The sequence below is a fragment of the Schistocerca nitens genome, chromosome 4, assembly GCF_023898315.1.
Source record: "Schistocerca nitens isolate TAMUIC-IGC-003100 chromosome 4, iqSchNite1.1, whole genome shotgun sequence".
NCBI lineage: Eukaryota > Metazoa > Arthropoda > Insecta > Orthoptera > Acrididae > Schistocerca > Schistocerca nitens.
The window spans coordinates 911,793,651-912,021,064 of record NC_064617.1 but is presented as its reverse complement, the minus strand read 5'-3'; the positions used below and the strand labels follow the sequence as shown (position 1 = coordinate 912,021,064).

At 38.9% G+C, this 227,414-nt stretch overlaps 1 protein-coding gene across 1 annotated transcript; it reads right to left on the bottom strand.

Moving 5' to 3' along the window:
- Positions 1–9,118: 9,118 nt before the first annotated feature.
- Positions 9,119–136,123, bottom strand: LOC126253486 (WD repeat-containing protein 3). Its single transcript, XM_049954858.1, has 15 exons — positions 135,933–136,123; positions 134,307–134,489; positions 108,729–108,938; positions 104,263–104,460; positions 101,863–102,051; positions 87,383–87,585; positions 80,710–80,854; positions 80,053–80,243; positions 79,097–79,292; positions 61,581–61,799; positions 48,017–48,286; positions 34,150–34,395; positions 24,796–24,974; positions 10,144–10,369; positions 9,119–9,641 (listed from the first exon to the last, which is right to left on the bottom strand). Exons 2-15 carry the CDS (start codon positions 134,475–134,477, stop codon positions 9,477–9,479), a joined length of 2,808 nt encoding a protein of 935 aa, XP_049810815.1. The 5' UTR covers positions 134,478–134,489; positions 135,933–136,123; the 3' UTR covers positions 9,119–9,476.
- Between the last annotated feature and the right edge of the window lie 91,291 nt (positions 136,124–227,414).

Genomic DNA, 227,414 nt, shown 5'->3' with positions numbered 1-227,414 from the left:
TCAGATGGAGCTTATTGCCATAGCCTTCTGCTATGGCAAAAATCAACTACAACCAGTTAAGGAAATGTCACAAATGGACAGGGAGCTTCTGTGATGTAGGTCAGGGCTAGATTTAACTGAAGATGTTCAAATGTGTTCATGCCATGATGCTATGTTGATTACAAAATTTCACTTCGTAGAAGACTTCTGCAACACATTTGGTAAAGCAAAATACATAACCAAGAAGCCTTTAACTACAGTAACCATTGCAATGTCTGATGGTTGATGTTATTGACCAATGAAGTTTTTAAATGCGCTCAGAAAATTTGTATCAAATGTAGAAATTAAATACCACAAAAAGAATCACCCCATCAGGATACACAAGAATCACCATCCACTGAAGGCATAGATTTTGTTGATGCTTGCTTTATTGCTAATACTTCATGATCGTCACTTGGAGAGTCACCATTAGAGCTTCAACAGTTTAGCAAAAGGGATTCAATGGGAGACATAAAGCACAAAGTTCTGAAAACTAAGGGCAGCATTACTAGGTAATTGCCATGGCTGTTGGTGTGAGCCAGGTAGATGTTGCTCAGATACAAAGTGCCAAAAATGTAAAGATATGGACTAAAATTGAAGAACAACAGACTTCAAGCAATGGCAGTAAAGTTCAAATTTTGACCCTAGCCCCAAATAGCTGCACTATTGAAAAAACAGCTAAAGAATTTGCTGTTCCAACTAAAATGGCTAAGAAAGCAAGAAAACTAAAGATGGTGGGATTTTGGCAACACATGCAAACTGAAAAGAAAAAAAAAAAACCTCAGTGATGAAGTAGAACAAAATGTCCTCACTTTTTTTGAAGATGATGAGTTTTCTCATTTATGTCCAGGCAAAAAAGATTGTGTTACAGTATGAATAAATAAGGAAAAGATTCTTAAGCAGAAGTGCCTGTTCCTTTGTCACCTGAAACAAGTGCCCATTGTTTATTGTACGCAGTATGGAAATCAACTCAGCTTCTCAAAATTTTGTGAGCTCAGGCCAAAATGGTGTACTACTTCTGGATCACATTCAGTATGTATATGTTAAATTCATCAAATGTCAAATTAATGGTGGCTTCAGCAACTGCCATCCAACATGACTACAAGGATTTAAAAAAAAAAAAAAAAAAAAAAAAAAAACTGTTGGCAGTTTGGAATCAAAAGATTGTATGCTGCTGCAATGTGGTGAGGAATGTGCAGGAAAACTACATCTAGAGGCTTTTCTTGATGATGCTTTTAAAGTCATGGAAGCACTGATTTTGAAAATTACTGCCTTGAGAAGTCATCACTTTGTGTGAAAACACCAAAGTTTATACTTTAAGCAGCTAAAAGGAAAACTGCAGAGGATGAATTAGTTATATTGATAGATTTTGGCGAGAATTATTCATTTGTTGTTCAAGATGTTGTGCTAGGATTTCATTGGGAGAACAGTCAGCACTCATTACATCCATTTGTTGTCCATTTTGGTGGCAAAGAATGTCAAAGTATCAGCATTTGTATGATTGGTGACTGCCTCCGTCATGACACCATTACTGTTCATGACTTTCAAATAAAATTAATAGCATATTTAATAACAAAGATTGAAAACATTAAGAACATTTATTACTTTAATGATGGTTCAGCTGCTCAATATAATTTGTGTCTGCCCTAAAAAGATTTTGGTACACTGCTGAATGGAATATTTTTGGAACAATTCATGGTAAATTGCCTTGTGATAGCATTGGGGGAACTGCTGAAAGACTAGCAGACTGTGTTAGTCTGCAGAGGCCCTTAGATAATCAAAATTTGATTCCATATGATTTGTTCAATTTCTGTGATGATAGTATTCCAGGCATAAAATTTTTTTATGTACCAAAAGAAGAAATTGCAAAAATTCAGCCTTATCAAGAAATAAAGTTCTCCAGGGGCCATACAATTGCTGGAACAAGTGAAAATCTTCAGTTTAAGCCAAGTAATTGTAATCAGCTCAGAGTAAGCAGAGTTTCCAATGATGCTATAGCACTCACAGTTAATGCCTTCAAGCAGATGAAGTAATTTCAGCAATCTCAATTGCAAGTTTACTACCAGGACTGTATGTTGCATGTATGTATGACAATTTTTGGTGGGTTGGAAATGTATATGAAGTTTCACGTGAACAACAAGATGTCTTCATCAGCTGTATACAACCACATGGTTCTGCTCATTCCTTCCACTGGATTCCTGACTTTAGAAGCACCGTGATCATCATCATCATCATCATCATTAAGACGACAATACACTCTCTCTCCTTAACAAAACTGAAGAACTGTTTAATCAAAAATGGAACTGACTTTTTAGTACTTTTGTTTTTCAAATTTCCGGTGCTGAGTATTATACTTGTTTTTATGGCATGTGTTAAACAAATTGTTTGAAACTGATTTGTATACTGAAATAAAATAACTACCAGCAGTATTATGAGACTTAATGAGCCAAATATTTCACTTTTCAGTCTTCTCAAAGTGCTAAAGTAATAACTTTTGAAAGGTATTCTTATGCATCCAAACATTAAGCAATAAAGCTCTGAAAGATTAAAGCATGCCCTTTCCAGCTGTGGCAAGAAAAAAGGATTCAACGAGACATAGTTGAGATAACGCCCCCAAAAATGCCTTAAAGTTTCGACATAGAAAATTTTGGCTAACTTCGCAGATGCATATTTTTTCATCTAAGCATCCAATGTTAATTAAATGTGATCCATATATAGACATCAAATGTGAGAATAACCCTCTGAAGTTTTGGTGTGGTTGGTTCGTATGAAAAGTAGCAGTGGTCAGTCTCTCATCAATTTCCTGTGAAAGTAGCTGCATACAGTTATTTGACTCTGCAAAGATCATAGAGCTGTTGAACGAGAGAAGAGTAGAAGCTGAAAATTTCGAAAATAATTATGACTGATGATGTGAAAATTGAAACAACACTTAAGCGCAGTCTCTTCGAGGTTCTAAGAAGAGGAAACTTCAAGCACTGTGCCACAACTTGAAATAATTTTTATCTGTTCTGTTTAATCTGTATTGCTTATACTACCTTCCACGCATTTCCACGTATCCCCACTGCGAAATGTTTTTACTTGTGATGCATTGCATAATTTGGTCAGTGATGAGTGTAAAATCAAATGCAAGTGCTCTACAGTCTGCTGAAAAAGAAACAAAACTGAACTTACTGTCAAGAGGTTTTTTGAACAACTGCCACACTTATGGTGCCAGTTTTAAGTAATTAGTGCATCCCAATTTTCAGAAAAAATAGCTGTATAATAAAACATAAAAACTTTCATTGTTCATCTTTTCTTCCTGAATGACCAAGTAATCTCATTGCCAAAAGTACTCTTGTCCTATTGGGGCAGTGCATGGTTTCTGAAGCATAAATCGAAAGAATGACAGAATACAATCACTTAGAAAAATATTGTATTTCACTCTACTTTGGCACAGAGCATCCTTGCTTCAAATCCATATACAAGTCCTTGACAAAGCTGGGATATGTTAAAACACTTTTACAGTTCACAATACAGAAATCATCTGTTGCTAACTGGAGCTGCTCAATAACTTGGCAGGAACTGGCTAGAGCTGCAGTCCACGTATCAATGGCACCCCAGCCTAGGGGCATGGTATTCATGTGGCCAGAGGTTATGCTGTGCCAGTCACTGCCAGACAACAGCAGAATCTCTAGCACCAACCTCTGTTCAGCAAAACAATTGCCCCCTGTGTGGTGTCAACTGGTTACCCTTCCCTTCTCTGATTGCATTGCTAGTATCTAATCAGTATATTCCATATTAACAAACAAAACTACATCTCTTTGAAGTAATCCACTAGCAATCCGCTTGTTCATAAACAGCCAAGCTCAAATGGAAGGTGGATAATTTTTTCACTGTTAAATGAAGAATAAAAGTGCAGTGACTAGGTGCTTGTCACAATCTCTTTGCAGTAATCAACAAAAGCATGGAAGTGGGAACTCAATAAACACAGGGTGGAAACTTGTCTGGGCAATGTAGAGTTCACATGAAAACTGAGTGGACTGAAAAAAGTCAGGGAAATTCTGAAAGACACTGATGAGAGTTGATCTCTCTTACTGATGACAGAAATGTACTGAACTGTTATGCTACAAATCACTCTTGCGATTCTGCCTTGGAAGCAATTGCTGGTGTAATACAAGAAGTCATGACATAGTATTTTGAATTGTTGTAATATTGGTTGCTTGTCACAGCTACATCCAGCATACTTGCCAACCTTGATAATCTTCATTATCAGCAGAGAGTTCTCAGGGAATCTGGTTCGCTATGGCATGACTGTGAGTGAAACTGTGCATGAGAATTGGTCATCGTTTGTCCAAAGACGAATGTGGGGTTTCACAGAAAAGGGATATAAATCTGGGGCCGTTATTGAACACACATCGTAACTGCTACAGTTTGACATTTAGTTAACATAGGCTTCCCTAGATGGCAATGCCATGGGGCATCAGTGCCTAGTACTGAATGAGGCTCAACATCAGAGTTGAAAATAAAATTCGCAGTGTTTGAGTGCCACTTGCTACTAAGGTGGAAAGGGTTAATCCATGAGCAGTAAGCTGAAGAGCTGTGTGTGTTTCTAGGGACAGTTTATCATTCCCTGACCTTAAAACTCTGCATTTGTCTAACCAAGTAATAAATTTATCAAGAAAATTATAATGCATGTCTCCTGCTTTATTTGTCGGAGGATTCTGCATGCCTTTTTTTATGCTGAATTCCTTTCACAGGTGTTTCAACATTGATTGTGCTCCACCTGGTCCTAATGAAATTTATAAATTTAGCTGTGGCTTCCCAGTTCTCTACATTATGAACTGGCCCCAACTCAACCAAGCAACTTTCAACATGATCACTGAACAGTTGAGTAGCACTTTGCCTTTCTAAAGATGAAGGCCACAGACTCCAGCAAAAGAAGCATATCTAACACTATCATGGTTATCAAGATCTGGATAACAAAACATTTGCTTATGGTTCTTCAGATTTATCTGGTTGTTTCATATGTATTCAAAAATAGGAACAGTGTCATGCAGAAAAACACTGGTCTCTTACTACCTGTACGAAATGGGTACACAAAATTGGCATGTGGCGGATTTGCAAAATGTGTAACAGATTTTCTGTTGATGGCACTATCTACAACAAGTGAAGTAATCGGAAAGCCAACAGTTCCCACACCTACTAATGATGTCATCACTACATTAAATAAGTTTTCTACATTAAGTTTCTTCACAGGCAATACATGGGTTCCAAAAATGAAACTTCATCCTTCATGTGACTTAAGATTAGGGTTACTTATATACATTGCAGCTAAGTTTCCTTAATAAATTTGTATGAGGCAGAACGTCAAAACCTGATAATTGCAAAAACTTGTAAGCATGTGTAGAAATACAGTACACCTCATGCTCGAAATTCAAGTAACAACGAACTAACTAAAAAAGAACAGATTTATTTATTTAATCACATGGCTAGGGCCCCCCGTCAGGCAGGCCGTTCACTGGGTGCCGGTCTCTCAATTTGATGCCACTTCAGCGACCTGCAGTGATGAGGACAGCACAACACCCAGTCCCTGGGTGGGGAAAATTCCCCAACCCAGCCGGGAATCGAACCCGGGCCCAGAGGATTTATGCCATCACGCTGACCATTCAGCTACCAGTGGCGGACAAAGAATAGATAATAGTAACATTAAAAAACATGTAGTTACCTGTTTATAAAAGATGCTGGAAGTGGTGGCCATGGGCACTTAGGCACCGCTGACTTTGTGTGATGATGCTACCAGCATCTCAATAATGTTCCGTTTAAGATCGTCTATTGTGCGAGGATTGTCAGTGTACACTTTGCTTTTTAGTGTGGATCGTAAGTAAAAACCACATGATGTTGTCCATGGGCTTTGGGGCCCAGAGCCCTCTACTGACAAGTATGTCTTCAGGGAACACATTGGTGAAGTGGGCCATACTTTGGATGGACACATGAGCTGTTGCTCAATCTTGTAGGAATACTGCATACAACTTCTCTGCATCTGTTAACTGTGCATATAGAGAGTCAAAGATCTCTAGATATATGTCACTTTTTTTTTGCAACAGAAAAATATGGCGGCAATAATGTGCATTCTGGACAATGCACACCAAACTTCTCTCTTCTGTGGGTGGAAAGGTTCTTCATGCAGAATATGTAGATTGTCCTGTGACCAGTATCAGCAATTCTGGGAGTTTACATAACCTGACAAATGAAACCAGGCTTCATTTGACACAAAGTAAAGCAATGAGTTGAAGTAACCTTTAGTAATTGTTGTAAACAGCTAGTTGCAATAATGAACTCTCTTGTCCTTTTCCTCAAATTTCAAGTCTTGCAGCACACTCACATGATAGGCTTTAAATTCCATACCTTTCTAGTACACGATGACACAATGTACGAGATACACCATCCTGCTGCAATAACCTCCTTACCAATTTGTGGGGACTTTTGTAATGTCCAGGCAAATTCTGTTTATACTTTCAGGGGTCCTCACCATTGGTCGCTCATTCCTCTGCACATTCAGAACGGATGCAACAGCCCTCCATTTCTTGTACCAATCGTGAATTTGACTGGTTGTGGGGAGTTTATTACCAGGATACTTCACTTAAAACCTTTCTTTACATTTCTTGATGGACCCTGTCTTTAGGCAACAGTCCACAATATCAATCCACTGTTCTAATGCAAGCTGCCCCATTCCTGTAACAACTCAATAATACGAGCTTCTCACCATAATTGATGTACAAACACGCAGCTGCACTCAACTTTTCTATAAAATGCAGTGTAGCCAACTTTCATGACAGTGTTGCCACTTTACAAGCAATTCAACTAGAGATGATTAACTGGTACGTAAGGGATACTGGTTTTATGTGGGACACCATATAATAAACAATATAGAACAAAGAATCAAAAGCTCTAGATCAAATTTATGATGAGCCCTGAACTGAAGAGGCAATGCAGTTTGTGACTTCAGGATGAAACAATCTTCTTCTATAACCAGTAATGTTTCAAGATGAGAGTGAATAACTAGCTTGCACAAATCACCCTCTCTGTCAGTAATTAAGTCTGTACATAACTTTCGCAGATTTTAAACTTCAGTTACATTGCTAACTTTGTTGGCAAAAACCTCTCACTCTTCATATACAATTTAACTCTGAGGTTTCTGCAAACTGTTGTACACACAATATCATGTGGCATTTTCTTAAAGTTAAAAACAGGAACATTACATAATATTTTTTCACAACTTTACTCCACAGTTCATTCACTATAAAATTTTCACCTTTTCTCACAAATCCGTTATAATCTTGAAAACTGTTTGTTTCTGTTTGTGCAAAAGCTGTTTCATTGCTTTTGGATACAGCTGTTCTGAAAGCATCTGCTTCCAGCTGAGAGTGGCAAATCTGTGGAATATTTGGTTCTACGGCTGGATCATTTTGTATAAATTCCACAGTATTTCCTCAAACTACTGGACATCATCCAATGGTTTCTGCTGGCAAGTAGAAGACTGCCAGTGATGATGACACTAGCAGTGTTCACACCACTAGCGCTCTTCTTATGAAGGCGACATCTGAAAGTCAAGCATGCACTATGGAGTTGCTTTTGGGAAGATTTTTGTTCTGTTGTTGGAATGTGATTTGTTTCACAGACAGTACAGAGGTCAGCAGGAATGACTTTCATGTCGTCATACTTAAAACTGTACTGTTCTCAGTTGGATGATGAAAGCTCTACACAGAGATATATGTCACTATTTGTTAACTTGCAGTATACAGAGTTCCTGAGCCACCCCTCTGATTTACATTCAAATAAAATGTCTAAAAATGACAATTTAATTCTGTCTCCACCTCAACTGTGTACATGATATTAGGAAGCACACTGCCGATTCAAATGCTGCGGTAGAGGTTCAATGCTTTATGATTAGATCATTAACATGTTGTCAATGAAGGAATGGGGCAGGTGAAATGGAGTCTATTCTGAGGCACATTCCTCTAAATGTCCTTTTGGAGAGAAAGGAAAACCCCTGACAATTATGACAGTCATTTCCTGAACTTCTCTCTCATATAAATATCAGTGTCTCACAGTAGGCAGGTAATTCAGACACAGGCTCGGCTTCCATTTCCACATGTGCTGTAATATTCTCTTTTTGATACCCACAATGAGATTTTCACTCTGTAGCAGAGTGTGCAATGATACGAAACTTCCTGGCAGATTAAAACTGTGTGCCAGACCGAGACTCAGGACCTTTGCCTTTCGCGGGCAAGTGCTTTACCAACTGAGCTACCCAAGTATGACTCACGACCCATCCTCACAGCCCTAATTCCACCAGTACCTCGTCTCCTACCTTCCAAACTTTACAGAAGCTCTCCTGCATACCTTGCAGAACTAGCACTCCTGGAAGAAAGGATCGTGAGTCATGCTTGGGTAGCTCAGTTGGTAGAGCGCTTGCCCGCAAAAGGCAAAGGTCCTGAGTTCGAGTCTCGGTCTGGCACACCATTTTAATCTGCCAGGAAGTTTCAAATCAGCGCACACTCCGCTGCAGAGTGAAAATCTCATTTTGGTAACATCCCCTAGGCTGTGGCTAAGCCATGCAATATCCTTTCTTCCAGGAGTGCTAGTTCTGCAAGGTACACAGGAGAGCTTCTGTGAAGTGTGGAAGGTAGGAGACGAGGTACTGGCGGAATTAGGGCTGTGAGGACGGGTCGTGAGTCATGCTTAGATAGCTCAGTTGGTAGAGCACTTGCCCACGAAAGGCAAAGGCCCTGAGTTCGAGTCTTGGTCTGGCACACAGTTTTAATCTGCCAGGAAGTTGCTTCTCTTTTGATGTCAAGGATTATGACAAAGGTGGAATGTTTTTTGTCTTTAAGTATATTGCACAACTGAGGGTTGACACAGCAGTAGCACTCCTCTTCCATTTATTCTTGAGCTGGATTCCTTTCAGTGAAAGTTGTTTTCTAGCTTGTATATCAAAGACACATTTTTTTGTTTCTAGATGAAGATGACCAACTGTCAAAACTATAACTTACAACCATAAGCGATGTTTATAATTTTCATCAACTAGACATTGACCTTTCTGGGAAAAGTGTATAAAATGTATTGTTTCACTTTTTAATAGATAAATAAAGTTTTGAAGATAACAGACACACTACAACTCCAAATACACTTTATAACAATGAGACAGGATTAGAAAAATTGCTAAGATGATCCAGTTGTTAAAATTAATATACACTTTACAGGCACAATGATTTCAATAATTTTACTTTATTCAGTAAGGCATTACCAGCAGAATAATACACTTCTGGAACAGGCACCAAAGAAATAGTACCAAACCAGCATTTGGTAATACTTGAGTTTAAGATAAGAATACGTTTCTGATGGTGAAAAATCGTTTCTCTGTACAATATGCACAATAGTTCAATCATTACATACACACATTTCATATGAAAAGTAGTCTACATTGTGAGTAGAGCCCTTTTAGCAACTCTCTCTCTTTTCCTTCTCTGCTTGTCTCTATTCCTCTTCTCCACTGTCGCATCAAGAAACAACTGTACACTCTGCTTAGCCTCAAGCTCTCTCTGCAGAAACTGAAGGCCATGTAAGTTGTAACCAACCACATCCTGAAAAAAAATAAATACATAAATATTATAACTATTAGAACTACCAAGAGTAAAAGGATATGACCAAGGAATAGAGGTTTTTCAGAAGAAAGGGGAACAGATGTGTGAGAGGGCAGTTTACAACAAAGCTGATGGCCAAAAACAGGACTTCACAGAAGGAATCATAGATGAACTAAACTGTAAACAGTGTAATGAGTGTGTTATGGCAACATGAACACATTAGATACATTGGAAATTGGCACGCAAAAGGGATAAGATTCCTCCTAATCAATAATAAAACAAGCTTGCTTAAGTTTTCTTCAATCAAATTACAGATGATATATTATGCGCTTAATGATACAACATACAGAAACAGAATAGAGCTGCAAACCTAAATCTGCCACCATATGATGAAAGCCTTCAATCTTTTACGAAGAACAGAAAGTAAAAAAAAAAAAATAAATAAATAAATAAATAAATAAAAAATTTAAAAAAATTAAAAAAGAAAATGCAAATCACTTACCCGAAGTTCATTCAATCTTCGAAATGTTATCTCCTGCAGCTGCTTAAGAACAGGAAGCAGATTCCGATTGCTTACAATAGGTCCATGATGCATCCTCACAAGAAATACTGAAACACGGCTTGCAAGTTCAGTCCCGTAACTGCTGTATTTCAGTAGGCGTGGCAGAAGTGTCAGCAGTTCGCAGACAGAAGGAAATGGAAGCAGTAGCAAGGCCTCCTCTAGTTCACTGAGGACAAACAGGAACAGTATTTAATATTCCTTTAAATATGATCAAGAAAGAGCCATTCCCATTTTTACAATATTCTCATTTAAGAACTACTAATGCACTGTTGAGCCTTTGCATTTCCCTTTTCAGGTTTTCTAGCTTCCCTACTGTGGGTTAGCACACTGGACTCGCATTTGGGAGGACAATGGTTCAACCCCGTGTCCAGCCATCCTGATTTCGGTTTTCTGTGATTTCTGTAAACTGCTTCAGGCAAACGCCAGGATGGTTCCTTTGAAAGGGCACAGCTGATTTTCTTCCCCATTGGTCCCTAATTGAAACTTGTGCCCCATCTCTAATGATCTCATTGTTGATGGGATGTTAAACACTAACCTCCTCCTCCTCCTACAGGGTGAGAGGGTGGGGGTCAGTGAACTGAAATGGAAAGAAGATACAGATTTCTGGTCAGAGGATATAAAGTAATGGTATAACAGAAGTAGGATTTGTTCCATACAGAAAGGTAGACTCAGTTTGTTGTAGTTTTGAATATTGACTGAATTACTCATCTTTCTTTCCTAGTGAAACCAATCTGTAAGTTTTCCATCAGCTGAACGACATATTCATTCTTTCAACTGAAATATTATTTAGTATTTTAATTGACTGAGCTATCCACTATGCTTCTCAGTGAAAAGATTCTTTTCATCATTTAAAAAATGATAAATCATTTGAATCTAGTACTTGAGCACTTATTCAGCCATTTATCAGTGTGGAAGATAAAAATATTGTGCAAGAAATTACATTACTTGCTGTGTATGTACAAATCATACCCATGCACACAAACCAGTTTATATTTTATAGATTTTGAAAATATTCCACAGACATGAAGTAGTACTATTCATATTCACACACTGATACTTCAGTTTCACAGTTACGCCTTCCTCTAGCCATCACTGCAAGCAGTCTGCAACCACGTTTGTGCCCTCCTGGACCACTGGGAGAGACAACAGAGTGTCACCTGATTCTTGATGCATTAAGTTCTGTGCGAAAACATTTGACTGTTTTGGCACTGTTAAATTACTATTGGTGACTGCACCTGTTATCGCCTGTCATCGGTGTTATTCTCATTCTGATATTTACTTTTGACCAAGGACCAATAAGTAGCTTTTAGTTCAGTTGTCCATCCATATTTAAGAATAGATGTTTTACTTAACAATGAACTCTGGATCTACTGTAGATACTGCAATCATTAATACTACAGAAGGCAGTTTAGTGGAAGAAGAATGGATGTCTCTAAAAAGGGCGACCACAGAAGTTGGACAGATAAATTGTAAGTGCAAGGAAGGTAAATGCACTACATAGGTCAGGAATCCTCTACACGCAGGGGCGGTTCCATGGGTAGCAGAAGTTGTCTGGCGTGGATTGGGCAGTTTTTTTTGGTTAGGGGGTCTCGAGTAAACACAAAAAGGGCTTCAGTCTCAAAGTGTGCAGGTCAAACACAGGAAGAACAAAGATCCAAGAACTGTCGGCATAACAGTTACAAAATGTCGTAGCTGAGTTGGAAAAGTACCAGAGCTCCAAGCGTTAAAAAAAGCACTAATGCTCAAATCATTATAGGCACTGAAATTTGGCTAAAGCTGAGGTAAGTTCAATCAAAATTTTTGCGAAGGAGCTAATGGTGTTCAAAAAGGATAGGCTAAACACACAGTTGGCGGTGGTGTGTTTGTTGCTATTAGAAGTAGTTCCTCTTGTAGTGAAATTTGAAGTAGATAGTTCCTGTGAGTTAGTGTGGGTAGAGGTCATCCTTGGCAATTGGAATAAAATAATAATTGGATCCTTTTTACCAACCTCCCAACTCAGATGCCATAACTGCTGAAAGGTTCAAAGAAAACTTGAGTCTAATTTCAAACACATACCCAATTCATAATATTATAATTGGTGGTGACTTCAATTTACCCTCAATATGTTTGCGGAAATACATGTTCAAATCTGGTGGTATGCATAAAATACCGTCTGTAATTGTGCTAACTATATTCTCTGAAAATTATTTTGAGCAATTAGTTCATAAGGCCACTTGAATAGTAAACGACTGTGAAAACACACTTGAACCTCCTAGCAACAAATAATCCTGAGCTAATAAAGAGCATCAAAATGGATACAGGAATTAGCGAAAAAAGGGTTGTCGTAGTGAGACTGAATGTTGTAACTCCCAAATCTTCTACAAATAAATGAAAACTATACCTATTCAAAACAAAGCATATAAAAATTCACTTGACGCCTTCCTGAAAGACAATCTCCACTCCTAAATCAACAATGTAAGAAAAGTGCAGACCAGATGTGACTTGAATTCAAAGAAGTAATATCAACAGCAATTCAGAGATTTATACCAAATAAATTAATAAATGAGAGAGCTGATGCCCTTGGTACACAAAATGGGTCAGAACACTGTTGTAGAAATAACAAAAGAAGCACCTCAAATTTAAACGAACACAAAATCTCCAAGATTGGTGATCTACAGAAGATTGCAATTTAGCGTGGACATCGATGCGAGATGCTTATAACAGTTTCCGTGAAATACTTATAATAGTTACCACAACAAAACTTTGTCTTGAAACCTAGAAGAAAGCCAAAAAGATTCTGGTTGTATGTAACGTATGCTAGCAGCAAGACACAATCAACGCCTTCTCTGTGCAATAGCAATGGAAATACTGTCCATGACAGTGCTGCTAAAGCAGAGTTACTGAACACAGCCTTCTGAAATTTCTTCATCAAAGAAGACGAAGTAAATATTCCAGAATTCAAATCAAGAACAGATGCCAACATGAATAAGTTAGAAGCAGATATCCTTGGAGTAGTGAAGCAACTTAAATCACTTAATAAATGCAAGTCTTCTGGTCCAGACTGCATATTAATTAGTTTCCTTTCAGAATGTGCTGATGAAATAGCTCCACAGCTCTGTGCCCAAAGACTAGAAAGCTGCACAGGTCATGCCAATATTCAAGAAAGGGTGTAGGAGTAATCCACTACATTACAGGCCCCTATCATTAATGTTAATACGCAGCAGGATTCTCGAACATATACTATGTTTAAAAATTATGAATTACCTCAAAGAGAACCGTCTATTGACATACAGTCAACATGGATTTAGAAAACATCATTCTTGTGAAACACAACTAGCTCTTTATTCATACAGTATGTTGAGCGCTTCTGAAAAGGGATTTCAAATTGATTCCATATTTTTAGACTTCCAGAGGGCTTTTGACACTGTACCACATTGGCGACCTGTAGTCAAATTGCCTGCTTATGGAATATCATCTCAATTATGCAACTTGATTTGTGACTTCCTGTTGGAGAGGTCACTGTTATTAGTAACTGACGGAAAGTCATAGAGTAAAACAGGAATAATTTTTGGCATTCCCCAAGGTACTGTTATAGGTCCTCTTGCTGTTCCTTATGTATATAAATGATTTAAGAGACAACCTAAGCAGCTGTCTTAGGTCGTTTGCAGATGATGCCGTTGTTTATCATCTAGTAAAGTCATGAGAAGATCAAAACAAATTGCAAAATGATTTAGAAAAGATATCTGTATGGTGCAAAAATTGCCAACTGACCCTAAGTAAAAAGATCCTACAAAAATGAGGCCAACGATGACTGAAGAGAATCATTTAACATGACAGAAGTGCAACCCTTCTGCATATTGCTGCAGATTTCAATGATGGGCCATCAACAAGTGTCAGCGTGCGAACCATTCAACGAAACGTCATCGATATGGACTTTCTGAGCCGAAGGCCCACTCATGTACTCTTGATGACTGCACAAAACAAAGCTTTACGTCTCACCTGGGACTGTCTACACCGACACTGGACTGTTGATGACTGTAAACATGTTGCCTGGTCGGAGGAGTCTAATTTCAAATTGTATCAAGGGGATGGACGTGTACGGGTATGGAGATGACCTCATGAATCAATGGACCCTACATGTAACAGGGGACTGTTTAAAGTGGTGGAGGCTCTGTAAGGGTGTGGGGTGCATGTAATCGGAGTGAGTTGGGACCCCTGATATGTCTAGATACAACTACAACAGGTGACACGTACGTACGCATCACCTGAATCCATTCATGTCCACTGTGCATTCAGACGGACTTGGGCAATTCCAGCAGGAGAATGCGACACCCCACACGTCCAGAATTGCTACAGAGAGGCTCCCGGAACGCTCTTCTGAGTTTAAACACTTCTGCTGGCCACCAAACTCCCCAGACATGAACATTACTGAGCATATCTGGGATGCCTTGCCACATGCCGATCAGAAGAGATCTACATCCCCTCATACTCATACAGATTTATGGACATCGTTGCAGAACTCGTGGTGTCAATTTCCTCCAGCACTACTTCAGACATTAGTCGAGTCCATGCCATGTCATACTGCAGAACTCCTGCATGCTCGCTGAGGCCCTACACGATATTAGGCAGGTGTACCAGTTTCTTTGGTTCCTCAGTGTAGGTAGGTTCTAGAGTGGAATTGTGGTTCATGGAGAAAGAATATCAGTGGTAAAATAAGCAGACGACACTGCAGTCATCAGTGAAAGCAGGGAGAATTGAGAGACCTGCTGACAGGAAACCATCTACTAACCATAGAATAAGGAATAAGCAAAAAGAGAAGAAAGACAAAAGTAATGAGAACTAGCAGAAATGAGATAAGTGAGAAGCTTACTATCAAAATTGGGGACCACAAAGTAGACTAAGGACTTCTGCTATCTTGGATGCAAAATTAGCCATGAAAAAAATCAGCTGAGCCAGCCGTTACAGGATGATGGATGAAGAAATGAAGACATAAATAGCATTCCAGCACAGGCAAAGAGAGTATTCTTGGCCAAACAAAGTCTATTACTGTAAACATTAACATTGAGGAAGAAATTTCTGAGAATGTATGACTGGAGCACACTATTGCGTGGCAGTGGCCCATGCACTGTGGAGAACCAGAAAAGAAGAGAACTGGAGTGTTTGAGATATAGTGCTACAGAAGAAAATTGAAAACTAAATGGACTGATAAGATAAAAAAAAAAAAAATGAGCAGGTTCATCACAGAACTGGCGAGGAGAGAAAGGTGTGGTAAACACAGCCAAGATGAAAAGACAGGATTTATTTAGTTTTAATTACATGTCAAGTTCCGTAGGACCAAATTGAGTAGCAAATCTCCAAGGTCATGGAATGTTATCAGTACATGAAATTACAACATAAAACTAATAACAGATAAAAATAAAATGTTTATGAACCTGAAAAAGTCAAGCCATAAGTTTAAGTAAACACAATCAACAATGCAACAAGAATCAGCTTAATTTTTCAAGGAACTCCTCGAAAGAATAGAAGGAGTGACCCATGAGGAAACTCCAGTGCCTCACAGAGAAAAAAGAATATTGCATTTTCAGTTGTTAAATGACTTTTAAAGCCGAACTGTACATTTGATAGCACATTGTATGATATAAAATGATCAATTATCCTTAAACACACAGCCTTTTCAATAACTTTAGCAAACACTGATGGCATAGAAATAGGTCTAAAATTATCTACATTATCCCTTTCTAGATAGATGTGTTAAGACATCAGGGTATGACTTTCATGGTACTGGAGGGAGCTGTAGAGCATCAAAACTGTAGGGAAAGAGAAATTGGATTATATCTAAAAAATAACTGAGGACGCCGAATATAAGTGCTATTCTGAGATGAAGAGGTTTGCACAGGATAGGAAGTCATGGCGGGCCCCATCAAACCTGTCATAGGGCTAATGGGTAGAGAGAGAGAGAGAGAGGGAAACATTCCACATGGGAAAAATATATCTAAAAACAAAGATGATGTGACTTACCAAACGAAAGCGCTGGCACGTCGATAGACACACAAACAAACACAAACATACACACAAAATTCAAGCTTTCGCAACAAACTGTTGCCTCATCAGGAAAGAGGGAAGGAGAGGGAAAGACGAAAGGATGTGGGTTTTAAGGGAGAAGGTAAGGAGTCATTCCAATCCCGGGAGCGGGATTCCTTCCGCTCCCGGGACTGGAACGACTCCCCACCCTCTCCCCCAACCCCCCCCCCCCCCCTCCCTCCCGATGAGGCAACAGCCCGCCGCGAAAGCTTGAACATTGTGTGCATGCCCGTGTTCGCACGTGCGTCCGTCGACCCGCCAGCACCCCCACTTGGCAAGTCACATCATCCCTGCTCCCAGATATATATATCCAAAAACAAAGATAATGTGACCCACCAAATGAAAGTGCTGGCAGGCCGACAGACACACAAACAAACACAAACACACACACAAAACTCAAGCCCTCGCAACAAACCGCCGCCCCACCAGGAAAGAGGGAAGGAGAGGGAAAGACGAAAGGATGCGGGCCCTAAGGGAGAGGGCAAGGAGTCACTCCAATCCCGGGAGCGGAAAGACTTACCTTAGGGGGAAAAAAGGACGGGTATACACTCGCACACACACACGTATCCATCCACACATATACAGACACAAGCAGACATATTTAAAGACAAAGAGTTTGGGCAGAGATGTCAGTCGAGGCAGAAGTGCAGAGGCAAAGATGTTGTTGAATGACAGGTGAGGTATGAGTGGCGGCAACTTGAAATTAGCGGAGATTGAGGCCTGGTGGATAACGGGAAGAGAGGATATATTGAAGAGCAAGTTCCCATCTCCGGAGTTCGGATAGGTTGGTGTTAGTGGGAAGTATCCAGATAACCCGGACGGTGTAACACTGTGCCAAGATGTGCTGGCCGTGCACCAAGGCATGTTTAGCCACAGGGTGATCCTCGTTACCAACAAACACTGTCTGCCTGTGTCCATTCATGCGAATGGACAGTTTGTTGCTGGTCATTCCCACATAGAATGCGTCACAGTGTAGGCAGGTCAGTTGGTAGATCACGTGGGTGCTTTCACACGTGGCTCTGCCTTTGATTGTGTACACCCTCCGGGTTACAGGACTAGAGTAGGTGGTGGTGGGAGGGTGCATGGGACAGGTTTTACACCGGGGGCGGTTACAAGGGTAGGAGCCAGAGGGTAGGGAAGGTGGTTTGGGGATTTCATAGGGATGAACTAAGAGGTTACGAAGGTTAGGTGGACGGCGGAAAGACACTCTTGGTGGAGTGGGGAGGATTTCATGAAGGATGGATCTCATTTCAGGGCAGGATTTGAGGAAGTCGTATCCCTGCTGGAGAGCCACATTCAGAATCTGCTCCAGTCCCAGAAAGTATCCTGTCACAAGTGGGGCACTTTTGTGGTTCTTCTGTGGGAGGTTCTGGGTTTGAGAGGATGAGGAAGTGGCTCTGGTTATTTGCTTCTGTACCAGGTCGGGAGGGTAGTTGCGGGATGCGAAAGCTGTTGTCAGGTTGTTGGTGTAATGCTTCAGGGATTCCGGACTGGAGCAGATTCGTTTGCCACGAAGACCTAGGCTGTAGGGAAGGGACCGTTTGATGTGGAATGGGTGGCAGCTGTCATAATGGAGGTACTGTTGCTTGTTGGTGGGTCTGATGTGGACGGACGTGTGAAGCTGGCCATTGGACAGGTGGAGGTCAACATCAAGGAAAGTGGCATGGGATTTGGAGTAGGACCAGGTGAATCTGATGGAACCAAAGGAGTTGAGGTTGGAGAGGAAATTCTGGAGTTCTTCTTCACTGTGAGTCCAGATCATGAAGATGTCATCAATAAATCTGTACCAAACTTTGGGTTGGCAGGCCTGGGTAACCAAGAAGGCTTCCTCTAAGCGACCCATGAATAGGTTGGCGTACGAAGGGGCCATCCTGGTACCCATGGCTGTTCCCTTTAATTGTTGGTATGTCTGGTCTTCAAAAGTGAAGAAGTTGTGGGTCAGGATGAAGCTGGCTAAGGTAATGAGGAAAGAGGTTTTAGGTAGGGTGGCAGGTGATCGGCGTGAAAGGAAGTGCTCCATCGCAGCGAGGCCCTGGACGTGCGGGATATTTGTGTATAAGGAAGTGGCATCAATGGTTACAAGGATGGTTTCTGGGGGTAACGGATTGGGTAAGGATTCCAGGCGTTCGAGAAAGTGGTTGGTGTCTTTGATGAAGGATGGGAGACTGCACGTAATGGGTTGAAGGTGTAGATCTACGTAGGCAGAGATACGTTCTGTGGGGGCTTGGTAACCAGCTACAATGGGGCGGCCGGGATGATTGGGTTTGTGAATTTTAGGAAGAAGGTAGGGGTGCGGGGTGTAGGTGGGGTCAGGAGGTTGATGGAGTCAGGTGAAAGGTTTTGTAGGGGGCCTACGGTTCTGAGGATTCCTTGAAGCTCCGCCTGGACATCAGGAATGGGATTACCTTGGCAAACTTTGGCTCCCGGGATTGGAATGACTCCTTACCCTCTCCCCTAAAACCCACATCCTTTCGTCTTTCCCTCTCCTTCCCTCTTTCCTGATGAGGCAACAGTTTGTTGCGAAAGCTTGAATTTTGTGTGTGTGTTTGTGTTTGTTTGTGTGTCTGTCGACCTGCCAGCACTTCCATTTGGTAAGTCACATCATCTGTGTTTTTATATATATATATATATATATATATATATATATATATATATAAACACAGATGATGTGACTTACCAAATGGAAGTCACATCATCTGTGATGTGACTTACCAAATGGAAGTGCTGGCAGGTCGACAGACACACAAACAAACACAAACACACACACAAAATTCAAGCTTTCGCAACAAACTGTTGCCTTATCAGGAAAGAGGGAAGGAGGGGGAAAGACAAAAGGATGTGGGTTTTAGGGGGGGTAAGGAGTCATTCCAATCCCGGGAGCGGAAAGACTTACCTTAGGGGGAAAAAAGGACAGGTATACACTCGCACACACACACACATATCCATTCACACACACACACACACACACACACACACACACACACACACACAAAGATGATGTGACTTACCAAACGAAAGCGCTGGCACGTCGATAGACACACAAACAAACACAAACATACACACAAAATTCAAGCTTTCGCAACAAACTGTTGCCTCATCAGGAAAGAGGGAAGGAGAGGGAAAGACAAAAGGATGTGGGTTTTAAGGGAGAGGGTAAGGAGTCATTCCAATCCCGGGAGCGGAAAGACTTACCTTATGGGGAAAAAAGGACGGGTATACACTCGCACACACACACATATCCATCCACACGTATACAGACACAAGCAGACATATATATAAACACTGTTATTTCCATGCAAATGTGGGCACATGTAGGAATGTGTATGTTTACTTGCACTAGAAAAACTGGGGTAGCCATGAAGTTAGAAACATGTAGTGTCGGCAGACTTGCCAACACTACGTACACTAATTGAAAGAGGCGGCCAAGATGCACGCGCTAACTCACGAAGGATGGAGTGAGGTGTGAAACAGGAGACTTAATGAATGTGATAAAGAAAATACGTATCTTTGGAATATACTTAACTTTTAATACATCCTTGTATACATCGTTCTTGATGAGACATCTGGAGATTGTGGCGATACAAGTGACTCTTTACATACAAGCTATTTAAGGCTAATGGCGCCTTGCTAAGTCGTAGCCATTAACTTAGCTGAAGGCTATTCTAACTGTCTCTCGGCAAATGAGAGAAATGGCTTCGTCCGTATAGTCGCTAGCAACGTCGTCGTACAACTGGGGCGAGTTCTCGTACGTCTCTCGAGACCTGCCGTGTGGTGGCGCTCGGTCTGCGATCACACAGTGGCGACACGCGGGTCCGACATGTACTAATGGACCGCGGCCGATTTAAGCTACCACCTAGCAAGTGTGGTGTCTGGCAGTGACACCACAAAACATACACTCCTGGAAATGGAAAAAAGAACACATTGACACCGGTGTGTCAGACCCACCATACTTGCTCCGGACACTGCGAGAGGGCTGTACAAGCAATGATCACACGCACGGCACAGCGGACACACCAGGAACCGCGGTGTTGGCCGTCGAATGGCGCTAGCTGCGCAGCATTTGTGCACCGCCGTCGTCAGGGTCAGCCAGTTTGCCGTGGCTTACGGAGCTCCATCGCAGTCTTTAACACTGGTACCATGCCGCGACAGCGTGGACGTGAACCGTATGTGCAGTTGACGGACTTTGAGCGAGGGCGTATAGTGGGCATGCGGGAGGCCGGGTGGATGTACCGCCGAATTGCTCAACACGTGGGGCGTGAGGTCTCCACAGTACATCGATGTTGTTGCCAGTGGTCGGCGGAAGGTGCACGTGCCCGTCGACCTGGGACCGGACCGCAGCGATGCACGGATGCACGCCAAGACCGTAGGATCCTACGCAGTGCCGTAGGGGACCGCACCGCCACTTCCCAGCAAATTAGGGACACTGTTGCTCCTGGGGTATCGGTGAGGACCATTCGCAACCGTCTCCATGAAGCTGGGCTCATGCCCCAACATCGTGCAGCCCGCCTCCAGTGGTGTCGCGACAGGCGTGAATGGAGGGACGAATGGAGACGTGTCGTCTTCAGCGATGAGAGTCGCTTCTGCCTTGGTGCCAATGATGGTCGTATGCGTGTTTGGCGCCGTGCAGGTGAGCGCCACAATCAGGACTGCATACGACCGAGGCACACAGGGCCAACACCCGGCATCATGGTGTGGGGAGTGATCTCCTACACTGGCCGTACACCACTGGTGATCGTCGAGGGGACACTGAATAGTGCACAGTACATCCAAACCGTCATCGAACCCATCGTTCTACCATTCCTAGACCGGCAAGGGAACTTGCTGTTCCAACAGGACAATGCACGTCCGCATGTATCCCGTGCCACCCAACGTGCTCTAGAAGGTGTAAGTCAACTACCCTGGCCAGCAAGATCTCCGGATCTGTCCCCCATTGAGCATGTTTGGGACTGGATGAAGCGTCGTCTCACGCGGTCTGCACGTCCAGCACAAACGCTGGTCCAACTGAGGCGCCAGGTGGAAATGGCATGGCAAGCCGTTCCACAGGACTACATCCAGCATCTCTACGATCGTCTCCATGGGAGAATAGCAGCCTGCATTGCTGCGAAAGGTGGATATACACTGTACAAGTGCCGACATTGTGCATGCTCTGTTGCCTGTGTCTATGTGCCTGTGGTTCTGTCAGTGTGATCATGTGATGTATCTGACCCCAGGAATGTGTCAATAAAGTTTCCCCTTCCTGGGACAATGAATTCACGGTGTTCTTATTTCAATTTCCAGGAGTGTATCTGTGGTGTTGTAAGTTTCTGTATTCTACACATCACTCAGCTACAGGTGAGTGCTTATTTTTTCTCATTTCTGTTTATTGTTTCTGTTCTCACAATATTTTACTACTGGCTCCCTAGCATCCCTGCACCTTGTTTTGCCCTATCTTCGTTGATGTGTTTTCTTCATACCTAATACTCATTCGTCAATCTCTTGTTCATTTTTATTTCGATTCCTCTACCATATCTGCTTATTGCATTCCTACCAGTCACCTAGTGTTGCACAATTTTAACACCAACTGTTATTAACAAGCAATAATGAAACAAAAAACCAAATTGCAGAGGCCCACAGCTCTCTCAGCCTTAGCACTTAACTTATCACTAGTATCTGTTTCTCCACACACTTTTCCCAATTGCACTATCTGATCAAAAGTGTCCAGATACCAGTATGTAGTGCAGAATTGACCACTAGATATCACAAGAAGCAGACCTGCTAGTACAAAAAGGGGCAGGGAATATTGTATTGTCAATAGGGATGCAGAAACAGCAGAATGTGTCAGGCAGACTTCAAACATGGTCTAGTCATTGGATGGTGCTTGAATAACAAAGCCATGAGAGACATTTCAACACTTATAATGCTGTCCAAGTTGATTATTAGTGGTATGACCGTGACGGAATAGCCATAGCTAAATCAAAATCAGGCACATCTCATGTACTGACTGATGGGCAGGGACTGTAAAGCACTGCTGAGGGCGGATTGGGGGGGGGGGGGGGGGGGGCAGAGGGGGGAAACCCTGAGTTCCAAAGTCCTACCGGCAATCCAGCTAGCACAATAATGACTGTGTATATAGAGTTAAAAAGAATGGGGGTACAATGGTTGAGCAGCTTCTCATAAGCCTCAAATTTCTGTAGTCAATGCTAAGCGACACTTGAGGAGGCATAAAGAGTGAAGCCACTGGACAGTCAATGACTGGAAACCAATGACTTCGAATGGAACACCATTGGGACAAGTTAGAATGTCAATTTCAGTGTAGATCCCAGCATCCAAAATCACTACCTTCAATGGTTCCAGCTCTTGAGGAAGAAGGGTGCTGCCTTTGCTCCCACGACATTCAGACACCTCATTGGAAGTGTCCCAGCAGAGTTCAAGCTGTAATAAATGCACAGGGTGTACACACAAAACATTAATGTCCACTAATATGTGCCTTGATATTTTTCACCAGATAGTGTATTCATTTTCATTTTTCTTTCTTCTTTCAGTATAAACTTTGTAAGATAAATTTGCCAAACTCCACCTCTCAAGTAAGCAGGATTATTTACAATCATGATTTTAGTTTTTTGAGACTATTCTCTGAACACTATTTCTAATCCCTTCTTTTAAGCTTCTACAATGCTACCACCTTATTAACCATTTATATTCTTACTTTACCAATTATTGCAACAACCACTTAAAAAATATTTTCATTCATGCTTCCTCATTTTCAATCCCTCTTTTGCTCTGCAGTTTGTCTCCTATCAACCCAACCGGGATCTTAACCCATTCTACCTTTGCCAGTTCAGAATTAACACTAATTTTCTAGTTTCTACGTTAGCCTACTTTCTTGCTTTCATATCCTGTTTTAAGGACACCCCAGTTACTTTAAGTTAGATCAAATCAAAATTTGTAAACAATGTTATTGGTATAAAAAGGAAAATGCCAGTCACAAATTTATTAAATTCACAGAAAGACAGATGTCAGCCCACTACTTACCTTCAAAGACACTACTCCCAGTTCAGATGATAGAAGCATATAAAAATACATAGATGCACTACCTCTAGCTTTTGGAACCACAGTTCCTGTATCTTTGCAACACTCACCAAAAACCCTCCCAAAAATTTCAGTCATTGACGGACAAGCCAGTTTCATCTTACTCATAACTTCATCATGGTGGGTCATACTTGCAAAATAATCAGGTGGATGACAATGGGTCTATCCAATGTCAACCTTTGCAACACTGAATGGGTATTCCTTACCTCCAAAATACTGTACCACCTGGTTTTGTACAAGTTCATCAATGGTATGTTTGGGGATAGGACTAAAAGTGACGTTAACTATTCCATTTCCTTAAACAGTGTAATTTTGCTTCTCTACCAAAATTTACACGCTAATTCTCAAAAATTCCACATCACCTAATTCCTACTTGCACTGAAACTTCAGTCCACATCAAACTAACCAGAATTGGGCTTTCACTGCACCATGCACCTACCCTCAACCACCTACTAGCAGTCCAACCACTGGTAAAGTGCATACCATTAAAGGCAGGGGAACACTTGAAATTACTGATGTTATTATCACCAGCTACTTTGTGTTCACTGCACAACTGTCTACATACGATTCATGCATACTGCTAGAGACAGGTGAACAGCATACCTTTGTGATGTTCAGTAAACTGTTGCTAAAAATTGTCTACAGTATGGCTCAAGAGACACAAGAGCTTGCTATGCCATGTAGACTGCTTGGGTCCTACTAACAAGCAAGTATCTGTGTAGTCAGGAGATAGGAACTAAATTGACAACCTATTCTCACATTCTAAATCCCTCCTGAGCTATGTCAGCTCACCCCCATCCTATTCATTTACTTCCTTTAAGGGTGTTCATTATGCTTTTTATTTATATGCTTATTTTTCTCCCTTCTATATCCTCCCCCCCCCCCCTCCCCCAGTTGTTCACTTTTTTGTGCCACACAAAATTATTTATATTATTACCATCCTTTTCACTTAACATCTTTACTTCAGATTCTTTTTAAGACCACCTCCTCTCACAGACACTTTTTCCTTCATCCTAGTCTCCATTCCTTCTAGTACCATGTGGGTCCCTCTTACCCATATCCTGATTGCAACCCCTGCTCTCAAATATTAAGTAGGAACCTGTGGTGCTGAAATTTCAGAGTACCATTTTTATTAATTTTTATGTATTAAAGAGTAGCTCAAATCCTGAAACTGAAAAGGCAAAGATCAATGTAATAGTAAGAGATGGTTTGAACCTATCACAAAAATGAAAACAGAAAGATTATATCGAAATATTATATGCTAATTACAGCTTATAATATTTTGACATAAGGCTAGACAGAATATGAAAATGATGATCAGCAAGAATGGGAAGCTGCTAATGACCCAAAGTACAAGAGAAGAAAATGGTGGTGTTGGTGATGACAACAACCGTTAACTTGAAAAGAAAAAAGTTACTGGAAAACTGAACATTTAAATCTATCTTTCTTTCAAGAGAATACTACCTGGATTTAATACGCTGCAGTACTTCAAACAGGTACTCATTCGAATTTCCAGCTTTGTAGGCCTGCATCAGCAGTGGAAGTGGAGGAGCAGTCTGTGCTGATGCTTTACTTGCTGCATGTTCTTGCAGTTGCAATTCATAATCTTTTATCACGTCCAGTGCCTCCAATAGCTGCTCAGCCTATTAAAATGAAATTTTGTAGTAATTGCTATTATTAACACAATTCACAGTTTAACTTAAGATGCTACTTTTTTTTTAATGTCTTATGGTAAAAACTGACTCTATACAAACTGACCATCTAAAATAATCATGAAAAAATAATCTTCTTTACACAAAAGGAGCAACTTCAACTATATGAAGATATGTGACTGCTGTTACCCAAACCTTGCAAGACACACACCCATCCATTCAGCAAAATAATGGAACTTTCCTTCAGGAGCCATGACATTAATTAATTGGGACAGAAAAACTAAGAGAAAAAAGTATGTATTTAAGAGAAAAAGTAAAAGAAAAAAAGAATGTATTTAAGATAATAAGACACCTGATGAGAATGTCCAGAGGTGGAAGCTGAAATGTCTTGTAAAAAGGTTGTAGATGTCGCAGGTTTCCTCAGCACAACTGATTAATGGTGTGCTTTCGAGTGTTCAATCGAATTGTTGATTTCATTTTTACACACAATATTTTGACTGCTCCAGTCATCTTATGAAACGCACTTGGTCAGTCACTGAAACACTTTGCATAAAAATGGACTCAATAATTCACCTGAACACCTGAAAGCACACTGTTAATGCACTACAGATTTGACTCCACGGCAAGGAATGAGCAAACAGAAGTGTAGCAGAGAAAGTTCTGGTATTACTGAAAGTTGAAATTGTACTACGTGATCACTGAAGTATTTCTTCATCAGTATGTAAAATATAGGGAAAATATAAGTACATCTTTTTTGAGGCACTGTTTTGCAATATTTACATGTCACACATCTGTGGGGCATGGAAGCCTTGTGACGATAGTTATTAGCAAGAAGAGAAATTGCTGTTGCTGACAACCAGGAATGGAAATAAGATCACTGCACAAAAAAATTGATCACCACCCTCCCAGTAACATGCAAAATGCCCAAAACCCTTCCTAACAGTTTCTGAATGTAAGAGCCAATACTAAAACAGCCATTACTGTCTGACAGAAAATTATTATTCATACTAAAACTGCATAACTATCTGACAGAAAACTATTATATCCAAGTGGTTTCCAAGCTTATACATGTTATCATCAGGCACGAATGGTTTCCTTTAACTTGTAGGGTATATTTATTCTTTTCTTTCCTGTTACTGGAAAGTATAAATTTCAAGGATAGGCAAAATAATTTTTTTTTAAAACTCTTTGGCGAGTGCTCAAATGGAATGAGAAGAAGCTGTAGTGCATGGTGCATCACAAAAAGGGTGTACACATGAACAAGAAAAAAAATATTCCCAGATACTTCCACTTATCAATCCTTTGAATGGTTAAGGCTTTATACATCAGCATAGAACTTCCTGATACTTTAAAAAACAGCCCCCTTCTCACCCCCCCCCCCCCCCCCCACACACACACACACAAAATAAATAAATAAATAAAAAATTAAAAAATAAAAATTGGAAAGCTCTTTCATGTAAACCAAGATGTACGCTGCATATTTTCACATTATGAAGGTATAAATTCAAATTCCACCAAACACATCATGTTAGTTTCCGAAGCATTGAAATTGAGATTGTGATGTGCTTTTGTAAGCCAATCGTGGCTCATGTCATGTGATCTCAACAGGCAATGACAGCAGATATTCAGAGCATAGACACATGATGTAGTCAGCCAATACCAACATCACTGTTACGTAATGTGAATGCACAAACAGGAAAGATTAGTGATTTAAATTAATGTACATAGTTCAAATGGCTCTGAGCACTATGGGACTCAACTGCTGAGGTCATTAGTCCCCTAGAACTTAGAACTAGTTAAACCTAACTAACCTAAGGACATCACAAACATCCATGCCCGAGGCAGGATTCGAACCTGCGACCGTAGCGAATGTACATAGTGTAGCTACAAGAAAAGCTAATCTTTCATGTATAATGCTGGTCTCAAAGATTAATAAGCTACAAGAGGAGTTAAGCTTTCACATATAATACTGGTCTTTATTGCCTATGTTACACTTTAAGATACATCACACAAATGTGCCAATAAAATTTTAAATAATGACATAAATGTCTAGTCTTTTGAGCTCAAAATTCTTCTAAGTGGCTGGTCCTCAAAGTGTTAAGTTTTAAAATGAGAGTCAAATGCTCATTGATTTAAGAACTACATTGAACATTCTCATCCGTAATATAATTCAGCTTATGTAAAAGAAATTCCAATTTGAAAATAATGCTTTTCAAACCACTATTCACAATATTTTGCGGCGAGCTGTTAGACTCGGGTTCATTTCAGCAGTTGCTAGAGAGCACCAGAAAGCAGGCCTTATTGTGTGTGCACAACTATGATGATGTAGGAAGCCCATATGTTTGTACATATAAAGCATTAAGAGATCTTACATTATGTCATAAAAGAAACAGGACATCAGAGGATACGCCAAGAGCATTGGTATTTTGTAAACCATATTAAAATGCATAATTTGGCTTAAACTGCGATTCGTATATCCAGAGACATGAGAGCTGTAAACAAAGAGGATAAAGTAAACTCATGAAATGTAAACACGGCGCTTGTGGAGACTACCCTCGCAACCCCCTACAACTCGGTGCGTGCATGAATCTGTCAGCTTGGATGTGAAAGAAAAATTATTCTGGGTAGCATCTGGCTGCTTGTTGCTACTGCCAATACAGTTAACAGCCACACTTCAAGTAGCCAGAAGCGGGAGAAGGTATTGCTCTTACACGACTCAACTGCACACGAGCATGTGCCCGCTGGCAACTACTCAAATGAACCTACTGAAACAGTTGTGATGACGTGCTCATTGGAAGCAGTTTGTTGTTATGAAGTATTACATAGTCTTCATCCTAAAGCCTTTGACAGATTTTGCTCTTGGCAGATGCTTGTGTGTGCTGTGTGTTTTCTTGTTGTAAATGGTGCATTTCCTTTGCAACTAAGTTTTATTATTTTTTATTTAATTTTTTTTCCTTGTTTATGTTTCACTGCTGCAGTATTATTCTGCAGTAGCTGGAAACAGTAATATTCTTAGTTAGGGTATCAGATCTCACCAGTCAAAATAACAAAAATTTTAACAGAAAACTAAAACATTGAAAAATTTCCGTAATTCTAAAAATTTCCCGGGTTTTTGTTCATGTCACCAAAGCGGAGTTTTTTCCTGTCTGAATACATTTCTGCAGGAGTTATTCCCTGACTCTGGCAGTGAAATAATAATGTGGAACACACGCTCACATCACCTGACAATTGGCAGATAAAATACACTTATGCTCATAAATTAAGGATAGTGCTGATACACGCTGAAACAACGCTCTGGTTTGTGGGTTTAAATCACCTCGAGGTATGACCATGCAGTGCATTTGACCTGCGATTGTCGCATGGTGGCACTGGCAGCAGTCCACAGACACAGAGGTGTGTTGGTGCATGTCAGAGTACGGTGCAGCGAGTAAGTGTGCAGACGTTTTCAGACGTGCTAATGGTGACTGTGTGTTGAAAATGGCTCAAAGAACACATATTGATGACGTTATGAGGGGTAGAATACTAGGGCGACAGGAGGCTGGTCAAATACAGCAGGTCGTAGCACGGGCCCTCCGTGTGACACAAAGTGTGATCTCAAGATTATGGCAACCCACACTGTACAACACCACAAGAAGACCAATATCTCACCATCAGTGCCTACAGACAGCCATGGAGTACTGCAGGTAGCCTTGCTTGGACCTTACCGCAGCCACTGGAACAGTTGTCTTCAGGCACACAGTCTACAGACAACTGAAGGGTTTTCATCTGGCGTGAATCAGGAACCAGATACCAACACCTTAATGTCCTTGAAAAGGACCTGTATGGAGGTCGTGGTTTGATGGTGTGGGATGGGATTATGATTGGTGCACATACACCCCTGCATGTCTTTGACAGAGGAACTGTAACATGTCAGGTGTATCGGATCATCATTTTGCACCAGTATGTCTCCTTTTCAGGGGTGCAGTGGGTCCCACCTTCCTCCTGATGGATGATAACACATGGTCCCACCGAGCTGCCATCGGGGAAAAGTACCTTGAAACAGAAGATATCAGGCAAATGGAGTGGCCTGCCTGTTCCCCAGACCTAAACCCCATCGAGCACGTCTGGGATGCTCTCGGTCGACGTATCGCTGCACGTCTTCAAATCCCTAGGAAAACTTCAGGAGCTTCAACAGGCACTGGTGCAAGAATGAGAGGCTATACCCCAGCAGCTGCTTGATCACCTGATCCAGAGTATGCCAACCCGTTGTATGGCCTGTGTACATGTGCATAGTGATCATATCCCATATTGATGTCGGGGTACGTGCGCCGGAAACAGTGGCGTTTTGTAGCACATGTGTTTCGGGACGGTTTTCTCAACTTATCACCAATACCGTGGACTTACAGATCTGTGTTGTATGTGTTCCCTACGTGCCTATGCTATTAGCGCCAGTTTTGTGTAGTGCCACGTTGTGTGGCACCACATTCTGCAATTATCCTTAATTTATGAGCATAAGTGTAGTTTTACAACTGACAATTTACTAATACTGGGTTTTCTGCAAGTTTTCATTTATAATGTTTTGAAGTTAATTAGTTATTTTCATGTTCTGCCAATGATGTTACTGATATCTCATTATGATATTCGTTATTTCCGATGGGTTATAAAAATGAGACATTATTTTGGTGAAAATATTGCTATTCACTGACACTTGCATGAGAGGATTTAGACCGTACTTATAGTGTAGTCCGTGACTGAATATTCTATTCTTACACTCTCAAAACCACACTCATCTGTACAAAATTTTAATCTCTACTAAAACTCACCAGGTAAGATATGTTTGTCCACAAGGTCTGGCAACGCATTGCATTTAATAAAAAACTGAAATACGGGCTTTTGTTGCTTCTTCTCCTGAAATTAACTTAATGACTACCTCTCTTTGGTTGACAATGAAGGGATGCCCCATTTTTTCTTCAAACAATGGAAACTCCAGGTAGGAATATCCACAATGTAGGAAACTATAGATAGCTACATGCAGTATGGAAGACACGTTAAGTTGAGACAGGCAATTAAAAGACACTTACATAAAGCTTACGGCCTCAACCTTCATCAGCAAAAGAGAAACACACACCACTCATACACACAAGTAAGCACACATTATGCATACATGACCACCAATTCTGGCAGCTCGGCCCAGCCTGAGCTCCTGGAGTTGGCAGTTATGCATGCATGAGGTGAGCTTGTGCGTGTGTGTGAATGGTGTGTGTGTCTCTCTCTTATGCTGATGAAGGCTACAGCTGGAAGCTTTATGAAAGTGTATTTTAGAAGTGCCTGTCTGCAACTTAACATGTCTTCTTTACAGTAAGTAGCAATCTACCATTTCTCCTTCAAGCATTTTTCATTTCCTTTCTCAGTCACACAAATTGTATTACTTTTCTTCTTTTTCTTGCGGATTATCTACAGCCCCCTTACTGCCATCTTCTTCTGTGTTGACTTTCCTCAATGTTCATATTGCTTGCTACCATTGCCTTTTCCAAAATCATTCTCCCAGTTGTGTCATGGCCAACCCGTTTTCTTCCACTGGAAAGGTATCCATCATAATACCCTATTTGGTATCCAGTTTCCATCATTCATCCTATTCACATGACCAAATCACATCATCCTTTGCCGGATTATGTCATTTCTTATCCTATCCATCAGAGTACAGCTTGAGGTTCATCTTAAGTAATCCTTCTCAGTGGCAACAGGCCCATATCTGGGTATGGGGGGGGGGGGTGGAGGGAGAGAGGGTGAGGGCAAGGGGGGCAATCCAAGGTACCTGCTCCAGGTGGCAATTTCATATTCTTAAAGGAAAAAACCTTGTTTCACAATGCGCCTAGTACCCAATGTTCATTGGCCTATCTATTGTTCACATGATTCTGAAATGCATCTCTCTTGGTTTTTGAACATTTCTGAACTCTTTCTAAGTTGATTTCTGAATGAATCATAAGTTAATTTTTGAATTCCTGCATAGTGTATGTGATATCTCTGACAGAGGAATCCTCGTCACGTCTAGAAATAAAAAATTTTCCCCACAGACAACAGGGGAAGGGTCTATATGAGCTGAGCCGAATAAACTGGAACGGGTGAATGTTAATCGCTGTTTGTTTATGTGGTTGTCTGGGTGTGTGAATGATAAGTGTTGTTATAATTATTAGCAAAATCCATAGATTCAGGATACCAGAGTCGAAATAAATGACTAACAAAAATAACAGGTAAAAAACATTACATTTATCTTCTCAGTGTACCCACAAAAATGACATTTTGACAGAAAATTTTTGCCAGATTACTACACTACTAAGGGTCAGTTGTACACTCCCCTGTTGGCAGTTGCTTAAGTTCTATTCTCGGAATAGCACAGAAAACATGTTGTATGAGCATGTAATAACACCTAACCGGAGAATAAACGCAGCATAACTAAGCTGGTGATTCTGGAAAGTTAGTGAAGTTATCCCAGAGAATAAGTTTTGACAATGGTAGGAATAGTTACAGAATTAGTGATGACAAGATTGTTTGTTAGAACAAGGAAGGAGAAGAAATAGGGAAATCACACAAATTATATGGAAGAATATAATGATTGCAAATTTATACAAAAATTTCATGCTACTACTACTACTACTACTAATACTACTACCACCACTTTTTGATCTCAGGCTTGAGAAACTGGAGGACATGAATGAAATGTGAAAACATTTCCTAACATAAAACTTTTTGCTTGTAGTAGGCCTAATAGGCATTTCATATTGGTACTTCGTGAATCATATTCTGTGATGTTATTTATGTAAATGAGGTAGATAAAAATGACCATTTGCACCAAAACAGAAAGGCCTGTTTCGCAACATTAGAAAGGACTGTTTTGTTTTATCTAGGAGACAGTGACAACATAAACATAATGAAATCAAGAAATCACATCAGTCTTGGGTAATGTTCACTTTAATAGCTTTTTCAGTATTACACAATGACATTTTGATATTTCATGTAGCAAAACATCTGACAAACTTTGATGAGATAATAGATTCTTTTGCAGAAAGGAAAGCACACCTTGTAAAGTTGTAGCAAGATTAGAGAGACAAAAATGCTGAGAGATAAGGATTGAAGAAATGTGTACTGTCTTGCTTGTATCTTGCCTTACTTAGTTTTTGTTTCCTATCAATTTTACCTCACACAAAAGAGAAAGTTATTAGCTAATGGGGAGGAAAAAAATGTAAATTTTTTGAAGAGTGTAGTATGTCAAACCAGCTGACTGGGAGCAGGAGAGGCACCATAGGATCTCTTAATTTCCACCGTCCTGAATATATGTTCAATAGCTTCCATTACAAAATATACAATTTTGAATTCCACAGAGTGAAATACAGTGATGTGCAATAGAAGAATGCTGTGTGTGCTACAAAATGAACATCTTTTTGAAAAATCTATTCTTTTTTAAAATTTTTGATGCTCTATCTCAAACGCTCAAAGAGGAGGGTGGACACCAGTATCAAGTTTTTGCCCCAGTTTGGAAATATCATAGATCCAGTGCTGAGTGGCAAGCAGCCTTTTTTACAAAACTACACTCTGGACTATAGCCTAATACATTCTCTCCTTTCTTGTTCTTCTTACATTTTTGTTCCACAGAACAGAGTTCATAGCCCTTGTTACAGCTTGTCCTTTATTAATAGTATCAGAGATTTCATCATTACTTGTGCCCTGTTTATTAAATAACACCCCACGTGATTTTGTCTTTTCCACACCTACAATTACTTCTCCATCAATCTCTAAATTATTTACTTTTTCCATTCCTGGTTAGGAACTCACACTTCTTCAATTTTATTATCAGACCAGCATTATTGTATTCCTCTTTAAGCTTTCTTATCATATCACTCAGATCATCTTCAACTTCTGCTAGTGCATCTGGCCACCTGCAAAATACACGCTAAGTATCTTGGTGTCCTCTACTGTCACCACTGAACCTGGCATTTCCTATGCTAAGTCTGCACAATTGCTCCTAGATACAGATTAAAAAGGGTTGGTGACAGCCCATATCCTTGCTGCAGATCCTTATTCACCTCGAAGTCTTCTGTCGAACTATTTCTATCCTTACTCTTGCTGTGTTAATTTCATATACTTTCATGACAGCTTTTAGTAATCTTTGAGCTAACTTTCTCTCTTTCAAGTTTTCCCACAGTTTGTTGGTGTGTATACTACCATATGCTATGTCTAGGTCAATCAAGGCAACATGCGTATCCAGTCCAATATTTGTGCATTTCTCACTTATTAGTTTCATTGTGAAGATGTCCTCAATTACTGACTTTCCTGCATGAAATTATTCTTGCTCTTCTTGCTGCTTGCGAGTTCTTTCTTTCTCTACCAGGTCTTTCAGTACCTTCAAGTACAGCCTGTCAAAGAAAGGGATCCAAGCCAATTTCTGATAATTATTTAGGTCATTACATGATCCTTTCTTATACATCAGGCTTTTGTTTTCACTCTAATGGAGCATCATCTCCATTCAATAATCTTTCGAACAGCCTCCTTAGCATCTCCGACAATTTCGGTGGCCCAAACTTCACCAGCTCTGGATATACTGAGCCTTCTTAATCTTACAGTTCCTCACATCCTGTTGAAGAACATTTACATCTAAATGCCATAACTTCTGTTGCATCTTCACTTTTCTTTCTCTCTAAATTCTTTATATTCCACCACCTCATCACATTTTTTTAAATCCCTTGATTCTATGTCTCTTCTGCAATGTGCATTGCTGCTGCACTCTAAATTTATGTGTATAATTATGTCTATCAATCTCTTCAGTATTCAAACAGATTTAAACTGTTGTTATTTCTATTGTTGTGGATACTATTCTACACTCTTTTTCAATGTCGGACTCTATACAGAACGTAAAACCTATTGTAACAGAGATTATGCAACTCGTGTCACAATTAACACACAAAGAAAAGTCCAAAGACTTCCCGGTAAGTGGAAATTGTGCTAAGTGTTGATACATTAAGCAGTTTCTTTTGAAAATTGGTAATCTCTGTAAGTGAACATTATGTCTATAGCAACAATATAGGACATGGAAGTGACCACAGTTTTAAATTGCAATTCACTTAATAAAAATAAACACAGAATAAGATGTTGCTACAGTACACCATGCAGAAATCTATATCTAATAACTTACAGCCTGCTCACTGCCAACTGTCTTCTTGGATGGGAGATTAGGTGCAATGTGGCCAGGCACAACAGTATCCTCACCAGTTACAAGATTGTTGCTGTCTTCTTGTTCTCGTTCCTGTTCTTGCTCATCTTCTAAAACAAGAGGTTCGGCAGTTTTTTCAAACAAACGCAAGACTCTATCTGATCCTGCACTCACAACCCACTGTCCATTTGCACTCACACTCAATGCCCAAGCCTCTCCATGATGAGCCTGTTTGAAAAGTAAATCACAGGTACAGTTGCATACATGAAAACATACAGCATCTTTATATAGTCCTTAACATTGCTCGCTGGATTCCTGGATTTTACACAAGTTTTCTCAACATGTCATGCAAAATTGTAGTAGTCAAATAAATAATTTTTGTGTCAAATATACTTTCAGTGTCAGATGCTTTCCCCAAATACACATGCTTTGTAAATGAACAATTCACCAACAGCATACAATTCTGGACATGAAAATTTAAAAATTAATACTGAATGAAACTGTAATCACACGCGGCATAAATGTCGAAATATAAAATAAAGTGATGACATGAAAATGTCACTCTGATGCAAACCATTTCAAATACTAGAAGCAAAATATCAAAACTAAGCCCCCATATGAATTGGGGCACACAAAAATTCATAAAGCTAAACGATTTGTCATCACAACGCTAAATGATTTGTTCCTCAGCAGAAAGTCACCACTGTGCAAGATTAGACAACAGGGTAAATCTAATCTATAGGGACACTGATTAGTAGGTGATTTCTGTTGGTAAAATACAAGAAAGTCCAGTTATCTACATAAAACAAGAAATACATATTTTCTACGATTTATGACAACTAAATCTATGACATAAGTTGGCACATATGACACACACAAGATATGCAATATGAGGTGTGATCAAAAAGTAACGTGAATTTTTGTTTTTCATTTTATTTATTCATCAACACCAACTCTGTCCTCTTCAAAGAAATATCCCTCAGATATATCTGCAGCAGCACTTTTCCCAAACTTGGAAGCTGTTCTGGAATTCACTTTTCATTGTGATGTTCAACTCATTCAGTGATTCGGTTTTTAGGATGTCTTTTCAAAAAATTCTGGAACTCTGACCACAAAATTTTTCTGCACTTACCTTTTATTTATTGTGCATAGTCTCCTAACAAATACTCTCCTCTACAACAAACATACTGCTCCCAATGCCATTTCCACTTCTGGATGCAGTCTTGGTACGCCTCTTGCTGGATTGCGTGAAGCGCTGTCTGAGAAGTTTCTTTGATCTTGTCTCCCATTGCAAATTTTCAACCTTTCAATAAGGTTATCAACTTTGGAAATAAAAAAAAAATAAAAAAAAGTCTGCAGAGCCTAGGTCTGGTGAGTACAGAGGATGAGGCAGCACAGTAATTTCATTTTTTTGTGCAATAGTCACACATGACTCATGATCCGTGGGATGAACTTGGCAGCAACATGGTGCATTCCAAGACGCTGCATCAGAATTTCATGACATGATCCAACTGAAATGTTACATTCTTCTGCAATCTCTTGGGCAATCAGTCTTCGATTGGCATGCACAATTTTGTTGACATTCCTAACATGAGTGTCGTCAGTAGACATTGAAGGGCATCCTGAACAAGGGTAATCTTTAATTTCCATCCAGTCATTTTTAAACTGTGTGAACCATTCGTAACACAGAGTATGATTTAATCACTCGTCAGCGTAGGCTTCCTGCATCATTTGGTGTGTCTGTCTAATGGTTTTCTTGAGCTTCATATCAAATTTGATGCAGATGTGTTGCTCCCCTAACTCTCCCATCTTGAAATTTGCAAACTGTGAACACAACGTTCTACTCAATACAGCACTAAACAATAACTAACAGACATACAACAATGAAACTTCCGGTAATTACACATTAAACACAGTTGTGTGCACGGATGATAACCATATTTCCCTCCAACACGCCACAGGTGCCAAATTATGAACATTCTGGAATTTTTTGAATAGATCTCGTATCTCATCAATGGCAGCAAAACGACATCCTTTCATTATTCTCTTCAGCCTCAGGAGTAGAAAGAAGATGCAAGGGGCTGCTTCCGGTGAATATGGTGTCTAAGACAACTTAGCAGTCTTGGTTTTTTCCAAAAAATTCACGAACAAGCATTAAGGTGTGAGCAGCTGCATGACAGTGATGCAATTTCTGCAACTAGTTTTGTGACGATTCTAGTCGTTTTCTTCGGACTGCTTCACGTAAACAGCACTAACTGTCAGGTGTTGTTGTTGTGGTCTTCAGTCCTGAGACTGGTTTGATGCAGCTCTCCAAGCTACTCTATCCTCTGCAAGCTTCATCATCTCCCAGTACCTACTGCAGCCTACATCCTTCTGAATCTGCTTAGTGTATTCATCTCTTGGTCTCCCTCTTCGATTTTTACCCTCCACGCTGCCCTCCAATACTAAATTGGTGATCCCTCGATGCCTCAGGACATGTCCTACCAACCGATCCCTTCTTCTAGTCAAGTTGTGCCACAAACTCCTCTTCTGCCCAATTCTATTCAATACCTCCTCATTAGTTATGTGATCTGCCCATTTAATCTTCAGCATTCTTCTGAAGCACCACATTTTGAGAGCTTCTATTCTCTTCTTGTCCAAACTATTTATCGTCCATGTTTCACTTCCATACATGGCTACGCTCCATGCAAATACTTTCAGAAACGACTTCCTGAGACTTAAATCTATACTCGATGTTAACAAATTTCTCTTCTTCAGAAACGCTTTCCTTGCCATTGCCAGTCTACATTTTATATCCTCTCTACTTCGACCATCAGCAGTTATTTTGCTACCCAAATAGCAAGACTCCTTTACTACCTTCAGTGTCTCATTTCCTAATCTAATTCCCTCAACATCACCCGACTTAATTCCACTACATTCCATTATCCTTGTTTTGCTTTTGTTGATGTTCATCTTATATCCTACTTCCAAGACACTGTCCATTCCGTTCAGCTGCTCTTCCAGGTCCTTTGCTGTCTCCAACAGAATTAAAATGTCATCGGCGAACCTCAGAGTTTTTACTTCTTCTCCATGGATTTTAATACCTACGCCAAATTTTTCTTTTGTTTCCTTTACTGCCTGCTCAATATACAGATTGAATAACATCGGGGAGAGGCTACAACCTTGTGTCAATCCCTTGCCAACCGCTGCTTCCCTTGCATGCCCCTCGTCTCTTATAACTGCCCTCTGGTTTCTGTACAAATTGTAAATAGCCTTTCGCTCCCTGTATTTTACCCTTGCCATCTTCAGAATTTGAAAGAGAGATTTCCAGTCAACACTGTCAAAAGCTTTCTCTAAGTCTGCAAATGCTAGAAACGTAGGTTTGCCTTTCCTTAATCTATTTTCTAAGATAAGTCGCAGGGTCAGTATTGCCTCACGTGTTCCAACATTTCTACAGAATCCAAACTGATCCACCCCGAGGTCGGCTTCTACCAGTTTTCCCATTTGTCTGTAAAGAATTTGCATTAGTGTTTCGCAGCTGTGACTTATTAAACTGATAGTTCAGTAATTTTCACATCTGTCAACACTTGCTATCTTTGGGATTGGAATTATTATATTCTTCTTGAAGTCTGAGGGTATTTCGCCTGCCTCATACATCTTGCTCACCAAATGGTAAGGTTTTGTCAGGACTGGCTCTCCCAAGGCCATCAGTAGTTCCAATGGAATGTTGTCTACTCCCGGTGCCTTGTTTCGGTTCAGGTCTTTCAGTGCTCTGTCAAACTCTTCACGCAGTATAGTATCTCCCATTTCATCTTCATCTACATCCTCTTCCATTTCCATAATATTATCCTCAAGAACATTGCTCTTGTATAGACACTCAGTATACTCCTTCCACCTTTCTGCTTTCCCTGCTTTGCTTAGAACTGGTTTTCCATCTGAGCTCTTGATATTCATGCACCTTTTCTCCAAAGGTCTCTTTAATTTTCCTGTAGGCAGTATCTATCTTACCCCTAGTCATATATGCCTCTTCATCCTTACATTTGTCCTCTAGCCATACCTGCTTAGCCATTTTGCACTTCCTGTCAATCTCATTTTTGAGACATTTATATTCCTTTTTGCCTGCTTCATTTACTGCATTTTTGTATTTTCTCCTTCCATCAATTAAATTCAATATCTCTTCTGTTAACCAAGGTTTCTACTAGCCCTCGTCTTTTTACCTACTTGATCCTTTGCTGCCTTCACTATTTCATCTCTCAAAGCTATCCATTCTTGTTCTACTGCATTTCTTTGCCTCATTCTTGTCAATCATTCCCTAATGCTCTCCCTGAAACTTTCTACAACCTCATGTTCTGTCAGTTTATCCAGGTCACATCTCCTTAAATTCCCACCTTTTTGCAGTTTCTTCAGTTTTAATCTACAGTTGATAACCAATAGAGGGTGGTTAGAGTCCACATCTGCCCCTGGAAATGTCTTACAATTTAAAACCTGGTTACTAAATCTCTGTCTTACCATTATATATTCTATCTGATACCTTCTAGTATCTCCAGGATTCTTCCATGTATAAAACCTTCTTTTATGATTCTTGAACCAAGTGTTAGCTATCCGGCTTCCTCTTTCATTTCTTACTCCCAATCCACATTCACCTACTATGTTTCCTTCTCTCCCTTTTCCTACTCTCGAATTCCAGTCACCCATGACTATTAAATTTTCGTCTCCCTTCAATACCTGAATAATTTCTTTTATCTCATCATTCATTTCATCAATTTCTTCATCATCTGCAGAGCTAGTTGGCATATAAACTTGTACTACTGTGGTAGGCGTGGACTTCGTATCTAGCTTGGCTGCTATAATGCATTCACTATGCTGTTTGTAGTAGCTTACCTGCACTCCTATTTTTTTTTTATTCATTATTAAACCTACTCCTGCATTACCCCTATTTGATTATGTATTTATAACCCTGTATTCACCTGACCAAAAGTCTTGCTCCTCCTACCACCAAACTTAACTACTTCCCGCTATAGCTAACTTTAACCTATCCATTTCCCTTTTTAAATTTTCTAACATATGTGCCCGATTAAGGGTATCTGACATTCCGCGCTCCGATCTGTAGAATGCCAGTTTTCTTCCTCCTGATAACGATGTCCTCTTATTCTTTACTGAATAATTATTTATTATTCCATGAACTGGTTTTCAAACCTTTTCAGGTTCATCTTCAGATGATTTCTGGAAGTTACATCATTATTTCTAGCATAATTCTGGGTGCTGTCTCTGTGATAAGAAGATGGAACATGCTTTAATGTATCGCCATGACTATTGTTTATCTGTCGATATGGATGTAAGTTTAGTTTTTTACTTATTGTGACAGTACAGATGGCTTTTTTCATTAATGTGCATCTGTCTCTCATACTTATGACCAGTTGGTATATCACTTCACATACTTTTACACAATCTATACTCATTTACACTGTGACAGCGAAACTATGCCAGCATCCAGAATGTGCTTTATAACTGCTGCTTGTAAAAAAGATACTGACAGAAAAATATGGCATTGGCCTACTTTACTCAGAGATGTAATTTATTCTTGTTTACATGTACTGGAGTCATTATAAGAGCAAATATTTTAGTCAGACTGGCGATAACATGAGCGCACAAAATAAAATAAATAAATGAATGAATTACTACAAGAATGAACTTCAAGCGGTCTGATGTCTTACTTCTATTCGTATATTAACATATAATACAGTTAGTTTATGAGCAAATATTTTAATCAAGGTTCTCATTAAAATGAATTTCCAGGAATAAAATTATACACATTTATAGTATATTAGAACAAATAAGCCCTCGGTCACAAATATTAAGTCAAAATTGACCAGGTTTCAATACTACTATGTGCGTTGTCTTCAGAATTAAACTAACTGTTCTAAAACAGCAACCCGTGTTCACTCAGGTATGAGCAGCCCTTAGCGACTCGCCATCTTATTTTATTTACAACTTTTCATGACGTCGCCTTTCCGGCTTAGATTTTTTTAGAATGTGACTTGTAAGTACTGTATCTCTCTCCAGTTAGTACACACTTTAGTTTATTAATGTTTTATATACCTATTATGTTTTAGAACAGTTAGTTTAATTCTGAAGATGACACACACAGTAGCGTCAAAACCTGGTCAATTTTAACTTAATATTTGTGACCGAGGGTTTATTTGTTCTAATTTAATTCTGACACGGTCACTGAACCTTAGCAGCTATGTTCAAAGTTTTACATTTATAATATTTGCAATGAGATACAGCTGTTCGTATGACCATGACCTTTATGTTTAAATTTGAAATTATAACAAACATATAAATGAAGTGTTGACTTATTTCTGTTCTTACATTAACATGATCTGGAATATTAGTAAGAGTAGTTTGTGTTTATTTTAGCTAAAGGTAATATGTATAAAATTTACAGTATTTGTAATGGACTAAAGATGTTTGTATGACCATACAATTTATAAAAACCAAGAACATAAGTTCAAGTGAACTACTGACTTGTTTCTGTTCTTACATTAACGTGATCTGGAATATTAGTAAAGATAGATTCTGTTTGTTTCAGCTAGAAGTAATATGTATAAAAGTACTGATTTATGTTAACAGTAGAAGGCTTTATCATTTAGATATATAGTAAAGGTTTTATTCTGTGGTAGGATATTTACATTGACACCAGTGTAGTCAGGTTGTAAGGAGAGAGATGGGGGCGGGGGGGTTGGGGAAGGAGGGGGGTTGCAGTGTATGGCTGGTTGAGTGTGTAGTGCCCCCAGAATTTTATGAAAGTCTGGAGACACTTGTGTTCCAGCCGTTTCGAACACGCATTATTTTAAAGCAGGGCGTAAGGATGAGCATAGGATACTGCACCCATTTATTGCTTGTGCAGGTGAAACTGGAAGGGAGATAATTCGTTGGCGCGGGCAAGTGTTCGGCACGACCTGCCAAGAATAATTAAATATGGCCCGGAAGCTCCGTGGCCAGCTGCAAAGAGTAATGTAGCTTTGTTATTGTTGAAAAACAAATGGAGCGACTCGAGATAGTGACTGTTTAGTAGACGTTGAACTGCTGTTGAGAGTATGTGGATTGGACATGGATAGTCAGCCACGATAAAAGCTTATGGATTAATTGTATTCAAAAATGTGTAATTAACTGATTCTGGGTGCCCGGTAATCTGTGGGCTTACGTCATAAAGTTTAGTTGTTTTTTTGTACAAAGTGGAAATAAATATGTTCTGGTGCATTGAATGATATTCCAAGAGTAGCATATTTTTAAATAAGAAGAGACAGAGAGCAAGAGAGTGAAAATTTCCCCTTCCTAGCAGTGAAATCTTCGGAGAAGCGTCCGGTGCTAGCAGAAGACATCGGCGCTGCAAGAAAGCAGAACCAGAATTCTTCAACAAGTAAGTCCACGACAACGCTTAAGCTGTATAGAGAGAGCTTAACATTAAACCAAGCCACTGCAAGTGGTTACTCGTTTTGAACTAGTAAGTCTTGAAAGTACTGAAGGAATTTTTTAGATCCCAAACCCAACTAAAAGATAAGCTGCTATACTACAAACACTATGTTGATGACACTCACATTCTGTTCAATGGGATGGCAGAAGAAACAGAAAATCTAGCCAAAGAACTTAATAAATTACACCACAAAATTCAGTTCACAGTAGAATATTGATTTAACAATCTTAAATAAAAATTAAAAGCATAAATTTCAAATTTTCAGAAAGCCAACAACCATCAATATTATCATACACAAGTCCTCTTGCCATCCAGACCAACATGCAGGGTTCGCAGGAGAGCTTCTGTAAAGTTTGGAAGGTATGAGACGAGATACTGGTAGAAGTAAAGCTGTGAGAACGGGGCGTGAGTCGTGCTTGGTTAGCTCAGTTGGTAAAGCACTTGCCCGCGAAAAGCAAAGGCCCAAGTTCGAGTCTCGGTCCGGCACACAGTTTTAATCTGCCAGGAAGTTTCAAACCTGTGTTGGTTAGAACAACAACAATGCATCAACTTAACCATGAAATAAGTGTAACAAAAATAGGAAGTGTCTGTTAAATTTATTTGACAGACTGTGAACTGTGTGGTTAGGTTGTTACTGCTCATAGATGTTCAACAGCAAACTATTGTAGCAGTATGTGGATGTTTGCCTGCAAACTATTAGTGAGGCATATTGAAAGTTAAACAATAGTGCACTGGCCATATAACTGCGTACTACTGGAGGTTGCGAACAGTGAAAGTAAAGAACTGTGAAACGCAACTATGCACCTGTCGGTGACATCATTTAAAGTAGTCTGTGTTGAACTTCACCCCCATTTTTCAGCTAGTATCACAACGCAGTGCGTTGACACTGAGGACAATCAACGATGAAATAAAGCAGTCGAATGTCACATATGGTGCCCCGGGTGAGGACTACTGTATGTGGACACAATAAACTAGGACTCACGAACTTTGACAGTGAACTCGAGCAGTTCACAGTGATTTAAATGGAGGAGATGTTACAGCCAGTCAGCACTGGGGTTGCATGGCCACAGTATGACAGCAGCCAATCAGCGAGTGGGTTCTATGGGAGCAGTCATTGAGTACAGGAGCAGCCAATCAGCCGCAGGTGGGCACAGCCGACTGGAGATAAACAAGAAGCCTCGCCGAGAGAATTACAACTTGCAACAGCCTTGCAGATGACGAATCAAGATGACAACCAAAGCAACAGCAACAGCACCAGCAGAAGAAGAGTGAATAAAGATAAGGTGATTCATAGCAAAAGCTGTTTTATATTAAGTGACATAAGTGGCGTAAGGTGATTCATAGCAAAAGCCGTTTTATAGTAAGTGATATAAGTGGCATTAATGAACACGACAGGGTGAAGGGACAACAGGTGACTGGTTCTGTAGATGACAGTGTTTATAAATCAGACATGAATGTACGATAAAAGCATAATCTACATTGCATGGTGATGTGAACGAAATGGACGAAAACAGGAATGAAGTGGGTGAGATCGTTAAGGTTAAGGATGAGGAATCTAGTAGCGAAAGTCAATAAGGGCAAAAGTTTGTGGCAGACGGAAAAGTGGAAGCAATGTTAATGCAAATTATGAGTAGTTTGAGTGGTATGTGTACAAAAGAAGACATTAATAGTATTAAAACTGACACGACTAACTTAAAAGATGAACTGAAGAAAGAAATTAAAAAGGAAATTAAGGGAGTTAGCTCTAGAATTAAAAAAGAAGGTTGAGGCAGCAGTTAAAGATTATGATGAAAAGATAAAGAGAGTAGAGCAGAATACTAATGAGAAATTAACATTAATGAGTAGTAAATCCATAGCAGAGAGAGAGAAGCTTTGTGTTGACTATAGGAGGAGGGTGGAGGCTTCCGAAAAACAGTGTAAAGATGAAGTCAAAGTTGCCAGGAAATTTAGTGCTGAAAACAGGGTTGAACTTGAGAACCAAATCAATCAGATTACAAATGATTTTGAAACGGAGGTAAAAACCAAGTGTGCAGTAGTGGTAGAGGAAAAAGTGGTAAAATTAAATAAAAATGTAGATTCAAAATTGGCTGAAATAGAGAAAAAGATGGACGAGGTACAAAATCTAAAGCATAGAGAAGTAGACAGTGAGTCTGATTCTGACAGCAGTGGTAATAATGATAGCAGTGATGAATCCAGTAGTGATGGGGATGAGGTACTTGAATTTGTAATGGATAATGATGGCAATGTGTTAAGTAAAAAAAGAATGAAGGGGAACAATTTTAGGCCTAATGAAGACTTAAGAGTTTGAAAGTGGTAATGAGGAAGAGAACCATGCTATGTCATTTGACTGTGTGTGATAATTATTTTGGTAAGCAGAATGATAGTTTTTCTAGGGAAAAATTAATGAGGATTTTTTGTATGAAGATCACATGGTAAGTAAAAAGGAAGTGTGGCACTCTGTAATAACAGCAAGGGTACAAGGTATACATGTTAAGTGTATACTGGATATAGTGATTTGAATGGCATTTCACAGCCATTTTTTGAATCTATTAAGAACACAGAGGGTATAGTAGTGATGCATGTTTCTGGAATAAAAATTATTGGTGCTACTGGTAAGCTATCAAAGAGTGTGAAGCGAGAGGTACTGTTAACTGTGGAGAGGGTAGGACAGCTGTTGGAGTGCAATTTGTTGGTGACAAAAAATCTCAACATTGATGTAATATTTTGGACTAATCCCTTGTGCAATTAGCAAGTAGGGGGTTCAACATTCTGTGTTGGATTCATTATGTGTTGATAATGCTTACCCCAGCCGTCTGTCTCATTTTTTGTGTTTCCTGTGGTGGTCAAACTCTTCTGCTATCCTATTTGTAGTTTATAAGTGAATCACAAACGTTTTGTCTTCGACTTTCATATGATTTTGTATGGCAGGATACTTTAGTATAGGAATATTTTAGAAAAGGTTTCTCCAGAGTTATCTATTTATATTATATTGTCTTAGTTATAAGTAATGGAATCATAAGAGGATGGAAGAAAGAAAATTGGTGCCATGGTTAAAGGATTTCTGTCAAAGAGTCAAGGTAATCAGAAAATGAAACGTGTCAGCATGTATGGGGGGAGAAGGTGCAGTTTATCTAAAAACTATAATTAATATCTGAAGTAATCAGCACATTGGTGTAGCAGCAGAGGCAACATGTAGTAAAAACCATCTTAGATAAGAGATATTAATATTAATTGTAGTATAATAAAAGTGTTTGTGTTCAGTGCAATCAGTATATGGAGACAACTATCTACCCATAGAGGTGTGTCATGATACAGCCTTTTCTAACATTAAGGAATTACAACTTTAAACATAGTTGCCTGGAGTAATGTGTGTGGAAAGAGTAAGCAAGCTTTGTATATATATCGCCCTTCAGGCTAGAATCTCAAGCAATTTGATAGAATACAGTGAAATAATAGTTTTTCTAAGTGATGATTTTGTCTGATCACTAATGACAGTTAAGTTTGCCTTAGCATAAGGATCTGTTCCTGTGGAGTGTTTTTCAGTAGAGTCAAGTTTGCATTGGATAAGCACAGAAGGTGTTTATTTATTAGATAATGAAACAATAATGAAATAATAAAATAATGAATAATGTTAGGGTCTTAATGGTTAGGGAGCCTGTCTCTGCAGCAGAGATATTTGTTGAGAATGCACTGCACTAGCTTATGAGGTAAGAAAGTTAAGTAAAATAATTGAGCTGACAGACATGATGAATGTAAAAGATAACTTTATACAAAGAAATGTGGTGTAACTATATTGGTGGTCAAATTTTTGAACTAGGCAACATTGGGTACTGTTTACATTGTGCAATTCATGACACTGCAGCTGGGAATGAGAATTTAACAAAAAGAGCAAAAATTTAGTGAGGTGCATCATTGGAGCTACACGTTACCTAAAAACTTCTATTTGTGTTCTGATGAATTATGTGCTTAAAGTGGTAATACTGGAGAGAAGAACAATAAGTTTGCTGATTAACTGATAACTGTGGTGCTAGACTGATGTGAATATTTCTGATTGGTCAAGTATTAGGTAACATTTTGTGAGGATTTAATTTTCTGGTTGAATGAGAGTAGTGCTCATAGTTGAGTAGAGAAGTAGGGCAATGATGGTACAACTTCCACCCCTTAATTTTTATTTGAATAATAATTAAGTTACATGATGGTGACTCTATTCTTTTTTCATAACGTAATGATTAGTAAATCTATGCTACTGCACATATTAAGTTTATGCTATTTTGAAAACGGAAAAGAAACCCAAATCTTTCAAGTTTAACCAGGTACAGAGTTATGACTTAGAGTAATGCTTTGTAGTGTAATGTGCACTTGATTTTAAAATTTTACTAGTCCACACCTTTCGTACTACAGTCAATTTTAGTGCTAATTATTGCGATGTTATGATAGCTATGTAATGTATCTATTTATGAAGTAATGACTATCATTTTTGTGTCAAACTTTTTTTTAGACTTAAGTTAGGAAAAAAGGAAGTGTACTAAAGTAGGGTACTTTGTCTAATTTTTTTCGTGTACTGTGGTGGAGGAGAACCACTTCCAAGGGAACTGACAGCAGTGCATTTCCTTACTAATTGCCACTTGGACCGGTTGAAGGTGTGTACAAGTTCATTAAAAGTGAAAAAGTGCTTGAGAAAAATACTAAGCATTGAGCAAGTGAAATTTTCTGTCTAAAAAGTGAACTGCAACACGCAGTATAATTTAACTTTTTGCAACCCACAAGGATTTATTTTTTTCAGCAAGACAGCATTTGTATAAAGTGATATGTATCTTAGAAAGTAATCTTTGTTTGTCCAAGAAGGACATCACTTATAATGAAGACGCCTAATTTTTATTAAAAGTATAACTTGTGGCTATTTTGTGACATTGTACAATACACTGTGTGTAAATATTTTGTATGGGGATTTTCATATGGCCAGTTCATATAAGAATAAATTTGAGAAAAACATATGTACTGTAGTTTTGATAAGATTTCGTATGTATTAATTTTTTGTTTGTAGATTGTTAAACCCAATTTCTGGCATCACTTGTGGTCACCGAATAGCCCAATTAGCTATTTGCAATATCTATCTGGTCAATCCAACGGGAGGAGGAGGGGGGGTTAGTTATGTGACAAAGCAAGCTGGGATATTTTTACTTCCTCTCTTGTTTTGTAATCTGCCTCCTTAAATTTGTTTGTTCATTTCTGACTAATTACCATTAACATATGTGAGTATAGTCTGCATTTTGCTACAAGAGAAAGGTTGGGCCTCAGTTTTAAAGAATATAGTACCAGATCTAATTTTGTGCTTAGTTTTATGTATGTAAATGATTTTCTAAAATTTTGACTATTCCTAGTTAATATCTCTTGTTATGGGGTGAAATCAGTAACTGCTTCATAACTTAAATTCTATTGTTGACTTACAAACAAATATAAATTCTGTACTAATTATAAACATCTGGAGGACCAACTAATAGTATTCTTAAAGGATATATTTGGCTCTATTCGAAAACATGTTAGCAAAGCCAGCTCTTAATTCCAAAGTAATTAACAGTTTTGTCAAAAGTATTGTTTTCATAATCATATCTGATAATTTCATCATCTAAACAAATAATTCGACCTAACCCTTGTAGTAGAAGAAACTGTTAAAAAGAATGGATTTTTCGATGTATTCATTTAATTTAATGAGTGATGTTTTAATTGTAATTTATGTAACTTAAACATTGAACAATATGAAGTTTCAGTACCTATTATTGTGAGGATATATTAAGGCCCAATTTTTGGGCTCGAGACAGTCAGTCCACAGCCAAATTTCAGACAAGAAACCTGTGTTGGTTAGAACAACAACAATGCATTAACTTAACCATGAAATAAGTGTAACAAAAATAGGCTGTGTGAAAACAATGGCAGTGTCTGTTAAATTTATTTAAAAGACTGTGTACTGTGTGGTTAGGTTGTTACTGCTCGTAGATGTTCGACAGTAAACTATTGTAGCAGTATGTGGATGTTTGCCTGCAAACTATTAATGAGGCTTATCGAAAGTTAAACAATAGTGTACTGGCCATATAATTGTGTATTACTGGGGTGTTGTGAACAGTGAAAGTAAAGAACTGTGAAATGCAACTGTGCACCTGTCGGCTATATCATTTAAAGTGTTGAACTTAACCCCCCCATTTTTCAGCCAGTATCACAACGCTGTATGTCGACACTGAAGACAATCAACAATTAAATAAAGCAGGTGATTGTCACATATGGTGCCCCAGGTGAGGACTATTGTATGTGGGCACAATAAACTAGGACTCACGAACTTTGACAGTGAACTCGAGTGGTTTACAGTGATTTAAATAAAGAAAGAATACAGCAAATTACCTGCAAAGTGGCAATCTTGCAAAATGAATCAGCATCCCAATATTTCACTCTTCCATCTTTTCCACACGTAAAAAAGTAATGAGTTTTGGGCACAAACATTAGGCCTGTTACTGAATCATCATGTGCAAACAATGAACGGTGGCAGTCCCCAAAGTCCAATCCCCAGATTTTCACATTGCGATCTGCACTTCCAGTTGCAATAATTGTTGAGTCATATGAAATGTCCATGCAAAGCACAGGCAGTTTGTGACCATAAAGACAAACAAAGAACTGAAACAAAAGTAAATATTTTTATTAATGATATCACACATGTAACTGTACATTTGAACTACAATTATATTAAAGCAGTAACAGCACAATTAACACAATACATTTTCTTAGAAAATACACAGAAACATGGTTGCAATTACGTAACCAGTTTTTCTGTATGAGGCGCAACTCAAAATTTCTGAACTGGATAAGAATAGGGGAATGAAATCAGCCTTGTGGTCATCATGTCAATCCCCTTCACTGACTTAGATAAAACATGACAAATCTAAATGTGAATGGCTGGACAAGGATTTCAACCCTGTTCCTCCTAAATGACATCTGGTATGCTAACCTCTTGCTTGGTAATTGTTACGTGAAAGGTGATCTATGATTATTCTGGCTCACTCTTACCCCCCCATGAACCATGGACCTTGCCGTTGGTGGGGAGGCTTGTGTGTCTCAACGATACAGATGGCCGTACCGTAGGTGCAACCACAACGGAGGGGTATCTGTTGAGAGGCCAGACAAACGTGTGGTTCCTGAAGAGGGGCAGCAGCCTTTTCAGTAGTTGCAGGGGCAACAGTCTGGATGATTGACTGATCTGGCCTTGTAACATTAAACAAAACGGCCTTGCTGTGCTGGTACTGCGAACGGCTGAAAGCAAGGGGAAACTACAGCCGTAATTTTTCCCGAGGACATGCAGCTTTACTGTATGATTAAATGATGATGGCGTCCTCTTGGGTAAAATATTCCGGAGGTAAAATAGTCCCCCATTCGGATCTCCGGGTGGGGACTACTCAAGAGGACGTCGTTATCAGGAGAAAGAAAACTGGCATTCTACGGATCGGAGCGTGGAATGTCAGATCCCTTAATCGGGAAGGTAGGTTAGAAAATTTAAAAAGGGAAATGGATAGGTTAAAGTTAGATATAGTGGGAATTAGTGAAGTTCGGTGGCAGGAGGAACAAGACTTTTGGTCAGGTGATTACAGGGTTATAAATACAAAATCAAATAGGGGTAATGCAGGAGTAGGTTTAAAATGAATAAAAAAATAGGAGTGCGGGTTAGCTACTACAAACAGCATAGTGAACGAATTATTGTGGCCAAGATAGACACAAAGCCCATGCCTACTACAGTAATACAAGTTTATATGCCAACTAGCTCTGCAGATGATGAAGAAATAGATGAAATGTATGACGAGAAATTATTCAGGTAGTGAAGGGAGACGAAAATTTAATAGTCATGGGTGACTGGAATTCGTCAGTAGGAAAAGGGAGAGAAGGAAACATAGTAGGTGAATATGGATTGGGGGGAAGAAATCAAAGAGGAAGCCGCCTTGTAGAATTTTGCACAGAGCATAACTTAATAATAGCTAACACTTGGTTCAAGAATCATAAAAGAAGGTTGTATACCTGGAAGAATCCTGGAGATACTAAAAGGTATCGGATAGATTATATAATGGTAAGACAGAGATTTAGGAACCAGGTTTTAAATTGTAAGTCATTTCCAGGGGCAGATGTGGATTCTGACCACAATCTATTGGTTATGAACTGCAGATTGAAACTGAAGAAACTGCGAAAAGGTGGGAATTTAAGGAGATGGGACCTGGATAAACTGACTAAACCAGAGGTTGTAGAGAGTTTCAGGGAGAGCATAAGGGAACAATTGACAGGAATGGGGGAAAGAAATACAGTAGAAGAAGAATGGGTAGCTCTGAGGGATGAAGTAGTGAAGGCAGCAGACGATCAAGTAGTTAAAAAGACGAGGGCTAATAGAAATCCTTGGGTAACAGAAAAGATATTGAATTTAATTGATGAAAGGAGAAAATATAAAAATGCAGTAAATGAAGCAGGCAAAAAGGAATACAAACGTCTCAAAAATGAGATCGACAGGAAGTGCAAAATGGCTAAGCAGGGATGGCTAGAGGACAAATGTAAGGATGTAGAGGCTTGTCTCACTAGGGGTAAGATAGATACTGCCTACAGGAAAATTAAAGACACCTTTGGAGAGAAGAGAACCACTTGTATGAATATCAAGAGCTCAGATGGCAACCCAGTTCTAAGCAAAGAAGGGAAGGCAGAAAGGTGGAAGGAGTATATAGAGAGTTTATACAAGGGCGATGTACTTGAGGACAATATTATGGAAATGGAAGAGGATGTAGATGAAGATGAAATGGGAGATAAGATACTGCGTGAAGAGTTTGACAGAGCACTGAAAGACCTGAGTCGAAACAAGGCCCCGGGAGTAGACAACATTCCATTAGAACTACTGATTGCCTTGGGAGAGCCAGTCATGACAAAACTCTACCATCTGGTGAGCAAGATATATGAGACAGGCGAAATACCCACAGACTTCAAGAAGAATATAATAATTCCAATCCCAAAGAAAGCAGGTGTTGACAGATGTGAAAATTACAGACACCTGTCTGTGTATGTGCGGATGGATATGTGTGTGTGTGCGAGTGTATACCTGTCCTTTTTTCCCCCTAAGGTAAGCCTTTCCGCTCCCGGGATTGGAATGACTCTTTACCCTCTCCCTTAAAACCCACATCCTTTCATCTTTCCCTCTCCTTCCCTCTTTCCTGATGAGGCAACAGTTTGTTGCAAAAGCTTGAGTTTTGTGTGTATGTATGTGTTTGTTTGTGTTTTTATCGACCTGCCAGCGCTTTCGTATGGTAAGTCACATCATCTTTGTTTTTAAATATATTTTTCCCGCGTGGAATGTTTCCCTATTATATTACTATTTTGGTGAGTAGAAAAGACAATAAATATGCTTTCAGATGTAATAATAACAATATCTAATAATGGTGTAATGTACTTATTTTTTTTTTTTATTTTAGGTAAGGATGGAACTAAATGGAGGAAAGTGCCTTGGAAAGCAACACAGACATGGCCTCATAATGTACTGACCAAACTGCCTGGGGTAGTTGGAGACGCAAAGAAAATGGTAACTGAAATTGACTGCTGGAGCTTATTTATCAGTAATGATATCCTAGATCCAATTGTGGTCAACGCTAACAGGCGTATAACTGATCTAAAAGGAAACTTTGCTCGTGAGAGTGACTGCAAGGACACAGACACAATCGAAATAAAAGCCTTTCTTGGCTTGTTACACCTTGCTGGTGTGTTCCGTGGTGGGCGACAGAATGTTCACGACTTCTGGACAGCAGATGACCTTGGTCTGAATATTTTTAGAATGACCATGTCCGAAAAACGTTTCCTGTTCCTAATAAGATGTGTTCGTTTTGATGATGGAGACACAAGACAAGAACGGCGCAAGACAGACAAATTATCAGCCGTGAGGGAAATGTTCACCATGTGTTTGAATAACTGCAAGACACATTACTCCCTCGGTCAGAACGTCACAGTTGATGAGCAGCTACCAGCATTTCGAGGCCGGTGTGGATTTCGACAGTTCATACCATCCAAACCATCTAAATATGGCATCAAAATGTTCTGCCTATGTGATGTCAAGCTTTATTATACTTACAACATGCAAATATATTGTGGATTACAACCAGAAGGACCCTTTCAGAATAACAACTCCGCCAAAGAAGTAGTTCTGAGACTTACCGAACCAATATATGGGACGGGTAGAAACATTACAGCAGATAACTGGTTCACTAGTTTGGAGTTAGTAAGAAAATTGCATAAAAGGAGACTGTCGTTTGTAGGCACAATTAGAAAAAATAGGAAGGAACTGCCATCGAATTTCGTAGTACCAAAAAGTAGACAGCAATATGATAGCGTATTTAGCTACAGCAAGAATGAAACCCTTGTGTCGTATGTCCCGAAAAAAGAGAAAACTGTAGTCCTCCTTTCAAGTATGCATGTATCGTCAAGTGAGGTTTCGGAAGGTTTAGAGAAAAAAAAACAGCAATTATTCTACACTATAATGACACCAAATCTGGAGTTGATGTAGTTGACAAACTCTGTGCAACCTACAATGTAGCTAGGTCGACAAGAAGATGGCCTACGGTGATTTTTTTCCACTTGTTGAACATTGCAGGCATCAACTCAAGAGTAATTTCCTTGGGCAACAAGAATAAAAACTCAAATCGGCACGAGTACTTCAAAACTTTGGCTCTGACTCTACTGCAAGATCATCTCAAAAGAAGAGCTCTTATTATGACTACCTGATGATATAAAGTCAATGCTAGTAAAGTACAAACCTAAAGGAAAAGAGCAAGAAAACGCTGAACAATCCTTGGAATCAGAAAACAAGAAAATAAAAAGGTGCTAGTCACACTACAGGGAGACAAAAAAGGCTTGTCTCAGCAAGTATACATGTGAAAAATGTGGTACACCTCTTTGTTTGCAAAAGCACACAAAAATAATTTGTGAACAATGTCTTTCTGTAGAGGGCAATCAGTAAAAAGAGACATGCTTTGATTAGTTCAATAATTTATTTGTATCTATAATAAAATCAGTTTTTAAAAGAATTTCATGTACTTCTCCATTACAAAATGTCAAATATTTCTGTTAATTTGAAAATGTAATGAGCCTGATGTTCACTTCTGTATTTGTAAAATCTGTAACAATAAAGGTAACTGCAATTTAAAACAAAAACAAAAGAAAAAGAACCTGTAAACAAACAAAAAACGACAAAAATCGTCGAATGTATCCACGAGATATATCGCGACTAGTGGCGTCAAGAAAGTTGACGCACCGGCTGGAGGGTTAAAGGATTCACTGTGGTGTGTAGTGAACGAGATGACTTTCCCTTCCAGCCGCTGTTTGAAAGTGCGAAAGGCTGGGGGATGATTCTCTGACACAAAGGCTAGAGCATAGTGCTCAGCAAAGTACTCGGCAATCGCGTTTGTGTCGGTAGATATCACGCCATTTATGTTAACACCGGGAACACCTGTTGGGGTCTGGTACCCGAAAACATGTTTGATCTTTGCCCAGACTTGGGAAGGTGACGTATGACACCCAATGGTCGAGACGTATCTCTGCCAACACTCCTGCTTCCATCGTTTGATAAGTTGACGAATGCGGGCATAGAGCTGTTTAAAGGCTACTAGGTGCTCCAGGGAATGGTGCTGCTTATGCTGCTGTAGAGCTCACTGACACTGATTAATTGCTTCAGAGACTTTTGGTGGCCACCAAGGGACTGCCTTTCGCTGGGGGGGTACCCTAAAGAGTGAGGGATCGTGTTTTCTGCCACAGAAACAATTGTTGTAGTCACCTGCTCAACCATCACATTGATGTTCCCGTGTGGGGGAGATTCAGTGGTGACATCAGAGGTGAAAGTTTCCCAGTCTGTCTTGTTTAAAGCCCATCTGGGCAGGCGTCTGTGGGCCTGACGCCAGGGCAGTGACAGGAAGATGGGGAACTGGTCACTACCACACAGGTCGTCATGTGCTCTCCAGTAGATAGATGGAAGAAGACCAGGACTGCAAATTGATAAATCAAGGGCCGAATAACTACCATGAGCCACACTATGTGTGGCGGCCCCAGTATTTGGGAGGCAGAGGTCAACCTGAGACAGTAAAGTTTCGACACCTCTGCCTCGGCCAGTAAGCATGGTGCCACCCCACAAGAGGTTATGGGCGTTAAAATCTCCCATAAGTAGGAAAGGTTTAGGGAGTTGATCAATGAGTGCAGCCAATGTGTTCAGGGGTATTGCACCATCTGGAGGAAGATATATGCTGCAGACAGTTATTTCCTGTGTCATCCTTATTCTGACAGCCACAGCTTCAAGAGGGGTTTGAAGGGGCACAGGTTCACTACTGACTGAGTTTAGGACACAAACGCAAATTCCACCTGACACTCAATTATAGTCACTACGGTTCCTGTAATATCCCTTATAGCCGCAGAGGACAGGGGTCCGCATTGCCCGGAACCAGGTTTCCTGGAGGGCACTGCAGAAAGCAGGTGTAAAGCTCAACAGTTGCCGTAGCTCAGCCAGGCGGTGGAAAAAACTGCCACAATTCCACTGGAGGATGATGTCATCGTGAGACTGGGAGGACAGGGAACATTCAATGAGGCAGTTTACACCTCAGGGTCACCTGCTGCCACTGACATTTTGCCTGAGCAGTCTATATCCATTGTGTCACAGGGTACAGTGAGATCTAGGTCCTCAGCGGACACCAGAATATCCATCTTACGTATGCCATAATATGTCCATAGTTGTAACATTTATTTATGTACATCTGGCCCTTATCACTTACTTTTGTTCCAATGTATACCATAATATTTACGTAATATCACTGCAGTAACACTTTATAACTGACTGCTTTATTTGTTTATCTTAATTTTAATCAGTTCTCTTTCAATGTAAATAGTAAGTAATGTAACATTAGCAATTTGTAAATTTCTACTGTCACATACACGTACATAATGAAATATCTCTGACAGTGGAAGTCTTTGGCATTGTTATGGTTGTAATATCACCATCTCTGTACACATACCTCCATGTGATGAACCTCTTTAGAGTGTGAGTGGTGCTTTACATTATATGCAACTTTTCATGCCAAAAGGAAATGTGGGCATTGTCAAACGCCTGTTGTACTGAAGACAATTTTGGCTTCCAGGTTCAAATATACAGTACAAGCACTAGTTTCCACACCACAAAGGAAGTCACATTTATCTGGACCCTCACAATGAACTTTTTGTCTAGAAGGAAAATAAAAATCTATAAAGCAAATATCGTTCATCTACCACGGCGACATTAACCAGTATGATTGCCCTTCTTGAAACTTTGTTTCCTATGAAGATATCAACAGCAATGTGTTTTTTTAAATAACACCATAAACTTTTTATTTAGTAATCCACTTCCTCTCTTCAAGACCTGTTCAGAAACATATCACAGTTTACCCTTCAGTGCAATCATGATGTTATTAAAATGTAACACAAAGGTGAGTTTGACTGTCCTGTAATAGAATACCTTGCAGATTCTCTGCATAACTTAACTTGTCTACTTGCTGGAGTTGACAGTCAAGAAATGGAAACACAAGGAAAATTTACTCTTCTCATTCAATCAACTGTCTTCAGTTGAAGTCTACATCTACACCTACATACATATTCTGCAAGCCACCATACAGTGCATGGTGTAGGGTACTGTGTACCACTACCTGTCATTTCCTTTACTGTTCCACTCACAAACAGAGCAAGGGTAAGACTATCTATATGCCTCTGTATGAGCCTTAATTTCTCTTATCTCACCTTCAGGATCCTTACACAAAATTCATGTTGGCAGTAGTACAGTTGTTCAACAGCCAGTTTCAAATGCCAGTTCTGTACATTTTCTCAATAGTGTTCCTCAAAAAGAACATTGTGTTTCATCTAGGGATTCCCATTCAAATTCCTGAAGCATCTCCACAGTGTTACTTGGGTACTCTTCGAACCTACCAGTAACAAATTTGGCAGCCCACCTCTGAACTGCCTCGATGACTTCCTTTAATCTGTCCTGGTGTGGATCCCAAACACTTGAGCAGTACTCAAGAAGGGCTCGCACTAGCGTCCTACATGCAGTCTCCTTTACAGATGAACCATACATTCTTAAAATTCTCCTGATAAACTGAAGTTGACCATTTGCCTTTCTAAACACAATCTCAAGCCCCCCACCCCCACCGCCCCGCTCCTGATGAACCACGGACCTTGCCGTTGCCGGTTGCCGTTGGTGTGGAGGCTTGCGTGCCTCAGTGATACAGAAGATAACCATACCGTAGGTGCAACCACAACGGAGGGGTATCTGTTGAGAGGCCAGACAAATGTGTGGTTCCTGAAGAGGGGCAGCAGCCTTTTCAGTAGTTGCAGGGGCAACAGTCTGGATGATTGACTGATCTGGCCTTGTAACACTAACCAAAACGGCCTTGCTGTGCTGGTACTGCAAACGGCTGAAAGCAAGGGGAAACTACAGCCGTAATTTTTCCCGAGGGCATGCAGCTTTACTGTATGGTTAAATGATGATAGCTTCCCCGTGGGCAAAATATTCCGGAGGTATAATAGTCCCCCATTCGGATCTCCGGGTGGGGACTACTCAAGAGGACGTCATTATCAGGAGAAAGAAAACTGGCATTCTACGGGTCGGAGCATGGAATGTCAGATCCCTTAATCGGGCAGGTAGGTTAGAAAACTTAAGAAGGGAAATGGATAGGTTAAAGTTAGATATAGTGGGAATCGGTGAAGTTCGGTGGCAGGAGGAACAAGACTTTTGGTCAGGTGAATACAGGGTTATAAATACAAAATCAAATAGGGGTAATGCACGAGTAGGTTTAATAATGAATAAACAAATAGGAATGCGGTTAAGCTACTACAAACAGCATAGTGAACGCATTATTGTGGCCAAGCTAGATATGAAGCCCACGCCTACCACAGTAGTACAAGTTTATATGCCAACTAGCTCCGCAGATGATGAAGACATTGATCATATGTACGATGAGACAAAAGAAGTTATTCAGATAGTGAAGGGAGACGAAAATTTAATAATTATAAATGACTGGAATTCGATAGTAGGAAAAGGAAGAGAAGGAAACGTAGTTGTTGAACATGGAATGGGGATAAGGAATGAAAGAGGAAGCCACCCGCTAGAATGTTGCATAGAGCACAACTTAGTCATAGCTAACACTTGGTTCAAGAATCGTGCAAGAAGGTTGTATACATGGAAGAAGCCTGGAGATACTGACAGGTCTCAAATAGATTATATAATGGCCAGAAAGAGATTTAGGAACAAGGTTTTAAATTGTAAGACATTTCCAGTGGGAGATGTGGACTCTGATCACACTCTATTGGTTATCAACTGTAGATTAAAACTGAAGAAACTGCAAAAAGTGGGAATTTAAGGAGATGGGACCTGGATAAACTGACAGAACATGAGATTGCAGAAAGTGATTGACAAGAATGAGGCAAAGGAATGCAGTAGAACAAGAATGGATAGCTTTGAGAGATGAAATAGTGAAGGCAGCAAAGGATCAAGTAGGTAAAAAGACGAGGGCTAGTAGAAATCCTTGGTTAACAGAAAAGATATTGAATTTAATTGATGAAAGGAGGAAATACAAACATGCAGTAAATGAAGCAGGCAAAAAGGAATACAAACGTCTCAAAAATGAGATCGACAGGAAGTGCAAAATGGCTAAGCAGGGATGGCCAGAGGACAAATGTAAGGATGAAGAGGCATATATGACTAGGGGTAAGATAGATACTGCCTAAAGGAAAATTAAAGAGACCTTTGGAGAAAAGGTGCATGAATATCAAGAGCTCAGATGGAAAACCAGTTCTAAGCAAAGAAGGGAAAGCAGAAAGGTGGAAGGAGTATACTGAGTGTCTATACTAGGGCAATGTTCTTGAGGATAATATTATGGAAATGGAAGAGGATGTAGATGAAGATGAAATGGGAGATATGGTACTGCGTGAAGAGTTTGACACAGCACTGAAAGACATCAGTCGAAACAAGGCCCCAGGAGTAGACAACGTTCCATCAGAACTACTGATAGCCTTTGGAGAGCCAGCCCTGACAAAACTCTACCATCTGGTGAGTAAAAAGTATGAGACAGGCGAAATACCCTCAGACAACCCCAAAGAAAGCAGGTATAGACAGATGTGAAAATTACCGAACTATCAGTTTAATAAGTCACAGCTGCAAAACACTAATGCAAAAACTTTACAGACGAATGGGAAAACTGGTAGAAGCCGACCTCGGGGTGGATCAGTTTGGATTCCGTAGAAATGTTGGAACACATGAGGCAATACTGACCCTACGACTTATCTTAGAAAATAGATTAAGGAAAGGCAAACCTACGTTTCTAGCATTTGTAGACTTAAGAGAAAGCTTTTGACAGTGTTGACTGGAAATCTCTCTTTCAAATTCTGAAGGTGTCTAGGGTAAAATACAGGGAGCGAAAGGCTATTTACAATTTGTACAGAAACCAGATGGCAGTTATAAGAGTCAAGGGGAATGCAAGGGAAGCAGTGGTTGGGAAGGGAGTGAGACAGGGTTGTAGCCTATCCCCAATGTTATTCAATCTGTATATTGAGCAAGCAGTAAAGGAAACAAAAGAAAAATTCAGAGTCGGAATTGAAATCCATGGAGAAGAAATAAAACTTTGAGGTTTGCCGATGACATTTTAACTCTGTCAGAGACAGCAGAGGACCTGGAAGAGCAGCTGAATGGACATGTTCTGAGGCATCAAGGGATCACCAATTTAGTATTGGAGGGAAGCACGGAGGGTAAAAATAGTAGAGGGAGACCAAGAGATGAATACACTAAACAGATTCAGAAGGATGTAGGTACTGGGAGATGAAGAAGCTTGCACAGGATAGAGTAGCATGGAGAGCTGCATCAAACCAGTCTCTGGACTGAAGACCACAATAACAACCACAATCATAACATGCTCATTCGCTTCGTATCGTTTTGCAATGTTACAGCTATATATTTAAGCGACATTTCTGGGTTGTGCAGGACACTACTACAGCTGTATCCTAACATTATGGGTTTGTTTTCTCTTCTCGCCCACATTAACTTACATTTTTCTACATTTAGAGCTAGCTGCCAGTCATCATACTGTAACGCCGGAAATGCATACCCTCCTATTTCCATCTATTGTACTGTAAGTTTTTTCCTTATTTTGTTACCCGAATATATGACATTTCTGTGCCTTTATATATTGTAATTGTTTTACTATATATATATATATATATATATATATATATATATATATATATATATATATATATATATATATATATATATATATATATATATGCATTTATGTCGATGTATAATTGGTTTGTTTCGTAAATATTATTTGTATTTTTACGCTGGGTCTTGCCTAGGGAAAACTGCTATCGAACGATTACATCGATAGGTCGTGTGAAGAATCAAAGTGTGTAGGATCTTTGGTAGTGTTAACTCTGCCGCGTGGAGCGCGGGCAGGGCAGTTGGAGTCTGGCTGGAGTAGCGAGTGGAGCAGGTGTGTGGTGTGACGCTCCCGCGAGTAGCCGCGCTTTCGGGGTTTAGCAGCATGTAATTGCGCTCGACTTGCTATGTTAGTTTCTGGCACGGTGTCGCGGACGGGAAGCATTAGCCGGCGCACATCAAGAGCCCGTTTCGTTTGGTGACCGTGTCGAGAAGAAGGCGCGCCAACATCCAGCTTCTGCAACAGCGACGGCCGACAATGAGTGACCGTCGCCACCTCCTCGATCGACGGCTTCAAACCTTCAATCAACTAACAAGGAAGACTAAAAGCACGTAAAGTTTCAGAACTGTATGGCAGACCTCAGCTTTTCAAATTGTTCCATTTGCCTCGCAAAATTACAGCAACTCAGCATGAACCTTTGTTGCTCATTGTCCCAATTGCATTACCAAGCAGGGTCCCTTCCTTTTCCGAAATGAAACCGAGTGTCGTTGAAATTCAGACGCCAGCATTAAAGTACTATCATTGCATTTCATTACTTTAGTTTCAAAGTGCAGTTAAAGCATAGCTGGCTACAATAGTTAGATTACACAAGCACAAATTAAGAGTGCGAGTTTTGTTAGCATATTTTAGCTTACCTGTGACTGCAGCTCAGCTTGGTACGTACTAAATTTTACTATTGTTAATTATTCAGAATCATTTAATTCAAGTTCAAAGTTAAATGTTTCAAAATTGCGTAGAGTCAAGTTGCTTTTGAAATGATTGTTGAGGTAGTCCAAGACTAACCGTACTCTGCTGGATTTCGATGTGCTTCAGAAAGAAAGCTCACTATTAACTTCAGTCACTAAATTAACTTTCGATTTTCCGGTTTTATTAATTCTTTTGCTAAATTAAGTCAGAGTGTAGCGAAATTTCTTACTTCTGACAAACTTTCAGTTTTCACACTACACGTGTCAACCTTCAGTTGCCACGCTTCTAGTGCTAATTATATGTGTAGTAACTTTTCTTTTTCAGTTACTATAGTAATTGTCCTTAGGACTGGCGACCGTGATTTCCCCCAAATCTCAAATATCTAATTACCGCTAGTTAATTGTTAACGTAACGGCCGCACATTTACTTTCTTTATTAACTTTACCCCTTTTCAAAATTAATTTCCACCAGTTTCATTTGCATTTTTCCTTTCATTAAGATGTAACCCTTTCCTCCCTCTTTACCGACAGGTTAACTTCGGTGACGATTGCTTTTCCAAAATTCCCATTAGGTACACACGGTTTCATTTTCACTGTCATTAAGGTCGATAAGTGAGGGGGAGGTTACAATACCAATCACGAATTTTGTCTAATTCATCTTGCATCCTCCTACAATCACTCAATTTCGATACCTTCCCTTATACTAATACAGCATCATCAGAAAACAACTGCAGATTGCTGCCCACCCTGTCTGCCACATCATTTATGTGTAGCGAAAATAATAGTGGTCATATCAAGTTCCCTGGGGCACTTCGGATGATACCTTTGTCTCTGATGAACATGCACTGTCAAGGACAAAATATTAGGTTGTATTACTTAAAAAGACTTCAAGCCAATTACATATCTTAGAACATATTTCATATGCTTGTGTATTAGTTAACTGTCTGCAGGAGGGCACTGTGTCAAGTGCTTTTTGGAAATCTAGAAATACGGAATCTGCCTCTTGCCTTTCATCCATAATTTTCTGTACATCATGTGATAAAAGTGCAAGCTGAGTTTTACACAAGTGATGCTTTCTAAAACCATGCTGATTTGTGGACATAAGCTTTCCAATCTCATGGAAATTTATGATTTTCGAATTCAGAATGTGTTCAAGAATTTTGCAAGAAACTGATGTTAAGGATATTGGCCTGTAATTTTGCAGGTCTGTTGTTTTACCTTTCTTATATACAGGTGTCACCTGCGGGTATTTCCAATTGCTTAGGACTATGCGTTTGGTGAGAGATTCACAACAAATGCAAGCTAAGTGAGGGGCAAGGATTGCACAAGTACAGTGCAGTACTACTGTACTTTTAAATGATATGTTGCATAAAATGAAGGCAATTCTTGATTAAAAACTGCATCTTTGTTACTTTTCTTTTATTGCGGTTGAAGGCAGTCGTAAAGTTACTCAAGTAGAGGAACTTAACAGAGAGCGATTTCCTGACAAGAACCTACTTTCCCATCTTATCACAATGCCTGTTCTGTTAACTTCCATTCTTCTCAGATAAGAAGCAGCCTTTATTAAAGTGTTGACACCATACTGTCTCCAAATGGAGAATGTTTTCTTATGAAGAACTTTCAACATTATTTGGATGCAGAATTACTTGTTCTTTAATTGGTTAGTTTTAATACAGTAACAAAGCGTACCACATAGCAAAATCATTTCTGTAGGAACAATCCAGATGAAATGGTGCTATTATGTAAATAATAATAGACTACTACTCTACATACCTTCAAGGTGTCAGCAAAAAAAATTTTCACAGTTGAATCCAACAGAGATACAGCCAAGAATTTATTGTTCTGTGACACTTTCACAGCCAGAACACCCTCATCCAACTTCAATGTTCGCTTGTGTAGCAATGAAAGCACTTTGGCCTTACTATCTGGTGCAGCAACTAATTCAAACTGCCAAAATTTTACTGTGTTGTCTCCTCCAGTCACACAGCCAAGCTGAAAAATTTAAAATGTATGTAAATTAGTGGATGAAAAACACATATGTATACATGCATAGGTGTTTCTTGTACTAATTAGCTCTGAAGGAGAATTTGCCAGAAAACTTAGCAATGTTTAGTCTTGTTTACACACCTATCAACTACCACAACATTCAACTATATGATGAGTTGTTGCATTTACTCTTTCCACTATTATCATTATTATTATTATTATTATATAATTATTCCATCAATGATTTTCCATTATCAGAGAACACGTGTGCATGCACGCTCACACACACACACACACACACACACACACACACACACACACACACACACACTCGCTGAGGGGGGAGGATGGGAGGGGGAGGGAGAAGAGCTGGAAGGATGGTATACACTAGTCTTTTAAAGAAGTGTAAACTACCTATAAAACAGAAAGATTAGCTATCAGCTGCCTGTGAAGAAGTTAAACACACAACAGGTATCTACTTCAAATGGAAGTGACTCAGTGTGGTGGACATCATATTTATTTTGGCATATTTAGCCATTTTGTTTTATGATTTGCAGTATGCAGTTCCAGGGTAAAAGCACACTGAAGATTTATAAGAAACACACCCTTATTATTAAATGTGAGTTAATGTCACATAAAGGATATAAGCCTGCAAAAGACTCTACGACACCCAAGACAAAAGACCGAAATCATATGACTACAGCATAGCATAATGGGTAACTTCATGGATTACAGTGCCAAAGGAAGAAGGTTCAATGGTTTGTATCCCACTACATATTAGCATTTTTTTTATCTTAGCATTAGCACATTCTGGAACCATCTTATGAATGTAATACGAATACGTTCTGCAATATTTGATGTTATTTATATTTCCATCTTATTAGAAAACAAAGAAAATAAAAATGTTGCTGTTTATTTCCAAATATGTGATGATTTCCAAGTCTGTGGTTAGACAGAAACCTAAGAGAACAGCTTAAATTGCTGCAAGTGAAGCAAACAGCAATGACATGTACATTCTTCATTGACACAAATATTTAGCTGTTTGAGAAAAGGAGAGGAGGCTTTGGGCATGTGCTTCTTACATCATTTCTGTTTGGAGCAGATGTTTGTATTGGGTTTAACATCTTGTAGTGCCTGACAGAGAGAGGTAGCCACATCAGTCTCTCAACATCAGGTAGTAGCATGGTTACCTATGTTTACATGTCTAGTGGCAGTTGTTGTCAGAGATTTGTCACATTATGAATTTGACTCTCTCATTACCATTCTTTTCTTCTCTAAGGATAAATTTTTTTGTGTTAGGAGCTCATAAATAATTTTTCTCATTAACTAAGCTACATTATTTTTGATAAAAATCTCAAGCTTTTGATGAATGTACAGTGAAATCTCATAAATACATCCCTCTCTACTGTTTTCCTGCATATTACAGCCATTTTTAGAAGTCCCAGTCCCAACTACATTAAACACATGTTAAACTGATTGTTTGCACGTTCTCCCTCACCACTTAGCATGTAACAATTTGGTGGTATTGATACCATTTGGCCACTGCAACTTTTGCCACCGAGAGTTGTGAGAGTGGTGGGGGTAGGATGTTCGGTGCCATGTGTTGCAGAAATATGCAGGAAGACAATGCTATTCAGTGCCAGTAACTTTGCAGGTCATACAGATCATTTGATATGGTCGAAATGACATGCTGAAGTAGTTTATACAGGTTGGTAGTAGCTATGACAACTTCTGACCTCTGCAGCAGTCAAATTCAGTCACTGGTCTCCTTTGTTTGTGTTTAGCATTTGACTTCCCCTCAGTCTGCATTTTTCTGAGACTTCCTTTTTAGTCCATTAGTTTTTTGTGTTAAACTGTATACCGGTTTGTCATGGATAAAAAGACAGTGAGACAGCTTACAAATGAACACTCCTCCATCAACATGAAATACAACAGTGAACAAACAAAAAATAACTGAAGTAGCATGTTTGGATAGGGCAAAACAGCAAACAAAAACGAGTAGATAAAAAAATCTACTCACCAAATGGCAGCAGGAGCACGTACGTGCTCGCTCGCTCTCTCTCTCTCTCTCTCTCTCTCTCTCTCTCTCTCTCTCTCTCTCTCTCACACACACACACACACACACACCCACACACAAAGGTTTAACTTTTATAAGCTTTTAGAGCCAATGACTCCTTCTTCTGGCAGAAGAGTTGAAGGGGAAGGAAGAGGGCTGAGGAGAGGTTTAGGAAAAGGGGTACAGTTCACAAAAGTCACCCAGAATCCCAGGTCAGGGGAGAATTGTTCGATGGGATGAGAAGGAAAGACTGATTGTTGGTGACTGCACTGGATGAAATTTGAAAACGTGTGAACATAAAGGTGGAAGACAGGGTAATATGAAAGACAGAGATTACTACTAAAACACCGCACACTAGTTAATAAGGGTGAAATGCTAAATGCATTGTTTGTTACAGAGGTGGGAGGGGGGGATGGTGAAAAATAGACAGGTCAGGAAATGACAGATGTAGAACACTATAATGAAGTGAAGAAAGGAGTAGTTACTGGGAAGAAATGCTGAGATGGAAGGAATTGATGCCAGGTGGATGACGACAACCAAGGACATGTTGTAACGTTAGTTCCCATTTACGGAGTTCTGCGAAACTGGTGTCTGGAGGAAGAATCCAGATGGCGCATGTGGTACCGAGGTCATGCTCGTCATGTTGTAGAACATGCTCTGCAACAGGGTATAGTGTGTTGCTGTTATACACCCTCTGCCTACGCCCATTCAACCTGATTGATAACTGGGTGGTAGTCATGCCAATGTAAAAGGCAGAACAGTGTTTACTTAACAGCTGGTATATTATGTGTCATTTCACATGTGGCACTCCCTTTGATAGTATATGTTTTGCTTGTTACAGGGCTGGAATAGGAAGTCTTGCAGGGGGAATGGTCACAGGGGTAGGAGCCACAGGGAAGGGAGATGGGTGCAGAAGACTCATAGGGCTTGACAAGAATATTGCAGAGATTGGGAGGGCAAAGAAAAACTATTCTAGGTGTAGTGGGCAAAATCTCAGACAGAATGGATCTCATTTCAGGGTATGATTTTAGGAAATCATGGCCTTGTCGAAGTAGCTGATTAATACATTCAAGATCAGTATAATCTGAGTGACAAGTGGTGTGCTTCAACAATGTTTTTGGAGGGATCAGCAGTACCAGGATTGGATGTGATGACCCGGGAAATCTACTGTTGGGGTAATTACGTCCAGTGGAGGCTGAGGTGAGAATGGTCGTGTATTGATTTAAAGAGTCTGCATCTGAACAAATATGTTTGCCTCAAATACCAAGGCTGTATGGAAGGGAATGTTTGACATGGAAAGGATGGCAACTGTCAAAATGTGAGTACAGCTGTTTGTTAATTAAATGTGGACTGAAGTGCATAGCTGGCCTTTGGCGAGGAAGAGATCAACATCAAGGAAACTGGCATGGGATTTGGAATAGGACCATGTGAAACTTAATTGGGAGAAGGTATTTAGAGATTACAGGAATTTTAACAGGTCAGCTTCACTGCGAGTCCATACTGCAAAGATGTCATCAATGTATCTAAACCAAACCAGTGGCTGAAGTCTTATAGATCCCAGGAACGCCCCCTCGAAGTGACCCATGAAAAGGTTGGCATAGGAAGGAGCCACCCTGATTCCCATGGCTGTACTCCTAATCTGTTTGTATGTCTGCTCCTGTAATGTGAAGTAATCATTGGTAAGCATAAAGATGGAAGTCATAGGTTTGGAATCAGGTGGGCATTGGCTAGGGAAAAGTTCAGCTTGCCCTATGCACCCTCCTACCACCTATAGCAGCCCTGTGACTGGCAAAAAATATACTATCAACGGGAGAGACACCCGTGAAACAACACGTGTCATATACCAGATGTTATGTAAACACTTTCTGACTTTTACATTGGCATGACTACAACCCAGTTATCAGTCAGGATGAATGGGCATAGGCAGAGGGTGTATACCCAACACACGATATCCTGTTGCATAGCATCCTCCACAACATGACAGTCATGAACTCGGTACCTGTTTCAACACATGCGTCATCCGCATTCTTCCCCCGGATACCAGTTTCTCAGAACTACACAGGTGGGAACTAGTGATACACCACGTCCTTGGTTCTCACCACCCAACTGGTCTTAATTTATATTATTTCCTTTCGTCTCAGCATTTCTTCACAGTAACTACTCCTTTTTTCACTCCATTTTAGTTTTCTACATCTGTCATTTCTTGACCTGTCTATTTTTCGCTATCCCCCCCTCCTACCTCTGTTACATACAATGCACTTAGCTTTTCACCCTTATTAACTTGTGCTGATGTTTTGTAGTGATCTCGGTCTTCCATATTACCCTGTCTTCTACCTTTAAGCTCTTACCTTTTCAAATCTCATCCCGTGCAGTCCCCAACAGTCAGTCCTTCTTTCTCATCCCATCTGGTAAGTCTCCCCAGGACCTGAGGTTCTGGGTGACTTTTATAAACTGTACCCATTTTCCTAAACCTCTCCCATCCTTTTCCTTCACCCCTATTCCTTCCCCTTCAACTCTTCTGCCAGAAGAAGGAGCCACCGGCTTGGAAATGTGTTCTCCTGCTGCCGCTTGGTGAGTAGATTTTTTTTTATCTATCCATTTAAATTATTCTGTAAATAATTGATTGTTTTCATTGTGATAAACAAAAGCAAGTGTGTGACAGTCAGTTTCCTGAACTGGAAAATGTGCTATTTAAGTGAATAAAACGAGCTCATGCTTTGAACATTCCAATTTATGGTACAGTGGCTTGTGCTGCAGAATATATTTAGCACAGAAGTTGGGACTTGCAGATTTCAAAGCATCCAATGGTTGCATCAAAGGTTCAGGAACAGGCATAATTTAGTGTATAAATGTATTCGAGGTAAGGCTGGAAGCATGAACATTAGCACAGTTCAGTCATGGAAAAATACTCTTCCATTAGTCATAGAAAGTACAGTCCCACTGATGTTTGTAATGCAGGTGAAATGGGTTTACCTTTTCCTTCTGCCTGACAAAACTCTTGAGCTCAGAAGAGAAAAATGCCATGGTGAAAAATTTAGTAGGGACTAACTGTTTTATTATGTCGTGACATACATGGAACAGAAAAGTTTGTGCTACTAATATTTGGAAAGGGAAAGACTCCATGATGTTTCAAAAATGTGCATACATTTCCATGTCAGTATACACTGCTCAGCCAGAATATTACCTACTTAATAGCTGGTATGTCCACCTCTGGCCCAACACATTATGGCATGGAAGTAATGAGGCCTTGGTAGGTCACTGGAAGGAGTTAGCACCACGTCTGCACACACAAGTCGCCTAATTCCCGTAACTTCGGGGGGAGGGGGGAGGGGGGGGGGAGTGTGGGAAAATGATCTCTGACACCACATTCAATAACATCCCAGATGTGTTCGATTGAGTTCAGATCTGTCAAGTTGGGGGGCCAGCACATGAACTGGAACTTGCCACTGCGTTCCTCGAACCATTCCATCACACTTCAGGCCTTGTGACATGCTGCATTACCCTGTTGAAAAATTGCACTGCAATTGGGAACCATCATCATCATGAATGCATTGTATGTTATCGCGCTATAGTGTAGTTACGCTAACAAGATGCACAATATACTAACAGTTTATTGAAACAACCCCTATTCAGTTACTGGCAGTAAAGAGACACCAACTAAACGATGTTAGTTTGTTTTGAGAAGTGTAATAAAAATTGCAATTTTAGTGTGTTTTTATTTTTTTCCATTACATGTGTATTTTTGATGCTCAACGGTGCAGTATCATGTCACATGACTTTCCTGCCTTCCATCTGGCTAATGACAGAAGTGTACATGTCCAATATGTTGTATTTAGCCAATGTCGCCGTATTTAACAGATTTTCGCCTTCTGTACATTAACGATTAATTTTGAGAATTTCTGAGTCTGACATTCCAAATGTGACCTTGAAGGTGCATTTTGAATGATAATTTATTGCTATAGCATGTCAGGAAGTGTGGCACTGTAAGATCCCATACCAACCCAAGTACGCGACCCGTAATTTCACATTTTCACTGACGAAAAAATCAAATCATTACCAAATTAGGTAGCTTTCCACTTATGACGTTCAAAACCTGTGGTCCTTTCAAAAGCATGACAACAAGATTTCACTGTAATTATTTCTGTCAGGCATTGACTCTGCTTTAAATATCTCACGACGATGATGATGAATACGGAAGTCATGTAAAGCCTTTGGACTTCACTGGAAAGGGTGCACCTTAGTAAGTAAGAAATTTAATATTTTTTCTCTCTTCTTGGAGTTTCTCCATTTATATTTATCAGTTAATTTCCCTCTTTCTTTACTAAGACCAACTTGATCACTAATTATACATTCTTAAATGTAACATTCGATCAATCAATCAGATTATTACTCACACAATGCATTACTAACTATTCTGAAATTTGAACCAAATCCTGGACATTACATTATTTGCATTCTCCTCTTCTCTGCACGTAATTCCCCCGCAATGAACCGTATTCCTGCACGATATTACGTCACCAATGGTTCACTGCTGTCTTTTACCTTCAACACAATACATAAATTTTGAGCAGATTGTTGCTAACACACATTTGCCTGTACGGTAGGAAAGAGTAATTCTGTGAATAATGCCCCTTAGATATTTTACTGCCTTCAAAGCCATCATACATATTAAACCCTTGCAATCTCAAGGAGGCGGAGGGAGAGGGGACTTATGTCCACCTTTTGAAAATACTGTCATCTAGTCAGTTAACTTCATACTGTAAAATTTTGAAACAATTATGGTATTTAATGAATTCTTCTATCAGGTTCCATAAATGTTTTGAATTTTTCAGTTAAAGTCACGCAAAAATTTACGTCTTAGTAGTACAAGTAACTTTCCCCAACGAATGTCATATTCAATATTTTCAGGTTCAGGACCTTACTTACACATCAATATCTATTTAATAGGCATGCTGTTCATTTCTCTCTCACTCTCTCTCTCTCTCTCTCTAGGGAGGCATAAAGCACCCTTGGTAATACACATTATTGAAAGTGTGTTGATATTGCTAAAAGTGTACTAAAAGACATTTTCATTTTCTGGACCCTACTAACAGATCAGTACCTCTTTAGAAAGTACACTGTTAATATAGGTCAGCAACAATTAATTTTTTTTTTTTTTTAAGGTGGGCACGAACCTCAACCTCTTTTGGTGACACTTGTGCATATGTACTACATGACTGTGTTTTGACAATGCATTCCAATACTTTCTACTCGAATCTTGCTCTTCTCACAGTGTGATACATGCCGATGCCACATCTGTTCAATTTAAATGTTCTGTCCAATTTGTCTATTTAATCAAACTTTGTGTAGCAAGATGTGGGCACAGAAAAAATTTGGTGTGACCCACGGCTTACGCCACTGGCTAAACTCCATTAGTCCACCACTCCCCAACATTCTTCCACCCAAACCAGTATAATGATGTCCCAGGAACTTGCTTGTGCCATAGGACCTCCAATGACCTTACTCTTAACATATTAGCCTACCAGGGACCAGATGATATGTCGAGCCACATGAATATGCTAAACATTGGTAAGCTCAGTAAAATTATATGTTAAGCAGTCTCAGTTCGGTCCTGCACGCTTTTAAATCTCAAAGCCTTGGATCAGCAGGATCAGATCTTTGATAAACTGCTAGCAGGGATGTCATGTCAACATTCTTGTTTCGCAGTCAGTCAATCTCTTTTTGACTTTCGAAAAATCTGGGATGAAATAATGACAATATTATGATATATCTAAAAAGAAAGATGATGTGACTTACCAAATGAAAGCGCTGGCAGGTTGATAGATACACAAACAAACACGAACACACACACAAAATTCAGGCTTTTGCAACCAACGGTTGCTTCATCAGGAAAGAGGGAAGGAGAGGGAAAGACGAAAGGATGTGGGTTTTAAGGGAGAGGGTAAGGAGTCATTCCAATCCCGGGAGCGGAAAGACTTACCTTAGGGGGAAAAAAAGGACAGGTTGTGTAACAACAACGACGCTGTACTATTGTACATATAAGTAAATTTTTTTTTCCAATCTGATTTTTCGATAAATTAGTGTAATTGATGTTCTGATTTCATTTCTTTTTTGTTTCATGCCATTGTGTTAAGAAAACTGTAGACAATTTTCAATGTGAATATTACTGTTTATGTCAAATGTCAAGCAATATTGTAATAGAATTGAAATGTGACAAATGTTGAGACTGTTGTAAGATGTTTAAAATTGTAACTGTGCGTCTGATCCATACGTAGGCAATGTGTTAGGATATGTAGAATGCAAAACCTTGGGTGAATACCCTGTCTGTAAGGGAGCGGTAAAAGGTGGACGGCAGGTGGGCGCGGGAAAATGCGCACGGCACGGTACGGCACAACGGGCTCAGCAGTAGTAGTTGGAGTTTGGCACTGGTCTGAGCAACACCTTCTGGAGCGAGGAGGCTCTCCCGGAAGACGTAGTTTCACTGAGCCTCGGGTATGCTGTTCCAACGCCCACACAGCATGGCAAAATTCCATGGGCACTAAATGGAAAAGTATTGCGACGCTAAGAAGAATTAAAGTGCCAATACGTCAAGAGCCATAGCTGTGGTTGTATGTGTGCTCTGTGCCTCGCCATCTCGCCGCCTGCCAACTGCCGCATCGATACAAGCAGGCTGAAACTTTTAGTACTGTATTCGTATGGACCATAGAGTGAACTGTTCAATAATAACCTAAATTTTACCAGAACTTTCTCATCATTTAATTATCCTCACTACTAACCTAGACAGGGTCCTTTCCAAATGTTGTGCAATCAGAGTGTCCCGAAATGAAAAATTAAATTTTGTGTTAATAATAATTACTTGCAGACCTAGTTATGTTAGAATGATGTTTAAAGAACTGTTTTGTTAATGAACCAGTAAATGAATAATGAAGGTCTAACGAAGTTGAAAGGTAACTTTAATATTGATATAGTAATGAAGTTTAATTATTTCGAGACAGATATAAAGGTATTTAAATGAGAAGTAAATAACATAAAAAGAGTAGTAACTCATATACTGGAAATCTTGAACGCATGATAATTTCAGTAATCAATTTTTTAATATAGTGATCATAACAGTTTCAGGTTCCCCCCCCCCCCCTTTATTCATTTGAATTCTGAAGTGTTCCACATTGGTTTGACCAGCAAAAGTTAAAGTCAATATATAAGTCAAAATTTATCAGTGTTTTTATCTTTATCAAAATTGACATTTTGTGTGTGGCTCAAAAGTGTTATTTCTAGGGTAACCTATGCCCGATTTTAATCAGATCAATAGACAGTACGAAGCTTTGTAGTATACATTATAGTGTAGTGTTATGTATTCATGGTTTTTTCATATCAGTACAGAACGTGAAACTATCAGTTCAATAGATTTTCTGGTTCTAAAATTTTACTATATTATGCAGTGTTACTACGTGTTGTTTTGCATGAATATACATCAATCTGTACAGGGAAGAAACTCAGTTAATGCCTAATTAGGCTGGCGACCGTATTATTGTCAAATTGGTAGCATCTTCAGTGTTGCTTTTGGTACATACTGACGTGTAATTGCATTTTGAACTTACTTGACGGATCATTGTTATTACAGAGTGGGTGTAAGTCTGATTTGCCACCATTCAGGTACATGCGGTCAATATCTATACCTAAATCCTGTCTCGTAAGGTGAACCCCGCTCACTTACCATAGTACAGGCTTTAATGAGTATTGTGTGCCCCACGCGCACGTTACAGTATACACTCGCACACACACACACATATCCATCCCCACATACACAGTCACAAGCAGACATTTGCTTTTACAAATGTCTGCTTGTGACTGTGTATGTGCGGATGGATATGTGTGTGTGTGTGTGTGTGTGTGTGTGTGTGTGTGTGTGTGTACCTGTCCTTTTTTCCCCCTAAGGTAAGTCTTTCCGCTCCCGGGATTGGAATGACTCCTTACCCTCTTCCTTAAAACACACATCCTTTCGTCTTTCCCTCTCCTACCCTCTTTCCTGATGAAGCAACCGCTGGTTGCGAAAGCTTGAATTTTGTGTGTATGTTTGTGTATCTATCAACCTGCCAGTGCTTTCGTTTGGTAAGTCACATCATCTTTGTTTTTAGATATATTTTTCCCACGTGGAATATTTCCCTCTATTATATTCGTGACAATATTATGAAACGGACAAATCGCTACTCACCAAATTTAAAAGAAGGCCTTTTGGCCAAAAGCTTACTGTTGGTATTCTTTCTGTTGTGCCTGTCTGCAACTCGGCAACTTCTCTATATGATGAGCAGCAAAATGTCCTTTTCATGATATTGTCATTTTGACTCTTAAAATATTTAGTCCTAAGGGTAGCTGTTTGCAGTGATGGTTGGTGAGCAGCTGATCCATATTTCTTCCCCATAGAGCAACCCATTAAGATTATTACCATATGGGTACTAATGATTGTATAGTGTGAAGGTCTGGGTTGGACGCTGGTATTTACCCTGCTTGGTAACTGAAGTCCCACTAAAATCTAATTTAGGCTTCTCATCTGAACTCTTCACAGAGTTACCCTTCGCAGCCATCTTTGTCTATTTTGGTGCATTACACTTCTTTTTCTTGAGTGCCAACTGCCTCTCTTTGCCCCAAGCACTGATTATCTACGGGTTGTCTCCACTGACAACAAATTACAAAACCTTTATCCACTACTAGTTTTAAATAAAACAGACATCATCATCACCACCATCATGAGGTAACATAAAATTACAGTGATGTCAATCTTAATGTTGTGCCAATTAAAATTGAACTATAGAAAAATTCAAATTTTATTTTTGTTGAAGACACAGTAAGAGTGACACACACAGGTGCTATAAAGATTTTATATTGCCTGATAATCATTCTGATTGATACTATTATTGAATAAAGGTTTATTTGGTCAGCAGCTCTTGTTGTTATTATTGCTGTTGTTGTTGTCTTCAGTCCAGAGACTGGTTTGATGCGGCTCTCCGTGCTACTCTATCCTGTGTAAGCTTTTTCATCTCCGAATAACTACAGCCTACATCCTTCTAAATCTGCTTAATGTATTCAACTCTTGGTCTCCCTCTACAATTTTTGCCCTCTGCACTTCCCTCCAATACTAAATTGGTGATCCCTTGATGCCTCAGAACGTATCATGCCAATCGATCCCTTCTTCTAGTCAAGTTGAGCCACAAACTCCTCTTTCCCCCAATTCTATTCAGTAACTCCTCATTAGTTATGTGATCTACCCATCTAATCTTCAACATACTTCTGTAGCACCACATTTCGAAAGCTTCTATTCTCTTCTTGCCTACACTATTTATCGTCCAAGTTTCACTTCCATAAATGGCTACACTACATACAAATACTTTCAGAAACGACTCCCTGACATGTAAATCTATATTCGATGTTAACAAATTTCTCTTCTTCAGAAACACTTTCCTTGCCATTGCCAGTCTACATTTTAAGTCATCTCTACTTCAAACATCAGCAGTTATTTTGCTTACCAAATAGAAAAACTCATTTAATATTTTAGCATCTCATTTCCTAATCTAATTCCCTCAGCATTACCTGATTTAATTCGACTACATTCCATTATCCTCGTTTTGCTTTTGTTGATGTTCATCTTATATCCTCCTTTCAAGACACTGTCCATTCCGTTCAGCTGCTCTTCCAGGTTCTTTGCTGTCTCTGACAGAATTACAATGTCATCGGCGAACCTCAAAGTTTTTATTTCTTCTCCTTGGATTTTAATTCCGACTCCGAATTTTTCTTTTGTTTCCTTTACTGCTTGCTCAATATACAGATTGAATAACACCGGGGATAGGCTACAACCCTGTCTCACTCCCTTCTCAACCACTGCTTCCCTTTCATGACCCTCGACTCTTATAACTGCCATCTGGTTTCTGTACAAATTGTAAATAGACTTTTGCTCCCTGTATTTTACCTCTGCTACCTTTAGAATTTGATAGAGAGTATTCCAGTCAACATTGTCAAAAGCATTCTATAAGTCTACAAATGCTAGAAATGTAGGTTTGCCTTTCCTTAATCTATTTCCTAAGATAAGTCGTAGGGTCAGTATTGCTTCCTGTGTTCCAACATTTCTACGGATTCCAAACTGATCTTCCCCGAGGTCGGCTTCTACCAATTTTTCCATTCGTCTGTAAAGAATTCGTGTTAGTATTTTGCAGCCGTGGCTTATTAAACTGATAGTTCGGTAATTTTCACATTTGTCAACACCTGCTTACTTTGGGGTTGGAATTATTATATTCTTCTTGAAGTCTGAGGGTATTTCACCTGTCTCATACATCTTGCTCACCAGATGGTAAAGTTTTGTCAGGACTGGCTCTCCCAAGGTTGTCAGTAGTTCTAATGGAATGTTGTCTATTCCCGGGGCCTTGTTTCGACTCAGGTCTTTCAGTGCTCTGCCAAACTCTTCACACAGTATCTCTGTCTTACCTATCTGAAACCTTCCAGCGTCACCAGGCCTCTTCCACCTATACAACTTTCTTTCGTGATTCTTAAACGAAGTATTAGCTATGAGTAAGTTATGTTATGTTATGTTATGTTATGTGCAAAATTCTACTAGGTGGCTTTATCTTTCATTCCTTACCCCCATTCCACATTCACCCACTACTTTTCCTTTTCCTACTACGAATTCCAGTCCCCCATGACTATTAAATTTTCATCTCCCTTCACTATCTGAATAATTTCTTTTATCGCATCGTACATTTTTTCAATCTCTTCATTATCTGTGGAGCTAGTTGGCATATAAACTTGAACTATTTTGGTAGGCATGGGCTTCGTGTCTATTTTGGCTACAATAACGCGTTCACTATGCTGCTTGTAGTAGCTTACCCACACTCCTATTTTTTTATTCATTATTAAACCTACTCCTGCATTACCCCTATTTGATCTTGTGGTTAGAATCCTGTATTCACCTGACCAGAAGTCTTGTTCCTCCTGCCACCACTATATCTAACTTTAAACTATCTGTTTCCCTTTTAAAATAAAAAAAAAAAAAATTAATTAATGGATCTGACATTCCACGCTCCGATCCGTAGAATGCCTGTTCTCTTTATGCTGATAACGATGTCTTCCTGAGGAGTCCCCGCCTGGAGATATAAATGGGGGACTATTTTACCTATGGAACATTTTACCCACGGAATATTTTACCAAAGAGGATGCCATCATCATTTAACCATACAGTAAAGTACAGTAAAGCTGCATGCCCTCAGGAGAAATTATGGCTGTAGTTTCCCTTTGCTCTCAGCCGTTTGCAGTACCAATATAGCAAGGCCGTTTCAGTCACTGTTACAAGGCCAGATCTGTCAGTCATCCACACTGTTGCCCCTGCAACTACTGAAATGGCTGCTGCCCCTCTTCAGGAACCACACATTTGTCTGGCCTCTCAAAAGAGATGCCCCTCCTTTGTGGTTGCACCAACGGTACGGCTATCTGCATCACTGAGGCGCACAAGCCTCCCCATCAACGGCAAGGTCCATGGTTCATGGGGGTGTACATAAATATGACTTTCTTCAAATACTATCTGCACAAAATATATTACTGATTCCCATTTATTAGAAAGCCTTCAACTTCAACTCAGTCACATACTTTGTTCAGTACTCCAAATTATTATGTGACCTTGAGGCAATGTTGTAAGATTTTTTCAAGTCAAGAGCCATTGTGTAACATTCTGTTCCAATAAATTGGGAGAACTGAGAATTGTGTGGCCATATTCTGTTTTCGTTGCCATTAATTGTAATGAAATGCTGTAAAATATTTTGAAGTTCTGGTAAAGATGTATTTGGTTGAGATTTGTTACATAACTAGTACTACTGCACACATAATTTCTTATAAGTGATAAACTGTACATGTTACTCAGTTAAAACCTTGAGCTACCACACATGCCATGAACCCTGTTGTGGTATCTGCTACTCTGAAAAGAGTTATACAATGACACTTCAAATAATACTTACTAATATAACAATATAACAGCTGTGTACCGCAAGTCTCTAGAGGAACAGAAGGTTCCAAATGATTGGAAAAGAGCACAGGTAGTCCCAGTCTTCAAGAAGGGTCGTCGAGCAGATGCGCAAAACTATAGACCTATATCTCTGATGTCGATCTGTTGTAGAATTTTAGAACATGTTTTTTGCTCGAGTATCATGTTGTTTTTGGAAACCCAGAATCTACTATGTAGGAATCAACATGGATTCCGGAAACAGCGATCGTGTGAGACCCAACTCGCTTTATTTGTACATGAGACCCAGAAAATATTAGATACAGGCTCCCAGGTAGATGCTATTTTTCTTGACTTCCGGAAGGCGTTCGATACAGTTTTGCACTGTCGCCTGATAAACAAAGTAAGAGCCTACGGAATATCAGACCAGCTGTGTGGCTGGATTGAAGAGTTTTTAGCAAACAGAACACAGCATGTTGTTCTCAATGGAGAGACGTCTACAGACGTTAAAGTAAACTCTGGCGTGCCACAGAGGAGTGTTTGGGACCATTGCTTTTCACAATATATATAAATGACCTAGTAGATAGTGTCGGAAGTTCCATGTGGCTTTTCGCGGATGATGCTGTAGTATACAGAGAAGTTGCAGCATTAGAAAATTGTAGCGAAATGCAGGAAGATCTGCAGCGGATAGGCACTTGGTGCAGGGAGTGGCAACTGACCCTTAACATAGACAAATGTAATGTATTGCGAATACATAGAAAGAAGGCTCCTTTATTGTATGATTATATGATAGCGGAACAAACACAGGAAGCAGTTACTTCTGTAAAATATCTGGGAGTATGCGTGCGGAACGATTTGAAGTGGAATGATCATATAAAATTAATTGTTGGTAAGGCGGGTACCAGGTTGAGATTCACTGGGAGAGTCCTTAGAAAATGTAGTCGATCAACAAAGGACGTGGCTTACAAAACACTCGTTCGACCTATACTTGAGTATTGCTCATCAGTGTGGGATCCGTACCAGATCGGGTTGATGGAGGAGATAGAGAAGATCCAAAGAGGAGCGGCGCGTTTCGTCACAGGGTTATTTGGTAACCGTGATAGCGTTACGGAGATTTTTAACAAACTCAAGTGGCAGACTCCGCAAGAGAGGCGCTCTGCATCGCGGTGTAGCTTGCTCGCCAGGTTTCGAGAGGGTGCGTTTCTGGATGAGGTATCGAATATATTGCTTCCCCCTACTTATACCTCTCGAGGAGATCACAAATGTAAAATTAGAGAGATTAGAGCGCGCACGGAGGCTTTCAGACAGTCGTTCTTCCCGTGAACCATACACGGCTGGAACAGGAAAGGGAGGTAATGACAGTGGCACGTAAAGTGCCCTCCGCCACACACCGTTGGGTGGCTTGCGGAGTATAAATGTAGATGTAGATGTAGATGAACTTTATCCAAACATTCATTACCTTGAATTGTAATTAAGAATTTACTTATAAGCTGAGAAACAATAAAATAATCACAATTACAATTTTTACCTCATGCATGAGATCACAATTATTAGATGTAAATAACCCAACATTCGGACAATAACTTTTGGCATCCATTGATTTCATTTTATCGATCTGCAATTTCTATGTACTATAGGACTGACCAAATGAAATACAACATAAAATATTATCAATATCATTAGCTTTTTATCCACTTCCTTGGAAATAGAATAGAATCATAGAATCAGTTGTTGACAATACACCCTGATCAGAATAACAAATTAATTGACAGCAAGTTGTTTATTAACATTGTTATATGTGTTAGTTATTGTTCAGTGTTGATCAGAATGTTGTGTCGCACAGTTTGTGAATTTTGAGATGGTAGAGTTAGAGGAGCAACACGTCTGTACCAAACTTTGCATGAAACTCAAGAAAACCTATACAGAGACATGCCAAATGATGCAGGAAGCTGACAGTGATGGGTGCTTAAGCTATACTCAGTGCTACGGATAGTTTACACACTTTAAAAATGGCTGGACAGAAGTTAAAGATGACCCTCATTCAGGATGCCCTTCGAAGTCTACCGATGATGCCCATGTCAGCAAGTCAACGAAATTGTGCATATCAATCAAAACCTGCCTGTCTGAGAGATTGCAGAAGAATGTAACATTTGAGTTGGATCATGTCACGAAATCCTGAATTAGCGTCTTGGAATGCATCGTGCTGCCACCAAGTTTGCCACATAGTTCATGAGTCAATACCAGAAAGACCTTTGCCTTGCAATCTGTGAAGAGCTTTTGGATCACGCAAATGATAACGAGATGTTCCATAAGAGAATCATAACTGGTGATGGGACATGAGTCTACAGTTACGATGTTGAGATCAAGGTTCAATCTTCATAATGGGTTGGGAAAGATTCCCCAAGACCAAGAAAAACTTGTCAGGTCAGGTCAAATGTTAAAGTCATGCTGATAGTTAGTTTGACATTGAAGGATTAGTTCATCATGAATTCGTGCTACAGGGACAAACTGTTAATCGATGGTATTGTCGGGATGTGTTGCTACGCCTTTGAGAAAATATGAGAAGGAAATGGCAATATGAGAAGGAAACGGCCTGAAACATTGTAAGACAATTCATGGCTCTTGCATCACAATAACGCACCTGCACATTCGTCCCTGTTGGTGTGTGACTCTTGCACAAAAAATGAAATCACTTTGCTGCCTCATCCTCCATACTCTCCAGACCTGGCCCCTGAGGATCTTTCTTTTATTTCCAAAGTTGAAAACCCCTTTGAAAGCACAAAGATCTGCAATAATAGACGAGATAAAAGAAAATTTGCAGACGGCACTTCGCACAATCCAGCAAAAGGCGTACCAAGTCTGCTTATGGAAGTGGAAACGGTGTTGGAAGCAGTGTATCAACTATGGACGAGAGTATTTCGAAGAAGACCATGCACAATAAGTAAAAGATAAGTGTAGAAAAATTTTGTGGCCAAAGTTCCGGAATTTTTTGAACATATCTCATATGTATATTGTAGTGCAGGAAACTCATTTCTTCCCTTGAAGAAACAAGTATTTAGTTTTTTAGTCATGATGCCTTTAACTGTATTAAATCACTCTTCCTTCCCCTATCGTGGGGCTACCCAGCATTCACTACTGCATATCACCAAAAAAATCTACAGTCCCCTCCCCTGTCTATGATCTCCAACATCTCAAGTGCCCTCATACTGCAACTTCTGCCATTCTGTAATGTGGTATATAGAGAACACAGGAATATCCATGTCTGCTTACCGAATCAGCTGTGAGACAGACTGACCACAGTTCCTTTGTATGTGCTGGAATAGCCTCTAAAACTTCTCCAGCCGCTATGTCAATAATAAGCAATTGTCCATCCTTCATTCCCACAAGCAAGTGCCGATCTCCTGGTGCAAAACATGAGCACAGTCCGTAACTTGTCTCAACAGTTCGTAGACAGGCTAATGATGGTCTGTGAAAATACTTGTTATTAATACATATATACACAACCTTCAGGCAAGACAACCATTGTTTTTCATTAACCATTGTGAAAAAGAATATTCTAGAATAAGTAGTCACTTAAAATAACTATCTAAAAAATTATTTCAATTGTAGGACAAAGGTGAGATAACATAAGCCACTAAATACCTAAAAGCCAGAAAGAAGGTTTTTTTCTTTAACTTATACGTATCTACATTACATGGAAGTGGATGTGTGTGTGAGTGTGTTGTGAATTTTGTAAAAAAATACAATTCTATTTCAGTGATACTTTAATATGAATATTTAGTTTGGAATGCCAATATCAAGTGTCCCTCTACTAACCATACACTATACTGTCTGGTTACACTGGGCATAAAATTTTTTGTTGTTGCGCGTGTTAGTGATGTTACACAACTAAACATTGTTGGTTGTCTGTGATGAGATAGGAGCTAGTGCACTTAATCTTACATCTTATCTATTAGTTTTTTTATTATATAGATACAAACAAAGCTAAGACTCCAAATACACAAGACAAGCCTCAGTTCACAAGTATCTACTATTTCTGCAGTGATTTACACCCTGCAACATCAATATGGTGACTCTGTTAGTCACAATCTGCATTAAAATGTAATGAAGAGGATCACTTAATGGAAAGAACTTTCATTCTTTCCTTTCATTAGAGACTTCAAATGCTATGTGTGTTTTCTAGCATCCACTCTCATGTTATACATTTAGGAATGAAATGGAAGTACCTGTTCCATAATTTTACTGCCTCAGCACTTGCAGAGGCAATTGCTAAATTATCTGAACTGAAACACACTGAGCGGACTTCAGAATGATGTCCTTGACTTGATATTTTACGAATACATTTGCATTCTGCCTCTTTATTTGTGCCGACGACTGAATGTAGCTCAATGCTGTTGTTACTGAGGGACACAGATACCTACAACAAATTGCAGAATGATTAGGAAACAAAGCACAAAATATTATTAAAATAAACAGTTATTGCTACAAGTGTTGCTTGAGTATGTATACTTTTATTGTATTGATGTTTTACATGTGAACATTTTACATTATACTTGACTGTGACCATTATGAACATCAATATGACATAATAATTACTATTAAGTAGTCTCTTTATTGTTCTTTCCATTATGTGTTTTGGTGGAGCACACCATCAGGTGGATTTATTACAATCCAAAAGGCATAAACATTTACTACCTGATTACTGTGGGAAACTTGTGGCAATGTACTGCAGCAGAAGATAGAAGTCTCCAGAGGTAGGTACTGGCCAACAAGTCGGGCCCATTATTCGATATTTAAAAATAAGTCTTTCATAAAATCAAACAATGGAAAATCCAGGATGGAATGTAACAATAGTAGAATTTCATAAAACAAATAAAACTTACTCTTAATTCCTTCTGACTCCCCATAATTACATGTGCTGCCTTAATTTTTCCATTTGCTTTAATTACAGGTAATCTTGCAACTTCATCTTTCAATCCAGGGACCAGGGATGTATCAGCCTCAGGTGGATCACAGTTCTCTTCTGCCCTACAAATGTTTTGGACATAATGCATTACCCATGAACTGTAAAGTACATGTAGTACTTTTGTACGCAAACATAGCAAAACACATAGCCTTTAAGCTTTTTCTTTTGTGCTGCTGAGAAAGAGGAGCATGGAGAATGGGGAGTGAAACAATCAGGTTTCACCAAACACAGGAAGAGGAGTAATTCAGAGAGAGAGAGAGAGAGGGGGGGGGGGGATAGTGTTCCACCTCCCTAACATAATGCACCACAGAATTATTCTTTATGTTTCACAACTAGTAAGGACTGTTATCTACTGTCACCATGCATACTGATCTTTCTTCCCTGAGAACCAGTACATCATATGATTGACTAGGAACTGATTCATTGCTCATTTCACAAAAAGAGCTTCAACAAAGTGTTCACAGATGCAAACACTAACCCAAAGTGTCAAACTCCTACGAATTCAGAATTAGGGAGCAACACAGCAAAATAAATATACACATTACAACAAGTGTTGTAGTCAATTTAGTAATGTCAAAATGTTTCAGTTTCTTACAACACAGATCTGAAATATTATAAAACCATCCCATTATGAAGAACAAATGGCTGACCTCTGACAGTTTTCTACTAAGAACAGTTTTTAAACTATCTTTCGTACCACGTGAATATCTTCAAATGCGTGTAGGCTTAGATTCAAGGGGAGAAGGTAATGAAAGAATAAGCATAATCAAACTAAAAAAATAAAATTGCCATAAAATAACACTTTAATCAGAAGAAAGACAGTCAGTTCGACAGCATACATTTTTGAAATCAAAATCTGATGCTGGGTAACATTCAGTACTATCTCACTCCAGCCCGTGCTATGTTTGCATCTTCTTTGGCACACTATCTGGAAGATGGTTGAGCTATTGATGACAACAGCTCACCTGAGACCATCCAGTATCTGCGGAAGGTTCTTGCAAGTTTCAATTGGTACCAAGCATGCTCAAATTCTGCACCTGCCAATGTAACAATGAAGCTAATCTCTGTTTCTCTCTCCCTCCCTTCAAAAAATCTCTTTTCTTGTTTGTTCATAATCAACAACTACAGATCACACTGATCATGTGAAGACAACTGCGTTTGTCTGGGACATAGCTCTCTCAGCTGCATGATAGTTGTGTTTGTCTGGGACATAGCGCTGTCAGCTGCCTCCAACAAACCAACACAAACTTCTATAGCATTCTCCCTGGGTACCTATGAGCCAAAATTACCAAGCAGCAATCATCAGCTGGTGCTGTTGACTACCAGCTACCACTATGTAAAGATTTTCAGTACTGTATGTCTGACGACAGAGGTTGAATGTTTCACTTTCATCACTGTGGTGCATGCCACTTCAGTGTAAAACTACCCTTTGTAACAACTGTTCTTCCTGTAAAATGACAATGTACATACAATATAACCTTGAAATGACCCTACAAGACATGTTGACAGAGTGGACAGTGCACACAAGCCACTTCATCCTGTTCAAGATTGAAAACCTAGGGCACTCTACTGAACCGCACTGAAAATACAAGTTTACTTTTGCCTACGTTACACAGGTGGGCCGTACATAACGATGTTCCATGGTTAATAATACTGCTAAAGAGGGATTGAGAGAGTGGTGAGAGTCAAAAAGAAATAAAGCCTTATAAGAGACACAAGAAAATGAAATACTGAGATGAAAGTTGTTCATTAGTGTCAGTCAATTGAGACAAATTGAAGTCAATGGGACAAAATAATAACCCAAAAACTTCCTTGACATAGACTATGTTCACTCTTCCCTCCCAATGGTCATCTAAAAAATGTCAATATGAAAGTTGCATTTATGTAAATTATTCCTTTTATGGCTTTGACATCCATTGTAAGCAAATCTATTTTGATGATGAGTCTCTTTGCAAATGCATCATCAGTCTTACAACTTCTTTCTTATCTACCACAACTGTTCAAACAAAATATGGATGTTCCCACAAAAAAGCAATACAGAAACTTGCCAGCAGTAGCCTTGATGAAATATTGTGGAATTTAGACAATGTGATCTGCAGGCAAACCCAAAAACAATGTTTTTAACAATTCTGCTGTGGTAACATAAAGTAGCACAACAATTAAATGTTTTCTAACTACTGTAACAGTATTTAATAACAGGATAAAAATTCTATGTAGGGCAATGCAAATAATGTTAAAGACAAAATTTCACTGTATAAATGAATCACAGAGAAATATTTGGAAATAGAAACAGTAAATTGGACATTTTCAACTTGCATTCTTCTGTATGGTATTAAACAGTGCACAAAACGCGCACGCACGCACGCACACAAAGCCAGCAACCATATGGTTGCACATTTGTTAAACAATGGAAAGACCAGGTTGGAATAACAGCAATGTTATAAAAAGGATAGATTGCTACTCACCATAAAGATAAAACACTGAGTTGCATACAGGAATACGAAAAGACTGTAACACACTAAGCTTTTGGTCAAAGCCTTCTTCAGAAAGGAAATACACCATTCACACCAGTAAGCACAACTCACGTACATATGAGCACAACCTCTGGCCAGAGATAGCAGTCTTGTGTGCGTGAGGTGTGCTTGTTTGTGTGAATGTGTGTGTGTGTGTGTGTGTGTGTGTGTTTCCTTTCTGGAGGAGGCTTTGGCCGAAAGATCAGAGTGTAACAGTCTTTTTGTTGTGCCTGCCTGCAACTTAATCTATCATCTTTATGGTGCTTCGCAATCAATTCTTTTCATAATACTGTTGTACTTCTATTAGTAACACTATGCCACACATAGTGAGAAGGACCAATTTATAGAAACTTGCAATCTTCTTCAAGATGTCGACTGCAGTTAAATCAGCCACAACAACCTGCATCATGGCAGACTACTGTAAAGGACAAGTTAAGAACAGCCAAAGCTGCTCTGAGACAGTCATATTCATATCATCAAGAATGTTTCAAATTAGATGAACTGTGTAACGGAACCTATTAAAGGCTTTACTTTACCGAAGTATGCGATACCCTCCAAATTCAACCAGTTTAACGAGTATTTATGATTATAGAAAAGTTATTGTGTATGTTAACAATGATTGCATAACATGTCTCCATAAACAGTCAACCCATTAAATTATACTGAATAACTGACCCACACAAAAGTTAATATCACCTGATCACTGATACAGCAAATGTCATCATGTAAAAACACTTAAGTTCATCTTAAATAATTAATATGAAGTATGAAAAAATAGTGGCCAACTAACATATTTTGGATCTCCTTAAATAAAAATCACCCAATGAAACCTATTTGTTCGCTAGGACCGTTTTCACTCAGTATTCACGTAAACACTCCTATTTTAGGCAAAAACCAATGTAATTCTTAATAATTCATGTTATTTACTTATTTATGCAAATTAGAGAAGTCAATTGACAAACTTCTAAAAAATGGCCTTTTTGTAACAAAGAATTATTCTGTCAAGTCAACAAATGTCTGTCATTTTAATAACCTGTTAAATTATGTCACTCGGTATAAATTAATAACTTTTCTGCACAAATTACGAGAGCAGTTGTACATGTGACTTATAAACTATATCTCTTTTTAGTAGTTCTTTGACAAGGTTATAAATACAAGCAGCAAGAAGGGTCGGGAGCGGAGTCTGAATGTCACTTTGGTGAAGTGTATGTGTGTTATTGTTCGAGGTGGATAAACATTGCAAAGAACATGTAAAAGAAGTGCTACTTTGTGTTGTGTCATTGTCTTTGGTGGACAGTGGAATTAAGATGGCCACCAGAGTAATAAATATTTGAAGTTTAAATACTTGTTGGTTTCGCTCATTATTTATCATCAAAAGCACATCAAAAACACGGGACCTCATCTTTTTACCCCTAGACAACCAGATTTAGAGCCAGCATTAGCATCGAGACACAGCAGCAATCCAGCAAGCAGCAGCGATTACCACAATGCATTTTAATGGCGCCAACCTAACATCAACTGCTAACAAGCTCTGTAAATGGGAGTGAAATAGTGCGATTATAGCAATATCTATGACTAGGTGACCATTATAAAAGTCTTCCAATTGTGTATATTTAGTGTGTATATTTTCTACTTTTGTATCTACATTAGTGGTATACAGGTTGTTTTCATTTAAACTTTCAACTTTAACTTGTAATTCTTTTCTGAAGTGTATCAACTGTTCTCTAGTGTCCTTACTGAGGGTAGTTTTAATTTCCTCACACTTCTCATTGATATGAGTACTTAATAGATCAAAATTCAAACTTAACTTATCCAGTCTATCTGTGTTTTCTTCAAGTTTCAAACCTAATAGATCAAACCTGTCTGTGTTTTCTTTAAGTTTCAAATTTACTTGTTCACTCGATTGTTTAAGTTGCGAGCTTATTTGAGTTGCAAACCCTGTTAGCCACTCCGTTAAGTTTAATTGTTCACCCTCCCCTGGTTCAATTTTTACATTTCCTACGATCTAATCACTCTCAGGTAGAGACATGTTAACTATTAACTTTTTAAACGACAACAACAAGAAAATACCTTGCTTTTTTTCTGTAGCTCTGCTATGATGTCATGGTCGGTGTTCCTTGTTGGCTTTCTTCACTTTTATTTGGTTTTATCGAAGCTGAAGTCTTGATTGATGAATTCCATTGACATAATCCAGATGTTAATCTTCTGAGTGGTGTGATAATAATTTTTCGTAGTCACACATACACACGTTTTTTCACTTTGAAATATTTTCACTGTTGCCACACTGCACAAATAAACTTTTTGTAGTGCTAAGCACTTACGAAATTTATCGCTGCACTATTATCATCGATGCACTTAAAGATCCCCCACTTTTATAATGGTTGCCTAGTCGTAGATATTGCTATAATCGCACTATTTCAATCCCATTTACGGAGCTTGTTAGCACTTGATGATAGGTTGATGCCATTAAAATGCAATGTGGTAATCGCAGCTGCTTGCTGGATCGCTGCTGTGTCTCGATGTTAATGCTGGCACTAAATCTGGTTGTCTAGGGGTACAAATATGAGGTCCCGTGTTTTTGATGTGCTTTTGATGATAAATAATGAATGAAACCAACAAATATTTAAACTTCAAATATTTATTACTCTGGTGGCCATCTTAATTCCACTGTCCACCAAAGACAATGACACAACACAAAGTCCCGCGCCCGGGTTCGATTCCCGGCGGGGTCAGGGATTTTCTCTGCCTCGTGATGACTGGGTGTTGTGTGATGTCCTTAGGTTAGTTAGGTTTAAGTAGTTCAAAGGGACTGATGACCATAGATGTTAAGTCCCATAGTGCTCAGAGCCATCTGAACAACACAAAGTAGCACTTCTTTTACATGTTCTTTGCAATGTTTATCCACCTCGAACAATAACACACATACACTTCACCAAAGTGACATTCAGACTCCGCTCCCGACCCTTCTTGCTGCTTGTATTTATAACCTTGTCAAAGAACTACTAAAAAGAGATATAGTTTATAAGTCACATGTACAACTGCTCTCGTAATTTGTGCAGAAAAGTTATTAATTTATACCGAGTGACATAATTTAACAGGTTATTAAAATGACAGACATTTGTTGACTTGACAGAATAATTCTTTGTTACAAAAAGGCCATTTTTTAGAAGTTTGTCAATTGACTTCTCTAATTTGCATAAATAAGTAAATAACATGAATTATTAAGAATTACATTGGTTTTCGCCTAAAATAGGAGTGTTTATGTGAATACTGAGTGAAAACGGTCCTAGCGAACAAATAGGTTTCACTGGGTGATTTTTATTTAAGGAGATCCAAAATACGTAAGTTGGCCACTATTTTTCGTACTTCATATTAATTACTTAAGATGAACTTAAGTGTTTTTACATGATGACATTTGCTGTATCAGTGATCAAGTGATATTAACTTTTGTGTGGGTCAGTTATTCAGTATAATTTAATGGGTTGACTGTTTATGGAGACATGTTATGCAATCATTGTTAACATACACAATAACTTTTCTATAATCATAAATACTCGTTAAACTGGTTGAATTTGGAGGGTATCGCATACTTCGGTAAAGTAAAGCCTTTAATAGGTTCTGTTACAACTGGAAGATGGAACTGACTGTATTTGAGGAGGAGAAATTCTGAAATCTACCATTTGACTCATTTAGCAACAACATAACAAAGAAATTATTTATGATTTTATTCCAAGCTGTTACTTTCTCAGCAACAGTAGTATGGTATATATTTCAGGAAAAAATTCAGTCATCAGTTGAAGAGTTATTTCTGTCTTGCTCAGCAGTTTTGACAGATCACCCTTGAGTCTTCAAAAATACTAAAAAACATTGGGATGCATGAATTTTAGTTTGAAAGAAATTATTACTGCATTTCCGATATATGTTTGTGCAATACAAAACACATAAACATTTTCCACTCTTATATCAAACAGCCTTATAACAGATGCTCAATAAGCAATAACTACCTTTAAAATATATATTTAGCTGGATAATTTAAATACATTTATATGCTAAATTAATAGATTCTTGTGGAAATACCGGGAAAGTCTTTTTTTCTCCTTTTTTTGCCTCTTCTTAAAGCGTGCTTGTGTTTCTTCATCCGATTTAAAGTGATACAATTCCAAACTGTTATCAGTTCCATGGCAGCACAACACCTGTCCAGTAGAGTCTGCAGTTAAAGATACAACTCGGCCCTTCCCAAATCGGAGTAGAGATCCTGCCTTCTGACACATAACTGGACTCTGCAACAAATCAAATCTCTAATAACCAACAGCTGGCATGAAAATAATGTCAGTTAGATGACACATAACCCAGAAGTCATACAAAGCCTCAAAGCATACTAACTGATATCAAAAATAAAATATATGAGACATACGAAATCCTGTGTGTACAATACCAATTACTAACAGCTACACTTAAAAATACATCCAGGTGGGCATTCACACAATAAAATTAAAAAAGTTATTTTGCAACTAAATTTCTCTCATAAATAACATTACTGAAACTGCCAATAAAAATGGAACATTGTGCCCTTCTTCTGCCAAATATTTACCACTCAGCTAAAAGCACGAACTACTCACTAATTACAGTTTCTAAAGAAGCAACGATCAACAATGTGAGGGTGCAGAAAGCAATAGAAGCCACTGTATTACAGCCACACAATGTTTATCCACATGGCGTATGGCCTGTAATAGGAAGTGTCATGATGATCTCTCCATTGGCACATGATTCTGAGTTACTCCCCCATTTGGATCTCAGGGAGAGCCTGCCAAGGCAGAGGTAACCATCCAAAGAGGATGAAATAAGCAACAAAAGAATAAGATTCTATGAATCAGAGCGTGGAATGTCAGATGTTTGAAAATGGCCTGAAAGCTACAAAATATGAGAAGGGAAATGCAACGGTTTAATCAATCTAGATAACAGTGTGGGTCAGTCAGGTGAGATGGAAAGAAAAAATTGATTTCTGGTATGATGAGTACAGAAAAGTTCAGTGATAGGGTTGTTCTCATCAAACAAAGTCCAACAACAACGCTTCGGGTATATGTGCAGACATCACAAGTAGATGAGGATGAGATAAAGTATATAAGGATACTGAATAGGTAATTCATTATGTAAAAGCAGATGAAAATCTAATAGCCATAGGGGACTGGACTGCAGCAGTAGGGGAAGGAATAGAAGAGTGAGTTAGGGAGAAATGTAGGCTTGGTGGTATGAATGAAAGACGAGAAGAACTATTGAGTTCTGCAATAAATTTCAGCCAGTAACAGTGAACACAAAGTTCAATAATCATAAGAGGAGGAGGAATACGTGGAAAAGGTCTGGAGACAGGAAAATTCCAGTTGGATCACATTCCATCATGGTCAGATAAAGATTCCAAAATCAGATATTTGATTGTAAGGTGAACCCAGTAGCAGACATAGACGTAGATCACAATTTACTAATGATGATGAGAGGACTGAAGTTTAAAGAGAATTGTCTGGAGGAATCGATGTGGAAAGAAGTGGGATATTGAAGTGCCGAGGACTGATGAGATGTGATCGAAGTTCTCTAAAACTGTGATTACTGTACGAAAGAATATCACAGTAGGTAGTTCAGTTGAAAAGAAATGGAGATCTCTAAAATGAGCAATCACAGAAGTTGGACACACAAACATACATACAAGGAATGCAAGTGTGAAGAAACTTTGGGTAACAGAATAAATACTTCCACTAATTGATGAAAGAAGATAGAACAAAATCGTTCAGGCAAAAACAGGACTAGTAAATTAGGAATGAAATAAATAGGAAGGGCAAGGAAGCAATGATGGAATGGCTGCAGGAAAAATGTGAAGAAATCAAAAAATAAATGGTCGTTGTAAGGACTGCTATAGCATAAAGAGAAGTCAAAACAACCTTTTATAAAATTAAAAACAAGGGTGGCAACACTATTAAGAAGCCATGAGAATTTGACTGTCATACTCAGAGGGGGGAGAGATGGATGGAAAGAGTGCATTAAGGTCTCTACAGGGGGGGGGGGGGGGAGGGGTGGACTTGTCTGATGACATGACAGAAAAAGAAATGGGAGTCAATTTGGAAGACACAGGGATACCACTATTGCAGCCCAAGTTTGAGAGAGCTTCGGAAGCATAGAAAGAGTGTGTGTGTGTGTGTGTGTGTGTGTGTGTGTGTGTGTGTGTTTTCTACTTCTCATGAAGGATGTAGACCAAAATGTAATGTGCCCCAAGTGTTAGCAGATTTCGTGACTGTGTGTTTTCACGCAGTAAAAATTACAGTATCTATGTAATGTTAAATGAACCAGATCGGCAACTTTTTGTTCTCTCTCTTCTTGATCAACCATTATCTGGTACGATTGCAGTTAAGTAGAGATTCTGTTATTTGTGCTCATTATGTGTAATAATAATAATAATAATAATAATAATTTAATTTAATTGTGTTTATCATTATGACTAATCATACCTTTTTTCCTCAGTTTTTTCATGAATTTAATAAGTAAATGTGGCTTACTTTGTTCGGGGATGTCTGTTGGTGAATGACCGCATATTAATGGTACCAATCAGTGGAATACGACTGGTCTGCTTTTAAAATAGAACCTGTTTTTAAAATTTCACCTTTTGCAAAACGAAGTCCAACAGCTTTTAGGCGTAAATCGCGTCCCAAAATTACACTTGCCAACAGACATTCCCGGTAGAGAAACCTAGCTAAAAAATATGGTGGTAATTAAATTCCAAAATTTCAATATTTAATTTCAAAAAGATAAAAAAATAATAAAATTAAAATAAAAGAAAAACCGCCACCATAAAAATGGCTTCCTTAGTGCAGGACTTATATACAAGGGCCGTTCAGAAAGTAACCTCCGGTTGATTTAAAAAAATACACCAAGTTAAATAAAAATATTTTAATATATACATCTTACAACTACATCTTTGCACTATTTTTCTACATAGTCTCCATAGCGATTGAGGCACTTATCGTATCTCTTCACAAGCTTTGAAATTCCTTCTGCATAAAAATCACCCGCTTGTGCCTGGAGCCAGCCTGTGACCGCATCTTTGAGCTCTTCGTCGTCATCAAACCGCTGTGACCCGAGCCATTTCTTCAAATGCATGAAGAGGTGATAATCACTTGGCGCCAGGTCTGGGCTGTAAGGTGGATGGTTGATAACGTCCCACTTGAAGGACTCAAGAAGGGCCGTTGTTCTGCGAGCAGAGTGAGGACGGGCGTTATCGTGCAAAAAAAACGATACCGGAAGTCAGCATACCACGGCGTTTGTTCTGTATAGCCCGTCGTAACTTTTTTATTGTTTCACAGTACACGTCTTGATTAATGGTCGTACCACGTTCCATGAATTCAACCAACAATACCCCTTTGGCATCCCAAAACACCGTTGCCATCAGTTTTCTGGCAGAAAAATCTTGCGAGGCTTTTCTTGGTTTGGTAGGCGAATTTGAATGTGCCCACATCTTTGATTGTTCTTTTGTCTCAGGGTTCACGTACTTAATCCAGGTTTCGTCACCGGTCACGATTCTGTTTAACAATGGTTCTCCTTCGTCCTCATAACGTGACAGAAAGTCTAATGCAGAGGCCATTCTTTGAGTTTTGTGGTGGTCGGTAAGAATTTTGGGCACCCATCGTGCACAGAACTTACGGTAACCCAATCTTGCTGTCACTATCTCGTACAAGAGAGTCTTAAAATCTGTGGAAAACCAGTAGACAACTCCGACATTGAGAAACGTCGATTTTCACGAACTTTTGCATCAACTGTCTGAACGAGTTCGTCAGTCACCAATGATGGTCTGAACGAGTTCGTCAGTCACCAATGATGGTCTACCACTCCTCTCTTCATCATGAACGTTTTCTCGTCCACTTTTAAATAAACGTACCCATTCACGGACAACTCCTTCACTCATAACTCTTGGTCCGTACACGGCACAAAGCTCACGATGAATAGCTGCTGCAGAATATCCTTTGGCTGTAAAAAACCTTATGACAGCACGCACTTCACATTTGGCGGGGTTTTCTATTGCAGCACACATTTCAAACTGCCACAAAAACTAAACTAGCGCAGGTACGACATTCACTCGACCACGGCTTGATGCCGACTGACCTGTTGAGTGCGTGAACGCACAGATGGCGTCGCTACTCCCCCCCACAACCCGCACTGTGACCAATCGGAGGTTACTTTCTGAACCGCCCTCGTATGTATGTATATGCATTATTGTAAATTTGGTATCTAAAAAATAATTGTATATTTCTGTTACATGAAAAACCACTGTAATGAGATACGAGACAGTGTCAACAAGCTGGGTAATACGAGACGTGGAGCATGATCCTTAAAAGAAAAATCCACGACTCAAGAGGTTGCTGAAGCGCAGTAAGAAACGAGGTAAGGACATTACTGTTTTCCTTTGTTCTGATGCACAAAAGTCAGTTAGGGAGTGTTAAATTCTAAAAAACATTGCTCACAATAGTTTGCAAATTTTATTTGTGAATTTTGCAAAACTTAATGTTGGCAAGATGGCAACTTTCTAGAACGACTGAGAATTGTTGCTTGATTATTTTATTGTAAATTGCTATACATTAACAGTAATTCTTACTAAATAACATTTGCCGTGCATAAATTGAAGAGAATTAATGGTCAATTTTATTAAATTCAGTGAGGTTTATTTTTTAAATTCATGAGCAAAGGCAGTAGAAACTTTAAAATGGCTACACTGCCCGGAGTAGAATCAGATGTAGACAGTGCCGAGCAAAATATGGCAAGTCAAGAAACACAAAATAATTAATTGTTGGCAGGTGAAAATGCACCTAAGGCAGAATAGACTGAAGAACTCACCCAGAGTGAATCAGTACCTACTAATTTTTCAGAACTGTTCACATTTTTCAGAGAACAGATGCAAAGTTTACATCGCTCTCTTCAGGAACAAAATGCACACTTTATAGAAGAAAAAGTAACAGACAGTTTAGATGCAAAACTGCAAACTGCAGCCACTGAAATCAAAACTAGTAGGAGTGTTAGTTTAGATGCAAAACTACAAAACGTAACTAACTGTTTAGATGCAAAACTTCAAAATGTGACTGACAGTTTAGACGCAAAACTTCAAAATCAGACTGACAGTTTAAATAGAAAACTTCAAACTTCAGCCACTGAAATTCAAAATAATATAATAACATTAGTAAACAAAAATTTGAATGCCATAGCCCATCAGATACAAGAAAATGTTGCCACACAAATCTGCGATGACCTTGATGAAAAATTTAGTAAAACTGACACTAACTTCAAAAATATTAGTGATGAATTTGACGACATGCGAAAAACATACAAGCATTTGCCCAAAGCTGTCAATGACGTAACCAAACAGGTCGCACAAGTTAATGCAGTACATTACAAAATGCTATGCAGCAAATAACTACACAGGTACAGGCACTCGCTATCGAACAGGAGAAATCCGTAGAAGCGAAGTTTGTAGAGAAAGGCAATCAATTTACCATTGACTTTATAAACTGGCTGAATGTGAAAGACAACCAATTTCAAGAATGTTTACAGAATGAACTGCCTGTAGTCGTAAAGAAAGCGACAAACAAAGCTTTGTCTGCAGCAAACATGTTAGGTGAAAACATCGAACATGTTTCTGAATGGAAACAGACACTTACACAGGAAGTACACACGTTACAAAGAGAGCTGACAGCGATAAAAAACGCAACAGGCGAGGCTGATTTGCGTGTCAATAATTTGCCAGAGGCGCAGACTGTGACATCTCGAGCAGCAACACCAAACAGCTGTTCAGCAACAGAGCCCAGTCCGCAACCCGTTCACCTACCTTGTGAACAGGGGGCGGCCAGTTCTCTTTCTAATATACTTGTGGAAGAGAGTTTACTAAAATACAGACAATTCCAAAGTTTTACACCTGATCGCAAAACATCACACCCTGTCACTTTTATCAAAAGCTTCCATAGTATACTACCAAAGTCGTGGAACGGTAAACAGAAAATACAATTTGTCACTACCCATAATCAAGGTGATGGAGCCTTATGGGCAAATGGAGTAATAGATTATTGCCATACTTATGAGGAATTCGAGAACACTTTTCTAAATAAATATTCGCCAGCAAAAACACAAGAACATTTAAGGCATGAGGGATATAATCCTGAGATGTACAATAGTAAAGTAGGTACACTGCGTAAATATTTTGAGAAGTATATAAATAAGATGAAATACTGGGATGAACCAATGCTCAAACAAGAAGTCTATGGCTTTTAAAATCAAAATTACCAGTATCAATAAAAGAAAAACTACTTCATGTACAGATTCAGGTGTAGAACTTTTCATTTCAATGCTTAATTCTATTGACCTGTTGCATGAAGAAGCAAAATTGAACGGGCGAGGGGGGGGGGGGGGGGGAAGGGGGGGGGGCAGTAATGCTCAAGCATCGAGTAACAACTGTAATAACTATTATCAATATCAATAAAAATGGTAATAGTAACAAAAATGGGAATAGTTTGTCTTAGTCTTACAATAGTAATAATAACCTAGGACCATGGGATGGAAGAAATTCTCCTCCTTTTAATAAGTGGCATAGGCAAGACAACAGGTATCATCCAGGGTACACTAATTACAATAGTAATAACAATAATCAACCAAACCACTGACAACCAAAAACACAGCAGTCAAACAGTAATTGGCATCCTAACACAGGAACCAATCAGCTGGCGCTCCTGCACCACCGAACAGTGCCACTGAACACAACTAGAGGCAACAGCCACCAGTAAGAATAATAGAAGTGGTGGGCAACACTATGCCCAGCACTACAGAGGCGTTATAAACTAAATGCGACTTCATACAGACCTCATATGGCGGTTGTGGAAGAAGCAGGGGGCAAATGTCGTAAAAGCCTGTATTTAATCAGACATAATCAGGAAAATCCCCCCATGAACCATGGACCTTGCCGTTGGTGGGGAGGCTTGCGTGCCTCAGCGATACAGATAGCCGTACCGTATCTGTTGAGAGGCCAGACAAACGCGTGGTTCCTGAAGAGGGGCAGCAGCCTTTTCAGTAGTTGCAGGGGCAACAGTCTGGATGATTGACTGATCTGGCCTTGTAACACTAACCAAAACGGCCTTGCTGTGCTGGTACTGTGAAGGGTTGAAAGAACGGGGAAACTACAGCCGTAATTTTTCCCGACGGCATGCAGCTCTACAGTATGGTTAAATGATGATGGCGTCTTCTTGGGTAAAATATTCCGGAGGTAAAATAGTCCCCCATTCGGATCTCCGGGCGGGGACTACTCAAGAGGACGTCGTTATCAGGAGAAAGAAAACTGGCGTTCTACGGATCGGAGCGTGGAATGTCAGATCCCTTAATCGGGCAGGTAGGTTAGAAAATTTAAAAAGGGAAATGGATAGGTTAAAGTTAGATATAGTGGGAATTAGTGAAGTTCGGTGGCAGGAGGAACAAGACTTTTGGTCAGGCGAGTACAGGGTTATAAATACAAAGTCAAATAGGGGTAATTCAGGAGTAGGTTTAATAATGAATAAAAAAATAGGAATGCGGGTAAGCTACCACAAACAGCATAGTGAACGCATTATTGTGGCCAAGATAGACACGAAGCCCACGTCTACTACAGTAACACAAGTTTATATGCCAACTAGCTCTGCAGATGACGAAGAAATGTATGATGAAATAAAAGAAATTATTCAGATAGTGAAGGGAGACGAAAATTTAATAGTCATGGGTGACTGGAATTCCTCAGTAGGAAAAGGGAGAGAGGGAAACGAAGTAGGTGAATATGGATTGGGGGTAAGAAATGAAAGAGGAAGCCGCCTTGTAGAATTTTGCACAGAGCATAACTTAATCATGGCTAACACTTGGTTCAAGAATCATAAAAGAAGGTTGTATACATGGAAGACTCCTGGAGATACTAGAAGGTATCAGATAGATTATATAATGGTAAGACAGAGATTTAGGAACCAGGTTTTAAATTGTAAGACATTTCCAGAGGCAGATGTGGACTCTGACCACAATCTATTGGTTATGAACTGTAGATTAAAACTGAAGAAACTGCAAAAAGGTGGGAATTTGAGGAGATGGAACCTGGATAAACTGAAAGAACCAGAGGTTATAGAGAGCTTCAGGGAGAGCATTAGGGAACGATTGACAGGAATGGGGGAAAGAAATACACTAGAAGAAGAATGGGTAGCTTTGAGGGATGAAGTAGTGAAGGCAGCAGAGGATCAAGTAGGTAAAAAGACGAGGGATAGTAGAAATATTTGGGTAACAGAAGAAATACTGAATTTAATTGATGAAAGGAGAAAATATAAAAATGCAGTAAATGAAGCAGGCAAAAAGGAATACAAACGTCTCAAAAATGAGATCGACAGGAAGTGCAAAATGGCTAAGCAGGGATGGCTAGAGGACAAATGTAAGGATGTAGAGGCTTGTCTCACTAGGGGTAAGATAGATACTGCCTACAGGAAAATTAAAGAGACCTTTGGAGAAAAGAGAACCACTTGTATGAATATCAAGAGCTCAGATGGCAACCCAGTTCTAAGCAAAGAAGGGAAGGCAGAAAGGTGGAAGGAATATATAGAGGGTTTATACAAGGGCGATGTACTTGAGGACAATATTATGGAAATGGAAGAGGATGTAGATGAAGATGAAATGGGAGATAAGATACTGCGTGAAGAGTTTGACAGAGCACTGAAAGACCTGAGTCGAAACAAGGCCCCGGGAGTAGACAACATTCCATTAGAACTACTGATGGCCTTGGGAGAGCCAGTCATGACAAAACTCTACCATCTGGTGAGCAAGATGTATGAGACAGGCGAAATACCCACAGACTTTTGACAACGTTAACTGGAATACTCTCTTTCAAATTCTGAAGGTGGCAGGGGTAAAATACAAGGAGCGAAAGGCTATTTACAATATGTACAGAAACCAGATGGCAGTTATAAGAGTCGAGGCGCATGAAAGGGAAGCAGTGGTTGGGAAAGGAGTGAGACAGGGTTGTAGCCTCTCCCCGATGTTATTCAATCTGTATATTGAGCAAGCAGTAAAGGAAACAAAAGAAAAATTCAGAGTAGGTATTAAAATTCATGGAGAAGAAGTAAAAACTTTGAGGTTCGCCGATGACATTGTAATTGTGTCAGAGACAGCAAAGGACTTGGAAGAGCAGTTGAACGGAATGGACAGTGTCTTGGAAGGAGGATATAAGATGAACATCAACAAAAGCAAAACGAGGATAATGGAATGTAGTCAAATTAAATCGGGTGATGCTGAGGGGATTAGATTAGGAAATGAGACACTTAAAGTAGTAAAGGAGTTTTGCTATTTAGGGAGTAAAATAACTGATGATGGTCAAAGTAGAGAGGATATAAAATGTAGACTGGCAATGGCAAGGAAATCGTTTCTGAAGAAGAGCAATTTGTTAACATCGAGTATAGATTTAAGTGTCAGGAAGTCATTTCTGAAAGTATTTGTATGGAGTGTAGCCATGTATGGAAATGAAACATGGACGATAAATAGTTTGGACAAGAAGAGAATAGAAGCTTTTGAAATGTGGTGCTACAGAAGAATGCTGAAGATAAGGTGGGTAGATCACGTAACTAATGAGGAGGTATTGAATAGGATTGGGGAGAAGAGAAGTTTGTGGCACAACTTGACTAGAAGAAGGGATCGGTTGGTAGGACATTTTTTGAGGCATCAAGGGATCACAAATTTAGCACTGGAGGGCAGCGTGGAGGGTAAAAATCGTAGAGGGAGACCAAGAGATCAATACACTAAGCAGATTCAGAATGATGTAGGTTGCAGTAGGTACTGGGAGATGAAGAAGCTTGCACAGGATAGAGTAGCATGGAGAGCTGCATCAAACCAGTCTCAGGACTGAAGACCACAACAACAACAACAAGCCTCTATTCAAGAAAGGGGTTAAAGAGATACCACCAAACTACAGACCGATTTCACTTTTGCCAGCATTCTCAAAAAGTTTAGAAAAAGTAATGTACAGGCAGCTTCTCAACCATCTGACCACAAATAACATATTATCAAGAACACAGTTTGGATTTCTGAAGGGTTCTGATATCGAGAAGGCTATTTACACCTACAGTGAAAATGTACTTAATTTGTTAAATAACAAATTACAAGCAGCAGGTATTTTCTGTGATTTGTCAAAGGCATTTGATTGTGTGAACCACAACATCCTTTTAAGTAAATTAGAATTCTATGGCGTCACGGGTAGTGCTGCAAAATGGTTCAAGTCATACCTCGGTAACAGGAAACAAAGGGTGTCAGTGCAAGGAACTAGTGAATCAAGTCATCAGTCATCATCAGAATGGGAAGAAATTACATGTGGTGTCCCACAAGGATCCATCTTAGGGGCATTGCTTTTTCTTGTGTACATTAATGATCTCTCATCAGTTACACTGCCAGAAGCAGAGTTCGTTTTGTTTGCAGATGACACAAGTATTGCAATAAATAGTATGTCGAGTGTAGTTCTAGAAAGATCTGCTAATTATGTTTTCATGGATATTAATAAATGGTTTAAAGCCAACTCACTGACATTAAACTTCGAAAAGACTCACTATATGCAATTCAGAACCTGTAAGAGGTTTCCACCCAGCATATGCATAAAGTATGAAGAAGAGCAGATAGAAGAGGTTGACAGTCTTAAATTCCTGGGATTACAACTTGATAATAAATTCAGTTGGGAGGAGCACACCACAGAACTGCAGAAACGCCTTAACAAATCTGTATTTGCAATTCGAGTGTTAGCTGACATAGGCGACATAAAAATGAAAAAGCTCGCATACTTTGCCTACTTTCATTCCATAATGTCATATGGTATAATATTTTGGGGTAACTCTTCAAGTCAAACAAAAGTTTTCAGAGTCCAAAAGCATGTAATACGTATTATTTGTGGAGTAAATTCATGGATGTCATGTAGAAACCTCTTCAAAGAACTGGGTATACTAACTACTGCCTCTCAGTATATTTACTCCTTAATGAAATTTGTCCTACATAATATATCTCTTTTTCCAACAAACAGCTCAGTTCATACATACACTACCAGGAACAAAAATGATCTGCACAAGGACTTAAAAGCACTTACTTTAGTTCAAAAAGGGGTCCACTACTCAGGAACACTCATCTTCAATAATTTGCCAGAAAACATAAAAAATTTAGTTACAAATAAAGATCAGTTTAAAAGGAGCCTGAAAGACTTACTAGTGGCCAACTCCTTCTACTCCATTGACAAATTTTTTAATGGGAACAAATGATGTATTGTATATATTCATACTATTAGTATTGTTATTTCAGCTTTTTTTTTTAAAAAAAAGAGACATGTTCCGCATCCACGAGGATCTCCTCAGCACGGATCTATGGATTGAAAAACTAACCTAATCTAATCTAATCACTGTGGGTCGTGTTTTAAAGTGAAGTGATAAAGCTACTGAGATTTTATTCTGATAGAAGTGAAATGGCAACATTGTGCCATAAGCCGATTCATATTCTGCACTACTTCTCGCGACTAATTTAAACGGCACATACCAGTTTGTGTGAGGCAAAAACAGTCAGTGAGGTCTTTAGCTCCAGTAGTAATAAATAAACTTGCATTACATGACAAAATGATGTAAAGCTAGGGTTCACTACTGTAAACAGCCACACAACTAAATTAATGTCGCGAAGAACTGCAAGAGGAAAAAGTTAGAAAGTTATAGAATATAAACACTATGTAAATGATACAGTTGGTAGCAACAACAGAGTACGTAAGCTGTGGGATTTTTCTTTGAGCACATTTGTAAGTAACATGACACGAACTGACATGTTCAGAGTAATAAGTTGCCAATGGCAAACAGAACTGTCAATGGTGAAGTAGTGCACGTAAATTTGCATTTCATGGGAGGACTCTTTATACAAGAGCAAAAAGAAATATGTGTGATCAAGAGACGTTATATGTCTGATAATACAATTTTGCCTGGTGAAATAAATACAGACACGTTGCACAAATGTCCACTGGACGGCACTCTTAGTGGCAAGTGAACTTAATTTGTTCACTCACCCAGATGACAGCATTGAAGCGATGTGATGATCCACTGAAGTGGAACACAGTGAACTGTTGTTACATGGAACTCAGATAGTATATATCATGCATAAACTGTGGAACAAACTGTAGCACTGGAACTTTATGGATGTGACGTTACATGTGACTACTACAAGCCAATGCAAAGCTAAGTGCTTAAGAAACGAAAACTTTGATAAACACTTTGCAAACATGTGTAATGTACGGTATTCTGCAGACATTAATGAATGTGCAGAAACCGAAACTAATATGCATGTGTTAGTGCAGTAACAGTGCAGATGTCAACTGACAGTAAAATGTATGAATAAAAACCATACATTAGACCCAAAGCTATCACCAAACAAACTGATGTAAATTAAGTGTTGCAAGTGATTACAACTACCGACTAATAAAATTCTCTTTAGGGAGTGTGTATTAAAAATTGTGTTACTGGCCCCAATCTACGGAAGTTTCATGTAACCCTGTATCCTGAGCTGGCTGGATCATGTCGAGCACAACCAGCCCAGAACTCCGCATTCTTCTTGCAGACAACGCAGATCGTCATGGTGCACACGTATGCAGATTTGTCAACATCACGAGCACGCCGTCGTGACCACTCTACACCACAGCAACGGCGAATGCCGCAGCCCGACTAACTTCGCCTACAATGCTTCACCTTTATGACCATTGAGCAAGAATGAATAACGTTCAACTTAGTGATTATTGTAAACTGTTTCAAAAAAAACCACGTATTTCTGGAACGAAAACCCATACGATGATTCCTAAAAATTACCACCTTAATGTTTTTCTAATGATGTAATTTGTTCATCCTGATTAATTGTACTAAATGATCTGATTTTGTCAATGTGTAACATTTTTAAATTCTATGAGAAAGGAATTGGATGCCTATGCCTTACTGTCGTTTTGCCAGGTTCCAGCAGGATCGCACCCGAATGGGAAGACAAAGTACATTTCTGGCAATGCTAAAACAGGCTCCAGCTCAAACGAATGAAATGATGAAAAAAAAGGGACTATCTAAAGACTAAAACTTAATGAAGTGATGAAAAGTTTTAAAACTTTTTACAACTTTAAAAACCTTTAAAAATTTATGGGGCTGTGTAATGTTCCCACAAGTGTTAGTGGATTTCGTGACTGTGTTTTCATGCAGTAGCACTGAGACGATTTTATCACTGCTTAATAGACACTGCGATTACAATAAAACTTCTCTGTAAATTACAGTATCTATGTAATGTTAAATGAAGCAGACTGGCAACTTTTTGTTCTCTCTCTTCTTGATCAGCCATTGTCCGGTACACTTGCAGTTAAGCAGAGATTCTGTTATTTGTGCTCATTTTGCATAATAATAATTATTTAATTTCATTGTGTTTATCATTATGACTAATCATACCTTTTTTCCTCAGTTTTTTCATGAATTTGATAAGTAAATGTGGCTTACTGTGTTCGGGGATGTCTATTGGTGAATGACCACATATTAATGGTACCAATCAGTGGAATACGACTGGTCTGCTTTCAAAGTAGAACCTGCATCTAAAATTTCACCTTTTGCAAAACGAAGTCCAATAGCTTTTAGGTGTAAATCACGTCCCAAAATTCTACTTGCCAACAGACAATCCCAGTAGAGAAGCCTAGTTAAAAAATATGGTGGTAATTAAATTCCAAAATTTCAATATTTAATTTAGCTATAATTGTGAGAGTCTTTCTGTTGTGCCTATCTGCAACTCAGCATCTCCGTTATGTGGTGAGTAGCAACTTCTCATAATATTGTAGACAAAGTTAAGGTAGTCTGCTACCTTGGAAGCAAAAAAAAAAAAAAAAACTTGACAAATGAAGGAAGTGTGGCACAGAAAGCAGACTAACACAGACAAAGAGGACACTCCTAGCCAAAAGAACACTGCCACTATTGAAAATAGGATTTAATCTGAGTAAGAAATTTCTAAGAATGTACATTTGGAGCACAGCATTGTACGGCGGTATGGAATATGGAAAAACTGGGAAAAAAAGAATCAAATTATTCTGAGATGTGGTGTTACAGAAGGATGTTCAAAATTAGGTGGAATGATAAGTAATGAGGAAGATCTCCACAAAATCAGAGAACACAACAGTTGGAATCAGAGAGAGTTGTAAAGGGTAAAAACTGTAGGAAAGATAGTTACTGGAATACATTCAATAAATGCCCGAGGAAGTAGGCTACAAGTGCTACTTTAGGATTAAGAGGCTGGCACAGGAGAGATATTTGTGGCAGGCCTCATCAAACGAGTCAGAGGACTGATGAAAAAGCAGAGAGAGAGAGAGAGAGAGAGAGAGAGAGAGAGAGAGAGAAGCAATACATGTGATTTTGGAATCTGATTGAATTCTCAAAAATATTCCTTTTAATCAGTCTTCAGAATATACACATTACTAGTGCAATCAACTTATACTTCCTAGCTTAAATATAACTGTGACTCACCAACATATCACTATCAACGTCTTCTCCAGTAAGAAAACCTTCTGTATTGGAATGTTTCACATTATTGTCAATATTTTCAGAATTGTCACCATGGACTTCTCTGAAAGTAATATTCCACACTCGCAGTTCATTATCATTGCATCCAGTTACCAAGTATTTATCTTCTTTCATCAATTCAAATCCCCAGACCTAGTGAGTGAGAAAAAGAGAGAGAGAGAGAGTGAGTTTATTTATGTCTTTTATTTACTAACGAAGCTTCACACTCTCGGAAGCATGACACAGAAGTGTAAAAAGAGTCCAAAAATATAGAAGAAAATCAATGTTTGAGTTATAATAATGTTTACTAATGCCTGTATTTACTAACTTTACTGATGGTCTCTATTGCTTTATGATAAATAACCGAATTATACTGGAGATCTTCAATCACTACCAGGATGTGTCATAACAATAAATAGTTCCTTTCATCCAAATCAATGTACAATAGACGTCTGGGAAAGAACTAGCATTCCTTTTATATCATGACATTCTCATACCACAAAAATATATTTTATCCAAATCAGCTTTGACTATATTATGACAAATTATGTAATAAGATCCAAGAAAACAACATTTTAAATGACTCAACACTGACATAATAATTTTGAACTAAAGATTTATTCTGAACACATCACTCATATATCCAAAAAAGATTTTATTAGTATGTGTGATATGAGGCAGAGTGTGCCGAAGTGACATTGTAGCCAAATACTAAACAGGCAGTATAAAAACCATCAGGAACCTTGCACTACTAGCAGAAACCTTAACGGTCCACCAGTCAGTTCACACAATTCTGCCACCTAAAGATTACTTCAAATAAATGTATTACAATCCTGGTAATGACATTCTCTCCTGGATGAATCTGTGACCTTACTGACCACAATCCTTAATCTTACATATGAGATCTTAATATTTACACCAAATACACTGCTTGCCTCCCTACTCAGGAAAATGCAATTTTTCTGAGGAGACAAACTGAAAATACTTAAATGACAACAAAAAATACACTATGTGATCAAAAGTATCCGGACAAGCCCAAAAACATACGTTTTTCATATTAGGTGCATTGTACTGCCACCTACTGCCAGGTACTCCATATCAAAGACCTCAGTAGTCATTAGACATCATGAGAGAGCAGAATGGGGCAGTCCGCGGAGCTCATGGACTTCGAACGTGGTCAGGTAATTGGGTGTCACTTGTGTCATACGTCTGTGCACGAGATTTCCACATTCCTAAACATCAATAGATCCACTGTTTCCGATGTGATAGTGAAGTGAAAATGTGAAGGGACACATACAGCACAAAAGCATAAAGGACAAGCTCGTCTGTTGACTGACAGAGACTGCCGACAGCCAAAGAGGGTCTTAATGTGTAACAGGCAGACATCTATCCAGACCATCACACAGGAGTTCCAAACTGCTTCATGATCCACTGCAAGTACTATGACAGTTAGATGGGAGGTGAGAAAACTTGGATTACATGGTTGAGTGGCTGCTCATAAGCCACACATCACACCGGTAAATACCAAATGACACCTAGCTTGGCATAAGGAGCATAAACATTGGACGACTGAACAGTGGAAAAAAGTGTGTGGAGTGACGACTCATAGTACACAATGTGACAATCAGATGGCAGGGTGTGGGTATGGCGAATGCCCAGTGGACGTCATCTGCCTGCATGTGTAGTGCCAACAGTAAAATTCGGACATGGTGGTGTTATGGTGTGGTCTTGTTTTTCATGGAGGGGGCTTGCACCCCTCGTTGTTTTGCATGGCACTATCACAGCACAGGCCAACATTGATGTTTTAAGCACCTTCTTCCTTCCCACTGTTGAAGTGCAATTTGGGGATGGCGACTGCATCTTTCAACACGGTCGAGCACCTTTTCATAATGCACATCCTGTGGCGGAGCGGTTACACGACAAAAACATCCCTGTAACGGACTGGCCTGCACAAAGTCCTGACCTGAATCCTGTAGAACACCTTTGGGACATTTTGGAATGCCGACTTCATGCCAGGCCTCACCAACCAACATCATTACCTCTAATCAGTGCAGCACTCCGTGAAGAACGGGCTGCCATTCCCCAAGAAACCTTCCAGCACCTGATTGAACGTATGCCTGCGAGAGTGGAAGTTGTCATCAAGGTTAAGGGTGGGCCAATATCAAATTGAATTCCAGCATTAGCGATGGAGGGCGTCACAAACTTGTAAGTCATTTTCAGCCAGGTGTCCGGATACTTTTGATCACATAGTGTGTAAGAAAAAGTCGTGACATATGGAAACTGTGCTATTTTAGAGAATGATCATTGGATTATGTCCTACCCAGAAATTAAATAAAATGCAGGAAATAAACATTGGAAATGTACCTCTGACTTATGGCCAACAAGGGTCTTGAAGCAATGCGCAGTATCTAAATCCCAAAATTTAATGAAGGTATCTTTGGAACTGCTGATGAGAAAGTTTTGATCTGTCATAAACCTGACATTTGTAACAACACCTTTATGTCCTGTAAGTCTATGGAGACCAGTCTCTGCAACAACATCCCACACGATCACATCTGTGTCCTGCAAATCAGAAATTCTATAAAGTAGTACACTCTAACACACACACACACACACACACACAATTAAAGAACTACACATTCAGAAATTCCTCTCCCAAATAGAGTTGTCAAGCAGTTATGATCTAAGTTTGTGTTTAAAGTTAATCTGATTATCAGTTGTTAATTTTATTATTCTCATCAGTGAGTAAAAGGTACATGAGTTTTATGGCTGTATATCTCACACCTTTCTGTGCCCTCTAAGGGTGAATGACAGGTACTGTAAGTAATTTCTCCTTCTAACATTTTACTTATGAATGTTGCTGTTGATTCTGAACTGTGACTGAATCTTCTTCTCCTTCTTCTTTTGCCTTTTCTCCTTTCATATACTGGGTAAGCAGTTATATGGTTGAGGCAATAGTAGTGGTGCTTGGTGGCTGGATATCCTTGCCGATCCCACCACTCACCCAGAGCAGGATCTGTGAACCCAATCTATTTGCATCTAGAATAAGTCTATGTTAAAATGTAAGAACGTTTTCTAAATGTTTAGAATACACCCAGGGCGAGATATGGTACCAGCCCAGTATTTACCAAGTTAAATGTAAGAAACCCTATCCAGACTGGTCAGCTCACCAGTCCTCATAATTAATCCGTGAGGTGGATTCAATCTGGGGCAGACTCGTCTCACCGTATCCTGAATCCTGAAAGTGGCGCTCTAATGCACTCGACTCTCTGAGCAGGTTGAACTTCATAAGGGAGTAAATCTACTACAGATATTATTTATCCTCCTATTTAGAATTTTATTGTTTTTAAATTTGTCGTAAATTTTCATTCTCATATTTTAAGATGTTTAAGTGTGGTACAGTAGAACTCCAATCACCTGGTTGCTCTGGACTGGACCTGTTCTGGATAATCAATTATCTGCATAATTGGATAAATCATGAAAACAGCTCAAAAGAGTTAAAATTGTGTATGCATACTACTGTAATATTAATTCAATGATTACAAAAGGATGTTGTTTAGATTTTGTAGAGTACTGTACTTATATACGGTGTCAGTTGCTAAACATATCAGTCAGAGACGGTTATTTTGCTGTCTTCAATCATTTTCATGCAGCTAAGTCTCACATCCATTTGACAGTTAGCAGCTGTATAAGGTCACACACCGGCTACAACTCAGTCCATGTCAGCACAGTGTCAAGACCTGCAAATGCCCCACCAGCTGACAGTCCTTCACCTAGTTCAGTGACAATTTCATCCTCCTGGCCACAGTTTCTTCTCTCTCACTTAAGAGTGATTTCATAGTCACTGAGATTCTGAGGAATCACTAGCAAGCCAGTCACCCATATCCTGTGCACTGCAATTGGAATGTCCAAGAATTTCCAAAAGGATGTGTGATATTTTGCCCTCTGCCACTTCTCTTCCTTCCTCTTCCTTCTCACATTTCTTCTTTTGATAGGTGTCTTTCTGTACCTTATCTTTGATTGAAATGACTTTCAATTTATTTTTTTAATGTGGCTGTCTTCACCAAATTCCATGCTTCTGCCACCATGATATAGTAGTCTTCTAAATTCAACTTTTGGTGATGAACCACAATTTTTTATAACTAAATGGTCCATGGCTGCGGCAAACTCACTATGTTTGGCGGCAAGGAGTGTGTTTTGAAACATCAATCTTCTCTGCCAAGAAGGCTTTCTGTGGTGTGGGTGGGTGTACAGTCCAGAATTACCTTACTATCTTCTTTCCCTGTGGCCTTTTGTCCCCCCCCCCCCCCCCCTCACATATGAAAATTAAATCTTACCATTCAAAAAAAGAGTAGCAGCCACCCACACCTTTGGATGATTATTGTAAAAGGTGGAAACATTTTTAACATTTTTGAAAGATTGGGGTCTTTTTGTTTTTCCTAATAGAATGGGTATTTTGTACTTTCCTGTAGAGTTAGCACAGTTCCGCAAGTAAGGTGGTCTTTACTAACCTTATGGCCAGCAGGACTAGTATCCCTTTTAGAAGCTTAGGTTGTTTCAGGTAAATCCTTCCAACTAAGGCATGTCTCACCTGCATTGTATAAAAATTCAGGGTCATAAGATTCTGTTTCAATTTTGATTTTTTCAATAAAATTCTCTGCTGCTTTTGGTTCTGCTGGTTCTTTTTCATCACTTATATCTAACTCATAAATGCCGTCCCTTCCCTTGAATTTCCATAGCCAGTCTTTGCTTACTTTAAATGAAGACAAACTGTTCATTTCCTTGGCTAAAAGTTTAGCTTTTTTGCAAACAATCTGCCCTGAAACATGGTTTCCCAATGATCACTGCTGCAAAAACCATTTGAATATGGCCTCACAAGCTCTTTGTTTTCTGCTGTTTTCATAGTTTTTCTCAACAATCTTCCATCTTCATTCCCAAGGACAGATACAAAGTTCAAAATTGAGGACTTAATAAAATAAAATAAAATAAAATAAAAGGGATCCAAAGTTGTTGATGTTCCGACACTAAACATCTCAGCTAACTGTTTACCACCCATGACTTTGTTTAATTGTCCATGGACTTTTGCTTTATCTGCCGATCTATAAGGTAACCCATTTCCTTTTAGAATGCATATGCCACACTGTAAATTAAAACTCATGCATAAAACAAAACAAGAGGTACGAAAGATGGAACTGAGCTGAACTGAACGATGGGCACTTTAAACACAACAGTGTGTGTATTGTGCATACAACAATGTGTTCACTGTATTTGTCGTTCACTGGAAGATTTTGTTTTTTAATACATTCACTGCAGATTGATATTAGAATGATAAAGAAGTGTACACTGTACTGTATACTGTAGTAACTATCGAACGAAGCCAACAATTTTAGACATACAGGACAAACGTCTTTTTTCTCAAAGTGATCTGCATAACTGGTGATCCAAATAGTTAAGAATTCGGATAATTGGAGTTCCACTATGTTCTGATAATGTGGATAAAATTACTTTTATCTCTGTTTTTAAATGAACGATCTAAGTGATTCAGAATATGCAACACATTACTAGAGCATACTCAAACAACAATACCACATCTTATTATGGATTCAAAATTGCTGCAGTGCTTTTGTTTTTTCCTATTTATCCCTGTTAGAGATAGTGCATATTATTTACATAGCAAAGGTAAAGCTGCATACCATTTACTTTTTGAACATTTAATATGCATAATCCAGTTTAAATTCTTATCTATTTTCAACCCTACGAATTTTACAGTTTCTGCTATGAACCACTTTTCTTTAACTTCCTGACATTTTGACTTTTTGGTCTTGAACGGTACCACACGGATTTTTGAGATGTAATTGAAAGAATTAATGATGGAGACAGGAATTTTTATGTTTTACAATATTAAATATCTTGTGAATCTTCCTCACTGGGAAACAAGCCACAGCACAACACTGTCCCTAATTGTGTACTTATCTACTCTGTGGGTTAGCAAAACATACTTACTGAGTCAAATGCTTTACTGAGATCACAGAAGATTTATGTAACTTTGCTGCTCTTGTTTAGTGATGATATGCTAATTTTATCAACAGCATTCTCAATTTTTATAGCATTAATGATCCATTTTAATATACTTTAATTTGCTGTGACACATTTTAAGTAAAAGGTTTTGTTGAAAACATTTATAAAACTGCTTGGGAACTTTTCAAGATTTATTATTTACTCAACAGACCAGTCTGATTAAGATCATTTGCAACAGTGGCCCTATAACATGACAATGTGGTCACATACCAACAAAAATTATTTCTGGGTACTTTATTGCTAACATTAAATGCTGATTAAATTAGATCACTGTTCTTAGACCACACATGGCACATATATAATATTGGAAATGTAATTCAATGAATGAAACATAATTTATTGAACTAACACAAAATACTATATTGGATGTGGATAATTGTTTAATTGTTTATAATAACGTGTGTCTGGTAACATTTTACTGAAACCTAAGTTACAGCTGTATTTTTAATATTTCATTTCTCATTGATAATTTTTCCCTGTTAAAAAAATAATAGTGATGTAGTACCATAACTATCTATTAAAAAAAAAAAGTCAAATGCATTGATGAACCCCACAAATCTAGAAAAAACATAAATATAAAATTTTTGTAATAAAAGTATCAATTCTTATTTTCACAGGTACATTCCTCTCAGCACTTTCATATGCTGGAGGCTATGGGTCGCATACATCTCCGCTATTGATAATTTAATGCTGTTAGCTTATGTACCAATAATTTTATTTGTAACATAATTTCATTATGATTAAAGACATACCTTTGATGCCGATGCTAATCTGTGACCAGCTGAATCATACGAAAGACAAGTAATGGCAGAACGATGTCCAGCAAAATTTGTAACATTCTCGCCAGTTTTTAGGTCAAAGACTTTGACCATTCCGTCTGAATAACCGGCAGCCAAGTGCCTACAATCGGGACTGGCATTTAGATATCTGACCTCATGCTTATCACCTTCCAATACTTGAGCCTAGGAATGAAGATAAATGTGTGAACATCAGCTGACTTGACTACTAAAGTCAAACAAAAATGCTGAAAGCCACAGTGCACACATTAAAAATCTTGAGAAATGGGTGAAGATGAAATGAGTGTAAAACAACTGATCACAAACTGCTAAGATAAATGATTATATCTTTGTGAGGTACGAGAGAAATAACAAAGAGAGCAGATTCAACAGAAGGAAGACAAAGTCACTCCAAACTAAAGTACCAGTTGAGATTTTTATTCCACATTCACTGATAATCTATTGAGTACCGTAAAATTTTACAAACCAAAATATACAAAGAGGAGAGAAGAGAGGATGCCTCAGTAGTAATTAACTGAAATATGAGGAAGTAGAACCACTGAAAAAGAGTAGCACGAATTACAATTATAATACAGTGGAACCTCACACAGAGAGCATAATTTGTTCCAGAATCTTAATCGTAGTGGGAAACACTCGTTAAGCGAAACAATTTATCCCACATAAATTAATGTAAAATACAATAATGAGTTCCATGCAGAAAAAGTACTAAAAGTATTATCTTATTCGCGCCATTTATTCAAAGAAAATTATACATACAGTATTATGTAATTATACATACAGTATTATGTACTTTATATATCTAAAAACAAAGAAGATGTGACTTACCAAACGAAAGCGCTGGCAGGTTGATAGACACACAAACATACACACAAAATTCTAGCTTTCGCAACCAACGGCTGCTTCATCAGGAAAGAGGGAGGGAGGGGGAAAGATGAAAGGATGTGGGTTTTAAGGGAGAGGGTAAGGAGTCATTCCAATCCCGGGAGCGGAAAGACTTACCTTAGGGGGAAAAAAGGACAGGTATACACTCGCATACACACACATATCCATCCGCATATACACAGACACAAGCAGACATTTGTAAAGGCAAAGAGATTGGGCAGAGATGTCAGTCGAGGCGGAAGTACATAGGCAAAGATGTGGTTGAATGACAGGTGAGGTATGAGCGGCGGGCAACTTGAAATTAGCGGAGGTTGAGGCCTGGCGGGTAACGAGAAAAGAGGATATACTGAAGGGCAAGTTCTCATCTCCGGAGTTCTGACAGGTTGGTGCTAGCGGGAAGTATCCAGATAACCCGGACGGTGTAACACTGTGCCAAGATGTGCTGGCCGTGCACCAAGGCATGTTTAGCCACAGGGTGATCCTCATTACCAACAAACACTGTCTGCCTGTGTCCATTCATGTGAATGGACAGTTTGTTGCTGGTCATTCCCACATAGAAAGCTTCACAGTGTAGGCAGGTCAGTTGGTAAATCACATGGGTACTTTCACACGTGGCTCTGCCTTTGATCGTGTACACCTTCCGGGTTACAGGACTGGAGTAGGTGGTGGTGGGAGGGTGCATGGGACAGGTTTTACACCAGGGGCGGTTACAAGGGTAGGAGCCAGAGGGTAGGGAAGGTGGTTTGGGGATTTCATAGGGATGAACTAAGAGGTTACGAAGGTTAGGTGGACGGCGGAAAGACACTCTTGGTGGAGTGGGGAGGATTCCATGAAGGATGGATCTCATTTCAGGGCAGGATTTGAGGAAGTCGTATCCCTGCTGGAGAGCCACATTCAGAATCTGATCCAGTCCCGGAAAGTATCCTGTCACAAGTGGGGCACTTTTGGGGTTCTTCTGTGGGAGGTTCAGGGTTTGAGGGGATGAGGAAGTGGCTCTGGTTATTTGCTTCTGTACCAGGTCGGGAGGGTAGTTGCGGGATGCGAAAGCTGTTTTCAGGTTGTTGGTGTAATGGTTCAGGGCTTCCGGACTGAAGCAGATTCATTTGCCACGAAGACCTAGGCTGTAGGGAAGGGACGGTTTGATGTGGAATGGGTGGCAGCTGTCATAATGGAGGTACTGTTGTTGGGGTGGGTTTGATGTGGACAGACGTGTGAAGCTGGCCATTGGACAGGTGGAGGTCAACGTCAAGGAAAGTGGCATGGGATTTGGAGTAGGACCAGGTGAATCTGATGGAACCAAAGGAGTTGAGGTTGGAGAGGAAATTCTGGAGTTCTTCTTCACTGTGGGTCCAGATCATGAAGATGTCATCAATAAATCTGTACCAAACTTTGGGTTGGCAGGCTTGGGCAACCAAGAAGGCTTCCTCTAAGCGACCCATAAATAGGTTGGCGTACGAGGGGGCCATCCTGGTACCCATGGCTGTTCCCTTTAGTTGTTGGTATGTCTGGCCTTCGAAAGTGAAGAAGTTGTGGGTCAGGTAATGAGGAAAGAGGTTTTAGGTAGGGTGGCAGGTGATCGGCGTGAAAGGAAGTGCTCCATCGCAGCGAAGCCCTGGACGTGCGGAATATTTGTGTATAGGGAAGTGGCATCAATGGTTACAAGGATGGTTTCTGGGGGTAACAGATTGGGTAAGGATTCCAGGCGTTTGAGAAAGTGGTTGGTGTCTTTGATGAAGGATGGGAGACTGCATGTAATGGGCTGAAGGTGTTGATCTACGTAGGCAGAGATAAGTTCTGTGGGGGCTTGGTAACCAGCTACAATGGGGCGACCGGGATGATTGGGTTTGTGAATTTTAGGAAGACGGTAGAAGGTAGGGGTGCGGGGTGTCGGTGGGGTCAGGAGGTTGATGGAGACAGGTGAAAGGTTTTGTAGGGGGCCTAAGGTTCTGAGGATTCCTTGAAGCTCCGCCTGGACATCAGGAATGGAATTACCTTGGCAAACTTTGTAAGTAGTGTTGTCTGAAAGCTGACGCAGTCCCTCAGTCACATACTCCCGACGATCAAGTACCACGGTCGTGGAACCCTTGTCCGCCGGAAGAATGACGATGGATCGGTCAGCCTTCAGATCACGGATAGCCTGGGCTTCAGCAGTGGTGATGTTGGGAGTAGGATCCAATCACAACAAAGATCATGTGTCACCCTAGCCTTGTCGTCGGACTTCCACATCACATTTAACCTGCTCTTCTGGGCTATACACTTCTTGAAGGCTCATGGAGTCTCTGAATGGTAAACAAGAAGTGGTTTAATTTTCTAATAGCTGCTTGCACTGGCACAGAATAGCAGAGCGAAATGGTCTTTCGTTGCCTTGTGGCTGGGCAATGCATTCTCCTCTGCGTTATAAAGATACACTTCGGTGTCTTTTCCCAGGATAGACCAATCTAATCACAATTAAACGCCTGTTGTGGCAGATAACCCTCAGAAACTACGAGAATCTTGAAGTTGCTGATTAAGTTCTCTGCTGCCTTTGTGTCGGAGCTGGCTGCTTTGCCTTGACTCACAATGTTGGGGGAGCTGGTTCTTCTCTTTAACTTCTCGAGCCATCCACAGCTTCCCTTAAACCCTTCTTCAGTAGCTGATGATCCTGGCATCTTCTTAAATAGGTGAGTGAAAATCATTCTTGCCTTTTCACAAATGATGTGCTTGTTAATAGTGTCACCTACAAATTGCTTTTCATTTATCCATATAAGGACCAACCTTCCGAAGGAAAACAAAATAGGTGTTTAGATACACTTGTCACTTCCTTTGAAGCATTTATCTCCTTAACCTTGTCCTTGTTCTTGAGGATAGTGCAAATAGTTGATGTAGACCAATTGTATGTGTGTGCTCAATGTTCACACCATGTTTGCATTTTTCAATGATTTTACGTTTCATTACTAAGGTAATTTTCTTTCTCTTATGGCCGTCTTCTTGCGGCTTTATCTTCGGGGACATTTCTAGGAAGGTTATTAAAATTTGCACACAAAAACACTGTGTGAACACAAGTTTAGAAAAATGTGTGACCACAAGCTGCACTAAGATAGCAGCAGAAAGAGCAATAAACACAGACTGCAGTACGCACTAAAGACATCATTTATATGGCACTGCCAACAACAAAAGGCATTCATATTGTTGAACACTTCCCCCCACCGCAAGCGAACAGCTAGTGACGTCACACTAAATCATCATCATCATCATTCATTATGCAAAACATAACTTATTAAGTGAGTCATCTTTTTACAATTTGTTTTGCTCATTATGCGAATTGTGCATTATGGGAGGTGCTCATTAAGTGAGGTTCCAATGTAATGAGAAAAATAAAAAGAGCACGCAGGAAGCCAGACCATGTGCTGTATGATGAGTAGTAAGTAGTAGCCACAGTTTTATTAATCCACAGATCTCTTTTACAAGGGCACTAGACATGTTGTTACATTACATTTTAGAAACAAAAATGTAATTAATTTATATATATAGGAATTTACATACTTATGTGTCTAATTTGACAAGGACGGTTAGGTATTAAGAGAAGTAATAACAAAAATGGTGGTTGTGATGGTGTGGATCAAAGGCGACAGAACAGGTCTTTATTAGGAATTTTGTTTGAGCTAGAAGTGAGAACTGCATGACAGTATTTGCATTATGGCCATTAGAAAACATCTACAAATGGCCTCCCATTTATAAACTATGACAACAGGGCATCACTATTTAACAAATGGTAGAAGATACAAGAATAAGAAGTACATCTACATATATATTCTGAAGACCACCTTATGGTGCACGGTTGATGGTACTAATATCATTGCTATTCCCTTTTTTGGAGCTATGAAAAATTAGTCTATAAGCTTCATACGAACCCCAATTTCTGCTATCTTGTCTTTTTGGCCCTTACACAATACGTACACTGATGGCAACAGAAGCATTCTGCAATTTGTCGCAAACACAAATTCTATAAACTTTCTCATCATTTTTTGTAAAGAGAACATTTTCTTTCCTCCAGTTATTCCTACAAGAGCTCACAGAGGAATTTTGTAACACTCATGCATTGATCAAAATTACCAGTATCAAATCTAGCAACATGTTTCTGAACTGCTTTGATGTCTTCCTTTAATCCGACCTGGTAGGGATTCGAAACACTTGAGTAGTACTCAAGAGTAGTATACAGTCTTCTTTATACACATAGTGCAATTTCCATTGCACGCCCAACAAACTAAATTCAAATGTTCACCTTCCCTACAACTGACATTACATGCTTGTTCAATTCAATTTAATTTTGCAAGATTATGTCTACATATTTAATTGATGTGACTGTGATCTATGCACACCACTAATAAGGTACCCGAAAGTTACAGGTTGCTCTTCCTACTATACTTGGAGAAAGCTGCCATTTATCCCACTAAATACAAATTCTATCGAAGTCTACCTACATCCCCCTACAGTCGTTCAATGATGACACTTCCCATACATCATCAGCCAACAGGCACAGAGTGCTGCTCACCCTATTCATCAGACAGTTTACATACATAGAGAACAAGGTTGATCAAATCACACTTCTCTGGGGTATTCCTGACAACATCTTTATGATTGACAAACACTCATCATCAGTGCAACATGCTATGTTCTATTAAAGTCTTCAAACCACTTGCATATGAGAGAACTTGGTCCAAATGCTCAGACTTACGTAAACATTGAGCAGCGTTGTACTGTTTCAAGTACTTTCCAGAAATCTCAGAATATGGAATCTCCCTGTTGCCTTGACACTTGGTGAAGGGATTGGTAGTTAACTCTCAACATACACAAATGCACATAAACAGGCAAAAGGACACATTATTGTGTGATTACATGATTGAAGAACAATCACTGGACACAGTCACAATCACAAAACATCTAGGAGTATACTTATTTGGAGTGTTTCAGAGTAAGAGGGGCACATACAACTAAATGCAAGTAAGCCGGACGCCTAACTGAGATATATTGAAGGAATCCTGAGAAACTGTAGACCACCCACAAAGAAGATAGCTTACAAAACGCTCGTTCAACCAATACTTGAATACTGCTACACAGCCTTGGATCCATATTAGATAAGATCGATATAGAAAATAAGGAACATCTGAAGAACAGCAGCACATTCCTTCACAGGTTCATTTAGTAAGTGCGAAAGTGTTACAGAGATGCTCCATCAACTCCTGTGGCAGATGCTGCACAAGAGGCCTGCTATATCACAATGTGGTTTATTGGTCGAGTTCCAAGAGTGTATGTTCCTACAAGAGTTGCCAAATATATTGCTTCCACATATGTATATCTCGAGACACGACCATTATTGTAAAATTAGAGAAGTTCGAACTCACACGGTGGCTGACCAGCAATCATTCTTCCTGTGAACCATTCGGACTGGAACAGGAAAGTGGGAAGAGGCAGTGCTACACAAAGTACCCCTGCCACACACTGTGAGGTGGCTTGCAGAGCAGAGATGTAGGTATAGACATAGATCCAGGGTTTGCAGGATATTGGGTGGGAAATGGACAAGCTGCATTTCGCACGAGTGATTCTTTACAGGTAAAAGTTTTTGCCTCAAGGAAATTTATTATATTCGAACTTAGCACACTGAGCTTTTTAAAAAAAGGATTCTGCAGTAACTGATATGCTCTACCAAACTTCTTAAAATCTAAAACACAAGCTACTACATTGGGACTTTTACAGGCTCTATTTCACAGCATGCTGCCAGACAAGGAACAAAAAACTTTGGTTTTTTAGTGGCTGTAGATGTGTATTCCTTTCTTTATTTGATTGTATGGCATTTTTGTCACTAACATCAATGTAGAACCAATACACAACTGTTAATGTCAGTTGATATTTAGGTTATTGCAGATGGAGCACTAGCAATGAATCAAAAAGAGAGGATAGGAAAGAAACGGATTGTGGCTTCATTTATGAACACCCCCCCCCCCCCCCCCAGTATTCTATCTATATACATACTCCACAAGTCACTGCATTGTACCTTGTACCACTACTAGTGATTTCATTTCCTGTTCCATTCACATACAGTGCAAGGGAAAAACAATTGTCCATATGGCTCAAACGAACCCCAATTTCTATTACCTTCATGGTCCTCACACAAAATGTACACTGGCAGCAGTAGACTTGTTCTACAGTCAGCTTCATATTCCAGTTCTCTAAATTTTCTCAACAGTGTTTTGCAAAAAGAACTCTGTCTTCCCTCCAGGGTTTACTGTTTGAGTTCACAAAGCTTCTCTTAAACACTCACATATTTTCTTCATTTGTGTGGGCAAAGTGCCCATAGTTGCTTTATAGGGTATATTTGTTTCTGTCATTGCAACTACAAAAATGCGTGATTTTTTTGCCAGACACACTTCACTTTATTGAGGTAAAGCATCAACAGTGGTCCGTAATTAAGTTATTTACATTTTGATTTGCTTTTAGATTGAAAAACAGTTCATTAATAATACATTGAGAAATTCTGTCTGCTAGCACAAAGAAACAGACATTAAACGAATAATTATGCGAAATTCACATTCAGCTAGCACAAAAATTACAACGATGTGCTAGCAGACGGCATTTCTCAATGTATTCTTGATGAACTGTTTTTCGATCTAAAAGCAAATCAAAATGTAAATAACTTAATTACAGACCTCTGATGATGCTTTCCCTCAATAAAGCAAAACGAGTCTGGTGAAAATAAATCACACATTTTTGTAGTTTCAATGAAATACCCTCAAGACACACATATTGCTTAAACCTACCAGTAACAAATCTAGCAGCTCACCTCTGAATTTCTTTGATGTATTCCTTTAATCTGAGCTGGTAGGGATCCAAAAAACTCGAGCAGTACTCAAAAATGGGTCACACTATTGTTCTTTACATGGTATCCTTTACTGATGAACCACACTCTCCTGAAATTCTCCCAATAATCTGAAGTCAACCATACACTATTGCTATAACTGACCTTGCCTGTTCATTCAATTTCATATTGTGTCACAATGTTACACCTAGATATTTAATTGACGTTACTGAGTCAAACAGTACACTATTATTGCTGAATTCGAACATTATGGGATTGCTTTTCCTACTCATCTGCATTAACTTACATTTTTCTACATTTACAGCAAGCTGCCATTAATTACGCCAACTACAAATTTGGTCTAAGTCACCTTGTACTCTTCTACAGTCACTCCACAACAGCACCTTCCTGTACACGACAGCATCATAAGCAAACAGTTGTAGATTCCCGCTCACCTGTCCATCAAATCATTTATGCATACAGAGAACAAGAGCAATCCCATCACACTGGGCACTCCTAACAATACCCCTGTTTGATGAACACTCACCGTCAAAGGCAACACACTGGGTTCCATTATTTAAGAAGTCTTCAAGCCACTCACATATCTGGGAACATACTCCTTATGCTCATACTTTCATTAACAATCTGCAGCGAGGCACAATGTGAAATGCTTTTCAGAAATCTTGGCATCTGGGATCTCCCTGTCGCCCATCAACCACGGTTCACATGGTATCACGCGAGAAAAGGACAAGCTGAGTTTCACACGAGTAACACTTTCCAAAACCATGCTGATCTGCGGATGAAAGCTTTTCTGTCTCAAGAAAATTTATTATATTCAAACTGAGAATATGTTCAAGAATTCTGCAGCAAACCAATGTTACAGATTTTGGTCCGTAATTATGTGGATCCGTTCTTTTATCCTTCTTACATACATGAGTCACCTGGCCTTTCTCTAGTCACTTGGCACTTTGTGCTGGGTGATACATTTGTGATAAAAGCAATTTAAGTGAGAAGCCAAACCCTTAGTGTATTATCTGTAGAGCCGAATTGAGATTCCATCCAGACATGGCAACTTATTTATTTTCAACTCTTTCAGTTGCTTTTCTATATGGGATACCTCCTCTGTATGGGAGTCTATGCAACAGTCAAATAGCAGTATGTTTGTCTGATCTTCCTCAGTCAATGGTTTCTTAAATGAGAAACTTAAAACTTCAGTTTTCCTTTTGTCCTATTGTACTGCCACAACAGACTGGTCAGCGAATGAGTGGACAGAAGCCTTTGCCCCACTCAGCAATTTTACGTAGGACCAGAATTTGCCTGAATCATTTTAGAAAAACCATGGAAAACAAAATCAAGGATGCCACATATGGATTTGAACCCTGCTGCTTCCAAATATGAGTGCTGCAATCAATGGTAACGTAGTTTCCAACTGTGACACAACACAGTAGCATGTGGGACATCTACATCAATACTCGCATAGTACACAGATGTGGTGCAGAGTACACAGACGGTTCCTATAACTTATCCCTATTTAATATTCCACTTGTAGATGATTTGAGGGAAGAGAAACTGTCAGTACCCTTTGGTACAAGGCTGAATTTCTCTAATTTTATGACATTGACATGTATGTTGGAAGAATTAATCTGTTTCTTGACTCATTTTGGAATGTGAGCTCTTAGAACTTTGTGAGTAAAGGCACTCCACAACACACAATCACCTTGTAAAAACACTCCACAATGCACAATCACCTTATTGTAACTTCTCTCCCTGCAGTTCAATGAGCATAACTAACACTTTTACAGTGAAAACACAAACCCACTAAGATTGTGCAGTTCTCCTATGCATCTTTTCCACAATCTCAGTTAACCCAGTTTGGTACGAGGGTGAATCAAATATAAACTGTAATTTTTTTTTATAAGTTTATTTAAGCTTCAGAAAAATTCACACACAGGAACTTATTTTTCTATACAGTCTCCATGACAGGAAACACATTTTCCCCAACCAATAGGCATTTTTTGTTGAACCCGTTTTCGTAAAATGAACATGGCTGTGACAGCAGCCAGTTGTGCATGAACACTTCAACTGCCCCACTCCAAGTCACTTTCTTTCGATTCCAGGGTGTAACAGTGCACCCATGTTTCATCACAGGTCACAATCCAGAGAAAAAAAAATGATCCCCTTCAGTTCAGTAGCATGCCAATAACTGTTCGCACTCATCGAGATGATGAAATTTGTGCTCTGCTGTGAGAAGACAAGGTATCCACCTTACAGACACTTTCAAAACTCCAAGGTTGTCAGTAATGGTCACCTGAACACTACTGTAGCTTATGCCAATCTCAGTGACAATTTCAGTAACTGTTATTTGGTGATAGTCTTCATGCAATAAGCTAGCTAAAAACGTTCCTCAGTCATGCTGGTCCTTGGGCACAATCGGTGAGCTGCATTCTCAACTGTTTCTCATCCTTGTAAAAACTGTGCTGTGTGTACACGTAAGTCTTTCCCAGGGTGTTTTCCCTGAACCGTGCTGCAAGTCTTTTCAAAATTTCAGACGGTTTTATGCCCTCTGTTGTGCAAAACTTGATTATAATGTAATTGCCTAAGATTTGATGGTATTACTTATTCTGACATTGCAATTCTCACTAAAGAAACAGAATGATAATGTAGTAAATGCTGGAAATGAAAGCAACAATGAGCAGGGATCACACTTAATTCTATTCATATTTACTTCACCCTCATATGTAATCTCTTTTGTTTGTAGATTACGCTTCCTCATGAGTCTTTCAATAAATCTGGAAGCCAAGAAACATGGCAATAACCAGGTCTCTGATACTTAGTGCCTTCTGGATCTCATGAATGATCAGTGCTTGTGGAAACCATGTTGATTCCTAAATAGGAGGTGTTTGGGCTAAAGAACAGTCATAAGTCACAAGAACAATATTTATTCAATAGCTCTGTATTCCAAACAGGTTACACAGTAGGAGCAGTCACAGAAAATGATCAATAGACAACAGATGGGACTTTTGGCAAAATGTGGAGTCTACAAATTATTAGTCAAGCAGTGGATGGAAAATGAGAAATTAGAAAGGGGAAAGGAGAGTTTTATAGCAGACTCCATCTCACATGAGTAGAGCTTCACATTTCAGTCATGAGTATAGCTTCACATTTCAATCTTCTACTCATCCTGGGAAATTATATAAGCAGTGTTGCAGCTAACAGGGTACACTGGTTGACCAAAAGTTAATTTTTGAGTTTTTAATGTAATTTTTTCTTGCTTGTTGCATTAAACAGTGAATTACACATGACAGGTGAAATTTATAATAAACAAATTAACCCAACTCACATGTTTTCTAAGTGGAAATATTTTTTACAAAGCATAAAACTACCAATACAGTTCTTCTCACACTTTGCCCAAAAACTCTTTAAGCAATGGATGCAACAAACATAAAAATCATGTTGTTAGATCAGACTGGCTGTTTCATAGTGTTGAAACACAAACAAGATTTTACATAATTCCTTAGACATTCCCAGCGATTCAGTGTCATTTCATGGATTTTGGTGTACTGCCAGTGGCTTGCGCCTTCCCATCACAATATTTCGATGTTGTAACTCAGCATATTCATCAGGTGTTTTCTGCGACTGGTCAACAAGCTGGCCATGTCCCATGGTCTGAGTGGTGTCTGGTGTTCCCTATACCGTCCACACCTGCTACAGTCATTTCTGGCTGTGCTATTTATCTCTAGGCATTCAGTTTTCCATCCACACCCATTTCCGCTGTTTTCCCCAGTGGCGGCCGTGCCATGGTGTTCTGTACTAGGACCGCACCCGTTATGCATGTTCCCAGCACTATCAATACACTACAGACGTTTCTTATGCTGTTGGTGACTGCTCCAGCTTTCTATCATGCCCCTGTCATTCTCCTGGCCTTGTGAGTTTGGTACGCTTCCACAAGATGCGCTTCCTGTCAAATCAGGCTGCTGTGGGAATTGCACATTCTGTCCATGCACAATGCAGCAATCTCTCATGGAGGTGGCCGCCGTCTGGAGTTCTGTACTGTGTCTGCTCCTAGGACGTGTCGTATCTGAGGTTTCTGGTGTTGATGTTGTTCCCTCTCTTGTCTGTGAGTGATACAGTTGTGTGGTCACTGGCAGCAAGCATCAAGCAATGCAGCAGCTTGAAAACTGGTGAATTTTGAGTGCATGAGTAAAATAGGGCAAGTTATCACAAGGTAGTAAATCTGAGTAGTCGCACATTGGACGATGTCACCTTAAAATCACTTGGAAGGAGCCTCAACTTTGCAGTCACTATGAGAGACCTACCAATTTCCAGCTTCATCAGATCTGTGGAGCAAGTGGTCAACACTCTACCATCAAGTGTTGCAGAAGAAATTCGTAGAGACACGTGCAGGGTGCTACCAGAGCAAGGCCATCCAAACTAAACATCTCAAGAGACAAGAGGATGGCCCTCAAGAGTTTGTGGGAAGATGACAATTTAGTGCTGTAACCAGTGGACAAGGGGAACTCTACTGTAGCACTGCTGAAGACCGACTATGACCAGAAGAGCCATCAAATTTTAGAGAACCCTGCTTATAATCAGCTAGAGAATGACATCATCAATAGAGTTGGCAGGAAAACCAGGGCTCTTCTTAAGGAAACAGGATAGTGTGAAAAGGTTGTCAAGCAACTGAAAGTTAAAGCATCAGTACTACCCAGACTACATGGATTGCTCAAGGTCCATAAAGAGGGTATATCGCTTCACCCAATCGTAAGCATATTGGTTCAGCCATCTACCTACCCTACAACCACCCACCTTAAGATGATGTTAGCACCGTATGTGGGAAAGTGCATTCACCACATCCACAAATTCTCAGACTTTGTGGAATGTCTTAAAAACCTGCAAATCTCGAACACAAATATCACAGTCAGCTTTGATGTCATGTCTCTGTTCACGAGGGCACCACTTCAGGACACACCCAATTTAATCAGCAAGAGATTTGATGGGACTTTGGTGGTGGTTGTTGGGATGTTTAAGGGGGACTAAACAGCTCAGGTCATCAGTCCCCCATTCCAAAAACAGGCGAGACGAAAATTTGCAGAGCAGGTTAAACCCCAAGGGGAAGGAGACTCCCCCCCCCAGGCACTGAAAGAACACAAAGGCGGCAACGAACACTACAGACAAGAAGAGTACAGATGAACACCAGACAGAAAGAAACAGAAGAAAAGAAGATGGCCGGAGACTGGTTGACTGACCACGAGAACAAAAAAAAGGGAAAGAGTCAACCATCCGACTACACACCAAACTCTGCAACCAATTATGAGAGACTCGAGGACAAGAGACACAGAAAGGGAAAGGTGCAGGACCTCCCTAAATGGAACCATAAAAAGGACTACCACGGATAAAATTTAAAACATCGTCAGCCATGGAGGCATCGTCGCATAAGACCAAAGGCAAAGTGCCCGGGAGATTAAAAGACTGCCGGAGGGTGCGCAGTCGGGGACACTCCAATAAAATGTGGGCGACCGTCAGCCGGGACCCACACCGACATGGGGGGATCCTCCTGACGCAAAAGATGGCCGTGCGTCAGGTAGGTATGGCCGATGCGGAGCCGACACAGGACGACAGAGTCCCTGCGAGAAGCCCGCAGGGAGGACCGCCAAACATCGGTCGACTCCTTAACAGCTCACAGTTTATTCGGGGATGTCAGGCCATGCCACTCATCAGCCCACATCCCAAGCACCTTACGGTGCAACACCAACTGCAGATCACGAGCCGGGAGGCCGATCTCCAAAGCTGGGGTGTCGATTGCCCCTTTGGCCAGCCTGTCGACACGTTCGTTCCCCGGGATGCCAACGTGTCCTGGCGTCCAAACAAAGACCACCGAACGACCAGAGCGGGTAATGGCAGAAACAGACTCCTGAATAGATGATACCAGAGGAGAAGAGGTATAGCAGCGGTCGATGGCCTGGAGGCTGCTCAGGGAGTCACTGCAGATGACGATGGACGTACCTGAGCAGGAACGCATATGCTCAAGAGCGCGCAATATGGCCACCAGCTCTGCAGTAAAAATACTGCAGTCAGCCGGCAAGGAGCGCTGTTCAACATGGGCAGCGTGAGCAAAAGCGTAGGCAGTACGACCATCAACCAGGGAACCATCAGTGTAGACAGTCTCACAGCCCGAAAATGAGGCGAGGAGCGCAAGAAAACGGTGACGGAGGGCCACAGGCGGAACCGAGTCCTTGGGTTCCCGTGCCAAGTCCAGACAGACGGACGGCCGGGGCAGACACCAGGGAGGCGTAGGTGCACAGACCCGGAAGGGAGGCAGAAGAGGGAATGACCCCAGTTCCGACAGCAGGGACTGGACGCGGACAGCAATGGAAAGCCCAGACCTAGGTCGCCGTTCGGGCAGATGGAGGACCATGGCAGAGAAAAGCAGGCGATGATTGGGATGGCCCGGCGAGCAATGCACGTGGACAGCATAGTCAGTGAGCAGTCGATGGCGGCGAATCCACAGCGGGGGAACCCCAGCCTCCACCAGTAGACTATCCATGGGGCTCGTACGAAAAGCACCAGTTGCAAGCCGAACCCCACAGTGGTGTATGGGGTCCAACAACGTCAACACTGAGGGGGATGCAGACCCATAGGCCAGGCTCCCATAATCAAGCCTGGACTGCACAAGGGCTCTGTATAATTGCAACAGCGTGCAGCGATCCGCACCCCAAGATGTGTGGCTGAGGCAGCGGAGGGCGTTGAGGTGCCGCCAGCACTTTTGCTTCAGCTGAGTAATATCAGGAACCCATGTGAGCCGGGCATCAAAGACGAGTCCTAAGAAGCGGCAAGTGTCCACCACTTCAAGTAGGTGGCCGTCGAGGTAAAGTTCAGGATGAGGGTGGACCGTCCAACGCCTGCAGAAGTGCATAACTCGAGTCTTGGCTGCAGAGAACTGAAAACCATGAGTCAGAGCCCATGATGTTGCCTTGCGAATGGCTACTTGCAGCCTGCGTTCGGCGACTCCCATAGTCGTTGAGCTAAATGAGATGCAGAAGTCGTCAGCATACAAAGAAGGAGACACCGACGACCCCACGGCTGCTGCCAGATCATTAATGGCCACTAGAAATAAGGAGACGCTCAACACCGAGCCCTGCGGGACCCCATTTTCCTGTATATAAGATGAACTAGAGGTGGCACCAACTTGCACCCGGAAAGAGCGGTGCAATAAAAAGGTTTGAAGAAAAGCCGGGAGCTGACCACGAAGACCCCACTCATGCAACGTAGCAAGGATGTGATGCCTCCATGTGGTGTCATACGCCTTCTGCAGATCAAAAAATACAGCAACGAGATGCTGACATCGGGCAAAGGCTGTACGAATAGCAGATTCCAGCCACACCAAATTGTCCGCAGCAGACCGGCCCCGACGGAAGCCACCCTGGGATGGAGCGAGGAGACCGCGCGACTCAAGGACCCAACACAAACGCCGCCCCACCAATTTGCACAAAATGTTGGTGAGGGTAATGGGATGATAGCTGTCCACCGCCAGTGGGTCCGCACCGGGCTTCAAGATGGGGACAATAACACCCTCTCGCCATTGCGACGGGAACACGCCCTCGCTCCAAATGCGGTTAAAGATGGTGAGGATGTGTCTCTGGAAGTCTCTGGAGAGATGCTTCAGGATCTGCGCGTGGATGCAGTCTGGTCCTGGTGCTGTATCAGGGCAATCGGCGAGGGCAGCGAGGAATTCCTTCTCGCTGAAAGGAGCACTGTATTTTTCAGAACGACGCGTGTGGAATGATAACGGCGTCTGCTCGGCTTGCTCCTTAAGAGAGCGAAAGGTGGGGGGATAAGTTGCAGTCGCAGAGCTCGTAGCAAATTGCGCGGCAAGGTGTTCAGCAATGAAGGCAGCGTCCGTGCAAACAGCGCCGTCCAGGGAGATCCCAGGGACATCCATAGGGGTCCGGTATCCATAAATCCACCGGATCCGGGACCACACGAGCGAGGGAGAGACACGGGAGCCCAGCACTCCTGCTTACGCCGTGCAATAAGAAGACGGGCCAAGGCACGGAGCCTCTTAAAGGCGATGAGGGTCTCCAGAGACGGGTGCCGCATATGAGGCTGGAGAGCCCACCTACGGTCGCGAATAGCCTCAGCAATCTCCGGCAACCACCAGGGTACAGCCTTCCTCCGAAGGAGACCAGAAGAGCGGGGGATGGCAGCCTCGGCCGCAGAAATGATTGACGTGGTCAAGACACGGACCACCTCGTCAATGTCACCCTGTGGGGGAGACGCAATGGTGTCAGCGGAAGTAAAAGCCAGCCAGTCAGCCCTGTTGAGAGCCCAGCGGGGCAGGCGCCCAGAAGAATGACACTGGGGCAGTGACAAATAGATGGGGAAATGGTCACTACCACACAGGTCAGGATGCACTCTCCAGTGGAGGGATGGGACAAGTCCGGGGCTGCAAAGAGAGAGATCGATGGCCGAGAACGAGCCATGGGCCACACTGAAATGCGTGAGAGCACCGGTGTTCAAGAGGCTAAGGTAGAGCTGAGCCAACACATGCTCCACGGCACGACCGCGGTCATCGGAGACAGTCCCACCCCAAAGAGGGTTGCGGGCATTGAAATCGCCCAGAAGCAGCAATGGTGGCGGGAGTTGAGCCAGCAGAGCAGCCAAGACATGTCGGGGGAGCTCCCCATCCGGAGGAATGTAAACAGAGCAAACAGTAATAGCCGGCGAGAGCTCAACCCTGGCAGCGACTGCCTCGAAAGGCGTCAGAAGGGGTACTGGCGAGCTACAGATAGAGTGGTGAACAAAGAGGCAAACCCAACCTGACACTCATTGACAGGCAGCGTGGTTCTTATAGTATCCCCGATAACCGCGAAGGGCGGGGGTCCGCATTGCTGGAAACCAAGTTTCCTGCAGAGCAATGCAGAGAACAGGGGAAACACTCAGAAGCATCCGGAGCTCAGGCAGGTGGCGGAAATAACCGCCGCAGTTCCACTGGAGAATGGAAGCAGGAAGGGACTGGGAGGGCGTGAAGGCGACTAAGAGGCAGACGGCGCCTCAGATCCAACTGCCGCCACCGGGGGAGAGTCAGCTGTGTCCATAGGAAAGGCCCTCGAGGGTTCCGTGAGGGCGAGATCCGCGGCAGAGGCGAGGATCTCCACCTCATCCCCGGAGCCAGAACTATTTACAGCAGGCGGTACTGAAACCGCCGGAACGTCCTTCTTCTTGGACACGTTCCGTTCCTTCTCGTGTCTGTCCTTAGGGTTAGAGGGCTGGGAGAGCTTCTCTGAAGGAGCGTCGGATGCTGACGACGACGCAGAAGCCCTACGACCAGCATGTGGCGGAACCTTCAGCCACTGGCTGACATCCGGCTGGGTAGGAGAAGAAACGGAGGAAGGGAAAGCCCCGAGGGACCCCTTCTGCGAGAGAGGAACCGGCAGAGGCAACGCCGGCGGAGAAGGAGGGGGAGGGATAAAGTCCCCTGGTTTTGGAGCAGATGTCACTCCCGAAGTAAGCGTGGGGGGGAGCGACAGAAGAGGGTTTGCCTCCAACTGCTAAGGGGGCAACAGAGGAAGGCTTGCCCCCAGATACGAGGGGGGCAGACAGAGATGCACGGCCCCGAGGGCCCACTGAAGGCGGCACAGATGAGGCGACAACCGCCGCTCGCGAGGGCAACGATAACGTGGCTGCAGCATAAGATGTTCGAAGGGAAGCAGGATACAACCTTTCAAATTTCAGTTTTGCCTCTCGATAAGTAAGCCGGTCCAGGGTCTTAAATTCCATTATCTTCTGCTCCTTATGAAGAACGGGGCAATCCGGCGAGCAGAGAGAGTGGTGCTCCCCACAGTTGACACATACAGGCGGAGGCACACATGGAGAATCGGGATGAGAGGGGCGTCCGCAATCACGACATGTGGCGCTGGATGGGCAACGGGAGGACATATGCCCAAACTTCCAGCACTGGAAGCACCGCATTGGGGGAGGGACGTATGGCTTGACGTCACAACGGTAAACCATTACCTTGACCTTCTCGGGCAAGACAACACCCTAGAAAGCCAAGATAAAGGCACCGGTGGCCACCCTGTTAGTCTTGGGTCCTCTATGTACACGACGGACAAAATGTACACCACGTCGTTCCAAGTCGGCTCTCAGCTCATCGTCGGACTGTAACAATAGGTCACGATGGTAAATAATCCCCTGGACCATATTTAAGCTACTGTGGGGAGTGACGGCAACAGGTACGTCACCCAGCTTATCACACAAGAGCAACACTCGTGACTGGGCTGGGGAGGACGTCTTGAGGAGGATGGACCCATTCCTCATTTTAGACAACCCGGCCACTTCCCCAAACTTATCCTCCAGGTGGTCCACAAAAAACAGTCCTGCTGTATACAAGGTATTGTGGTACGTTGGCACTAGATCTGCATCCCTCCCACGGCGCAGCCAACGAGGGGAACGACTGAGGGTCATATTGCGCAGCATCATAGTCAACTCTGCCTCGCTTAGAGACGCTGGTGGCCGTGCGACCACCAGCTTGGTAGGATTTATTGCGTTTCATTGCACCACATCTGCCCAGATGCCACCTACTCCGAACGAGGGCACTCCCCAAGGGCGCCACCCAGCCAAAGCAACGGGTACCTGGCCGATATCCCATTGCCCGGAGTCCCCATGCCCCACAGACAAGATGGGCACTTACTCCTTGGCATGCGTGGGGAGGAAACAGCTCTGGCATCTGTAGTGCGATCACTGCATGGTCAGGGAGCTACCACCAAGAGGGTACATGACGACCACACCACAACGGACTGGCTACCGTGCTGGATTTCAGGTGTTGAAAGGGTCCACAGTTGTCGGGGGCGCTAAGAAGGGGATTGCGGACAAGACAAGAAGGAGGCAACCCAGAAGACGTTGGGTGTAAATCCCACCACACGACAATAGGCAGCATGCAAGATGGTGGTGCATGATGGACCACTAGAAAAACACCACGTAAGGCGTCCTTCCCCAAATGGCATGCACTAACAACGGAAATTTGGAAAAATGGAGGTCAAACCCAAGAGGGGACCATCACATTAAGGCCGAAAAGTTTGAGACTCCTTTTAGTCGCCTCTTACGACAGGCAGGAATACTGCGGGCCTATTCTTACCCCCGAACCCGCAGGGGGGGATGGAACTTTGCTGGACCTTTTCAGGCACATTTTAACATGGACTTACTTACTATGTGGAGGCCAGTTTTAGAACAGACTGAAGGAGTCGCGATGGGTAGCCCCTTATCTCCGGTAGTGGCAAATCTGTTTGTGGAGAGATTCGAGGATGAGGCACTTGCTACAGCTGTCTAACAGTCAACTTCTTTCTTCAGGTATGTTGATGGCACATTCGCTATTTGGTCACATGATTAAAAAAAACTGGACGACTTCCTTGACCATTTGAACTCAAGACTCTCCAACATTATATTAAAAATTGAACTAGAGAATGATGGTCAACTTCCACTCATGGATGTCCTAGTGAAAAGGAAGACAGATGGCACATTAGGCCACAGAGTATATAGGAAACCAACGTACACTGACTTCTATCTACAGGCTGACAGCTGACATTATCCAGCGCAGGTGAAAGGGATACTGAGTACACTTGTACTCCAAGCCAAGATACTGTCAGACTCAGACAGCTTGGCAGCAGAGTCAGAACACAGCAAGTGTTTACAGACAACGGGTAATCAAACAGGTATATCCAAAAGCGCTACATTCCACCAGGCAACCTGATATAATGGGAGAGGAACAAGAACAAGAGGGTAGCCTTTCTACTATATACAGGGCCTCTATCCAGGAAAAACACAAAATCAAAATGCATGTTCCGCCCACCAAACAAGATCAGGGTGCTCCTTGGTATGGTCAGAGATGATCTGGGGATAAGGAAACCTGGTATCTACCTTATACCATGCGAATATGGTAGGTATGCCTCACATCTGTCAAACCACGAGAACAGTTGAAATAAGATGTAAAGAACATCAAAGAATACCAGGCTATACAACAGGCCACTAAGTCAGCAGTAGCAGAACATTGCCTGGAACTTGAACACGCCATGCATTATGATAAAACCGGGATCATGAATCAGACCCACTGATTTGGGGATAGTGTGATTACTGAATCTGTCATAATCAAGATGACGGAGAACCTGAACAACCAGTTCAGTACAGCAAGGAATCTGACTCTAGTATTACTACAGAAAAAATGGAAAAAAGGTCCCTTCTCTGGTAATGAGCCTCAGACAACCAGGGGCACAATTAACAGAATCGAATCTTTTATGGAGTACCAGGTGGCAGCTACCTCCTCAAGATACAACTGCAGCACTCATGGACAAGAGAGGGAACAGCATCAACTACCAGAAACCTCAGGACCACACATCGTTGGAGTGGATACAGTACAGAACTCCAGACGGAGGCCACTGCCACTTGGGACTGTTGCAGCATGAACAGACAGAATATGCAATGTCCACAGCTGCCTGATTTGGCAGGAGGCACACTTTGTAGGGGCATACCTACCCCAAAAGGCCAGGAGAATGATAGAGAGCCGGAGTGGTTGCCAACAGCACAAGAAACGTCTGCAGCATTTTAATTGTGCTGGGAATACATCTGACAGATGTGGACCTGGTATGGAACACTTCAGCACAGTTGCCACTGGAAAAAAACAGCGAAAACGGCACACCTAGAGATAAACAGCACCACCAGAAATGGCCGCAGTGGGTGCGGACGTCTTAGGGAACACCAGACATTGCCCAGGCATAAATATGGGACAGCGTCAGCTTATCAGCCATTCACAGGAAACACATGATGATGACGCCCAGTTACAATGTCAAAATACTGTGTTGGAAATACACATACCACCAGCAGTATACCCAGTTCCACCAGATGAAAAGACATTTTCTGTAATCTCGAAGGAAAAATTCAATAAAAAGAACTTCGTATGTGTCTCTCAAGAGCCTTGAAGTAGTTATTTTAAATATCTCAGGCTTCTTAAACATTACATACATTTCATCTGTTCCATCTTTTAATTAAAAATATATGTTCAAATGTCTGTGAAATCTTATGGGACTTAACTGCTAAGGTAATCAGTCCCTAAGCTTACACACTACTTAAGCTAAAGTATCCTAAGGACGAACACACGCACCCATGCCCGAGGGAGGACTCGAACCTCCGCCGGGACCAGCCGCACCATCTTTTAATTACTCCAGTCCACTATTGGTAACTTTCCACAATCTTGTTACTATGTTTCCTTATTTCTTGAACTACCAATAGTCAAGAGTTAGTTTGGGTTGTGTGCTCCTTCCATCTCCTGCATTATTTTCATTCTTTTGTATATAGCCACATCACATTTGCTGTATACAAGACCCTATGGATTATTCTTGCTCTTGTAAGTAGAAAACTGATCTAATTTTACAAACTCCATTTTAAAAAAGTAGCATCTTCTGCCAACAAAATTAATTTTTGCAATGAGATTTATATTCACCAATAATTTAAACCAACAGTTTGAAATTGTTCCATACTTCCGTCATGATATGCACTACAGTCTGCTACGTACTCATCTTCCATAAACAGATTCAGTATATCCAAGACTTACGATTTTGCAGATTCAAAGAAGGATCACTAAATGGAATCTTCGTAACCCAACAATTTATTTCCCGAAATCTACTAGTAAGCCTCTTAATAATGCTGCCTTTATTACCTTTAATAATGATATCACAGGAAGACGGTGTTTTCTGGTCAGAATTCGCAAATGCGGACTACATAGAAGATAACAAAGAAAATGGCTCACAAGTTACAGTGATGTGGACAAAACTAGTAACAGCCTCTGAAGAACAAAATGAGAGCTGAAATAAAGATAAAAACCACTGTACACTTGTAATCACTCAATTACTCAACATACTGTAAAACCCCACACTCGGGATATCTCAGAATTGGGAAAATTTGTGAATCATCCTCTCCACAGGCTCTTAGTAAGTGCTATTCTTGCATAAAAATTAACTTAATACAATAGACCTACTTAGAGACCGAGACAGTTGTCATCTCATTGGTTTCAGAATGCTGAAGTGTGTATTTACCAGCATGCTCCACAGACATTGGATATGATGACACTGTTGTTTGATACCCAAAATTAAATCATTCCAGCTAATTAGTAAATTTTATTTTGGATGTTTAGTTAAATATGACTACAATTGCATCAGTTCTACCAGTTGAGCAAACTGTTAAAACAAACGCTAAGTATGCTAATGTAAATTAGTTCCCAATACCTGTATTCTTCTGCCTACTTTCATTCGAGTGAGTGCTGCTGAGAACTGAAAAACCTGTACAACATTTTTAATGGTCTACATTGATGTAAACAAAACTGCAGAGTGTCATAAAACTTACTGTAGCTTACTTTTAGTCTTTATTTTTCTAATATCAAATGGCCAATAAACTGTTAACGATTTCTCCCTCTCATAGGTATTACAACAGGGTTTGATCAAAATCTGTATGTGTAAGTAATAATGTAGACATGGTGATGATAAACAGTGAAATACGTCCAAACCACAATATAGGAAAAAGTATTGATAACTTCACAACATTACAAATTTAATTCACTATTTCTGTTACAAATGTGGAAAGGACCTCTTTTTTTTTTTGAAAGAAAGTGAGGAACAGTGGACTATCATAAATTTATAAAGGTTTCAGGTTAAGTTATCAAAGGGAAACACTATTTGCTTTAAAGTCTCTCGAGCATGCACCTGGTTAGTTTGGTTGTTGTAGAATGATTTTTCAATAGCATAATGAGCATAATGTTCCATGATCACCAAGTTATTCCTGCAAACTTACAACCTGAGCCGAAGGGTGACTCAACTCACACATGTACTGGTAATATTGCAAAAATGGAAAGTGCTACTGATGTGTGGTTTTCACAAAATGGGCTTGCAGTCAGGCCCTCATCTTTACCCAATCAACAGATTGTAATAATACTGGGAAAGTGTATTTTTGTGCAAACATACAGTTTTTTAAATGGAACAATGGCTATTGATATTAAAAACTAAAATTAGGCTAAATTCAGCTGTCAGTGGTGTTTGTTGCAGGATTCTAGTGCGAATCATTTACAAGATATATTTTTAAAAGTTCCCACACCAACACCTGTACAATATCTGTGGTAGCACACACTAAAGAACATCATCAAAGTCCATACACTAGTTATGTGGATTCTGACCAGTAATGAGAGAACTGACCATCACAGGTTGGGTACAAAATGATAACTGGCAGCAGTAATATACACTTCCAGTCTGGTACAGAATGACTGCTGCACACATGCTAGCATTTCTGCAGAGGTGTCCGAGCAGACTACAGTAATATATCATTGCATATCATCAGGTGTAACTGGTATGTCTTTGTAGATAGCATCTTTCAGCCATCCCCGCAGAAAAAAAGTCTACAGGTGTCAAATCTGGGGAAAGGGCCAGCCAAGGTAAAGGTCCTCTGCAACCAATACAATGATTTGGAAACAATTCGTGAGAAATAATTCATGAAGACATGCTGTAGTACTTCATGCACTATGGGATGGGCAGCCATCATGTTGGTATCGCAGGTTCCTCCTAGTCTGCAGAAGAACATCTTCTAGCACCCGTGGAAGATGGCCTGTTAGGTGGCTGTGATACTTGAGCATGTTCAGTTTCTGTCTATGAAAAAAGGGCCTATGAGCTGATGGTTCACTGTCATACACCACACTTTTACACTTCATGGATACTGATGGTCCACTTGATGAAGCCAGCAGGGATTGTCAAAAGACCGATAGTGCATACTTCGGTAGTTTACCTGGCCATGATTGGTAAATGTGGTTTCATCACTAAACAAGATACAGATACAGCTGGAATATCCTGTTTTAACGCCAATGTACAGAAGTTAGTACGATTATCATAATCATTTCCATGCAGCTCTTGATGGGGTGAGATCTGACAGAGATGGAACCCACGTAAATGGAGAAAGCGTCGGACACTTGCCTGACTCATGAAACATTTCTGTGCAATAGCACAGGAAATAAAGTGGAGATCAACTGCAACAGCAGAAGGAACATTTACACTACCACCTTCACAAAACGGGTTGAATAGGTTGATAAATAATTGCTGAAACAGTTGACATCTACTGAGATACACCATAGAAGAACAATCTGCATTTTCCTACACTCTCCATACACCATGAGCATACAGGCTTTTTCTGCAATGGTAAATCCCATCATCCATTCACGACCTACTGCTTGGACTGTCATAAATTAACTGACTAGTGACACACAATGTACTCGAGGAACACACAAGCACACTGGAAGCATATTTGCTTGTGACTTTTAATATATATATATATATATATATATATATATATGTATATAGAGGGAAACATTCCACGTGGGAAAAATGAGGCAACAGTTTGTTGCGAAAGCTTGAATTTTGTGTGTATGTTTGTGTGTCTATCGACGTGCCAGCGCTTTCGTTTGGTAAGTCACATCATCTTTGTTTTTATATATATATATATATATATATATATATATATATATATATATATATATATATATATATATATATATATATATGTCTGCTTGTGTCTGTATATGTGTGGATGGATATGTGTGTGTGTGCGCGCGAGTGTATACCTGTCCTTTTTTCCCCCTGAGGTAAGTCTTTCCGCTCCCGGGATTGGAATGACTCCTTACCCTCTCCCTTAAAACCCACATCCTTTCGTCTTTCCCTCTCCTTCCCTCTTTCCTGATGAGGCAACAGTTTGTTGCGAAAGCTTGAATTTTGTGTGTATGTTTGTGTTTGTTTGTGTGTCTGTCGACCTGCCAGCACTTTCATTTGGTAAGTCACATCATCTTTGTTTTTATATATATATATATATATATATATATATATATATATATAATAGATCTCCCAATGCAATCCTGAACAAACACAACTGACATTCTAATTTACTGCAATTTTAGTTTGTTAATATCAACAGGCATTGTTCCATTTAAAAAACTGTGTATCCACAAAAAATTCACATTCTAAGCACTATTACAATGTGTCTACTGGTTAGCAATACTGGCCCATAACTACCAATTCATTCTGTGAAAACTAGACATCAACAGCACTCACTTTCCATTTCCAGAAAATTTCTGTCAGTGTTAGGTGATTCACCATGTATAATTACCTTACCACACGTTCGGATTCTACAAGCAAGTCACCCCAACACTGCAGTTCTTTTTTTTTTTTTTTTTTTTTTTTTTTTTTTTTTTTTTTTTTGGGGGGGGGGGGGGGGGCTACAAGTATACATACCAACTCACCCAGCTCAGGACATGTCAGTAGGAGGAACCTGATAATAATGGTACGTTATGCCATTGAAAATTCATTCTATTTTCTCCAAAGGCCAATCCATTCAGCTGCATGTCAGAGATTTTACAAATAGTATGTTTCATTGTTCACATTCCCTTGATTCTCAGAATGGCTCAGCCTGACAAATAAACCAAAGCACACTACTACTTGTCAACATTCAAATACATGGGAGAATGAGGTCCTGCCATCATCTGAGTTGATATCATGAGTGTAGAAGATACACAAGACTATTCACATTTTATAACAATATTATGCTACTGCCCAGAGTCAGTAAGTTTTCAATCAGCTTTCCTGCCAGTGACACCTGCATTGAGCAGTAACATGTCAGTTTCCCTTGAAACATATGACTTCCTTTACTAGAAAACAACAATTTAAAAATAAACTTTTTTTTACTAAATTACTAAATGATAGACATCATTCATATTACAAAGCAATTCTCCAAAAATACATAATTACCTTTTCTCCAAGACGCAAATCCCATATGATTATGTTCTCCGAAGCTCCTACGCCAACAAACCTTCCGGCCTGACCTTCAAGTGTAAGAAATACTATATTGCAGTCAGTGCTTGCTATTATATTGAAATGTCCTGATGGCGAGTATCGTAAATATTGCTTTGTAAGGCCCATTTTCTAATGCCACTGAAATACAAAACATACAAAAATACAGTGATTCAAATATTTTTATGCAAAATTACAATCTTGTATAGAAATACATATTTTTATTATACTTGTTAAATGTCCATAAAAATATTTGAGCTAACTATGTGCATGCAAACCTGGAAAAACAAACCCCCCTTCTTACACAAACAAGCTACGTTGTTACTTTCCTAGATGTGACCAATGTAGCCTGTTGCTTATAGTATACATATTGCATTATCTGCACTGGTGAAGTGGTTTATGAGGTGACTAGCAACTTTTACCTATGCATTTTGCTCAATGCCGACAGGAGTAAAGAGAGTGATATGTTGCATAAAGAGGCTGTACCTGATGGTAAGAGTCCCTGATGCACATATTATGGACCAAAATACTCATGAGCGATTTCTCTATTGTATATACATTTCTGAATCTACATCACTATTTCTATTACTTATTAAGCAAAGTATATTAAATATGGAGCATACAATTAGTAACAATTGATCCTATTTGAGATTAAAAATGTTGCAAAGTGAAGTTTAAATGTCTCATACTTATGAGTTTTAAATATGAAGCAATGTATAGGCAACAATTAACCAAGACCTCCAGCTATGCTGAAGATGAATCGATCAACACACGCACAAGAACACATTGTAAGCATTGGTAACACAGGAGACATTTTCCTCCCCCTCCTCTAGGTCACCATGTGTAACTACATGCCATCTACTCATAGATGCTCCAATACTGCTGCATGAACCACTTTCCAATGTGATATAATTGTATTCAGCACATACTTAAGCACAAGTACGTATTACAGTGCATGACAGAAGTACAATGCAAACTTTGACACTATGTGTAGGGTTCAGTTAGAACACTCATTGAAAACAAGAAGCACATCATGTTCGCTTATACCAAGTACAAATCTGATGCAACTAACCTCAAATTTGCCATCTTAACTGGAAACAAGCAGCTTATGAAACTTACCTAAAATATATTGCAGCTAAGTAGGGCAATTACTCATTTTACATCACATAAAAAAATTAAAAAAACAAAAACACTTTTTGTCACACAAAGGAATAATCTGGACATAAAAGAGGATATAGAAAAATCGACTGCTTGCATGTCCTGGACACCATTACAGAAAACATAATGAGTATGAATTATTGTCTACCTGGTAATAATTGATTTTGAGAAAACCTTTGGCTCTGGTTCAAAAAAAGTATGCATTAAGAGCCACTGAGAATCAATGGTTAATCAAATGTGAGAGGCATCGTGTTGCAGGAGAAAAAGAGTGTTCTTGTTTTATACTTTTATCTTCAAATCAGTCAAAACAACTTATGTATTTAACTATAATAACTATTTCCATTTGAATTGGGCCATTCTCTCATATTTCATATGGACAAATAACAAAAAAAAAGGAACTACATATTTTTCGATCATTGTACTTACCGAAACGACGATGTTTTCGACACTTGGCAATTGGCACATCACATGTGGACTGAACAGGGTGCAAATAACTTATAACTACACACCGATAAATACATAAATATTACTCGACAGTATCATTCCTTCAGTCACCTACAACATCTATCAACTCCGTTGCCAAACACGTGTTGTTTTGTTTACACCTTACGACTTTGCCATAGCAAAGATCTTCACTCGACGCTGACGCTTTACAAACGGGCCTTGGCCTTGGTCCGAGGTGTAGGAGTTTAGACTTATTACAGTCGTTCCTCCTGTTCCTGGTGATGCGATGGTGATGTGGCCTCACTGTGTGGTGTGTCCTCTCGTTGTCCGGTGTCTATCCTGTCCTGGCTACTAGCATGCAGGCATACTAGTGGACTTCCATGTTTTAGGTCTTCTTTGTCTCGCGAGAGACGTTATGCAGCGCTGTCTGCAGGTCTGCAGACAGCTTCCTCGTGCCGTCGCGAACCTCGTTCCTCAGCCGCACGACTGCGTCGTCTGGGATGTATTCCCAGTCGCGCGGCGTGAAGACCGGGTTCGCGTTGATGGTGATGAGATTTTTCTTTGTGACGAACTCCAGCAGAATTGCCCGATGCCCGCCACGTATGTCAAACGGCCTGTGCGGCAGCGACGGCTTCTGTACCCCTTCCGCCTGGGCGAAGAGGTACAGGTTCTTTTGGGCGTTGAAGCGCCCATCCCGTACCATGGTGGCAATCTTCTTCAGCACGTTTGGCATGTTCGTGCTGTCTGGGAAGGGTATGATGTCCTTGCGAAGATTGCCATCCTCTTCTTGCTTCCCCTTCTGTGTTGCCTTCTCGCCTGGAGCTGGGGAAGGAGAGGACGGTGCCACGTCCATGGGCGTCTCCCCAGTCTCTTGTATTGCTACAGGTTCCGGGGCGACGTCCGTTTGAGTGGCCACATCCTTCTGCGACGGTTGGTCCGTATGCGTGATGGCGTCCACCTCCACCGGGCGCACCGCAGGCGTGGCGGGCGAGGGGGCGGGAACCATCTTCTTGTTCAGAACCCGCAGCTCCTCGCGCAGCTGCTGGAGCTGACGATGAACTGCGACAACTTCTTCTTTGAGCGCGGCCGGCCCGTTCTGCCGCAAAGGAGGCTTGGAGGCCGGCCATGGCGTCGTCAGTGACAGCTTTTGCTTCGTGACAGCGCGGCTCGCACCCCTCGCCGGAGCGGGGGGGCAGGGCGGCCGTCGTGCGCTTGACACCGCCGCAGCGCGTGGTACGGCGGGCTGACGACGTGACTCCCTGAGGTAGCTGCAGATATACCGAGTTGGCGGCGTGTGGCCCGCCGCAGTTCGCGCATCTGCTGGCCACCCCACGAGGCTTCGTGCAACTGCGCGTGTCGTGAGCCGCCGTGCACTTCAAGCACGCGACGACGTTCTTGCAATCACGCGCAGTATGGCTCAGCTGCTGGCACTTGTAGCACTGCTGAATCGTGCTCTTCTGCTGAGCGCGCTTGCGCACCAACAGCGCCCCAAGCGGCCAGTAACTTAAACTGTGAGTTCGGCGTGATCGTGAAAGCGAATAGTGGTTGTTTATTTTGATTTCTACAATGATTTTTACAAGCTGGAGCGTTTGTAGCGCAATAAATTGCAGCAACAACAGGAAGAAGACACCACAGCTGTCGTTTTTACTTTTCCTGAGAGGTATATACAATCATGTTACTAAACTGTATCGTCAGGATTCACTTGCAAACTACATGTGTATTAATGATTGATGTTTCGTTTTAGGAGCAGAAAATGGTTAGTTAGTAGCAGACGAGAAGACCTTATGAAAAAATACCCTGTTTACCTGTATAATAATATTAGGTTTTGTTTGCTGCACTTAGAACAAAACCAGTTCATGAACGCAGACAATAATAAACTCGTGTAGAATGCAGTATCCACACTGTTTGACATCACAAATAAGCCACCTCAACTGATGATGAAGAGGAAACAGCCACAAAGGTTCGACAATCCATCTACTGCTGTAAAACGATCCTATGACACAGAAGCAGCCAGTTCAACTCTCCATATACCAGTGCCAAATTCGTGTGAATCGTCAACACAGACATGCTTTGACGATGAAGTGGTGATATTAAGTGGAGTTATTCGTGTATTTCAAAAGCGTTTGGTATGTATTTCATTCACGTCTGTTGTTAGTCATTTAATTTTCCTCGCTTCCTTCCTGTGATGACATTATTTTGTTAGCACCTTGTTCACTGACAGATTGTTTGAAAATTATTCAAATATTTGGATTTGCGTGAAATGTAATGTAATAAGCTCATTATAATGTTTTCAATATATTTCTCCCACTATTTGGCAGTTGCTTGTCTCACTTAGAATAATATAAAGATGAATGTCGCACTTGTGGCAACAGGCGACAACAATGACAAACACAGTAGGCCTGCAGAACGATAAATGAGCTGTCGATCGCCTTTGCATGTAGAGGTACATGTCTGTGCTTCTTACGTGTGAATCTGTGTTTATATTCTTTTGATATCAACATGGTAAACTGCAGTTCTATCCAATGTCATAAGTGTTTCTTCACGAATGTGTTGTAGCTTGCCACTCGATTCACGGTTTTTGTCCATGCTTGCGCTTATTTTAGAATCATATTTAGAAACAGATATGCCGTCTAATATTACACAAACCCTTAAAGGAAAGAAAATAACTCAAATATTTCGTAAATTACATAGGAAATGGATGCAAAACAAACATTATGGTTACGACACTTCTGACGTTCATCTTACTCGGCGCTTGGAGCGCTAGTGTCGCTCCATCTGTCAAACGGTAACAACTTTTACAGCAGTGAGTGTCGTGAGTTATGTTAGACTGTGGGTATTACATAATAGAGGGCAATTCACAATGAACGTCACGTTGCGTCACGACACGTCCCTTCGATACATTCCGCAATGCATTTCAAATAGCGGAATTCCTTAGGTACGTCGATCACACCTTCCTGATATGCCCTCACGGTGAAAATGCACAGCAACAGGTTATCAATCACATCAACGCTGTTCATTCCAACATTAAATTTACCATAGAGTTGGAGAGTGATCCAAGCTACCGTTCTTGGATGTTTTAATTGGTCATTCAGTGTACAGGAAACCGACGCACAATGATCGATAGTTCAAAGCCGATAGTTTTCCTCACCCAGTACACAAGAAAGCTCTGAATACGGTAGTCCACAGAGCAGAAATTATTTCTGGCGTCGACGACCTAGAATCTGAATTGCAGCACTTGAAACACGTGTTCAGATGGAATGGTTAAAGCAAGAGAGACATTCCAAACACTTCCAAGTACCGAAAAAAGACATCTTATGAAGAGGTAGAAGAGACCAAACTGGCTGCTTTCCTGTCATACTGTGGTACAACGAGCAGCAACTTAGGATGTGTGCTGCAGACTTATGGACTGAGGCCAGTGTTCCGGCCCATCCCCAAGATACGAGATAAGCTGCGATGTGTTAAAGACGACACAGCTATTCCTGTGCCCAGGGTGTATGGTGTCCCTTGCGAATACAGCAGCATCCATTTGGGTGACAATTCGCACAGTTGAAGTGCGTCATACCAAGCACAAGCAAGATATTCAACAAATGGAGCTTGTCAAGTTGCCCACAGCTGAACATTGTCTAAAAGAACAGACAAAAAATTTGTAACATACAATATCTAAAAATAATTTTTATTTTTTAAATTTATTTTATATATAGCAGGAAGTGGATACGCTGAATGCACTTGCGCGCCAGTGCAGCGGCGAATAAAAGTGATATTATTAAAAAAATTCAGCTGAACTAAGAATCCAAAATCATGAAATTTACTATTACCATTTTTCGTTTTCTTTATTCCATTGTATTTCAACTTCAACAGCCCACCTTCGAAAAACTGAAAGTCACAATTATTTATTAAATTCAAATATCTATCTGGCAAAAGAACCTTAAAATCATTATAAAGCTACACACAAATTTTTTGTCCACTTCTAGTAATAAAATATTTGCATCCAGTAATGTTATACAAGACATTAACTTCTAGCTTACAAGTTTCTTTAAACAAATGAGAATTGCTTACATTATTGAACTTCTTCTTCTTAATAATAAAATATAAATTTAGTTTTTTTATTTTTATTGTTAATTTTTTCTATACATTTGAACATCTCAGAAAACAACAACGAAAAACTTGTATCGGTGTGTAAACTAGAAAAGTCAGCAGACATGATTTGTAATAAACCTGACTTTTTATTATTCACTTTTTAAAGATGAAGAAGAGGTCTCAGGTTTAGAATTCGAGAAGTAGAACATGATAGTGGCAGTCCACAATTTGCATACACACATCTATTTTATTTTCCAAAAATATAGTTTATTATCATGAGGACTCAATGCATTTTTGTTTACCTTGACTGAATAAATTTCATATCTCATGCTTCATATTATATTCGTAATTCTGTATTGTCCGACATTATTAAACAAATAATCTTTTTAATCTTCTAAGTTTATGTCTTTTTACAGCACATTTCTTGACTCCTTTTGATTTTTCTTCTCCTTGTCACTAATTTTAAAAGCATACATTTTTGCTCTCAAACCGCAAAATTCTTCCAGTATTTTTCCATAACATAAACCTTTCATTTTTCCTTAAACTTCCTTTTTTATGTGGGAGATATTTTATATATTTTCTCTTCAGTAGACACCAGCATCAAATTTATCAATCATTGATTTCATGTCTTCATAGAAAGCTTCAGTCTGTATGTCGTAGATATTACTGTGTGTATCTCTGTAGCATATCTCAATATTTTCAAAATATTTTGGTTTCTACCTCTGTAGTGAAAATCATACATGAGTTCTTCAGATAAATCAAGTACATTTACACCAATGTGAATTGGCTTATTAAATATAAGTAGAGTTTTATTCACATGAATTGCAGCGAGATTTTCACTACAAAATTTCTTTCCTTGAAGTTAGGTTTTTGCCGCAAGTCTCACACATTTAACTCCACCTGAAAGTAATATTATATCGACTCTGTGGCTAATATTTTCCATCATTTTTCCAAATACTGAACTGTTCATCAATTTGTAGAAATCTTTTTCAGAATCATTCTTTGCTGTCATTCTCAATTCCATTCAAATCTACAAATTTTTTTAACCATTCACATTGTTTGAATTTTAAAACTCTGTGTATTTTTGTTACCTTCATTCCTAGAGAACATGCTGTTTAAGATTTCTATAATTAACTACATAATTTTTTATCATCCAAGATAGTCAACAACTTACTGGCTTTAGTTCCAGCCACAATTTAATTTTGCGAACTAATAACATATCTTTATGTAAATCATGCAATTTTCTAGGGTATTCTAGTTCTACTTCAGTAATGAATCCAATTCCAGAAATGTCTGACATCTCACTTTTTTTAAAGAGTCAAATGGATCTGGAATATTCCATTCAACACCACTGTATGGTATTGACTCATAGCATAAACATACAGATGGTTTGCATCTAAATATGCTAAATAATTTGATATCTAAATACATTAAATAATTGGATATCTTTTATTTGTCATAATCTTTCGTATATTTATAATTTGCCTTCACATATCTTTTACATTGGGGTTGCATACCACCTCTTATTCCTTTTTCTACCATTCCAATCGTAGCACCATCATGTAACAATTCACGTGGTTGTAGAGTCATTTTTAGCATTCCATCTCAAGATAAAACAGACGCACTCAAGTACCAAAATGAATCCAAAACCTATACTTTTATGCAAGTTTTCCTAAAGTTTTCAAGAACACCAGTCTATAACAAAACGTCAGTTTTAAAATGCAGGTCATGGTATTCACCAACATTTTTGATCTTACATTTCTCTCAAACTAATTTTGCATGGTTATAGTCTTCATCACTTTTTTACAATCATTCAGTTTATTACAAGTTTCTTCTCTCAATGGAAAATCTGTTTCTTCAAATTTCTTCCTATCCATATAATCATAGGAATAGATAACTTTCTTGTTTACTAGATTGAACAGAATTTCTGGAAAAAACGTTCTTAATGTTGGTCATTTGATTCTTTTTCAGATTGCGCCATAATCTATTGAGGTTACAAGATATGAAACTAAATGTATCAGTAACTTCACCTTAAAATTTTCTGTATTCTAATCAAAACTAATATATCTTTCTTCACTGTTGTATATCAAGTCTATTTCTGTTTTATCATAACAGTACTTTTATGAACTAATCAGAATCACATCCTGAGAGATTAGGTAAATAAATTGGCACAAAATTAAGACGCTTAAAATGTAAATGCATTTATATATTTTCCTTTCAAGTGATCATGGTGACGAACTTTTTTATTATTTTTGTATAATGATTTCTACACAATAAGCATATTTTAGAACTTGTATATCTTGATTCTTCTGCAGGCCATAATGGTATCATTTCTTCAATTTCAGACAAAATTCTTCCAATTTCTTCAGCGTCTTTTTTCATACATTCAATGAATTTTTTGACACTTTTGTCCTCGATATACGACTGCATCTTTATAGTTCCCATTGGTGTACCCAGTACAGTAAAAAAAACCACTTGGTTCATGTTTCTGATTTTCCATAGTATCAGACTTGTCATTCAATTTGTTTTCTCTTAGATTCATCGTTTTGTTGCTAAGTTTATGTCTATTTCGTTATATAAACTGTTATGAAAATCCTGCTCTCTTAATACAGGATACTTCTGAATTAATCTAAATATTTCTATGAGTTTTGGTTTTGGTTGACAGTTAGGCATTTTTAATTGCAAAACTTTCTGTGTATGTTGATATTTTTTATAACTCACATAGACATCTTTCTACAGTAAATCTTCTTTTAGAGCTTTGTTAAATAACCAGTTTGACATGTGTCTCTGCAATTTTTCCTTGCTGTTGAAGTGTAGTAAACACACATCAAAACTAAATTTTACTTCTACATATTTTGTAATTTGACTCGAAACAAGTGTAGATAAGTTTTTATGTAAAACTAGTGTGAAATTTCATCATTTTTTAAATAAAACAAATTTAAGTTTATCTTCTGTACATTTTGTTTTTTTTCAGCCAATTACAGGAAATTCTACATTTACAAGTTTCTGATCAATATCAAGACCAACATTTTTCTATTTTGTGACTAACCAAATTTTTATCTACAGGAAACAAGGCAGATTTTATAGCCCACAGCAACCTTTTTGATCTTTATTTTTTACATTAACACAAACTTTTTTATATTTGTTTATTTCCTGCAAGTCAATATGAGAGGAGCTTTATATTTGCTTATTTCCCGCAAGTCAATATAAGAGGAGCCTCAGAATGGAAAATATCTATTCTGTAGAGTAATTAATAATTTTAAGAATAATAATTACAGCAGAAATTTGCTGGCGCAACACAGCAGGTGCACCAATAGTAAGTTTGCTCAGGTACATGTGGCTCAGCGACTTTATGCACAGTGACACACAGTCCAGACAGTCAGGCTTACATTTTTCTTATTTTTCTTACATATAAAAATTCTGTAACATATAATATTGGGTTATTACATGATAGTTCTTTGACCCTAGAAGTTATTTACCGTCTCTTCTTCTATGAAGATAATGTAACAACATCCAGCTTGCTCAACTTAAATTTCTTGCTTCTCCAAAGAATTACAGATACCAGTAATGCAGACTGACAGATCAAGTGAAATAAGAAACTAGAAAACGAAACTGAATTCAAACTATAAGAATTAATATATTTCACATTATTAGTGAACTTAACAGTAATCCATGTGCTCTCTCTATCATGGTCGTTAAATGACATATAGTACCAGATCAGTGAAACATTCAGTAGATGTTTTTAAACAATGAGAAAATTAAAGATTTTCATATTTTCTTCCTAGCTCAACAGGTTTGAATACTGTGGGAATAAAGCATATTACTCTTAGCTGTAAACTACTTAGGCAAATTAATGGATAAAAGTAGATAGAAAAATAACACACATATCTGTATAGGTAAAGCAGCATAAGATCCACTACAATATTAATTTTTAATTTCTATATAATGAACAATACATATTTTGTTTACCTTTCTTCATTCATTTAATGAAGTCTCTCTCTCTCTCGCTCGCTCTCTCTCTCTTTCTCAGGTGATTCAAACGTTTTAAGTGTGAAATGTAAATTCCATTATATTTCCACGTATCTGCATTCTGTACTCAAAAAAATTAAATTCTGCTATCATCCACGTTAAATTTTTAAATAGTATTTCACTATTGTCGCAATTTTTTACTTCGATGCAGTCAAGAAAAAATTAGGCTGATTAAATTAATATAATTTTTGTAATTTGTAGTTAATAGTTTGTCAACAATACTTTATCAACTACATAATCTCTAATTGTTGCTCTGTATATTGATTTTTCAAACACTTTGTTAGAAAAAGGAAGTGTTTCCATTTCCAGTTTTAGAAAAAGGCAGTTGTTAAAAACATAATTTGATCAGCTTTATTAAATTTACTATATCCACTTAAATTATTTCTTCTACAATATTCATAATGTTAAACAATTGTGAATTGCTCCATTTTAGTATCTTATTTAATAGAAATAAAAATTTAATACGCTAAAATAAAACCTGAATGTCAGCCTACAGGTTGGGCCTACATTTTTTTTATTTTTCATATTTTGTGTAGAAAATTTTTAACATGATTTGAATGTTTGTCTTTACATGTTAGGTTTGAAAAAATTATCAAAATCTTTAATTTATTGAGAACCGATACATTTTTTTTATTTTGGTGTTATATTCAGTTTGATGCTCATCTTTTGTCGTTGATAATGTCTTCAAACACTCATCACTCAGAATTCGTTTCAAGTGATTAAGATAACTATATGTATAGAAATGATTTTTCGACATAAACAGGGTATTCATTTACTGCTATATATATTTGTGTGATATTCATCTTTCATTTGCCTGCGTATTGTTGTATTAACATCTTTTGTATATTTCTGTGAACTAAAATTATCGGTTGATTTCTCAGTTATGTATGTCACTAAAATATTCTACATTTTGCAATACTTTTTTAATATATTTATTATCACCAGAAATAATCCTGATGATTTATTTCACTCAATAGCAGGCAAAGACAAATCAGCAGTACCAGCTCTAACTACTTTTTGTGAATTTCGTAGATATTAGCAAAATGTACTATCCTTGAAGAAATACAACACCCAATTAATTTATCTTAATACGGAATCTATTCCAGCAGGTAATCCTGAAAAGTCTCTGCCAATAATTTTATATTTAAAATTACACACATCCAATTCTGCATATAAAAATCGCTAAAGAATAAAAAATATGGTCTACATGAATATGTGTTGACTATATCATTTATTGCAGTATGCTAAAGTAATCCTGTATTAAATAGTGGCATTGAATATCCTGGAATCATTTTGTAAATATCCAGATAAACCAACTTGCTAACAAATAGTAAAATTTCTCCATTTTTCTTTGATATACTCCATCTATTTTTTGTATATCTTGTAGTAAAAATATTAACCATTTAGTTATTAATTGTGATTTTTTGTCATTACCTGTTTACAACTACTCCTGATAAAAATACATAACATCCCATTCATAAATTATAAGTAGTCGAATTCTAAATTTGACATAATGAAACAACTGGTTAATAAGGCACAATTGGTATGATTTTTAATATAGATGGCTGTGAGACTGTTACCAATATTTTTTTATCATATAAGCTATCAATAGCATTGATGGAGGTAATTCTCGATCTGAACCATTATAGTAGAGATACATTACCATTCCATATACATCTGAATGCTGCACTCCTAATACATGACCAGTTTCGTGAACTAAAACTTCAAATACATTTGTTTCGTTTTTTAGTGCATTCGTATCAACTTCAAATACCACATCTCATCTTTATCCATACGTGTCTCTACTCGATAATTATTCATGTTTGAAAAAAAGCATGACCTAACACACTATTTTTCCATCTGGAACTTGAAAATATAAATGACCAGATATTTCATATGTATGTAGTCATCTTTTACTTTTAATTAAAAATCAGGATTATTGCTGTCACAAACAAATGGAATAACAATATACTTTTACTATAAACAAAAATTTTTCTCTATTGCTTCTAATAATTATCATTTGCTCCTTTATAATTCCATGTAATATATTTTTATTCCATTTATGCATATGAGGTCTGTAGCTACCAAATACACTACTGGCCATTAAAATTGCTACACCAAGAAGAAATGCAGGTGATAAATGAGTATTCATTGGACAAATATGTTATACTAGAACTGACATGTGATTACATTTTCACGCGATTTGGGTGCATAGATCCTGAGAAATCAGTACCCAGAACAACCACCTCTGGCCATAATAATGGCCTTGATACGCCTGGGCCTTGGGTCAAACAGAGCTTGGATGGTGTGTAGAGATACAGCTGCCCATGCAGCTTCAACACGCTACTACAATTCATCAAGAGTAGTGACTGGCGTATTGTGACGAGCCAGATGCTCGGCCACCATTGACCAGACGTTTTCAATTGGTGAGAAATCTAGAGACTGTGCTGGCCAGGGCAGCAGTTGAACATTTTCTGTATCCAGAAAGGCCCGTACAGGACCTGCAACATGCGGTTGTGCATTATCCTCCTGAAATGTAGGGTTTCACAGGGATCAAATGAAGGGTAGAGCCACGGGTCATAACACATCTGAAATGTAACGTACACTGTTCAAAGTGCCGTCAATGCAAACAAGAGGTGACCGAGACATGTAACCAATATCACCCCATACCATCTCGCCGGGTGATACGCCAGTATGGCGGTGACGAATACACACTTCCAATGTGCGTTCACTGTAATGTCCCCAAACATGTATGCGACCATCATGATGCTGTAAACAGAACCTGGATTCATCCAAAGAAATGATGTTTTGCCATTCGTGCACCCAGGTTCACTGTCGAGTGCACCATTGCAGGCCATCCTGTCTGTGATGCAGCGTCAAGGGTAACCACAGCCATGGTCTCCGAGCTGATAGTCCATGCTGCTGCAAACGTCGTCGAACTGTTCGTGCAGATGGTTGTTGTCTTACAAACGTCCCCATCTGTTGACTCAGGGATCGAGACGTGACTGCACAATCCATTACAGCCATGTGGATAAGATGCCTGTCATCTTGACTGCTAATGATACGAGGCCATCGGGGTCCAGCATGGCGTTCCATATTACCCTCCTGAACCCACCAATTCCATATTCTGCTAACAGTCATTGGATCTCGACCAACGCGAGCAGCAATGTCGCGATACGATAAACCGCAATCGTGATAGGCTACAATCCGACCTTTATCAAAGTCGGAAACATGATGGTACGCATTTCTTCTCGTTACAAGAGGCATCACAACAACGTTCCACCAGGCAACTCCGGTCAACTTCTGTTTGTGTAAGAGAAATCGGTTGGAAACTTTCCTCATGTCAGCACGTTGTAGGAGTCGCCACCGAAGCCAACCTTGTGTGAATGATCTGAAAAGCTAATCATTTCCATATCACATCATCTCCTTCCTGTCGGTTAAATTTCGCGTCTGTAGCACGTCATTTTTATGGTGTAGCAGTTTTAATGGCCAGTAGTGTATATCCTTCATGCTGCATCTAGGTCTGTTCATAAAATGCAAAGTCTCTTCATATAGCTCACCTATGATCTCAAGGTTTTGTCTTACTTGAAATAACATTAATGCTTTTCTGAATACAGTATCATTCACTTGAGTTGTTTTGGCTGAAGTGCAATATTTAAATAACGAAAATTATTAAAATATTTAATTGCTTTACTCCTATTGTCTGCTACTATATTCATAGATAACAATAGTAGAAGTACCTTGATTTATAAACTCTTAAAATATTATCAGGTGTGATGAATCTAAATAATATTTCTAATGAAAATATTCTATTAAATGGAGGAATTTCTAGACATTAGCAGTAACAAAAATGCGTACAATAGTAAGAAAGTGTTTATGATTACTGATAAAAAGAATAATGCTTGGTTTTACGCAAATTAAGTTACTGATATTTGGGGACATGAACGTCCTAGGAAAGCAATCAAAGGACTGTTAAACATGTCTATTGTAAAAGTTAAATAAATTTCAATAGCAATGAACCTGGTACTTATTCTTCAGTTGTAGTGCCAAGATGCATTTTGCAGAAAGTTTTCGAGCTTGGGTGTATGAGAAAGTTTTATCATATATTCGAAAACACAGCGAATATAATATTAAAAATGAAGTAAAAGAAATGTATCAAGGTCAAAACAAAATTCGTGAAAGTCAAATACAATTCTTACATGGAATAGATCATAATGCTACAGAAGTAATAAGTGAAAGAAAAAGAGAAATCGATAGAGTGTTGCCCCATGTTCTGCCTGAAATATGTGAACGGAATTTATGACCAACTGTTATTGTTTTAAAATTATTTGATGATAATTGTGAGTGGGATTATTATGTCATTAGAGTAAGAAGAAGAAATTTGCAAAAACAATTCAACAATACTAGTGGTTATCATCCAAATTGTGAAGAAATGTTAAGACTCAATTTTGGTCCTAATTCAGTAAACCAATACGAGAGTATGAGAGAAAATTTATATATTATTTGCTATGGTAATTATTTCAATATTTTCAACAATTACACACAAGAAGAATTGGTTAATGATGTAATTATTCTTCAACTCATTGAGTTAGTATAGCATGAATTTTCTGAACTTAAAGGGTTCTTTTAATAACTTTTCTACAGATTGGACAAGAAGAATGCTCTGTTAACCATGTACCAACACATTCTTTACGAAATACTCTACTACATTATACTTTCACAAATGGTTGATTTTGAATAGTTAAACGTATTAAACATTTGATGTCTTAAGGCTGCTAGACTCTTTCATGAAGTGTTATTATTTTTTGTGTGAAAGATGCAGATTAATTTTCATGTTTCAAAGTGCTATCCCAATAAGCTTTATATTTGTGGTCTATTAAAAAATGTTGAAACACTCTTTATCATGTGATATATCCTCCCAATTAACTTTGGTACTGCAACTCTCTCATAACATCTTCAAATAAACTTTCCATCATAGATATAGTATTTAATTTATTCCATCTTGAAATTCTCTCATGAAATATTCTGGTAATTATTGTTCATTTGAGATATCAGCCCAGTCCAACTTGCCTTTAAATTCTTTCACAAAATCTTCAGATAATACTTGATCATAAGATACAAATCTTCAATCTACTAAACCCTGAAATTCTCTTATATAACCTTTAGATAGTTTTGATTTCTTTATATAAAGATATATACTATTTTCTTAGAGAATTTCAAAATAGAATAAATTGGAATGTAATATTAGAACTAAATCCTATATACAAATTTATATATATAATCTAATTTATCTTTAAATTCTCTTATGATATGTTTACTTAGTTTCATTGTGATATTGTATTCCGTTTTGTTCCGATTTGAAATTCCCTAATAAAATAATTTATATATGCTTACATAAAGGAATCAAAACTATATCAATATTACAATGAAACTAAAGTACAACTATCATGAGTTAATTTAAAGATAATTAGATTATATATATAAAATTTGTATATAAGATATAGTTCTAATATTGCATTCAAATTTATTCCATCTTGAAATTCTCTAAGAAAATAATGTATATTGAGAGGCGCCCACATGCCTTGCTCATACTGTGGCATAAAGCTGTCAGGTCTGCAAGATGGGTGGTCTGCCAAGCGAGTGGATTTATTCTTATTTCTCGAGTAACATCAATGACTGGTTATGAGCTCTAGTACCCACAATTAGGTTACAAATTATTCTCCTGTTTGAATATTACGCAATGGAAACAGATAACGCACATCTACTATTAGGAATTTACACAACTCTGATTGTTCACTACCCTCTTGTAATACCACATGTTCTTTCTTACCCAACGGCTTTGATCAACTCGTGGCCATCGCACTTAATATGAATGGCGCACACATTATTAATTCTGGATATCATGACTAAACACTATTCGAAGAACAAGGCCACCAATCTTTTTCTTTTCACTATCTTTTTTTGTTCTGATAAATTCTATTAGGATTCAAAGGTAACCTGAACACACCATTACATCTTATACAACAATTACACATGAGAAACTCCCCCCAGTGGGCATGGCTTTACATTGGTGATTCTCTATCTTATGGTTTCGTAATTATCTAACGCTACAGTGCACTTTCTGGATAGGATGGTGCATCTTTTGCTATATCTCACACTTCGACTCTCACACCCATCATCACGAAAATTTACTGCAGACCGAGTGGTACACAAAGGAATATGCATAATCCACTGCCTCTGAACCTATCTTGCTACTCTCCCATCCAAACCACACATACTAAATTACATGCAATACATCACACTGGCAACATAGAATACATCACAAAGAATAGTCACAACGCTAGAATCACTTCACTTTCAGCTTTCCCACTTCAATTAGTATTCATTCCAGTTTCACATGACACTGCCCCACTTTGTAGGTTTTCTTTCCTACTACGAACTCTGGAGGATATATGCACGTCTTCCTGTGCAATGCAAGCAAGTGGCGTTGCTGGATAGACAGCTGACTCACCTTGCTTCTCTTGCAGCGTATTAGAGTTCTAATCTAGCGTCACACAGAAACATACCACACAAAGTAATATTAAGATCATATTCGTCACATACGCAAGTCCTCAACTGATACCTTGGACATATGCTTCTCTTTATCCTTTGTCTCATACACAGATTGAGACTCACACAGTACTCACCATGTGGAAGTGCTGGTCTCTAATTTCAAGTCTTGCACACGCCATTTCTTAAATATTTCCAACTTATAGAACACACGCCAGTAATTCAGCTTAACTTTAGCACTCACAAGTATTTCAACTTAGTACTAGCACTCACAAGTATTTCAACTTATTGCTACATGTGGTTTCATTGTCACTTCCGAAGATTACTATGATCCCCTTAATATTACCTGGCTGTCATTTAATTCTCCCCCCAAAAGTTCCTAAAATAGAAAAATAATTATTCCACATTACTCTTAAGTATTTCACATGCATACCATTCTCTCCACTCTTTTGTCTTTACAGAGCACATATAAGACAAGTCTTAACAATATAAGATCCAGCGCCAGAGTGCTGAAACTTGGCCGTTCTTCAGGTCATCTCGCACCTCCTCCGAGGTGAGGGAGCTCCATCCTACCATATTGGTCAGTCACATTTAAGGCGCTCAAAGCTCAGATAAATTTCATCTCTTTGGTGTACCAAAGGTGACCAAAGGATCGTCTCAAAGATGATCATATATTGCACATTCACTATCTGCGGTTAGCAGATGACCATACATTCATTCATTTCACAGATCTCACCAAATTGGATGAAGGGATTTATTTTGTGGGAGTGCACATGTGATCAATTAAATAAGTAAATTGTCCTTCTTTCGTACACTGTATCCAGCTTTGGTGTCTTAAGTGAAATTGAGTTATTATTACAAAAAATATGTTGTTCTGACAAGAATAACGAAGAATGTTGTACCTATTTTCATTGTCGGGCGGTACTGTAACCTTTCAATATTGTTTATATAAATGAATCAGAACTATCTCAAGATTTTATAAGAGACTTTCATTATATAGTAGATTGAAGATTTGTATGTTATGATACTGTATAGGACAAGGGGTTATTTTTAGGAAATATGGTGCGAAATTGTGATTTAGTGTGTTTCATGCGAGATGTGTCAGCCTCACGGCAGACGGCGGACGAAGGCCAGCCAGCGCATTATGCAGGTGACACAGTTTTGCAACGAGCGTCGGTATGTGTGTACGTGCGCGGCAGCCATCAACAGCCAGAACGCAGAACACAGCATTATCAGAATTACCCAGGCGCGGGCCGCATGTGGCGCGGTTCCGTTAGCCAACTCATCGAGAACCTTCTAATAAACACGCCGCTGGGTAACGGGCGGATTCAGCAGCGGTCTGCACTATTTAAGGGCATCAGAGGTGGGCGTCGGCATTCGCTTCGACAGATTGGGCGTTCGGTCGCTGTCATGTCGTCGTCATCAGTGACGCTGTCCCTGAAGACCGGCTGGCGGAGGGAGTTGCCCGTTGCTGCACCATCGACTCCCGGCGTCGTCATGAGCTGCCGCATCTGCGAGCCGGGCCGGGCCTCGTGCTGCTATCCTTTTACCGCCTGCGCAGCCACTGACCGAGCGTGGCGTCGCGTTCCCCGGACTGTGTGCATCAGCACATCTCCACCACGACACGCGTAGTGGGGCTGATCTACCATAAAATGTATTGGGAGAACCAACAATAAAAAGGAAGATTGCTAAAAACAGCCACCGTCTTCTACCCAGCCACGCCCTACAACCCCGACGACATCACCCGCTCCGGTCATTCTATTACAAGTGGTGTCAGTCGGGCAACCTGCACATGACACACATCCTGTTACAATTGGCGACAGTGGTGGTCTTCTCGCTGGATTTGGAGGAAATTGTGGCTGGTAATCGACGAGGATATGTGGCACATGAGAAGGGCAACCCCTGCAACATGACAAGTAAGTGCCAATTTTTCGTTTGGTAGTTTGTCTGAACCTGTAGCATAGTCCGTCTTCCCTTCCTGTTCTTCTTTCTAGGCTTACTGTAGTCTTCACTCGATAGCTGGTAGCGCTGGAGCAGTCTGTGTCAGCCGAGGTGACTATTCAGCAGCTAATTGAGCGAGTGTCGGAATTAGAGATAGAGCTTGCTCGGTCTAAAGAAGTGAGCAACGAACGGTTTCCTGTTAATTGCAGTAATTCTTGACACTAACGCTGCGTCTTTGGTCACCCCATTCCTGGGAAAAGCTGTGAAGGATGTTATGATTTTTTTTGAGATTCTTAGCATGGCCGCTAAATTGGGAAATTGGGGGTGCAGAAACACTTTTGCATGTGGCTAAGTTGAAAGTAAGTAGGGATGTTAGAACGTACGTTACATTAAGGGATGCTCAGACATTTGAAGTAGTCAAAAAAGGGTTGCTGGAAAGGTATCGGAGGAAAAATACGTCTAGATATTATCGGGAACAATTGAATAGAATGTATCAAAGGAATGGGGAATCAATAGAAGCTTTTGTAGATCGAATTCGAAAAATTAATGTTCGTACCTACGAGCTAACAGATTCTGATAGGGTTAATGAAGCCATTCTGCAGGAAGCTGAGCAGAGGGCACTAGACGCATTTTTGCGGGAAATACAACCCGAAACCTCCCGCAAGATTAGGATGGAATTCCCTAAGACTCTCAATGAGGCAGTCGGAATCGCTGTGGCGTTAGAGGAAGTTGAAGCAGTAACAAAGACGCGGGACAGGAAAGCAGTGTTTAATGCAGGAATAAAATGTTTCAGATGTAGTCGGATGGGACACATTAGACGCAAGGAAGTGCAGTGCAGGAAATGCAAATGTTGGGGTCATCGGGAGCGTAATTGCAATGGGTCCTGGCAGAAACATGATAGGAAACCGCAAGGTGGGCTTCACCCCCCTCAGTTAAACAGGGCAGTGGGTGTTTTGTCCACTGTGCAACACTACCGGTAAGAGTTAATGCTAGTGCCGAATCATTGGCAGACTTTTTTCTGACCGGCTTGGTGAGGGGCAGATCGTGCAAATTTTTATTGTATACCGGGTCTCAGGTATCCGTGAAGAGTAGAAATGTACTCGGTATAGTAGAATTAAAACCACCACGCTGGGCGTTAAACGGCGTGTGTGGGGGACAGGTGAAATCACTCGGATCAGCGATGTTAAACTTCCGAGTGGAAATGAGGAGCTTCCAGGTGAAGGTAGAAGTTCTTCCAGTTGTTGGCAACAGCTATGATGTCATACTCGGATTGGATTTCCTGGTTGCACATCAAGCAAAAGTTAACCTGGAACGCCGTACAGTAGAACTGGACAGAATACAGTTTCGCCTAGGTTCTGCGGCCGAAAAATCGTTACTGTCGCAAGGAACCGCCCAGACGTCGGGTGGGCCATCTAAACTGCGTACAAGGTCCCTTAGGGTTAACACGCATGATACTATACCGAAGGGTACATGGAAAATAATCTTGGCTGATGTTGGAGCTAGAGTGCCGGTAAATTCGTTGTTTGTCGTTGAACCTTTGTCTGAGATGAGCCGCTGGATAAAATGAAGTGTTTTACGCGCCATAGTGTGTCCTACATGCGGGAGATAGAAGGAAAAAAGGTTGTGCCTGGCAGTATTGGTAATTTTGGCCTTGAAGAGGTGCAGTTAGCACGGGGTACCGTAATAGCGAATCTGGAGGTAATAAGGGAAGATGAACTGGATAAGGATTTCGCAACAGATTACACCACTGTCAGCTGGTCTGCACTGAGGGGTAAATTAGCACATTTAGAAGGGCAAGACAGAGAAGTCATGGAGAACCTTTTGACGGAATATAAAGAGTTATTTAATTCTCATGGTCCACTGCCCACCACACCGTTAGTTCAGCATTACATCCCCACTGGGAATGAAGCACCGGTGTATAAACGTCCGTATCGTGTTCCAAAAAGTTTACAGTCTGTCATGGAAGAATTTATTAATCAACAGCTTAGGGATAGGATAGTGGCAACCAGTAGTAGTCCCTGGTCCGCTCCTGTCGTAATGTTGTTGGTGTTGTGGTCTTCAGTCCTGATACTGGTTTGATGCAGCTCTCCATGCTACTCTATCCTGTGCAAGCTTCTTCATCTCCCAGTACCTACTGCAACCTACATCCTTCTGAATCTGTTTAGCGTATTCATCTCTTGGTCTCCCTCTACGATTTTTACACTCCACGCTGCCCTCCAATCCTAAATTGGTGATCCCTTGATGCCTCAAAACATGTCCTACCAACCTACCCCTACTTCTAGTTAAGGTGTGCCACAAACTTCTCTTCTCCCCAATCCTTTTCAATACCTCCTCATTAGTTATATGATCTACCCATCTAATCTTCAGCATTCTTCTGTAGCACCACATTTCGAAAGCTTCTATTCTCTTCTTGTCCAAACTAGTTATCGTCCATGTTTCATTTCCATATAAATACTTTCAGAAACGACTTCCTGACACTTAAATCTATACTCGATGTTAACAAATTTCTCTTCTTCAGAAACGCTTTCCTTGCCATTGCCAGTCTACATTTTATATCCTCTCTACTTCGACCATCATCAGTTATTTTACTCCCTAAATAGCAAAACTCCTTTACTACTTTAAGTGTCTCATTTCATAATCTAATTACCTCAGCAACACCCGACTTAATTCGACCACATTCCATTATCCTCGTTTTGCTTTTGTTGATGTTCATCTTATACCCTCCTTTCATGACACTGCCCATTCTGTTCAACTGCTCTTCCAAGTCCTTTGCTGTCTCTGACAGAATTACAATGTCATCGGCGAACCTCAAAGTTTTTATTTCTTCTCCATGGATTTTAATACCTACTCCGAATTTTTCTTTTGTTTCCTTCACTGCTTGCTCAATATACAGATTGAATAACATTGGGGAGAGGCTACAACCCTGTCTTACTCCCTTCCCAACCACTGCTTCCCTTTCATGTCCCTCGACTCTTATAACTGCCATCTGGTTTCTGTACAAATTGTAAATAGCCATTCGCTCCCTGTATTTTACTCCTGCCACCTTCAGAATTTGAAAGAGAGTATTCCAGTCAACATTGTCAAAAGCTTTCTCTAAGTCTACAAATGCTAGAAACGTAGGTTTTGGAACGTCCCCTTTTAACAATTTTACACGACTGTGCTTAACCTGACACACAATATTTATAGCGCAACGCAATCTGACTTTCAAAATTCCCTACAAAAGAATGGCCCTGACTAACATTAAACTATACCTTTCACAAATCACTTACCTCACAAAAATCTTCGCTGCTCAAGCTACTGCAATACAGCGAGCGCCACTACTGCCAGCTAAATAAAAGATTCAAACTATGGAAGGCACTAACTACTGATAGGGATAGTTAGCAAATGAAAGATATTAATAGAGAACAAACAATGTATTTACCTTTATATCATCATTTATAAATGTAGCAGTTCATGACAAATTACAAAGCTCCGCCATCTCTCTCCCCACATCCACCACTGCTGGCGGCTCACCTCCAACTGCGCAACGCTATGCGCTGTTCGCAGCCAGCTGCCTAACACTACAATGGCGAGTATTCCAACAATGCAAAGCAGCCACAGGCTGCACACGGCACAGCCAGTGATTTTTATACAGAGGTGGAGTTACCAATAAAAAAAACCTAAACAGCCTACTTACATAGCCCCCATGCTCCCCACAAAAAATTTTACAAATTTTGTTGGGCACTGGCCAATACATATTTGTTAAAATTTTTTTTCACAATTACAATAACAAAGAAATCAAATGCACACACTTATTGATACAATGTTGGTCAAAAGCTAAAATTTTCTCACAGTCCATAAAGACAGTCCTAATCGTTAATCACAGTAAAATATCAGTGTTTTTCTCAAAGTCGGAGCAGTAAAAGACAATGCTCATAGACGTAGTGGATTTCCATGCAATCTTGAAGAAGTAGTGTTGCCCTTCCAACGGAAAGACAGTGCTGACTCTTGACATGCTGACAGGTAATGGGCGACAACAGAGCAAACCCACAGCCGAGTCATTCGACGTTTTGAAGAGTATCGTTTGGTAGGTCATCACAGAGCAGACCCACTGTAGTCCTGGTAGAGATTACGGTATTGGTGGGCCACCAGAGGCGCAGACCCACTGCAGTCCTTGTAGAAATAATGGTACTGGTGAGTCAGCAAAGACGTAGACCCACTGTAGTCCTTGTAGAGATGGCCAGCAGCCATCTGTTGCAAATGTGCAGGTGCACAATCACCATCGAAGAGTCTTGCGGACAATATCAAGTCCATAACCACCACTTGTGCACTCACAAAGTTTTTTTTTAATCGTCCTTAGAACCAGCAATGCTGTTATCCAGTCCCTTGCTGAATTATTAACACACATACAAACACTAACAGTCCCTACTTCTCACATATTGTCCATATACTATGACCAACAGAAACGTGTGCAGTGAAATGTAACTTACAAGTTACTTAATATGAAGGCCTGGTGTCAATTACAATTTTATAACATAAGAATACAATTACAAAGATACAAAATACATCATTAAAGAACATAACAATACAGATAACATTTGTAGTACAGGCTTTACAAAAGAATAAAAATGTATACATCAGTGTTACATAAATAATGACATAAGCACATACATAAAAGATCAGAATAACCCTCGAAACATCAACTTCACACATGAGCAACAAAACAGAACAGATAAATAATGTCTAACGTCTTTACAAAGAAAATAACATATTATAAATGCAAATTATATTTGAGGATAACAGTATTCCTCATCATAGTGAATGTAGCTTAGTACTAGAACAGAAAAAATTCTATGAAACTACACAAAGACAGGAAGAAAACAAATACACAAGGGTACACAAACACATAGTGGGATAACACAAAAGGAAAGGACAGGGTTTGTTTTCAGTGTATCATTTGGTACTGCAGTCCAACGCAAAACTTCATTCTGTAGATCTTTCGTCTTATTTCAACCTTTGCTTCCACCAAAAAAAATCATACCCAAGCATGCTTTCTGTATTTATTTCACATATTTCTTAACTCATTATTTATTTCCAAGAAAATCCTATCTATATCTGTTGTCCCTAAACCCTACTTTTTTTGGTTCATATCCTCTTTCAAAATACCCTTTTTTTTGGCCAAAGCATTTTATTTAACCCTGCTGTTCTGTTCGGGTCTATATGACCCGAAACGAATATGAACGTTATTTTACATTATGTAAATACCAATATATATTTATGAAACTTTGTGACTTTGTCTGAAAATGGATGAGCAGCATGTGTTTTAAAAGGTTTTAAAAAAGTTTAAGAAGTTTGGGCTTCAACTGTAATAGTTGCATATGTAATGTTCGGGTCATAATGACCCGACACAAATATGTTTAGTGTAACTCGTATTTATTTCTAAAATCTGGAAATGGCGAAAATTATTTTTGTTGTGTTGTGTGGGAATAGTGACTGCATCATTCCAACTTACTCTCAACAATCACCTAAAGCTCCATGCGTTCACAACAATGGGCTTGTTTGTTGCTTTCCCCAGGAAATAATAATTGGCAGTTCTCAATAATTGGAATGCTTTGTTTCTGCCCAGTTTGACTTGTGACACCATGGCGATGAGACCATTGAATGATCGTGAGTTGGAAGAAATAGTAAATGCCTCACCAGATGAAGGATCACTTTCTGAGTTTGAAGATCACATCAGCAATGCATCTGAAAGCGAGTGTTCCGATGACAGTTACGACAGTCCACAGCCCATACAAAATAGTGTAGAGACTTTTCTTTCTAAAAATGGGAATATAGAATGGCAGTTGCATCCACCAGCACAACATGGTCGCCTACCAGCTTCGAACATCATCAAGAGTACCCCAGGAGTTACCAGGTATGCAGTCAGCAGAATATCTGATGTAAAATGTTCATTTGAAGCAGTATTTCACACAGCGCTTCAAAATGAAATAATAGAGATGACAAATATTGAAGGGCAGCGAGTTTATGGTGAACAGTGGACAGATATTGATGGTTCTGTTTTCCATGCATACTTAGGACTCTTACTCCTAGCGGGTGTATATCGATCTCATGGGGAGTCTACAAAAAGTTTGTGGGATAAAGATACTGGGCGAAACATATTTCGAGCAACCATGTCTCATGAAACATTCTGTAAGATATCACGTGTCCTGCGATTTGACAAGAAATCTACTAGAGAGGAAAGACGACGTACTGACAAACTTGCCGCAATTCGTAGTATTTGGGAGAAGTGGGTAGAGGTCCTTCCTAAACTGTATAATCCAGGAGAAAATGTTACTGTTGACGAGCAGTTAGTAGCATTTAGAGGTCGCTGTCCATTCAAGCAGTATATCCCAAGTAAACCGGCAAAATATGGGATCAAAATATGGACCATGTGTGACAGCAAAACTTCATACGTACTGAAAGCCCAAATTTATACAGGAAAGGTGAGTGGAGCGGCACCAGAAAGAAATCAGGGAATGAGGGTGGTATCTGATCTCACTTCTGAGTTACGTGGTCAGAATATCACGTGTGACAACTTTTTTACGTCGTACAATTTGGGGCAGCTGCTTCTGAAAAGGAAATTGACTATGTTGGGAACTATACGGAAAAATAAGCCGGAGCTTCCACACAAAATGACCAACAAGGAGGTACACAGCTCTTCATTTTACTTCACAAATGACACTACTGTGGTTAATTATATTCCTAAGAGACACAAGAATGTTGTACTTATGAGCACTCTCCACCATGATGCGGAAATCAGTGACAGGGCTGATAAGAAGCCAAAAATGATTTTGGACTATAATTCAACCAAAGGTGCTGTAGACACGCTTGATCAGTTATTAGGTACATATACATGCAAACGAAAAAGTAATAGGTGGCCAATGATAGTTTTCTACAATATTCTTGATGTTTCTGCTTATAATGCATACGTTTTGTGGATTTCGGTTGACCCTAATTGGAATGCAAGCAAATTGACTAGAAGGAGAATATTCTTGGAGGAACTTGGAAAGTCACTGATAAAAGAACATATTGCATCAAGAACGCATTTCCCAAGAACAGAAGATTCTTTGAGAATGGTCACAAGCATCCAAAACCCGAATGATGTGGGTGGTGTGTCAGAATCGGTAACAACAAGAAAATCTACAAAACGTGCACGCTGTAAGTTCTGTCCATCAAGTAATGACAATAAAACAAACATGGTGTGTGGAAAATGTAGTAAACATATTTGCAAGAAACATGTAACCTACTTGTGTCCACAGTGCAAGCAGTAAGAAAAGAACTGTAGTATTTTATAAGATGATTGTATTGAAAATTCTGTTGTTTCAAATTTATGTGAATACTTGTGCCTAAACTACAATCAGTAAGAAGAGAGGATTCTAAAGTTGTAGTGCTTTCTATGTTGGAATGTAATAAAAAAACTGTAGTGTGTTCTGTACTGTAGTGTGCTCTAAGATGAATATCTGTAATGACAACTGTCTGTTGTTAGAAAATGTCAATACTTACGTCTAAACTGTCAACAATAAGAATAGAAGTATGGAAAAACTGTAGTGCTTTCTAAGTTGAATGCCTGTAATGGAAACTGTCTGTTGTTTCAAATTTATGTGCATATTTAAATGAAAAATATCCCTCAATAAAGTTGTATGCATTGTTATTATTATTATTATTACCATTATTATTATTATTATTATTATTATTATTATTACTAACAAGGTACTGGAATAGAACAACAATGTCGATAGCTAAAACTGTACCAAAATTTATGTTTCTAAAGCATTTTGATATGTCGGGTCATATTGACCCGAACAGTATATATGTCAAGTAAAAGTGAACAGAACAGCAGGGTTAAGCTTCTCAATGCATTTCTTCCAATCCATCATAGTTAGTTTCTTATATAGTCTACCCCCTCTTAAGCTAACTTAAATCTACTGAGCTCAGATGCTAAACTAAGGGACGAGGCAATGCAGCATCACATAAAACAATTAATATAAACAGCAATGAAAAAAATCGCAGATTTGCGAAGCAAGCAGCATTAAGAAATTAGCAAAGCAATTGTAATATTACAACTAATCTAAGGCAATGTGCAGCAAACAATAAAAATAAATCATTAGTAAAACTGGCTTAACAGAATAACACAAAGTCAAATTCAATAACACTATGCCTGGCAAACAGCAGCAACTTATACCTAAACATGACATAGCTCAAGCAGAAAAAATATTACAGTAAAAATGGCCATGTCTAATTCCTATGTCACATCTTAACACTAGAGTGATGCATCACAAAAACTTACTCTACAAAAAAAATTTACCAAGTAGTTGAAAAGAAAATTATGTATGCAGTTCCTGTTATTAGTCCCTTCTTATTGTTCTTTCCATTCCAAGAGCTCCTTTTTCGAAGAATGTGGGTCATAAAATAATTATTTAATAGATCTGTTGACAGAAAGTGTCCACATTAGCAAATGAATTTTTTTATTTTTATTTTTTTATTTTTTTTATATAAAACCCATGCTGCAACACAGCTGGAAACTAGATATCAAATGAAATAAGCAACTATGAAAGGCAAAGCATAAAAATATCAGTCAATAGTCATGTGACATTTCATAAGTTAGTAGAAAAATCTATCAACTAGAGAGACAGTAGTCATAATCAGGTGTATAGACATAAAAATATTTCTCGTCATTTCATTAGGCATCCAGTGTAATCATATGTTTTCAAGTTCGACCGTGTCGTTTTTACGATGCTTTCTACAAAAGGAATGTCAGAAGCGAGGTTAATGGCCTCTTTTTTTCTCCACCTAATGGCTTTTTCTCCGGGCGGCTGGCCCAGCTGCGCGCCACAACGCATTACATCAAGGTCACTTACCTTTCTTAACGAAATATTTACGACAGCAGTTTTCGCTACAGCGACAGTCTCATATAAAAATATTTCACAGGTCAAGAATTAGCGTTGCAAATCTGTAGAAACAAAATCCTATAAATATAAGTGTCCAAAAAAAATAATCGTCAGCATTGTGATACATTCACGCATTTACACACACTTCATAATTCTAAAAGTACGATTCTCGGTTTCCAACATACGTCTTCACAAGGCAGAGTTCCTAACCGCTACTCATTACTCCTTACCTTATTACACATATATATATATTCGTCGACGCTTCTTTAATAATTCATCATGTGAAATACGTAGCATAATCAAATTCCTCATATAGCATCAGCTTCTTGACCATAAACATACCTCAGCAGCATAATACACATCATCGTCGTAAAAATATCATAACATCTCAGTCAATTCTCAAAATCGTCGTAGCTTCCTCCAATAATTTCAAAACCTAAAAAATTCTCTGCTCATTTCAATAGTGTCATCTACCTCAAACATACTTTAAAAATTATGATCCCATACCAAATACATCATTCAACGCTCTCATAGTATCACAATGATTCCGAAAAAATATGAGCATTTCACAAAGTACAGACAAAATACAATTTCATAAGTGTGAAGTTATCCAACTGTGTAATTACGTAACATCTGTCACTGATGTAGTAAAAAAAAATGTTTATCTCTCAGTTACATGATCAGATAGCTGTGTAATTTGTGTGTTAGAGAAATATGGTACCGATGTGTAAAGTTGTATAAGCAAATACCATATTAGCTAGGGTTCCTTGTGCTCGCCAAACACATGGTACACAAAGTAAGCGTGTACCCCCCTGAGGATACGTGTCCTGTAGCGCTGAACTGTGCGTCATGTTGTAAGATAATCTCTGTGGAAGTCTCGTAGTTATCGTCCTCCGAAAGCTAAGTTCTGCAGAAGTCAATGTACTTACCTGATGATACACAAAAGTGAAATGCTTTGCGTATAGATATCTTAGTTATTACGCTTATTGTTGTGATGAAGAAAGTACTGTGCTGTAACGTATTGTTGTGCTACGGAAAAGGCTGCCTCATTGTTGCTATACCACAAAAGTTTCTACTAAAACATGTTTTACTTTCCAGAAGAATTCAGAAAAACTGTGCAGATATAAAACAGATACACCGCAAAAGCAACAAGGTGAATTGTGTCACACATTAGTAGCGTCGTGATAAAATCGTGTAGCTGTCACATAAACTAACCACTGTGTCGTCTGGTATCTCTCAGAAAGCACCTTGAATCCATAATGTATTTGCAAGTAAACCAAAATGTTTCATTAAAATCTCATTAACAGTACTGGTCAATGTTCTAAGTATGTGAGCCTTATAGTCGTTACATAATCGTGCAACAAACAAGCAAGAATGCACACACAATAACACTGTGTCGTCTGTTCACTATAAGAATACATTCGTAACTACTGTGTAAATATGTATCCTAGGTTCTAGATTGAATAATTAACTTCAAACACTGTTGCATGTTAATAGTTTCTAAGTCTAACAAAGCATACTAGTAATGTAAAGTGAAAAATTTTATGGTAAAGACTAAGTTAAAAAGCAGATCATCTCTCAATAAGCGGTTTTATATGTGAAGTGTGGTGAAATCCTTTACTCTTCATAGTACGCAGAGTTTCAACCTGAACGCAATTATCATGCGGTATACGTCGGTAAAGAATACTGGAATTTTTCTCAAGGTTAGCGCTATGTTATTTTTCTCGGAGCCAGCCGGCGCAGGTGTCTGCCTGCGGTGCGGGTCATTGTCTGCTTCTCCGTTGGCGCGCGTCGTTAATGGGATTCGGAGACCTAACTTCTACAAATTCGCCTTGCCGAGAGGGCCCAGCTCTGTTATAATCCCGCCAGTTCTGATGAAATTCAGGTCTGTCGTTATGTCGGTAGTTTACATAGTTTCTTGTTTGTCGGTCATGTGGTGGAGAATTTCTCCCGGAATCGTAACTGCGCGCTGAACTGTTGCGTCTGAAAGTATTCTGTCTCCCTTGATAATAATAGTTCTGGTTACCATATTGTCTGTTTCTAAGGTAATCTCTGTGATAGTCATTACCGCGGAAAGGTGATCTTTCCCTGTAATTATTACTACTCTGCCAACGGTTGTCATACGGGTGGTGTCTGTTTTGGTCACGATTTGTGTTGTGAGAATAGCCTTGTCGCGTCCAGTTATTATTTCTTTCATCGCGGAATTGCGACGGATGTGATCTGTAATTGTTGTGCTCGTGCGTTCCGCGATTGTCAGTGTCAATTTCTAATTCTTGTAAGAGTCCCTGAAATGCTTCAATGTCGTCTTTGCAACGTCATGCCAAAATAATGTGTTGTAACTGTTCAGGTAATTTCATTAAGCAAATGCGGATGAGTTCTGAGGGGCTGTATGGGTTTGACAGGTACTGATTCTTGTGCAACATGTCTTCAAAATATTTCACAAGACTGGAAAATTCAGATTGTTCGAAATGTTTCATCATTATGATGCTATGTTTTACTCGGTCTTGTGTGGCTTGAGACCAATATGCTGAGAGGAAGGCATGGTAAAATTCTCCTTCACTATGACAATCGTGAATGACCGAACGCATTCTTACAGCTGGTTCATTCTCTAAATAGCCACACATAAATTCTAATCTGTGTTCTAACGACCAGTTGGGGGGAAAACAATGAGAGAATTGATGGAGCCACGCTTGTGGATGAATGTCGTTGGCAGAATTTTTAAACGTTTTGAATTTACGTGTAGTAATGAACAGCTTATAGTCAAAGTCATCGTGTCGGTGAGTAGCATATCGGTCATTGTTAGATCGTGTCGGCCGTTCCATCTCAAAATTCGGTGCACATTGCCAATTTCTTTCATAACTTCCGAAATGCCCTGTGTTCTTATTTTGTGGCTGTTCCATATTTCCAAGTCCCTCTTCCCGTATTGGGGCGCGAGTGTCCTCTGAAATACGTAATTCTTGTACTACTTGTGCCAACTGATCTTGCACTTCCCGGATTTCTCTTTTGTACTGTGTATTGATTTGATTTTGATTTTGTTTGAATTTTCTAATTTGTTCATACTCTTCAGTGTCAGTGAAGGCTACAGGTGTTGTGTCATTCAGATCATCATCTACCTTTGTAGATAAGTTATTGAACTGATCTGAAAGTTCGGCTACTTTATCCGATAGTGTACTTATTTCCTCAGTGTGTTTTTCTGAACCAAGTTTCAGAGTATCTACTGTGTCCTTTAAGTTTTCCTGACTTTTTGCAAGTTGCGTAACCGAATCGGTAGATGCAACTGAGTCAAATTTAGCTTGCAAGGTCTCATGATTTTCATGAACAGTAGTTTGCAGTTCTTTTATGGCTGCTTCGTGATTCTGTAATGCATTTTCATGCCGCGAAAAAATAGGTTGAAAATGCTCACAAATTTGTGTTTGTACGTCATTACAGGCTTTTTGACATTTCGATTCAATGTTATGTAACTCAGTAGTTAAATCTTCACGTGTTTGTTCAAGAGTTTGTTCCAATGAGTCTAACTTTTGTAGCTGTTGCTGTGTTTGTCTCTGATTTTGTTCCATTTGTTTCTGATTTTGTTCAATTGTGTCTAATTTTTGAAGCTTTTGCTGTGTTTGTCCCATTTGCTGTATAACAATGCACTGGTGTCTGGAACATGTTCCTCAGTGCTTTTCGGCAGTGCATTTGCACCGGCAACATTCACATTTTGACAAGCAGAAAATGTGTCTTGACTTATTTGAGAAAACGGTGAGGACCCAAATCCTGAATCCACAGCATTTCCGAGATTGTTTCCTGTCATTTCGGATTCCTGAGGCGAGCTGTCGCCGACCGATCGATCGATAATGCTTCCCTGTTCTCTAATTGTTTCGCTGTCTACACCATTGTTTGCCGCCCGCTCCATTTCCCTATGCACAGTTACCAAATTACTACTTTGAATATTAGTTAATTCATTACACGGTGGCGCTAACACACTGCTTTCGTCTTCGCTGTCATTTCTCAATTTACTTTGGAGCCTAGTGTTACGTTTTTCACACGCCATTATTGTCACAGTATTTCACACGACAACACAGAAAAACACAATTTGAAGAGCAAAAATAAGAGTACACATTAACATAACACTGAAAATAATATCTAGTTAATTGCAGCTGCGAAATACTTGGTGCAAATCTACATGCATGCCACAACTATTTTACTATACAACAATGAAAAACTACAACTACAATGGAGATTCTCTCTACAATTACGCGCTAGCAATAAACAAAATCTACACTAATTACACAAACTACAAGAAAAAAAAAATCAGAAGATTCCAGTGAGGTATCCTAGGCTAAGGGTCGACATATGGAACGTCCCCTTTTAACAATTTTACGGGACTGTGCTTAACCTGACACACAATATTTATAGCGCAACGCAATCTGACTTTCAAAATTCCCTACAAAAGAATGGCCCTGACCAACATTAAACTATACCTTTCACAAATCACTTACCTCACAAAAATCTTCGCTGCTCAAGCTACTGCAATACAGCGAGCGCCACTACTGCCAGCTAAATAAAAGATTCAAACTATGGAAGGCACTAACTACTGATAGGGATAGTTAGCAAATGAAAGATATTAATAGAGAACAAACAATGTATTTACCTTTATATCATCATTTATAAATGTAGCAGTTCATGACAAATTACAAAGCTTCGCCATCTCTCTCCCCACATACACCACTGCTGGCGGCTCACCTCCAACTGCGCAACGCTACGCGCTGTTCGCAGCCAGCTGCCTAACACTACAATGGCGAGTATTCCAACAATGCAAAGCAGCCACAGGCTGCACACGGCACAGCCAGTGATTTTTATACAGAGGTGGAGTTACCAATAAAAAAAACCTAAACAGCCTACTTACAGTTTGCCTTTTCTTAATCTAGCTTCTAAGATAAGTCGTAGGGTCAGTATTGCCTCATGTGTTCCAATATTTCTAGGGAATCCAAACTGATCTTCCCCGAGGTCAGCTTCTACCAGTTTTTTCCATTCGTTTGTAGAGAATACGCGTTAGTATTTTGCATCCGTGACTTATTAAACTGATTGTTCGGTCAGCACCTGCTTTCTTTGGGATCGGAATTATTATATTCATCTTGAAGTCTGAGGGTATTTCGCTCTGTCTCATACATCTTGCTCACCAGATGGTAGAGTTTTGTCAGGACTGGCTCTCCCAAGGCCGTCAGTAGTTCTGATGGAATGTTGTCTCCTCCCAGTGCCTTGTTTCGACTCAGGTCTTTCAGTGCTCTGTCAAACTCTTCACGCAGTATCGTATCTCCCATTTCATCTTCATCTACTTCCTCTTCCATTTCCATAATATGGTCCTCAAGTACATTGCCCTTGTATAAGCCCTCTGTATACTCCCTCCACCTTTCTGCTTTCCCTTCTTTGCTTAGAACTAGGTTTCCATCTGAGCTCTTGATATTCATACAAGTGGTTCTCTTTTCTCCAAGCGTCTCCTTAATTTTCCTGTAGGCAGTATCTATCTTACCCCTAATGAGATAACCCTCTACATCCTTACATTTGTCATCTACCCATGCCTGCTTAGCCATTTTGCACTTCCTGTCGATCTCATTTTTGCGACGTTTGTATTCCTTTTTGCCTGCTTCATTTACTGCATTTTTATATTTTCTCCTTTCATCAATTAAATTCAGTATTTCTTCTGTTACCCAAGGATTTCTACTAGCCCTCGTCTTTTTACCTACTAGGTCCTCTGCTGCCGTCACTACTTCATCTCTCAAATCTACCCATTCTTCTTCTACTGTATTTCTTCTACTGTATTTCTTTCTCCCATTCCTGTCAATTGTTCCCTTATGCTCTCCCTGAAACTCTGTACAACCTCTGGTTCTTTCAGTTTATCCAGGTCCCATCTCCTTAAATTCCCACCTTTTTGCAGTTTCTTCAGTTTTAATCTATTACTGTCGTAATTGTGGGTAAAAAATCACCTGATGGGGGCAAGGCATATTGTTTTTTGTGTGATTATCGTTTCCTGAATCAAAAAACTGTATCGGATGCATACCCAATGCTTAATATCACTGAAACTCTGGATAATTTGGGTCAGTGTCGGTACTTCACGACCTTGGATCTTCGAAGTGGGTACCACCAGTTGGAGGTCGCCCCAGAAGACCGACTGAAGACAGCTTTTTCAACACCTACAGGTTATTTTCAGTATTGGCGAATGCCTTTCAAACGCAAAAATGCTGCTACAACCATCCAACGGTTACTAGGTAGTGTGTTACGAGGGCTGAAACCTCAGTATATGGTATATTTGGACGACATAATTGTTTTCTCAAAGGACATGCAAGAACATGTGCGCCGTTAGCGCGAGTTTTTCGATCGTCTGAAAGCAGCGCGGTAAACTCTTCATATGGAAAAAGGAAATTTTTTGTTGCAAGAAGTTCGTTATTTAAGTCATATTATAGGACAGGAGGGTGTCCGCATGGATCCAAAACTTGTAGAGGCGGTAATGAATTTTCCGACACTTACAAAAGTAAAAGAGTTGTGGTCTTATTTAGGACTTGACAATTTTTACAGGAGGTATGTTCCAAAATATCCGGAGATTGCAAGGCCCCTCACGCAGTTGTTGAAGAAGGGAGCAAAGCTTCACTGGTCAGCAGAACACGAAGAGGCTTTTCAAAAGTTAAAAAATTTGTTAACATCTAATCCGGTTTTGGCTTTTCCAAATTTTTGTAAATAGTTTATATTATCTTGTCACTCTAGCAATTTTGCTTTGGGTATTGCATTATCTTAGGAAATAGATGGGCAAAAACACCCGATAGCATATGCTTACAGACAGCTAAACAATGCAGACAAAATTACTCAACAACCGAGAAGGAGTTATTGGCATTAATTTTCGGAATAAGCTATTTCTGGTGTTACTTGTATGGACTACGTTTCAAGGTGATTACTGACCTTTCAGCACAGAAATACATGAGAACGAATGGATGGGGGCACAAACCGCCAACACAGATTGTCAACGATTTACCTCGCAGCGACAGATCGTCGTGGAAGACGGGATATTGTAGCATAAAACTAGGAACGGTCCACGCATAGTCGTACCAGAAAAATTGAGAAGTGAAATTTTAAGCCAAGCACATGATTCAATGTTTCCTGGTCATTCGGGTCGAAGAACAACAGAAAGGAGGGTAGCACAGAGTTATTGGTGGTCAACACGTATTCAAGATGTCGTTCAGTATGTAAAGAACTGCATTCCGTGTGCTCAACGGCCGGAATTGAGTCACCAGAAAATTGTGTTGCAACGACTACCGGACACAGATAGACCTCTCCAATTACTTGACGTAGACGTCTTTGGACCGTTTGTGCAAACACCAGCGAGTATTCGCTATGTTTTAACAATAATAGATCATTTTTCGCGCTATGTGTCTATGACAGCTATTCCGGACCAGCGAGCCAAAACAGTGGCTCACGCCACGGTACATCAATGGATATTGAAATTCGGAACACCTGAAACTATAATTACAGATCAAGGGTCAAACTTTATGTCCGATTTGATGAAACAGTTATGCAAGTTGTTGCATGTAAAGAAATTGAGAACGAGCGCATTACACCCGCAGGCTAATGGTCGGACCGAGAGAGTTCATTGTACAATATCTAAGATGTTAAGTTATTATGTAAATTCGCATCACAACAATTGGGATACCCTATTGGCGTTTGTAACTGTGGCGTATAACTCAAAAGTGCATGAAAGTACAGGACTGTCTCCGTATGAAGTACTGTTCTGTCGGGTGATGCCATCTCCGTTTGAATTGCTCAAGACCCCACCAGTAACCGATATTTCGGCCGTTAAGGATTTATCGGCAAAGTTGAAAACAATCTGGCGGCAGGTGAAAAAAATGAACACTAAAGCGTTAGAGAGACAGGACAAAGTTCACAATAGAAAGGCGGCTTTACACAAATTTCCTGTAGGACAATGGGTGATGATGACTAATCTGTATGTGCCAAAAGGCAAAACTAAAAAAAAAATTATCATATTATCAAGGTCCTTTCCAAGTAATCGAGATGACATCGCCGGTGAATGTGAAATTACAGCTACCAACTGGCTCTACTGTTGTGCATGTGAGCCGAATTAGGCCTTTCAAGGGGAATTTTGAGAAACTTCCTTCATTGTCTGCAGTAACTTCTAGTGGGGAGGAAGATGAATCTAAGAAAAAGAATAAGAAAGGAGTAGATAAACAAGAGAACCAAGTTAATTGTGGAAGCCTCTTTGGACCAGATTCTAGGAGCTCAGGATGGACCTATAACTATGGAACATCTTTTTCAACGAGTGCATGAGTACTGTAATGATCATAAGCAACACTTACTAGTTATTGGATCATCAACCAACGTCACCTGTATTTTTATCTTTGTCTTAGGATTAGTGTGCTATTGGCTCAAGAGGAAGGTAGTTCAAATCCCACCCCTACCAACTGTTAACCTAAGGGTTCAGACAAAATCACTGTGCAGTTGTGAGGCACGGCAGCAGAACACTGAGTAATGTTTATGAACAAAGATGAGACTGAGGATAGAAGTGAATGAATACAGTGTAAATAGTGAATCAATCGCATTTTATGGTGTTTGTGAAGTGAACTGTAGTTGTTTTGACTTTTTGGTTGAATTCGGGGACGAATTCTTTCCGTACGAGGGAGAAATTGTAGAGGACAAGGGGTCATTTTTAGGAAATATGGTGCGAAATTGTGATTTAGTGTGTTTCATGCGAGATGTGCCAGCCTCACGGCAGACGGCAGACGGCAGACTGGTGACAGCTTTGATATATATATATATATATATATATATATATATATATATATATATACATATATATATATATATGCACAAGTTGGCAAAGAAATAAAATTTAAATCAGTAGTTGGAGATTATCCAGCACATGCAAGAACCAACAGAAATGGGGAAAGACTCATAGATTTTTGTAGACAGTTTAATCTAAAATTAATGTCGACATGTTTTAGGAAACTTGCAAGAAAGAAAAAAACGTGGATATCACCTAATCCAAATCAAGGTGAATATCAGTTGGACCATGTGGCAATAACGACTCGCAACTACAAGGAAATCTTGGATGTCAGAGTGAGGAAGGGCCTAAACATAGACTCAGATCATTATCTGACAGAAATAAAGACCATGTTCCAACCAAACAAACCTAAACCAAAACCAAGAAGATTTCCAAGAGTAAACACTAAATTTCTCCTGCAAAAGCAGGACAAATTCTGTCATATACTAAACACAAGAAAAATGGATAACTGGGAAGAAATTAAAGAAACAATGATAGAGTCAGTTAAAGAAACGGGACAGCCACGAAGAATACCAAAACACAGATGGTGGAACGAGCTGTGTTATGAAGCAATTGACAATCGACTAAAGGCATGGAAAAAATGGAACAGTAATAAGAAACCCGAATACTAGGAAGAGTTTAAAGAAGAAAGGAATAAGACAGCAAAAATCATCAGATCAGTGAAAAGAAAATATGACAAAGACAGATTAGAAGAAATGGATTCTGATTTCAAAAGGAACAACACTAGAGACTTCTATAAGACTTTCAGGGAAGTTTTAACAGGATTCCAGTCACCAAGTTTACATTTTAAAGATAAAAATGGAAAAATGGTTTTAAGCAATAAAGAGAACTGCCAAATCTTAGCTGAATACTTTGAAAATCTATTAGATTGTGAGGAGCCTAATGACAGGTTACAATTTCAAAAACCACAACATGAAAATCCACCGTCGGAACCACCTACAGTAGAAGAAATAGAAAAGATTATCAAAGCATTCAAGAATAACAAAGCACCAGGTGAGGATGAGATAGTGGCAGAAATGTGGAAACTAGGGGGCTTATGTCAGAAAATTCACAAAATAATTAAAGACATTTGGACAAAAGGAATCATACCCAGTGACTGGAAACAAGCATTGATCCAACCTCTCCATAAAAAAGGAGATAAAACAGACACCAACAACTACAGGGGCATATCCTTGTTACCAGTGACATACAAAATAGTTTCTAAAGCACTTTTAAATAGAATAGAGGAACAAGCAGGACCTAATATAGGAGATTATCAAGCAGGATTTAGAAAAGGTAGATCATGTGCAGAACAGATTCTTAATTTAAAAACAATTTTGAGAGTGAGAGCTATACAAAATAAAAATACAGTAGTTAACTTTCGTAGACTTCAAGAAGGCCTACGACTCAGTTGACAGACAAACACTATTCCAGATACTTTATGAATCAGGGATAGATGAAAACACCAGAAGACTTGTTGAACAAACGCTCACAGATACAACATCAAGAATTAAGTTTCAAGGCGAAATTTCTGAACCATTCAAAATCAAAACAGGAGTTCGACAAGGTGACGGACTGTCCCCAATTCTCTTTAACTTGGTTTTAGATAAAGTAGTAAAAACATGGGAAAACACATTAAAAAACAGAGGCACAAAGGGTATAAGCATGGGCCAAGGAAAGAACAAATTTGAAGTAAAATGTTTAGCCTTTGTGGATGATATGGCATTGATAACTGAAAACCGAACAGACGCAACAGTTATGCTTGATATGTTACACGAGATTGCTGAAAAGACTGGGCTAAAAATATCCTACGAAAAAACCGAGTATATAGAACACAAACATAATACAGAAAAGTGCACCTGCACCCAGTTCTGTACCTTCTGTGGGGTGGAGGGAGGGGGGGGGGGGTGCTCTCACACATATATATGTGAGTGCATTTTTTTAGAATATCTTTCCATTTGACATTTGTTTGACGAACTGCTAGCAGAAGTTGACAGTGTTCTGTTTTTGTGACTGCAGATAGTTCACAACCATAGTGGAAAACCCAACCCTAAAATTAATGAAGCTCCTTATTTCAATAACGTAAGAATGAATAAGTTTGTTTACTCAGTATATTTCCATTCAGTAATGAATTAGGCATCATTTTTGGGGAAACTCAACTCCAAGCTACATCATGTAATTGAATTTCATTTTAATAAAATGTACAACACTGACTGTCTTCCATATGTCAGAAACACCTTTCCACAGGATCAGTGGACTATGATTTATGCAATGCAGTGACATATGTCTGCCCCTAGCCTGGCTTTTTGTGAATTGTTTCATAATAGTCTTGAAAATCTAAATCCGGTTGACCAAATCATGAATTGGACTTTTGTCAAATACCCCCTAACAAACTAAATTTAGTGTACATAGCTTGCTCAAATCAAGTTAACTGGATTTATCTTGGCCACTGATGGAAAGGATATAGGATATGGAGGATGCATGATGCATTGACTACAAAGTCTGCTGCTGAAAGAGGAACTGTACAGTGGTAACAATATGTGTCTTCTTCACACAAAGCAGGTAAAATGCAGTTGCTTTACACCTATGAACGTAGAAGTGATTGAAACCGCTGATCAGTCATCAATAGCTAGTTGCATTTTTGTCACATGCATCAGTTAATTACAGGTAACTCACTAACATAACATGATTTTCAACCAGTTTAAAAAAAGGAAACACAACAAACTGAGCTGTTTCAGGTGTCTAACAACTTAAAGAATGTTGTACTCTTGATCACCACAACTGACGATGTTAATGATTCATAAAAACCTGTAATATTAGTATCTGTTTCGATAGCTTAAATAAACTTACATTCGATAATCTAACAACGCAGGTCCATAAAAGCCATACAATTCGTGTAAAAATTTCTTAGATCATCGCTGAGCAGCGACCACCTGATATTTCAAAGAATACCTTACGCACCACGGGGCGGAATATGAATTCTTCATAAATTGTATCGATAGAGATACTTTTTGTTTCTTATTTTTTGACAGCTGAAGAATTGTAATCATCTTCTGTTAACACAGTCGTGATATTTTTTAAAGACGGTGGACGTACATATGGCATGGTCAACAATCACTAATTACTTATTATAAAATATTACTATTGTTCAGTGCTATGTAAGAATTTATGTGTGCATCTAAGATGAAATATCGAAGATGTTAAAGGACTTTATTTAAGGAAACAACAAGAAAGATAGAAAATTGAAACTGTATGGAGTCTATTGTTAGCAATACTGACTAAGGTAATAAAATAAGTTATTGTGCTCTCAAATGCAGTAGTGCCTGCTGAAAGGTGGCTACACTGAGTCACAGCGCCAGAGATTGCGCCAGACATTATTATTCCGCCGCCTCCTCTGGTGCAGTTGTAGTTCAGAGGTTGCCATGGGCAGTGCTTGTTGAGAGGATGTCGAGAGCAGTACTAGTTGAGAGCATGTCGTGTGCAGTTGTTGTTCTGTTGGGCGAGACAGTAGATGCTGTTCGGTTGGTGTAATGTATAGATGGAAGATGTTGCAATGATCACAGTGTATGTTTCGTCAATATATATGTAGGTAACAAAAAAATTTTTATTTCACATTTCCTTAATGAGAATGCCTCTTGGTCACAGGTTCAGTCAACAAAGCATCTGGCTCGTGTTCATGTGTTAGAGTTGTAATTCTGGTTTCTATGTGCAATTATAGTATTTCTGGTTTTGAATCAGTTCATTGTAAATGGTGTTTAAAATATCTTGTCGTATTGAGGAAGAACCATCCCAGATACATGTACGTTGAATCACACTACCATACAGAACAGCTACACTGGTGCTTTGTTGTTTCGTAGCTTTTATAGTTGCTGGGGACTTAATTAATAAATTGTGTTAACGGGAATTTCCTTTCATTCTTTATTGTTATTTTATGCAGTCAGATTGCATACTAATACTAGTCAGGGCCAACCGGTTACGAGACTTCGTGACCAGACACACAGCTACTAAAATTATTGCATAATAATTAAGCCCCCATGCACGTGGCGACCGCTGCTTCGGATCGTGCCTTGGAATCTTCTGATAGTAAAAATAGCAGACAGTAGTATTGTTGTAGTAATTTGTAGTTTAGTAATTGTAGTCTATATTGCATGTGTAGATTTGGTAATTGAACATTTTTAGTTGTATTGTCATTCTTCTAATGGTATTTTTGCAGAATTTAATTTTTGATGTCTCGTATACGGGTTTGACAATTTTGTGCAATTATGAAGATTTTAATTGTTCGTTAATCGTGTTTGTCGGGAAGCATTTCGTGTGAATGATATTGTTGGTGATGAAGTGTTATATTGTGTGTAATTTTCGTATAGTGACGAGTTTTGTATGTTTTGTAAATGATTATGTGATCGATGAAAAAGACAAAAATGATGGATAGTCAGAATAACGAAATTGTTAATATGGCGAACTCGCATGATGAATAATGAAGTAGAAAACAATTTAATAAGCCGGGAAAATAGTCCGGAACGAGTTCAAAATTTTTCACAATCAAAAAATTCACAGAATACGAGATTACTGACAGAAGATTCTGGAATAGTATCGAACGCAGGTAGCTTTACAGCTACGACGAAGGAAGTTAGTTTTACGGGAAATGTTAGGGGCGAAAAGAATTTCGAACCAGTTAATATGGAGCAGTTGATGAGTGCAATATTAAATTTGGGATCACAGTTAGGATCTCAATTAAAAACAGAGATGGAAACAATGGAAACACGGTTAGACTCACAAATAGGGACATGTTTTAAAAACATGAAAGATGAATTAAAGAAAGAAATTAGAGATGAAGTACAACCGATTTTGAATGCTCACAATAATAGATTAATTTCAATAGAAATTAGACAACAGGAACAGGATAGAGAACAGGAAGAAAGAGATCGCGTGATAGTACAAAAATTTTCACAGTTAAATCTTCAACGTGCACACGATAAGGAAGAAATATTTGAAAGAATCGAGGAATCCGTACCAAATCACAGAATAAATAAACTAACACAACAATATGAACAGTTAACTACTAAATGTGTCAATACTGAAATCCAAGTTGCGACACGTACGGAAGACGTAAATAAACAGACAGAACAAATACGTGACTTATCGGACAGAGTTGAGGAGATTTCAGATAAATTGACAAATCTTAGTTTAAATGGGGACAGAGATTCAGATGATACAGCTCCATTAGCATTTGCAGAAACAGAAGAGTACCAGATATAAATAAACATGTTGAAAATCAGGGAAAATTTAATGAACGCGTTACAAGGGAATTTGAGACGTTACAAAAGAAAGTTAAACAAATTGAAAGCGAAATCGTAGGAAAGGACGGTAGAAGAAATTTGGAATCACCGATAGTAGCGGGTTTTGAAGAAAATAATTTATTTCATTTACGAGATGCAACAAGAGAGCACCAGGTGCACGAACTTGACAATAATCGACATTCGGACTGGGACAGACGTGGTAGGCCTTTGTCGCCATGAAGCGAAAACTTTGACTACAAACACTTTTTTACTGTTCGGAAGTTTAAGATCTTTCACAATTCTAATAATGATATACATCCATGTTCATGGTTAGATCAATTTATGTACGCACTTCCGCCAAATTGGCCACTAAGTCACAAACTGGAATTTATGTGTGGCTATTTAGGTCCTCAGGGGATTCACTACACTAAGTGAATATGTGCCATAGCGTGCACAGGGCCCCGAGCTGCAGTGGTGCTATTTCCCTTTTAGTTTTCTGCACTGCTGCCTACTCTATTTACTATTCTTTGTATCTATCAAAACAGCTCTTCAACTATCAATCTATCTAGAAAAGGAGTCAGTAAAGAACAACTGGATATGACTATTTTACCCAAAAGTGACAATTTTCAGGATATTGATGAAAAATGAACCGGCGACGCGCATGCGCACACTTATTAGAGGTTGTAATAATTTAAATGATTTTTATCATGCATTTCTATCTGCATATTGGTCCGAAAACACGCAAGACAGAGTCAAACAGTCTTATTATGCAGCGTAATTTTAAACAGTCTTAGTTCCGCAAGCCGGCAGAATACTTTGAAGACATGATTCGAAAGAATCAATTCCTTTCCAACCCTTATAGCCCTACTGAATTAATTCGTATTTGTTTAACTAAGCTGCCACAATAGATAAGACACATTGCTTTAGCCGGAAGATGTAAAGACGACATTGAAACTTTTAAGACTTTGCTACAAGAACTTGAGTATGACAACGACGACGGAACTTCTTGTAATTTTTTCAGTAACGGTAGTCACAATAGATTTTCAGAGAAAAGGGATAATGATCGGAACGGACGTTATAGCAGTAATATTGAAAATGACAGACGAAACAGACAGGACAATAGATACCAGCCTTATGACAATAACAGACGTTCTAACAGAAATTACACAGACAATTATAATAACGTAAATTCCTACCGGAATGATCCATCATACGGAAACAGTAATCGGTACAATCGAGACAGAAATTATTCATACAATAATAGTAATTCTTGCTACAGAAATAACCAGGGTAATAGATATAACAATAATTTCAGAAGTGACAGTCGAAATTACACAAGAAGTAGTCATGCAGATAGCCAGGAAAATAGAAATTTTAATAACAGACACAACCAAGAATTTACACGTAACAGACAGGAGGAACCTAATTGCCATCCTCCACGTGACAGAACGTCAGAGAGACAAGTGTACATCGTAGAAATTGATCCGAGAAATGATGCGAATAATCAAAGACGTGACGCAAGCAATCAACAATGCTTCTGGCAGCAATATAGACGGTTCAGAAAGTAATGACCTTACGACTTTACACTACGTATGCATGGAAGACATGAGAGACATTTTGCTAGACGAAAAGGAAAATAATGTAGACGCATTTTTACATCCTGTTATTGAAGTATAAGTGAGTAAGAATAAGTTCACTGCAGTTTTAGATTCTGGGAGCCCATTGAATGTTATTAGTGAATCAGTTTTTCGTGTATGTGTAAGAACTATTGCTTGTCCTATGTTACCTGTTTCTAAAACTACAAAAAAAATTTATTTCGTCTTCGCTCCAGGACATCGCTAAATAGCGAAACAAGGATCCAATGTGGAAGGACATTAAGGAGAAGTGGGGGGAGAAAGGAAAGCGTAGCGATTAGACAGTATTATTTAGTTTGCAATGATATTCTTTTTAAACGAAAATCGGTTGACAACTCTGTTTGGTTAGTTTGCATTCCTGATGAGTGGGTTAATAAATTGATTTGGTATACACATTTCAGTTATGCACATTTTGGACCCAGAAATTGCTTTCATAAATTACGATAAAATCGCTACTTCAGTAATATGGAAAAACGTATTCCATTTGTTCTTGCCAAATGCAAATTATGTCAAAAGGCTAAGCCGCCAACTATTTCACACAGAGCACCGTTGTTTCCTATCATTCCAGCGAAATTAAAGGAGATGGCTGCAGTCGATTTGTTCAGTCCAGTGGTTCATTCTACTAATGGTTTAGCGTACATTTTGGTAGCAGTGGAATTGACGTCAAAATATGTGTGTTTTACACCTTTACGCAAAGCAACAGCTTGTTCAGTATCTAATGCTTTCATCAAACATTTTCTTAAAGAAGTGGGTCATGTTGATAAAGTTATATCAGATAATGGATCTCAGTTTTCTCTCTAAAATTTGGCTTTCTACTCTACAGCGACGTAAGATTAAACCAATTTTCATTTCACTTTTTCACCCTCAGTCTAACGCTTCAGAGAGATGGATGAAGGAAATCGATAAATTGTGTCGTCTTTATTGTCATCAGAATCACAGAACGTGGGATCAGTATCTTCATATTTTTCAAAACCGACAGTCAAGTCTGCGCGCCGCACAAGGCAGTCGTTGACCGCAAACAATTACTTCCTACGTCACGCGTACCTACAGCTGATCGAGCGCTCAGTGCGAATGCACTGACAGCCGTAAACAAATACACAGTCTAATTTCTCCGATTAAGTTCAGTATAAATCTATAGTGACTTGATAAATTATGTTATTAACGTTCAGTTTTTTTCATGATACAGTTGTATAAAATATTTAAGAACTTCAGGTAAATTCTGTGTGTGTCCGACGTTAAGAGGACCTGCTATCGAGAAAATTTCAGGAAGAATGTAATTTCGAAGAAGAAAGTAATAAACTAAAAAAGTAACTATTAACTGAGTTTATTTTTCAGGTAACATATTTCTACTTAGGTATGTACTTTATACGTAATTTGCTGCTCCCGATTACGTGATTTATATTTTGTGTTAACTGATTTTGACAATGATTGATTAATGAACAAGGTTTTTACTTATGTATATTATGCATCGCTTGGCTGCTCTGCTTTTTCACTGATGTCATATTTTTTTATTATGTACCTGCTGTGCTTACTTATTTAAATTATAATTATCACATGATTAGTTGTGCTGATATGGTTATATATGTAAGTTATGCCTTGTGATTTATCTGCTAGCGCCTTCATGTTTACTTATTAAGATTACATATGAATATTAATTTTCTTATGCTGTTATGATGCTAATGACCTGTTTATTATGTAAGATATATACTTACTGATTTGCATATGGGTTGCATATTAACACATTTCTGTTTTGTTGGCATAAATACTCTTTAATTTGGTGTACAGAAATGCTGATATACTGTGTACGAACATGGAGTTTAGGTCAATGGTATTAATTATAGATTGTTCCCTTGGCAGAGCCTCGTTGTAGGGATTGTGCTACATCCACTTGTTGACATTGTGTTCTCTACTGATATATTTACTCGCTATTGCATGTTTTGCTTACGCTCAGTGCTTTATATTTTAAGATAAGAAATGAACTGCTATAATTCTACGAACGACATTGGTGCAAGAAACTTCATTGAAGTCACATGAGCTGGAGGTTTTATGGAAGCTGTATAAATTTATGCCAATAGAAAGGAAGCTAACGACATGAAGTACCAACACTAGGTTTAGACCATTGACAGTTATTACACTGCATTCTTCGTGAGCAATTGATGTAGCAAGTGACACTTGACACAAAAAAATACTCCACCTGTTTGCTTCTGTTTTGTCATGATTCTTGAAATGCTGTACACACTGTGAAATATTACGATTTATTCATTCAGAGTCTTATGTAATCATTCATACTGCATACTCGTACTTACTTACTGAAAGTTATTCAAACTGAAGGCTATTAGAGGTCATGTATGCAATTCTTTTATTTTATGATGGACAAGGTAACCAAAATGTATTTTATAATTCATAATGAGTAGAAGATTTGGGTCAGGTGGATTACACAGAGGTTGTGTGTGGACATTGTGTCTTCAGATTGTATGGGATGATGAATTGAAGTTTGCACTAGGATTTTATCTGTACTTGTTCGAGGAGACTGACTAGAGGAAAGAGTTGTTATGGAAGTGAAATGATATTGGTGATAAGGTTTATATGTATCGACGTATTGAAGAGGTATTATTGAGGTATTGAGATTGTGTGATGTTGATGATTATTGGAGTTTTGGTGGACAAGAGGTAAGGTAAATGATATTGGTGATAAGGTTTATATGTATCGACATAAGAGGTATTATTGAAGTATTAAGATTATGTGATGCTGATGATTATTGGAGTTTTGGTGGATAAGAGGTAAAGTAAGTGAGGGGCATTTTTTTGTGTTGGTTTATATGGAACAAGGAGGATGAAGATGGCAGACTAGAACACTCAAGTGGAAGGAAGATTGTCTACACACACTTTGTTAAATCAATAAGTGGTATATACTCTTTTTTGGAGAGAGGAAGTATTTGCATATCTTGGCACACTGACAGTTGTTCAGCAACCGTACATTTTGATTTGGCTTGGCAAACATTGGTCTTGACATGATGACTATGACACTGACTAACTATTATTGACTGTTATACACTGTTGCCACTACTTCTTGATACACATGTTGAACATCAAATTTTGACAGAATTGCATTTACACAGTTAATAGTATTCAATTACAAAGATGAGTGAGTGTGTTTTGTGTGTTTTCCTTTCCTAATCCCCAATAATTGGTACTGACCTACCTCCTAAATATTGTTTTACTTGTTTGTTGCGGCTTGCACTGACACTCATAAATATTATAGGTTTACTGATATTTGTGTATTTGTAATAGTTAATATGACAATTATCTGATATCATTTGTGTGCTTATTATAATTTGTATGTTTAGTGTAAGAACATTGATAATAATTTTGTAAAAGCAATTGTGTGTGCATTCAAACTGTTGTTCATGCCTGCACCTGTTCAACATTGATGGGTGCCACTTCGAAATGTTTAATTTCTGCTGATGAACTCTGATGAACTGTTTAATTATTGATAGTGAATATTATGGACTGTTACCTGCACTTGTTCAACATTGCTGGGTGCCACTGTTGGAACTGCTCAACCAGTGATGAGATGTCACTTGTTGGTGTCTGCACGTGTTCAACATTGCTGGGTGCCACTGATGGAAGTGCTTCTACTGAAATGATGTCACTTGTTGGTGTCTGCACCTGTTCAACATTGCTGGGTGCCACTGTTGGAACTGCTCAACCAGTGATGAAATGTCACTTGTTGGTGTCTGCACCTGCTCAACATTGCTGGGTGCCACTGATGGAACTGCTTCTACTGAAATGATGACACTTGTTGCTGCCTGCACCTGTTCAACATTGCTGGGTGCCACTGATATAACTGTTTCTACTGAGATAATGTCACTTGTTGGTGTCTGCACCTGCTCGCCATTGCTGGGTGCCACTGTTGGAGCTGTTTAAATACTGCTGATGAAATGTTATGGGACTGCTATTTGCACCTGTTGACCATTGCTGGGTGCTACTGTTGGAACTGTCAACTACTCTGAGGAGTGCTACTATTGAAAAGATTTTATGTGAATATTTGTGTAAACTGATTTTTTGTGTATTTACTGTTTATGAAATGTTATGAGACTCTGACCTGCACCTATTCGTCATTGTTGGTGCCATTGATTGAATTGTTTAACCACTCTGACAAATGATACTTGTATAAACTATTATGTAAAATCACATGAACGCAAGCATTTGTATTCCTTACAGTATTTTATATATTAGGTTACTGAAGCGCTAGTGCAAAGCCAAAATTTATTTAGTTATGTGATATTTACTTATTAATACCATCTTTCATTTTTGTCTCTATTTTTTTGGACGAATTTGGTGGTATTTTCACCACCGATGCTGGCAAAAATACCATCAAATTCTAGCCCATGGAGGAGGAGTATATGAAAGGTGGCTACACTGAGTCACAGCGCCAGAGATTGCGCCAGACATTATTATTTCGCCGCCTCCACTGGTGCAGTTGTAGTTCAGAGGTTGCCGTGGGCAGTGCTTGTTGAGAGGATGTCGAGAGCAGTACTAGTTGAGAGCATGTCGTGTGCAGTTGTTGTTCTGTTGGGCGAGACAGTAGATGCTGTTCGGTTGGTGTAATGTATAGATGGAAGATGTTGCAATGATCACAGTGTATTTTTCGTCAATATATATGGAGGTAACAAAAAAAATTATTTCACATATCCTTAATGACAATGCATCTTGGTCACAGGTTCAGTCAACAAAGCATCTGGCTCGTTTTCATGTGTTAGAGTTGTAATTCTGGTTTCTATGTGCAATTATAGTATTTCTGGTTTTGAATTAGTTCATTGTAAATGGTGTTTAAAAGATCTTGTCGTATTGAGGAAGAACCATGCCAGATAAATGTATGTTGAATCACACTACCACACACAGAATAGTTACACTTGTGCTTTGTTGTTTCGTAGCTTTTATAGTTGCTGGGGACTTAATTAATGAATTGTGTTAATGGGAATTTCCTTTCATTCTTTATTGTTATTTTATGCAGTCAGATTGCATACTAATACTAGTCAGGGCCAACCGGTTACGAGACTTCGTGACCAGACACACAGCTACTAAAATTATTGCATAATAATTAAGCCCCCATGCACTGCTTATTACTTAAAGTATTTCTATGCTATCCATCTCCTATTAATAGCAACAGAAATAATAGTGTTTTTATAGTTTTCATACAAATGCCAGGGACCTACTGCATGTTGGCAAACGTCGTAGTTAAGGCAGAAGGCGCTTTGCTATTTACCTTGTTTGTGATATAAATACAACTTCTTTTAATGTGTGGTGCAGTACAGGAAAGAAAATTTCCAGCTCTGTCTGGTCCCTTAGGTTTCTCTGTTCATAGTTGCTATGTCTCATATCCAGTTGTGATCGAACATGATCGCGACACAAATAAATTAAGTGGCAATGCGAACTTTGTTCTTGATCTTGAGAACGCTACGCCTTCTGCAAACGATTTCAGGTGAAATATAAACTATCGCTTACAGTGCTTAAGTTTTTTGTAAAGTCTTTGCTCTTCCCTCCAAGAAGTGGTGTAAAACTCACAAAAGATTTCTGAATCTTCACAAGAGAATAATAATTTGGTCAAAATACAAATATCTTTTAAAAAAAAACATCACAAACCACCTCAGCTGTATTGTTACACATTTCTTGATCATTGAGAATCTTCAGGTTGCCAAGTTGTACTAAAGTCGTGACATAAATTGTGATCAAAATTATTTTTTATGACCATTTATGTCATGACATTAGTACAACTTCGCAACCTAAAGATGTTCAACAAACCGACCGTAACACAATACATGTATAATAATACAGATAAAGTGGTTTTTAATTGATCATTAAATAACACTGGCTTGAGTGTGATATTCTCCCCAGCCCCGTTCCATCAGCCTGTAATGTAGGTCCTGTTTAGTGAACCACTTCAAGTTGTTGTGAGTTGGTGACGAATCCAGCAAACGTGAATACAAAATATTGGTTGTCATGATTGACATTAATGAATCTAAATTATTGTTCTACTCATTGCCCACTGCTCGTTCACTGCCCCGCCCTCACCTCGCCATCAAAACGACAGATGCTCTTACATTTAAGCCACACTGTGTCAGTGGACTTTTCCATGCATAACACATGGTATGAGACAGCGCAGATAGTTGGTGCAGAGTCTCATACCCCAAATTCTTCCCATCAATAATAAAATATTCCTATTGATCCCATTTCCCCCATTACCCTTGTTTATCTTTTTCGTGTTATTTTCTACACCTAGCTATGCCACATGAACTTTTTTAACTTTGACCCAACCATTCCTCCTCTCTCTTCCCTTATCCAAACACACGAATATTCCCATACCTCATCTGTCCCACCAGTTTTTTACGTATTTGTTTAAGAGTATTTTTACGTATTTTTCTGGCATTTATGCTTATTATTATGTATTTGTGCGTATTTGTGTGTGTCTATACATAATTTTGCATGTCATTTCTGTTAGCTATCTTCCCTCACAAACCCCTGACGCCATCATTTGCCCATTTCGTAAGTCATTTCCTATTTCCCCAATGACATACCCGCCACAGTGGGCCCCAGCTCCATCTTTGCGCACCGTTTCCTGAAAGTATCCCTCCTCTCACAATGACCTTCACCTTTTCAGAATCTGCAAGTAACTGTCCCTCGAAAACATAGTACTACCAAAAAACACCTCCTTGCACAGGCATTCCAGAACCACTTCTGATCCCTCCACAAAATATCGCTACTGTTGAAGCCCTACTACATACATCACACATCTGAAACTGAATCCTTTGCTCACCAGTACCTGGAAGAGCACTCTAAACACCATATTCGTAAGTTATTAAGCTTGCTGATATCGTATTCACATCTTGAGGCATCACTATCCAATCCATGTGATTGCCACTTGGACCTGTTGAAGGCTTCGACAGCTTGGTGAGAAAGTGTGTTAAAGCTCATGAAGTGTGAAAGCGCTTGCGAAAATACTAAACATTGAGCAAGTGAAATTTTGTGCCTGACATTGAATTGCAAAGTGCAGCATAAGTTAGATTTCTTTTTCAACCCATGAGAATTTCTTTTGTTTAGCAAGACAGGACTTGTATAAAATGATATGTATCTTTAAATGTAATCTTCGCTTAGCCAAAAAGGACATCACATCTGATAAAGATGCCTAATTTTTTTGGAAAGTGTAACTTGTGGATATTTTGTGTAATTTTGCAATGCACTGTATGTAACTATTTTGTATAGGGGCTTTCGTATGGCCAGTTCACGTAAGCTAGAATTTGAAAACATATTTCCTGTAGTTTTTAATAAGATTTCGTATGTAATATTTTTTTGTGTTTAAACATAATTTCAGGGGTCACTTGAGGACATTGAATTGTCCAGTTAGCTAATTGCAATATCTATCTGGTCAATCCAATGAGGGGTGATGGGACAAAGCAAGCTGGGATAATTTTAATTCCCCTCTCGTTTTGCCATCTGCCTCCTGAAATTCGTGTTGTTACATTTAACTAATTATCATTAACATACGTGAATATTGTCTGCATTTCCATAAAAGAGAAAGTTTGGCCCTCAGCTTTAAGATAAATAATACCAGATCTAATTTTGTGCTTAGTTTTCTGCATGTAATTGATTTACTAATTTATTTTGACTATTCCTAGTTAGTATCGTTTGTTACAGGGTGAAATCAGTGATTGTTCCTTAACTTAAATTCTATTGTTGACATTTAAACAAGTATAAATTCTGTAATAATAGTAGACATTTGGAAGACGAAGTACTAGTAGTCTCAAACTATCTATTTAGCTCTATTCAAAAATATGTTAGGAAAACCAGGCCTTCATTAATTCCAAAGTAATTAAGTTTTCTCAAAAGTATTGTTTATGTAACTGTATTTGTTAATGTCACGATTTAAAGAAATAATTGGGCCAACTCTTGCAGAAAGAGATACTGTTAAAAAGACTCAATTTTTCGATGTATACAGTTAATTTAATAAGTTACATTTTCAGAAATTACAATTAAAGCTTAACTCTAAACAATGTGTAGTTTCAGTACCTATTGTTGTGAAGATACATAAGGGCCCGATTTTTGGTCACAAGACATTCAGTCCATGACCGATTTTCTGATGGTTTACCTGTGCTGGTTAAAACAACAACAATGCTTCAGATTAACTGTTGAATAAGTGATAAACAGTTAGGCCATGTGTAAAAACCAATGACAGTGACTGGTCCATATGTACCTGATTATGCTTCAAGAACTGTGAGCTTTGTGGTTATGTTTTTCTGCTTGTAGGTGTTCAACAGTAAACTATTGTAGCAGTATGTGGAGGTTCGCTTGCTAACTGTTAATGAGGCTTAAGGAAAGTTTAAACAATAGTGCACTGGCCATATAACTGTGTAATATTGAGCGTTGTAAACAGTGAAATTAAGGTACTTTGAAACACAACTGTGCATGTCAGCTACATTATTTACAATAGTCAGTGTTGGAATCCTCAACCCAATTTTCAGCCAATGTAGCAATGCAGTACATCGACACCAACGACAACCAACGAAGTTATGAAGCGGGTGGAACCGCCATATATGGTGCCCTTATGGGTGAGGAATAAACTAGAACTCACGAAAAATCGACAGTGGAAAGAAGATATGCTACAGCCAACGTGAGCTGGGGTTTGATAACAATGAAGGTGCAGCAGCCAATCAAAGAGCGGGTTCTATGGAAGCAGCTATTGAGTACAGGAGCAGCCAATCAGCACGCAGGTGGACACAGCTGACGGGAGGTAAACAAGACACCTCGCCAAGAGAATTACAATGCGCAGCAGACGATGGACCAAGATGAAAACCACAGCAGCAAAGCAGCAGCAGATGAGTAATTAAAAACATCGTAATTCATTGCAAAAGCTGTTGTGTATTAAGTGATACATACTGAGTGACGTTAACGAACAAGACAGCGTGACTGAGGACAAAGTTGTAGAGGTTATGTTGTTAAAAGAATAGAAGGACGCAAGTGCAACTAGTTCTGTAGACGGTGACAATTCTAAATCAAACATTAATGTAACTTTGAATGATGGGGACGAAAGTCCTATTGTAAAGAGCGAAATGGACGAAAACAGTACTGAAATGGATGAGGTCGTTAAGGTTAAGGAAGAGAAATCTAGTAGCAGAAGTCAGGAAGGGCTATAGTTTATGTTAAGGCAAATTATGAGTAGTTTGAGTAATATGATCACGAAAGAAGTCATGGAAAGTAATGACAATATTAGGAAGGTGGAGGTTTCCGAGAAACAATGTGCTCAAAACAGAGTTAAACTTGAGAACCAAATTGATTACATGAAAAATGACTCAGAAACTGAGGTAGAAACCAAGTCTACAGTAGTGGTAGAGGAAAAACCAGTAAAAGTAAATGAAAATGTAGATTTAAAATTGACTGAAACAGAGAAAAAGTTGAAGAGGTACAAAATCTAAAGTATGGCGTAAGTGAAAGGGTGTCTGATTCTGACTATAGTTGTAATGGTGATAGCAATGACGAATCCAGTAATGATGAGAATGGAGTATTTGAATCTATAATTAATAATGAGGGCAATGTGTTATGTAAAGGAAGAATAAGGGAGGATAATGTTAGACCTAATGAAGAGTTAGATTTCGAGAGTGGTACTGAGGAAGAGGACCCTGCTATATGTCATTTGACTGCGTCTGATAATCATTTTGGTAAGGAGGATGATAGTTTGTCAAGGGAAAAGATTGAGGAGTTGTTGTATGAACATGATCACATGGTAAGTGAAAAGGAAGTGTGTCAACCTGTAATAACAGCAATATACAGGTTAAGTGTTTACTGGACAGTGGTAGTGATCTGAATGGCATGTCTCCAACATTTTTTGAGCCTATTAAGAACACTGAGGGTATAGTAGTGATGCATGTCTCTGAAATAAAAGTTATTGGTGCGACTGTTAAGCTATCAAAGAGTGTGAAACAAGAGATACAATTAAATGCAGATTTGAAAGGACAGTTGTTGAGGTGCAGTTTGTTGGTGATCAGTAATAATGTAATATTTGGGACTAATTTCTTGTGCAATTAGCAAGTAGGGAGTTCAATACTCTGTGTTGAATTTATTATGTAAAAATAATGCTTACCCCAGCTGTCTGTCTCATTTTTCATGTTTACTGAGACAGTCAATCTCTTCTCCTATCCTATCTGCAGTTTAATAGTGAATCAGAATCATTCCATCTTCTACTTTCATTTTAATTTTGTCTAGCAGCATATTTTAGTATAGAAATATTTCAGAAAAGATTTCTTCAATATTATCTGTATAAGCATATTATGCTGTGTTAGTTATAAGTAATGGAGTCATAAGAGGATGGAAGAAAGTAAATTGGTACCATGATTAAAGAATTTCTGTGAGTCAATCAAGTAAAGTAAACTGAAAAATGAAAGGTATCAGCATATGTGGAGGATAATGAACATCTGAAGTAATGAACTCAAGTGTGAAATTAGCATAATTTGGTGAAGCAGCAGAGACAATGTGCAGTGAAAACCATCTTGAATACTAAGTTCTTAATATTGATGGTGGTATAATAGAAGTTTTTATGTTCAGAACATGCAGTATATGGAGATAACTATCTACATAAAGAAGTGTCATGGTATTGCCTTGTTTAACATTAAGGAATTGCCACTTTAAACATAGTTGCCTGGAATGTATTAACAAGATCTGTATGTATATCGCCCTTCAAGCTAGAATGTCAAGCAAATAATAGTTTTTCTAAATGGAAATTTTGTCTGATCAGCAATGAGAGTCAAGTTTGCCTTAGCATAAGGATCCGTTACTATGGAGTGTTTTTCAGTAGAGTGAATTTTGCATTATATAAGCAGAGCAGGTGTTTAATTGTTAGATAATGAAGCAATAAGGAATTAACAAAATCATGAATAATGTTAGGTAATTTGTGGTTAGGGAGCCTGTCTCTTCAGTAGGGATATGTTTTGTGAATGTACTCCACTGGTTAACGAGGTAAGAAAAGTAAGTAAAATAATAGATGCTGATAGACATGATTAATGTAAAAGATAACTGTATACAACAAATGTGGTGTGACTGTGTTGATGATCAAATTGTGAACTAGGCAACATTGGTTACTGTTTATATTGTGCAATTCATGACACTGTAGGAGGGAATGAGAGTTTAACAGAAAGAGCAGTATTTACAAGTAATATAATGCTACATTATTGGACCTATACGTTACCTGAAAACTTTTATTTGTGTTCTGAGGAATTATGAGCTTAAAGTGGTAGTACTGGAACAAAGAACAATCATTTTACTGATTAACTAGTAAATGTGGTGCTACACTGATGAGAATATTGTCATGGGTAAACTATTCAGTAACATTTTGTGATTTTGTGAGGATTTAATTTACTGTTTCAACGAGAGTAGTACTCAGAGTGGAGAAATAGGGGTCACTTGTGGTCATTGAATTGTTCAGTTATCTAAGTGCAATATCTATCTGGTCAATCCAATGAGGGGGCAATGTGACGAAGCAAGCTGGGATAATTTTAATTCCCCTCTTGTTTTGCCATCTGCCTCCTGAAATTCATGTTTTTATTTTTAACTAATTATTATTAACATACGTGAATATAATCTGCATTTCCATAAAAGAGAAAGTTTGGCCCTCAGTTTTAAGGTAAATAATACCAGATCTAATTTTTTATTTAGTTTTGTGTATGTAATTGATTATCTAATTTATTTTGAGTATTCCTAGTCAGTAACATTTGTTATAGGGTAAAATAAGTAATTTTTTCATAACCCAAATTGTTGACAATAAGAAAGTATAAATTCTGAAATAATCGTAAACATTTGGAAGATGAAGTAATAGTAATCTTAAAGTATCTATTTAGCTCTATTCAAAAACATATTAGCAAAACCAGGCTTTCATTAATTCGAAAGTAATTAAGTTTTCTCAAAAGTAATGTTTGTGTAACTATATTTCTTAATTTCATGATTGAAACAAATAATTCGGCCTAACTCTTGTTAAAAAGACGCAATTTTTCGACGTATGCAGTTAATTTAATGAGTTAAATTTTCAGAAATTACAATTAAAGCTTAACTTTAAACCACATGTAGTTTCAGTACCTATTATTGTGAAGACATATAAGGGCCTGAGTTTTCGTCACATGACATTCAGTACATGGTCGACTTTCTGATGAGTAACCTGTGCTGGTTAAAACAACAACAATACTTCAGATTAAATGTTGAAGAAGTGATAAACAATTAGGCCATGTGTCTAAACCAATGACAGTGACTGCTCCATACATCCTTCATTATTCTTCAAGAACTGTGAGCTTTGTGGATATGTTTTTACTGCTTGTAGATGTTCAACAGTAAACTATTGTAGCAGTATGTGGAGGTTTGCTTGCTAACTATTAATGAGGCTTACAGAAAGTTGAAACAATAGTGCACTGGCCAAATAACTGTGTAATATTGGGGGGTTGTAAACAGTGAAATTAAAGTACTGTGAAACGCAACTGTGCATATGTCGGCTACATTATTTACAGTAGTCAGTGTCGGAATCCACAACCCAACTTTCAGCCAGTGTAGCTACACAGTAAGTCGACACCAAGGACAACCAACGAAGAAATAAAGCAGATGAAACCGCCACACACTCTACAATTTTTATATCGCATGATTCCCTCCAGTACCAAATTGGTGATCCCTTGATGCCTCAGAATGTGTCCCGCTAATCGATCCCTTCTTCTAGTCAGGTTGTGCCACAAATATCTCTTCTCTCCAATCCTATTCAGTACCTCCTTATTATTTACTTGATCTACCCATATAATATTCAGCATTCTTCTATAGCACCACATTTCAGAAGCTTCTATTCTCTTTTTGTCTAAACTGTTTATAATCCATGTTTCACTCCCTACATAACAACACGCCATACATATGCTTTCAGAAAGGACTTCTTGACACTTGACTCTATACTCGATGTTAACAATGTTCTCTTCTTCAGAAACGCTTTTCTTGCCATTGCCAGTCTACATTTTATATCTTCCCTACTTCAACCATGATCAGTTATTTTGGTTCCCAAACAGTAAAACTAGTCTACTACTTTAAATGTCTCGTTTACTAATCAAATTCCTTCAGTAGCACCTGACTTAATTCAACTACATTCCACTGACCTGATTTTGCTTTTGGTGATGTTCATCTTTTCAAGACACTGTCCATTCCATTCAACTGCTCTTCCAGGTCCTTTGCTGTCTCCGACAGAATTACAATGCCACCAGCAAACCTCAAAGTTTTTATTTCTTCTCCATGGATTTTAATTCATACTCTAAATTTTTGTTTTGTTTACTGTTTGCTCAATATACAGATTAAATAACATTGGGGATTGGCTACAACCCTGTCTCACTCCCTTCTGAACCACTGCTTCCCTTTCATGCCACTCAACTCTCATAACTGCCTTCTGGTTTCTGTACAAATTCTAAATAGCGTTTCTTAACCTGTATTTTACCCCTGGCGTCTTTAGAATTTGAAAGAGAGTATTCCAGTCAACATTGTCAAAAGCTTTCTCTAAGTATATAAATGCTATCAAAGTAGTTTTACCCTTCCTTAACCTATCTTCTATGAGAAGTCATAGGGTCAGTATTGCCTCGCATGTTTCTACATGTCTCCTGAATCCAAACCAATTTTCCCTGAGGTCAGCTTCTTCCAGTTTCTCCATTCTTCTGTAAAGGATTCCTGTTAGTATTTTGCAACGGTGACGTATTAAACTTTTAGCGCGGTAATTTCCTCATCTGTCTGCACCTGCTTTCTTTGGAATTGGAATTATTGTTTTCTTCTTGAAGTCTGAAGGTATTTCGCTCACCAGATGGAAGAGTTTTGTCATGGACGGCTCTCCCAAGGCCACCACTAACTCTAACGGAATTTTGTCTATTCCTGGGACCTTGTTTCAACTTAAGTCTTTCACTACTTTGTCAAATTCTTCATGCAGTATCATACCTCCCTTCTTATGTTCATCTGTGTCCTGTTGATTTCCATATTACTGCCCTCCAGTACCTCTCCCCTGTATAGACCCTCTATATGCTCATTCCACCTTTCTGCTTTCCCTTCTTTGCTTAGGACTGGTTTTCTGTCTGAGCTCTTGATATTTCTCCAAAGATCTCTTTAATTTTCCTGTGAGCAACACCTATCTTACCCCTAGTTATATATGCTCCTACATCCTTACGTTTCTTCTCTAGCCATTCCTGCTTAGCCATTTTGCACTTCCTGTCGATCTCATTTTTTAGACATTTGTGTTACCTTTCACTTGCTTGGTTTATTGTTTTTTTGCATTTTCTCATTTCATCGATTAAATTCAACAGGTCTTGTGTTACCGAAAGGTATTTTTACCTAGTTGATCCTCTACTACAGTTGTTTGTTGATGATGCTGTGATGTACAGTAATGCGTAGAAGTTGAGTAGCATTGGAAGATACAAGACATCTTAGGCAAGTTTTCTAGTTGGTGTCATGAATGGCAGCTAGCCCTAAGTGTGGAAAAATGTCAGTTAATGCAGATGAGTAGGAAGATCAAACCTGTAATGTTCAGACACAGTATTACTAGTGTCCTGCATGACACAATCAAGTCATTTAAATATGTGGGTGTAACGTTGTAAAGTGATATGTGAAAACTATGGTAGGGAATTCAAATGGTCAGCTTCGGTTTATTGACAGAATTTGAGGAAAAAGTGATTCATTTGTAAGTGTTTTGGATCTGTATCAGGTCAGACTGAAGGAATATATCAAAGCAAGTGAGAGGTGGGCTGCTAGTTTTGTTACCAGTAGGTTCGAACAACACGGACATCCTTCAGGAACTCAAATGGGAATCCCTGGAGGGAAGGCGACATTCTTTCCGAGAATCGCTATTGAGAAAATTTAGAGAACAGGCATTTGAACCTGACTGCCAAATGATTCTACTGACAACAACATACATTGCGCATTACGACCATGAAGGTAAGATATGACGAATTTGGGCTCAGATGGAGACATATAGATAGTCGTTTTTCCATTGCTCTATTTGCTAGTGTAACAGGAATGGAAATAAATAGTAGTGATACAGGTTAGTCTCTGCCATGCACGATGCTGTGCCTAGTGGAGTATCTATGTAGATGTAGATGTGGAATATCTGTCTATTATTCCGTTATTCTGACACACATACATCACATACTTCCTTAGCTTCTGACTTGAGTGTCTTTAATGGGTTCTCAAGTAGTTTGAATTTATTAATTCTGAAAAAGCAATTTTGAAATTTGTTGTATATTCATTAATTTTATAGACAGTCATTTCTTGAAATTACATTTGGCTGCAAATTATTTCAGCATGACACGTAAGCTGATGAAAATGCTCTAACCAGAACTTGAAATGAACATCATTCAGGTATTTTAAAATTTTTGTTGGTCCTGCAATGGTCTAATCTGTGTTTGAGACTGACTCGATTTTAGTAAGGCAGTTTTTGAAATGTTACAAATTTTCATGAACTCTGTTTATTGTCCATATGATGCAATTCCACCTTGTTGGGGGTGGGCATAGAATGCTGACAAAAATATGCTTCTTGAGAATGGATGCATGTTGTGGTGATCCTGTGAAAATGTTGGAATAGGCAGAATGTTAGAAAATAATACTCTTGTGTTTCATGTAATACTTAACTGCATTTCTCGTTGTTAAATTAATCTGATGTGAATAACATTGAATAAAGTGTGCATTACTGCAAAACAGCTTTTATTTTTTCTTGAATACCTGCTTTTTTGCCTTTCATGATATTTGACCACAAAGATCTGAGCTATGATTTTTTCTTTTTTGTCCATTTGCTTGGAGGATTGTGGCCAATTGTTGTAAAAAATTGTTAACTGTGGAATGTTAATGTTATCTTAAAGAAGCAACACTGTTTTTCTTTGATTTGCATTGTCTTCCATTATTTGGATGTTTTGAATTTTTCTGTTTATTCTGTTTGTGTATCATTGTCTGCCATTAGTTGTAAGCTGTTACGCATTGCAATAACTCTCCACAAACAAGCTTGTTTTCATGCATCATTTACTGAGCCTGATCATTGGCTATGGCCCCAGGTGCATAAATCTGTTTTTCTGTGTGGTAGCACATATTTGTTTGGTGGTGTTGTGCATAACAGCAAAATGTGACGTTACCAGTGAAGTGTTGGCGTGGCGCAATGGAACAATCTATGCATTAGCTTCAGTGTTTAAAGTTGTCTGGAGGGGACAAATTGGCAGTGTGGAAATTCCAAATGGACGTGACACTCAGAGGAAAAGGCCTTTTAGATATTGTCAATGGCTCTCCACCACAGGAGAAAGAAAAGGAAGTAAAAACGTGGCTGGAACAGGACGCAATAGCACAGTAACTTATTGTGACGCAAATGGAGTAGCGTCACTCACTCATCTCCATTCGTGTACATCACCCAGCATGTGGACGAAACTGATGACTGCATGAAAAAGAGTCACCAACTTGAGCAAAAGTTTCTCTCGCTACAGTCTGGTGATGACTTGATGGTTACAGTTATGTCGTAAATAGAAGAAATAAACACAATGAAGCAAGTGAGTTAATCACTTTCATATAAAATTATAAAAACAAAAATGTTAATGTCGTTGCCAGAGCGGTATAAACATTTCCATTCACCTTGGGAGTCCGTCCTGTTTGAGAAGCAAACACTTAATGAGTTAATTTCAAGATTACTCGTTGAGGAAGAGAGAAATAATAAGTCTGATCAGCTGGAGGTGGCTTTGGTCAATGTACGCAAGCAGCAAAAAACATGACTGTTTTGACTGTGGTCAGGATAGCCATTTTGCAAAGGACTGTAAAAGTACAGCAAAGGGAGAAACAAGAAGTTGCAATTATTGTAAGAAAAGAGGTCGTTTGAAGTCAGATTGCAGACTTGAAATCGAAGGAAGGCAAAGAGCCTCAAGATGTAAATGCCTTTACGTGTATGAGTCAAGGAGCTGATCTGGAGCATTATTGGATCATGGTATGCAATAACAGACTAATTGATTAATTTTTATTTGGTCCCATTTGATTACATTTTACGCAAAATGTGCATTGTAGTATAGGAGAAGTCAACTGAAACCTCATTTCCTGTGATACTTAACCTATTTATTACAATTTAATACATCAAAGTGTCAATACTTATAATAATGTTGCATACATTTTTCACCCATTTTTTAAGTCCTGAAAATTATTTACATACTACATTATACTCACTTTCATCTCTCAGTATTCAAGTTCTCAAGTTATTTCATATGTTCAATTAGTTACAGAACCTCTATAACAGTAATAATAGCATTTTTCATTCATTGATACAAATACTCTTCTACACTATAAAATTCTTTTTCCATTAAATAATCCTTTAAAAGTTTTTTGGATGTCTGTTTGCTCACATTGTCCTGTAAACTCTTTGGAAGGCACTTTATGAATTTGACTCCTGAGTATCGAGGACCTTTTCCGGCAACTGTCACTCGGTATTGTATACTTCTCAGCTGGTCTTTATTTCTTGTTTTGTATGTCTGAAAGTCTACTTTCCATTCTAGTACTGCAGTTCCTTTTATTAATGAAATTATTGTTTTGTAAATGTATAGAGCTGGAAATAGTAGTTTTAGACTATGGAAAACAATTCCTCATGAGTCTCTTTGTATCTTGTTCAAGATGGTGTTAACAGCTTTTCTTGCAATGTAAATATTCTTTTTGTATTTTTGCTGCTGGAATTTCCCCAAAGAGTAATTCCCTGTTGTAGGTATGGCTCAAATACAGCATGGTACACTGTACATAGAAGCTCCTTGTAGACGTAATGTGCAATCTGTTTCAAAACAAATATTGCAGTGCTTAATTTACAGCAAACATCTATATGTTGACTCCACTGGAGCTTATTGTCAACTGTAATCCCCAACAATTTAGTAGTGGTAACTTGTTCCAGTCTTGTTTCATCCATGAATATATCTATGTGTTCTTCCTTTTCTCTATTTGTGAACACCATGAACATTGTCATTTTCAGATTTAAAATTAAGTTGTTTTGTATAAGCAACTGTGCTGTGTTATTTATCGACATAAACGCACTTCTTTCCAGTTTTTCCAGATTTTTTCTACATTCATTAGTGTCATGTCATCTGCATATGGTAATTTTTTTAACTTTCTCACTGATATCAATATTGTTCACAAATAGGCTGAACAGAAGTGTGCCAAGTACAGATCCTTGAGGCACTCTGTACATAATATTTCTGATTTCAGATCTGCATCCCGTTTTTGTTTCCATATACTGCTTTCTGTTTCTGATTTATGATTTTATCCACTTGACTAAATGTCCACGAATACCATAGCTTTCAAGTTTTTCCATAAGTGTAGTGCAGATGATTGTGTCAAACGCTTTAGATAAATCCAGAAACATAGCAGGCACGGAGTTTCTTTTGTCTAATGCATCTATAACGGATTCTGTGAGGCTTGAGATGCCGGTTTCTGTAGATTTCCGTTTTTGGAAACCATGTTGTGCTGAAATCATAATACTGTGATTCTCCAGGAATTTGGTCAACCTACTATGCATGAGCATCTCTAGTTTTTTTGGGAAACCAGAGATTAAAGACACTGGTCTGTAATATTTGCATCATTTTCGTCTCCTTTCTTAAATATTGTTACTAGTTTGTTTAGTTTTAATTTTTCTGGGAATACTCCTTCTATAAATGAGCAGTTTGCAATATCTAAAAGCGTTTTGATTATTTCTTCATTTGCGTTTTTTATTAAATAATTTTATACTTCATCATCTCCTGCAGACTTTTAGGTTTTAATTTCTGGGTTATTTTGATGAGTTCTGTTTTTGTCACTGGTTCTAGGAACATTGAGTGGGATGGTTGGCCAAGTATTTTAGCATTGTTCAACCACTGATGGTTTGTTTCCCTTTTAAATTTTTTACTGCATCTATAAAGTTGTTGTTTAGTATAATAGCAAAATTTTGTTTCATTTGTAACTACTTTATCATCAATTCTCATTGATTTAATAAAATTGCTGATTTTTACACTTTTTTTCTATATCTCTCACTGTTGATTATATGCCATTTTGTTTTGCTTTTTTGATTTGAATTTCCTATGGCTCTGTTTATTGAAATAGCTTTTGCTTTTCTTGTTAATTGCCTGTACTTCTTCTGATACTGTTTATATGTTTCCATATTTCCTGTTTGTCCAGTTCCTTTGCTCTGGTCTTGAGTTCAATTATTTCTTTTGTAACCAATTTCTTACTGCGACCCTGCTTTTTCTGATAGGCTACTTCGGGGAAGACTGTACGAAAGTGATGCATTAGTGAACTGCTTACAAAACTGGACACTGTGCAAATCTCAGTGAAAGTTTCTGTGGGTGACAGTAAACTTCTTGGCGTGATTGGCGTTGGTACTGTGGAACTGTATGCATGAAACGGATTAAAATTTATCAAAACAGTACTTTTTGTGCCTGAACTGAAATTCAGTCCCGTTTTCTGTAGGAACTGTGTCAGACAAAAATATGTGTTTTGTGTTACACAAGTAACAATTTCGATTCTTGAACAGTGAAAGTGAAGTTCGTGCATTATAAAAATTTGTTGACAAAATGTATCATAAGTTGCTTTCACTAAATGGAACACAATCAGAACTGTTCATGTTTTACTTTGATGTGTGCGGATAAAACACACATTATTATTAGCACTAATGACACTAGTGAGCTTTTGTCAGTCAATATTGATAGTGGCCTGGTCAGTTCATCTAAACGTGTTGAGAACTTGAGTGTCTGGCACAAAAGATTATGCCATCAGATCATTACATATGTGAAAGAGTTTTTCTCACTTAAAGGATTGAGCTTCATTGATGACTTTGTCACTTGTGAAGAATATTTGGCAGGTAAACAACATCGCTTGCCTTTCCCTGATAGTTCATCAACAGCTAATGCCCCACTTGAACTGGTTCATATACATGTCTTTGGGCCCATGGAGATGCATTCACTTTGTAATCTTACCCTCCCCCACCCCCCACACACATATCACTATTAAAATTCACTGTCTCTGCACAGGTTTTGAAACCTTTTTGAAAACTTCTTACTTACCTCATTTTCTCTTGTTTTTAATGACTTGTTCTTGCATCTAGGGACACATTCCTGAAATTTTGACTTAGTGGGTTCCAGATGACTAAATAACTGTTGACATTCTGTCTGTATTACTCTTGAATTTTATTCTTTGTCACATCACGCCGTCTTTACAATATCCACTTCGGGAGTCAAATTCAAAGTGTTATGGCGCAAACAATTCCATCAGAGGCATGCGCACTACCAACTAATTTCTGTGGTACTCACAATATCCCAAAGAGTTTACGAAACAAAACAGTTTAAAAATTTTCTCAACCAAGAAGAATCATCACCAAGTTATAATATAATTTTATAAATGAATCCAGAAATAAATTTAATAATTAGCATTAGATTGTGCAACTAATAACAGGAATTTTAAGTCCAATAGATATCTCATAGTTCCAAATATTTTTAAAAGAAGAGTATTTTTAACTGTTAGTACATATTGATTGTAAAGCATTAATTTCTCTGTATAGATTTTAGTCTGAAATATAATACATCATATACAGAATCATGTCAAATTATTTTAGCTAAGCAACCAGATAATGTTCACCTATAAAGGGATCAACAGTATAAATGGTGTAACTTATTTGTATATAAAGAAAGGCAATGTTCGAGGATATCCCCGAAAAATCTGGAAAGAGGTTGATTACAATATTGTGTGACAGACTACATGTCATGCCAAATGGTGTACAAAATTATGCCCAGGACAGCAGATAGATGTTGACTCACGAAAGAACAAAATAATAGAAAAATATTAGGGCCTAAGCTTATGATGTGGAGATCGACCCATGAATCCAAACCACACTGGGTACAAACCAGCCAAGCCTGTATCGATACAACAATATGAATAATGTTCATAATCATATCAATAAGTTTAATCATCTGCAAAGAACAATAGCTGTATGCTCTCCTTCGCTTTCCTTGAGTACACAAACACACACACAGTAGCAATGACAGGGGTACCCAAAACAAAGATAAGCATGACATTGCACACAACTCAAGTTCCAATAAGGTACACTAATGCATTACTCAGGATAAATGCAGGTAATCAGAGTCATTAATAGCTTTGTAATCTAGTAACATGAGGACCAAAATCAGTGTATGAAATCAGAAAAGTATACATCTTATTATACACTATATATACAATTTATGATCGTAAATGTAAATGTCTTCCACACTATGTGCTAATTGTTCATACAAACTAACCTATGTACACAGAAACCTAGAAGATTCATTTACAAGTGATAAAAAAATATCTACCGAGTGTTGAGATAAGAAAATTCATTGAAATATATGACTACTAACCTAACTGTGTCTAATTTTATCAGATTCTGATTATTATTTACCATATGGTTCATAGAACATAATCCTGAACTTATTAAGTTTTCACATTTCTTGTTGAACATAACAAATCATCAGTCATAGAACATCAACCTTCGACAGCATTATACCCATGTCAAATAAGATTTAAAGTTACATAATGTATTGGGATGTTAATCCGCCTACTTGAAAAGACATACATTTATGTGGAATAACACTGTCCATAGCAGTGACTTCTTTTCTAAACAAATGGTTCCTTGAAATTTCTATAAATACAAGAATTTTTCATACAGGGTAATTACTTAGCTAACGGTTTACAAATTTGAGTCTCAAGACTGATGTAGATAACAGATATTTAAGTACATTACCAAGCACCTATGATCTCTTGAAGTTCGACTGGACCAACAAGGGTGCAGCCATACACGAGTGTGGGAGTGGATCCACGCACATCTTTCAGTTTCCTCCCTGGATTTTTCATCATACGCTCCAGTAGAAAGGTAACTTCCTGTTTAACTTTCATATCGAATCCTGAAACATTGTTTTATGTAGTAAGGACGTTTTTCAATAACTTCCTCACATCACATGTCATATGTTTTGCTTCTATATATTGAAAAAAGAAGTACTCAGGTTTTACATCAGAATAGATTGAAAAAGCATTCACACATGTGTAACATTAATAAACAGAGCTAAATGCAATGAAAAAATGAATTAGTAAGGTAATGCACACATACATACTAAAGATATCTCAAAGTAACATTCAGTTAGCAATTAGCAGATTAAAAGAAATTGTGTACACAAGCAAGACAAGTTGGACTGCACTGACACAGCACACAACAAATGCCTACAAAATGAGGTATGGACCGTAGTCCACGATGTACTGACATAAAAGTCCTGTGTGTAACATACACATGTGTTTGGTTTGGACATATGAAAATTCAAGATACTATTCCTAATATTTACAGTACACTTGAATAAAATGAGTCTTCACTCAGTTTACCACAACAACCATGCCTTTACCCAAAAGAGTTCCTGAGAATTAAATTGTATCACTTTCTCCAGAGTGCACATGAATAATAATATTTAACACTAATCGCATTCTAAAATAAGAGATCTATCACTAGATATTTAACGGCATTGTTTCACTTCAAAAATGAAAAATGGTCTACCCATTTAGTCACATGGCATATCTGTATCAAAATCTAAAGTACAAATCTGTTACACAGCGGAATTATACAGATGTATGAACATGCAAATATAGTGTGACATTGACTTAAACGCAGTCAATAGACAAGACAGAACTTAAGAAATCTCATCATCTTACATACTACATTCCTGACAAAGGAGAAAGAGAAAAAAAATGGATCATGTCTATAAGCTTTCAGTTCAGTGATATTGCATAATCCAAACGACTTCTTAGATTTAGGATACACAAGTCTGTATGCTTAAGGATGCGGATTTTCAAGAATTTCAAATGGTCCTATATAAATGTCGAAGAATTTCTTTATCTCAGATGTCAAGACTTTAGATTTCTCTTTGGCTTTCACCAACACAGGATCTCCTACCTCAAATTTAGAAGATCTGCCTTTACCATTATGTCTCTGCCTTCTCCTATCCCTCTACTTTTTCATCATCTCTCTAACACATTCTTCTCTCTCTTGCAGTGGCAGATTTTTACATGGTGGAAACTCAACATTCTCAGAAATAACGTTAGCTGGTCTGCGATTAAACATGATTTCAAATGATGAACAACCTGTTAAAGAATGTTGTAAGCTGTTCATAATATCCTCAGAATCTATTCAACGGGTATGATTCTTAGTCGTTTATTTCTACTCTGGTAGTCTGAATCTATGGATTTCGCTAGTAATTATAACAACGCTGATAATTGTTCGGCTTTACTACACTCAGCTCATATAGCCCCATCCCCTTTCGTCTGTGGGAAAGTTGATTTCTAGATGCGACGAGGATTCCCCCGGCAGAGACATCATGTACACTACTCAGGCATTCAAAAATCAGCTTTTCATTCGTTCAGAAATCAACTTAGAATGTCTTCAACAATGTTCGAGGACTGGCAGGGATGGGTTTCTAAATCATATGAATAATTAATAGACCAATGTGCGCTCGGTGCAAGACGGTTTGTGAAGCGAGGTTATTTTCGCTGAAGAATATGAATTTGACTCTCCCCCACACCTCCAAATTTGCCACCTGGGTGAGATACGTCGATTTTCCTTCCCCCAGATTCGGGTCTGCTACGCATGCGTGAATCTGGCAGCTTGGGAGCGCCATAAATTTTTCCCAGTAGCATCTAGCTTCTTGCTGCGACTGCTGACACAGCCAACACAAACATTTTTGTAACAAGAAATGGGTGAAGATACTACTCATATGCGACTCAACTGTGTATGTGCATGAGCCTGCTTGTAACTGTTAAAACCAATCTAACGTAAGCAGTTGTGACGTCACGCTCATCAGAGTCAATTTGTTGTTATGAAGCATTGCATAGTCTTCCTAAAGCCTTTGGCAAATTTTGCTGTTGGCAGACGTTTATATGAGCACTGTGTTTTGTTGTTGTATATGGCGCATTTCTTTTGCAATTTAAGTTTTATTTTCGTTTTTTTTCTTTTGTTCACGTTTTATTACCGCAGTATTATATCCTCTGTTAAAGTATCAGTTCCTAGCAGTCAAAATTACAAAAAATTATCTCAAAACTAAAACAATGAAAAATTCCCGGAATTATACACATTTTCCAGGTTCTTCCCAGTTTCCTCCCAATGAAAAAATTCCCAAGTTTTTCCTGGATCTCCCGGTCGTCCCAGGTGTATACACCCTGGATTAAAAAAATACGTACTGATTTAAAGATACATAATGTATTGGAAAGTCAATCCCCCTACTTGAAAAAGCATGCTCAATTACACTGTCTTCAGCGGTCCTAGCTAACAGTCACAAATATCAGTCACAACACAGATCCACTTGACAGATACTTGAGTATATTACCCAGCACCCAGCACCCATGATCTCTTGCAGGTTGACGGGTCCAGCAAGGTACAGCCATATAGCAGTGTGGCGAGTGGTTTCACTCACATCTTTCACCTTCCTTTCTAGAGTTCTCATCACAAGCACAAACGGATGGGCAACTTCATGGCTAGCAATCACATCAAATCCTGAAACATTGTTTTGTGTACTAAATACGCTGTTCAGTACCTTCTTCGCGTCACACCAGGTATGTTCTCCTTAAACTTTCAAAGTCAATTTTTTGGGATTTACGTCAGGTGAAAGTGTTCATATATGAAACATTAATAAACAGAATTAAAGGCAATGAAAAAGAATGGACTAATGAGGTGATATACACAAATATGCTCAGATACTAATTCTAATCTTTGCAATACAAATTATGAACATTGTCCCATTTCAAAGCTGCTAAAAGATCTACTCATTTAGTCTCATGGCATATATGTATCAAATTCTAAAGCACAAATCTATTTCAGAACACAATTATATAGTGTATCATAGATTATAACACAGTCAATAGATAAGACCAAATTTTTACATACTAAATTCCAGACAAACAAAACACAGTTATCTAGTCTTATGCATCTGCAGATAGATTTAAACTCAGTCAATGAATGAGATAGAACTTAAGAAACTACATGATCTTACATACTGCATTCATGGGACACAAAACACAATTTCACAGTCTTATAAATCTACAGATATAGTGAATATTTTCTTCTAGACTAAGGATCATTATGCATTCATATTCATAGGTCTTGTCCTGTATACAAAAAGCAGTATTTGACATTTTACATATGTGCTATGCTTACTAGTGGCTCCTCTTACCTTTACAGTTGCAATGGACTACTATAGTGGATCTTGTCTCTAAATTGTTCAGATATGTCACAAAGTGGGCTACCTGTATCGATCAAACAGTTCCCTTCCCACTAATCAATTTTAATCTTAATGTGAGGACAACCAAAATCTGAATTACCATCTCTGTTATTAAACACTTCAGGCAAAAGATCACTTTGAGTTTCATCAAATGCACATCCACACTATTCTTATAGAGTTTCACCAACTTTACTGGTGTAGAAGCATTACTTTGGTTACTCATGTTGTCAAATAACGATTGAACACACTGAATGGGTTCCATAGCACAACTAAGATCACTTATTATATAAGGAACACAAAATGCATTATTGTCAAAATTACATTTCCTACTTACATCTTCTTTCACTTTATTCCACCGTTTTGGATACAAATTTTGACTCATCACAGCTAACTTACTCCGGATTGCACGTTTATCTATGTTATCATCAATTTTGTCCCAAATAAATTTCAAAAAGTTTTCACCTTTATTCTCTAGGCTTACAGATAAGTCTGTTTGGATCATTACTCAGCACGACATTAATGAAAAACTGCTTTGACTGGACTGGTGTTCCATGACTCTCACTAACATCATTACTAACATCACTTACCTTACCTGTTTCACAAATAAATTGGAAACTTCATTATTCTTAAACTCCACAAATACCTGATAATGATCATCACCATATTCTTCCAAAATTACTTCGACAACATCATTATCAACACAAGTTTCATTATCATCAAAGTCACACACTTCACCTACATTCATTTGCAAAAAGCTACCAGTGTCAGACTTACCAACCTCAGTCATTTCACAGCTCTCACTCTCAGATTTAGATCCAATAGAGTCATCACCTGTTTTACATATATTAATAACACTGTTTTCTGGCCAAGAGAAGAAATCATTAGCACACACTACATCAAAATTCTCTTTACTCTCACATTCTGTTTGTGATTAGTATCTATATCATTATAATTAAACACAGTATTCCAAAACTTTTGATTAAAATATAAACGAGATATCTAATGTTCCTTCTGTTCAACTTCAGATCTATGTGCCACATTATTAATACTTTTATTGTTGTCTAATTGTAAGTGTAAATTGAGGGTCATGTGCGTGTATTCCCTCTCCCCAAAACTGTGGACCTTCATTGAGGCAGGTGCCGTTCCCAAATGGCTATCTCTATGATTATGCCTGCTATTAAACTGACATTGGTTATCCCCATTATTCCTATTCTGTTGACGTTCAAAATTTCAGTACTATTTTGACCTTGATAGAAATTACCATTGTCTCTGCTTCTGTAGTTATTACCATTGTGATCTCTATCATGTCGACAATTATTATAAATGCTTCTTTCTACAGACCTATCGAGCCTGTCAACGTATCGTAAAAATTGTTCAAGTCAATCGTTAGGTCCGTGTACTAAATACCACTGCAATCTCTTTGGTACCTCCTTTTTAGTGTGTCAATCAATTTCTTTTCATTAACTGGTTTGTCAGTGTGCATTAGTTTCTTCAGTTGATTCTTACAAACCTCTTTCAGAGTACCGTCCATATTCCTATAATTTGGACTATTCAGAAATTCACATTAAATTCTCCCTTGTCCTCCTTCTGACCAAAATTTATTTAAAAAACTTTTTCGAAACTATGATATGTTTCCCACTGACTTAAATTTAGATTTACCCAAGACAGAGCTTCACCCTCAAAACATCTTTTTACAAATTTAATTTTACGATCGTCACCCATGCCAGACACAAAACTACAGTGGTGTAGAAAATCCACTAGCTGTAAATTGCTTGTTGGAAAACTTTTGATTGGAATGTTGGACCACACAATATAATTATTTGAATGCAGTTTGTTGTGAATGCAATTTTCTTGGTCCAATGAAATTTTTTGATCTAAAACATTAACATTAATTAGTATACTGTTTTCAACATTTAAAATTTTTTGAACTAAACTACTGAAGTTCTGTTCCATTTTTTCCTCTATAACCTTCTGTTAAATTCTGACATCATTAACATTCTTCTCTTGCTTTGAGGATTGTGCAGCTAACTCACTTTCCAAAACAATAAATTTATTTTCTAATATATCGACTTTTTCATTTGCACTTTTTAATCCATATGGCAACTTGTTTTTTAGCTCTGATATCTGATTACTAAGTTGATCTATTTGGTGTTGTGCCCTGCCCATTTTACAGCTGTTTTCAATTTTTATGTCGTTTAATTGTCCTTGTAGGGAAGTAAATTTACTATAATTATCCATCCTTATTTCAGTTAACTTCTCATTAAATGCACAAAATTTGCTATTGTTATCTGTTTTTATTTCGATTAGCTGATCCATAACTGCGCTAAATTTGCTATTGTTATCCATCATCATTTCCTGTAATTTTGCTAAAATATAGGTTTTCACTGTTTCTTTGCTAACTTTCACTTGGTTCAAACATGTTGTGGTTGGGTCCTACAGGTTGCGTATCTACATCGCTATCATCATCTCTATTCATTTTTCTAGCAATCACACAAGCCGACTGAAAATAGTTTGTAGTCATCATTTTTTTCTTATTGATGCCCCTCATTGTAGTTGCAAAGGCCTCTTTCAATTGGTTTGATGCCTCACTGTTGATATTATCTCGTTACTGTTGATATGACTTTGTTGGGCAGTCCTCGGGTCTTCTTTCATCGAGTGATTCTGACTTCATTAATATATAAACTGCAAATGACACAAATATTTTTTTCGTCTTCTGCCAGTCTCAAGTCATTCAATTCCACAGGATTGACATTAGAGTTGTACATTGGCTCTGTCAGAATATCAATGCATTCTACTACTGGTATGTTAGAAAACAAACTGCTGACATCAAAGGATACTAATTTATCACTCTGTGAGACAGATATAGCTTTTAACTTATTTACTAGGTCACGGAGTTTGGAATACCATGCTTTGGTTTGAATTTAGTCTTGCTCTTAATTAGCACATCTAGTTTACGAGCTAGTTTGTAAGATGGAGCAGTGAATGATGATACAACTGTACGAATAGTAACATCTTGTTTATGCAGTTTAGGAAGCCATTACATTCTAGGAGGCACTGAGATCATATTAGTTAATAGTTATGCTTCAAATTCGGAGAATATGGCCATACAGACATGCCTGGCACAGAACTATTTCCAGTTCCAAGGCTCTCTTTATAAACAATTAGATGGCTTAGCTATGGGTTCCCCTTTTAGTCCACTGTTGGCGGAAATATTTATGGACCATTTTGAACAAAATTATCTAAAAATAGAAACTTTCAGTGCAAACATCAAATACTGGTTTAGATATGTAGATGATGTCCTGTGTATGTGGACGGGTACTACAAGACAACTCATTTTTGAAAAACCTAAACAGTCAACATAAAAATTTCCAGTTCACTATGGAGATTGGCAACAAATCTATAAACTTCTTAGATCTCACCATTGACATCAGTACACAAACACATTGTTTCAAAATTTACAGAAAAAAACAACTACAGACACAGTAATACCTTCTTGATCACAACACCCCATAGCTCACAAACATGCAGCTTTCCACTCAATGGTACACCATCTCATATCCATCCTCATGTCCAGAGACGATTTTAAAGCAGAGTTAGATACATAAAATTTATTGCCACAGCCAGTGGCTACAATCCAGTTCTTATTGACCACATCTTGCACAGGAAACAAAAACGGAAAATTATACCCCTCCTATATGCCCCACCTGCTTCCCCATCCATTGTCTGCAAGAAATGATGTAAACTATCATTTCTAGGTCAGGTATCACAGATTGTGGCCAAAACACTGAAATCCTGCAAGTATAGGCTTTCCTACTATGTCAGGAACACGACAGCCCAGTGTGTTTTTAATAGCAAAGACAAGATCCAGTTATTAGCCAACAGTGGGGTATACAAAATCACCTGTTCTGATTGTGACGAATTTTACATTGCTCAGTCAGGCAGATACATATCAACTAGGCTGGCTGAAAATGGACACAGCTGGAGGTTTCAGAATTCAGGCTCTGCATTTGCTGAGCATGTACTGAGTGAGGGTCACAACTACCAGCCAGTGTCACATGTACTTCACTTAGCAAACAAAGCCATAAAAACAACCTGCTGGAAGCCCTGGAAATTAACAAACATCTTGCTCACAGTCCAGATCTCATCCTAAATGACCAGACACAGCTCAACACTTCCCCTCTTCTAAACTTCATATAATCATTTCCATTGTTCATTACTTCCCACACTCTCTCTTCTTACATATTACCATTTTCCTGTATTCATTAAGTTGTTTTGTTTTGTTGAAGTTGTCTTTGTATTCCATATAGACTGTAGTTTCAATAATTAAGGCTTTCAATTAACTGGTACTTGTATTACTGTCCATGTTTTACACCCCTTGTAGTTGTCTCATTAAATAATGTTCATATTTTACTTTGCTCATTCATTTAATGAAAACTGTTACACAGCCACTGCTTTGATTATAATGTTAATGTTAAAATGCAGTACAACCACACTCTCAAACTGTAGGTTCCCTCAAAAACCTCAATTTGCCTGCATTTATTTATTTCTGTTTATCTTATTGATATTGCTTAAGTTCCTTATGCATTCTGTAGTTACATTGATAATTGTCTCTTCTATTAATTGATTTGTATATCACTCCCCATGGTTCGTACCTCCTGATGTAGCCTTGTCTAGTACTAATTTTATTTTATTTTATTTTATTAGTTTTGTTTATTAATAGAAACATGTAGGCATGCTATTCCTATTCCTGTCTACTCCATTGTTATTTATGTACTGTTCAATTTTTACCTTTTCATTGCAAAGATGTTACTTACTGTATGTTTCTACTTCATTCTAAATGTGTTACTTCTCTTCCAATGTTCTTAGCAAACATTTTAACTTCTTTGGTGATAATACTCAGTAAATATCTGAAGATGGCCTTGTAAGCCGAAAACTGATTAACAATAAAAGTAATATTGCAGAACAAAAGCAAACTGGTGCTTTTCATTTATTATAATGTTGTTCTATCAAGAACCGACAGAAGATTCTGTTAACATGAAAATCTTTTTACTTCTCTTAATTTTCTCATGTTGTTGGCTCCAGTTTTTGCATCTAGGGCTACATTCTTGCAGCTGAAATTTTTGATTTGACGTTTTGGGTTCCTGATGAATGAATAACCGATGAAGATTTGCCTGTAATGCTCTTGATTTTTCAATATCATACCGTTTTAACAATTTCCACTTAATATTCCAAATTACATTGTTAGTGTCGATCATATAAATAAGTCCATCTCCATCAGAGGCATGCCCACTACTACTTACGTTCTGCGGTATTCCCAAATTCTAGAGTTTTCAAACTTTCTTGACAGAAAAATTCAAACTTTTTTGACATAAGAAGAATCATTATCAAGATATAATATTAATGAACCTGGAAATAAATTTAATAATAAGCATTAGATTGTAAAATTAATAATATGAATTTAAAGTATACCAGAAATTTCATAATTTCAAATATTTCTAAAAGAAGACTAATTTTAACTGTATGTACCATAAACTAACAAATTAATTTCTTTTTATACATTTTAGCCTGAAATATAATACATCGAATACAAAATCAGATGCAATTCATTCAGTGATACATCCAAGAATGTTCATCTATAAAAGATTTGGGGTTAATCCTATTAACGGCTACTTCTATAAAAAAATTTATGTTAGAAAAGGGTGTATCAGTACACAGTCTAGTAGCAAAACTAAGTTCAGTGACACTGCTTCTGGTTTTTGTAATGAGGATAAGATTCCAACATATCAGCTGATATTCGTAATGCATTTGTCTATGGAGAGATAGTTGAAGACTCTTATGTTAAATTACCTACTGGATGTTGCAGTAAAATGAATGGTTAAGTTTGTAAACTTAGAAAGGCTCTGTAGGGTTTAAAGGACTCACCCAAAAGTTGGAATGTTAAATTTCATATGGTAATAACTGAATCAGGATTTGTAAGAAGTGATTTTGAATATTTCGTGGTCATCTAAGAAGCACCCCATAGTGTGTCTATCATCAATAGAAACCGTATTTGTTGTCTTAAGCATGTCAACTTGTGAAGCCTGTTGGCTCAGCAATTTGTATCATAGTCTTCCTGGCAGTTAAAGAGGTGTTGTACTTTATGAAGACAATATGCCATTAACAAGCCCTTAAAAACCCACAGTTCCATGATAAACTAAAGCATACAGCTGTGAAAATTTTATTAGTGAGAGAGGAAGTTTTAACTAAGGAAGTTACATTAAAGCACATTAGCACAAATGACTAACGAGCTGTTGTTCTAACAAAGAAACTATGTAAAATAAAATTTGGAAAATTTAGAGCTTTGTTAGGACTTACTTAGAGCCTGTAATTATTTTTTGTTACACTGATAATTAATAGCGAGGGAGAGTGCTAATGCTATAATGTTATCTTAAAAAAGCAACATTTTTTTCTTTGATTTGTGTTATCTTTCATTCTTTAATTGCCTTGGATTTTGCTGTTTATGTTCTGTGTGTACTCTTGTCTGCCATTAGTTGTAAGCTGTTACAAATTCCATTAAACTATGCAAAAACAGGATTCTTTCGTTTTGATGTGTCAGCTGCGGTTTGATTTTCTGGAATAAAGAAACCCCAAAAATGGTCAACAATTATTTCTCCATTTGATACTTACTACAGAAGCAATACCATCTGATAGTGTTCCGAATTGTTCTGTCATGAGGAATGACAGCTACACAAGCTCTTCTAATTTCTGGCCTTATCACGTCATGGTATGTTTGTAACATATGATCCAGTATGTCATTCTGAATGGTCTTGGAAAGAAAATTAAAGAGTGCATTGGCTTCTAAGTGATTCTTTAAACCTGAATCTAATTCAGATGCAAAATTTACTAAAACCTGTAAATATCGCTGCATTTACAGAATGAAAAAGATTTTCGTCATGTCCATTTAAGAGAATTTCAGAGTTTCCACAGAAGAAAATGCAGTTTATAATTTTGGAAAAAAAATCACAGCTCATTTTCCCTTTATATTATCCTCATTGATTGAAATTTTGTTTGCACATTAGCTTTCTCCTTCATACTTACAGTTCCTAATACTAACAGAGAAACTACATTATCAGTGTGTTTATTAGACTTTATATGCTTTTCAGTTTTGGTTTTCATTGTGTTCATATTTCGAAAACCATCTTTTGTCCATGTTACATCACCTCCAAACAGCAGATAAGGAAGACAAATCAGTGCATTTTTTATTTCACAGCTAAAATGCCAGTTTTTATGTTGGTACCATTCAAAATTAAAGCTACAAATGTAATTATTATTGTTGCTGATGCCTGGTTGGGATATTACATTACCAGATTTGAATAACCTCTTTTCTTAACTGTAACTTTCTCATAGAGAGAGAGTTGTTAAAAATGCATTTGAAAACTGCTTCCCCAAGAAAATAGTTAAATATACTCGTAAGAAACCTTGTAACAAACCATGGCTTACTAAGGGTATAAAAATATCTTGTAACCGGAAAAGGGAAATGTATCTGACAGCCAGAAAGAATAGTGACCCAGAAACTATCCAACATTATAAAAACTACTGTGTTATATTAAGAAAAGTTATTAAAAAATCCAGAAGAATGTGTATCATGTCTGAAATCAGCAACTCTGATAATAAAATTAAAACAATTTGGAATATTATTAAAAGATAAACAGGTCAACCAAGAGCACAGGAAGACAGTATTACCATCAAATTGAATGAAAACTTTACGAACAAAAAGTCAGAAGTTGAAAATATTTTTAATAATCATTTTCTAAATGTTGTGGATATAATAGGATCCAGGTGTTCATTAGAAGATGCTAGGCTGTTAATGGAAGAGGCCATACCTACGCAATTTGATACAATTGAAATCTCACCCACTTCTCCCTCTGAAATTAGGAAAATAATAAACTTGCTTAAAAGCAAAAACTCACATGGAATTGATGGCATTTCCAGCAAAATACTAAAAGCTTGTTCTCAACAGATAAGTAAGATTCTCAGCCACCTGTGTAATAGCTCTCTGGAACAGGGAATTTTCCCTGATAGACTGAAATATGCTATTGTTATACCTTTGCATAAAAATGGAGATAGATGTGATGTCAACAATTACCGTCCAATCTCCCTGCTAACAGCTTTATCCAAAATTTTTGAGAAAGTAATGTATTCAAGAGTAGCTTCACATATCTGTAAAAATGAAGTACTAACAAAATGTCAGTTTGGTTTCCAGAAAGGCTTTTCAACAGAAAATGCCATATATGCTTTCACCAATCAAATTTTGAATGATCTGAATAACCGAACACCACCTATTGGGATTTTTTGTGATCTCTCAAAGGCTTTTGATTGTGTAAATCATGATATTCTGCTAGACAAGCTCAAGTATTGTGGCATGAGTGGGACAGTGCACAAATCGTTTAATTTGTACCTAACTGGAAGAGTGCAGAAAGTTGAAATAAGTAGTTCTCATAATATGCAAAGATCAGCACATTCCTCAAACTGGGGAACTATCAAGAATGGGGTTCCACAAGGGTCAGTCTTGGGTCCTTTGTTGTTCTTAATATATATTAGTGACTTGCCATTCTATATTCATGAAGAGGCAAAGTTAGTGCTCTTTGCTGATGATACAAGTATAGTAATCACACCTGACAAACAAGAATTAACAGATGAAATTGTTAATACTGTCTTTCAGAAAATTGCTAAGTGGTTCCTTGTAAATGGACTCTCACTGAATTTTGATAAGACACAGTACATACAGTTCCGTACAGTGAATGGTATGACGCCATTAATAAATATAGACCTTAATCAGAAGCATATAGCTAAGGTAGAATATTCCAAATTTTTAGGTGTGTCCATTGATGAGCAATTAAATTGGAAGAAACACATTGATGATCTGCTGAAACGTTTGAGTTCAGCTACTTATGCAATAAGGGTCATTACAAATTTTGGTGATAAACATCTTAGTAAACTAGCTTACTACGCCTATTTTCACTCATTGCTTTCATATGGCATCATATACTGGGGTAATTCATCACTGAGGAATAAAGTATTTATTGCACAAAAGCGTGTAATCAGAATAATAGCTGGAGTCCACCCAAGATCATCCTGCAGACATTTATTTAAGGATCTAGGGATATTCACAGTAGCTTCTCAGTATATATACTCTCTTATGAAATTTGTTATTAACAACCAAACCCAATTCAAAAGTAATAACAGTGTGCATAACTACAATACTAGGAGAAAGGATGATCTTCACTATTCAAGATTAAATCTAACTTTGGCACAGAAAGGGGTGAATTATACTGGCACTAAAGTCTTTGGTCACTTACCAAATAGTATCAAAAGTCTGACAGATAACCAACAGGTATTTAAGAAGAAATTAAAAGAATTTCTGAATGACAACTCCTTCTACTCCATAGGGGAATTTTTAGATATAAATTAAGAAAAAAATAAATAAATAAATAAAAATAAAAAATAAATAAATAAAATAAAATAAAAACACAAAAAATAAAAAAGTTGTTATATTAACTTAAGTATGTTGTTAAATTAACTTAATTATGTCATGTATTGGAAAATTTGACTCGTTCCACATCATTACGAAATATCGTATTCATGATCCATGGAACTAGTATTAATATAATCTAATCTAATCTAAGATATGTAAGTTCACTTATTGTCACAGAACTTTCTTGGGGATGCAAGGCCATTATTAGGGTTTTCTATAGAGGATGATAATCTAATTCTGTATGTTAGCACGCTGAAGAATATGGTACAACACAACACAAGCAGAGTAAAAAAAAAGAAAAGAAAACAATTTTCCAAGCATGCCAGAGCGACTTGGTACTGCAGGTTTAACAGCACTCTCTCTCCCTTGCAGCTTCCTCTGTGCGCTAAACACCACGTAGCTGCAACTGTGAAGCACACGGTGTACACTTATACCTACATATGTACTCCACAAACGACTGTAAAGTGCAGGGGGTATGTCACACTGTAAACATTTTTAGGGTTTCTTCCTGTTACATTCATGTATCGAGTGAGAGATCAGTGATTGTTTAAATGCCTGTGAGCATGTTGCAGTTAATCTAATCTTGACCTCACGATCCCTATGTGAGCAATATGTAGCGTGTGATCATATATTGCTAGAGTCATCATCTAAGGCTGATTCTTGAAACTATGTAAGTACACTTTCTCAGGATTTTATGCCTATCTTCAAAGAGTCTGCCTGTTCAGTTTCTTCAGCATCTTTTTGACACTCTCGTATGGGTCAAATAAACCTATGACTGTTCATGCTGCCCATCTCAGTATACATATTTCCTGTTTGTCCTATTTGGTATGTATCCCTCACATTTGGGCAATATTCCAGAATAGGTCAAAGGAGTGATTTGTAAGCCATCTTCTTTGTGGACTGACTGCATTTTCCCAGTATTTTATCAATAAACTGAAACATGTTGCCTCCTTTATCCATGACCTACAAAGTGTTACACCAAGTATTTGTATGAGTTGGCTGACTCTAAATGTCATTTATTGATATTATAGTCATTGAATACAACATCTTTTCATTATGTTAAGCGCACAATTTTACGTTTCTGAACATTTAAAGCAAGTTGCCAATCTTTGCACCACTTTGAAATCTCATCAAGATCTGGCTGAATATGTATGCAGCTTCTTTCAGACAGTACTGAAGTCCTGCTGTAAATTTATTCTTAAAGTTCTCTGTCAGATATTTAATGAGTCAATAAATTGAGGTACTGTTCCTAACCGACTCAAATATCCAATTGTTAAGCAAGTGTCCAAAAAAAGGTGATAAAGCTAAGGTTTCTAACTGCTGGCCAATTTCTATGCTAACAAGTCTTTCTAAAATCCTAAAGAAACGTTTTTTCAAGTGAATCAGTAATCATCTTAATAAACATAAAAATCTTATTAAAAATCAGTTTGGATTCCAAAGCATATTTTTACTGAACATGGCATTTGCTCATTTGTCAGCCAAATCCTGGAATTCATAAACAATAAAATGTCACCAGTTGGAATATTTTGTCCTCTGTCTTAAGTTTTCGACTGTGTATATCACAATAGTCTAGTTACGAAGTTTGAGCACTATGGCTTGTATGGTAAAGTAGGGATTTGGCTGGAATCGTACCTAAATGACATATATCACAAGACAGTATTGAATAATTCTGCAAACTGTATCTTGCTGCTCTGACTGGGGTAAAGTTAAATGTTGTGTACCACAGGGCTTCGTGCTTGGCCCATTACTTTTCGTAATCTTTATCAATGATCTGTCATGGTGTATGACGCAAAAAGCCCACTTCACCCTTTATGCAGACAACATAACCCTTATGATAGGTAAAGTACTAAACTGCAGTCTAGAGTACTCCATGACTACTATATTCAAAGAAGCTCTAGATTAGATCTCTTCAAATGGTCAGTACCTCAATGTTAAGAAGAGTCCATTCATAAGGTTTAAAAGAAACTGTAAAATATTGAATTCGCTCAATTTCATCAGTTTGCGCCTTAAAACTATCAAAATTGCATACTTTAGTTATTCTCATTCACTTATGATATGGCATTGTGTTCTGGGGAAATAAAGTCGTTATCACACATTGGAGAGTCATCAGTATTATGGGCAGTGTACACCCTAGATGTTCTTGATGCAATCTATTCAAACAATTGGGGGTTTCTCACCATACCATGCCAATACATTTCTTTACGTATGTACTTTGTTAACAATACCCATACAATTTACAGAACAAATAGTTGATACGAGAAGTACACACGATCTTCACAAAGATGTAAAAATTCTCAGCATGATGCAGAAAGGAGTACATTATTCTGGCATATAGTATACAATAAACTTCTAGTTCATGTTAAATCAGTCACAAGGGATAAGACTAAACTCAAAAAACAGCTAAATCTTTATCTTATGAATAATTCTTTCTATTCTTTACAGGAATTTTTTGACAATGTGTAATAATTAGTTAAATGCGTTTAATTTTAAGCATTCCTCTAAGAAATGACTATATAGCACTGAAATGTCAATTGTTGACAGAAAGAATTTTATTTGAATTAGAATGTAAGCCTTATAATTTGTGTAACCATCATTACTCCTATAATCCTTGTTGTTATTGAACACTTGAACCTCATGTATCTTTTTACATATGATTTACATTGTACATATGATTTAGGTTATAAGGCTCATGACCATTTACATATGGTTAATACTCTAATAATATGACCCATTATACACTCCTGGAAATTGAAATAAGAACACCGTGAATTCATTGTCCCAGGAAGGGGAAACTTTATTGACACATTCCTGGAGTCAGATACATCACATGATCACACTGACAGAACCACAGGCACATAGACACAGGCAACAGAGCATGCACAATGTCGGCACTAGTACAGTGTATATCCACCTTTCGCAGCAATGCAGGCTGCTATTCCCCCATGGAGACGATCGTAGAGATGCTGGATGTAGTCCTGTGGAAAGGCTTGCCATGCCATTTCCACCTGGCGCCTCAGTTGGACCAGCGTTCGTGCTGGACGTGCAGACCGCGTGAGACGACGCTTCATCCAGTCCCAAACATGCTCAATGGGGGACAGATCCGGAGATCTTGCTGGCCAGGGTAGTTGACTTACACCTTCTAGAGCACGTTGGGTGGCACGAGATACATGCGGACGTGCATTGTCCTGTTGGAACAGCAAGTTCCCTTGCCGGTCTAGGAATGGTAGAACGATGGGTTCGATGACGGTTTGGATGTACCGTGCACTATTCAGTGTCCCCTCGACGATCACCAGTGGTGTACGGCCAGTGTAGGAGATCGCTCCCCACACCATGATGCCGGGTGTTGGCCCTGTGTGCCTCGGTCGTATGCAGTCCTGATTGTGGCGCTCACCTGCACGGCGCCAAACACGCATACGACCATCATTGGCACCAAGGCAGAAGCGACTCTCATTGCTGAAGACGACACGTCTCCATTCGTCCCTCCATTCACGCCTGTCGCGACACCACTGGAGGCGGGCTGCACGATGTTGGGGAGTGAGCGCAAGACGGCCTAACGGTGTGCGGGACCGTAGCCCAGCTTCATGGAGACGGTTGCGAATGGTCCTCGCCGATACCCCAGGAGCAACAGTGTCCCTAATTTGCTGGGAAGTGGCGGTGCGGTCCCCTACGGCACTGCGTAGGATCCTACGGTCTTGGCGTGCATCCGTGCGTCGCTGCGGTCCGGTCCCAGGTCGACGGGCACGTGCACCTTCCGCCGACCACTGGCGACAACATCGATGTACTGTGGAGACCTCACGCCCCACGTGTTGAGCAATTCGGCGGTACGTCCACCCGGCCTCCCGCATGCCCACTATACGCCCTCGCTCAAAGTCCGTCAACTGCACATACGGTTCACGTCCATGCTGTCGCGGCATGCTAGCAGTGTTAAAGACTGCGATGGAGCTCCGTATGCCACGGCAAACTGGCTGTCACTGACGGCGGCGGTGCACAAATGCTGCGCAGCTAGCGCCATTCGACGGCCAACACCGCGGTTCCTGGTGTGTCCGCTGTGCCGTGCGTGTGATCATTGCTTGTACAGCCCTCTCGCAGTGTCCGGAGCAAGTATGGTGGGTCTGACACACCGGTGTCAATGTGTTCTTTTTTCCATTTCCAGGAGTGTACATCCTGGTGATCCATTTACAGCAAGGATCCATGGAAATTGAAAATAAATAAATATAGTATTTCATTATAGATAACTGCATCCTCTACAAAAATCTGAGATTACTATTAATAGTATATGCAAGGTCATTAATATACAATATGAACAGGAAGTGTCCAACACACTTCCCTAGGGCACACTTGATCTTACTTCTACATCTGACAATAATTTTCCAACCAGAATAGCGTGCTTCATCCTCTCTATAAAAAAAATTCCATGTTCTAGTCACAAATTTCGCCTGAAACCGATACGATCGTTCTTTGTGGTACTGAGGCAAATGCTTTTTGGAAATCTACCTAAATGCCTTGATTCACGGTTTTCAGTGTGTCTTGTGAAAAAGATTTGAGTTAGCTTTTACATGATCAATGTTTTCGGAATCCATGGAGGAGCATGTAAATAGCAATGAAACTTATAACCTAAACCGTATGCATAATGGTTAGCAAGCAGGAGGTCATTCTATTCGACATACCCTATTAAGTTTGAGCTCAGAATGTGTTCTGAGATTCTACAACAAATCATTGCAAAGTATAATGGACGCTAGTTTTGTGGATCACTTGTACTCTTCTTCTTCTAAACAGAAGTGACCTGTGCTTTCTTCCTACTTCTGAGCATAGTTTTCTTTTTTTTGAGTCTACAATTGGTTATTGTTAGACGAGAGGCTAACTCAGCTGCAAATTCAATATAGAATATGATACAGGTTCCATCTGGTCCTGGTGCTTTGTTCACTTTTAACGTTTCCAGCTATTTCTCAACGCCACTGACACTAATACTTATTTCACTCATCTTTTCAATGATACGAGGATTAATTTGGGGCAATTGCCTGGGTTTTCCTTTGTAAAGGAACATCTGAAAAGAGAGTTAAGCATTTCTGTTTTTGCTTTACTACCCTCAGTTTCAGTTCCTGTCTCACTTGTAACTGATTGAATACTACGATTGGTGACACTAACAGCCTTGATGTAAGATGGGAATTTCTTTGGGATCAGTGAAAGATCATTTTACAATATTCTGATATGGCAGTCATTGAACGCTTCGTGTATTGTTCTGTTGACAGCCAAATGTGTTTCATTCAGCATCTCTCTATCCATGGAACTATGCTTTGTTTTACACATATTATGCAATAGCCTCTGTTTCCTTAGAAGTTTCTTTGCAGTTACTGTACACCATGGAGTCTCCCTTAGATTATAAACTGTTCTACTGAGTACACGTCTGCCCAGTGCATGATCAACTATTCTTTTAAACTTGAGCCATAGCTCCTTTACATGCTCCAGCCATGTGCATAAAGTTTCAAACTCCTCATTGAGATACAATACCACTGATTTTTTAACTAGTTTACTGAACACATATATCTTTCTCTTGGTTTAGCTGTCCTTTGTACTTTGGTAATCACTGTTGCTACAGATGTGTCATGGTAACTGATACCTGTTTTGATGTGAACATCCTCAAAGAGGTCAGGTGTATTTGTTGCCTTTAGATCCAGTACATATCCATCATGAGTGCAGTTCCTAACTATCTGTTGTAGGCAGTTTTCAGAGAAGGCATCTATTAATGTTTCACAGGATATCTTATCACACCCAGCAGTAACAAAACTATAATTTTCCCAATTAATCATCAGATGAGTAAAGTGTCCACTGATGATAGCAGTGTTATTGGGGAACTTATGGACAAGTGAACTGAGTGTTCCTCTAAAGTTTTCGGTTACACCAGGAGATGAAACTGGTGGGCAATAGAAGGATCCAGTTATCATTTAATGCTCACCCCTGATACTGTGTCGTGCTCAAACAATCTCACATGCAGCTTCAATTTCTATGTATATGGCTTTGAATTTCTTGTCTACTGCAACAAATACACCACCTCCATTTCCCATTTGCCTATCCTTTCGATATACGCTTAAATTTTCCCCAGAAATGTCACTGCTATCAATTTCAGGTTTTAATCAGCTTTCTGTACCTAATATAATGTGAGATTCACTGTATTTATGAGCTCTTCAAACTCTGGCTCTTTGTTGTGAGTGCTTTAGTAGGTTACCATTAGGATTTTGATATTCTCACCAGTCAGAGACATTTCTTTCTATCTTACACTAATATTTCTGGGTTTCCTACAGCTATCATTATCTGGACTGAGTGGAAAGCTGCCTAATCTAAAAACCCCTTGCGTGCACCCACACACAGTCAGCTTCCTGAGTAGCAGATTCAGATGTGTAGTGCACACCTGACCCATTTAGGGGGACCCTACAATTCTCAGTCTTATGGTGCAAGTCCAGGAAGTCACAACCTTTGATGTCTCTGGATCAGTCCTTCCACTCGACCCAGAATCAAAGCGCTATGATCAGTTCTGGGGACAATGCTGCAAATTGTGAACTTCATTGAAACTCTACACACAAGGGTGGTCTTCTCAAGCTTATCTGCCAGTCACTAGAATGATCAATGTATGACACTGGAGCACAAATGACACGCATTGTATGTTCCAAGGTGTGTCGCAGTGTGCAGTAGGTTGCACCTTATTCCCTCTTTGAATGAGCCCCACGGGCATACACACTGAGTGTACCTGGTCTTTTTTCTGTTCCTTGCTGACATTTCCATAAGGGATACCATTATTTGCCGTACGTCTGAACTGCCGAGTTCCCTACTCGTTTGCATTTGCCTCCTCTTGACACAGGACGCAGCAGGTCTCCCCAAAACAGGTGGAGTGAGTCCCACTGGGTCAGTTTCATTTTCAGTGAGGGATGGGACCTAGAATTTCATGGTTATGGGGCTCCGTATAATACTCTGAGTCCTCCCTGTTCTCCATCTACCCTGCACAAGACACCTAGGTCTACCATTGACACACCATTCACAGTCAAATGGATGAATACTAATAGATCCTGTACTTCCCTCTGAGGAGACATCTTTGGTACTTGTACCCTAGGTACATAGCTCTTGGGAGCTCTTCCAACACACCGACTGGTGGCAATTACCAATCATTTGACAGTAATCAGGGCAATTTCTACCTCCTTACGAACGTCAACCAACTCATACCATGTTCAAGAGCTGCATTCACAGTGGGGCTGCATTCTGATTGGCGCAATGTGTTGAAGGACAACGAAAAACTAACTTTGAACTAATCTTGCTGACTGTCTTATAATCTGTTGAGATAAAAAATTACTAATTGCCTATAAGAATTGAAGGAAGTACACAAAACGAGATTTCTATTAAGACAAAGGAAAACCTATGATATAAATTATTAGTTTCTTAACTAGTTTCGACATTAATTATAGTTGTTAACACACTCGATTTATTAGATGATAACTGCAGATAATTTCTACCCCTCTTGAAGGAAAAGTTAGATGCAACACAATATGTTATTCACCAAATTTACCACAGTAACTGAATCACATGTGATGTGCTACGAATCGGATTATGCACAAGACAATAGCAACTTCTGACAATTATCAAAAATGTAAGTTCATTTGCTCTGATATACAATGAAATTCGGTGTAATCCATTCTTTGGCAGTAACTGTGGATCACAAACATTGATTTGATATGAAATAAATTATCCACGACATTTGTGCCGGTAATTTACGAATTTTTTCAAAACTGTTCTCCAAAAGAACCTATGTCTTAGATAATTATACAGCGAAATTGGAGAAAAACTGTTTTGAATGAGGATAGGCAGTCTGATGTCAAAAATGTTATAAGAGCATAAATAAATTTAAGCCTTCATTATAGTGCAGCACTCGCAAATGTTCGAAATTTTGCAATATATCACAATACAAATGAGCACTAAATTAAAGATTATGCAGAAGCGATGTGAACTGTAAAATACGCGAATCTAGAATTTAAAATCAGCACACAAATCTGGCACACCTGTTCTCGCACAAAGGAACATTCTGAAGTCAGCTTTTACATGTAAATTAACATGCAAATTGCGCTGATTTTTTTGTTAGCTGTTTCAGTGATAACTTTTACATTGCCGTGCCGAAGATAAACACTCCATCATCAGTTTATGTCAATCAAAATCGCTTAAGGTACAGCACCAACAAAGCAAGTCTTCTGTCTTTTTCATAAACTGGAGGGTGAGTGCTGACATTAAGCGTAAGGATTATATATTTCACAAGTATATTTTAAACAAAGAATTAAAGAAACAGGGCTCCTTATATTAAATGTTATCTATAATATCAGGTGGAAATTGGGAGGGGGTCTCAATTAGACAGTGCCTATACTCGAGCCTCCACTACCTAACACACTACACAACACACATACGAGCCTAAGCTGCCTGTCGACTGCTGAATGGGACAAGTTCTTTGGTGTTGGTTTTTTACTACTTATCGGTGGCTGTCATCTCACAAATTATGGTGATGATGAAGATTTCTGGTTGAGAAATGAATAGCAATTTCTTTCGACACTTGATTAAATTTGTGCAAGAGGTCATAAGACTATAATATATGGAGAGAACGGGTAGGAAATGTATTGACCCTATAGTTGCGAAACGTTGCTTTCACCGTGTTCTAACATAACCGTTGCGACACTCTGTCTCACTTTTGTTACCCATAGCAGTAGCAGCGCCATCAGCAAGCGACACTTGCGAATACGATATGAGTGTGAATACTAACATATATAGTGACATGTAACATAGGTGTGTATTTAGTACAATAACAACCGACAATTACTAAAAAAATCGCACAACGTTTGTCGCTATTTAGTTTCCTAAGAACCCTGGAAGGTGTGAAGCAGTATATCACAGGACAGTTCATTTACGATTCTCTTGTAACTTACAGGCATTTACTGGATAATGTCGTTTGCCTTCAGCACAAAAAATCGCTAATTAACACCAGAAGACCTGACCGTTCGCAGAAAGACGTCTTATATCTACCCAACAAAGCTTAGTTTGGTTCAATACACTGTCAGCCATATCAGTGAAAGTGTAACGTAGGAAACTACATGGGACGTACTAAATAAGTCATCAGATATATGGTTATCACATATCGTAGATCGGTAATAACACACTTCAGATATCGTAAATGCATTTATTAGACACTGAAGTAAGCGAGAACAACATGGCAGAACAAAAGTTGCGCGCCGAGAGAGCAACACAGTCCAAAGAGATCATAGACAAAGATAGGGCGCTACAGATCTGTACCTTTAGGGAAGAGCACATAGATGTAACAATAAGTGGTCAAAAGCAATATAACATATTCTCAACACAGAAGAGACCAGTTGCACAACTGTTGCTATATCAGAGCCACAAACGTCAAGAACCTTCAACGCATTCGCTTTTGAAGCAAAAATAATTACATTTACAAAAATAGTCGCATATTAGAAAGTCGAGTGAAGTGTAAGGATGGGTGAATCATTAGTCTCCATAAAAATTTCTAAGTGTTCAAGTGCATATGATAATAACAGACATAAACAGAAATATATACTTCTCATGCATGAAATAAGTGTTTATATTCTGTGGCTTTCTGCTGAATACGCTGCAAATATGCACATATTCGAAAATATTCTTCATGCATAAGTTATAGCTTATGTCATTGAATCAGAGTTATTCGGATGTTTTTAAATGTACTTCACGATATCTGAAGTCTCTTGGTTGTTTACTTAGGTATAGAACGCAAAATACAACAATTATTTCGTAACTTAAGTAGAAAATAATTAAAAAGAAACATTATCCTTACGACGCATGTGACTATCTGCTTCCTCACCGGTTTGAGCGCTGCTGTCACTCCAGCTGTCAAACGAAAACTACTTTCGCACCAGAGAGGGTCGTGACTCTGCTTTCACTTCGTGGGGGGTGAAACTCATATGGAAACTTCTGGTAACACGACCTTTGTTCACTGCCAGTCCACATGGAGCACTTAAATTTTATCAGTCCTTCATCTCGCTTTCTTTTGGCTGATTTTCAGGCTTCGCTGTTTGTTTTCGTTTCTTAGTTAATAGACGCTGGTTTCATCACATTCTTTACGTTTACATGCGACGCATCTTCCGAAAGACATGTTACGGTGTGAGGCGGATTTGCTATCCCGGTTAAATATGGCGCCTGAAAACAGCTGTTACAGTTTTTGATTTAGTCAGCACACTCACTATTTCTCTTCAATTAGACGGGCAGTAAAAGCCTTGAGTCTAATATTTCTGCTTATCTTTCACTGTAAAAAGGCCACTCCGACCATATTAGCCGATTTCTTTTAAGAAACAAAACGTGACCTAATAGCCCAAGCACATTCCAAAACCGATTGCGTTTACATGGGAGCCAAAATTGATTGCGGAATTGGAAAACCGGCAACTGGAAGCGGATTTCTAGAATAGATTTTAAAGTGTTTACATTACTACCCAGAAGTGGTATTGGGAAATCGGTTTACGAAATCCGGTTTTGAGAGCCCCATGTAAACAGGGTGACTGTGTTTCCGATTACGACTTCTCGTTGATAGTGTACTGTTTGAATTGTATTGAAAATACGAGGCTTTATACGTAGCTATTTCAACTGGCACTGACGTCCAGCTGAAATAGCTATGTTAATGCCTCGTACTGAAAATAGAGAGAGATTCAGAAAAATGTAGACCTTCTTTGATAGTTACTACGCTGAAGCGCCAAATAAACTGGTATAGGCGTGCAAATTCAAATATAGATATACGTAAACAGGCAGAATATGGCGCTTCGGTCAGCAACGCTTGTGTAAGACAAGTTTCTGGCGCAATTTTTAGATCGTTTACTGCTGCTACAATGGCAGGTTATCAAGATTTAAGTGAGTCTGAACATGGTGTTATAGTCAGTGCATGAGCGAAGGGACACAACATCTTCGAGGTACCAACGAAGAGGGGATTTTTCCATATGACCAATTCACGACTGTACCATGAATATCTGGAATCCAATAAAGCATCAAATCTCCGAAATCGCTGCAGCCAGAAAAAGATCCTGCAACAACTGGACCAACGACGACTGAAGAGAATCGTTCAATGTGACGGAAGTGCTAACCTTTCGCAAACTGCTACACATATCAATTCTGGGCAATCAACAATTGTCAGCGTGCGAACCATTCAACGAAACATCATCGATATGGGCTTTTGGAGCCAAACGCCCACTTGTGTACCCTTGATGACTGCATAACACAAAGTTTTACACTTTGCCTGGGTCCATGAACACCAACATTGGACTGTTGATGACTGCAAACATGTTGCCTGGTCGGACGAGTCTCGTTTCAAATTGTATCTAGCGGATATGAAGAGAACTTCATGAACCTGGACCCTGCATATCAGACTGTTCAAGCTTGTGGAGGCTCTGTAATAGTGTGGTGCATGTGCAGTTGGAGTGATACGGGACTCCTGATGCATCTATAAATCTGATAGAAGACACACATGTAAGCATCCTGTCTGATCACCTGCATTCATTCACGTCCATTGTGTATTACAGCGGACTTGGGCACTTCCAGCAGGACAATGTGACACCTCACACGTCCAGAATTTCTACAGGGTTGCTCCAGGAACACTCTTCAGAGTTTATTTAAACGGTGGTCAACAAACTCCTCAGACATGCACATTATTGATCATATCTGGGATGCCTTGCAATATGCTGTTAATAAGGATTTCCACCCCCTCGTACTCTTATGGATTTATGGACAACCCTGCAGGATTTATGGTGTCAGTTCCCTCCAGTGCTGCTTCAGACATTAGTCGAGTCCATGCCACGTCGTGTTGTGGCACTTCTGCTTGCTCACAGGGCCCCTACACAACATTAGGCAGGTGTATCACTTTCTTTGGCTCTTCAGTGTAATATCTTTGGAACAAAATGACATACCGTTGCAATTTTTCAGGGTAACATAGTCCATTGTTTCCTCAACACATCTTGGGGACCGCTTTCCAGCAGATCGCAGTGAAGCAATGAAGGAAACAACGAAGTAAGATTGTCGTTTAAACAACGCAAGGCAGGACTGAAGTGGTACTGGAAGTACAAAAAAGGGATGGAGGTGCAATGGCAGTGGCATAATGGGTACGGAACTCATACACCAACACGTACAGCAATTTATCGTATTTGGGACAAATTTGAAGCCGATGGTACTGTTCATGGCATGCATAAGGAGAGGTCTGGCTGACCAAAACTATCAAGAAGTCCAGCTTCCAGTGCTGCTTTGTTGCAACATTTTACTAGATCAACTTAAAAATCAGCAAAACAGGGTGCAGATGAAAGTGGGGCAAGCTGATCGAGCATACGGTGAATTCTGAAGGCTTCAAAGTGAAAACTGTACATCCCAAGAACGTCACAGGTCGAAAGACAGAATACTGTGAGTGGTTGAAGGCATGCTTTGCAATGATGAACGGTTTACAGGGATGGTTATCTGGTCTGACGAGGAGCAATTCAAACTGAATTGTACTGTAAACTGCCACAACTGGGTGTACTGGGCTCCTAAAAATCATCACGCTCACATGTTATTCTACTCGGTGTTAATACACGGTGTTGTCTCTCATTGAGCTGTTTGATTGGCTCATTCCTCTTTGAAGGTACCATAACGGGTGAGGTATTTCTTCATAAGCTGCATACATCGATTTTACCTGCCATCCAATAGTTGTTTGGAAATGAAAGATTTTACGTACAACAAGATGGCTCCTTGCATCACGACCACAGAGATGTCGGGGCCTACTTGGATGAAAATCTACCTGATCGGTGGAATGGTCGAAGAGGAGCTGTTGAGTACCCACCATAGTTTCCAGATCTTTCACCTCTTGACTTCAGTCTTCGGAGGACCTCGAAAAATGAAGTATATCAATAGAAGCCATCTACACTGAACGAGCTACGAGAAACCATCGAAGCGTCCTGTATGGCTATCATACTGGCAACACTGACAACTATAGTTTGGTCAACAGTTCATTGGCATCGACATTATTTGGGTGCTGCTGGGTGTCACTGTATAACACACAAAGTAAGCTTCCCCCCCTTGCAAGAATTGTAATGGTAAGTCATTTTGTTGCATTAATACTGAATATCAAAGAGGGTGTATATTTTTGTGGCCCCCTCTGTATGTTGCTCCTTTCCTGATAGAGTTCTTCATACATATACAATATTGCGTGGTGTAAATGATTCCATATTTGGTTTTGTTTCATATAAAAGTTGGTTTCATGACACTCTGTTTTGTATATTGTTATTGCTTGTGTTTTAACTGCATGATTTAAATGCAGCTGAAGTATACTGCTTTTATTCTACTTTATTTTTCTTTGCATTAGTTTCCTGAGCTTTCTCACACCTACTGTAGAACTACATGTTGGCAAGTTTTGTGTGTATTGGTATTCAACTTTATTACCTCCTGTGATAGAATGAGTATGTAATTCTGCTTTGAGTGGTGTTGGTTCTCGCCACTGAGTTCCTTGCATTTCAAAGTGGCTTGCTGACTATGGATGTAGATGTAGATGAGTATGCTTTGTCGCCTTGATGATTAGAGCATTCTTCCTTGGAAATTCTAAAAATATGACAGTAGTTACACAAATATTTTCACACGATCTTAATATGTACCATGAACAGTACATTTTAGCAGAAGGCAATGAAAATTTTGGTCGCTTCCGTTAAATGAAGAGTATGTAAAATAGATGGGTTCAAAAATAATGTAGAATACGAGCAACATACTTCCAGTGCGTTTAAATCTTGCAGTTCACACATGGATTCATAAGAAGTAACAGACATGAATCCACAGAATTACGTGTGATGAAACAAGCTTCTGTTTTATATTAAACAAAAGGAAATGGCCAGCCAATGTGGCCGAGCGGTTCTAGGCGCTTCAGTCTGGAACCGCGCGACTGCTATGGTCACAGGTTCGAATCCTGCCTCGGGCATGGACGCGTGTGATGTCCTTAGGTTAGATGGTTTAAGTAGTTGTAAGTTCTAGTGGACTGGTGACTGCAAATGTTAAGTCCCATAGTGCGCAGAACCATTTGAACCATTTTGAACCAAAAGGAAATGTGGCATCATTTACGCCATCCAATATTACGGATAACAGCCAAAATTAAGCAGAATATGAGCAACATATTTACAACACAATTCAAAGGACGTAATGCACTTAAGTCGGTCATAATCAGGAACATAATTTCTACTTGTTAACAGCCACACAGTTGAAATTAAAATTTTGGGATTTATAAATAAATACACTTTACTACCAGACTACCAGACCCACCCGTGAAGTATGAATGAAAAATATTATCATCTAATACTAATATAGATTGTTACACCATCTTTTCCCGAAATGGAAGTTCACTGCCGGGCCAGGCCACTCAGATTGCTAGCTTCGAAATGTTTTCGTATCATAACATTGGCATTGCACTTCTGATATTATTGTGTTCTGTGTTTCGATGGCTTCACATTTCCTGATGCTTACATACAATGACGCCTATAGGGCGTGGTGGGGGCCTAGACCTGTGGATATGAAGTACTGTTAATATTTCGGAAGGCGAATGGCGTGTTGTAAGTAACCAAACAAAGTTCTAGTTCCGACACTTCAAAAATCTGCATAATACTGACTTTTAAATCATTTTCTTGAAAGAAAAACACCCGATCCTACTATATTTTTCCTTTCCCTGGGAGCTCATGGGAAGCCGCAACCCCCCATCGTCCCCGGATATGCGGACTTTGTTTGCAGCACCAATTCTACATGGTTGCACAGCTTTAAGCATGGCGTCAACTGAAACCATATGGGCAGGTATTATTGTTATTGTGCAGGTTATGGCATTAGAGCTGTGGCAAGAGCTAAACACAAGGAAGACGAAATTCAAATGTTAGACCCGAAAATATATTTCACTCATCTATAAATCAGGGGCCACAAAAACATTTACAAAAGAAATAACGCTCAAACACGAAAATGCTGTCTGCTGTGGCAAACAGCTGGCATGCAAATATCATCAGCAAGCTCCTCACTCTTCCAAGAATCTAATTGTATAGATTAATGTAGGCAATTCTAATAACTAATTTTTGGTTTAACAGCTGCCCAGCCGACCGGGGTGGCCGAGCGGTTCTAGGCGCTACAGTCTGGAAGCGCGCGACCGCTATGGTCGCAGGTTCGAATCCTGCCTCGGGCCTGGATGTGTGTGATGTCCTTAGTTAAGTAGTTCTAAGTTCTAGGGGACTCATGACATTAGGAGTTAAGTCCCATAGTGGTCAGAGCCATTTGAACCATTTTTTGAACAGCTGCCCCATCACATTTCTGGGTTTTTTCCCGCATATAATCCACAATTTATACAGTGTCTGGTCTCAGAAATCACGAAGTTTATAGGATTCGCTTTTCTGGTAA

Excerpts from the sequence above, each read along its gene's own strand:
- LOC126253486 (XM_049954858.1), bottom strand. The coding sequence starts at position 134,477 with ATGGGCCTTACAAAGCAATATTTACGATACTCGCCATCAGGACATTTC. Across the intron at positions 61,800-79,096 it reads TCTGTCTCACAGCTGATTCG|CTTGGCTGTGTGACTGGAGG; the intron begins GTAAGCAGACAT and ends TAAATTTTTCAG. Across the intron at positions 34,396-48,016 it reads GCAAGATTGCCACTTTGCAG|GCTCATCATGGAGAGGCTTG; the intron begins GTAATTTGCTGT and ends CTTTTCAAACAG.